Below are 288358 nucleotides of genomic sequence, written 5' to 3'. Positions count from 1 at the left end.
GTTTGTTTTTATAGAACACTGCACCCAACTTTTGGAAGCCTGACATTTTGATGAGCCTGCTTTATTCAGTCCTTTTGTAAGTGCATCTTACACACTAATATTTATTATTTTCATTTATAATACTACACCATTAGATTTGTCTTTTCTCCCCACATATGTATGCGCTCCATTATTCCTGGTTTGCTGTTATATACACTTTGAGGAAGAGTGTTTGTTGGTAGCTGCTCTCATTGTGGGAAGTATTTATATTTATATTTTTGCATTTTATTTGCACGTGGTATTTTGGTTTTTGTTTTGTATTTATTGGTTTAGCAACCTTTTGGTACACTTTTATTTATCTTTTATTTTATTTTACGTTGGTTCACAGCGATCCAGCCTGCTGCTGGAGAACTTTAATTTTATTTTTTTTTACATTTTTTATTATTTTTTATTATTATCCATGTGCCCACCTTAAAACATTTTATTTTTACTAAGCTTTCCTAACAAAATTAATATTACAAGCAGGTAATTATGCAATTTCTTAACACGTCAATTTTTGGAGGCCAATAGTGTTTAATTCATAAACATTTAATTCATACATTGCATCACAGAAATCAAGACGTTCCACAATCTTTCTTACGCCTTTTAACTGAACCCCATAATCTCTCAGTTGCTTGTGTATGAGTGTCTGGATCAACAAAATTATATTTATCCCCTTGGCTGCTAAGCCATTTCTCACCTGGGTGCTAAACTGCTTTTCAACATTTTGGTGCATCTCACTTTTAAACGCGTATCTCCATCTCTTGGGAATAAACTATACAAACCATATATTGTTTTTTTCAGCATATTCCAAATATACCATTTTTATATGTGTATGTCTCATTAGGTTTGCAAAATACAGCCAACAATGGGAAAAAAAGTGAATTTTTTCACTTCTGACTCAATAAAAACTAGTTTGTAATTTTATTTTTCTAAACTCTAATATCAAAACCTGTGTTGCTAAATATTTGTAGTAGGTAACCGGTCTAAAATAAGCAGAAATTGAGAACAGTAGACTGGGTTTTTCTAATATTTTATTGCAAAAAGTTCAATTTACTAGACTATCACAAAATACATCTTTAAATTTAATGCATGGCTGCCGTCAATTAAACAGCTCTAGCTGCCTGGGATGTTAAAATATGCCAACAAAACTATATATATATATATATTTAGAAACTACACCCCCAGTTGCAGCAAATGAGGTCTTATTTGATAAATCTGACGTGCACAACAAATAAGTGAATATCACACTTATAAAAAAAAAAAGCGACAAGTTAATTTATGTCTTGCGCACTCCAGCTACTAATACATGCAGCCTCTCATTTGATGCGCCAAGGGGTGTAGTTTCTGCTAATGTATACTTTATGTACCATAATTTAACTTCCCAGCTGTCTAATTGCAGGCATCACCCTTAAATGTTTTAAGACAATTTTTTAACAAGATTTTCAAATCTGCCATATCTGAAGTTAAAGTGGTCTAGACATCTGGGAAGTTAAATTAGGGTACATAAAGTACACATTTCAAGAAACTACACCCCTTGGAGCTCCAAATGAGGGGCTATATGTATTTCTAGGACAAAAGTTGAGTGCACCAATAATGATGGAATATGTCGCTTTGGCTAGAAAATATGTTTTTTCTAACCATAGCGACATGTTCATTTGTTTTGCGCACTCCAGGTTTGTATTAGAAACACATGCAGCCCCCTTATTTGATGCGCCAAGAGGTGTAGTTTTTGCAAGTGTGTACTTGTTGTGCCATAATTTAACATCCTACGTGAGCAGTAATGCCACGTCAAGGCTTCAATCTTAATTACCGACCATTCACATGCCTTTCATATCTCCATTCACTCGCAGAAGCACACACCATACTTTCCATACATTCACTCACAGAAGCACACACCATTCTTTCCCCTTACAATCCCAAAGAAATTATGGTAAAGGGAGAAATAAAAATCAATCACTTTTACAGCAAAAATAAGTTTTGCAGTAAAAATGCAAGGAGCTCCAGGCACGTACCACACAGGCTAAATGGCTGATTTTAATAATATTTGCAGTTCACTTACAGTTCATCAGGATTTCAAAAATTGCCTCCCTCTACCATTGGCTAAATTTAACCCCATGATCAAAGGGATCATGGGATTAAAATTTAGTACCGACCATTTTTAAAAAGGGAATGTGACTTTTCATAGCTATATGATCACTGTGGTAACATTGGCTACCACAGTGATCATTTAGCTAGAATACTTAAACTTTTTTTTTTAAAGTTAAACTAGTTTATGTTTAGATAATTACATTTTTTTAAACTATTTTTTTTTTTTAAACTTTTTTTTTTTTACTTAATATTTTTTATTCTTTTTTTTACAATCCTTATATATGTTGGGGGTCTGTAGCTGCTTAGGTGCCTGAGATACAGGTATCTAAGCAGCATGCCTCCATACCTCTTTAACTGACAATTGTCAGTTATTAATAAAGTTGTTTGCGCGTGACATCACCGGGCGGATCGAGTGGCCCTGGTGATGCCCTTCAGTGTGAGGGGCAGATCGCCGGGGTAGTTGGTGGTGGATGTCCACAGTCCGCCATCAAGGTAAAATATTTCAATATGTATAGAGATCTCTTTGGATCTCCCTTATATATTACGGATATATATAACAATTATTTATATATTTCACTTATTTTTATTCATTTATATTTCATTGTTATTTCTTATTTTTTTCTCCCTTGCATTTATCACACTATGATCAGCAAGTATGGCTCCTGGGCAGACCCTCCTGGATGTCTTCTCTCCAAGATACTGGCTTCTGCTAACAGGGAGGGTGTAAGTTGTCAGTAGACAGCCCGATATCATGGGAAGCAGCAGGGAGATGTCCCTGCTACTGCCAAAATAGACTTGTATGTCCAAAGGAACATCTTGGCTCACCTTTCGTGGATGTAGGGTTTTTCAATAGGGATGCAAATAAGTTAAAAAAAATTTACTTTAGGGACATAGAGGGTATAGTAGGTATGTGATTCAGACTTCATCCTAACTCTCTGTTTAGTGAATATACCTTTCCAATTACATTTTCACAGGCACCTCTGGTATACCTTACCTGTATGACTTGTGTCCTTCCTACTATTGATACGGTTATTTACTGCTTATGTGCATTTTAGCTGGTCATTCATTTGCTTTTAGTATAGGCCATTAAATTGCTACATCCATACTGTGTATAAAGCCTCAATGTTAATGACCTAGTCCCCACATGTGTTGGGACAATAATTAGTCACCACAGAGTACACAAGAACCAGCATTCCTACCAATTGGAACACTGGTTAAGCAGTAGGCACATAAAACTGCTTTTAGGTCTGTTTTAATCAAATGGGGAACTGAAACTTTGCTTCTTTAATATAAAACTCAGATCCACTTGTTACACTGTAACACAATGGCCAGGAAAAAATACTCCTAAAGAGCTAATTTTCTGGGATTTTTTTTTAAAATGGTATAACAGCCTTCATGGAACAATACTAAAACAAGGAACAAGCAGTATGCATAATCTACCTTCAAGATAAATATTATTTATTCTGACTATACATAATATTTTCCTGGTTATGATGTTATAAGAGCGTGACAAAAAAGATATCCAAAGAATTATGAAAGTGTATTCTTAATGAGAATTCTAACTCATGGATTGCTCAGCACTTATGATTTATTAAAAACAAAAAAGTTTACCTTTTTGCTTTGATGATGATTCTTTATGAGTGTGCGATAAGTAAATATTTTGGGTGGGAAGGTTATAATGAAAAGGGAGTGTACTGTCAATTACTCAGTTTGCCTGGATATCTTGTGATGCTGAGAGTGTGCAATCGCCATAAATGTAAAGCTAATGTTTGTCATGCTATGGTACTTTACTGTCACGCACAAATCTGTGGCTTTTGAGGCAGAATGGCATATTGGTCTTTCTCGCCCACTCCAGTTTCTATACCAGGGACACAATTTATTACTTAAAAATACAGAGCTGTTCTGTAAAGGGAAATGAGTCATATGACATTAAAGTGTGAGTTATTTCTATAGAAAGGCAATGAGCTAGAGAAAGAGTAGTGATGCAGCTAGTTTATTACTGTACTGTAAGTGATCAGAGATGGGCAGTTCAAAGTAATACTCATGTACAGTCATGGCCAAACAAAGTTTGCTGCTTCGGCGATCTTAGATATTTTCATCAGATGTTACTATGGTATACCCCTCTCTTTCAAGACCTCTGCAATCTGCCCTGGCATGCTGCCAATTAACTTCCAGGCAACATCCAGACTGGCGCCAGGCCATTCTTGCAAAATCAATGCTTGGAGTTTGTCAGAATTTGTGGGTTATTGTTTGTCCAACCGTCTCTTGAGGATTGACCACAAGTTCTCAATGGCATTGTACAGCGCTACAGAATTTGACGGAGCTATATAAACAATAAGTAATAATAATAATTAATGTCTGGGGAGTTTCCTGGCCATGGACCCAAATTTTTGATGTTTTGTTCCCTGAGCCACTTAGTTATCACTTTTGCCTTATTGTAAGGTGCTCCATCATGCTGGAAAGGGCATTGTATGTCACCAAACTGTTCTTGGATGGTTCAGAGAAGTTGCTCTTGAAGGATGTGTTGGTACCATTCGTTATTCATGGCTGTGTTCTTAGGCAAAATTGTGAGTGAGCCCACTCCCTTGGCTGAGAAGCAACCCCACACATGAATGGTCTCAGGATGCTTTACTGTTGACATGACACAGGACTGATGGTAGCGCTCAGCTTGTCTTCTCCTGATAAACTTTTTTTGAGATGCCCAAACAATTGATTCATCAGAGAAAATAACTTTACCCCACTCCTCAGAAGTCCACTCCCTGTACCTTTTGCAGAATATCAGTCTGTCCCTGATATTTTGTACTAGAGAGGTGGCTTCTTTGCTGCCCTTCTTGACACCAGACCATCCTCCAAAAGTCTTCGCCTCACTGTGCATGCAGATGCACTCACACCTGCCTGCTGCCACTCCTGAGCAAGCTCTGCACTGGTGGTGCCCCAATCCCGCAGGTGAATCAACTTTAGGAGATGATCCTGGCACTTGCTGGACTTTCTTGGGCACCCTGATGCATTCCTCACAACAATTGAACCTCTCTCCTTGAAGTTCTTGGAGATTCAAATAGTTGATTTAGGTGCAATCTTACAAGCAGCAATATCCTTGCCTGCGAAGCCCTTTCTGTGCAAAGTAATGATGGCAGCACATGTTTCCTTGCAGGTAACCATGGTTAACAGAGGAAGAACAATGATGTCAAGCACCACCCTCCATTTAAAGCTTCCAGTATGTTATTCTAACTCAATCAGCATAACAGAATGATCTCCAGCCCTGCCCACTTCAACACTCTCACCTGTGTTAACGAGAGAATCACTGACATGATGTCAGCTGGTCCTTTTGGGGCAGGGCTGAAATTAAGTGAAAATGTTTTTTGGGGATTAAGTTCATTTTCATGGCAAAGAGGGACTTTGCATTTGATTGCAATTCATCTAATCACTCTTCAGAAAATTCTGGAGTATATGCAAATTGCCATGATCTAAAATGAGGCAGCAGACTTTGGAAAAATTCATATTTGTGTCATTCTCAACTTTTGGCCAAGACTGTATAGTTTTTGCTGATGTCTAACAGTTTCAGTTGCAGTAATAAGAAAATATTCTCAGTTCTGGCTCATACTCCTCCACTTTGACAAGATGATGATGTTTTAGGCTTGAGCCCACACCCGCATACACAACTATAATCAGGGGCATAACTAGAAACACAGGGCCCTGGTGCATAAATTGTCCCAAGGCCCCCAGCTTCACCATGCAACGTGTCCCACAGTGCCACCTAATCCCCTGAACAGCTTGTGAGTGAAACCTTTGCACCCAAGCAGTCTTAAAGTGCCATCCTAACCACCAAACATTCTGCATATGTCATATTTGTCCCCAACAACTTATTTGCGCCATCATTACCCCCAACCAGCTTGTCTGTGCCTAGTGGTCAGAGGGGTAGCCTAGTAGAGCCCAGGTGGAGATGTTCACTGGTCAGATAGTAGTGGCCCTGGTAGTACATCTGTAACAGAGCAGAGCTTTGGCGCACACCCTCTCCCTGATTGGAGGAATAGGAGAAACAGGGCCGGCCCTACAATGGAGCCGACTGGGGCAATTGCCCCAGGCGGCACTTCAGAAGGGGCAGCACTTTGCCGCCCCAAGCGGGTTTTTTTTTGTTTTTTTTGAAGCGGAGGAGAGAGAGAGGGGCACCGAGTGGTTTTCGCTTACCCGCTCGGCGCCCCTCTCTCTCTCCTCTGCGGCGAGTTTCCCTATTCGGTCTCTGTGCCGGCTTGTAATGCAGAGCGCCGGAAGTGACGTGAATTTCCGGCGCTCAGCATTACAAGCCGGCACCGTGGCAGCACAGGGAGACTCGCCGCAGGACTGTTTAAGGGTAAGTACCGGTGGGGGGCGGGTAGATAATGCCGCCCCCCCCCCCCCGGCGTCGGCGGGGGGCGGCATTTTAAACTTCGCCCCAGGCGGCGTTAAGTCTTCGGCCGGCCCTGAGGAGAAAGGCTAAAATATTGCAGATGGTTTAGAGGAGAGAAAGAAGCGTTTCTGTACCTCTTTTTCTCTGCAAAAATCTGCATTATTCTAGCCTCTTAGAGTACTTCTTGGAGGAGGAGAGGATGTGCGTGGAGGCGATGTGCTTGGATGCTCCACCCTTTTGCAGAAGTGCACCTGGAGGCCTGGATAATGCAGCAGATAGCGAAGAGAAGCGGACTGAGAGAGAAGACAGAAACAGAGCTGCGGAAATGGAGACAGAGACATAGAGTGAATGAGTGACAACTGAAAGGGCAGGAAATTACATTTGTTGTCCAAAAACAAATGGACCAAAAACAGAATGAAAAATGTGTCTAGTCTTTAATGCAGTTCTTATTTTTGAACAAGGCTGGAGAACATTCATTCTTTGTGGGAAGGCTTTTAAATATGAGAGACTTTGTAACTTTCTAATGGTAATTTTGTTTTTTCTTTTTACACATAAATAAGTAACTTTATATTGTAAATGCTCTTTGAATCTTAGTTGGAAACAAAGAAAAGTGTGGAAGTTGAAGAATTTTGCTGATTCTGGATGTCAGCACAATGATCTTTACCTCATTGCTTATTCTGCTGATAGCAGATAAGATAACACTACAATCACCTGTCTACCTTTCTTAGTTTACTTATGTCTTGTTTGTGTCTTGGAAGAATGTGTACGTATGGTATGTTTTTGTGTTTTCTTTGCTCTAAGTGCCTTGTTGCAAAAGAATCAGAGTCCACCACGACAAAAGACAAGTTGTCCCTTTCTTGACCTTCTGTAAGTAAAGATTTCACATGTCTGGGGGGGGCTATTTTTTCTTGACCTTTTTAAACCGTGTGTGTCAGCAAATTAAAGTAAATATACCAACAGATGGCTAGACAATATGCTAATAACTGTTTGCGCTTCTTTGCCTATATATTGTTAGAAAATTAAGGAGGGGGAGAGAAGTCTGCGAACTGGACTCTCCCCTGTGCGCACTTGAATAAAGAAGCTCTTGCTTACTCAACTCATTGAACTGGTGCCGTCAGATTTCTTGCCGACATTCAGAAAAGTAAAATGCATTTTTCCAGGCAAAACTGATTCTAACTGAAATGCTAGAATTCGATTGTAACCTGATATTATGTCTAATGTTGCTATTTTCTAAACCACAAGCGATTCCTGTCACTGAGTGACAGCTTAAGCACCCAATCGGTGGCAGGAAAATGCTCCTTTTTAAATCAAAAGTAAGAGTTTACACATGCATACGGGTGTTTAAACAGACCCCTGCAGGGAGATGCATTTGGCTTGATTAGGATATGGCTTCTAAAAATAGGTGGGTTTTCAGAGATCTTTTGAAATTTGCATACAAGTGGGAAAGTCTGAATGTGGTAAAGAATTCCAGAGAAGTAGTACAGCACGTGTCAAATCCTGAATACAGGTCAGAAGTTTGAATTTGATTCTAGAGGTTATAGCAGGGGCGTCAAACCTGCGGCCCTCCAGCTGCTGCAGGACTACATCTCCCATAATGCTCTTTCAGCTAAGGGGCTGGCTGAGGAGGATGGGAGATGTAGTCCTGCAGCAGCTGGAGGGCCACAGGTTGGACGTCCCCTGGGTTATAGAGAGCCAATGGAGTGATTGGCACAGTGGACCAGCAGATGATGAACAGTGACAAAGGAAGATTATTCTAGCCACAGTGTTTAACCCCTTGATGACAATTGACGGTCCTGGAACATCACCGGAAAACGAACGGTTAACGACAATTGACGTGCCAGGACAGTCATGACTTTAAACGGGTGCAGAAAGCGATCTACGTTCGCTTTCTGCACCCAAACGGTGTTGCTGTAATGCCTCGATCGAGCAACGCCACGATCGGCACTAGGGACCATCTCTGGCCCCTCCCTGGCGACACCCGTTTTAAAAGCGTTTAGGAGGCGATCAACAATCACCTCCTAAACTTAAATGGTGTTGCTGGAATGCCTTGATCAGGAGGCATTCAGCAACACCAAACACTTACCCCAGGACGGGCTGTGACCGCCCCAGAGAGCGGTCACAGTCGCAGCTGCAAGTAATCTTCACCATCCGCAAGATGGCGGCGGCCCGGGAAAAAAAATAATAAAGATGAAAAAGTTCGCTAGAAGGTCTCCAGACCCTCTAGAGAACTCTGGCTCCACTTGCAGGTTGAATACAGGTACTGCATTCAACCATGCAAGTCAATGGAGCCCAGCTTTCTAATCACAGTGTGATTAGTAAAAATAAATTAAAAAATAAAATAAAATTAATAATAATTAGAAAAAAATAGTTAAAAAAACAGTAAAATGTTAAAATTATTTCCCACTGATGTCACTATCAGGGGAACCTTCAAGTTGAAAAAAATTTAAATTTTTTTTTTTAAAAAGGCAAAAAATAAATAAAATATATATATAAAAAATATATTTTTGTGAGCAAGTCCTAAAATTAGCACATTAGCTCGCATGGAAAGAGTTAAAATCAATTCTCACATGGAAAGAGTTAAAATACTGGCATATTAAATGCCCATGGGGTGTCTACTTTTAAAAAATGTATGATCTGATGGGGTAAATTGAATTGGCCGGGTTCAACAATGTCCCAATTAACACGGGGGGAAGGATGGCCACACATCTAATTTCCAATTAGAAAAATGCACACGTCCCAAATGTTTTAGTTCCCCCAAAAAATGACAAACCCATGCATGTGGGGTATCATTGTACTCAGGAGATGTTGCTGAACACATATTGGGGTGTCGTGTGACAGCGGCATATACCAGGAGCTGTAAATTCATACATAAAGTAGGTGTGTGGGGGAAAAATACACACACAAAAAATACTACTGCAACTTTGAAAAAATGCTGGTGGTAAAATGTGTGCATGCAAAGAGTTAAAATACCAGCATTTAAAATACCCTGGGGTGTCTAGTTTTCAAAAATATATGGTTTTTTGGGGCACACTGAAATGGCCCGGCTCAAAGATGTACCAAATGGGGCATGGGCAGTGGATCCCCAAATTGAAAAATGCGCATACCTTTTTCCCCCAAACAGCCAGGCAAAATCATTCATGTGAGGTATCGCTGTACTCAGGAGATGTTGCTGAACACATATTGGGGTGTTTTATGATAGTGACATATACCAGAACCTGTTTATTAATACCTGAAGTAAAATGCGTGTGAAAAAACAAATGCAAAAATATGACTACCACAAAGTTTGACAAAGACTGGTGGTAGATATGGTGCATGGAAAGAGTTAAAATACTAGCATTTGAAATACCCTGGGGTGTCTAGTTTTCAAAAATATATGATTTGATGGGGTAAATTGCATTGGCCGGCTTGAAAGATACCAGAAATGGCACATGGGGGGGAATTACCAGATTTGGAAAAAAATGGCTTTGAAATAGCAAAACGCTACCTGTACTTATTGCCTCATAACGTGTAGAAAAAAGCAAAAAAACATAAAAACATTGGGTATTTCTAAACTCAGGACATAGTAGAATCTATTTAGCAGGTTTTTTCATTACCTTTTATAAATGAGTAAAAGATTTTTCAACTAAAAGTTAGAAAAAGTAATTTTTTTCTAAATTTCTCACCATATTTTATACTTTTTTAATAGTAAATAATATGATACAATGAAAACAATGTCATCTAAAGAAAGCCCTGTTTGTCCTGAAAAAACAATATATAATATGTGTGGGAGCATGAAATGAGAAAGAAGAAAATCACAGCTAAACAGCAACACTGAAAAATGTTAAAAGAGCTATTGTCCCACAATATACTACGAGTAAAAACCCCTATTGTCCTTAAGGGGTTAAAAATATTACATAGATTTAGTTGATTGTACTGATTGGCTTGGAGTTTATTGGGAAATGAGGGGGATGTAATTTTATATCATGGTGATGCTTTATATTTGCCTTAAAAAGACCTATATATGTGTCAGATGGCCATTTTTTATAAAACAGCGTCAATGCGATTAATTTAACCCCTTAACGACCTTCGATGGTCCTGAACCGTCAAAAAATTAAATAAGCTTAGAAAGTGATCAACGATCACTTTCTTCGCTTAAATGGAGTTACTGTAATGCCCAGGGCCGGCCCTACAATGGGGCCGACTGGGGCAATTGCCCCAGGCGGCACTTCAGAAGGGGCGGCACTTTGCCGCCCCAAGCGTTTTTTTTTGTTTTTTTTTGAAGCGGAGGAGAGAGGGGCACCGAGTGATTTTCGCTTACCCGCTCGGCGCCCCTCTCTCTCCCCTCTGCGGCGAGTTTACCTGTTCGGTCTCGGTGCCGGCTTGTAATGCAGAGCGCTGGAAGTGACGTGAATTTCCGGCGCTCAGCATTACAAGCCGGCACCGTGGCAGCACAGGGAGACTCGCCGCAAGACTGTTTAAGGGTAAGTACCGGGGGGGGGTAGATAATGCGTCGGCGGGGGGCGGCATTTTAAACTTCGCCCCAGGCGGCGTTAAGTCTTCGGCCGGCCCTGGTAATGCCTCGATGTCGAGGCATTCAGCAAGGCCAAGATCGGCATCGGGGGCCATGTCTGGCCCCTCCCCGGGGCGTCAACAGCCGCCATACATTGTACTCTCAACAAAGAGTTAAAATAAAAGCACTTCAAATACCCAAGGGGTGTCTAATATAAAAAAAAATGGCTGATGGGGTAAATTGGAGTGGCCGAGCTCAAAGATAGGGCATAGGTACAGACTGACCAAAATGGAGAAAAAAAGCGCACTTCCCAAATGTGGCATTTTAAATCTCAAACAACACGACAAACCCATGCATGTGGGGTATCACTGCACTCAGGAGATGTTCCTGAACACACATTGTTGTTTTGTGGGTGTTGTTTGACAGTGACATATACCAGAACCTGTATATCTATAACTAAAGTACAATTTGTGTGGAAAAAAAATAAAACAAATTACTATTACAAAGTTTGACAAAGTGTATGTCACGTACCTGGCTGCCGGTTCCTCCGGGTCCTCGGACCTGCAGCCGCCACGGAGAAGGGGGAGACTCCCCGCCTTGCCGCAGCAGCCTCAACCACCGCGGAAGAGAGGGAGACCTCCCGCCTCGGGTGGGCAGGTGCAACCACCGCTGAAGAGAGGGAGACCTCCCGCCTCGGGTCAGCAGCTGCAGCCGCAGCGGAGAAGGGGGAGACCACCCGCCTCAGCACAGCAGCCTCAGCCGCCGCGGAGAAGAGGGAGACCTCCCGCCGCCGCGAGGACGGGGAGGACCCTGCAACTCCACATGGCAGCCGCCACCTACCGGAGCCAGCTGCCTAGTGGCACCAGCCGGTACTACCGCTCCTTTTAGAATTTTACGTTCTTGCCAATCCCAAGATGGCCGCGGACCGGAAGTGACGTGACGGCACTTTGGATTTTTGGCGGGAGAACGTAAATTGGTGCCTAGACTTCCTCTGCCTATTTAAGAGCCTCAGAAACCTTCCAGCCTTGCCTTCTGATGGTCGTACCTATCGTGTATAGTGTCTACTCCTCAGTAAGCGTTCCTGTGTGATTTCCCGTTACCGACTCGGCTTGTTCTTGTTCCTGTTTTCCTGGCGTTTGACTCTGGCTTCCCTCACGACGATTCAGACTTCTGGCTTCCTGACCTCAGCTTACCCTGCAACGATCCTGACTTCCGGTTTCCTGACCTTGGCTTGCTCATCGGCTATTCTGTACTGGACTCTTGTGATCTGTCTATTGGACTTGCACACGCTGTTCTACCTGATTACAGGTCCTATTATACGCTGTGCGTGACAGTGTAGTTGTATAATTGGTGCATGGAAAGGGTTAAAATAACAGCATTTGGAATACCCTGGGGTGTCTAGTTTTCAAAAATATATGGTTTGACGGGGTTAAATTGAGTTAACCGGCTTCAAAGATATTCCAAGGAGGAGATGGAGGCAGAATGACCAAATGACCACCTGCATTACGCATGCCCCAAAAGTAGCCTTTTACCAGCCAAACAATCTGACAAACCCATGCATGTGGGGTATCGCTGTACTCAGGAGATGTTCCTGAACACACATTGGGGTGTTGTTTGACAGTGACATATACCAGAACCTGTATATCTATAACTAAAGTAAAATTTGTGTGAAATAAAAAATAAAAAAATACTATTACAAAGTTTGACAAAGTGTGGTTGTATAACTGTTGCATGGAAAGGGTTAAAATAACAGCATCTGAAATACCCTGGGGTGTCTAGTTTTCAAAAATATATGGTTTGAATGGGTTAAATTGAGTTAACCGGCTTCAAAGATGTTCCAAAGAGGAGATGGAGGCAGACTGACCAGATTTGTTAAAAAAGGTTTCAAAATCATAAAACGCTGCTTGTACTTATTGCCCTATAACTACAAGTAGTAGAATCTATTTAGCTAGTTTTTTTACTTGCTTTTTTAGGTGCGTAAAAGATTTTTCAAATAAAAGTCATAAAAATTTTTTTTATAGTAAATAAGATGATACGATCAAAATAATGGTATCTGAAGAAAGCCCATCTTGTCCTGAAAAAAACAATATATAACTTATGTGGGTACACTAAATGGGTGAGGAGAAAATTACAGCTGAACACAAGCACCACAAATGTGTTAAAACAGCCTTGGTCCCACAGGGTACAAAAAGAAAAAACGAGCCCGGTCCTTAAGGGGTTAATCCCTACTACTGTCTATAGTATAGTAGATATAAAAACAACTTTAGATTAGATATGCATAGCTTTTGTCCAAAAACTGCCATTTTGCTCTATCCTAATATATATATTGAGAACTAACAGTCTCAAAGATGATGACAAATGGGCATATTGAACACCATTTAGATAATTTTACACAGAACAGGATGATACATACACTACTGTTTAAAACTTCGAGGCCAGTTGGAAATGTCCTTTCTGAAAGAAACACAAATTTCGTCCATTAAAAAAACATTAAATTGATCAGAAATACAAATTTAGATGTTAATGTTGTAAATGCCTGTTGTAGCTAATAATAATAATAATAGCTGGAAACAGATGATTTTTTACAAAATATCTTCATAGGCATACATAGGCTCTTTAACAGCAACCACCACTCCTGAGTTACATGTTGTGTTCAAAAATCCAAGTTTAAAAGGCCAATTGATCATTAGAAAACCATTTTGCAATTATGTTAAAACAGCAAGAAATTTCCTTGTTTTCCATGAAATAAGTGACCCCAAACTTTTGAATGGTAGTGTAGCTGCTCTGCATAATTTAGTATAGACCTGAAAAAAGAAAGTACAGAATAAGTAAATCCATTAAAACAGCTACTGACGTATGTATAATTGTATACCATAGCAAAAAAAGATTGCTCAGCTTCGTGACTGGCGTATGAAACAAACGTTACATGTGTGACACACACTCTCTGAGTTACCTCAAATTATTCTTAGAAAGGGTAAGGGACAGGCATAGTCAGGCATATTTCAGCCCACAGATGTACTCTATAAAAGTACACAGAAAGATTTTTTTTCATTTCACAAAAAAAGGCCTAGTCATGACTTCCTATTTAACCCTATGAGTGTTACATTTTCAAATCCAAGTCTGAATTGCATCATTGTGTGAAACACATGATTTAAAAATATATAAATATACCTTTTTTCACTTATCCAGCACATTTAAAGATGAAAGCAGCATCTTGGGTTACAAAAAAATGTTTCTCCTGAAAATATCTTAATGCTACAATTGAACCACAAATCTGCATCTAATGGGTTATATGTCAATCAAACCCCCCTCCCAAAGTTGAGTCCAACCCTGTCCAGCCACTGGTAGGACTTCCCAATGTCAGCCCCCTCAGCTATTTGTCGATGGTACATCCCATGCAGGGCCTTAGCTTGCTATTGTACTTCCTCTACTTCATCTTCCTTCCATGTCTGTTGCTGGTTCAAGCATTCTCTCAGCAGCTCGTCTTTGAGTGTCATCTTACCGATGTACTCCCAGATGCTCTGGCTTTCATCCAGACCCTGCCCACCTTCTTATCCAGCAAATTTAAAGATGAATACAGCATCTTGGGTTACAAAAACCTTTTTTCTCCTGAAAATATCTTAATGCTACAATTGAGCCACAAATCTGGATCTAATGGGTTATATGTCAGTCAAACCCCCCTCCCCAAGTTGATTATATATCTACATTAATGTCCCTTCCCAAAGGCCTGGGAGTTTGAGGGTTCTGCACAGTATCTTAGCTGTTCCTAGCATTGCCCTCTTCTGGACAGAGTCTTTGATGTTGTTCCTGGATTCTGTTGGAGCCACTCTCCTAGCTTAGGAGTCAAAGCCCTGAGTGCTTCTATGACTGTTGGACCACTTTGACCTTTACTCTACACATCTTCTCTAGTTCTTCTTTCAGGCCCTGGTACTTATCTAGCTTCCTAGAGAAGGCATTCAGCAACATAGATATGGGCATCAGGGGTTCTGTGTGGCCCCTCTCCCAGAGGTCAACATCTGCCATACACTAAACACCTGATTTAAAAGATCGCCTCCTAAGCTTAAACACTGCGCGAGCAGCCACAGGGAAAGTTGCAGGAGTGGGATAGATATATATATGGATGGATGTGTATGTGTGTGTCAGAGCATGCATGTGTGTGTGAGAGCATGCATGTGTGTGTGTGTGAGCATGCATGTGTGTGTGTGAGCATGCATGTGTACTTGTGTGTGTTTGAGTATGCATGTGTGTGTGAGAGAGCATGCATGTGTACTTGTGTGTGTGTGTGTGTGAGTGAGAGCATGCATGTGTACTTGTGTGTGAGCATACTTGTGAGCATGGATGCATACTTGTGTGTGTGAGCATGGGTGTGTAATTGTAAGTGGGGTGAGATGGAGTGTGTGTTAGTGAGTTTAATTAGTGTGTGTAATTAGCGTGTGTTTAAATATGTTGTATGTTGGAAGGGGCAAAGAAAGCACCTACCAGTTGTGTGGGGGGGAATGATGTCACAGACTAGCTGTTGAAATTGGGGGGCCCAGGGGAAACCAGTGGTTCGTAGTTACGCCCTTGGCTACAGGTATGGCCATGTTGGACAGTCTGATGACCGACTGCAACCTGCTTTGTTAGTACATTAGCTATGATCTTTTAGTTCACATTGGGATCCCAGTTGTCGCATTTTTTGTCTTTCTGTTTGTACAAGATCATGATCATACCCTCTCTCAGCTCAGAAGGCATCTTGCGACCTCCTTATACATAAGGTCCCACAGAGTTAATTATGGGGAGACCATCACTGCTCAAGGTCCTGCCCTTCCTGAAGAATTTAGCTGCATTGCTGCTCCTCCAGCATTATGAGGGCATTAAGGTTTGCTTAGCCTCCCAGCCAAACCTAAGCCCAAGAATCTCTCTGTAGCTGACAAGGCTGTTACCTTAGGGGAGTAGAACTCATTGCAGTAGTTGAAGACAACCTTTTGGACCCCTCCTTCCCTCTGCCCTACTACACTTCCGATATCTCACAGCTTGGTCTGTAGCATGCGAATTGGAATTTCCTGAAAACCTGCATTTCTCTCCCTTCTCAAGATCAGACAGATACCACCATTTTAAATACCCTGGGGTGTGCATGTGGTTTGATGGGGTAAATTGAATTTGCCTGGTTCAAATATGTCCCAAATAGAACATAGAGGGCAGGATGACCACATTTCTAAACTGAAAAATGCACTCCTCCCAAATGTGGCTATTAACCCCTCAAACAACCAGGAGCTAGAAATTCATATCTGGATTTTGAAGTAGGGAAACACTACTTGTACTGATTGCCCTATAACTAAACCATTGGGCACTTCTAAACTCAGGACGAATCTATTTAGCAAGTTTTTCATTAGCTTTTGTAGATGAGTAACGAACATTAAATACAATTGAAAAAAAGTGCTTTTTTTCAACTATATATATTGTGACAGGCCTCCTTTTTCCTTGGGATTTTTGTCAAGGATCTTGGTTGTTACCACAGTCTTCTAGGGTAAATGAAGCCCAGGACACATCCAGCTCAGTTTCAATGTTTATTTTACAGGAATAAACAGCAGCAGTTATAAGCAGCACAGGATAACAGTCTTTGCTTGAGCACTGGCTTAGTACAAAACAGGTCACAAGTTACCATCAATACGACTTTGCAGAGAGAAACCACCCCTCAGCTCTCCTAGCTGGCATAACAGTGGCTTCTCTCTCTGAATCAGGCTCAGTTCCTTTTACCCTTTGCCTGCTAATTAATCAACCACAGGTGAGCTATTACTTAGTCCACACCTGGGAGCTCCTGTCCAGAATGCAGACTCTGGACTGGATCAATACAGCAATTAGTGCTGTTGGAGCACTGGCCCACCCTGCTCTTCCAGATGCTCCGCCCCAGGGACCCTTACCATATTTTGCAAACTGCGAGTAGTGCAGTTTGTAGACAAACAATATCTTTCCCTGGGACATATTTTAACCCCTTAAGGACTGGGCTCATTTTTGTTTTGTACCCTGTGGGACAGAGGCTGTTTTGACACTTTTGTGGTGCTTGTGTTCAGCTGTACTTTTCTCCTCACCCATTTAATGTACCCACATAAGTTATATATTGTTTTTTTCAGGACAAGATGGGCTTTCTTCAGATACCATTATTTTGATCGTATCATCTTATTTACTATAAAAAAAATAAAAAAAACATGGTGAAAAATTGAAAAAAAACACATTTTATGACTTTTATTTGAAAAATCTTTTACTCACCTAAAAAAGCAAGTAAAAAAACTAGCTAAATAGATTCTACTACTTGTCCTGAGTTTAGAAATACCCAATGTTTTTTTGCTGTTTTTTGTAAGTTATAGGGCAATAAGTACAAGCAGCGTTTTATAATTTCCAAATCTTTTTTAACAAATCTGGTCAGTCTGCCTCCATCTCCTCTTTGGAACATCTTTGAAGCCGGTTAACTCAATTTAACCCATTCAAACCATATATTTTTGAAAACTAGACACCCCATGGTATTCCAAATGCTGTTATTTTAACCCTTCCCATGCACCAATTATACAACTACACTTTGTCAAACTTTGTAATAGTATTTTTTTTTCCACACAAATTGTACTTTAGTTATAGATATACAGGTTCTGGTATATGTCACTGTCAAACAACACCCCAATGTGTGTTTAGGAACATCTCCTGAGTGCAGTGATACCCGGCATGCATGGGTTTGTCGTGTTGTTTGAGATTTAAAATGCCACATTTGGGAAGCGCGCTTTTTTCTCCATTTTGGAAAGTCTGTACCTATGCCCTATCTTTGAGCTCGGCCACTCCAATTTACCCCATCAGCCATTTTTTTTTTATATTAGACACCCCTTGGGTATTTGAAGTGCTTTTATTTTAACTCTTTGTTGAGATTTTTGAGAAATTTTAGCACTTGCTCAAAATAATAAACTTTATTTTTTTATTTTTTTAATACTTTTTTTTATATTTTTTTTTACACATTTTGCTGGTACTGGATGGTTAGTGACATCTAGTGACATCACTGCATAATTATTTTTAAATGTTTGCACATTATTTTTTTATTTTATTATTTTTTGAATATTTTACTAATCACATTGTGATTAGAAAGCTGGGCTCCATTGACTTGCATGGTTGAATGCAGTACCTGTATTCAACCTGCAAGTGGAGCCAGAGTTCTCTAGAGGGTCTGGAGACCATCTAGCGAACTTTTAAACCTTGATTGGTTTTTTTACAGGGCGGCCGCCATCTTGCTGATGGCGAAGAACACCGGCAGCTGCGGCTGTGACCGCTCTCCGGAGCGGTCACAGCCCATCCAGAGTTAAGTGTTTGGTGTCGCTGGATGCCTCCTGATCGAGGCATTCCAGCGACACTATTTAAACGCATTATACAATGTATGGCGGCTGTTGACGCCCCGGGGAGGGGCCAGACATGGCCCCCGATGCCGATCTCGGCCTTGCTGAATGCCTTGACATCGAGGCACTACAGTAACGCCGTTTAAGCGAAGAAAGTGATCGTTGATCACTTTCTAAGCTTATTTAATTTTTTGACGGTTCAGGACCGTCAAAGGTCATTTAGTGACCGTTATGTCATGACGGTCCTGAACCGGCAAAGGTCATTAAGGGGTTAAAGCAGACTACTATTGACCAAGGCTGGTCTAATATACCTGCCATCTACCACTTTACCACACCTTTTGTCACAATATATATATATATATAACCATAGATAGATAGATTACATTACATTTATTTATAAAGCGCCGGCAGATTCCCCAGCGCTGTTACAGTCAGTAGAACAATTTAGAAACACATACAATAACAAACTGGTGCAAAGAAAAAGAGAACCCTGATCTTGCAAGCTTACAATCTAGTTGCTGGGACAATAGGAGAGGACTGCTTGGATGGGGATGAGTTGATCTGGTTCCGATGATGTGTTGAAGCTGTTGATTGTTCAGATGGCTTGATTATGATGATGGTTGAGAGTAATGGGAAGGAATGTTGTACGCTTCCCTAAACAGGTGGGTTTTCAGAGAGGTTTTGAAAGTTGGGTATGAGGCAGAAAGTCTGATGGAACGAGGAAAGGAATTCCACATGAGGGGTGCGGCACAGGTGAAATCCTGAATACGGGAGTGGGAAGAGGTAACAACAGAAAATAGCCGCAGGTCGTGAGACGAGCGAAGGGGGTGGGTAGGGGTGTATTTGGATAGGAAGATAGAGATGTAAGGGGGTGCAGAGTTGTTGAGTGCTCAATAGGCCAGGGTCAGAAGTTTAAATTTGATTCTGAATGGTATGAGGAGCCAATGAAGTGATTGGCATAGTGGACCAGCGGATGAGGAATGGTGTCAGAGAAAAAATAATCTAGCTGCAGTGTTGAGGATGGATTGAAGAGGTGAAAGGTGGGAGAGGGGGAGACCGGTTAGTATGGAGTTGCAATAATCCAGACAGGATATCACAAGGGAGTGGGTTAGTAATTTGGTGGTTTCTTGTGTGAGGAGAGGGCAGATTCGTGAGATGTTTTTTAGGTGGAGGCGGCAGGATTTGGTGAGAGACTGGATGTTTGGGATGAAGGAGAGAGCAGAGTCAAGGGTGACACCAAGGCAGCAAACCTGGTCTGTTGGTTGGATAGTGGAGTTCGGTCTTAGAGCTTTAGGTAATGGGATGCCATCCATGATGCAATTCCTGATAGACACTCAGTGAGGCGAGTTAGAAGAGAGGGGGAAAGGTCAGGAGCAGAAATATAGATTAGGGTGTCATCTGCATATAGATAGTACTGGAAACCAAAGGAAGAAATAAGTTTTCCGAGGGTAGAAGTGTAGATGCAGAATAGCAGAGGCCCAAGAACTGAGCCTTGAGGAACACCAATAGATAGCGGTAGGGGAGAGGAGCAAGTTCCAGTGAATGAGACACTAAAAGTACAGTTAGGTAGGATTTAAGCCATGAGAGAGCCGTGTCTCGGATGCTGTGGGCATGGAGAGTTTGTAAGAGAAGGGGGTGGTCGACTGTGTCAAAGGCTGCTGAGAGGTCCAAGAGAATAACCAGTGAGAATTGGCCTTTTGTTTTAGCTGCGAGGAGGGTCATTAGTAAATTTAGTGAGTGCAGTCTCTGTTGAATGCTGTGGACGGAAACCGGATTATAGAGGGTCAAGTAGAGAGTTTGAAGAGAGAAAGTTTGTTAGTTGAATGTAGGTAAATCGTTCCAGCAGTTTGGAAGCTAGCAGGAGAAGTGAAACTGGACGGTAGTTTGATGGGGATGTGGGATCAAGGGAAGGTTTCTTTAGGATGGAGGAGATGATGGCATGTTTGAATGAGGATGGGAATACACCAGAGAAAAAAGAGAGATTAAAGATATGGGTTAGGGTTGGGGTAAGGACACTAGAGGGGTAGGAGATGTGAAGGTGCGGGGTCGGGGGGACAGGTGGTGAGGTGGGAGGACAAAAGGGCCTTTGAAACCTTATTGGGTGTAACTGGGCTGAAGCAGGTAAGGATAGATTGAGGTGAGGAGGGAGGTTGAGGTACCATATTGAACCATCTAATGGGTTATATGTCAATCAAACCCCCCTCCCAAAGTTGAGTCCAACCCTGTCCAGCCACTGGTAGGACTTCCCAATGTCAGCCCCCTCAGCTATTTGTCGATGGTACATCCCATGCAGGGCCTTAGCTTGCTATTGTACTTCCTCTACTTCATCTTCCTTCCATGTCTGTTGCTGGTTCAAGCATTCTCTCAGCAGCTCGTCTTTGAGTGTCATCTTACCGATGTACTCCCAGATGCTCTGGCTTTCATCCAGACCCTGCCCACCTTCTTATCCAGCAAATTTAAAGATGAATACAGCATCTTGGGTTACAAAAACCTTTTTTCTCCTGAAAATATCTTAATGCTACAATTGAGCCACAAATCTGGATCTAATGGGTTATATGTCAGTCAAACCCCCCTCCCCAAGTTGATTATATATCTACATTAATGTCCCTTCCCAAAGGCCTGGGAGTTTGAGGGTTCTGCACAGTATCTTAGCTGTTCCTAGCATTGCCCTCTTCTGGACAGAGTCTTTGATGTTGTTCCTGGATTCTGTTGGAGCCACTCTCCTAGCTTAGGAGTCAAAGCCCTGAGTGCTTCTATGACTGTTGGACCACTTTGACCTTTACTCTACACATCTTCTCTAGTTCTTCTTTCAGGCCCTGGTACTTATCTAGCTTCCTAGAGAAGGCATTCAGCAACATAGATATGGGCATCAGGGGTTCTGTGTGGCCCCTCTCCCAGAGGTCAACATCTGCCATACACTAAACACCTGATTTAAAAGATCGCCTCCTAAGCTTAAACACTGCGCGAGCAGCCACAGGGAAAGTTGCAGGAGTGGGATAGATATATATATGGATGGATGTGTATGTGTGTGTCAGAGCATGCATGTGTGTGTGAGAGCATGCATGTGTGTGTGTGTGAGCATGCATGTGTGTGTGTGAGCATGCATGTGTACTTGTGTGTGTTTGAGTATGCATGTGTGTGTGAGAGAGCATGCATGTGTACTTGTGTGTGTGTGTGTGTGAGTGAGAGCATGCATGTGTACTTGTGTGTGAGCATACTTGTGAGCATGGATGCATACTTGTGTGTGTGAGCATGGGTGTGTAATTGTAAGTGGGGTGAGATGGAGTGTGTGTTAGTGAGTTTAATTAGTGTGTGTAATTAGCGTGTGTTTAAATATGTTGTATGTTGGAAGGGGCAAAGAAAGCACCTACCAGTTGTGTGGGGGGGAATGATGTCACAGACTAGCTGTTGAAATTGGGGGGCCCAGGGGAAACCAGTGGTTCGTAGTTACGCCCTTGGCTACAGGTATGGCCATGTTGGACAGTCTGATGACCGACTGCAACCTGCTTTGTTAGTACATTAGCTATGATCTTTTAGTTCACATTGGGATCCCAGTTGTCGCATTTTTTGTCTTTCTGTTTGTACAAGATCATGATCATACCCTCTCTCAGCTCAGAAGGCATCTTGCGACCTCCTTATACATAAGGTCCCACAGAGTTAATTATGGGGAGACCATCACTGCTCAAGGTCCTGCCCTTCCTGAAGAATTTAGCTGCATTGCTGCTCCTCCAGCATTATGAGGGCATTAAGGTTTGCTTAGCCTCCCAGCCAAACCTAAGCCCAAGAATCTCTCTGTAGCTGACAAGGCTGTTACCTTAGGGGAGTAGAACTCATTGCAGTAGTTGAAGACAACCTTTTGGACCCCTCCTTCCCTCTGCCCTACTACACTTCCGATATCTCACAGCTTGGTCTGTAGCATGCGAATTGGAATTTCCTGAAAACCTGCATTTCTCTCCCTTCTCAAGATCAGACAGATACCACCATTTTAAATACCCTGGGGTGTGCATGTGGTTTGATGGGGTAAATTGAATTTGCCTGGTTCAAATATGTCCCAAATAGAACATAGAGGGCAGGATGACCACATTTCTAAACTGAAAAATGCACTCCTCCCAAATGTGGCTATTAACCCCTCAAACAACCAGGAGCTAGAAATTCATATCTGGATTTTGAAGTAGGGAAACACTACTTGTACTGATTGCCCTATAACTAAACCATTGGGCACTTCTAAACTCAGGACGAATCTATTTAGCAAGTTTTTCATTAGCTTTTGTAGATGAGTAACGAACATTAAATACAATTGAAAAAAAGTGCTTTTTTTCAACTATATATATTGTGACAGGCCTCCTTTTTCCTTGGGATTTTTGTCAAGGATCTTGGTTGTTACCACAGTCTTCTAGGGTAAATGAAGCCCAGGACACATCCAGCTCAGTTTCAATGTTTATTTTACAGGAATAAACAGCAGCAGTTATAAGCAGCACAGGATAACAGTCTTTGCTTGAGCACTGGCTTAGTACAAAACAGGTCACAAGTTACCATCAATACGACTTTGCAGAGAGAAACCACCCCTCAGCTCTCCTAGCTGGCATAACAGTGGCTTCTCTCTCTGAATCAGGCTCAGTTCCTTTTACCCTTTGCCTGCTAATTAATCAACCACAGGTGAGCTATTACTTAGTCCACACCTGGGAGCTCCTGTCCAGAATGCAGACTCTGGACTGGATCAATACAGCAATTAGTGCTGTTGGAGCACTGGCCCACCCTGCTCTTCCAGATGCTCCGCCCCAGGGACCCTTACCATATTTTGCAAACTGCGAGTAGTGCAGTTTGTAGACAAACAATATCTTTCCCTGGGACATATTTTAACCCCTTAAGGACTGGGCTCATTTTTGTTTTGTACCCTGTGGGACAGAGGCTGTTTTGACACTTTTGTGGTGCTTGTGTTCAGCTGTACTTTTCTCCTCACCCATTTAATGTACCCACATAAGTTATATATTGTTTTTTTCAGGACAAGATGGGCTTTCTTCAGATACCATTATTTTGATCGTATCATCTTATTTACTATAAAAAAAATAAAAAAAACATGGTGAAAAATTGAAAAAAAACACATTTTATGACTTTTATTTGAAAAATCTTTTACTCACCTAAAAAAGCAAGTAAAAAAACTAGCTAAATAGATTCTACTACTTGTCCTGAGTTTAGAAATACCCAATGTTTTTTTGCTGTTTTTTGTAAGTTATAGGGCAATAAGTACAAGCAGCGTTTTATAATTTCCAAATCTTTTTTAACAAATCTGGTCAGTCTGCCTCCATCTCCTCTTTGGAACATCTTTGAAGCCGGTTAACTCAATTTAACCCATTCAAACCATATATTTTTGAAAACTAGACACCCCATGGTATTCCAAATGCTGTTATTTTAACCCTTCCCATGCACCAATTATACAACTACACTTTGTCAAACTTTGTAATAGTATTTTTTTTTCCACACAAATTGTACTTTAGTTATAGATATACAGGTTCTGGTATATGTCACTGTCAAACAACACCCCAATGTGTGTTTAGGAACATCTCCTGAGTGCAGTGATACCCGGCATGCATGGGTTTGTCGTGTTGTTTGAGATTTAAAATGCCACATTTGGGAAGCGCGCTTTTTTCTCCATTTTGGAAAGTCTGTACCTATGCCCTATCTTTGAGCTCGGCCACTCCAATTTACCCCATCAGCCATTTTTTTTTTATATTAGACACCCCTTGGGTATTTGAAGTGCTTTTATTTTAACTCTTTGTTGAGATTTTTGAGAAATTTTAGCACTTGCTCAAAATAATAAACTTTATTTTTTTATTTTTTTAATACTTTTTTTTATATTTTTTTTTACACATTTTGCTGGTACTGGATGGTTAGTGACATCTAGTGACATCACTGCATAATTATTTTTAAATGTTTGCACATTATTTTTTTATTTTATTATTTTTTGAATATTTTACTAATCACATTGTGATTAGAAAGCTGGGCTCCATTGACTTGCATGGTTGAATGCAGTACCTGTATTCAACCTGCAAGTGGAGCCAGAGTTCTCTAGAGGGTCTGGAGACCATCTAGCGAACTTTTAAACCTTGATTGTTTTTTTTACAGGGCGGCCGCCATCTTGCTGATGGCGAAGAACACCGGCAGCTGCGGCTGTGACCGCTCTCCGGAGCGGTCACAGCCCATCCAGAGTTAAGTGTTTGGTGTCGCTGGATGCCTCCTGATCGAGGCATTCCAGCGACACTATTTAAACGCATTATACAATGTATGGCGGCTGTTGACGCCCCGGGGAGGGGCCAGACATGGCCCCCGATGCCGATCTCGGCCTTGCTGAATGCCTTGACATCGAGGCACTACAGTAACGCCGTTTAAGCGAAGAAAGTGATCGTTGATCACTTTCTAAGCTTATTTAATTTTTTGACGGTTCAGGACCGTCAAAGGTCATTTAGTGACCGTTATGTCATGACGGTCCTGAACCGGCAAAGGTCATTAAGGGGTTAAAGCAGACTACTATTGACCAAGGCTGGTCTAATATACCTGCCATCTACCACTTTACCACACCTTTTGTCACAATATATATATATATATAACCATAGATAGATAGATTACATTACATTTATTTATAAAGCGCCGGCAGATTCCCCAGCGCTGTTACAGTCAGTAGAACAATTTAGAAACACATACAATAACAAACTGGTGCAAAGAAAAAGAGAACCCTGATCTTGCAAGCTTACAATCTAGTTGCTGGGACAATAGGAGAGGACTGCTTGGATGGGGATGAGTTGATCTGGTTCCGATGATGTGTTGAAGCTGTTGATTGTTCAGATGGCTTGATTATGATGATGGTTGAGAGTAATGGGAAGGAATGTTGTACGCTTCCCTAAACAGGTGGGTTTTCAGAGAGGTTTTGAAAGTTGGGTATGAGGCAGAAAGTCTGATGGAACGAGGAAAGGAATTCCACATGAGGGGTGCGGCACAGGTGAAATCCTGAATACGGGAGTGGGAAGAGGTAACAACAGAAAATAGCCGCAGGTCGTGAGACGAGCGAAGGGGGTGGGTAGGGGTGTATTTGGATAGGAAGATAGAGATGTAAGGGGGTGCAGAGTTGTTGAGTGCTCAATAGGCCAGGGTCAGAAGTTTAAATTTGATTCTGAATGGTATGAGGAGCCAATGAAGTGATTGGCATAGTGGACCAGCGGATGAGGAATGGTGTCAGAGAAAAAATAATCTAGCTGCAGTGTTGAGGATGGATTGAAGAGGTGAAAGGTGGGAGAGGGGGAGACCGGTTAGTATGGAGTTGCAATAATCCAGACAGGATATCACAAGGGAGTGGGTTAGTAATTTGGTGGTTTCTTGTGTGAGGAGAGGGCAGATTCGTGAGATGTTTTTTAGGTGGAGGCGGCAGGATTTGGTGAGAGACTGGATGTTTGGGATGAAGGAGAGAGCAGAGTCAAGGGTGACACCAAGGCAGCAAACCTGGTCTGTTGGTTGGATAGTGGAGTTCGGTCTTAGAGCTTTAGGTAATGGGATGCCATCCATGATGCAATTCCTGATAGACACTCAGTGAGGCGAGTTAGAAGAGAGGGGGAAAGGTCAGGAGCAGAAATATAGATTAGGGTGTCATCTGCATATAGATAGTACTGGAAACCAAAGGAAGAAATAAGTTTTCCGAGGGTAGAAGTGTAGATGCAGAATAGCAGAGGCCCAAGAACTGAGCCTTGAGGAACACCAATAGATAGCGGTAGGGGAGAGGAGCAAGTTCCAGTGAATGAGACACTAAAAGTACAGTTAGGTAGGATTTAAGCCATGAGAGAGCCGTGTCTCGGATGCTGTGGGCATGGAGAGTTTGTAAGAGAAGGGGGTGGTCGACTGTGTCAAAGGCTGCTGAGAGGTCCAAGAGAATAACCAGTGAGAATTGGCCTTTTGTTTTAGCTGCGAGGAGGGTCATTAGTAAATTTAGTGAGTGCAGTCTCTGTTGAATGCTGTGGACGGAAACCGGATTATAGAGGGTCAAGTAGAGAGTTTGAAGAGAGAAAGTTTGTTAGTTGAATGTAGGTAAATCGTTCCAGCAGTTTGGAAGCTAGCAGGAGAAGTGAAACTGGACGGTAGTTTGATGGGGATGTGGGATCAAGGGAAGGTTTCTTTAGGATGGAGGAGATGATGGCATGTTTGAATGAGGATGGGAATACACCAGAGAAAAAAGAGAGATTAAAGATATGGGTTAGGGTTGGGGTAAGGACACTAGAGGGGTAGGAGATGTGAAGGTGCGGGGTCGGGGGGACAGGTGGTGAGGTGGGAGGACAAAAGGGCCTTTGAAACCTTATTGGGTGTAACTGGGCTGAAGCAGGTAAGGATAGATTGAGGTGAGGAGGGAGGTTGAGGTACCATATGATTGACACTCTGGGGTAGGATGTTGTCCCTGATGGTGTCAATTTTGTTTTTGAAGTAGGTGGCAAGCTCTTGGGCAGAGAAGTTGGAGGGCAATGGAGGTGCTGTGGGCCTGAGAAGGGTGTTAAAAGTAAAGAATATATACGTTTAGGGTTATGGGAAAGAGAGGTGATTAATAAAATTAAATATGTTTAGAGAGATGGAGGGCCGATGTATAGGAACAGAGCTTGAATTTGTAGTAAATTAAGTCTTCAGGTGAACGAGACTTTCTCCACAGGCACTCAGCAGTACATGAACACCTTTGAAGGAGGCGCATCTGTGTGGAATGCCATGGCTGAGGTGGACGGCGTGGGGGATTGCGTATAGTTACAGGGGCAACCATATCTAGGGCTGAGGCTAGTATAAGGTTATACTGAGCTGTAGCTGTGTCAGGACAGGAGGAGGAGGATAAACTTGAGAGGAGTGGCCGTAGTGTATCTGTAAGCTGTGGAGTGTTGAGGTTGTGGAGGTTACGGTAGGTTTGTGGTGGTTTCTTGAGTAGAGAAGGTGTGTGTGATATGTCAAGATTAAATGTAAGCAGGCTGAGATCAGACAGACAGATGGGAGAGTTGGAGAAATTAGATGTGGAACAAAGGTGGGAGAACACGATTTGATGACCGCCACAGTGCGTCGGGGAGTTAGTCCGAGAGAGGAGGAGAGTGAAAGTAGTTTGGAAGCAGCAGGTGAGGATGGGTCATCAATAGGTATATTGAAGTCCCCTAGGATTAGTTTAGGGATGGTGGAAGAAAGAAAGTTGGAAAGCCAAGCAGCAAAGTGAAGGCCACCGTATGAGAGAGCAGCAGGAGAGGTAGTGTCAGCCATGTTTCGGTGAGTGCTAGAAGACTAAGGTGGATAGAAATGAAAAGGTCATGGACAGCAGTTAGTTTATTGCACACAGAGCGTGCATTCCAGAGGGCACAGGAGAAAGGGTAGCTAGGACCCTGGGATGGATGTCTGGATAGTCCAGTGTAACTCTTAACTATTCACTTATGAGGAGTCCACTTGGGAAGAGGCCACAGCAGCTACATTTCCAAGCAAGATACAGCTAAACACGAGCACCGCAAAAGTGTTAAAACAGCCTCAATCATGAAGGGTACAAAAAAAAAATAGCCTGGTCCTTAGGGGGTTTATTGTACCCCCTAGTGACAGAAGACGAGCTTCAGTCAGCAAATAAACCTACATTAAATTAGAAAAGGGCAAAAAAACAAGAGACTTTAAAAAGTTGAATATAAAAAACAGCTCACAAATCTAAGATTAAAAGTAAAATGCAAGGGCTATGACAAATGGAAGCACACAAAACCCAGTTAAAAAGTGCTATTAAAGGGTTTAGATGCTGTTCCTCTAAAATACCTCTGAACTTGAAGGGACTCTCAGCCACCATATGCACTGTAATGATGGTTGAGAGCCATCTTTAAATTAACAGGGCTTTTTGTGCAAATGCAAGTATTCATTCCCTCTATGCATTTGCTCTCTTTCTCCATCGCCTAGCTATTTGCCTTGGAGGATATACATTTAGATGAATGCATCTCCTGAATATTATTTTCCATGCACATGTGAGTTCCATGCAGTATCACAGGACCTTCCAGCTGTGTGATCAGAAAGCACTTCCATTATGTATGGGACACTAGACTGTCCCTTTAAATGTATATCCATATTGGCATTTGTGTATTTTATTCTGTTTGCTGTGACCTTTACTAAAAAAACAAATATTAACTATGGGCACAAGAGGGCAGTATAAAGTCACACAACAACCCTCTAATAAAAATTATTTATGACGTTAACTTCAGAATACGCCAGTATCATGAATATTCTAACAATTATTGCATCAATGATTTGCTATAATCATTTGTAAAAAATATTGTAATTAATTAATTTTGTAAAAAATAATGACTGATATCTGCCAATGATAATTATTTTCTTAAGTTTGTCATAAAAACTGAGGCCAACTACAATATCGCAACAAATTTACCTATCCATTTGTAGTGGTGTTCCCTCATAGCCAAGAAATCCTCGTTACCATTAGGTTATCCATTCAGAAATGTAATTTCTAATTTTTGTCATAAGTATATTTCAAATTATTGTTTAAAAAAATTCTTTAGTTTCTGAATATTTTTTATGATTGTTTGTTATTTAAATGATTCAGAATAATTTCATAATTTCTTTATTACATAGTTTGCTCAAAGCAGCTGCCTGGTGCACCTAAGTCGGGGGGTACCTGCGCACCAAAGAGATCCATCTCAGCAGAAGAAGATGCACAGCATCAAGGCCATGCATGAGTTAAGAGGTAGAGGGAGGAGAAATGTTATACAGAGTGTGGAAGATCAAGAGAAGAACTGCTGTAGCATATCAAGAGAGGAAAAGCTGTGAGAGGGGAGGTGTGAGAGGCAAAGTGAGCGTGTATATGTATGTGTATGTTGTGAGTGTATGTGTTACTGTATGGTGTTAGTAGTGTGTGTGTTACTGCACAGCATTAGCATGTGTCAGTATATAGTGTTAGCTTGTGTTTGCGTGTTGTCGGCACTAGTACCTGATGTTAGAGTGTGTAGGGACGTTAGTATGAGTGTGTGTCAGCATATGGTGTTAGATTGTCAGATTTGAGCTTAGAGTTAGTGGTGCCTGGCACAAGCATGTATGTGTTATTGTATGATGTTAGAGTGAATGAGGGGTTTGTTAGGTATGATGTTACAGTGTTAGATTAAATATGGCAATAGAGTGATTGTGTATGTGTTAGGGCTCGACAAATCAAGGCACCAGGTCACCTCGGAGAGGCAGCATGTAACATTCCCAGGTGCCAGGTTGCAGCCCTGTCAGTAGAAGCTGCCTGAGAAACTCATCATTTTTAATGATAGCTTACAATCTCCCCCCCAAAGGTGCTCAATGTGGTTGAGGTCAGATCTCTGCGGGGCAGTCACATTCTTCCACACTGAACTCATGCAATCATATGCTGGAATAGAAAAGGACCTACCCCAAACTGTTCCCACAAAGTTGGAAGTATAGCATTATTCAAAATGGTTGGTATGCTGAAGCATTAAGATTTCCCTTCACTGGAAGTAAGGAGCCCAACCACTAAAAAATAGCCCTATACCATTATCCCTCCTCCACCAAACTTTAGAATTGGCACAATGCAGTCAGGCAGGTAACGTTCTCCTGGCATTCGCCAAACCCAGACTTGCTAATCAGTCTGCCAAATAGAGAAACATGATTTGTGACTCCACAGAACACATTTCCAGTCCTCCAGAGTCTAGTGGCGGCGGGCTTTACACCATTTGAGACAACGCCTGGCATTGTACTTGTTGATGTGAGGCTTACATTCAGCTACTCGGCTATGGACACTGATTCCATTATGCTCCTGTCGCACGGTTTTGTGCTGATATGTCAGTGGAAGTTTGGAATTGTTTAGCTATGGAATCAGCAGAGCATTGGCAACTTCTATGCACCATGCGCCTCAGCACCCAGTGATCGCGCTCTCTGACTTTACGTGGACTTCTGTCTCATGGCTGAGTTGCTGATGCATCTAAACGCTTCCAGTTTCCAGTAACCCATAAAAATGACCGTGGAATATCTAGCAGGGATGACATTTCACAAACTGATTTATTGCAAAGGTGGCATCCTATCACAGTAACACGCCTGAATTCACTGAACTCTTCAGAACAACCCATTTTTTTCACAAATTTTTGTAAATACAGACTGCGTGGCTAGGTGCTTGATTTTATGAACCTGTGTCAAAGGGTCTGATTGAAACACCTAAATTCAATAATTAAGAGGTGTGTCCCAATACTTTTGTCCATGTAGTGTATGTATTGTAAGAAGCAGTGTGTTAATTGTTGGCTTTTTATAAATAAAAGATAACAACTATGCACCCCTGGCTAAGAGCCCAGCCAGTAGGAAGAAGGTCAAAGTTGTTACTATTAACCCCTTGATGACATTTGATGGTCCGGGGACGTCATGCACTAACATCCAGTTAGTGACAATTGACGTGCCAGGACCATCATGGCTTTAAATGGGTGCAGAAAGCAATCTACGTTTGCTTTCTGCACCCAAACGGTGTTGCTGTAATCCTTCGATGTCGAGGCATTCAGCAACACCGAGATCAGCATCAGGGGCCATGTCTGCCCCCTCCCCGTCCACCATACATTGTATGGTTTTTAAAACTTCAATGGTGTCTCTGAAATGCCTCGATAGCGAGGCATTCAGTAAGACCCAACCCAGGATGTGCTGTGACCGCTCGCTCCGCCACTGCGGATGATACTACTGCAAACTTTGACAAAGGCTGGTGGTAAAATGTGTTCATGCTAAGAGGACCTCTAACCATACTGCACTGATAATAAAAAGAAAAGACCCTTACATCCCATTGCCATAAAACAACATCTAAAAAGGTATAACCCTCCTGCCCCCATTCACAACCCCCAAACCCGTTAAGCCATAAGTATAAAAAAATACTACCCTATAGGGTACTATATGTAAGGGATGGATATGTCCCTCTAGAAAGAAAAAAAAAAAATGTGGGGTATCTCCGTAATCAGGAGACCCTGTGCAAAACAATCTAAGCAACACCGAAGTGTTAGTGAAAAAAGGCGCAGAAAATAATTTCTGCGGCCACTTTTGACAGTGATTGGTGGCCAAATAGCTGCATGAAGAGTGCCCAAATACCCCTGATAGTCTGGGATGTCTGCTTTAGAGAAATATATACTTTTGTGGGTATTTTTGGTTTATTTGTTTAACCCCTTCAATCCCAGGGGTTTTTGGTACCTCAAAGCCCAGAGCAATTTTGCCATTTTTGGGGTATGTCGGTTTAGCGATGATTCTCTTTTCCTGTGAATAGTGTACCCATTTAAACTATATATTGTTTTTTCAAGGAGAGATAGAGCTTTCATTTGATACCATAGTTGGATAATTAGCTGAAATTTTAGAATGAGAAATTTAGTAAAAACTAGCGAAGATTAGAAAAATAAACTAATTTTTTTTTACATTTTCCCTCTGAATCCTCACAAAATTAGGTAAAGTGATGGAAAATCCCCTCCAAGTTTATTAATTCAGGTGTCCTGATTTCAGAAATACCTAATTTATATAGATTTTCCAGACTTTCCCAGCACCAGGGAGCATACTATAAGGTGTACAATTTTGTATAATTTTTATGCCTATGGCTTAACGGGTTTGGGGGTTATGAACGGGGGCAGAAGGGTTATACTGGCTAGATGTTATGCTAGGGCAATGGGATGTAAGGTTTTTTAATTTTTTTATTATCTTTTTTTTTTATTTAAATTTTTTCTTTGAGGACGGGAGGGGGAGTGAGAGAGATGGTTTCTCACTCCCCTCCCCGCGATCCCCCTGCACCGATCACACTGTGATCTCTATGCAGGTCCTCACAGACGCAGCAGTGACGTAACCCGGAAGGGAATGCCCGATCGCGCGTTTGCAACTGCGCGATCGGGCACTTTCAACTGTAACAGCTTTCATGCCGGAAGCTGTTACGGGAGATCGGGCAGCAGAAAGCCGGCGATGCCGGCTTGTGCTGCCAGGGGGGTGTCCAGGCTGTCAAACGACAGCCTGGCCTCCCGTGCGGTGGCAGGGATGTGTCCCTGACGCTGCATGAAGGGCTGGATGTACCGGGACGTCCATAGGGGTTTCTTTGTGGGCGTTTTTTGGACGTCCCGGTACGTCTATAGGGGAATGAAGGGGTTAAAATTAGAGTTGCAATCCCATCATACCAAATGTAAAAATTATATGGCTTTGTAAAGAATAATGTACATGTTATAGTATGTTCCAATGAGTGCTGGGAAAGTATGGAAATTCTATACAAACTAGATATTTTTGAAATCAGGACACCTGAATTGATAAACTTGGAGGGGATTTTCTGTCTCTTTACCTAATTTTGTGAGGGGAAAAAATATAAAAAAAGTCTCTCATCCTAAGTTTTCATCTAATTATCTAACTATGGTATCAAAAGAAAGCTCTATCTCTCCTTGAAAAAAAAAAATATATACTTTACATGGGTACACTATATTCGCAGGAAAGGACAATAATCGCTGAACCGACATACTGCAAAATCGCTCCGGGACTTGAGGTACCAAGGAAGGGGCTAATAAATGCATTTCCTTTTACCTTTCTTCTTAAACACTTCATATTTACTATTACTTTTAAAAAAAAAACATTATTCAGTGAATAAACATAGACAGAGCTGGATGTAGTAGTCAAAGCGGTAGATGATTTATACAAATTTTCTGTTCTGTCACTTTGTAAGATTTCAGCGGTATAGGCTGTTATACTTATTGCCCTGAACCACGTACTTTGTCCTTAAATATGTTAATTGAATAAACAATTAAAAATTAACCCAAACCCTTCTCATGAATCTATTTCTAATCACCTCATTTTTTGCTGGGAACACCTAATAATTGTCACGTGACGCAAAAGCAGACACTGACAGATACACCCAGAAACCTAAAGTTTTTGTTTTGTTGGATGACTAAAAATAAAGCGGACTATTTGCTGAAATAGTTTGTTTGTTTTTTTAGCAAATCCCTATACACGGGCATGCGGTCAGACTACATAATGCATTTTAAATGAAACTTTTCCTGAGAATGTCTCAACAAACCGAGGCCGCTTACGAGTAACTATCACCACGTCCAAGAGGTCGTGGATTTCATTCTGGCACAATGCTGTGACGTCACGCAGAGGGTTGGCGGAAGTGAAGAAGGTGAGAGGACCAACATGGCGACTCCCTATGTGACCGATGAATCCGGTAAGTGCAGCACTGGGAGAGGGTATGTTTGCCTGCACCGGCTTTCGCGCTCATAGCATATGACACGGAACCATTCTGTTCCGTGCAGCGTATCGGACAGTCCCCCGCATGCTGCTTTCTGAGGGGTGGGATAGCCCGTTTCCTTATCATTGTGCTCTTTGTAGCGTGCATCCCGCATTATCGGTACCCTGTGTGCAAAATACGATACGCTCGCCGTGTATTTACGCTGTTGGTACACCGTAATCCTCATTTGTGTTGTGTGACAAACCTCCATCCTTTTCCACACCAACATCAACTCGCATTTCTTTACGGCCAGCGTCGTGTACTATGAGTGGAAAACGTTGGTCCCTCCAGGCTTCCGGTATTAGCTTTTTGCATGTGGTTTCTATTATGTTAGGACAGCCGGTTCTTTTCTGTAGTAAAATAGTTATTGAATAAATCCATGGTCAAAGCATTGGGATAGATCTGCAGTGTAACTGCATTTATAAAAACGTGTATTATATCCAAGTGTTTATTTTACAGAGTGGTTTAATGTGCAAATGTAGATTACAACCCACTGACTATAACCATTCATATGTGAATTTACATGGGAGCTGCTGTTGGACTAATACATGTATTTCCATAATCCTTTTTTTTTTTTTTTGTTAGGAAAGTATATAGCAGCTACTCAGCGTCCAGATGGCACCTGGAGGAAGCAAAGGAAAGTAAAGGAGGGATATGTGCCCCAAGAAGAAGTTCCTGTGTATGTATCTGCCATTGCACTATATATATATATATATATATATATATATATATATATATATCTCTATAAAATTATATATTGTAAAGCTGCATCTCGGGATCAGAATTCATTGTTGGTTTGACTCCTTTCTGTATAATTCCAACACCTATGATCATCTGCCAGCCTGCAGAGACTGACACCCCCCCCCCCCCCCCCAGTACAGCAATACACCTCATCCATTGGTATGGCATGTTTTTGGGTGCTGCGGGATCAGAATTGGAACAAGTGCATTATCGTTTTCAAACGCTTTCCAATTCTGATCCAAGGTCGCTTTATTACGTCCATTTATCATTTAATGCACAGCAGAAGTCCCATATTTCAGTTTAACCCCATAAAACTAATTAGTTCATGTTCAATGCAGCTGATTCTTCGTCAGCCCCTTTCAAAGTTGGTGTAACAAACGAGAGTTGTTTTTTTTTACATCCACTTTGCAGTTTCAGTGGGTTTTTTTCTGAGTGTATGTGTGAAAGAACTAAGAACACTCTTGACTTGTGTTGAGCTGCACCTGCTGAGTACAGCAATACCCTGACATGGAAGTCAAAGGTGCTTCCTGGTCAACTGCTGTTAGGATCTGCATCTGTTTGAACTCGGTTGAAATAATCAGATATAAGATTTTCTGATTTAGTCTGCCCCTAAGGTTACATGTCCAGTGTTGATACAGAAAACTATTCACAGATCGATACAGAAAACCCTGGTAACCAGTGTTCATGGATATGACCTTGTTACCTTTTGAAGGAACTGTGACACAAGGGAACAAAATGCTGAATACCTGTATTGTTTAAGGTTGGTGTTGTATCATTTTACAAAGTGCAGCTGATCGGTTTTGCTTTCTTGCAGTTATGAGAACAAGTATGTAAAGTTCTTCAAAAGTAAACCCTCCTTGCCACCTGGACTTTGCAATAGTGATATCCCTGCCCAGCAGAGTTCCAAACCAGAAGGTGATAGCACCCTGTCTAAAGTGGCTAAACGAAACCAGAAGCGCAAAGAGAAAAGAAAGCAGGAGAAACTCGAGCGAGACCCGGTTCAAGAGGCCCAGCAGGAACTGGAAAAGGTCAGCATTTCAGAAGCACCAGTTCAGAAGGACACAGCAGCAAATGGTGAGAACCAATCAGCAGAGAAAGCCAAGAAAATCAAGAATCTTCGAAAGAAGCTTCGTCAGGTGGAGGAACTACAACAGAAAATAGACTCTGGTGAAATCAAACAACCATCCAAAGAGCAGCTAGAAAAAATAGGGCGAAGGAAAGCGTTAGAGGAAGAGTTGGAGGACCTGGAGCTGGACTTGTAAGGTGATTCGAGTCACCATTAGTTGAGGATTGCCTTCTTGTGCTAGAAAACCAGGAACATATTTAGTCTTTTAATTCTTTTCAGTTTCCAGTTTATTAATGTGTCCGGTGCAGTTTTGCTATTAGATCATCGTTTGTGATTAATTTAGGAGATCTTTAATGACTCCATTAATGCACACATTGTGTTAAGACTCTTGAACTGGAGCTGATATCTATGATCAGGCAGATTTTAGCACTCTTTGGTCTTTCAGAAAACACATCATATATAGAGGAATCAATATGATGTAATATGTTGGATAATGGCCCATTGTTAAATTTTTTCAGTCAGCCCTGGTCTATTCCTTATAACCATACCAAAATGTGCAGCATCCCATATATCTTGGTTATATATGGATATTTTGAACAGGCCATTGGATGTGTGCATGGTACAAAGAAAAGAAATGATGCTGAGTATATTAAATTACTTTAAATAATTCCTTTGTAGGAAATGGAAAACCGACAGTTTGATACAAATGGATTTTACCAAAAACATAAATAATCTCATATGTATTGGTGGTTATGTTTGGTGGAGCAATGCATTCTTCTGCTCAAAGACATTATGTAGTCTGAAGCATCAGGGTAATGTGTTGGCCATAAAGTAGCTGCTTTGGATTGGTGATAGTTATTTAGGATGATATCGCCTTTTTAAGTTCTCACACCAAAAGTGCTTATAGGTTAACATTTTCAGTGTCTAATAAAAGTCTCTCTGCTAAAAGTGCTCATGGGTGACCAATTGGGACTATATTTTTCAAGAAAAAGCTCATCTATTCAAGGAAAGAACTACATTTGGAGGATTATTTTTTTTACTACTCCTTCCCATAATTGGTCTAATTTTACCTTAATAACCCCAATGTACCCAAATGAAGACTTTGTATTTTGAATAAGGGACTGTTTTATCATTGCAAGTTCTATTGTGCAAAAAAATCAAGTGTTCTCTGTAATGGCAGTATGGGAAAACATGCTTGCACTCAAAGATAAGGTTTTGTTTAGAAGATCACATACAGATATCTGATTATTTTGTGGTATTGTTTCATAATACCGAGTAGGAGAGAGCTTGAGAACAGAGAATGTTTGTTGATATACAGAGAACAGCAGTGTCTGGCACCTGTTCAGTGAGGGACCCATACTACATCTTAATCACTTTCCCTTTAATGTCTCACCCATATGTGTACATGTTTTTGTTAGGATATAATATACATAAATGTGTTTAGTAAAGCAAACATATTCACATCATTTCAGCAAACTCCGTGGTTTGAAGAATCAGTGTGACTGATTTTGCAAATATCTTATGGCCACCACAAACTGTCAGAAAACACTTAAATGCATACAAGTCTCTTTTATTACTTTTATGACTTAGTGGGGAAAAAAACTATACTAACGTGTGCGTACACTGCAGCAGATGAAACACGGTCAACAAAAAATGAAGGCTGTTAAAAAATAAAATAATCAGCATAGTGAGGATAAATAGTTATGTCTTCTCCATATTAATTCTAAGTCATTAATTGATCAGTTGATTTTTAAATGGATACATAAATATATCAATGTGCAAATAATTAAAGAGCCAATAAACTTTTAAAAACACTTTGACCTCTCCTATAAAGGACAACTAATTTTTATTTCCCGTTTTGATGAGGTGATGCAGACAAACATTGACATTACATAGGGCAGTGAGGGCCACTCATTTTTCTTTACAAGCGTTTAACAGTGTTAAGTTAAATTTGAAAAAAATGACTCGCTACAGGAGCAATGCATGACTGTCAGCAACTAGATCACTGTCTGCAAGCAGATAGTTTGGCTTATTTGATAAAGGAAGCATAAAAGTGTTTAGTCTTTTACAGCACATTATAAAGGTCCAGCGTCTTGCTGCAGATAGTGCTCAGCTGGCCCTGTACAATGCTTAGTTAGATCAATGAGAGTTCTCCTCATTCATTGAACTATGCATTATACAGGGCCAGCTCATCCCATCTTGCAGGTGAAACTTGCCAGTGTTGCCCCTTGGTAATGGTGATGTGAAAGAGTTGGAACCATAAATATCCTGCTAACTCTTCCTTTATTAAATAAACTGTGTAACAAAAGTTTTTTTAAAAAAAGTTTACTGGCACTTTAAGTTGATTATATTACATTGCAAACCTGGAAAATGTGCAAATCAAGAGTTGCATCATAATTAAGGACATCCATGTACACTATGTACTTAAATGCTTTATACCACCAGTGATTAGTCGCTGTGAAGAAGTACAAGCGTTCGGATTAACAATGGTCATGTTCAGAGTTATAAATGTTACCAGCCATGTAAGGAAGGATCAAAGCACTACATGCAAGTAGTTTGACTTTACTCCTACTTGAATTTCTTCATTCTTAACCTCAGTTGTGCCAGGTTTTGCATTTGACAAAAAATGGTTGAGCTGGGTTTACTTCAAAGATCAAGACGCTTTGTTTCACATTGTGCTAAAAAACGTGCTAGATATGTAAATATGTGTATTTTATGCAAGTACAGTGTAATGATTGTGGAAAAAAAGAAAATGTACTCCCAAGGTTGAATTTAGTCCAGGGTTGGGTAGTAAGCTGGCTAAATATCTTGATATGTGAACCAGTGAGTGTGCAACACACTTACAGGTGAAATATATTTTAACCTATGCATTTGCTGCAATGAATAGATTAAATTGTCTTCCCTGCATAAGTTAACAGCATCTTATGCATATAATGTCCCTATATACAAGGATTCCAACTCAATAAACATGTTAAAGAACATGCATGCTAATATTTATTAAAATACCATATCATGCATTTACACACACAAAACAATTGATTTTTAACCTTGAAAACAAGTGCTCTTTTACATAGGAAAGGGCATATTTAAGCTGCATGCAAAAACATATTGGTATATCGAATCATTGATGATGGAAATTAGTGTCTCTATACAGAAAAGCAAACTGAATGTTGGGGTTTGTACATGCGCTTTGGATGTTACAGCTCGCTAACAAGCATTAGCATTCTGTAGTTTAAATAGAAACAAAGCCCAGTGCCAGAGTATATGGCTGTTCAACATAGATTTATAAAAAGCAGTTGTACACCAAGGGGCTACCATCTGGAGCAATCAGCAGGAAAATTTTGTTGGTTTCTGTGGTGATTGCTCCACATTTAGAACTTCTCCACGGAATTGTTTTTTAGACTTAAATGAAGTTGAAATAAGAACCTTTAAAGTATCACAGCACATGGATCCTTAGTACAAGGAGCCTACAGATTTAATGTTGTCTTAAGTTGAACTGTGTCGCAACAATCAAACTCTGGCTTTAAAAAAGTTAAGGTATAGCATCTCCCATTAGTTCATAAATCATTAGAAAGTTACAGTTTACATACTATTGTAATATGTTTCTGCACTGAGCATTGTATTGAGAATTAGTTATAAGTAAGGAATGGTTATAGGTTGATAACAAAACAAGAAGGGTTGTGTACACGTGTATACCTATATGTACATGTATCTGTGGTTTGGTTGTAAAATATGTCTTGTGTCTTCACGTTACATGCAGATGTTACTTTACCAGCAGTTTCAGTTCTGTATCCTCTTTCATTGAGTGGGGTCAGATACACCATTATGTGACCTTTATTTAAACTGTCATATTAATATTCTTTTTTTATTAAATAAAATAGTATGTACAATAAAATTCATTTTTGTTTTATGAGTTTTTTGAACATTCTTTCTACTGTATTAGTTCAGGGAGTCTTTTAGTACCTAAGATTCATGTTGGCAACCTGTAGCACTTCTTTCAGTTTGTGAATGCTGAATAATTGTGGAAAATATAGTTAAATGGCAAGCCACGCATCTATTTGTAGGATTCAGTATGTGCCCTGACATCATGCCTGGGTTTCCTAGAGAAAGCATCTTGCATTTTTGTGTTCATACAATATCTTGAAGCACGCCACCCACAAGTGCAGCACTTACAAGTTTCTATGAACTGTCTCATTGAATATAGGTGTCTGTTCATTCCAGAGCAAACTAAATATTCATGGTGTCTTATTACTCCCGCCAAATGTTATATCTCTGTAGCACTGAGATAACTTAGTTCATCCAAGTTACAATGCATGCCTGCTGCCAGTTCTTGTTGCAGAAAATGGTAAACACGCCAAAGAAAAGAGGAAACCCTCCTTAATTCCATTGGCAATCCAAATTGTATCCAAATTACTATACAATCTTGGGTGTAATGTCATATCCAAAATCCCAGACTGTATGATAGGACAGAGGGAACACTGGAGGAGAGGGCTTGCTAGCAGCCATGCTTTTATGTATGGTATAATATGCACCCCCTTTTCATGACTTAAAAAGGGGGTGAACTGTTCGTATTATACCTGATTTTCTGGTGTACTTTAATTCATATGTATTACATTGTAGCATGACATATTACACCATGTCATGATGTATTTACAAAAATAAAGCCAAATAGAGAAGACGTGTGAAAAACTAAGTACACCTTATGATTCAATAGCTTCTGCAACCACCTTTAGCGGCAATAACTTGAAGTAATTGTTTTCTGTATGACTTTATCGGTCTTTTTCCCATTGTTGTGGAGGAATTTTGTCCCACTCTTCTTTACAACGTTACTTCAGTTCATTGATGTTTGTGGGCAGTTGTTGCTGCACAGCTCTCTTAAAGACTGATTTGCAATCGGGCTGAGGTCTGGACTTTGACTGGGCCATTGCATCACCTTGATTCTTTTCTGTTGTAGATTTGCTGGTGTGCTTGGGATCATTGTGCTGTTGCATGACCTAGTTTCACCCAAGCTTTATCTATTGGACAGATGGCCCCACAGTTAACTCTATAATACTTTGGTTGACTCATTGACTGTCAGGTTCTCAAGTACTGTGGCTGCAAAATAAGCCCAAATTATCACCCCTCTACCACCATGCTTGACAGTATGAGGTGTTTGTGCTGATATGCTCTGTTTGGTTTTCGCCAAACGCTGCGCTGTTCATTATGGCTAAAGATCTCCACTTTGGTCTCGCTTTGGACATTTTCCAGAAGTCTTGTGGTTTGCTCAGATGCAACTTTGCAAACCTAAGCCATGCTGCCATGTTCTGTTTAGAGAGAAGAGGCTTTCTCCTGGCAACACTTCCAAACAATACTTTTTCTAATTGTACTGTCATTTTTTAACATGCTAACTGAGGCCTGTCGAGTTTTGTGCAATTGCTCTGGCCATTGCACAGTCTGACCTTGGGGTAAATATGCTGTGCGGTCCACCCCTGGGAAGATTGTTTTTGAATGTTTTTCACTGTAGAATGATGGACATTAAATTGTTTGGAAATGGCCTTACAACTATCATGTTTTAACAGTCAGTCTGCATGATTTATTTGCCCTTGTGCATTCCTTTGTTCCTGAGTATGACCTGGCTCCTGATTCCTGGCATTCGTATCCTGACTTCGCTGATCTCTGTACTTCTGGCTCAACTGACTACTCCCTTTGGTTCCTGTCCTAGATTGTGTTTTGGTATACGCTTCTGAATCACGATTTGGCTTTGTTCGCTTGGTTTTCACAATAAAGGTGTTTTGCACTATACGTTTTGTGTCCATGTGGTTCCTGGTCCCTAACAATAACCTTTCACAGATTGATGGCCAGCAACAACTGCTTCTCTAAGATCATTACTGATGTCTTTCCTCCTTGGCATTGTGTTAACACACACACCTGAATGCTCCAGACCAGCAAACTGCTAAAACTATGGGTTTTATAGAGGCGGTCACACTTGCTGATGGTCATTTAATCAAGGACGTTTTATTAGCAGCACCTGTCTGCTCCTTAGCAGTAAATGTGTACATAGTTGTGACAGAATGACCTTTCATACAAGGCCCCAAGGTAGTCAGAGATGGCTCCAGCCTGGCTGCCGAACAGGCAGGAACTCCATTGTTTTATTAATCCCATCAATAGGATTGCTGACTGGGGATTAAAGGTTGGGTTTAATACATGTATCCGTTAATTTATGTTAATGAAGTTCTGTGGCTATATGAGTCTATATGAGTTTTACTACAATAAACTGTTCATTCCTGCTGTACTCAGTTCAAGGTAGTTGTGTCTACTTATTGAGTACACATAGCAGGGTTCCAAGGTGTGCATGCTGGCTGGTGCTGGAAGTGATTCCGGGGACAACAGGAGGATACATGTGGGTGATCTCTGGGAGTTACTACAGCTCTCTTGGTGAACCCGTTACATTGGTGGCAAGTGGCGGGATTGCTTCCTAGTCTGAGGGACACTTCCTTTGCACCGAGATCTATCTCCAGGAAAGAGAATGGAAGTCAGCTACGCAGAGCTGATCCAGAGGAATTGTACCCGCCTGAAGCTCTGGAGAGAGGTTCTCCACCTGGAAATTAAGTTCAAGGGGAAAAGCCTCCCAACCTTTGAGGTAGGGTTTTGGCTCCAGTGGAAGTTGCGGATGTCGTTCTTGGGGAAGCAGCCCAAAGAGGAATGGGTGGCTGAGCTGGAGGTGCTGGTCCAGACAGAGCTGAGGTTGGACGATGGATATCGGGCTCTGCGGTGGTACGCAGCACAGATGTGCCTGGGGCTGGAAGATAAAGGTCTCACAGAGGGCAATGGCTTCGGCGGCCCGGGATTATTATTGTAAATTATAGAAAAAGATCCCGACTTCGGTAGTGCATCGGAGTGTCAGGGGGAAGACGTCCAGGAGCGAAGGGCGGAGGATATCCCATATGTGCCTGAGCTGTGGGCTGACCTGGATTATTTGGTCACACAAGAATGGGAACTGGAACAGACATAATAAGAGTTGTTCGAACATGTGCAACAGTATGCCCCAGTGACCATGGATTTGACTGAGTGGTCACCTGAGGATGTTGACCCAGGAGGAGTGGATGGGACTGCGGTCTCTGCCCCTGAGTCACAGGATTACTGGACAGCTAACCCAGATCCGATAGTGGAACTATGTGACTGTATACCACAACCAGATCCAGAGACTGTGGATTTAATAGATTTTACATCTGAGGATGTTGGTCCGGGAGGGCTTGCAATTGGCTTTCCTTCCCAGCAAAAGGAAGAAAGTTTTCTGGGTGTAGTAGATGGCACTGCGGTCTCCACAAGCACCCACCCAGCAGAAGAGCTGCTATCGGGGCAGAGTCCCGCTGGCATCTGCCTGCTCCTTTCCCTGTTTCCAGAGCCTGACCACAGCAACCTTGTAGGGTCCATTCAGGCAGCCCCAGAGACTGTGGTAGTTGATGGGACTGCGGTCTCCACACCTGGGTCCCCGGAATGTTGGGCAGTTGGCCCAGATCCACACTCCCCAGCAGAAGCGCTGGCAACAGGGCAGAGTGCTGCTGTTCTCTGCCCACCCCTCCCCCTTGTTCCTGAGTCTGACCATGACGCTCCCCCAGTGCCCGCTCAGACCACCGCAGCCGAAATACTGGCAACAGGAGAGAGGCAGGACGGTCCCTCTCTACCAGCACTGGAGGTGACCGCAAACCCTACAGAAGAGCTTTCTCCTGGTCAGAGTGCAGCTGGCCTCTGCCCTCCTTCATCAGACGTCCCTCCACTAGAGGATGGTACAAAACCAGCATTGGGGGACATGAGTACTGCTCTTTTGTTACATTGTTTTGGGTAGTACCAATTTGTGGCTGGCAGTGGTGACTTCAGAGTCAAACAGTGTGGGGTCTTATCAGATGTCAGTCTACCCCAGAAAAAGGAGATATGTGATGGAGTGTGTGACGGAACTGTCCATCACTGGGGCCCCTGGAGAGGACTGAAAGCAAGCCTGCTACCTACAGATTATGGACCCTGTCTCCCTGCCCTGGCGAGTGGGACTGTTGTCTTCGTCTGGGACCCGAGCTCCCCAGTCTCTAAGTGCACCCCAGGACTGGTTAGTGGGGCAGGTGCCTTTTGCCAGCCCCCTGCATCCACAACTCTAGGAGCGACGGAGCTGTGCTCCCCGACTGAACTGGTTGCAGACCCGGTTGGGGTCTGGCCCCAGTTCAGTCTTCTTTTTAAAAGGGCAGATATTTGACAGAATGACCGGTCATACAAGGCCCCAAGGTAGTCAGAGATGGCTCCAGCCTGGCTGCAAACAGGCAGGAACTCCATTGTTTAATTAATCCCATCAATAGGATTGCTGACTGGGGATTAAAGGTTGGCTTGAATACATGTATCTGTTAATTTATGTTAATGAAGTTCTGTGGCGATTGTGCACAGTTCCTCAGACCCCATCTTTAGAAAGATATTGACACATTGAAGTTCAGAGGATGGCTGACAAAACGATAAGCAGTTTGCAGCATACGAATTATAAAGAAAGGTGGCTTAATAAGAGAGAGGGGAGATGTAATAGAAACGTTTAAATACTTAAAGTGATTTAACAAGGTGCAGTAATAAAGCTTATTCAAAAGGAGGAGAAATGTTAGAACGAGAGGTGATGGGCTGAGAAAAAATGTAAGGAAGTTTTAACTTTATAGAGAGGGTGGTAGATAAATGGATCAATGTCCCAGCAGAAGTAGTCGAGGCTAATACAGTAAGGAAATTTTAAAGAGAGTGTGCAGGAATCCATGCTTTGCAAACCTCATTTGTTCTAGGGAAAAGGATTGCCATCTAGCAACAGCTAGTGAGGAGAAAGAAGGAAAGACTGTGGAGGACTACTGTGGACAAAGTTTTGTCCATGGTGGGAGTGTACACATGCGGGAGGTGCTTCCTTGCCTCATGTAACTAGTGCACACACGCCCTCTCCCACTAGATTTTTCAGAAGCCTGGAACACAGGGTGGCAATCACAAATTTCACACAGGACAAAGAGGAGATATTGTAGACCGCTGAAAGCAGGTTGCCCTACTTCAAAGAAATGACAAAGGCTCATGCGTCAAATAAAATGAAATTAAGGACATGAATGGGGAAGGTTAAGAAAAAATCTGCAACCCTCTGAAAACGGTAACTAACTAGAAAACAAAAAGGCTGAAGATGGAGCCAGACTAGAATTTAACTTCAGGACTATAGTCCAAAGCTAGTTTTATAAAATAATCACATGCAAACAAAAATGTCAAGAGGAAGATACCGAGGTAGTAAATTTTGTGGTAGGATAGATGGAGGAAAAAAGGCAAAGGGTGCTGAAGATGTCTCAATGGGAAGGAAATAGCTTCCAAGCTCCCTTTGACCATGTTCTGGACATGTAAAGGGAAAGCTCAGTCAAAGTAGAGGAAGCAAAGAGGTCCACTGTTATCAGACCCAGGCAAGATGTAATTAAAATAAGCTTGTCCTGTCTCCTGAGGATGAAATTTTAACTGAGAGCCCAATGCCAAAGAAACCAGAGTACCCACTTGTCTCCGGTGATCCCATTGAGCAACACTGCTTGGTATATAGGTAAGTAATGGGCGTCTCCTGCATTTTCCCTTGTCTGATGTGGAACCTGGGGGATTTACCTATAATTTTATTCTTATTTTTAGGTTTATCCCTGACTGAAAAATCTCTCATCCTCCTCTTAAGAGCCGCCATACCTTCTTCTTCTTAAAAAGAGTAAGGAAACCTGTCTCTTTTCAAGTGTATTTTTGGACTCTCTGGTAACAGCTGTACTCCCATGTCCATGGGCGAGCTAAGGGGAAGCCTTGTCACATGTCTCTAGCGCTTGTCACAAGCATGCTTCCTTTGTGGACAAAACTTTGTTGTCTGTAGCCCTCAGAGGTTCCCATCTCCCACCCACTAGCTGTTGCTAGGTGGCAGTTAAATACTTTACTGCTTTATGCACTGCATATCATCTGTGTTGGTAATATGGTTGATTAAATATTGCATTCATGGCTATATTCAATGAAAATATTGGTTATTATACCCTAGATCAGGAGTTAACCCGGATTACACCATTTATATGTTAAACCCCCTTGGCATTCTTGCTCAAGCCATCGCTAGTGGAAAGCAAGCCATGCATGCTCAGTGGACACTCAGCTATCACATTCATGAAACTGCCCATGATGGTTAGAGTGTACCTTTAATACCTTTAATAAATTCTTTGTTTTTCAGGTAACTGAAAAGTGGCAGCCATAGAGGGTAATGCAGTTGTCATGTAATCTCTAGTAATCCTTTCTAATATGTTATTTCGAGCTATATAGATACAACAAAGAAACAACACTAAAATACTCATTGCTCCTGAATGTTGACGGATGAAGTTCTTCTCTATTTTACTATACTATATTTTACTATATTTTACTATAGTTTCATGGAACCCTGAGTTGCAGGTTTCCAGGTCCTTAATGGCCAGGAATGTTCCATCTTTGCGGTATTTCTGCAAAAGGCTTTTGAGAACAATCCAAGATTGAATGTCCTAGGAGTTATCATTGCAGGGTTAATCTCTGACCTATCTAGCTATTAATAAATAGTCCCCTTTAAGTATAAAATGGCATATAGGAACATAGGCAACTGTTTGCATCAGCATAATATATTGCACATTACTGGATGAGCACTGTCTTGCATCCCTTTCATGATCCTGAATCACTGTAGTAGATTGACTTAAACATACGTAGGTTCATTTATCAATGATGATTGCATTTCATTAATACAGGATGTGGGCATTTAAAATAGGAAGCAAGCCATTCTGTCATACATATTGATACCGTGCCAAAGAAACAGCACGGGTGCCAAATGCGGTTATTGGAACATAGGGTTACTAAGTTTGCATTTTAATGTCCAGCATTCATGAACTGATGATGAACGCTATGTTTTCAACAGAACATGCAAAATTACATTTAGAATTGTCTTAACCTGAATGGGATATGAATCATGCTTGTATTCACTTGTATGAAATTCAATAGGTGGTACTCGTGAAAAACTACAATACCTCTTAATTTATGATACAGTGGTCCTCTGTTTCCTTTAACCAATGTCCTCGAAGTTGATGCATTTATGTTATTCGTTAACAAGTATTCATTCTTTGAGTGGGATGTTGGGTCTAACTTACATAAGAAAAGTATAATGGTAGCGTAGAAATTTGGCCTTTTCACCTTCATTAAAATCTTTTCCATGTTTGCTTTGGCACCACTTCTCACCGTGCAATAGCTTTCCATATATAAGCTCATTGATTGATACCAAGACAGAGAGTTGGTGCCACTTTTTCAGCAAGGATGGGCCCAACCATATTGGTGAACTATAGACCTTTATGACCACAGATCCTCCAGGATTAAAGTGGAACTCATTTTTTATTACTATATCATATTCAAAAATAGATTTCAAATATATTGAGTTGTTTTTTATAAAACAGTTTTCGAGTTGCTTAATTTAATGTTTTCGTGCAACTGCATATTATCCATTTGAATGTGTTCAAGCTCTGCTATCTTAATATACTAGACAAACACCTTGATGTCATTTCATACTGCCTGTGGTCAACATAGAATGGATATTTGTTAAATACCCAGCCAAACATTCTATGTATAGAAAGTCTATTTAAGAATGGACATCATAGCATTGCCGTAGACAATGACATAGAGTGTAGTGACTGTGACTCTTTATAGAAATAAAAGGAGAAAAAATAGTGCTAACCTACGTTACTGTAAACAGCATTTTATGTTCAACTTGAAGAAGATTTTTATCTATGAGACTTCTCCTTTAATGTCCACCAGCTGCAAATCCTTACTACACCTATCAACAGCCAATATGTTCACTATCTGTGTGCACAGATTAATTCTAAGATTTTACTAGTCTCATGACGTGAAGTCATGATTTTATTAAGGACACGGAGGCTCCTATTATAGTGCATTCTCTTTCTTTATTACTACTCCCTCAGCAGCAAAAAATACAGGAAGTAGTTAACTGAAGATCAAGATATATAAACAGGTCAGCCAATCAGCAATAGATCCAAGTACATCCAAGGGTGTGGTATGCTGCTGCACTTCCTCTTTTCTTGCGGATCCAATCAAACCGGAACCAACAAAACGCGAACAGGAACAGGCCTCACAAACAACTGATAACTTGCCGGGAGCATCCAGAAGACATCAAACTAAAATAGAGAAAAAATAGGACACCAGTAGAAATCATGGAAAATTCAACATATCAGAAGCAAACGAGGTAAGACAATGCAATTGGAATGATAGGCATGACAAGACATCGATAAACAATAAAAAACAGCAGAAATGAAATGAGCCCAAGGCAATAAATGAATAATATCAAAATAAATGACAATCTAAAGTCGGAATCAATATACTCACCCAGCCAACGAAGGGAGGGAAAATCTTAGAATTTTATTAAGGACACGGAGGCTCCTATTATAGTGCAATTTCAAAGCTGATCAACCAAACGTTCAGAAAAATGATGAATAGGACGAAGATAGAATTCCCGAAATGTAGTGTCCGAAGACCAGTCCGCAGCTTTCAAAATATCTTCCATACGACAACCCAGGACCACAGCCTTGGATGCCGAAGCACTCCTAACAGAATGTGGAGAAAAAATGGAAGTATCAATACCTGCCCGATGTAAAATCCACTTCAACCACCTGGAAAGAGTGGAAGAAGAAACAAAAGCATGAGGACGACGAAAAGAAATAAACAAGGGAAGAGAAGAGGGATCCCTAAGATCCCTAGTGCGGCTCTCAAACTCCCAAAGGCAAAGAACAGGACAGAGGAAAGGACGGATAAAAAAACGAAGTGATATTGGGCTTAGTCCTCCTAGAAATATCGAACAAAACACCATCAGGACAATAGACCTTAGCAGAAAAATCCAAGGCCCTGACATCAGACACCCGTTTACAAGAAAGGACGCAAAGTAGAAGTAAAAGTTTTGCCGACAACTCTTTAAGAGAAAGCTCATGATTAGCAGACCAAGCTTCTAGGAAACGAAGAACAACATTAACGTCCCATGTAGAGGAGTAACGGGGCACAGGGGGTCTGGAAAACCAGATACCCTTGAGCAACCTGCATACCAAAGGATGGCGACCGATAGGAACCCCATCAAGAGGAGAGTGGCCAGCAGAAATGGCCGAGCGATACAAATTAACCGTACAGTACGCTTTGTTTTCATGAAGGAGATCCGTCAGGAAAGACAGGACCATATTCAAAGGGGCCAAAACGGGATCCAATGACCTGCCCAGGCACCAGCTAGACCAGGATCGCCATGCTGAAGCATAGGCACATCTAGTGCCCGGGGCCCATGCATCGGCCAGGAGGAGGAGAGTTCGATGTGAAACACCCTCGACTGACCAGGGTCCCCGGAAACACGCCAAGCTACCAACTGGAGCCTGTTCAGGAGAATCAGGTCGTGCGGACGAGAGTCCGGGTCGAGGAGCAGGTCCCGGAAGGCCGGAATAAACCTGGGAAAATCCGTCGACGTCTCCAACAACCTGGGGAACCAAGGTTGAGACTGCCACAGCAGAGTTATCAGAACTAGGGATACCTGGAATCGTATCATATGCAGAATCGTCCGTGCAATCATGCTGAAAGGTGGGACCTTCGGCCACTGTTGGCAATCGCCTCTGGATCTGGTCTCCAACTGAAGAACCTTGGAAGTTGGGAGTTCAGGCGAGACGCGAACAAGTCGATCTCCATCGGACCCCATAGACGTTGAAGTGTGGCAAAGACAGACGGATGAAGGCGCCAATCTCCGAAATCCCTGAGAAAACACGAATTCCAATCCGCCGTGGTGTTGGAAAGACCGGGAATGTGAACTGCGGTTACGGAGATTCCATGAAGAAGACAGTACCTCCAGAAATCTCTTGCGAGACATGCCAACAGTTTGGATTTGGTGCCCCCAAGATGGTTGATATACCTCACCGCTGCAAAGTTGTCCAGCTTGAGAAGGACGGAACAGGTGGCCCTGGACGGTGCCAGACTCCGGATGGCAAACGAGCCGGCCAACAGTTCCAGGCAATTGATGTGAAGCAGGGACTCTTCTGAGGACCATCTGCCGCCTGTAGATATAGTCCCGTAGCGCGCTCCCCAACCATGTAAGCTGGCGTCCGATTCTATAACCACGCCTGGAGTGGTGCCGAAGATGGCCCTGCCATTCCAAGCTTCCATGTGGGACAGCCACCACGTCAGCTAGTCCCTGGATTGGCATCGAGAGAAATACAATTTTCGTAGGAGGGAACCGAAGACAGAGAAGAAGTCCGTAACCTTTGAAGCGCCCGGTAGTGAAGGGGACCCGGGAAAATGGCTTGAATGGAAGAGGACAATAGCCCTATCATCCTCGCAATCTGCCGCACGGTCACCGTCTCCAAACACAGCAACCACCTGATCTTCTTCTTGATTGCCACGATCTTGGAGTGTGGAAGGAAAAGAGACTGTTGCACGGAGTCTATCCAAAACCCCAGAAATTCCATAGTCTGCGAGGGAACGAAGCATGATTTTTCTCCATTTATGAGAAAACCCAGGGACTGGAGAAGGTGAAGAGCCCAAACGAGGTGTGATCGGAGGAGCGTCAGGGACTGAGCCAGAATGAGGATGTCGTCCAGATAGATTATTAGACGCACTCCCCGAGAACGAAGGAAAGCCACCACCGGTTTCATGACCTTTGTAAAACACCACGGGGCTGATGAAAGACCAAACGGAAGACAGGTAAACCTCCACTTCTGACCTTCCCAAATAAACTGAAGGAAGTTCTGATGAGAGTCTGCAATCGGGATTGTGAAATACGCGTCTTGAAGATCCAGTTTCACCATCCAATCCTCTGGTAACAAGAGGTCCCGGAGACAATGGATCCCCTCGATTTTACACCACAAACGCATTGAGGGGCCAGAGGTTCATGACCGGACGGGAACCCCCTCCTTTCTTTGGAACCAGGAAAAGCGAACTGACAAACCCTGGAACGAGCATGGTGGTTGGAAGAATAGCCCCTTTTTGATAAAGTGACCTTACCTCTTCTGAAATCAGATGGCTCTGAAGTAGTGGAAACCTTGGGGAAGGAGGCAGACGAGCCTGTTGAGGAGAAACGGTTAGTTCCAACTGATAACCTTTGACCGTATTCAACACCCAAGCGTCTGAGGTAATTAAAGCCCAAACGTGGGCAAAAGCCGCTAGTCGACCACCCACCCTCGCCGGAGGGGGAGAGAGAAAGAAAGAAAGGGACTTACCGTAAGGACGTCTAGATGCAAAATACCCTCTGGAACCTCTGGTGGATCTCTGTTCAGGGAAAGCTGGACGTTGAGAGAAGGAGCCTCTGTAGTTCCCGTGGAATCTGGAACCGCGGCCAGACGAACGGCCCCTGCTTCGTCCGGCCCCTGCAAAAACCCTTGGGGCGAAAACTCGTTTCATAGAGGACTGAGCCTTATCGAGGGCCGTAAATGTCTTTACGAAAGAGCCAACATTTTTGACGAACGAGTCCCCAAATAACAGGCCTTTGGCCGATGGACCCAGCTCCTGAGTAGCCATATTGACCAATTTGGGCTCAATTTTGATCAGGATGGACTTGCGTCTCTCCGCACAGAGAGCGGCATTAGCGTTGCCTGTCAAACAAACCAAGCGTTGAAGCCAGCCCAGAGCCTCATCAAAATCAAAGGTGTCAGGAGAAGCTTTCCCCGCTTCAAGCATTTCGAACAGTTTGGTGATGGGGCCCAAGCTGTCTAGGAGTTTATCCTGACAGTGGCGAAGAGAGAACTCCAAGCCCTTTCTGGGCTTCCAGCCTGTCTTAGACAGAAACTGTATAGCGGGTCAACCTCAGGAGTCTTACAGACCTCATCAGGTACTATGGGCCTGGGGCATTCAGCCCTAAGTTTACGTCTACTCTCCTTCGTGAGGGGTTTGCGTACCCGGAGAGCGAGACATTGGGCGATATGCGCCGGGGGGTCCCATTCGCAACTCAGGGGATTCGTCCTCATCAGAAATATCAGAACCGGGATCCTTATATGAGATAAGGTCATCACCACTCTCATCATCTGATGAATCAATTTGAGCTTTAGCTCTTTTCCAATGTCTGGCCGTTTTTGTCCGGTCAGGGACTCTTTTGCGAGGTACACCAGCGCTCTCAGTGACAGGAATAGGAACCTTGTCCATCACGACAGTAGCATGGCTGTCAGTCAGTAGTGGAGAAAGGTGCTTAGATTTAAATAGGGCCTTTTTGCCTGCTGCAGGAGCGGCCACAGTAGTAGGAGCTGAGGCCACCGGAGCCTGGAGCAAAGCTTGCTGAATGGATTGTGTGATGGAGTGAGACATTGCACCCATAGCAGAGGAAAGGGCTTTAGAAATGGAGTGGGACATGGTAGCATCCAATAGAGATTGGAAATCCTCAGATGACAGGGGCTGAGCATCAGCATCATGAGCTCTAATGGAGGAACCTGCAGCCCCAGCAGGAGCCGCTTGGTCACTAAAATGATCCATGAAATAAACACTAAAACACTAAATACCGGCTGAGAAACGAAAACAGAGGGTTGATTAAGCCAAGAGGAAACACCTGGTGAAAAAACGAAGGAGCTGAGATGTCTGCCGACGAAGAACACGCAGCGGGAAACTAGTAAGAAGTGCGCGAACAAAGATGGCCGCCGTACGAGTCAGGGCGCATGCGCGCCCGAGACTCGCCGGCAGAAAACGAAGCCGATGAAGCAGAAGCTCCGAGAAGAGCACCGCGACACCGGCAAAGAAAACGGAGGAACCAGAAAGGTAGGAGACAACGAGGGAACCGCAAAACAGCCGAAACCGTACAAGTAGAGCGCCCAAATAAGAGGGAAGGGCGGGTATACGGCGGAAAGGCACAAAATATATATAAAAAACTAATGGAGACAATAATAATGACAGAAATAATCGGAACAATAATAAAGACAGTAAATCAAAATGCATGGTAAATTAGAACAGCAATCATGCATATAATAATACAGAGCAAAGGAATACTCAACTGTCCGCTGAGGGAGCAGCAAGAAAAGAGGAAGTGCAGCAGCATACCACACCCTTGGATGTACTTGGATCTATTGCTGATTGGCTGACCTGTTTATATATCTTGATATATGTTTTTCTCTTCAGTTAACTACTTCCTGTATTTTCTGCTGCTGAGGGAGTAGTAATAAAGAAAGAGAATGCACTATAATAGGAGCCTCCGTGTCCTTAATAAAATTCCTATTAGCTCTACACAACTGCTGCACATATTACTTGTAGTTCTCTAACCAGAGTGATACCTGAAGAGTTATTCCAAGTTCTGTTTCAATAGACTTATCTATAGACATTCTTGTTTTCGGGTAACAGTAGCCAGACTAACATTTCTTTTCTCGGTTCCTCTTCTTATTTTTAAGTATAAAGGTATTTATTATGTATCTACCAAAGCAAATTACATTATATATATATATATATATATATATATATATATATATATGTATTGCTTCGGACCTGATGAAGGGAGGATAACTCTCGAAAGCCCCTGCCCTGTTACTTTATAAATCCAGTATGCGGATATATGTAGCGTCATATACTGGTCTATGCCTAGGGCAGCAGGTCCAGCAGGTGTGCTGATGCTCATTGGACCAGGGTTCACCCATGAATCCCTTTTCCAAGTTGCCATACAAATAGTGTTGCCATACAAATAATATATTGTTTTTTCATGGAAAGATAGGGCTTTCTCTTTAAACCACTTTTTGTATATTCTGTATTTACCTAGTATTTCTTCCACAAATTAGCTACATGGCTTATGTTCATCCACTTCCCCCTGAGTAGAATAATATCCCACATGGATAAGTTTTGTATTTATTATTTTTTCATTTTATTTAATGTTATTTTTGAAACTATTTTTTATACTAATATTTAGTATTTCTGTTTCTCCCTCTTTTCCCTTTGATCCTTACTTCTGCTGATCACAGTGACAGAGTGATTAGTAAGCAGGGCTCTATTGCCAATGGATCCAATCTAGACATTGGCTATGGTTTTCAGGAAACATATCATTTTGTTTTATTGTGTTGTTGAACTCAGTAGCTAATTCTCTTTCAAGAAAAGCATGCATCCAGAGGGCTGTAAACTAATTCATCAAAAGATACAAACTGCACCAAACCCAACATTCCCCATCCTCTATTCGCACTGATCAGTCCAGGCGTAGTTTATGTAATTTTGTCAGGGCTTGTTTGGAGACGACGAGGCGGCCCTGGCACTTAAGGCCAGTGGCCGTCTGATGAACGTAAGCACAGCTGAAGTCTCATGATATGTTTTTTGCTCATGCAGCATGTGACAGTTCACATCCAGCTACTGTGTTCAGCACTGTTGGCTAGCGGCCCTTCAGCATTTGCTCAAGCAAGCTGGTCAGCAAATTCTTGAAGGACAGCAGCAAGGTGTGGACAGGGCCAGCCCAAGGCAAAATGCCGCCTGGGGCGAATTTTAAAATGCCCCCCCCCCTTATCTACACTTCCTCTCCCTCCGTCCCTGCCGCCCCCCCCTTGTACTTACCTTTCAGCAGTCCTGCGGCGAGTCTCCCTGTTCGGTCTCGGTGCCGGCTTGTAATGCTGAGCGCCGGAAATCTTCCGGCACTCAGCATTACAAGCCGGCACCGAGACCGAACAGGAAGACTCGCCGCAGAGGAGAGAGAGAGGGGCGCCGAGCGGGTACTGACAGCTTGGTAAGCGAAACCCACTCGGCACCCCTTTCTCTCTTTTTCACTTTAAAAAAAAAAAAAAAAAAAAAAAAAAAAAAAGGGCTTTGCCCCACTCGGCTCCATTGTCGGGCCGGCCCTGGGTGTGGAACAGCTGCCACTATTCATATTTTATCTGCAGTGGATGGAAGGAGGTGTCAGCAGAGCTTACCATAACTACACCTTCTGTTATTTTGGTAACCATATGGAGGGAGCTATACTGAGAACAATAATAATGCTCTGAAATTAATATTGGTATATGGAAAAGTGCAGCTTTATTCACGTAACTATAAAACACAATGCTATTTGTAAAGTAAAAACGCTTGTATGTATAATACTTTGAAATGTCCACAACAAACCTGAAACATAAATGTTCCCATAATTTAAAAGATCATTAGATCATTTATCATTTGAATATCAATTTTTGTGCACTTACCTCTGCCTGCTGCCACCACACAGTGGCATATTCTGGCCTAGGCTGACTATACCTAGGACTATGGTGGCAGGTACAGGAGGGAGGAAGCCCCTCTGGAGCTTAACAGTGATCCATTTGCCCTATTGCTACTGTTCAAAAAAGCGATTACCAATCTCCCCAACCCACCCATTACCCCATTACCTTGGTTCCTCACATCCTGGCTATAATGTCAAATTGGAGGAGTTGGCTGGTGGCTCTACAAAGAGTTAGGCCCAGGGCATTGCTAAAGACCCACTGCATGTGCACAACACCATAGCAGTTTACTATGTCTAAGTAGTCACAGGTCTACATAGTTTTTATTTAAGATACTTTGAGTCTTCAGAGTTCCCAGAACGCATGTAATAAACACAGAGCCTCAATTTAGGTAGTATATCTGGCCTGGCAGAAATAAATCTCACCACAAGGGTATGTACAACATTGTAAAGATTGTTCCGTGGGTTTTCTTTGCTCTTTTTTTGTAAACCATTCAGACTGAAATGTGATGGTACACAAAAAAATATGGACAGTCAAGAGAGCTAGCTCTGTATCCGGAAATATTGAGGATACATTACCATTGGTGTCCTTACTTTTGGATTTTTATTGTTGCAGTGTGTAATCTCAGTAAAGGTATACCTGTGACCAAACTTGCCACAAATTTCCAGAAGCATAATATAGGCCCCTGCTGACCCGTCTACAAGGCTTCTTAGTGATATCTGCTGCTAATAATAGCTGTAATTATTTATTAACTAGTATGAACACAGAGTTTGTACCAGAGTTTGATATCATATCACTAGTTTATTAATCTGCAAAACAGACAACTTGGATTCATGGATAACTAACGGTTTTAATTGCTTGATCCAAAGAGTATTGACCTGAAAATAACTGGTATCTCCAACATAATACCTTTGCTACAGAACAGTGTAAAATATGAGCTGTTTGTTGAACAGCTGGAATATGTTGGCCAAGATCCAGATGCTCTGTCAAGAGCTCCTCATTTCCTGGAATAATGTCGATGTGCTGCTTAGTAACTAACCGCAGAACTGCTAATGACAAACACAAACAGGATCATGAAGACACATGTCAGACTGTCCATATCAGTTCAGTCTAAAAAAATTGCAGATTCAGAATATTCTGTTCCTAATGTAACAAAATAATGCATAAACACAAAGGGTTGCCCATCATGTGACAGTGAAACTACTAATACCCTTTCAAATATCCTAGCATATGGTTGATATGTGACCTGGATCCTCTGGGGGCTGGTTTTGCATTTTCTTCCAGCCCAGCTGTAGGGTCTGGCAAGGGCTAATGGCCAGTTGCATTTCAAACCTGAGGGTTGTTGGTCCCTGGTTCCAAAGGTGTCTTTGTATAGTATTTGGCTCTGCTTGGAAGCCTTTGTTCTTTGTAGCTAAGCGTGATCGTTCTGTGCAAGCCCTTGAGCTGAAACCCTGCTCTCAGCTCTAGAAGAGTAAAAAAGTTACAGAATGTCTTTGATTAGTCCTTTGAAATTGCAAACATAAACCTTTCACTAATGTGCATCTGGCTATGTTGGCTTATTTTTTCCAAGCTTTGTAGAGCAAATGAGTTCATGACTCACAGAGGACGATGACTCTATATATCACACCCTGTAATGTGTATGTAACTTTACTACACCTTATTGCTCTTCCTTAAACCTTATGTATTTATTCTCCTACATTGCATTACACTATATTTTTAGAGCGCTGGCAGATTCCATAGAACTATTATCCCCATAATTGTCGCTATTCCTCTGGTCCATAGTACCAGGGGCATAGTGACAATTAACAAAAACAAATTAAAATTGACAATATAGAAGTTCAACAATGGCCAAACGGGTGGAATCAGGCATTAGGAAACATAATCACACTCTTGACCTAACATTACAATTGGTTTTGTTTATATTAAAAATACATTTAGGTGGGTACTATCCAGTTAAAAATTGGGAAAATACACATAAAATATGTTGCAAAATTCCTGAATTCTTGTGAAAATGCATTATCCTAAATGTTAAAAATTTACTCATTGTATAATATATTTACATTCTTACACCGTGCAAGGTAAAAACCCAGCACTGAGAAACCAATCAGTTAAATAATTGTTGTAGAGGCTACACTCTTGCCCGGGAACAATTGGCTCATTGTTGGGTAAGTTTCTACTTTTAACTTTTTCCATGTACACACTGGTAGAAGTACAGCTGTTGTGGACCAGACTTGCCCTTCTATTCACCTGATGTGTTAAATAACCTGAGATGACCCTTTTCAACATATTCCTGTAAGGGGCAAAATACTTGCTTATAGAGGAATGGAGAAATAGTGGTTCACCATACAATCATTGTAATCTTCTTCCCATGCTTTTTTTTCCATCTTGCTTTGTTACTAAAGCCACAAACTACGTAAAACTATTGCTGCCCAATAAGTTTGTAACATTTGTGTTTGAAACATTTTGCTGCTTGAACCTTGAGGGCAACATTCTTTGTCATCAAAATGTTGAAATGTAAGAACTTTCTGTGAAATAATATTACACTTGTCTATATTGAATTATTTTGAACTAATTAATACTAAAGCAACAGTCTGATGCCACAAACAGCCTCATCAAACATGAATGGATATTAAAGTATAAAGTATTTTACGTGTATTTTTGACATTTGCTGGAAAAAATACTTACCTGCTGGAAACACTCAAGAAGACACTGGAGCTGGAGGTGGACTTGCCAGATTATTGGAGAAGAGTCTGTGGAATCAATCCCTCAACACATTTACATAGGGAAAACAATAATAAAGGGGAAAACTCAGCCATCGTATCTATTAAAATGCATATGATGACTAAAGTGTACCTTTAAGTAAAAACTCCTTTACTGTAAGCAATGTCAGAGAAGAATTCCATCACATTGTGACTAAGAGCATCATTAAGTTGTCTGCCTAAATACAGACATTTTTTAAAAAAATGGCCTATTTATTAATTTCCAGATCCCATGTCTACCACACTAGAAGTGTCTGGTTTCCATGATGATAAAATGATGTTTTCATTTTTCCCCTGACATGTATTAGAGGTGTGTGGTGTGTGTGTGTGTGGGGGGGGTGCTATTAACAGTTAATAGTAAATACCAATAATATTTTCTAACCAGTGATCCTGTAGACATCAAATATTCAGTGTAATAACGGCAATGAAACGTGTACACATTCAGATTCGGTAAAGGGCAACAATAGCAAAGGAGGGATTTTGATTCACAGGGCCATAACTGACACTTAAGACACCTCAATGTAAAGCATCTTCACTAGTAATATTACATACATTTTTCATCTGAACACCATCAAACTGTAACTCACACCTTCCAAACCCTCAACTTGAAGAAAAGACTTCTGTGGTTTTACATATTTTTCCAATGGCAGTCCAATAAAGTATTTTATCTTCAACTAAAGACATAATTTTCTCGTGCACTAATATAACTTTATCCCTTTTCCTCCAAACTATACAAGAATGACAATATGGACGGTTAATATATAAAAAATCAGAATTGCTAAATTCAGTACCACACCCTACAATTTATTTTTGCCCCTTTTATTTTTAAATCAGGAGAGACAGGAAAAGAAGAATTTGACTCATAACAGATTTCTTATATACAGAAGTGATAGGAGACTGTGTCACCCATGATTTGATAATAAAAAATCAAACAACAAATATGCAAATAACTGAAAAGATCACCATTTAATTGGCTCTATGCAGACATTCTTTGGAAAAATGTCAGCCTTCTACTCTCTATTGATATATAACAAAATGTGTAGTTCTACTAAGTTTTGCTCCCATCAATACAAGATTTAACTTGTATTGTACGTCACATGTACAGTAAAGGGGCATATTATTGGATGGATAAGTGGAGTAACATTTAACAGCTCCATAAAAATTTAGTATACAGTGGGAAGAAAAAGTAAGTGAACCCTTTGGAATTACTAGCACGTATGCGTAAATTTGTCTTAAAATATGGTATGATCTTCCACTAAGTTACAATAATGAACAAACACAACCTGTTTTAACTATTAACACACAAATGATTGTATTGATCTTGTCCATATTGAATACATTGTTCTAATATTTACAGTGTGGGCCGGAAAAAGTGTGGAGCCCCAGGTTAAGCACTTCAACAAAAGCTAATTGGAGTCATGAGTTGGCAAACCTGGAGTCCAATCAATGAAATGGGATTGCAGGTGTGTTGTAGAGCTACTTTGACATAAGAAAACACTCACAACTTTCGAGTTTGCTATTCAGCATGTGTTGATGCAAGTCATGCCTCTCAAAAATGATCATTCTTTGTTATTATCTTAAGCACGTTAATGTCTGTCTATACTTGTGAGATTTTATGAACAATAAACGCAAAAAAAAACCAAGATAATCCTAATGTTGGGAACCAGTACTGGGTTTTAAGTCATTTGGTCTCAACAGTGGTCTTATTGAGCTCTCACTGTACTGAGCTCTCATATTATATGATGGTTGTGAAAACAAACTGAAGACATTTATACACAGTGCAGATTTACTCCTTGCTGGTTATATATGAATCTGCTATAACAGCAAAGGTAAGGGACTTTATATTTCTTACAATAATATTTAACAATGTAATATCTGTTACAAACAATTTCCGATGCAGTGGAATGCAAATAAGGATAAGCAGAAATTGATTACTGTCTTCCATGTGTGATTTAGCTGCCACTTTTCTGGATCACTTTACTGGACTTGACCCTTGGGCCTAAAGTTACCAATCCTCCAATGACAGCACATGAACAGGATCGCAAGTGTTATGACTGCACTGGGTCACAGGGATTATAATAACACTACTCTAAAGCTCCTACGGGTTTGCATGAACCCTATTCACTAAGATGTTTCCAATTTGAAAATTAGGCTTCATAGAATCATGAAAGAGGAATCCTCTGAATGAATACACTTCTTTTTAATGCAGTAATGTCAGTGTGTTATGATGATTTAATTGGATCCAGATTGAATTAGCCTCTTTGGGCACCATTACCTAAGGAAGTCTATTCACATTTGGTTGTGAAATATTGTTGTGAAATGTTAAGGTCCACATAGTGATTGCACACTTGCCGATTTATCTCTTGTCTTGATGAGCAGAATAAGTGCATCTTGAGTCCTTTCATGCACTGACTAAGTATCTGATTAATTTGGTTGTATATATAAAACAAACCGTCAGAAGAGTGAATGACAAAAAAATTACGGTAACATTTTGAAATGACTACAATCTGATATTTTTTGAAATTGCTTAAAATTATTCATGCTGAGTCGGCAGCACTGGGTTAACATTGCATTCCATAGTCCTTTCTCAAAAGGGTAGATGCAGGGGGGCAGCATAGGAGGAAGGACCAAGAGCACAGTTTGTGAGTCATTCTTCTGAGCTCTTAAAAACAGTGAGAGGGGAAGCCCACAGCAAAAACAGGCAGTAGCTCAACTCAGCTGCAAGGACAAACTTCAAATAAAAAAAAGAGCGATACAAAAGGATGCTGCTTCTCCCATTGCTCGTTGGACTGTCTCTGTCATCTTATGCAACACTAATAGATTTTAAATCTGAAGTAGAGGCCCTGGTAAGTCTCTTGGTCGACAGGTATTTTTGTGTGTGAACAAAGCATAACTGGAAGAAGTTAATTATATTATACTGTCGTATATATATATATATATATATATATATATATATATATATATATATATATATATATATATATATATATATGGATTAGGATGTAAGATTTGTGTGGGTTTATGTGTTTGTTCTTGCTTGGGACCCATAAAATCCGATAGATAGATAGATAGATAGATAGATAGATAGATAGATAGATAGATAGAAAAATATTACAAAATGGTCTCATGTGTTTGCATGATAAATGGCAAATCTTATATTCTTCTTATGTGTAATAGCGTCCATCTGTGCACTACCACATAGCCAACTATGGGAATTGTGGCCATAAAAAAGTTCGTATATATATATACCCATGTATAATGTATTCCTTTGTACAATCTGCCTAATGGACCAGTGGTACCTTTACTGCCATTCACATGGCAGATTTTTGTCCTTCAATGTGTGGCCACTGCCCAGATGATCGCACATATTTACTTTATTGGCTGCTGGCCTTCAAAGCACCAGGGCTAATATAAATCCTAAATCTGGCAACGGGAGAGATAGGGAGAAAAGTGAGACAAAGAGAAAGGGAAATAAAGAGAAACATAAAAAGGCAAACAATAGAGGAAAAAAAGGGTGATGTAAAGAGAAAGAGGAGGAGAGATAATGAAAGGGAGGATAGAAACAGAGAGGGGATAGGTAGGAAAAACAGGGAGAAAGATAATAAAGAGAGATTAAGAGAAAAGAGAGAGAGGGAGAGAGAGAAATGGGATAGGTAGGGAGAAAAGGGACATATAAAGGGAAAGATGGGGAGGAGAAAAAGAGAAATTGAAGAAATAATGAGAAAGGGGAGAGATACAGATACACATGGGTGCAATCTGGGTGCTGGGTAAATTCTGTGAATTAAATATAGGCATGGATGTCAGGGTTCCCAAAACATCACAAAGTTATATTTTGAAATAAATATACCAACTGCATAAATGTGAGAATACCAATAAAATTAAAGCATGGTAAACAGATGACTTCCAGGAAGGCACTATACAAAGGAAACCTTAACAAGAAACATTCCTGGGAATTTTAAATAAAGATGACCCGTCGTCTTAACATTTTAAACTGGTGGGATGCCACGTCCAGTGAATTGTACATGGTGACTCACCGCTTTTCAACCCAGGGATCTCAGTGCTCTCGTCAAGGAAATCCCTGTGAACAGGACTTTAGGATATACTCGATTGAGTCATCTGTTTTAAAATAGACATCTTCCAAGTTTACACAATGTTTGTTATTTCACATGTTATAATCGCCTGGTTTTCCACAGCCTGCTCAGTGAGACAATGACCAGGCCTTTAGTGCCAATTAGGTCTCTATTTCCTTTGTATTTTATTCTTATGCGATTGTGTTTTTATTAAGATTGAAATATTTGTAATTGTTTTTTATAACAAATTTAAAGCTTATTGTATTTGTAAAGTGTGGTATTGTATTTGGAAACCAGTAAAATTTGTTTGCACTATATTACAGCCCCTATAATGCAGGAAGTAAGGCATCCATAATCATGTCTGCGAAGGAATGAGAGTACCTGGGGTTCTATATCTGGTAATTCAGGCACATACTAACCTGAGCTGAAGATGCACATGAAGCCAGAATATTGTCACAAATATAGTGCCATTTAGCTATTTTCGCAATAAGGAATGGCTCACATAAGGAACAGACCTAAAACTGAGCATCTGGCACACCAGGCAAATGCCGATAGGGCCACTTTTTTACGTATAGGGCTACCCCCATCAGATTGGATTATGCAGTGCGCAGCCGCATACTACTGGAGTATTAAAACGTAATGTGCGTCCGCTGGCCTTAACGTGTCGGTGCTGCCTTATCATCCATTTTCAGCAGAAACATTTAAGTGATTACTGGCTTCTCAAATAGCAGAGGATCATGGTGATGAAATATAGAAATAAAATATAAAGTTATTATTTATGCAATTTATTTTATTTCAACCATAGGATAATAACAGAGGGCTATAAAAATATGATATGAGTTCCCCTTCAAAAACTGGTAAAAGGAAAAAGTAGATTGTAAATTGGTCTGGAACCTAACAGGGGTACATATGTCTCTATTCCTCCATTTACATAAAGGGTTGTAGGCAAAGTTGTTGGGTCCCATGGGACATTCTGCTTAGTCTCAGCTGCCTCCCAGCACTATTATTTGTGCATGATGGGATTTTTAGTCCACAGAACCTCCAGCTCCAACTTTCATTTTTTTTCCAACCTTCTACTGGCTTCTGGACTGATTGCCTTGTTTCTTCTTTAATCTAAACGGATTTTTTTTCCAAGCGCTAGTATTTTCTCCGACTTGATTGAAAGGCATTTCTGCTTGCAGTATGTACATCTCTCTATACTGCCCTACAATCAACAATCCCAGGGTTGATGATGACCTTGCTAGGTCATGTGTGTATTGCCTGGTGGTCACTTTAATAATTATGTTTAGGGTGCCGTGGATAAACTGGCCCCAGTCTTATCTTCTTTCTTAATTGCTTGACATGGAAAATATTCTGCAGATGTCCTTGGCTTTCCCACACATAGCATGATTTTTTAACCATTTTAATTCAACTGCTTGAAGTCATGGATCAGCAAAGACTCTCCTTTATTTATTTTTTCATTCTGCACAAAACTGAATTATGTGATTTTCACACTACAAATATAAAATGTTATAAATGAAACATTCCCAAATTCACTATTTAAATACTTGATCGTGCTATGTGGAGAATGAGTGCAACAGTCTAATAATATATCAATGGTCTCAAGAGATCTCTCTCTCCACAGCACAGATCTCTCTTTTTCATGTCTATGCTCAGTGTGGTGAACCTGTGTAGGTGCATGCATGATGCAGCTTTCTATTAACTGTTATTTTAATTGAGCAAGTGAATGAATTTTAAATATTACGAGTCAAGTATATCACAAGCCTGGTCTACGGTATCTAAACTCTAAAATGTCCAATGTGGCAAATAATTTTTTGTCATTGGTTTACCAGAACAATGACTTTAACGTCCCACGTTGCCACTTCTTTATAATAACTTGTCAGCAACCGTTTCTTTCACTGCACTAAAGAGAAACAGCCTAGCCTGTTCAGGGGTCAGTGTTATTAAAAGTCTTGCTTGGGGCTACACAGCCCAGGCATATCTCTTGCCAATGTATAAACATGAGATTTCTCATTATGGGGAATCTTGGCTCCTTGCAGCTCAGGCTCTGATCCAAGTGTAGTTACTAGAGAAACCTAAAAATCAACACTAAAAGAGAGGGATATAAGTGTAAGCTTCATTACAAGTATTTGAGTAAGTGTGGAGGTTGCATATACCTAACGGTTACTTGGAAAAATATTTGTTCTTTATAGAACTGTGAAGCTTCCTATAGAAGTCAATAGCCAATTCATAGGATCTATTTTTGAACCGTCACGCAAAAAAGTTACTAAAAATGCTACTAAATCTGTTGGGAGCTACAATTTATATCAAGTTTAATATTTACTCATTAATGCAATTCTGGGAGGGAGTTAAATCTCTAATATGTTGCAACAAATATCTAGAATTTGCGCATAATCTTCACACAAAGACCCGATAAAAGGATTGAATTGTGTTTGGATTGACACATATATGGGAACTCGCCAAACAGCATGAAATGACAATGGTTAGAGTAACAGTCTTTATTGAAACAATTATGCATTAAACATAGAAAACTCTTCCTTTGTTGTTTTTTTTTCTGCTGGGAACACATAATTGCCATGTGACACAAATGCAAGAACCGATAGGTTGTTGCCATAGAAATGGAAAAATCTTCGTAAACGTTTCTGTGTTTTTGTGTTTTTATGCGATTAAACTTTCAGATGCAAGAATAAAATAAAAGGCATTCTAATGTTTATTTGTTTAGCATACTAGAGAGTGAAAATAATGTTTTGTCTAAGTGGAACACCTTTAACTGGGACTAGAATACAAAGGGGAAGCTGCAGACTGTGTGATGTTCAGAAATGGATATAATGTCCCTGAAACCCAGATTGAAATTCAGGGATTTTACAGGTATGGATTTACAACCCAATTTTCTGTTAAACCATTAAAGATAATCAGATTTATAAATTTCTGTAAATACCACCGTGTGGGGTACATGGCCGTGAATGTTTTGTTGCCCACATCCTTTAATTTGTGTCCCCTACACATTTTTTCTGTCCTGCATTAGAAATATCTACGGCAGTATGGATACTTACAGAAGCCCTTGGAAAGTGACACTGAGGATTTCAGTCCGGAGGAAGTGCAGGAAGCAATAAGGTAAGGAGACCATTAATAGTTTATACATACATACAAAATGCTAATGTGTTTTGTAGCGTAGCACACAAAGTATACATGAATGAATGGCAATAACCAACTGGAGTTCCCAGAGCAAGAAAAATTACTAAATTGCAATTATTTTCTTGTAGAATTAACCCATTTGTTATTTATATGAACTAGTATTATAATGCCTTTATTTTACAATACATGTAAAATATGCAAACCGTATGCATGTCTTTTTATGAAAATGAATGGATTATTTTAGATGATTTTAAAAGTCTTTTGAAAAATTGATTTACAAAGACCTCAAAATCTAAACTTTCTTTTTCTCCAGAGTCTTCCAGCAATCTTTTCAACTGCCTACAACAGGAATATTAGATAAAAGCACCTTGGAGACGATGAGACAGCCTCGATGTGGGCTAGAAGATCCCTTTAACCAGAAGACTCTAAAATACTTGCTGTTAGGTAAATCATACATTCCAAGATTTTTTTTTACATACAAAGAATAAAGCCCTGCTTTCTGTATATGCTGCTAATCACACCTAAGAAAACAGTGCTTTTATGGTTATTTTTGATAGCCAACATCCCCCACCCCCACGCAAAATGCCCACATGCTCACTTTTTTTGTGTGTACATTTATGAGGAATATGGAGGAATCATGGACATGGGCAGGTATAACCCCCTTCTTCTAGAGAAACCTGCCATACATTGAATGCAGTCTGATAATATCCATCTTTACATTGACAGGTCGCTGGAGAAAAAGGAACTTGACTTATCGGATATACAATTACACTCCAGACATGACTCCTGCAGCAGTAAGCACTGCCATTCAATCAGCCTTCAAATACTGGAGCGATGTCACACCATTGACATTTAAAGAGATTACATACGGAAGGGCAGATATACGTATTTCATTTCATCAGCGTGGTATCAGTTGCTCACGACCATTTGATGGACCCGGTAAGTATTATGTTTGGATATCATGTGTTTCTATATCTTTGGCTGGAGTATACCTCTGCTCCATCAAAGTGCGGATCAACAGGCCATAGATTAAAAGTACACATTATATCCTAATGATCGCTCAAATCCATTCTTTAATTCTATTTTTAACTGTAAAAATAATTTTCAACTCCTCTGGGTAGTTGAGGGTTTTTGAAAGATGTAATAGAATAACAAGATGTCCAAGAAGAGTGAACGGTTTGTACAACATGTTTTGGGAAGTTTGTTCTCTCTGCTATTGGCCATTGGAACGAAACCAAACGCGATCTTTTAAAATAATACATTATATGGTCTAGTAACAACAATCCTGAAATACTGAAAGGATTGCAGAGAAGTCAGGTTCTTAGCTCAAATGAGTCAGTTACTGGCGTCGTAGTTGTTCATTAACATCAAATGTCCTCCATGTAAGCTGTGCATAAAACAAGCCCTGTAGTGGAACTTGTTGACAGAGTTTACTAAACATGGTGTACTAGTAGTCACAGTTCCATTGTTTCCATTGTACATTGATGTGCATTTTATTTTAATCATTTTTCTAGGTAACACATCTTACTAATATTATCAATAACAAACATCTACTTCACAGACACCCATAGGGACAACCACTACCGATGTCCCCGACACAAAAGAAATATTGTCAGGATTCAATCTGCAGGGCAAGTCTAGCCAAGTTGCCCAGCAATATAATGGTTACCCCTGTCTCACATACAAAAAATAAAAAAGGTTGTGTAGGCAAATCACTGATGGGTGGATATAGGATTAGAAAATGGATGTTATGTTCAAATACGCATGGGCTATGGTCAGAATGGGTGAGAAATAGACAGTAGTTGGTGGGATACTAGCTACTAAAAGACATGTGATAGGCCCGCATACCAGAAAATATGAACCAGTCTCTTTAGAGACCACAGTGACATTATCTGACTCATTGGTAGCTCTTCAGTTGCCATTGAGTAGCACACTCTACCTGGTGCCACCTCGCCAGAGAGACAGTCACGCTCCATATCTTGAAAACAAGCCCGTATATTTATCTTCTTTTAGTGCAACTAAACCTCATAACAAAATAACATTTAAAACATACGTGAAAAATATAAATCAATGCATTTATTGACTTGCTTGTCTTTCCACAGGGAAGGTGTTGGCACATGCTGACATCCCAGAGTTGGGCACAGTGCACTTCGATGAGGATGAGTACTGGACAGAGGGCACATACCTCGGAGTAAACCTACGCATCATTGCAGCCCATGAGTTGGGACATGCTTTGGGTCTTGGTCATTCTCGCTACAGTAATGCCCTGATGGCTCCTGTCTATATTGGATACAGAGCCAACTTCCGCCTCCACGATGACGATATTAGGGGCATCCAGGCGTTATATGGTAATAAATACCCTGGTAATTTTCAAAGACAGTTCTAATAGTGATAGGAATGTATTGTGTTGTTTTTGTGTATTGTTGCATGAAATCAAAGACTGAGCATATTGCAACTCATAGACTGTCCATCTCACTTATTAAATAAACATATACATTTGCCTCATGGCAGAATACAGGATAACTGCAGCAAGGAAAGATCCAGATAATATTTATATTTATATTGTTTTTCATACCTGTTGGAAACTACATGAAATCTCAGGACCCAGTACAATTTGGTAGCTACAAAGGTGTGGAAAACCTACACTACACTACAAGGTTAACTCATTGTATTGGCCATTGATACCTAAAATCCATATGAGTGCTGCTTTAAAGTTGTCTCACCTGTCATAAAACAACTATTAAAATGATGTTACAAGTTGGTATGATGGCCATATGTGTCAACCTCTCAAATTGGCTTTCCATATCTATGTATATAAATTAAATGAACGGCTTTGTTCTATTTGAGATATGTCATATTTTTCAGGTAAAAAGGCACAAAGAGAAGATGAGGAAGAAGAAACTATAACAACGGAAGTTCCAGTCACTCTCTCTGTCCCTATTCCAACTAGCCCAATGCCGGACCCATGCAATGACAGCCTTGATACCATAATTCTAGGTCAGTGTAAATATTTAAAGCATTCCCACAGCAGTGAGTATATTGATTTTCTTTCTGATTGAAAATTAATAAGAGGCGTAGAGACAAAGAGGCATTTGATCTGTAATAGAAAAATAGTATTTGAGGCAGGTGAGAACCTTTTGAACCATCTAGTCTGCCTAATTTACCACTATTAGCCGAAAGTTTTCTGTTCCTCCTGTAAAGTATGTAAGAAATAAACAATACACCAAGGAAGAACTGGTTGACCCTAAATATAACATTGGAGATAATACCTAAACTTTATGGAATCATAAAAAATAAATTTGAAACCTAAACCAGATATTATCCTATTCTGAGAGTAGAAATAATTAATGTTACCAGAAGGGCCTAATAACATTATAGCAACAAGTTAATACATATTTAAATATTTACATATTTTCTATGACGGACACTGTCACTGGTTTACTTGGATAAAATAATTATTAAAATTTGCTTTTAATATTTTATTTGTTGCTTTGGGGATATATAACTTTTTTTTCAATAAATTTTTAGGTGGTAAGGTAACTTTGTAGTGTAGATGAGGCTGCCATGTGCCCTGTGGTGAGAATGACAAGTAAACCAAAAGGTAGTTAGACTGAAATCTTCATGGACTGGCAAATAACCTGTGCACAGACAATAATTGTATTATTGCACATAATATACTTCTGAATGAAATACATGCTTTCCTCAGTAGAAACAAGGGAAATGTGATACTCACAGATACTCAACTTTTTTTTCTCTCGCAACATACAGGTCCTTATGGAAAAACCTATGCTTTTAAAGGGGATTATGTGTGGACTGTTACTGATTATGGAATTGGCTCTCTCATCAAGATCCAGTCCCTATGGAAAGGGCTTCCCGGAAACCTGGATGCAGCAGTACATTCGCCACGTACCAAAAGGACTTATTTCTTCAAAGGTTAGAAAACAAATTACAGAACCAATTATTAATGACTATTAAACCATCTACTTGGAAGCCACATCTATACGGATGTCTATAAAGTGAAACTATCTGCTTTAAAACATATGTTGGTGCTATTCTCAGTTTTCACTCCCTCACTATTTTAATAGCGCTACTTAATCCGTAGTATGTCCTTGCAATATGTTTCTTTACACACTATGTTGCTTGCACGACATGGAAAGTGCTGTCCTGGAGTATGTGGGATGTATAAACTCAGATAAGGGAATAAATCACTCTGTAATATATCTCACTCTCTGTAGGCCAGCACTATAAATGTTCTAGTCAGCATTGTGCAGAAATATGTGTCTTGACCTATCATTGTACTCATGCCCTGTTCACTTTCCTCTGTTTTAGGAGATAAACTCTGGAGGTACACAGATTTTAGGTTGAATTATGGGTACCCTAAACTGTTAACTAGAGTGCCCCCCAATCTGAATGCTGCTTTGTACTGGGATGGAAACCAGAAGATATTCCTGTTTAAGGTAAGATTACATTGTATGAAGACTAAGCAGGCTGACTAGTGGTCTGCCAAGGGGGTCTGGGTGGCAACTGCTGATTTGAAGACTTTAGGACACCTATCTGATTCCCATTTGCGTCTTTTATCCTTGGGTATTTTATATTCACACGTTATTGGCCCCAGTGATATTTATTAATTGCCTGATTGTGGCCAAATTCAAATACAGTTAATGGTGGCGGTGTTTGGCACTGCAATTAGCATGATTCATGTGCTGGGTCCCTTGCCATAAAAAACACTATTGGGATATGCAATCATTCTCGGTGAAGTATAAACAGCAATGTTATAATTACAACTTACATTGTTTATGTACTGGGACTAGTTAGAAACATTAATCAAGCAAAAACATGATATGAAAATGGTAAATCTAGAAGTTGTATGGATTTTCACAGCACATTTATGCAGCTAACTTCCAGCATTTAAATGGAGAGTATCATGAAAATGTGTTCACTTTTTAATAGAAAGCACAATCTAAATTGTAGTTTGTTATTTTAGATGAAGCTAGAGTTCAAATTTTTTTAGTGATGTTTTCAAAAAAAAAATAAAAAAATACTGCTAATTAGATGTCATTGTCTAACTTAACTTATGCCAGATTTTTCCGATCTTGCCATAAGCAATAATATGCCTGGGTCTTATCTAAAATATCTCTATGGAAATACATTGTGCTGCCTAAATTCTCCAACCAGCTAAAGAACCAACGCAATGAAATAATAGTTTAGTTGCACGTTAACAGGCAAAAAATTAGTATACGTTATATAAAAACAACAATAAACAGCACAATATATACACGTACAATATATATACAAAACCAACGTTGTTGATGTGTCCTTTCTCCTAAAACAGCTCAAGTGTAATTGCATGGTTCTTATAAGGGTGCGTCTAAAGCCAACTGTGTAACTTTATGTTCCCCTTTCCAACTGCTTTCATTATTTTTTATTTTTTTGTATTTGCCATAGTTGCCTGCTTTCCATGTCCTTGGAGCTGGCCCCCCCGCGAGCTGCCTAGTTATTCCGTGCTGGCCTTGATTCTAAATGAACATGAAAAATGTTCCAGCTGGCTTCTGTCCTGTACTTTGATTGTAACAAATATCTGTGAACACATGTACATGTTTTAAATACAGTAAGCCTAAAACATGCCCTTACTCGAGAACCACAAGCATGCTAAGACTCTTCTGCTGGCAGGAGTTCTTTGTATTTTGGTTTAAACATTAATGGTGGCATCATTTTTAGCCTCCATACAAGCTAGCGAGGAGCCAAACACACACATCACCACCATACCTAGGACGCAGTATCCTTAAATCAATCAGCATCAGTAATTTGGATGTTATCTGCAAAATTAGTCATATGTCAGAGCAGCCGCCATACGTGACAAGAAGTAAGCAAGTTAACACACTAAAGTTTTGGGAACTGTTGACTGAGGAGTGATTGCCAATTTTAGGAAGACATATTTCAACATCTTTGTTGTGACTAGCCATGTGCTGTTTGACTATTGGCTACTTTAAGCCTAACTTGTACTCTAAACTCTCTTTTTCCCATTAAGGGTGATAGCTATTGGCAGTGGGATGAGTTGGGTTGGAGCATCCTCTCCTCGAAAAAAATCTCCAGCCTATTTACGGGTGTCCCAGGCAACGTTGACGCAGCCTTGACATGGAAGAACAGCAAGATTTATTTTTTCAAGGAAGACAACTACTGGCGGGTGAACAAGCAGCTGAGAGTTGAACGGGGATATCCCTTGAGTAAGGCTGAGCGCTGGATGCAGTGCCATCATTTTGATTAACAGCAAGATGAATGACACTGTGCACAACTTCGTGGCTCTCACAGATATCTAATGTGATTTATGACATAGTTTGATCAAGGAACGCTGATGAATTTCAAGAAATCACAAAGAAACCAGCAGAGCTGCCACCAGAAATTCTTTATACACACTGGGCTTGATAACAGTCAAGTAGCGTGGGGTACTTATGATAAACATAATGCCATAATGCTACATGGGCCTAGTGCCACATGGAATCCCTATAGACCAATAACAGCAGAAGACATGTTAACCAAAAACATGGAGCGTGCACTTCCTCTGAGTCCTCCATAAAGAAATGGCTCATATTTTAATGAAGTCCTACATATGAAAGAACACTTTAGAATGCATAATATACACCATGGATGCTACAATATATTGATTGAGTGTCTCTCGTTACGCTAGTTCCACTCAGGGAGGTTATCAAACTCAGACCTAAGAAAAAAATTGAATTTTTCTGCTGTTTGGACCATTCCATTTGTTGCTATAATGATATGATCTTTTTTTAATCTTTGTACCAGAGAGGGACGTAATAAATAACCCTTAATATGTTTTATTCACTAACGTGTGTGGTTGCAGGTGAGTTCCCATTTCAACTGGTCAGACAACATCTATTATGATAGTCCAACCCCATTGAGCTTCTGCTGCAAGAAGGGCTATAAAGTGCAGAAGTAAATCAATCTGCTTTTCTTCACATTAACCTCACCTGTTGAAGTTCTACTACAACTCCTGCTGTAGTGAATAAAGACCATTGTGTTGTTAGGGGAAATAAAATGGATTTAGGCGAAGCATGCTAATAACGTGAGGACTAAACACAAATTAGGTTGTGCTTGATATGTTTGTCTATTACATGAACACTTATGGTAAATGTGTTCAAGAGACGCTAACAATCTGTCTTCTGGTACATTCCCATGTTTACTTAACTCTACCATAGTTCTGACGCAAACATTTTTTTTGTTTGTTTACAGAATTCAGTAATGCAAAATTACCTAATTGTGCCAAAATAAACCCGTAGTCATGATAACTGGTTCCACACACAAATGCCCACACCATTTATTTATGTTGGCTGTTTTCTCCTGGAAAATGTCTACAGCTCCCAGTAGTAATATTTGTTTCAGCCAAAAAATGCAAGCCAAGTGACACCTTCAGTTTTGCATTAAATGTACAGGACAGCTAGGATTCCCTTAATCCCACTCAGTGGTTCCAGGGATTAAGACGTGATTACAAAGATTACTGATAAATGTACCTCCAAGTACATTCAAATATTTTTTTCCACAGGTACATTCTAACAAACCTATGCAATCCAATAAACAAAGTATATGCTTTAACACGGTGGGATCTTTATCCAGTTGAGGGTTTCCAGGGCTATAACGTGCTTCAGATACTTTAAAAGGCAAATAGATACAGTGCTATAGATTGTTGTTTTGCTCTCGGAAGGTCAGACTCGAACAAAGCCTGACTCTAGGGTTGTTTTAGTGCTGGTTCGCCCACCCATTGGGTGAGAATAGCACTATATAGGTTTGGAATTTACTAAGCATATAATGCCACCTGCTGGCGGTTGGCATGTTTTTTTTAACACAGCCTAATCTTTACATGCATGTTGCTACTTAAATTTAAGGGGAGAAAAAAAACAACAACACACATTTAGGGCAGTTCAGAGGTATGTGCAACCATATTGGGACTTTGATAGTTATTTGTTGCACTATGTAGAAGACAGAGGGCTGTCAACTGTTTAATATCATTTGGCATTTGTTGGTCCATGACACAACTTCCCGTTATCTTTTAATTTGCTGAAACACACAAAGGACAATCAGAACTCAGCATTAATTTCATATGTAGCATATTTTTCTTATGTGCTTCTATGCCCGTTGTGTTATGTGAATGCTCAATAACTTTGAGACACAGATTCTTCCCAAAAGAGTTGAATAAGCAGATTTTATTGCTCGTGCACACGAGGGAGTGTCATCAGCCAGACTACTCTCTCTCAATGAAAACAACACATGTCTTATATACCTTTACAAACAAGACAGCTACGTGCTAAGATCTGTCTACGTAGCAAGTGTCCTGAAATATACATACAGAAAACCATTCATCCTATTATGGTCAGTTTATGTCAAAGACCATGTTTGCAGCTGAGATGATCAATCACTTCTGACCCCCCTCATTGTGGTCCTTGAATAGACTTGGTCAGTTTCTTTTAACTTACTTGGAGCAAGAAATAGCCAACCACCTGTCCACTCTTAACCTTTCATTGCACATAGAGTCACACAGAAAAGGACACTCAGGGTTAACATAAAAATGTCTGCTGAGAAGCTGAAGGCACATATTCAATATTCACAGTCCTCCCTTTTTATTCTTAACAGATCCTGTTAAGTAATCAATAATTTGTTTTTTTGACGAGATGGAGCTTGTTGCATAGCGAACCATGCGTCCATTAATTCCTTTTCATGTGGATCATCATACAATGTGTCATCCAGAGTTTCCGGGTCTTTAAAATCAGGGGAATTCTTCACCTTCCAACAAAGGCATTACGTGGCTAGTGCCAGTACACTTTACACTCAGCGACTTAATTAGTAGAAAGAAAACATACACACATACAATAACAAACAAAGCCACAATCATACCAGTCACCAGCTTTGCTCCAAGTGAACCGAACCATCTTTCAAGGCCAAATGGATCCCATTCCTCATCGCTTTATAAAACTAAACCCATTACCTAGTTCCCGTGAAACCCCCGACCCGGCACAAGGACACCCAACACAGGGAGCGTCCGCAGCATGTGGAACAAACCCACACACCCAACATGACTGATCCATACCCGAAGCTCCACAAAACATTCTGCCTATGTCAAAATACAAACCATCCCTCTCCCATGGTACTCTAATATCCTCCCTTTTGTATCTGACAATAGAGTTGACTACTTCTTATTAGACTGATAAAGGGAATTCTACCAACATGCACAATCCCATAAAAATCTAACAAGACATGCAAAAAAAACATTTAGATCTTTCTTTCAGCTTTTCCAATATTTTGCTGCATGGTTTCACGAGTGGCCTCTTGGCCTTTCTCGGCTTTCCCACGTAGGTTAGTCAGCTAGGATTATTGTGCCTGTTGGAGGACTAACTTGTTGATTTCCTTGGAGTTGGGAAAAGCTTTATATGGCTGCAATGAATACAAGAAGCAATCTCAGCTACCTTTGCAGCTCTGTACGTTACAAGCAGACATGATATGGGCATTTCCAGCAAAGTTGAAGAACTTTCTTTTAAAAACTCTTGACCAATACGTATTCTTCTGGTTGGATTTGGTGAATTGGTTTGTCGTCCTGTGTCCGTGCGCACTGCTTGCACCTGTGATTTGAGAGACTTAAAGGACTTCATTAGAGTCTTACAATACACGCTAATTGTGTCATCTATCAGCATGATCATGCACTAATACTTCTAGAGAATTAGCTGCTAGCATAGGACGTCCCATTATGAGCTCGTGAGGTGTAACTTTTATGGCTGCATGAACTGAGTTTCGCATAGACATTAATGCTAAGGGTAAAGCTTCTGGCCAGAGCATATGGGTTTCTGCGCATATCTTGCTAATCTTATTTTTTTTAAGACTGCATTAGCTCTTTCTACTTTTCTGCACTCTGAGGGTGATATGGACAATGGAGATGGTACACAATACCTAAAACTTTAGCAAGCTCCTGTACTATATTAGCAGTAAAGTTGATCTGAAAAGATGTGCAGAGGTATACCATATCTAGGAATAAATTCCTGTAGTAGTTTCTTTGCTATTGTTCTTGCCTCTGCATGGGTAGGCTTCTATCCAGCGGGAATATGTACACACAATAACAAGGACATATTTATAATGCAAAGATCTTGGCATTTCAATAAAGTCAATTTGCAAACTTCTAAAGGGTCCCATGGGACACGGAGTCTTCCCATGCTCTTGTATTTGTACTCGCTTACCCACATTGTGCTGTTGACAAATAACACATTGTTCACAATATTCTTTAACAAGGGGCCGTATACCTGGGGCCCACCAATCAGCTTGTATAGCTTTAATCATTGCTTCACTAGACACATGACTCAGGCCATGCACTAGTCTGATAATATAGTGAGCCAAATCAGGAGGTAAAACTGGTAAAAGATTAAAAAAATTGAAGGCCATGCCAAAAACCAAAGACCAAAAAACATTAAAACATTTTTTTCCACTCCTCCCTTTTGTTCCCAATATTGCTGAGTTTTCTCATCAATTTGGGAATAAAATTTCTTTAAATCAATGGAAATTGTTAGTGAGGTGGGGTCTGCATTAGCATTTCCTTGAAAAAGTTATGTGAAGGGCAAGCCTGCCGCTTCTTTAGCAGATTTATCAGCTAACTCATTGCCTTTCGATTCTGCATCAGTACCCTGGTATGAGGTGCAATTTTAATTACAGCTATTGCATTAGGCATCATGAGAGCATCTAACAATGCTTTTACATGTGTATAGTTAAGAATAGGGGAACCTGATGAAGTAAGGTAACCTTGCAATCGCCAGATGGCACCAAAATCATGCACAACTCCAAAGGCATATCTAGAATCGGTATATATGTTCACTCTTTCCTTTAGCTAATATACATCCTCTAGTGAGTGCCACCAACTCGGCCACCTGTGCTGAAAAATTAGCAGGTAAAGGTCCTGACTCAATCACCTGAAAACAGTCAACAACTGCATAGCCAGTCCTTCTTTTGTCCTTTTGGGTCAATGAAGGATGAGCCATATACAAACAAAATTTATACCAGCATCTGTAAAAGATATCCACTGTCTACAGTATCCTGCCATTCCCAGAAAAGCACGTAACTGTTTCTTTGTACGGGGCACTGGACAATTGATAATAGGGGTCAACCTATCAGGATAGATAGATCTATAACCATGGGAAATAAGCTGTCCTAAGTATTTAACTTCAGGGAGACACCACTGTAATTTCAGTTTGTTCACTTTAAGTCCTTTCCTAGCCAGCTCCTGCAACAGATGAAAGGAATCTGCAACACACACTTCTTCAGTAGGGGATGTGACAAGTAAATCATGCACATTATAAATGCAAATAGGTACTGACTATTACAGTGAAATATTTGGCCTCTGAAGGGATAGAGAACAGGATAGTAGTAGGGTTAGGGACAACAGGAAAAATAGGCTGAACAACTGCATTTCTTAAAACATAGCGGTGTTTAACATCAAAAGAAGGAGGAGGGGAAATTGGGTGCAGAGCAGAAGGGGAAGTAGTAGATTGGGATAAGGGTGATAGAGATGAAAAGGGTGTTGGGACAGAATGGGGAGGGGTGAGAACAGGTTCAGGAATGAGGACAGGAGCATCAGCTCCAGGGGCAACATGATTATAAGGGGGAGGATTAAATATCAAATCATCAATAGTCATATCATTGTTAGTAAGCAATGGAGGATATAACTTATCAACAAGTACAACATTCTGAGATTCTTTCTGCAGTTTTTTATCAGTTTCCTTCTTCCTAACAGGATAAAGGGAACTGGCGGCCGCCTGAGGGTGTTGGGAGTTTTCAAGTGGAGCAGACTCATTATGCTTTCTCCAGATTTTGAAACCTTCCCTAAACCACATACAAAACACTCTCCATTCATTTTTGGAGACATGTGACATGTCTTTCTTTAAAATCATACAGAGTCCTTTTAAGGATTCCATATTTAAAGATCCCTGTGAGGGTCAACAATAAAAATTATCCTCATCTGATTCTGAGGCTAATTTCCATTTATACATATATTTTCCCATCTCTTTGCCATGCTTCTTAATCATGGTTTCTAGAGGGGACCCCGGGGTAACTCTGGAGAAAAGATTTCCCATCTTATTCTCCTCTACACAAATCTACAATAGCGGGTTAGGCTATGTACTCTACAATAGCGGGTTAGGCTATGTACTTCTACAATAGCGGGTTAGGCTATGCACTCTACAATAGCGGGTTAGGCTATGCACTTCTACAATAGCGGGTTAGGCTATGTACTCTACAATAGCGGGTTAGGCTATGTACTTCTACAATAGCGGGTTAGGCTATGTACTTAACTTAGTTGCAACTTCTGACAATACCATACAATACAATAACTTACTTCTTATAAACATACAAAATAGAATAACATGCATGCATCTTACTTACTCAACTCTTATGGATCCCGTCATTCAGATAGGTACCCAGTGGCCGACCCCCGTATCCTCTACCCAATACTTTACACTAAAGGCTTTCTTTTAAAAGAGGTGCCTCTTACCTTTTTTTCAGATGAGCTCAATGTTGGGTAAAGGATCGTGAGTCTGCACCGTCTGGATCCTGAGTCCGAAATGTGGGATCCCGGACGAGCCCCCAACTGTGAATGCTCAATAACTTTGAGACACAGATTCTTCCCAAAAGAGTTGAATAAGCAGATTTTATTGCTCGTGCACACGAGGGAGTGTCATCAGCCAGACTACTCTCTCTCAATGAAAACAACACATGTCTTATATACCTTTACAAACAAGACAGCTACGTGCTAAGATCTGTCTACGTAGCAAGTGTCCTGAAATATACATACAGAAAACCATTCATCCTATTATGGTCAGTTTATGTCAAAGACCATGTTTGCAGCTGAGATGATCAATCACTTCTGACCCCCCTCATTGTGGTCCTTGAATAGACTTGGTCAGTTTCTTTTAACTTACTTGGAGCAAGAAATAGCCAACCACCTGTCCACTCTTAACCTTTCATTGCACATAGAGTCACACAGAAAAGGACACTCAGGGTTAACATAAAAATGTCTGCTGAGAAGCTGAAGGCACATATTCAATATTCACAGTTACCTGCTTTCTCTGCAAAGCAGGAGTTTTTGGTGTACATAACAGTCAAGTATGGTAGCTTTTCTATTCCTGCCTAAACAGCTGGATCGACGGATATAGACAGATAGATTCAATCTAAAGGGTTTTTGTTCAGGTAATTTTGAGCCCCCTCTCTGTATTATTTGTTAAATAATAAAGTGTTCTCCTTTTACTAGAAAGATCAGAATGTTTTTTTATGTTTATTTTAATGGTGATATAAGAAAACTTTGCAGTTAATAGAACCCCAAAGTATTTCCTCAATGAGCCTTTTCCCCTTAAAGCATATTTTGCGTAACAGAAACAAAGTTATAAACGTAAAGATAGATTAACCTTTCAATACTTCAATAAAAAATGCAATATTTGGTCTCATGATCAATCAAGTATAGTTCAGGGATCCCTAAACCTCATCTTACTTTTTCCGATGGGTGGAAGCTCTGTCTGTAATGTGTCCATTATCACTTATACATATATATAACATCCAAAAATAGTAACCTTCATTCCAGGAACTTCTTTAAATAATCACTCGAGAAACTGCAGTTTTCTAATCAACGTTTCAGACTTTCATCAGGACATATTTTAATTTAATTTTGGACTTTGTATATATATATATATATATAATATATATAAATTTGATCCCTTGAATCCCACAATAAGGCACTTACCTTTAGATGGTTTTATCCTTGAGTGTTAAATCAATGAAAAATCATATCTTTTACTTTGCAAATCAGTACACCTAACACGCTAATGTTCGCTTTATATTGCACACACTTTGAGTTGATATTCTGAACCCGATTTCATTTTACTCTAAAAGGTAGCAGGTATTACAAGGGAGGAAAAAACATTAAACTAAACATGAACTTTTGGAGTCACTGGTCCAGAAACAGAAATTTTTTTTTTTCCCTCCAATCCCATCAAACATATGTTTGGATTCTGTTTGAAGTGGTTTTCTTTTTTCATGGAACATTAAAGATCCTGAAATACAAAGTTATACATTTCTATCTGCTATAATTTAATCAATAGGCTATTTTTTTGTTTTGGTCCAGAGATCTTTGAAGCCAGTCATGAACATGGTATTTTTAACCCTGTAATTCAACGCTTTCCTCACTTTTACTTTGAGTATATATATTTAATCAAGGTCAATGATACAAATGATAGGAAGACATTATGCAAAATATGTCCCCAGAAAAATCAATATGGTTTTCACATTAAATTCAGCATTTGCCCAAAAACCTGGTGATCCTGCATTAAAGATCTGTAAACGATTCCATTGCGACCGACTATATTTGAATCGGGAATTATCGATTCTTGGAACACAACAAAAACATAAGCAAATTACACACATTCTATATGTTTATTCACTGCCATCTTGACACAACTTTAAAAACTATTCTGGCCACAGAGTAAAATGTACCAACCTTCCAGAAACTAAAATATGCCATATTTCACCTATTACACACACACAAAATAATAATTGTTGTCCAAATACCAATCAGACAGGCTAAGCTATGGCTCAGAGAGATGGTTTTAGAAAAGGGGTCTTCTAAAACCCCAACAGCCAAAATCCTGATTCTGTCTATGATTGGTTGAGGATCATAAAAAATTCAGTTAAATAGATGGAGTCCTAGCCGGTCCATCCCTACATTCAATAAAAGAAACAATCATGTTAGCATCATTATCCTGCTTCTATTTACAATGCAAGATGCTTGGTTATCACTGGTACAGTACCAAGATGGAAAGATGACAATATTTATCTTGCTAGCAAAAGGCTTTACAGCTAAAATATCTATAGGAAAAATGGTATTTGAATTAACTCTCTATAGATCTCTATAAGATCTGACCAAGCTCAACATCATCATAATGTTGGGTCTTGTTTATCAGATTTCATTCTTCTTAAGGCTCCATCACCTTCTTTATGCTTGTGAATTTACAGGTGGGCCCTAAATTACTTTGTTCCAGGGTATAAATACAAGTACATAAAAATGTGTTCTCTCATAACAGACCCTAAGGGGAAGGAAAGTCAGTTACAAGTAGTGCTTCAGCTACTCACCACTAATCATCCAAATACCGTATTGGCCCGAATACAGGCCGCACTCCCCCCCCCACTTTAAATCTTAAAAGTGGGGGGGCGGCCTATATTCGGGGTCTAGTGCAGGAATGCGCAATTCGTATTGCCCAACGCCCGGGACATGCAGTTCCGGGCGCCGGGCAGGGTTAGGATACAGATCCCCCGCAGCGGTGCAGGGGACCTGCATTCAGCACGGGAGGTTGTCTAAGCACATCGTGCAGACGTTCACCGGCTGCGGCGATGAGCATGAACGACCTCCGCTGCTGGCACATCTGCTCGATGTGCTTTAACAATCTCCCTTGCCGGGAATTCCCACGGGGGGGGAGGTCGTTTACGCGCATCGCCGCAGCCTGCACCGGAAGTTGTCTACGCGTATTGCGTAGGTGTCCCCTGTCGGCCCCGCAAGACACACGGGAGTCTTCTTTGGTAAGTTGTGTGGGGGGGGGCACATCTTGGGCGCAGAGTGGCAGCGTATCTCAGGGGGGAGGGCAGAGTGGCAGTATATATCGGGTGGAGGTTAGAGTGGCAGTATATATATCGGGTGGAAGGCAGAGTGGCAGCATATCTCGGGGGGGGGCAGAGCGGCAGCATATCTATTCTATGTTTTTTGTTTTTTTTTTTAACCAAGAAATTTTTTTCCTTAGAAATGCACCTAACTTTTAGGGTGCGGCCTATATTCGGGTGCGGCCTATAACCTAGCCAATACGGTAATATATGTTAACTAGTACATTAGCAATAAACCTCATTTCTAAGCAGACAATAATACAGCACCATTATGTCTTCAAGTCAATTACTTGGGGGGGGGTTTGGGGGGATTCAATTTCATTATTAGAAAACTTTTACATTGCGTAAAAAATGAAAATCACTACTTCCAAGTTAGCAGTGATTTTTAATACAAAGAACACTACAGATTTTAAATTTATATATACAGTTTTTATTAAAAAATATTGTGTCCACTGTTAGAAGGGAATATCTTAACATAAGGAGAATATCTACAAAGGACTCATGAAAATCTGATATTGAGAACTAACTACAGAAAATTCTGACCCAAATGAAAATGTATTGAGATCCTGCTTATTGCGTTTCTGATTTGATTTGACCGGGAAGTAGCTAAGTACTTTTATATCGTGGACGGAATAGAGTGTATCATGTTATTGTTAAAAGAAAATTGAATTGCCTGAGGACCCCTGTTGAATAATGACAGCAGTCTGTTTTAACCACCATTACAATTTATCCTATGTGCTTTAAAGCCACCAATGGCTACTAAATGTAAAAATCTAACAATGTGGCAACCCTATTCTATTTATTCATACTATATGCGCCTGTGTCAGTATACGCAGTAGCAGTAATGGATGATTGTATAAGTGAGACAGATGGTGCGATTGCATGTTTTATTTTGTAGAATGCTTTACTTATTTCTGTTTTACAAAGAATGATACATAGGGGAAAAGGTGGACTGTTAAGAGAACGATACAGAAGGTATTGATCGTTTGAAGGTGCTGTTCCACATACACTACCAAACGTAACTAAATGCACCAGCAGAAAACACAATTTCCAGTAACTGTTGTACCAATAAACCCTTACAAGAAATAATACATTATATAATGTAAAATTGTGCCTCATACATCATTTCTGCCAGGAACACTTGTTGCCATGTGGCACAAAATTACGAATGTTTGTGTTTTTATGTGATTGAACCTTTAGAGGAAAGAATAAAATGACAGATCTGCTTAAGTCTATTTTCTTTAACCATACAGCTTAATAATTGTTTTGTCTAAGTGAAACAGCACCAATGTAAATAGAAATATTAAAAGCTCATCCAAATATTGTTCTGCATTTATCACGATAGAAAAAAAATGCATCTGTCCGGTTAATACATTTGACGGTTTGCAATCATCAATATAAAACCAAGTTCCCCGTGTGTTTAGCATTGCACAACAGCATTTGTTCAAGGGATATCCTGGGAAAGAATTGTATACATAAAAGGAGAAAAGATGATCATCATATTAAATCGAAATGCTAAGTGGTTCAAGAAATCCTCAGTAGAAATAACAAAACAATTTGATCAGAGACAAATGCTGTTAGATTGTACAAATGTTTTCACTTTAAAAGTATTCAAGGAGGCACACAATATTTTATAGAAGAAAGTGTACGACCCATTTAACCAGGTTTACGCAATGCCAGTTTTCTAGTTGTTGCTTTGCTTATCCCGAGCAACAGGATGACAGGTAGGTCAGAATTTGGTAAATTAAAACAATAACATCTTGATATAACCATCTTCTACATAAGAAACATTTCAGTTTGGGAAGTTAAATTGCTATTTTTTCTGCAATGCCCATGTATATAAAAACGTATTAAAGAGGTTAATGCATAACAAGTGATATTCTGTCCGTACATTTCATATGATTTAATTTTGCTTCTGGAAAAGTACCGGTTTTTAACAAGAATTTGTGTTTGTGTAATCCCAGGACGCATAACAAAATAAAAATCCTCCTAACAATGTTTATGGACCCCGCAGTGGTCAATGAAGAAGCAATTAGTTTTACATCTTTAATATAGACTTCTGCCCCACAAAAATGTGTTCAGTAGCAAAACGTTCAGAGTAGTGGTTTCAGGTTTGTACCTGGATTTTGAATCTTCGTGATGGCAGGAGGGGTCAACTGAGTAACGGGAAAAAGAGCACAGGATGTATCAATTAAGGCACAGAAAAATAAGTGCTGTCTAGCAAAATCATGTGGCTATGGCAGTTACTCCTTAGGTGTGAAAATTCCCAGACTTCACTCCATTATACTCTGACCACGGGTGTAGTGGCAGTGAGCGGTACAGTGGATCCACATTCATAGTCCAAGTCCACAACCGTCTGCATGTTTGTGCTCAGACTGCTCATGGACGTACCCGTTCCTGTCTGACGGTCCCTCAAGCTCTGCAAGTAACTCTGGAGAAAGAAAAAGAAAATGGAGTATGACACACAAAAAAGTAAGCATCTGCGAGAAAACAGGACTGCTCAGGAGCAAATTTAATCAGACTCTCCTCTTGTCTCTAGGCCTTCAAACTAAACTTGCCAGTTGATAGGCCTTAACGACCTTCCTCCCACTTACTTTCCTCTACCTCACCTTTCCTAGCCTTACTCACTCTGTCAGTATATATACACACACATATATATATACATATACACACATACATACACACGTCCAGTAATAACATTTAGTTAATCAATGTTGACACTGGAATACACCGTTTGGCTTGTCCACATCACACATCTGCACTTTCATCTCTTGTGTTCATCATTGGGAGGATTCATACAATGACCATGGTTTAGAGAAGATATGAGTGTGTAAACTCCAAACCCGCAGGGTTCCCTTACGCGTTCCTTTATTCAATTTCACTCACCGGTGCAAGAATGTCCCCAGTGTATCTTTTCACTGGATTAGCCTTTCGCCGATAAGTGCCCTCTGGAGGAGCAACATTCTGACGCTTCTTAGCTTCTTTCTGCCGAATCCTCAAGAGCTGGAGACGTTTTTGACGTCTGCTTATTATCACTGCACCAGGACATACGACTCACAGTTAATATAGTAAAGACAACCATTTTATAGAACATTTTATCTAAAAGATATCTAAACAATCAATGTATAGCACACAACATTTTTCTAGCACTCACAGTGTGATGATCATGAGTTAACTTATTTGTAGTCAGAGATTATGCCACCATCGAACCGGCTATGAAGGTATAACAGAGGGTTTTTTTTATTGTTGTTTATTTACACAAAAACAAAAGTCTTCCAGATCCAGAACTTGTGAGGTCTGAAGCACAGGGTGACCTTAGAACAGGAAGCTGTCACATTTTTTTCAATCTTATTAGCATTTAACCTTTCTTAACCTTAGTGTACACTCCTCATCCTCACATGGATGACATCAGGGAAGCGTCCTTGCACACAGAATGCAACACAATAAACAGTTCACAACAAAACATATATCTTAAATCTTCTTGGGTATGATTTTATTATAAAGACTACATTTTCTAAACTCAACCCCCCCCCCCCAAAAAAACCATGTATATTTCGCAATTCTGCCCCAACTAGCTTCAAGTATCTATATCACAGGCAATATGTTTTATTTTTCACTCAGAAATACAAAACAGAAGCCTATTAAAACAAAAGTTTCGTTTCTGAAAACAACATTTAATATTAAAAAGTACTAAATACAATATGTGCCTTTTGAATAAGACTGGAGTTCTATGTACTATGTCATACTCAAAAGAATATTTTTAACAGACTCCAAAAGGCATCATTTATACAAAACTGGCCGTGAATACATTTTTATGTGGATGAGTTAAGCATTTTTTCCCCCATAGTCGCTGGATTCTTTTTTTTTTATTGTTATGATGTTAAATGGGAAAAAGTATTATCCACTGCTCTGCTGAGCTGCATCATAAGGCTATAAAGTCACAGCAGAGAATGAAGGGCATTAATGAAAATGGTAATGCGGAAAGAAAAGTTTTCAAAACAGATGAATAGACAAAATAGCTCTTAAGAGTTGCACCCCTGTTAGGCTGAGTGGTTTGGCTACAAAGCATCCCTTCTTCTCTAAACAGAGCTTTGTCTTATCCCAACTGGAGGAGGAGCAGAACCGTCATAAAGATTCTACAACAGTGTTCCTCTTATTAATCCATGCATGTAAACTAGGAGCATGGGATTCTTAATCAGCTCCAGCCTTTGTCTGCACTCTGCTGCACACGCTAGTTGTAGGGACAGCCTGTGCATCGAGAAATACCGATAAATAAGTAACAGTACTTTCTGTTGAATTGTGTTGTACTTGTTAATATAGCCCTTTTTAAATCACAACTCTTAAAATGGTCTCTTAAAGCTACCTAAAAGCATTAGATGTGGCAAGTTGTTGCTTATAAAACATATTTTCTATGGACTTGAATTCACGATGGGTGTGGGTCTCAAACCTGAGATGCAGCAGCCACCAGAGGAAACAAGAGGACTTCTCTGTATATTTGCATAAAAGGATTGAGGACTATTGTGCTGATAAACCTTCCTCTCAAATAATAGTCGTGTATGATTGTTTGGCACATTCACCATAAGGACTTGTTTTGAGTTAAACTTGCCAGACATCTCCATCAAATTGTACCCCAACAAATTAAAGGTAAACGGCCCTTAGGGTTCCTCTTGGCCGACTGTAATAACGGCAGTTCTTACTCCGGCGTTTGGGTTTAGCTCACAATTAAGTTAGTGAAGGCTAAACTTTTGGGCATTCTGGAAACATCACTGAAGCTCTGTGAAAAAGTAATTGGCACCACCCTCAGCTTTCCCCTCCCTTACTGCTGAGCACAGGGATATGACATTATATTAGCATTACATGCAATGTGTTCAGCTTCCCTACTGCCAGTCAGCACCAACACTGTTCAAACCCACATGCGCATGTGCGGCAAGAACGCCCATTGATTTCAGTTGGAGACCTTTCTTGCCACTGATTTGCTGCTTGAAGCATCCAATCAGTGGCAACAAATGCATCCTTCTTTAGAGAGGGTGTCAGGGATTTTAGGCAGTTCATTTAACGGGATTGTAAAAGAACCAGGAGGTCAAAAAAGAGTTTTTACCTAAAGCAGCAAAAAGTGTTTTTTATAGTAATTTTTACTTTTCCACATCAGCAGGAGATGCCTCCTAGCAAAAATGGTTAACACAGTAGGGGAATTTAACGGGATGAGCACAAACAGGCTAGATGGGCCAAATGGTTCTTAGCGTCAAATTATAGGTTTCTAGAACTATAAAGATGTGGAATTCACATCCTATAGAGGCAATTGATGCTACTACGCTAAGCTCTACTTTGGATTGTCAACACGTTAAGGTAAATAACCAAATGAACTGAGCTGCAACAATTTAATACAATTATCAACCTACTTACATAATCTAAGCATTCGCATTATGTTCTTATGTCTGTCCATGTTATGGTTAGCTTTGTATCCTCCCACGTTGAAATGATACCACAGAGTACTGCTGACACTCTATAAATAAAATGTAATCATAACAATAGATTTAATAAAATGCATTACTCACCATCAGTATGAGAGTAGCCCTCGGCTGTGACTTTCCATTGGACTACAATTCCCAGGATGCTTAGCACTGGCCACATTCCCAGGACAACCCAGCTGTACCAGCAGAGGGGAAGTGAGTATTCCAAGCGAAGCCGATCATAGACATACTGCACCAGCAGCATTAACTCAATGAAGTAATCTGTGCATACAGTCAAGATAGCAGCCCCAAACGTTGCGGTGGAAACCACTGTGAACAGTTTCTGCCACTGAAGAGTCAGTACTGCAAACAGCATAGAAGATCCCATCATCATGCCCACTGGGACCCAAGCCGTGGGAGGATGGTAAAACTGCTCAAGTCCTACTAAGCAGGCAATGGCAAGCAGCAGTCCAAGAAGAAGGCCTGTCATGAATAGACCCACACTGTGCACAAGCATGGTGACCAAGCCACAAAGCAGGCCTATTCCTAGGGCAATGCCTGCGCTCAACTCTAGACTCAGCTGGGTGTCCAGGATTCTCTCTTTGTAGCAAAGCAAAAATATGACTGCTGAACCAGCCAGCAGGCCAGACAGAAACATAATGGCTTTGAAGCACCTGTAGCCTGTTGGGGGGGGGGGGCACAAAAAAAACCAAAACAGGACATTAAGAACAACAACAAAAAAATACACTAAACAAGGAGACATTATAGGTGTTGGATCCCAACACATGACTGTAATTTGCTCTATGGCATTTTAAGTAGCGAAATGAATGGGGGTGAAAGAATGAGATCAATTATTGAGCAATGTTCCATTCATTCTGCAATATAAAAGTTTACAGTACAGTACAGGAATTTTCTTTTATAGTCTCAGTTTATGCAAGAGCTGGAGGAGGTGATAAGAAGTGAGATTGCCCACAGGTGTAACACATTCTGTTGCAAAAATACAGATATATATATATATGCTATAATGGGGTAATTTGTGTGTTTTATCCCCCCAGTGGATTACAGAGAATCCAGATACTGGTGGCAGCAGGAAAGCTATTGCATTCTTCTAGGGCTTTAATTTCCATTTCACATTGAGCTGCATTTACGCTACAAACACATGTTAATACTAAGGTGAAGAGTGTCTTAGGAACTGTCTAACTTTAACGTGAACTATCCCCTTAGACACAATACTACGTTACTCACCGAAAAATATGTACACCAGTCCAAATAGGCAGCACAAGGAGCATACCACAGTGGGAACCACATCATAATAACGTCCACTTTCCAGATTACAAAAAGACTCAAAAGGGTCCTCCTGACCAGTGTCCACACTCTGGATATTGAGGTGCTGCAAAAGGTCTGGCAGGACAAAAGACGAGGGGTCAAAGGCCATGCTTCAGAAAGAGAGCACAGCAACTTAAGTAAGGGTGTCCATCCAGAAGCTCCTGTAAAACAGTGTGACATTAGAATAAATAGAAGAGAACACTATAAAATTCAAATGAATATCAGCAGCCAAAAAGATCTCGGTTTCACACTTGGTATAACAAAGTGTTTCTACAGACATTTCACCGATTCTGTTGCTGCCAAAAACATCACATGAGATGAGTTGTTGTTTTTTTTCCATTAAAAGTGGAGGTCACATTTAAGAGAGTTATTTAAGAGGGTCTGTTCACATTTCAGGGATGCTTTCCATTGGAAGGAACCGAGGGTAACGTTTTTAGCCGGATTCACCCCCAATGCAAAGAATGGCACAGCAGGAATCTCCATTAACACACCCTGGCGGCACCCTATGGCCCCTGTCCGTATCCCAGACATGAAACAGGAGAACAAGGTGGCAGCTGGGAATCCCAACCATTCGTATGTGCGGAGCCCAGCCCAACATCTGGTACACACATAGGAGCAGAAGGGCTTTCACCAGCATGTAACCTGAGAGCAAGAAAGCGCTCTGTAACGCTACATGAGCCCCAGGGAGAGGGACATTGTTATACCCCAGGCTGTTCATGTGTGCACCTCAGCAATCAGCCCTTTACAACGTGGGGGGCCTTGGGCAGATGGGATTATAACCCTTTTGTTCCCAAACTTCAGATAAAGCAATCTTGACAACAAAGGCTGATAAGATTACAACTTTGTGCTGGCCTGTAACCTCTTTCCTACAACCTATAACATAAAAAGAGAGGTACAAGCAATTTAGAAGAGTAAACATGCCATCGAAAAGAAAACTTAATTAAAATACATTAAACATAAACAGCAGAGTACAAGACTTCACAGCCTTTTGGTTCTTGATTTACAAACTCAGTGGATTATAAACAATGCCGAGTTCTGCTGTTATTTCGAATGACACCAGCCATATTATTATTATTAACTGGACATCCACATCTCAAACACACAGGCAGACCAGAGAACTTTTAATAAAAAAGTGCAATAAAACCAAAAAAAAAAATACAGCAGAGCGATTTGAAAAAGTGCGTGTGTAAATATATTGACAATTAAGAATTTTAGGGGAGATCTCGAACACCATAAAGAGACGCAAAAATCACACCGCTGATTCTTCTGTATATTGTTTGTCAAGTTGTTATGCAAAATCACATGAAAGACATTATGCAAAGAAGTAGTAAAAGCTAAAAGGTACAGATTTGTTTGTTATTCTATAATGTTTAAACGAAAGATTCAAAAGTTAGCACATATTTTATAAAGTATAACAAAGGAATTAGATAAAAATATATAGAGTATGAATTCTCAGGATTAACACACTAACCATAGTTCCAATAGTGAATGCACAAAGACGGATTGCTCCATAAAAACAAGAATTAATTCACCAATACTGATGTTAGTGAGAGCAGTGCTATATACGGTAATAATGATAGTATTTAAATAAATCGAGGGATTAAAAGTTCAAGAAGAAAGCTATTTCTTAATTAAATCAACCCAAATGCTTCTCACCTGCCTCTTTAGAGTTTGAGGCCATCCTATTTCGCAGAAAGGGTAGTATATATATGGACTAGACATCCAGTAGTAGCAGTAGTATTGATAAGCAGAGTAAAGGAAAAAGGCACAATATATGAATTAAGCTATTTTACACAATCCATGAAGTTTTAAACCAAATGTAAGATATAAATCCTCTAAGATATCTTTATTCACACCTAAAAGGTGATTAAAGAAGGGCAGACCCAATGGTTCTTTTCTGCCATCACTATCCGCCAGGTTCAGCAGTGAAAAGGTTAGCAAGAGAGATTGAGAATATCTGATTATGCGGATGGTGGAAAAAGTGACAAGTCAAGCCAGGCTCTGTAGGAAACATCTCAACCTCTGAAACATCTGGCAGTGGATGTGCATACATTAGAGCCAAGGAGAGAAAACAGCCTCTTGTTTCACTCCAAAAGTGAGACAAATAAAGTTTATATATTCACTCAAATTATATGGACAAAAGTATTGGGACACCTGACCAACAGGGACTTATCACATAAGATATAGTCAGTCCCTCCTTTGCTGCTATAATGCAATGGAACATTGCTCACTCTTCTAGGAAGCCTTTCCATGAGATTTTGGAGTGTTTCTGTTTGCCCCCCCCCCCAACCATCATTTAGAGCATTTTTGAGGTCAGGCACTGATGTTGGATGAGAACAGAGTCCTGACCTCAATCCCATTAAACACCTTTGGGGTGAACTGGAATGGAGATTGCGAGCCAGACCTTTTCATCCAACATCAGTGCCTGACCTCACAAACGCTCTACTGGATGAATGGGCAAAAATCTTGTGGAAAACCTTCCCAGAAGAGTGGAAGCTGTTATTGCTGCAAAGGGGGGACCAACTACATATTAGTGTCTATGTATTTAGAATGTGATGTCCTAAAAGTCCCTGTCGGTGTAATGGTCAGGTGTCCCAATACTTTTGTTCATATAGTGTATTTATAGAGAGAAAACATCTGATGACCACAGACCTTGTGTGGTCTCCAGTGATCCTTTTTCATATGATTCTTGGGATGATACAAAGAAGAGAGAGAGATCATATGTGTTTTTAAAATTAAAAAAACAAAAAAAAAAAAAAGGCACAGGTTAGAAAAATCAGAGCAGCAAAGACTTGTGAAAAAAAATTTCAGACTTTGTTTAAATTTAAGAAATCGTTGATGATTGTAATGGTGTCCCACTGCAAGAACACTAAACGTTTTATAATTACAAACTAGAATGAAACACTCAGTGCCTGCTACATATTACAATATGCTGCTCAACAAGAAAAAAAAAACCATAACAAAATATGTCCTCTAATGGTTATGTGTCATTTAGCAAGTCTAGACAACCAGATATTCTACACCCAGTGTAGGTAGTACATGGATATCAAGACGAGCGGATAACATGACCCATTGAGCTTGCAAATGTGGATGAAGCTGTTGAACAAGGTGTAAAAAAGGAACAAGGCTATCTACAAGACCCATAATAGAAAGCATGGGTCTCCAATTAGCAACAATATTTTAGTTCAACAGCAGAAAAATAACAGATACATAGACAGACAGACCGATAAACATGGGCTAACTCAATTGGCTTGCTATATATGTTTAAAGGTTGCTGGAAAATCATTGTACAGATAGAAATTATACTTGCAAAACCATTCAGAGAATGTATAGTCTCTAATGGCATGCTACCGCAATTCATCATGTCTAACCCCAGCGGACCTAAGCCTTTTAACATTATTGATGTCACAGCGGCCAGAGAAATATCTTGTTACCGTGCTGTTACTGGGAGAAACTTTTCAAGCAGCAGAATTTAACAAGTGCCTGTTCGGTTTGATGTATGAACGTGGGTGAGGAGTTGGTCATGTTTATTCATAAGTTTGCCAGGGATGCCCCTTGCACTCTGAAAAACGGAATTAAAGAGAAAGACTAATTGTGCTGCTGATAGGGTCAGGCTTTCTCGCCCCCTCGCTGGCCGATCAGTACCCCAAACGTTGGCTTCACCCCACGCACATGCGCAAAGCTTTGTCCCGCTGGCTCTGGATGAATGTCAGATCTGTGCAGACAAAGGCAACCGGACCATTAGCGATTCATTCTGAAGAGCACTTAATGGGGACAACACTTAACAAGTTCATGGTCAGCGGTATACAGATTACCTTGCAGTGAGGGTGTGTAACAAAATTAAACAGAAAAAGTTAACAGTTAACAAAAAAAAAAAAAAAAAAAAAAAAAAAAAGAAGCAGCTAGTCAATGTCCTTCCCAACATTTCTCCATTCAAAATCGGTTGTCCCCTTTCATCCTAGCCTGTTTAGCGACACGTTCTGCTAACAGACACGCTTATCCTGGAATACACTAGAATGTAAAGCAACAAAACCAGAAGAGAGAAATGGCAGACAGGAAGGTTCCGTTTCATAAGCTGTTCAAAAAATTAAACACAACAATCAGGCAAGCACATTAAAACAGCAACAGATCTCTCCTTCCCATTGTACAGATAACTTTTTTTCTATAAATGACCTGTAAAATCCAGTTTTGGTATCAGGTACATTCTAAAAACCTCCATCATTTATGGCAGGGCTTGACAAATTTGTTGTGAATCTAGGCACCAGCTAAAAAAGTTAGGAGCCAGGATTTTTTCTTAAACTAACAGTTGGTTAGGAGTGATCTGATCATCATCAGCCCACTTACTAAACTCACAGCATTTGACCTGGAAGCACCCTGGACTTTCAGGTCAGTGCTGGTTTTTGTTGTTTTTGGTGTTTTTTTTAACTCTTTCAATGCTGATGTTCCATTGGAGCACAGCATTGACTGATATTTAGTCCCCACAAGCTTGTGGGGACAAATGTTAACCCCTCCAATGCCACAAATGTGTTATACACAATTGTGGCATTGAGGGGGTTAACACTGCACTGTCGCTCTCAGGGAGCGATCAGGCAGCAGTGGAGGGTTGGGGCTGCTCTCCACACTCATGTGGAGACCAAAGAACCCTCTCCCCTGTCCCTGAAGCTGCCTCTGGCAGCTGGGACGCAACTGCTGGTCTATAGAGCAGCCATTGCAGGGGGAGTCTGATGACTGCTGTAGGCTTCCATGCCTACAGAAGTCATCAAAGGGCTTGTGGGGGGCTCGTTTTTGCTGTTGCTGGTCTGCTTGGGCTTCCAGGCAGACCACCAGCAGCAGAGCCCCGTACAAAACAGACTCCTGGGCAGACAGCAACAGCAGCGCCCCCCGCGATCAGAGGCTGACAAACACCTAGGCGCCAGGACAAAATTCTGAGTCGCCATGGCGACCTGGCGCCCGGGATTTGTCGAGCCCTGATTTATGGTATTACATTAATGACAAAATGCTATTGGCGTTGGCGATGATGGTGAAACAGCTTTTATTTTGAGGATGGGATTTATCCAATGATCAATGTGAGATGTACAGTAAAGCGGTTAGTGAGATTTGAGGAGACATGGATACATGGTTCCTGGGATTTCTCAGCCCTACGCACATGTGTGTATACGACATATGCTGATGTCACATACTGTTCTTCTGAATCATTTTTCTTTACAGATACATGGAATAGTTAAGGAATTGCTATAGCTCCTGAGAGAGAATACACAAACCAGCAACGTCAGGGAAAGACCCAATATAAAAACTCTGCTGAGGCACCTCAACTGGCCTGAAACACACAATACTCAGGTGTCCATCACCAGCTAGATGTGGGGCTGAGAAGATCGATTAGGAAATGTCAGGACTGTATTGCTGTTTGGCATTCGGCAGTGAAGATGGATTAGGCAGTGGGTGCAGCAGGGCTGAAATTAACAGCAATGTTAGCGGGTGGAGAATGTATGGGAATTCGTGCAACTGTACGAGATCGAAAGATGGGGGCTTGACCAGGAGGACCTTTTCCAAAGCAGAAATAGAAGTACCGTATCTATCACAGGGAGACACAGTAACGCAACAGTTACTTGCAGAGGTTATACACACGGAACAAAATAACTAAAATGAAGAGGCAGGTAGCAAGGGGGCATGCAGAAGAAGGGGTGTAAAGGACCATGCTAACATGCCAAACCTCTTCACCAGCTGCTGCCATTCCCACGCTGACATGGCTTTAGAGAGAGCCAAAACCAAATCTGGCACCAGCTGATAATTCCATGGCCAACAAATTACTAGCCCGATATGGGAAAAGAATTTTGGTGCCAGGTAGTGCATATTTTCATGGTATTTTGCGAAGCTGTCCTCAGACTTAATGCCACTAACTGTCCACTCATTGCGTACGGCAACAGACAAACTTTCTTCTGAATAATACATTTACATACCCACATTTGAATATGTTCCTACTCTGCCTGGCACACAATGTATGAATAACGTATTACTTCATATTGTGGATATGCTACCATAAGACATTTATACAATACAGTAGGGCTGAAACAACGAATCGATAATAATCGATAACGGAAATCGTTGTCGACGATTTCCGTTATCGATTAATCGAGTGATCGATTCGTTGTTTACTTACCTCCGCGAGCGTTCCCCACTTCTGCAGTCTCCGCCTTCTTTTAGTTACGTGACGCGTTCTGGAGGTAAGTATTCTTCATGTCTGTGCGAATCGCTCTGTGCGAGTGGCTCCATTCGCACAGAGCGGTTCGCGGGGGTGGGGGTGGGGTTTCAGGGGATGCAGGGCAGGGTGTGAGTGCAGGGCAGAGTGGGGGTGGGGATGCAGGGCAGAGTGTGGGTGCAGGGCAGGAGACTGGGTGCAGGGCAGAGTGGGTGTGGGGATGCAGGGTGTGTGTGGGTGCAGGGCAGGGCAGGGTGTGAGTGTGGGTGCAGGGCAGGGTGTGAGTGTGGGTGCAGGGCAGGGTGTGAGTGTGGGGGCAGGGCAGAGTGGGTGCAGAGTGTGGGGGCAGGGTGTGAGTGTGGGGGCAGGGCTGGGTGCAGGGCAGAGTTGGAGACTGGGTGCAAAGTGCCAGGGCTGGGTGCAAAGTGCCAGGGCTGGGTGCAAAGTACTGAGGGCTGGGTGCAAAGTGCCAGGGGTGGGTGCAAAGTGCCAGGGGTGGGTGCAAAGTGCCAGGGGTGGGTGCAAAGTGCTGGGCGCAAAGTGCCAGGGCTGGGCGCAAAGTGCCAGGGCTGGGCGCAAAGTGCCAGGGCTGGGCGCAAAGTGCTGGGTGCAAAGTGCCAGGGCTGGGGCAAAGTGCTGAGTGCTGGGTGCAAAGTGCAAGGGCTGGGTGCAAAGTGCAAAATGCTGGGTGCAAAGTGCCAGGGCTGGGGCAAAGTGCTGGGTGCAAAGTGCCAGGGCTGGGGCAAAGTTTCTTGAACAGTAATAGTCCACCTCTTTTCAGAATGTTTGGGGTTATTTTGTTTCATAAATATTGTGTTTGGGTTCTTGTACTTTGAAAATATTGTTTTTTATTACATCATAACAAAATAAGAATGTTAATGTAAATTTTAAGTTGTTTTTTAACATCCAGTTCATGAAATTATTTTAAATAAACGAAAAATTTGCATATTGATTTTTTTTTTATCCGATTAATCGAAAAAATAATCGGCCAACTAATCGATTATTAAAATAATCGTTAGTTGCAGCCCTACAATACAGAAATACCAAACATTTAAAAAGAAAAATTCTAGAAAAATAGTTTAGAGAAAAAATTGTTCTGATTTAAAATTCCTAGAAGCGAATGAAACAAACCAAGGTTGCATAAGTCAAATATCTAACAAAAAACCTCCCATATTCTCTTAAAAATACAACTAATTAGGTTACCTTAATTCGATTAAAAACACCCAAACCTATGGATTACTGTTGCTAAACAAATAAGTTAAGGATACTCCAGGCACACCAGTAACCGACCCATTTGTCAGTTGGAAAAATTCCAAGGGAGAAATGAATGTCCCCGACAGCTACATAAAATAATGCATATTAAAGCAGATTGTGAGTACGTTAATATGCATTCTTTAAAAAGTTAAAAATACATAAATAAAAGCCGTCACCTAAAGGAGAAGCTGCAGCTCTGGAGCTTCTTGAAACAGCCAATCAGCAAAGTCCTCCCATTTAAATCAATAGGATCGCTTTTCCACATACACGAACAGTGTCTTGTTAGACTCTCCCCTACTGCGGCATTCACCAACACTAAGTAAACCACGTTAGGAGACCCCCGAATGCTTATCAAGCTAGCGCAATATCAAGTGGCAGGAGAAGTGTTCAGCCTGATATAATAACCTGAATGATGAATAGCGAGCGGCCAGGGAAAAGGACAAATTCATATTGCATTTGAAGGGGCCGCTCAGCTATGATATATGCATTAAAGTGACATTGAGGGTGATTAATAAAGACGTTGCATGCATATGATGCAGAAAGCTAGCACTTGCATAAGTTGGAATTACCAACCTTTATACACAAGTGCGCTGCGCATGCTGTACCGTTACTACTGATGGGACGAGCAATACCTCGCTTTTAACCACATGATGCTCCTCACGTTCAAAGGGTTAAAACCTGAAGGTTGTACACATAAATATACACTACCCCATATACACTACCCCATCATTGGAAACGCAGCCGAGTATATTTATATCCCAAGTTGATTTGTTCAGGTGACACAAGGGACTTTATGTCCATGATAAGACACACATTGCATGGGGCGAGATGGAGGGACCCTCCATGTCATATAGCACACGCGTTAAACTGGTTTGGTGCATCGCATATCTGGATAGCCAAGTCTGCCTATAACCAAAGGATAAAACTTTCATCACCAAGACAAACACACAAGCCATCAGAATAAGTAATACAAGCTGTTATACAATTAGACGCAAATTCCTCTATTCAAAGCGCCGCTCACACAGCGGATGCATCAAGCTTCACACTCCAATGTAGAAGGCTGCAGAGTTAATTAGACAAGTCCAGACAAGACACATCATCCCGGTACCTAATGTTACCTTATCAGCCATATGGATCCAGATAATACCCCGCAATGTGCATACATATATGGCTGTCCGTGCCAAGACCTCATCCCTACTTACAGGGCTGACCTTCCACAAATACAGACATCATGAGACAAAACCATAATAACGCCATCTCCAATGGATACAGTACGCAAGTATGCAATTTCTAGGTTAAAAACAAACAAACACCACTTTGAATATGTGATATAATGTGAGCTATCCGAATAGCTTTATTACCGGTTCAGTATAGCAGGGTTTTGTACAGCAATTATTTGTACAGAACATCTGGCAATTAATCATTGTTATGTATATTATGTGTATATTTTATTATATATATAATATATATAATGATTGTAAGCTCGTGTGAACAGGGCCCTCCTCACCTGTTGTCTCTGTAAGTCAAATTGTTATGTTATATATTACTTGTTATGTCCTGTCTACCCATTGTACAGCGCTACGGAATATGATGGCGCTATATAAAACAATTGTTAATAATAATAGTCACTCTTTTTTTGTAATAATTGCTATGGATTGTAAGGATAGAAGGCAGCCCATCCCACACATACTCACACATCCAGCCTGCTGCCTCCTCCTCCGGTTCACAGCCAACTGTTAGTTCTTAGAAGGATGCTATAGCCTTTACACCCTTCCATTAACCCTTTACGCGTCGGAGAGCATAGCAGCACAGTTCTGCCCACTAACAGTTAATACAGAAACATCGGCAGCCAAGCAAATGTAAGATTTGTAAACCAAAAACATGCAAATCCAAAGACCTGTTGGCCGGCATACAGAGTGCGCGAGGCGGATGAGCGATAAAGAGCTGCTTTACTGCTAAATATCCTCCAATGCGCTAAAATAACGGCAAGATGTCCAATACAAGTGATAGTATATGGGGGGATTCGTTATACGCCAGCTGGGAAGCCAGCTAGATGCCAGTCCCTGTACTAGAGATCGAAGCCGAGAACTCTAAAGATAACAGCACAGAAAATAATACGAAACGATGATTCCGCCCAAGAGATAAACAGAGCGTTACACAGATCTGACATTCAGTTTGGAGATTGGGAGTTAAAGAGCACCAACCCCCAAACGAGTCAGACCGTTATATGGCGAGCCCTTCCAACTGCCTCTGGCACCCAACGCGTTAAAATGCTCTAACAACATTGTCTACTCGCAAACCAATTGTTTTATTAACGCTACGCTCTGGCACTGAAAGGGTTATGCCAACGGACAGTAAATTAACACTTAGTATTAATCCTGGTCATTTACACCCATTCAGGACTCCATTACCAGGTCAGAGCAGGACGAGAGGGGGAATAGCCTCTGTGCGATAAGCTGTCACTTCCTCCGGCAGCCAGGGAACCGGGAGGGGGTTGGGTGCTGCTGGTGGCGGTTATTGTAACTTTTCAGTGTCGAAGGGTCTTCTCAGATGCATGCGGGGGTCTTCCCCTGATCAAACGGCACGAATACCGGGAGCCGCATGGTCCAAAGTACGCGACCAAACGCTGCAGACCTCTCTCCTAAATTCAGCCGAGCAATTCTCCGGTGCAGCTGGCAAACCGCACTCGCACAGCCCAGATCCCCCCTGCGCGCATCACATTCAAACTCACTCCGAAGACCACTCTCTTTCTCTCTCTGGAACAGCTGAAGGTGACGTCACCCACCCTGAGACAAACCATTCCTCTCACGGGGGAAACCTGCGTGGTGTTTTGGATTCTCTGACAACAACAGACTCTTTCCAGAGCTATAAATGGCAACGGATTTGGAGTTTTTCAAATCACTACAATATTAAAAGCATAATAATTATTTAATGAGTTTAAACGAATGTGATTAATACTTGGACGCCTCTCAGATAGCTAGCAATTTAAAAGAGGAATAGTTAATTGCAATAGAGTTTGAAGTAGAATAAGTTCCATTGTCAGATTATTGTTTGCACTGTACTTTATGTACTTTTAATACTCAATAATGCATTATTATACTTTTTCTGCCGGTGAATAAATATGCAAATAAACATTGTTTAAAAAATTATCCAGGGAAAGGAAGTGTATAAAAAAATTATTGAGAATGATAAAATCAGCAGAAATCAGTATAATTTGTATATGCAGTTTTTACTTGACATAAAAGTATAATTAGGGCTCAAACTCTGTTATAAAAAAAAGTCGCTTTCTATTGTCCAGAAGTAAGGTTTAGAGATTAACCATTTAGAACCAAGTATCTAAGAACATAAGGTAGCTCCCTGCAGACCGAACTATGAAGATTCTTGGTATACAGATGGGCCCTTGAGGGTGACACCGACGAGACTCTTCTGCTTATAGAAACATAGAATTTGATGGCAGATAAGAACCACCTAGTCTGCCCATTTTTCAAACCTCTATTTATCCCCTCACTGTATCAGCCTCCACTGCTTCTACTGAGAGACTGTTCTATTTATCTACTACCATCTCAGTAAAGTAGAACTTCCTTACCTTAACTCTAAGCCTCTGACCCACTAGTTTTAGGCTATGGCCTCTTGTTCTAACATTGCTCCTCTTTTCAAATAAGCTTGCCTCCTGTACTTTAAGTATGTAAATGTTTCTATTGCATCCCTTGTATATCTAAGAAACACTTGTAAATGAGCTCCAAACTACCCCGTATCTGTATTGGGTAGACTAGAGCGCAATGCTGAAGGGTCATAAAGAGTGCTTGGCCCTGCACGCTTTGTCCCGGGATCCAGGAAGGAAATGTTGGAGAGTATGCCATCTGTTTTGCCAGTACACTTCAAAGCTCTTTAAATACTTTGGGGTGTATCCCACCGGGTCCCATGGATTTGTCTGTTTTTACTTTGGAAAGTTCAAGTAGAACTTCTTCCTCTGTTAACACCCCTGTTTCACATGTCACCCTATTTTTCTTTGATAACTGGGGTCCCTCACCTTCATCTCCCTCTGTAAAAACAGAACAAAAGTATTTATTTAAGCAGTCGACTAGATCTTTATCCTCATTTATATAATTTCCTTCATGACTCAAGTAGTTATTAAGACGTGCCTGGTATGTTTGTTAACATATCACTGGTTTATTTTTGTGAATTGGTGAGAAGTGCTTTTGCACATGCACAATGACATTTTACAACAGAACCCCTCAGATCCAAAGGAGGGTACGTGCATGGAGAGAGGGAATAAGCACAGCGTGTTATGCCTCTGGAGGTACCATTCATGCTTTACAAGTTCTAAACAACAGCACATATAATTCGCACACAATAGTTTTGACTTTTGCCCCATTACTAGCTGTCCAAATTTAGTGCAGAAATACTTTTTTTATGTTCACAATGATCACTGCATAGCTGTCAGCAGTCCTCATTATATCCCAGCTAGAGCCAGATTATACACATGGCTACCTAGGCACCTGCCCGGGACACACACACACACACACATATATATATATATATATATGTATATGTATGTATATATATATATGCAATAATGCTTGCTCAAGTGTTGGTACTGCTATTGTATGTGTACGGAACCTGGTCGGATGACGCAAGCATGTTCTCTGTGTGAGTTATCTGCTGTCTATGGGGGCCACCTACATTGGGCTCTTGTGCGATGTAGAAAGCAATTGGGAGAGAGACCCAGACTGATGCCTTGCCTAGGGCCACTGTTAATATAGCTCTGGTCCCAGCTGCTTGTTGTCCCAACCATTGTCTTGATTTCTTGATCACAGTCAAAGAACCTGAGTATTTCAAAGCCACTCAAGGTATCAGGTGGAGGGGGTTGTCTAGATCCATGTCCAGCTTGCCAAGCTGAACTGGTCCTCCTGACGCACAAGTGCTTGAAACATGGCTCTGGCTTGTGTTGCACCTTTCTTGACGACCCGGAGTCAGGCGTTTGGCTCAATCATGCTCAGTAGAGCCAGAATTGCTGTCTGCCAAGAGACAATCTGGAGCCACCAGCAAAAAGTGAGCAAGCGTTGTTTCTAAGTCCAATGTTTGTTCTACTGAAAGAAGGACATCAATGAAGCAAACATTGTTTTTGCATTGTTCCCAGTTTTAAGGTTTATTTTATGGCGACAGAGCCTCTTTAATGCCCATTATTTATTGCTATAGGCCAGTTTATGAATGAAATACAACAATAATATTAAGCAAAGTTTAAACCTTTTTTTCATATTATTAGCTTCAGTACAAATTTTAGGGTTATGTATAGAGATGGAGAGTCATTTCCATTGTATTACTTTAGGCAGATGTACTCCTATTGAGCAATGAAAAGCTTCCCCGTCAGGATGGTGGATCCACACATTAGATGAGGTGGCTCCTAAAATATACCTTTGGAAAGATACCGTGACCAGAGGATTGTAGAGAGACTTTTCCCTGGGAAGAATTAAGTGAAACATTCGCACTTCTTTTACAGCACTATACTTCTTTAATATACAAATACACATATTACATGTACCCATTTGTTAAAAAAGTGCTTTATGGATAGGACCTTTTGGACAAACTTGTGAGTGAAAGATGTTTCAATATGCAGCAGTCAACAAACATTTTTTGCTAACGTTATTTAATAGTGCAAAGCAAAATAAATTGCTTGTTTGGAATTAAATTGCACACCACCGCCCGGCATATAAGGAAGACAAGCAGAATTATCAACATAACTTAACCAACATGTCAATTAAAACTGGGCTTGGTTATTACTTCTACACATATTTAAAAAAAACATTTTTTTTAAATAATTACACAGAGAACCAAATATTTTAATAAACAGCTAAGAACATATTGGCAACAAACCCATCAGTTTATATATATATTATATATATATATATATATATAGTATGTATGTTATACACATCTACATATGTACATACACATATTATATAGATTTGGGTACCATTGTGGTGTAGAATGCTTTGTATATCTGTCTTACTAACTTTAATCAGGGTCATTCGAGTGATGCGTAGGGGCAGCATTATGAACCTGTGTTCTGAAACCAGCACAGTGCTGATCTAAGTCTCATTTAGAGGAAACACTGAGTCATTGTGTTTGTTGGGCATCTATTACTCCTTATTTGTGGAATCTGTGCCTTTCTGATACATTGTATTACTAATGTCCAGCACATACACAAAGCAACAGTCTCAGAAACAAATAAACACTATTAATTATTTAAAAAGCGTAAAAGAGCATAAAACTTAGTGGGGTTTGACAGCGCTCATAACCCATTGTTGCAAGCCCCATTCTTTCATTATTATACTTAATTAACAAAACATGTGGGTCACAGTGAAATTGCAGGACCCTCTTTATCTTTAGTACCAATGGTTATCTCTGTTATTTTGAGGACTTAGCTCTATGTAAATAAATGATGATTATAATAAAAAATGTACAGTTTGTAGTGCAGCCTGGTGATCCTCTCTGCATAACTAGAAGCCCTACATTGACTGTGTTTGATCACATCATATAATAATTCTAATTTGTCCAACCAAAACTGAAATGTTATAAAACCACATAAGTACATGGAGATTTCAATTTGCGGACTCCGTGACATCCTCACAGGGGCATACCTAGAGTATTTGGCCCTATATGTCTCGCTCCCACCACACAAAAACAATTAATGTTGGCAAGAATATTTATTTCACAAATTTGTAAACTGTATGTCAACTGGAAAAAATAAAAGCATGAAAAAAAAAATTATTAATTTAAATAAATTAAATAAGTTTGAATAAATATATATGTTCACAACAGAAGTCCATGGTGTTATCTGTACTGTTAGTCAAAGGACAAAATTAAAATGTCACGCTATTGGGAATAGATTTTTTCCCACATTTTTAATCACATTTTTAATTTTAATAAAGCTCAATCCAACTTCTTAGCACGTAACATACATGCATAGGCAAAATGAGGCCACTTTTAATATAATCCCAATGTATATTCAGGTTTTTTTTTTTAGGTACTACTAAATGATAAATACATTTTCTGATGGCAGGTCTCCATTAAATACATATTTGGAGGCTGTCAAACTCCATAAATTATATTTCGAGTTTTGCTATTTTTTTTTTCTGGAGAAAAAGAATCATATTTCAGATAATTTCTCATTAGACACTAAAGAATATATTTATATAGCTTTTGGATAAACAAACAAATTACGATAAGGCTGATAACGCATGCCTTGGCAGGTGCGAGATGTTCTTTGTGCGGCCGTGCAAAAGAAATACACTGAGCGCCACAAGCAGTAAAATGCAGAAACGAGCATCACAATCACGATTTAAGTACCCCAGAGGGCATAGAGCGGATATATTAGAAACAAAACAAATCCTAACATAGGAGTCACATTTATTTATTATACCCTTTTATTAGCGTTAATTTATAAAGCAAACATTTATATTTAAACAGAGAGACAACATAGTATCGCATGTTTAAAAAAATATTGGGATCGTTTCCCCCTCGACCTCCTAGTAGACTGTAAGCTTACAAAAACAGGGCATTCTTCTCCTTCTCTACCTGCATATCTTAATATGTGTATCTTGTTGCCAATCTGTTAATTTTCCCTGTCCCACTATTTTATAGATCTATGGAATATACTAGCACTCTAAAGATAAAAATAATGTAATGTTTATATCTTATTGACATTCATTTTCATGAGTTGTTTACTAGTACTAATGTGCCATTAACTCTTTAAGGATCACAGGGCAGCAGGGTTTACATTGTTGGGCAATTCATTTTCACATGCCTTGTTCTACATGGCCTCTTGATTTAGTGGCTGAAGCACTGATTGTTTTTTCACCTATCTTGAAGGCTTTATTTGGCTGCTTATCTGAAAAGGATATTGTTGGTCATATGTAAAGGATTTTATGTCCTTAAGTGCATCCATCTGTTTACACGGAGCAGCCTCCAGAAATTTGTCTGTATCTCTTTATTTCTATCTAGAAGCTGCCAACACCCAAGAGTTCAAGTGAGGGAAATGCAGCAGCTCCATAATTGGAATTTGTGAGGCCCAATACACTTCGGAGAAGGGACAGGGATGGATAAGGTTCAGAAAGCCTTGCTAATTCAACTGAATATAAATTGGTCCATTTTCTTCTCATTCTTCGAAACGCTCTTCCGACCTAGAATTTGTTTCAACATATTATACATGAATGTATGGCATATTCCGTAAGTGTCCAACTTTGGAAACTCTTTTGGACACAAATACTTTATTCTGGATTTCCTGCCTGACGTGTCCCTTTAGAAGCATCTCAGCTTGCTTGCTGATTGTGAGTGTTCTACAGCCTCAGAAGTCACAAGAATATGTATAGCACTCACGGGTCTTGTATCAATAATAAAAAATATGTTATTCACATAAAAAAAACCCAATGTTTCTGTCCCTCCACGGGGACGTTTTTCAAATACTTTTTATTATTGATACAATACTCGCAAGTGCTTAAAATCATTTGTGGATATTTTGTTGCTGTTTTTATGTAAAACAAAGACATTTCTATCTGTAACATAATTGCAAAAGGATTTTCTAATGATCGATTAACTATTTAAACTTACATTTTGATAAAAGAAAACAACATGCCATTGGAACACAGGAGTGGTGGTTGCTGATAAAGGGCCTCTATACAATATTTCCAGCTACATATCAACATGCCTCTTTAATTTTTAGCCACGTAATATCACAAGTCTCTCACGGTGATGGGTGGAGGGAGTGGGCAGAGTGTGGATGTGCCCACTTATGACATCATTTGCCGATGTCCCTGGCTGCCCACTTGTGTTAAACACGAAATGCAACAACACAATCCTTTGCCTGATTGTCCCCACTGATCACCATAGGCTGGTGGGCACACAAAGCTTCCACTGTCTTTCTCAGCATGCTGCATCTCTAAATGATGCATGACCAACAGTTACTCATGTGTATGATTCAGTAAGGCTTCCCACAGACATCTATTCACTTTGACAAAGTGATCTTGTCATATAGAATAATTAAAACAACTGAATAAATGTAGCATCATATCATATGGTTAATGTATTCATGTCAGAATAAATAATTTTTCAGGATGAGTTTGGTAACAGTGATTCCTTATTTCAGTTTGGCTTTTGTTTTCTATTTTTTATGTGGATATGCTTGATTGAAGACCTATATTTGTATTAAAACAAACAAACTGGATACTGTGGAACCAAACAGGGCCAGATTGGGTATGAATAGGTGGCTCAAGCACTTAAACATCAGGCACCAAATGACCAAAGAGGCAATATTGTTCTTATATTCATGCAGCTCGCACACTGCGGGACCTCATCTACTACTGGAGCAGTATTGGTGAGTATGTGGCCCTACTGGCCACCAACTGAGCATGTGCCTGGTGTTCCAGACAGCCAGGCAATGACTTGCAGCAAGCATTTCTTTAACTTTACAAAGTCATCCTTCTACTATTACCTTCTTGGATATACATTGGACATAAAAAAGTCTTTTTTTTAAGTTAGATTTGAAAGACCTGCACGGTACGATTTTGCAAGACACATCTTTTCATCCAGGTAAAATGAAAGAGGAACTATCATGTTGTCATTTGTTACAGATAAAGCACATTGGTTTTTAAGGAAGTAAATTTAAACTTAGAGTACAGAAGTTGATGACCAACTTTTTAAATAGGTGTTAGCCAAAATCGGTACTAAAAATGACTAAAGGTAGAGTCAATAATTTTGATTCAGATAATTTGCTTAAAAGTAGTTGAAAGATAAACATAATTCTGACAAATTAGGCTACTAAATCTAAAAAATCTAATAAAAATGTCAATAAAAATTACAATGGGGCATAACAAGCTAATATTACTATATTACTAATAATTCCACCTAACAAGTTTGTGGTTTTTTGAGTTATATATTAATGTGTGTTTTCTTTCCTTTTTATTTTCTATGTTATGTTTGAATGCCTGTTTATTTTCAATACTGGATTAACATTGACTATCTTGATATCACTCCATGGGCGTAATTTGGGGTACATGTATGATGTCTTATGGATGGTGTCCGTCTCCACCAAGAAGCCTCTGGGCCCCCAATGCATTGCAGGGACTGTAGAGGCCTATGGTATTCACTGAACTCTTTTAAAGCAGGACATTGGAGGCTAGAAAAGTGTCCAAAATAAATAGTTAAAATAGTCAAAACTTTTTTAGTAAAAGTATATTGAAGACTACAAAATGCTATATTAACTAACGGATAAAGGATCACAAAGGAGGTCTGCAAAACTCCAGTCCATGAGGGCCACGAACAGGCCAGGAAACCAATTAGTTTAATTTTAGTTCAGATACCCAGGGCTGGTCTGGGGATTAAAATTGGCCCTGGCTCCTTCGGGCCAGCATCTGATAAATGACTGCATAATTCCAGGTGGCTGCCGCACACTGAATTACTGACACACAAGCAGCACTAAAGGGATTTGGGCATCAAATAGCCAAATATTGTAGCCTGTTTGCGTCCCTTGAGGACTAGGATTGTACAGACCAGATTTCCTGGTTACTAAGCCATAAAAGATTTGCATGACAAAAATGATTACATTAAACTTGAACAATAACCTAAACTAATATTATCACAGTAAATACGGTACATCTTATAACATAACCCACAATGACTCAATATTGTCTTCGTCTCTTTCTCCATTTATAATGCTAAGTGAGCTCACATATCAGAAATTGTAAATTAACTTCTCTCCATTTTCCATTGCTCGGTTTGTTTGTTTTTCCAGATTTTCTACAAATAAGTCTGTTTCTTGTACATTTATTGCCCAAATCACCACACTGGGAAATTACTGGGATAGGCTACTGGGATAGGCTACCCAGAACCCCTTCTAAGGGGTGGGTTAATGAAGGGCCAGAGCTAGTTGCATATAGAAGAGGAAAAGTGGATGGGGAGCGGGTATGGCAAAGCATCACTCTCCTGCCCTGATAAAGAAGAAACTTACCCGGAGACCTAGGAAAGCAGAGTTACCCAGAGACTCCAGATCAAACCTGGAGAGTTCCAACGTATTCAAATCTTTTTATACCTCCACAAAGGCAACTCAAGGGAAAGGGGTTTGAAATCAGGTTAACCATAGAAAGAGAGCTGCATTACTGATTTTACCATCACATCATTTATTTTCAATTTAAGTATAATAATGCAGGGGGGAAGAGAGATGCAGAAACGCTTGTCTTTCTCTGCAAAATTCTGTCTCCTTGGAGTACTTCCAAAAAAGAGTGCCCTTTTCCAAAACCGCTCCTGGAGGCCTGCATAACGGAGCTGAAACCGAGTAGAAGGGGACGAAGAAAGAAGAAGAGTCAAGAGAAGAAGGGATGCTGCGGAAAAGGAGACAGTGACATGGTGGAGAATCGGTGGAGAACGTAGGGAGACTTTGGCAGAAAGTATGATAAAGAGTGAATGAGAGAGTATGAGAGCAACAAAATGCAAAAGAAAATTCAGAGCTCTCTGCTCTCGTTGGGTCCCTCCTCTTTTTTCGACATTCGTAAATTGTAATCGTAAAAATCTAAATTCATATGACTCAGAATGTACAAGTCTAGTCTGTACTGTCATATTACATGCATTCCTTACCAAAAACATTGGTATTCAAACATTAAAAGCACATAGATGACTGAAAGAAAACATGCTTTTTAATAATTCTAGCGAGTGAATGATCTGGTCATTCGAAATAAAAGAAACATGTTATCTGTTACTGCAACACAGGAAAAGGCAGTCCAGGAAATAGGAGGTGATATGTATAAAAGGGGAAAAAACAACAGTCCTGGAAACTATACTGCCTTGCCCAACATGCCTTCCACTCAAATGTCCCAATTGTATTGCCAGTAAAGCTGATATCATCATTCCAAACAGGTTTTCAGTCAGGTAATGGAAGAACCTGGCATCTCTCTATTAATGGAAAACTTTCACCTTCACAGCTTTTAGTTGAAACCATAACTGAATTCAATTATTAAGAATAATACTGTACTGTGCAGCCTGTACTTTTTATTTAGTTTACCAGTAAAGGCTATTCTTGTCTTGGGGAAACTGAAACACAAGGTGGCAAATTTAACATTACATTTAATTTCTTAAGTTTTTTGCCTTTTTAAAAAAAATGAATGCTTCCACCAATGGGAAGCGCGAAGCGAAGTAAAACTTAATGGGAGGAATAACCTTGCACATCCTAAGAACATTGTACGCACTAATACATATAGTAAACACAATTACATGAGTTTATGAGCATTGAATTAACATGCGGTATAGGATTTGGGAAAGGTGGCACAACTGATTACCTTTAGGTTATTTTTTTCAGCTAGGTGTAATTGATGTTTAGGTTTAATTAGAAGAAATCACACAGTTAATCTTTTTACAGAAAGTCAGTGCTTGACATACAATGTGGGTCATTCAGGCTTTACGCTTTACACTAAATACATTGGGCAAGAAGGATTCCAGAGTCTTGTAGATCCTGCATCAGAAAACTGTTTTAAATTAAAGTGTAAAAGACAGACAAATACTTATTGGGACACACAATCCATCAAATCACCATTCAATGAAGTATACAACTAATAGGAGGCAAAGTTTTCTAGTTTGAGTCTACAAGAATAACTAGAATAGGTAACGCTTGAGTCAGATGATGCACCTGAGGAAGCGGAATGAACTGGAGCGTACGCAGTGCTGCCTGAGGAGAGTCCAGTGTTGTCGTCATTGTTTGGTTCAGTACTGAATCATTAATGTTTCTAAATGTGAGCGGGTTTCAACGTTCATCGTTAGTACTAGTCATTATGAGTCCATTTGTAGGTTCTGGCCTTGTATGGATATCTATTGCGTTTCTGACCATGCTGATTCTTGATCAAATAAGATACTTGGTTATTTCCCATAGAATGGCTTCACATTTAATAACTGACTACAAATAGTCTGGACTTTTTAGGCTCACCAGGCCACACTTTAAGTGAATCCCGCTCTCTGCAATTGCAAAGTAGTCCTAGCAGCCCATTAGCATGGCTTGGAACACTCCAGGATTTGTATCAGAGGTGATTCTATGCCTCACGAGACAGGACTAGGATGAGCAGAAGAGGGAGGGCTTCAGGAGCACATATGGCATAGGTTTATGATATATTTTTGATATTTATGAAATTCAGTTTGACACCTATGCATTGGGTCACAAATCTATTTGCGTATTACAAAATTTTAAAAACAAACCAATTTAAAAACATCTAAACAAGTTTTGCTGTATTGTTGAACAATGATGGTGGCTACTATGGTGGCAGAGGGGACTGTCATGGGAGAATTTACAATGATGATGTATTTGACTGTGGAAGGCGTCAGGGGGTTATTCAGGAACTTATGAGATTCCTTCCTTCCCCATTATAGAATGGAGCCTGGAGACACTGAGCTGGCAGACATGCTATGTTAAGCAGAGTTCCTAAGTCATCAGTAAAAGTGCTATTCAGAGACTGAACTTTGTGGCCGGGAGGGGCGTGGTTTGACAGCCGACCAAAATGGACGCTTGACTTGCTAGCTCCGCAGGCCCACTGTATTAATAAGCTCCAAACGGCTTTTTTTTTATGAAAATGGGGAAACACTCGAAGGCTATCGCTACCCCTAAGCCTTCTCAGCCGAAGGGTCGACCGCTACCTACCTCCGTGAAGTCCTTCTTTCACAATTTGCCGGACGCGGATTCCCGTGATTCACTGGGGAAGGCCTCACCACCTGGGAGCCCTTGTAGCTTGGCCTCGGATCTGCCATCTGAATCCGGCCAAGATCCGCTGCATCTGCGGACGAATCGAGATGGTGACGGTTGGCGTGACTCCCTGAAGGATCTACCTACCAAAGCGGATCTTATTTCTATTATTCGGGACGCTCATGCACCGCTGAAAGCAGACCTCGTGGAAATCAAACGGGACCTCCAAAGCATGGGCGACAGGGTCTCTATCCTTGAAAATGATGCGGTCTCTACCCGCTCGGCAGTGGACGCTGCTTCGGAACAACTCCATCTACAGGCTGCGACTATCGCCCGCCTGATGCAAAAGGTCGAAGACCTTGACAACCGGGGCCGCCGCTCTAATTTGCGAGTGCGCGGGATTCCGGAGTCTGTTGCTGGGCCTGAAATTTCTACGGTGACCAGTGCCCTTTTTAACCGCCTGCTACAACAACCTGATGATGCGGTGATTAGATTCGACCGGATTCACCGGGCCCTTCGCCCTAAACAGCCTGATGACCGCCCGCCGAGAGACATAGTGTGCTGTAGGGCTGCAACTAACGATTATTTTCATAATCGATTAATTGGCCGATTATTTTTTCGATTAATCGATTAATCGGATAAAAAAAATGAATGCAAATTTTTAATTTATTTAAAATAATGTAATAAACAAATTATATTAAATACAAACAGCATAATAAAAAAACTTTGATAAAATGCATTTCTTGCCTTTATTTCGCACCCCCCCCCCCAATTTATGCACGTTTGAGCCCAGGCTTGCCACGCTGCCTCCCAGACATGCCACGCTGCCTCCCACATATGCCACTCCATGCTGCCCCCCACATATACCACTCCACTCTGCCACTCCACGCTGCCTCCCACATATGCCACTCCACGCTGCCTCCCACATATGCCACTCCACTCTGCCTCCCACATATGCCACTCCACTCTGCCTCCCACATATGCCACTCCACGCTGCCTCCCACATATGTCACTCCACGCTGCCTCCCACATATGCCACTCCACTCTGCCTCCCACATATGCCACTGTGCCTGATACACCTTATACCCCGATACACCACTCCATCCTCCCCAGACATGCCACACTGCCTCCCAGACATGCCACACTGCCCTCCCCACATATGCCACTCCACTCTACCCCCAGATAAGCCACTCCACTCTACCCCCAGATATGCCACTGTGGCCCCAGATCTGCCTTATACACCCTGATACACCACTCTGTCCTCCCCAGACATGCCACACTGCCCTCCCCACATATGCCTTATATACCCTATATGCCTTATACCCCCAGATATGTCACTCTGTCCTCCCCAGATATGCCTTATACCCCCCAGATATCTCATAGTGCCCTCATAGAGTCACAGACCATACTTTTATAAATAAGTACTGGGTTAATCTTCACTGCCCCCAGGATTTAGATTCCCCTTAGTTTGCCCCCCTTTATCTCTAACTGCACCTTAAGTTAACTTTAATAAATTAATAAAATTAACCCTCAGTCCTCATCATTAAATTAACCCTAAACACCCCATTAACCATAACTGCCCCTAAATTAACCCTAAAGACCCCATCAACCACAGCATCCCCTAAATTAACCCTAAAGACCCCATGAACCACAACAGCCCCTAAATTAACCCTAAACATACCATTAACCAAAACTGCCTCAAATTAACCCCAAACACCCCATTAACCACAGCTGCTCCTAAATTAACCCTAAACACACCATTAACCATAGCTGCCCCTAAATTAACCCTAAACACCCTATTAACCATAGCTGCCCCTAAATTAACCCTAAACACCCTATTAACCATAGCTGCCCCTAAATTAACCCTAAACACCCTATTAACCATAACTGTCCCTAATTGAACCCTAAACACCCCATTAACCATAACTGCCCCTAAATGAACCCTAAACACCCCATTAACCATAACTGCCCCTAAATTAACTCCCACCTCCCCTAACTTTCAGTAGCCCAAATATTAATTTTATACTTACAGTTAGATGAGTGTCACAGCCATGTGGTTCTGGCTTTCTGGGAGAAGGAAGGGGGCGGGGCCAGTTGTCACAGTGATTACAGGGAGGGACTGGTAAGTAGGAGCTGCTGCTGTGAGTCACTGAAACGGATTATATAATGAGGGGTATTTTTCAGAGCGTTTGCTCTGAAAAAACCCTCATTTAATAATCGATAAAAATCGATTCAACTAATCGATAATGAAATTCGTTGGGAACGATTTTCATTATCGATTATTATCGATTTTATCGATTAGTTGTTGCAGCCCTAGTGTGCTCTCTCACGGACTATGCTGTCAAGGATGCCATACTTGCCGCGTGCCGCAAGACTGGCTCTTTGGAATGGGATGGTCACGCCATACAAATATTTCCCGACTTGTCCCCCATCACCCTTCAGTATCGTCGGATGCTCAGGCCACTTACATCTGCTCTCCGGGAGGCTGCCATCCCCTACCAGTGGGGGTTTCCGTTCTCCCTGATGGTTCGCAGGGGACCGGACCGCTTTATCGTCCGTCGATTGAGGATGTGCCGGACCTACTTGAGAAGCTGGGCCTCCCAGCTGTGCCTATTCCTGATTGGGAATTCTCTTTTCCTCTCCCACCTAAACTGAGTGATTCCTCACGCGACTGGACCGCCAGACCCCAGAGGCGCCGTAAATCCAGGCCGGAATGACACTATCCCTGTTCACACCGTAAGCCTACCTTGGTTTTTCCTGCTGGACTTTTTCCTAGGACGCTGCTGCTGTGGTGCCTTTTTCTCGTGCTCCTCTGGAATCCTTCTCGCGACCTCATCTCATCTCCCGGATTCGCTTCGAGGAGTGGTCTCTGGCCGCGCATCGCCGCTCCCTACAGTCTTGGAGGACGCTTTGTCCTTCTACAGTCGGCTGCTGCTCTTGGATCCCCCATGTGTTACCTCTCTCTCCTCTGGGACGTCGCCGGAACCGGCTTGTCCGGTACTTGAACTGTTTGCTGGGTTGATGTGAGGGACGACCTTTTCATTTTTATGTCTTTGATTTAGCCCCCTTATTTTGCTTTTAGTCTCTGCTGCCTTCTTTCTCCTCCTTCGGGAGTCGTTTTTCTGTCTAGCCATGACGGTCGGGACGCCCTTTCCTTTTTCATTTCTTTTTGCTACCGACCTTTGTCATGGTTCCCTCTTTACTCTGAGGCCCTTACCTGGGTGGCGGGTTATGAGTCTTACCTGTTACGCATTTCCTGGTCTCCGGTTCCCAGGTTGGCCCGCACACACTTGCTCACTTCTGCACTTCTGCTAGCCCTTCTTGGGCTTTCAATCTCTGTTGCACCCTTTCTCCTCCTTCGGGAGTCTTTTTTCTGCCTAGCCATGACGGTCGGGAAGCCTTTTCCTTTTCTCTTCTTTCTGCTACCGACTTCTGTCATGGTTTCCTCTTTCTTCTGCAGCCCTTACTAGGGTAGCGAGCTGTGAGTCATGTCAGTTAGGTGTGCCAGAACATGTTACGGTCCCCGGCTCATTGTTTGCCTCGCACACACTTACCCACTTTTGCGCTTTTGTGCGCTTGTACTCTGCCTTCCTTTTCTGTTGCAACCCTTCTCCTCCTTCGGGAGTCGTTTTTCTTTCTAGCCATGGCGGTCGGGAAGCCTTTTTCTTCTCCTTTTTTTTTGCTACCGGCTCCTGCCATGGTTTCTCTTTTCCCTGTGCAGCACTCACCTGGGTGGCGAGTTGGGTGTTTTACCTGTTGTGCGCGATTGCGCATTTCACGATCCCTGGTCCCCTGGTTGTTTCCCACACATCTACACGCTTATATGTTTTATCCCTATTCATATGCCTACTTATGCGCCGGTTTGTTTTTTTTTCCCTCCCATGTCACATTTATGGTATGCAGTGGGCCACGGTGCCTGCTATAATTTTCTTACTTTTTTGTTTGTTATTGGTTATTATTTTTTTGTTGTCTGTGTGGCCTCTGCTCCCTGAGCTGACCATCCTGGTTCCTTGTGTCCCAGGTTTTTGGTTTTGTCCACTGTTTGGACGCCATGGCTCTCCTGTTGCTAGGCACTCTCCTTGTTGGTGCCTGCCCTGTGGCTTGCCCACGATCTGTTATGATTTATGGTTCTTATGTTTATATCTGTATGGTTTTTGTTGTTTTGATGGCGTGTGTCCTTTGCCCACTTCTCTCCTGCCTCTCTCATGCAATCGAATAAAGTGATTTACTACCCTTAACCTTCGGGGCCTCAATAAGCCGGAACGGCGTTCTCAACTAATTCATTTTTTACAGTCTGCTAAATCTAAGGTCGCCTTCATCCAGGAGACCCACTTCAGGGCCGGGAGGGAACCCAAATTATATTCTAAACACTTTCCTCTCTTCTACACGTCTAGCTCCCCAGATTCCAAAACTAAAGGGGTCGCTATATTACTCCATAAATCCTTGCCGTTTCAGCATGTGGACACCTGGAGGGATCAGGAGGGTAGATGCCTCTTCATAAAAGGTTTTATTGCCACCCAAATGGTCACTCTGGCCTGTGTTTATGCTCCCAACCGTGACCAAACGCGGTTTCTGGTTTTGGCCCTCCACAAGTTGGCTGACTTTCAGGAAGGGATCTCCTTATTGGGTGGTGACTTTAACATGACGATGGACCCGCGACTGGACAGCTCCTCGGGACGGTCTTGCATCTCCTTTTCGCGCATCACTAGGGTTAAAAGGGCCCTCCATGCCATGCAGTTGTCAGACACGTGGCGGGTTCAACATCCCTCTACCAGGGATTATACATATTTTTTCCCTTTACATTCTCGCTATACCAGAATAGATTCTATTTTCGTGTCTCACCATCATTTACCTATGCTGTCCTCCTCCAGTGTGGGCCCCATCACTATCGGTGATCACGCCCCGGTCCATGTCACTCTCTCCTTTAAGTGTCTCCCTCCCTGCTCCTGGTGTTGGAGGCTTAATGAGTCCTTGCTTTCTACGCCTGCCCATATTCAAATTATTGATAAGGATCTTAAACAATATTTTTCAGAGAATGTTTCTGCCCACTTGCCCTTTTCCACTGTCTGGGAGGCCCATAAGTCGGTGATACGGGGGCGCCTGATCCAAATGGGGGCAGCCGTTAAGCGTGTCCGCTTGGGCTAAATCATGCGTCTTACTAATGAGATCGCTCGTTTGGAAAATACGCATAAGCTTACCTTAGACCCCGCCCTCCTGGTCCAGTTGGTTGCTCTGCGGGAGAGATTGGCGTCCCTGGTGGATAGTCAGTCCAGGAGACTTTATCTCTTGACCCGTAGTCACTTTTATGAGTCCGGGGACAAGGCGGGTAGATTGCTTGCTAGGGCTCTCCGTGCTAAGAGGGCTCAGTCCTTTATACCGAAGGTCCGGGATCGCTCCGGTGCCACCCGCCACTCCACTCCTGACATAGCGGCTTGCTTCCGCGATTATTATGCCTCCCTGTACAACCTTCCTCCTGCCCCGGGCTTGGCACCTTCCTTTCAGGACTCCCTGCGGCAGTATTTGGCTAAATATTTACCAAAACGTGTTTCCCCGTCACATGCTGCGCTTTTGGATGCCCCGATTGACCTTGCTGAGGTGGTGGCGGCCATTAAATCTCTCCCCAATGGCAAGAGTCCTGGTCCTGATGGACTTACGAAAGCCTATTACAAACAGTTTGTTGCCACTTTAGCTCCCCATTTGGTTACCTTGTTTAATGGCATGGCTAATGGGGATCACTTTGACCCACATACCAACACTGCCCATATTACTGTTATACTGAAGCCGGGCAAGGCGGCTGACCTTTGCGAAAGCTACCGTCCCATCTCACTGCTCAACACTGACATAAAATTATTAGCTAAGATTCTTGCTGCCCGTTTGGGGCCCCTTGTCCCGTCGGTCATCCATCAGGTTGGCTTTGTCCCGGGGCGGGAGGCGAGGGATAATACCACCAGAGTACTTGACGTTCTTGACCGGGCTGGGCGCCTTAACATCCCGCTGGCTCTGGTCTCCACGGACGCTGAGAAGGCGTTCGATAGGGTCTCGTGGCCCTATCTGTTCCATGTGTTGCGCGGCTTAGGCCTGGGTGTGACTTTTTGTGACTGGGTCTCGATGCTCTATTTTAATCCCTCTGCCAGAATCAAGATTAATGGCTTTCTCTCTGACCCGTTTCTCCTGGCCAACGGTACTTGTCAGGAGTGCCCACTCTCCCCCCTCCTTTTCACGCTTAGCATGGAGCCTTTGGCCAATGCCATTAGAGCCAATTCTGGTATCTCCGGGATGTTGGTTTCGGGGGTGGAGCATAAACTCGCCTTATTCGCGGACGATATGTTGGGGATCTTGTCTTCTCCCCTTATGTCCCTCCCCCATTTCCTCCAGGAGCTGGAGACATACCAAGCCTTTTCTAACTACAAGATTAATTTGGGTAAGTCGGAGATATTGGGGGTTCACCTGGCAGACTCTACTAGGCGGGAGTTGGGCTCTAGGTTTCCCATTAAATGGTGCGACTCGTCCCTTCGATTTTTGGGCCTCCAACTACCTGCAGATCTTTCCCCGCTATTCTCCCTGAATTTTGTCCCTATCCTCCAGCGTGTCTCTCAGGACCTGTGTAAGTGGGCTTTCCCGCACGTGTCGTGGTTCGGAAGGGTTGCCGTGGTTAAGATGAACATTTTGCCACGGTTCCTGTACCTCTTTCACGCCCTACTGATTTTTATTTCCAGAGATTATTTTAAGCAATGCCACCGAGTTTTTTTGAAGTACATTTGGTCGTCCGGACACCATCGCCTCGCTTTTTCCCATCTGGTTCGTCCTAAACTCATGGGAGGCCTGGGTGTCCCACACTTGGAGCTGTATTACCATGCGGCTCACCTGCGTAGAGTGGTTGAGTGGACTATTGGGGCTCATAAGCAGTGGGTGGCACTGGAGGAGGACGCACTCCCGCACCCCATACGCTCTTATCCGTGGTTGCCCACCCCCGACCGGCCCACCGCGCGCCTTAAACATTCCACCATTTCCCCGACAATGCGTGTTCTTCGGAAGTACATGTCTAAGGGTCTTCTGACGTCCTCCCCTTGCCCTCTCTTCCCCATCTCTGACAACCCTGCGTTTGCCCCTGGCTACAGAACAGGCAGGACAAGGCCGTTTTCTCCTCTGCTTTCCGGTATCTTGCGCCTTTATCATGTTTCTGACTTGGACTCTGTTAAACCTTTACAGACTTTGTTAGGGGCATCTAGGCCACGCCCACAAGACACCTTTTTTTATAACCAAATGCGCCACTTTTGTGCTTCTTTACCTAGCCTGGCGGGTTACCGCAGACCTCTGACGGAATTTGAACGCCTGTGCACCTCTAAGTTAGAACTGCCCCACCTGGTTTCCACGCTGTACGCCATCCTCCTTACTCTCGAGTGCTCCTCTAAGCCGTATTTCCTGGCCCTTTGGGAACGGGATTTCCCGGCTCTTTCCGGAGATGGGGTATGGAGTAAGATTATTCAGTTGGTCCATAAGGGCGCTATCTCAAGTAGAATCCAGGAAACCTCCTATAAATTATTGACTCGGTGGTATCGCACCCCACATACTTTACATCAATTCCTCCCAGATGTTGCTGGAGGTGCGAGTCTGGCCCTGGCACTATTTTACATATCTGGTGGACTTGTCCCTTGGTTGCCCCCTTTTGGAAGCTTGTGGAAGGGGTGATTCGGGAAGTTAATGACCCTAACTATGTGCTGACCCCTGAGGCGGCTCTCTTGTACCATACATCGCTCCCGGTCGCTGTTTATAGACACTCAGTGACGTACCATATATTGAGTGAGGCCAAAGCTGTCATTCCCCGCTTTTGGAGAGGCCGTGACACTCCGCCGATCCAGGCGTGGGTCGGTAGGATGAACTTTATTGCCCACATGGAGGAGTTGGTGTGGGCTTCCAGGGGCAAGGAATATTTGTACAATAAGCGTTGGTTCTGGTGGAAGGAGCTCACTTCCTCCTCGCGCTTCCCTGCTCTTTTAAAGTCCACCTGAGGTGCCCTTTGGTTGGCACGGGTTTGTCTCCTCCTGGTTCATTTATACGGCTTATCCTTCCCGTTCCTGGGTGTCGTTCTCCTTATGTGCCCTTCGATTGCGTCTCCAGTACCTCTGTGCTATGTGGTTGTAGCGACACGTGCCATCTGACTTTTGTGTTGTGTTCATGATTTTGATGTTTTTTAGTTTATGTTACCTCTCTCTCCGTGCACTGACATGTTCGTGTGTTCCCATATGTACCTTCTTGTCACATGCATTGCGTTTTGGAACCATGTCGAGGGGGTCTTTGTCGGACACCACTCTTCTATTATGTGCCCTGATTGTTGTGCACCTCTGCTACGCACTCTGTACTCTCATGTACTTCTACTCGGCGTTAAGTGTCGTGATGCTCTCTGTTATGCATGGTTCTCGCCCTGTGTAATACTGTATCGTATGCTTTATGACCTCTGTTTTATCGCAATTTCTTTTGTAGTGCATTGTGCCTCTGTACTCCTCATGTGCTTTTTGGTATGTTCTCGGATGTAACACATTGTTGTATACCTGATCTTTTATTAAACGGAGACTTGCAAAAAAAAACAAAACTTTGTGGCCGGGAGTACACCAAACTCAATTCTTGTACAAACAATGCAGAAACAAGAGGAAGAAAATAATTTAAAAAACGCATGTACATGATTTTTGGGGATCCCAAATGGGGTGATCAGATCGCTCCTTTAAACCAGAGACACTGCATACTTGTTGGTTCATTAAAATAATTTCTTGTTGAAATCATTGACAGAACACGAAACTAGGTTTCTAACATCTTTATTTAACCTGCAGGTAATTGTGTTTTTTTTAGGAATGTTACAACCAGTGGTGTCATTAAAGGTTTATTAATGAAGGGTACAGTACTTTACAAACCCACCAACTGTACAGCTAATGATACAGCATCTGCAACTACAATGGGCAGAAAAAAAAAAAACACAACCAGCAGCAAATACTCTGAAAGCTGATGTCAGTTTCAAATTTGTGCCTGTTTAATGTATTTTGGGGCCTGACTGGGGCGTGAGAACAAGCGGACAGACATGCAGAACATTTCGGTACTCTGCAGAGAGTGATCACATTACAAATAATGACATAATATATCTCCACTGTGAAGGAAACAGATCTTAACTATATCACTGCCAGGAGGCCATATGTGCATTGTAGGCATATCATAAGAATATAGCTGTTAATTTACTATTATCATATTCAATAGACTATCACTTTCATAAATGATAATATACCCCATAAACATGTTTAGACAGCAAAATACATTTAAAAACTTGGTCTGTGAAAGGTTTATGTTATTATGCAGATAATAGATTTTCATGATTAACTTAATATTTTAGATTTAATATACTCACACTTTCCTTTAGAATGTTATAAGCATACAACTATACTAAAGTTACCTGGTGTTATATAAGTAACATTGTGTTTTGTGGTGATTTTTGTCATACATACTAAAAGATACAGTGCAGGTGTTTTTGAATAAACAATGTTATTAGCCAAGTCGTGATGCCAAGTTTTTAGATGAGCTTATAGCCAAGAGAACGGGTATTTAAGATAAAGACAAAAGGATTGTGGGATAGATGAGCACTGCAATTACCGAGAGACTGTATTCCAAGGGTATGTTGTATTTTATTATATTTATTGGCAAGCACTATACTTATTTTATGTACCAGATTCAATTTAATTATTGTTTGTAATGTGGTATGGAACACATAATAGGTCCCCAGGACCCCCTATGAACCAAGGGGAGGGCTGATGATGACCAGTGTACCCCTTCTATTCCACAGGGCAGGGATGGAAGAAGGAGCAGGGGGGTCAAAGATATCCCCCCAAAGGGGAGCCTCATCCAACCAGAAACAGGATGGGGATGAGGGTGTGGAACAACTTGGGGTAAATCTTTAAATCCCCCTAAGTTTATTGAATTACCCCTTTGCCAACCATGCACAGGCTGCAGGAAGAGGTGTCCCCCCCACAGGATAATCATTCCTTTATTATATTGCAGGGAGCAAGTTGAATTATGTTGCCAGTGTCAGATGAATGTAGACATTCTCTTTGAACTTGCATGACTTCACACAAAACACATACAATTTAAAATTTTAATTAAAGTTGGATACACTCACAAACAACTCGTATATGAGTGAAGGTGCAAGATGTTTTGTGAGTGTTAGCGTGCAACCTCAGTTAAGTGTTAACTTGACTAACCTGTCAACATCTGTCAAAGACCTTTTTGTCCAGGTTCTGACCACTACAACTTACTCCTTACTACTGACTAAGCCTGGTTAGCCTGGCCATCACCTTAATGAACTCACACCCCCAAAGAAGAGAAGCACCTTATTAGCCAACCCTGGGACGTTCCAAATTGTAAGGTTCTATGGAGTGCAAAAAAAATATCAATTAAATCCTATTTTTTTCTAGCACTCTAGAACCTTATCATTGGCATGTGGAGAAACACACCTTAAATGCTGGAACTTATTAGTCATATAATATATATATAGTCTAGGTAAAATGTGTAGTAGTAGTCCCTCTAGACTGTAAGCTCGTTTGCGCAGGGCCCTCCTCACCTGTTGTCTCTGTAAGTCAATTTGTTATGTTACATACTACTTGTTATGTCCTGTCTACCCATTGTACAGCGCTACGGAATTTGATGGCGCTATATAAAACAATAAATAAATAATAATAATAGTCTAGTTTGGACATCACTGAAGCATCCTTTTTTTTTTTTTTTTTCCCCCAATATGCACCCTGATGCAATACAGAAACGTACTGTGTCTGGGATATTTTTCCTCACACTTCAGCTTGTGAATCAGTTAAATTATATAAGATAAACATATCTACCCACTAACAGGGGATGAGGTAAGAGAAAATAATAATAATAAAAAAGATAAAATGGGAAGGAAAAACAGAGCAGGAAGCGAGAGCACTTAATATAAACGTCACCAGGGGAATTGATATCCTGCACTGAAAAGTTCCATGTGGTTTTCAGTTTATAAAAATATAGATAGTATATCACCGCACACATGCACACATCAAACAAGAACTGCCCCCACCCCATTCGCACCCACATTTTCATCAATAGGGGAAGTAAGGAAACCACAACACCAGACAGATACCTTAAAGCAGCTCAAAGAAATCTCTTCCTTTCCAGAATGATTAGAAACATCCATGAATACTTTTAATAACGGACAACTATCATCAAAGGAATAGGGACACACGTTGAAGGCAATTATTACGTAACAATTTAATGTAGGCAATCCCGTGGTGTTCTGATGTTACACAATGACAGCGTGCGTGAGTCTGTCTTCCTTGCACACACAAGATCAAATAACAATAGCAGATTCAATTAGCCCTTGCAATCCTTGCTTGGTGTTTTTGCAGCCGTTGCTTATCAAGCAGCTATCCTTTTCGCACATTTGTTTTACATCAAGATGTAAAACAGAAATCTCAACATCTATGTGTATATAATGCTCTTTAAGAAGGGCTGTAATCCCCATGTTCTATATATTTATCATGTTTTGTTTTTTAAAGTATTAATAAAAATTACCATGTTTCATTTTATATTGTGCCGTTATAAAAGGGCTACCGTCTTGCTGCTAAATAATATTTTTGCCTGCTGCTTTGCCCTCAAATAATGAAGGTTTTTACAGGTTTGCTAAAACACTGCACATTGAGAACAAGAAGTGGTTTATAACTTCCTGCTCTGTACAATCTACAGAAAGGGATCATAGGAAAACATGGAAATGGCCTGCCCATGCTGTTGGTGAAGGCAGTTGCAATGTCAAAGCTAAAACTAAAAAGTTTTTCTTAAAAAAGCGAGCAATATTTTTCACCACACCAGATTTTGTTTGTATGAGGTGTGATTAATAAGTGACCCTAATTATTTACATAACTTTTCCTTAATCTTAAACGCAATATGTGTGTGTCTGCTAAGGTGTGGTTTGTGTGGCTAACAGTGGCTTTTTGTGGCCGACAGTTGTGTGTGTGTGGTACAGAGTGGTGTGTGTGTGGTAAAGTTTAAGTGTAACACATCTATACAACCTCTCCACATGCTACACACACAACCTACACTGTACAAACACACCCACACTCCCACCCCCTCATTTTTCTACACACAGGGAGTGCTGCACTCACTAAGCATTCACCCACTCAACTCTTCCTTCAGCTTGCTAGGTCTCTCAGGCACTATCACTGTATAAATGATCAGTTCACACGTAGCTGCAATCCTCTGTTTTGATCTGAATATGTTTGTCTAATTTTGTCTGAATACTCCTACTTATGCTCGGTAACAAAACGCTGTGTAAATTGTTGGCGCTAATTGTGATAATAATTATAATAAACCGGGACATCTGCACTGTCCCTCTCAAAGCAGTGCGGGACACAGGACAGCGTACCATAAATTAGGGACTCATGCATAGTATTCCATTGTCAACACTTCAAAAGACTATGTCAGCCCTATTAAAAAAAAAAAAAAAAAAAAAAAAAAAAAGAGATGTCCATTTTACATGAAAATTAGAATTCTGTCTCACATTAGCAGGGGTCATACAGTTTCTCCTGCATGCTGACCAGTTGATCTCATAATAGTTTAGCATGCTGGTGTTCTTTTGTATTATTTTTACTGGCACCATTTGCTATGGTAACATTAAGCCATATCCTACTATGCTGACCAATCCTGAAAGCCAGGTATATTTTTTTTTAATCCTCAACGACTAAGGATATATTTTTTTTTTACACTTCACTAAATGGTTTTTAGCATTCTTGCAATAAACAGCAAAATGAGTGGAAATAAGAGTAAATGAAAGGGGAAGAAAGAGAAACAAAAAGGGAGGAAAGCAGAAAAGGAAAAAAAAGAGGAAAGAGAGAGAAAAACACTTTAAAATTGGGTGATAACATTTGGACTCTTCAGCAGTTGCATTTGAAAAAAAAAAATATATCTATAACATCTAAGAAAACTCACTACTTTAGACTGGAGATCTTCCTTACAACTCTCTTTGGTCTGAGATATATGTTGTATGTTCCCTGCATTTGTTCTCCTGACAAACACGTGCATCCCAATGCTGCAGCTCAGCCTTCCTTGTGCACCGGTGGGAACATGCACAAAACGCCAGTTCTCTCTCCCAGCCACGCTATATGCCAACTCTCCACATGCACTCCATGTTTGTTCCAGGGCCAGCAGTTGGTTTCGGTGCTGTATATACTTCTCAGTGACCCTCAAACCCCCCATTGGGAGTGATATATAAAAAATAACTTAGTTACCTTATGTAGTTTTGTCTTATTACCATAGCAATTTATGGTATGTTCCTGTTGATCGAATAATTATGGTAGTTGTAGTGATATGGCCATATTTCAACATCTGCACAAGAATCATGTCACACCTAATCCCATTGAGTTTCTTATCCATACTATGCATTCTTTTTGGGAGCCCAGAGACATAGGTGTTGTAGAGATGACACAGACAGGTAGTCCATTTTATAAGATTTCCATTCTCTTAACAAAAACAGCATCGGGCACAAGCAAATTAATTGTGATTAACTTTGTGACGTTAATGAACTTTATTGTGAAGCACATTAACTTTTAATGGATCTACAAACTGTTTGTCAGGTGCACCAATCTACTGAGCTAGGTCAGGAAAATGTTCTTCTGTTTTAATACCGTATTTGCTCGATTATAAGACGAGGTTTTTTTCAGAGCAAATGCTCTGAAAAATACCCCTCGTCTTCTAATCGGGGTCGTCTTCTAATCAGACCTCAAATAGAGTCTGATTAGGAGACTAAGATCCAGATCCCCCGCACCGCTGCAGGGGACCTGGATCCTCCTGTCTCACCCCCCCCCCCCATCATACACACACTTACCGGTGCTTCCTGCTGTATTGCCGGGGCAGCGGGTTGACGTCTACGCGATCCGCGTAGACAACGTCCGCTGCAGCCGGAAGGAGGTGTGGCTAGCAGCGGGGGTTGTCTGCGTCCGTCGCGTAGACCTTCCCCGACTGTCAGAGATCTCTGATCTCTGACAGCCGGGGAAAGTATACGCGACGGACGCATACAAACCCCCGCTGCCAACTCCACCTCCTTCCGGCTGCAGCAGAAGGCGACGTCAACCCGCTGCCCCGGCTGGAAGCACCGGTAAGAGAGGGCTGAGAGGGGAGAGAGGGGAGAGGGGAGAGAGGAGAGAGGAGAGGAGAGGGGAGGGGAGGGGGGGGGAGAGAGTGTGTGTGTGTGTGTTAGTTAAATGGGGGCATAGGGCATTTCTGGAGTGGCGTTAAGGGGGCATTTAATAGAGCACTCTGCCTCCTGAAATGCCTTATACCTCCCTATATGCCACTCTGCCCCATAATATGCCTTTTAACCCCCTAAATGCCAGAGTGGCATATAGGGGTATAAGGCATTTCTGGAGGCAGAGTGCTCTATACAATGCCTTTTAACTCCCTTAATGCCACTCTGCCTCCTGAAATGCCTTATACCTCCCTATATGCCACTCTGCCCCATAATATGCATTTTAACCCCCTAAATGCCAGAATGGGATATAGGGGTATAAGGCATTTCTGGAGGCAGAGTGGCATATAGGGGGTCAAAAGGCATACCATGGGGCACAGTGGCATATAGAGGGTTAAAAGGCATATCATGGGCCACAGTGCCATATTGGTGTGGCAAGCCTGGGGGCAGATGTGCGTAACTGGGGGACAGGCTGGAAAATACAAGAAATAAAAACAAAAAAAATATTTTTCTCAATCATAGCTTTTATTAAAAAAAATAGTTTACATGAATTAACATTTACTGGTAAAACTTTTTTCCTTTAGGGTCGTCTTATATTCAGGCTTTTTCTTTTTTCCTAAGTTAATATTCAGATTTTGGGGGGTCGTCTTATAATCAGGGTCGTCTTATAATCGAGCAAATACGGTACTTTCTGTAGAATTATGATTTCTAAATGGTTATTAGTGACAGCTTGGTGTCTAGAGATTAATGCTCAAGAATAAATTGTAGAGTTCAGAGGAATAAAATTGGAAATTGTGAATGTACAAGTGGTGGTTTATTTCATCCACTGTCGACCATTGACTGTTCCTTTTCATGTGCCTAGTTGCATCAGCATCAGTAATACAAAGCACTCTCTGTTCTTCATTCCATCACCCAGTGGAAAAAGGAGAGGGGTAAAGATACAAATGTTTAAAGCTTATTATCCCCATCACGCCCCTTCTCTATTCTTTGGCTACACATTGCCTGCTGTTCCATGCATGGGATTTTGGGGGATTTTCCATTTGGCATATATAATGCATTATTAAGGGCTACAGTTGAAAACAGTTTTTAAAGGGGGCTATAAACCAGTTAATAAACACCTCCTGAAGGTGTCTACATACAATGTTATTATTTGTATACATTACACATAATAATGTATACAAACAATTGTAGGGCACCAAAACATTTAACATCCAATGTACCGTATTTAACGTTCCCGATCATTTCTGTTTGATGCCTAAATCCTCTTCTCTGCATCTATTTGCTTGATTCCTGGAGAGCTAGTGGGTTTGGTAGTTCTGGTGGGTGAGTTCAATTAACAACAAAAACTACCAAGACCAAGCCATAATTCTATAGGTCTTTTCAAGCGATATGCAAGCAATAGTTAAGTCAAAGCTGCCCTTATAAAGTAGCGTTAATAGTGGACAACCGCTCCATCGCATCAAATTAAACGTATACCTTACTATACTGCATTGGTATTACAAAATGAGTGCTGCAAAATATCCTGACCAAAATCTGTGATACATCTTAGAACACCGACATGAGCATAACGTAAATTCCATTAGTTCACCAACAAATCTTTTGTAAGTACACGGTCTGCCCTGAGTGGCTCACACATAAGGTTTTACCTTGTAAGTAATGTGAAGTCCCTGCAGAATCATCCATTACGTCCTAGGGATGTAATATATTTATTTAAAAAAAAACAGAACTAGACAGCAGTTGATTGACAGCCTGATCACAGTGCTTTCACAGACAGAGAGCTTTGATGTCTGCTAGCCAGAACTGGCCCTTACCTGGGTTCCTTTGGGTTTATTGGACCCAGGAGGCACTTTGACAAGGGTAGCAAATTACAGCCCCTAGACATGTTTTCAGATAGATTTGTGGAGTAGGAGAAGCATTTCTGCACCCCTCTTTCTCTGTGAATCTATCTGGTCTGACAGAACCATGGGGACAGCATTCCCCCTTTCCTCCAATTCGGGAAAAGGGTGTGCCTGGAAGCGCCACCCTTTTGTGGAAGTGCATCAGGAGCAGTGGCATCCTGCATGTGGGGGGGAATCAGGAACGTAGCAGGGTCATGTAACATGATGTTACGTGACATACTTGTTACACAGGGCAAGAATCCAATTTCAAGACACAAGTATCCCAAAATGTGAATGGATTCGGCTTCAAAAGGACATTTTAACCAAATACACTTGAAAAGGCTACAAATTAAAAAATGTTTTCCCCCCATACATTATCTAGCATGGCATGCCCAACTGAAATAGCAGAACATTAAACGATCCAAAAAACTAAAAGAGTCATCTAAGTTGCATCTAAATGAACCAAGATTCATATCACTTACCAAGCACTGATAAACCTATATTCTTCGTGCTGTTCTGAAATTAGATAAAGTACCTGGTGCTTTGATGCCTGAGACAATTGAGACAGCTGATTGCATAAGTACATCAACCTCATAGAGACACTTGCTTTTGGCAAAGCTATCAGAGACAATTTGTCTTGAAGCACTAATGGATGAGTATTCCACCTGGGCTCTAAAAGGATCTTTTGACTAAATGGAAGAATTTCAGGGTAGTTTATACTGGGTTTATGTAGATATGGAAACATGGGTGTGTGGGGGCCAAAATGGAGTAATCATGAATATGGTGGTCCGTTGTGATTTAACATGCAATAGCTTGATACTGTTGATAAAGGAGGAAAGGCATTATCTGTAATAAAAGGGAAGCGCACAACCTAAAAAACATAAAAGGCATACACATTCAGATTCCTGAGTTGTTGCTAGAATAATAATGACCAATAAATACACAAAACAAAGCAAGAATTCAGGACATACCCAGGAAATACTATTGAAAAAACACTTATGGCATAAATATTGGCGATTCCGTCAAACTATATGACCATATATTGCTTAGTCTGCCACTACGTCAAAGTATCCTATATTTGGTGGGTCCTATCTTACGTCACATGGCTATATTGCTTACAAAGGAGCTAAATCACTGTTACTATTCAATAATTTGCATTAAAGTGCAGTGCTGTCCTACTGATTTAGCTTCTTGGTAAGCAATATAGCCAGATGATATTAGATAGGACTCATCAAACGTGGGATTATTTGCTATTATTTACTAATCCTGCAGTAATTCAGGGCTAGTGGTTTTTGTTTAAATCTGGTTGACCTTGGTTGATTCAAACAAGATGCCAACAAGTTTATACTCAGAAGGCTAAAAGTCTGAGAATCTTCTAAAAAAATGATTTATGCAATTTCCAATTGCTGTATTTCTATTAAATACATTGAATTCCAATCCACTCTGGACATTGGAAAGTCCAGGAAGAACATCTTTCAGGCTATGTATCCAGCAAATCTTTGTTGCTGCCCTCGGCAGCACCTCCAGCCTCCCCCCCCCCATGGGCCCTGTCCTTACTAAGTAGCTTTAGGATGTTGAGATCATCCACAAGGACATATGACACACTGGGAACAGCACTCTATGGGGACCTAGGCCAGAATACGCCACTGAATGTACTTCTTCCATCTTGAATTGATACTACCTTTCAGTCCTGTATTTTTCTTTTTCGTTAAGAATATATCGCCACCTTCGGTATGTTCAGCATAAAATTCAATTCAATACCCTTGACTTGTTTGCTAACCCTATTGATCTGCAGTATCCTGATCCTTTTCTCAAAGAAAATGTATTTTATCTTGCTGCTATAGGAGTAGAAAAGAAAAATTAAGCATAATATGTGCATCCTGTCATAATGAAATTACAATTGCAGGAATATGTTTGCTGCTTCAAATAACATTATTACTACTTTGCATGAAAACTCATCAAGTACTTAGTGTGCACGCAGCGGCCATACCACACCTGTACATCTTTTTCAGTAATTACCCAAGCTAGAGCACAAGCACAGAATACCTATAGAAATCACTGCCACGGGGATGATCATCTAAAAAAATAAGTAATCACACAACATTGCGTAAGATTACATCTAGTTCTTGAATGGTGAGGTCTGATGTTTGCTGACAATCACTAGATAATCTCTGGATGGGTGGTATGTAAGGCTGCCCTTCAATTGCATCCCTCCTTACAAAAATAAGTCCCTAAAATCAGCACCAAAGTTTATGAATTTTGTGCCAAAAATGATTATTTGGCTCCTCCTGATGGTTAAATGCTATAATGTCTTTCAAGGTCTCGGGTGCTAAAACTTTAGTACAGAAATAGAATGATATATCTGCAAATATTAATATCTAGATTATATTTCATACATCTTGTAGTATATCATAGTCTATTGGTGAAAAAAACTATCATAGGTAGCCATCCTTAGAAATGAACAAACTACCTTGTGTGCGATGTTCTAATACCGCCACATGGTCTCTGATCCCTAAAGCTTTAAGTACAAAAAACCCTTTTATCCGTTGTGACAAAAGTGCAGTTTCTGTTGGCTTTTGTCTAGGGTAATCATCTAGCACACAGTTTTAAACTGATACCCTACAACAGAGTTCAGTGACTATTAAGTTGTTCAGCAGGCAGATTGAATTTAACTGTTTCCTGCATGTAAAACCAACTATAGGTTATCTGTATATTAAATATTCTCTGTGTCATACTAGGTGATATTATTATGGACAAAAGTATTGGGACACCTCACCGTTACACCAACAGGGACTTTCATGACATCACATTCTATATACAGATATTAATATATAGTTGCCCCCCCCCGTTGCAGATATATTAGCTTCCACTCTTCTGGGAAGGGTTTCCACTAGATATTGGAGTGTTTCGGTGGGATTTTTTGCCCATTTACCCAGTAGAGCGTTTGTGAGGTCAGGCACTGATGTTGGATCAGAAGGTCTGGCCCGCAATCTCCGTTTCACTTCACCCCGAAGGTGTTCGATGGGGATGCGGTTGGGGCTCTGTGCGGGCCAGTCATGTTCTTCCACGCCAAACTCATCCAACTATGTTTTTATGGACTTTGCTTTGTGCACTGGGGCACAGTCATGCTGGAATAGAAAAGAGCCTTCCCCAAACTGTTCTCACAAATTTGGAGGCATAGCATTGCTATGTTTCCAACTTTGTGGGGACAGTTTGGAGAAGACTCTTTTCTATCATCTACTTCAATTAACAAATTTTGAAGACACGAGAAAACCATGAATGGAAAGTTAAAAATAATAAAAGAACCATTAAATATGACAGTTCTGCAATTGTGCCCTTATCTATTTATGTAGTTCAACTGTCTGTTTTCAATTACAACGTTGTTATTTAGTGAATGGCTCACACAATGTTCTCACTTTCAACCAGTTGCGCAATGGTGGGATGTAGTTTCATAAAAAAAGCAAATTGTCAGCCAAGCATGTATTTGAGATACTAATGGTAGTCTTCTTATAGTATATTGTTCGGCCCCAATCTGAACCTTTTAGAAAAAATGTTTACATCAATTTTTTTACCCAGCATAATCTTTCAATGTAATTAGCAAGGTATTTTGGAGTAGACCAACTAGACCTAGAGTGGCACATAGCCAGATCGCCCTCTTGGGCAGACTTTGCGATGTGTGTCTGTTCCATGGGATGGTTACAAGTGAGATCTCTGATCTCCCCAACCAACTCATTTACATCACTGATGCTGTGTTGGTTCATCTTTAAAGGTGCACATCCCGACCCTTTGCAGTGAGGACGACGGCTGTGGAGGGGGTGGCTTTTTGCTCTGCCTACAGTGGCACCCACAGTAAATATGCCTCTTCCGGTTAAAAGTCAACCTTTTTTTTCTTCTCTCTGGAAGCTGTATGCCTTCTTTTACAAAGTATCTTTGAAACACACAGACCCCAACACAGGTATCCCAATCTGGAACAGTTTATGCAGTGCAGGTGGAACACACTTCCTAACCATCCCATTTTAAATGGGACATAATCAATTTTATGGTTTGTGGGGAGTGGGGATCATGGGTAGCTTAGAGAGATCAGAGGATCTCCCCTGACTGGCCCACCAGATATGTGTCTTGTGACATATTGAAGCTGAAGGCCTGGATATGATGTAATATTCCTGTGTTCTGCTTCAATACATCACAAGGTAGCAATGGACACAACCAAGGTATCCTAGTTTGGATGCCTGAAATGATGGAGTCTTGGCATAATGTCTAAGAATTTGATACGGGCAATGCGGTTGACAAGTGCCTACAGGATAGGAAGCTTATTTATTATAATGCAGAGGTTCATGTGGTGAGGGTGTAATCATTAACATGTAAGAGAAAAGAGGTAGAGTGTTTGAGGGATCCCTGTGGAGTCCTATCCCCTACTGCTATTGGATTGCACACGGTCAGAGGGTTCAATTAATATGCGACACAAAGCTTTGCTATTTAAATGCAGAGGTTTGTGTGATGAAGTCATCACCGCGTATGAAAAATGCATGAAGCAGTGAGTTTTAGGGGACCCTACGGTACCCTATATTCTATTTATAAGCCTAAAATGTATGTCTTTGGATTGGGCTTGGTCAGAGAAGGTATTCATCGGTAAGTGAGACAGAGGTATTATACTGTGTATGTTAATATGGGAAGGGTGTAATCGTATCAGAGGGTACTAACCACTAACTGACGTTGTTTTCATAGTTTTGTCGTAATTTTTCATATTTAAATAGTAAATAGCATAAGAAAGTATCCAGACCCGTCACATTTCTGCTCTTACTAAATTTGCTCTAATGTGCCTGAATTTATTATATATTTTCTTTTTAACTTTCAAGACTTTTATTGAAGATTTCCATCTATGTGTGATAAAGAACGTTGTACTAAAGAAAAAAAATCAAAAGAAAAGCTACAAAAAGAAAAATGAATACTTGCCAAGCAACAGTTCCATCTAATTAAAATATGTATCATTTCCTGTCTATGAAGTATGAAATAATAAAGAAAACCTTGTCTCCATCCAGTTATAAACTACAAACCGATACCTACTATAAACAATCGATTATCATCTTTAAGCGTATTATACTTTTAAGTCTGACAATATATATAGAACATCACATTGATGACATAGCACACTCCAACCTACACATTTCGATTACCTCACCCAACATGGCTCGTACTGACTGTACACAACGACTGATGATGACGTTGCGTCGCCGTGCTGACGTATTAACGTTCGATCTGCGTCTGTCCCGGAAGTGATGTTGGGCAGTATGCTTCAGCTTGGCAACTGAGAGAAGAGGCCTTGGGAGGACGATTAATTTCCCCCCGCTGGTTGTGGAGTTTAAGGGGCAGCGTCTGCTTTACTTCCGGCGCTTTTGGGCTGGGTAAGAAGTTATGCATGTGAGGGGGGTTCACCATTTTATTATCCCACCTCAGTATTAACATACCGAGGTTGTCATATACACAAACTATATGGCGTCTGGCAGTGGGTCTTCCATGTTGTCGTTGTGTGTGTTTGTGTGTCAGCGCACCAGCAGGGACTTCAGCCTAAACTTTACTGTCCATAACTACATAACATTTATTATCAGCTGGGAATGACCCAAACGATCCCAGGACACCCAGCGTGTTATATGTAACAGCAGATGGCACACCCGGTGTTAAAGGTCCATTTGTTACCATAAACTATTTTGACAGCTTCTAGACACTGTAGCGTCTCTGGAGATATGAAGGCGTTTCTCACTGTTTCAGGATACTGCAAATGAGTGGCTTTTAAGTGGTTAAGTGCAGCCCTGTATGGAGGTAACATTTTTCCAGTAGCTGCAGTAAATTGTGGTGCCCACTATGGTGTACACACACGTTATGTGTAGGTGAATGTATAGAAAGTACTATATATATATATATATATACTTTTAACATCCCTTTTTTTAATTTTCGTTAATTTATTCACGATCTTCCTGAAATTAGAGACCCGTCACCAAACGCAGCACTATATTGGGTATTTAACCAAGTGATCATGTAACGTGGGGATGGAATACGCTGTTTGAATGTTACGTAAACACATTATAAACTGACACACAATTACAAACAAACGCTTGCATTTGACAAGCGCTGCTAATGCCTTAGCAACGAAACTGTTTTTGTGGTTGTATAGTATACTTCTTTGAGTATTGTGCTCATTCACCTTTGTGCCCGCTATTTCCACATTTGGATACTACCCCCTGCATTAATTTTACTGAGGGATGGGCAATGTAGCGAGTCCTGTAATTTACTATTAAATTAAATGTATAATTTAATTTACTCCCATGTGAGTTTGAGACATCGCACCGATTTAGCATATTGCTTCAATAAATAATATTTTAGCCCGTTTTCTAAAGCAACTCTTTTGGGAAATAGATATATAACGTAGTATACCGGTTATTAGATGTGTTATTCTGCTATTAAATGTGTAATATAGTATTAGTTGCTTATCTTTACTAGGTGGATTCTGGATGTTATCACTATAATCTATATCGCTTTAAAAATGATATGAGTAATAGATTGTTATCCTTCCTCTTCTTACCATGTCTTCAACCAAAAAGGAACGTTTCAGTACATCATTTTCTGTCTTATTCGTCGTCCGAAGCAGCGCCTCAACACAGAAGTCAGAACTACTTCACCTGCAACTTTTCATTCCTTATCTAGCAGTTCAGGCAGTCTGTCCTTCATCCACCGGTGTACTCTACAATTCACCCAAAGTTAGATTTCAATGAATTGGTTATTTTTAGGGAACATCGGTAAATTCTATACCACATTTTATTAATCAAACCCAATAGTAAGACAAGAAGATTTTTGTAGTCTTCCTTTGTAAGTCCATGCTGCCTTAAGATGTGCAGCCTTCTGTGTTCATGTGGGCTTCCAGGGCTTTAGTTATGATGTCCTCTCCTATGAGTTTTTAGATATGCTAATAGCACATTTCCACTTTTAACATTTTTACCTAGTATGCCTATTTCAAAACTTTTGCCACCTAGGTCCACGTTTAATTTCTGTAGCTGTTGTTGAATATTTAACAAACATGGATCCTCTGCACCAGTGTACGTTTTTCTGTAGCCACTCGGCAACTGAGGTTTGGAACACTTCTAATATTAACAAATGTAGATAAACATGGATTTGCACCTCCAGTGTACTTCCCCCCCCCCGTAAACAATCTGTTCTGTGGGGGTTTTTTTTGTATGAGTTTATACATTTTGTTACACCTGCTTTGTTTACTTGTTATGATCCAACCTTCCTCTAGTTCTGCTTAAAGGAGAGGTTTAATCCCTTTATGGTATAGTGAGGTATATCCAAAAATAAGCTGGCTTTTCTATTTGGTAGCCCAGTGAGTAACAAAGTATGTGCTTTTTTCACTTTGTCTCTGTTCTTCAATTTGATTTCCTTTGTCAGAAATGAGAAATAATCCTTTCAAGACACTTCTGGCAATATGTATCAGATAAAGTTTTCTTTACAGAAGGTGCTTTTAAAGGGACAGTGTTAAGCAATGTATTATCCTGTAAACTTAAAGGGGAACTCCCACTACGCTTGGGTTTTCTGAACATCAGCTGAGGCATTGGTGGATTCAAAAGTGGAACTTAACCTGTTCTTCAATTCTTTTCTAACCTTTAATATATTATTCAAAATAAATGAACTATATTGTAACGGTTGCATCTATTACATCTATCTAGAAACATGGTATCATTGGAAAGCCCTATTTGTGATTGGAAAAAACAAATAATTTCTATCGGCACATTAAAATGAGGAAGGGGGAATCATAATTGAGCAAACATGAAAAAGTTCTGTTTTTTTTGTTTAGAAACAGTGAGATTCATAAAAGTGTCAGCTGGCATATATGTCAACATAAGTGTTATTTTGCCAAATATTTCTTTATGGCACGGGTTAACAAATTTGGGGTTGATCTAGGAGCCAGTTTTAAAGTTTGTCATATCTCCCCTATCTCTTCTAAGGTGATGCTGTACTGGCATATGCCCCCTTAATATAATATAATATACACCATATAGACGGAAGTATTTCAAATACATAGACATTAATATGTAGTTGGACCCTCCTTTACAGCTATAACATCTTCCATTCTTCTTTCCACAAGATTATGGAGTGTTCCTGTGGGAATTTTCCCCCATTCACCCAGTAGAGCATTTATGAGGTCAGACACTGATATTGAATGGGAAGGCCACAATCTCTGTTCCAGTCCACCCCAAATGTGTTCAATGGGGTTGAGGTCAGGGCTCCTTGTGGGCCATGTTCTTCCACACCAAACTCATCCAACCATGTCTTTATGGACCTTGCTTTGTGCACTGGGGCACAGTCATGCTGGAATAGAAAAGGCCCTTCCCCAAACATAGCATTGTCCAAAATGTCTTGGTATGCTGAAGCATTAAGATTTCCCTTCACTGGGAGTAAGGGGCCCAACCAGTGAAAAATAGCCCTATACCATTATCCCTCCTCCACCAAACTTTACAGTTGGCACAATGCAGGCAGGCAGGTAACGTTCTCCTGACATTCGCCAAACCCAGACTTGTCCATTGGGCTGCCAAACAGAGAAGCGTAATTTATCACTCCACAGAACATGTTTCCACTTCTCCAGAGTCCAGTGGCAGTGTGCTTTATACCCCTTGATCTGACGCTTGGCATTGTACTTGGTGATGTGAGGCTTACATGCAGCTGCTCAGTCATGGAAACCCATTCCATGAAACTCCCAACGCACAGTTTTTGTGCTGATATTAGCACTCAGTGACTCCGCTCTGTGACTTTACATGATCTTCTGCTTCATGGCTGAGTCGCTGCTGTTCCTAAATGCTTCCACTTTCTGATAATACCACTTATGGATGACCGTGGAATATCTAGCCGGGGTCAGATTTCACAAACTGACTTCAATAATTAAGAGGTACAAAAGACACTAATGGTAGAAAATCTCCACCAAAACTCTCTTGAAGCTACGGATAGAAATGCTTCCAGCTGTTGCATGCCGCTGCTGCCTATGCCAACTAATTGACCCATGGTAGAGCCAGCGCTGGAGACAGTTTCCAATTAGTGTCTTGCTGTGACTGGGGTTTGACAGCAGTCTACAGCCAGTGTTCCCCATGCCCTGCAAAACCTTAGGGGTTTGGTTTATGGGACCTATCCAATTTTTTTGACTGTATGGGCAGGTTGAGGGTCAACTAGTTCCTCTAAAGCTACCCCACTAGAACACTGGATTTGTAGAACACGACATAATTATATCAAGTTACTTATTTTCTTCCATCTATAATTGAGTATAAATAAATGCATGCATTTCATAGACCTTTTTAGAGATAAGATGTTTCAGCATGTACTGGCCACAAGCTTCCTTGAGGGGCTGTATATTTAAGTAAACCAATGCCAGTTTGTTTCCCAGAACTGTATTCCATATCGTGCATCATAACATTAAGGAGTCACTTATTTAATGCTTATCTTTCCTGTTGTGAAACAGCAGCTCCCCTGATTCTCAAAATACATCATCTGACCAGTTACCTTTCATTGCAGACAAGGTCCACTCATTTATCATTCCTTTTATAGTGTTTTTATTCTATTTTCATTCTTTTTACTAAGATTTTGTTATCCCTCTCATGTCTTAAGGTGGGAAATAGACATTCAAGTCCTGGCGGCACTCTTTCTTAAATAAAAAAAAAAAAGCGTATGAAAGGTTCAGCAATATGTTTAAATTTTTTATGTTTTGCAGACCAAAGAAGACACGATGAATGCAATAACTTAACATCTGCCTCCTGCCCCCCTGGGGGTAACAAATGATGGAAAAACAACTAGAGGGAGGTATAGGAAATGGGAAATGGTAGGAATGCCTCCCCAGTCCAGCCTTGCACAGAAGAGATACAAGAAAAAAGGGGGACACGTGTATCTATGCAAGGAAATTGCCTCTTCAAAAAAAAGAATGTAAGACTTTATTCAGAACAGAATGGCACAGGGATATTAGAACTGCCACCAGGGTGGGTTGAGAGTCAAGCTTCATTTGTGGATAAACACAGTTGCTTCCCTCATTTAAACAGAAGTGAAGGAGAACTAACACCTGAACAGTTTGGAGGATATATGGACTAAGGAGTTCCTTACTGAAGAGAAAGCTGGAAATATTCTAGCACCTGATTTGAATGAGATCTTTTGACCATCAGCCAATGCCAGACACTGCAAGCCATGGACCACCATCCCCCTTTGAGCTTGACTGTGGATGCACTACTAACACAGACCCGTCTGGTGGCACATACTCAGACATTGGTGATCATACTTGTAGACGAGGCTGCCACCATTTCTCTCCCTACCTGCAGCGTCCATTGGATGAGGAAAGAGAGGAAGATGGAGAAAATGGAAAGCAAATGGAAGCTGATGATGATTCTTGGAAGGGAGCAAGTGGAAGGAAGGGGGGTCGTAGAGGAAAAGCCCGTCCTAACCTAAGAGGGGAATTGAGAAGGGATGGCCGACAACCACAGCACTCTAGTGGCAAGCACAAATTGAGTAGAAAGAAAAACCGTGGTGAGGGCAGACACCAGCTGAAGACTCTGGTACCTCAGCCCTTGATCCTTCTCTCAACTTCTTGTGTCCAGTTAATTATTGATTTTGTGCGGTTGATTGGAAAGTATGTAGAGATGCTAGGCATGCTTCTTTACACCAAGGTGCTGCTGCCAGCTCGTGACCTTAATCTTTTGAAAATTCAGCTACAGACTTTTGGTTTGTGGACATATCGTCGGGCGAAGGACTCTGGCACCTCACTATGGATCTCTATACAGTTGCATAGAATTTGGGCCTTAACACAAAACAGGACCTTTAGTCGTTTGTTCAGCCAGCTTGGGAGATGGAAATCAAGATTGTGGAAGTTTAGGACACGCAAAGAACCCTCGTGGAGTTCAGCAGGATTTCCAAACTCAGGCCGTTCTCAGCCTGGAGAGGAAGTAGAACGACTCTTGACTCTGGCTGACATCCCGGAGGAGGAGTTAAATCCATTTCAGGTCTTGGGTGTAGATGTGAACGCATCGGACACAGAGCTCAAGAAAGCATATCGTCAGCTGGCTGTATTAGTAAGTGAGAGATTTTCTGTCTATTTGCAAATTTGTTCTCTAGCAGGTCCATTGGATCATGCAGACAAAGTAGAAGTGGTGTCACTAGTCCCACAAGTTATTGTGGAAAGTCTTTGGTTTGGCATATATGGGAAAATAGGGATTGATTTTATTTTTTGGAGGGGGGAGTTATACCATTATGGATGATCATGATCGGATGCACGGTTTCCCTTAACGTATCTATGAGCAGCTTAACCAGACCTGAAAAATACATAGATTTCTCTAGGTAAAGTGTAAACTGCATAAATACCTTAAACTAGCAAAACGTTAAAAATAGGCCTACCTCCCACGAGGAAAAAATCCTGACCCTCAAACCTGTAAGGTTGCGATTCACGACATTGGGTAAAATTGAACATAACGGTAAATTAAATGTAATCTGTAGAATATTAGCCGACATCAAATACGGGCCATGAACGGGGTACTCAAGTGAAACTGAAGTTAAAATGGGATGTTAATGGAAGCTTGTGGGGAATGAAGAGTTTTTATGTTGACTGTAACGAGGAAATGTGATGACAGAACTAATGTTGATGGGGAAAATTAAAGAGAGGGAGAAGAATGGCAAGAATATGCCTTTACTTCACTAACTGTCACAACACCTGAGCTATAGAAGTAATAGAAGTTCAGCTATGTGAATGAATGCCTTGATATGTTCTTTAAACTGCTAATTAAAATGTTTGCTAAGAACATTATACAAATTATAGTGAAAAACTATTAGTGCCGTTTCAAAATATCATGTGTTCTGTCACACCACAGAAAATTGTATAAAGAGCAAAAGAGAACAGTTTTTCTAAATCTTGATAGGTTCATCCCGACAAGAATAACCACCCTCGAGCTGAAGAAGCATTCAAGGTATTACGTGCAGCATGGGACACCGTGAGCAACCCTGAGAAACGCAAGGAATATGAAATGTGAGTAAAAGAGTTTTATGGAGTTTAAGTAAAGATTAGTCCCAAAAGCAGCAAATCTAGGATAAAGCTGTTAAAATGCCACCAGAAGTTTTTGAACTTTTTTCATATGAACCAATATTTTTTTTCCCAGGTGCATAGGCAACATTTATTCTTGTTGAACTTCTAGAAGAAGCTTCCACAGTGTTGTTTATTATCTTTTATTTATATAGCGCCAACACTTTACGTGGCGGTTCTTGCAATACATATATTCAAGGGGTGTGACAAGACGAGAATTGACAGACTAAGACAAACTGATACATTAGGTGGAGAGAGCCCGGCTCTCAAGCTTACAATCTTGAGGTTCATATTGTTATTGTCGTTATTTTTTTATCCTTGCAGGAAAAAGATGTCGGAAAGTGAGCTTGCCAAGTCAATGAATGAGTTCCTCACTAAACTGCAGGATGACCTGAAAGAGGCTATGAACAGCATGATGTGTAGCAAGTGTCAGGGAAAACACAGGTACGGCGTGGTCACCAGGAGACAGACCTCCTGGGTTCAGACCCCACTAACCAAAGTCCCAAGGATTTCTTTTTTCTGATAGTAACATGTCATTAATAGTTTTGGCCTGATTGATGAGCAGCTCTTGATATTTGATATTCTGTTATTTTAAAATGTAAATGCCATTAGTTATGGGAGGCTTGCAAGTCATATTTAAGGTTACAAGGCTAAAATTACAGGTAATTTTATTTGCGCTTTTGTCCCCCATCCCCCAACTTCTCCCACAAGACTCAAGGCTGAAGAGTATTTTGCAGCTAATTGTCAGCCCATGTACATGTGTTGACAGCAGAAGATTAAATGTAAGGTATGAACAGGTGTTCAAGTATAAAATGAGACAAGAGATTTGTATGTGTGACAGGGGTGTGCATTTCAAACAGGACTAAAAATAAACACAAGTGAAGCAAGCTGCCTCAATAAATTTGTCTTTATCCTTAAGGTTCTTTACAAAATTCCCTTTTTAAAGTCAACATTAAGTAAAGATTTTCATTTAAATGTTTAATTTATACTAGCATACTCTGCTGTGCTATACAATGGGTAAACTGTGTGTGTGTAGTATATATATATATATATATATATATATATATATATATATATATATATATATATATATATAAATATTAATGCCCCTTGTGTGCTCAGTTTTGATCTGGAAGTGACAGGCCTGCATTATAAAGGCCCTTTGAGTCTGGAACACTATATCTGGCTAAACAATCCCACTGTCATCGATAGGAGATTTGAAATGGACCGGGATCCTGCAAATGCACGTTACTGCGCAGACTGTGGAAAGATGCACCCAGCAGAGGAGGGAGACTTTTGGGCAGAATCCAGTATGCTTGGACTGAAAATAACATACTTTGCCATGATGCAAGGGAAAGTCTTTGACATAACGGGTAAGGAAGTGCAGTGAGACATTGAAATCAATAAATGAAATTAGGAGAGAGTGATGGGAACGCAGCTTCTTTTAGTGTGAGGACAGCTGTTACCAGTCATGTAGCCTGTGAGTCTAGCCCAAAGTCATTAACACCACAGAAAGCCTGCAAGCGGTGTGGGATGTTGTCTTAAATAGATTTTATGCTGTTTGTATCTGACATTAAGATGATATTGGAAATTTAAGAAATGCCTCAAGAGCTATGCTTTTTTCTCTTATTTTACACTTTTCTGTAGAATGGGCAGGATGCCAGCGAGTTGGAATTTCACCAGATACTCACCGTGTCCCTTATCACATCTCGTTTGGCTCAAGGAATCCCACCAACCCAGCACGACGAAGGTTTGGATAGACAATCTCATACTATATAATGTGAACAAAAGACAAATTTTTTTTTTTTTTTAAAAACAAAGCCACAAGGAATCTTTTAAATATTTCTATGTTAAGTTTATTTAGCCCCATAACCTCTGGCTTGTGACACGTAAACTCAATTCCCGTAGACCAATATGGAGTGAATAACCAAATAATCTTTGCTTATTCACTCCAAAATCAGTTGGACTGGTAGAAATATGAGAATGTGATGTCTCCCAAAACTGAGTTTTATGAAAGTTGACCTCTCCCCATCATAGCATTATGGCTGCTCACACTTAAGTAGAAGTATCATGTATCGTAATGCTCATCAGGACGTTGGCATGTGCAAGTTATTTATGCATATATGGTACAGCGCTGCTTTGAGAATGACATTTTCAGTATTTGAATTGTATTCCAGGATTTGCTTGACAGATTGTCAGATGTCAGTATTTTTGTTTTCAATACAATCAATATTAGCTACAAGAGCAATTATTGGTTTGTAATACTTTTCAATGGAATTATCGGCAGGGTTGTGCAGCGCTAGAAATTATCGGTAAATTAGTGTTGAATTCACTAAAGAGGGAATTTGCAGGTAAGTTGGACATTATAACTCTGAGTTGGACTAGGCATTAAAAAGGGTCTAAGTGAGCTTCATCTTCAACAAGTGCTGAATTGGCCCTGTAAAATGAATAGTTAATGTGGGGCAATTTCTCATTGTTATGCAGTTATGTCTGGCAGCACTTCTGGGAGGAGAAACTGTATTGCAAACTCAGTTTGAGAATAAGAATTTGATCTCTGCGAGGCTGTAAAAACTTTTTATTACTCTGCTCCAGGGCTCCCTCAGAAAGCAGTCCGACCTCTGTTGCTGATCTGCAAAACATCTTGAACAGAATATTCCAAGGGTCTCCAGGTCAGATGCCCAACAGAGATATTTTCAACACTTCACAGCAGCCCCCACAGGGAGCACAATCCCCCTCTGGACCACCTAAACCAGAGAGTGCTCCCAGAAGTGACACAAAATCCAAACGTAAGAAGAAAGTCAGACGTCCGCTGCAGAGATGAACCAGGACGTTGGCTTTAATCCAGTGAGTGGCAAGTGGATGAGCTACGGATGTCACTCCTGCAGCCTGCATTCTGATCGACCAGGGCTCATTAATCAAATCTCTGCAGTTTTTTTCTTCTACCCTCCCCTCCTTCACTTGTTTCAAATCAGATTGCAAAAGGTTGGACTAAGCTGCCAAGGGCTTAAAAAAAAAACAACTGGCTGAGCCAGTCTTCTTTTATTTGCGATACACCTTGCTTCTGTGAGGGACCAGCAAAGTTTCAATCTAAACCCCTATAACGTGAAAAGGAGAATATTTCCTTGCTTTCTATATAGTCCTTATAATCTCTTCATACCAAAGATGTACACCTTTTCTGGATCTGAAAAAAAACAAACAAGTTTATGCATGAGATCTGACCACCAACCATCCCAGCAGGGGATCAGATACAACCTTGAATGTAAAATGAACTTCTACATGGACACATCGATCATTTGTTGTGGGCTTGTGCTGCTTGTGGGTTTCCAGCTAGAGTGCGACTGTCTCTACACTACGTTTATATCCTGCTTTTTCTTTAATGGATATCATTGGTCACAGAATTAAGGTGAAAGAAGCTGGCCTTTTTGCCCAAGCACATAATGTGAGGCAATGTCTGTGTCAGAACAGGCATGTTTCCTTATCAGCCCATCAGCATTCCCTTTCTTTGCAGTTTTTCTTTTGATGCTCCTGGCTTTCTCCATATTTATGTGATATTTTTAAAAGAGAAATGTATTATAGTTTCGCTTTCAGTTTGTGTTCTCATAACATTATTTCCCAATTTTACAGGGTGCAACTCATGCTAATTTAATCAGATTATAAAATTGTGGTTGGCCACTGTTTTCTTGTCCATCGTCATTGGGAGCAGGGTCTACAGGTTAATAGGTCGCCTACAGTAAGGACTTTTTTTCTCTCTCTCTAAATGACCATGGACGTGGAATACAATATGCCTCAGGATTCATATGCAGGATCTTTGCTATACTGTTTTAACATCTCTGCTGACCTCTGCCAGTTCAATGCTGCAGTTCACTGGAACCTCTGATGTCTGTCCTGTTTTATCAAAGTGCTCTGGGTTATCGATTTTAAACTTTTTCAGTACTGCTAACTGTCCAGCCTGATGTATGTTCCAGTGCGTACTCAAGCAACGCACGTGTCAAAGCCGTCCCAAGCTTTTTTGTGACAGTATTTGAGGGAGTCTCCAGCCTCGTGGCCAGCTTGACAATATTGTTCAGAAGTTGACCAATCGGTTCTAAATCCAACAGTACATTTTGTCAGGAACAGTGTGTAGGACAATCAGTTTTACCAATATATATTTCCTTTCTGAATATTTTATATTTCTTGATTTATACAAGTCTACTTTTATGATACCTTTCAGCCCTGGGGCCCATGGTTTTGGATTGTTCAGAGCTGGTCAAACTGGGGCTTTCTGTGGGCCAGCGGAAAAATACATTCTTCATGCTGCTGGGTGCCAACTGAAAGTTAAATAATAATTTTTCCAATATCAAATGAGTTGCAAGATATTACTATTGCTTACACATCTGAGAACGATGGCTTTAAGTATGAGCCTCAGGACTGAGCAGTTAAAATAGCCTTGTATCACATTTTGTTTAATTAAACATTTTATGCTCTAAAATGTCATGACTTGGTGCATTTCTTTGTTTTTGGAATGGCATGTTTAAACAGCTTACTGTTTTCATACTCATTATCTGAGTATTTCTAGGCACAGTATGTGTGAAGAGTACATGAAAAGACAATGTTATTTATTGAAAATAAGGAGAGAGGATTGTAGCGTATCTCTGTGTTTGTGTGTAATGCGAGCAGATCATCCTGACAACAATTTAGTCATAACACACACAACCGCCCTGTGAAAGCTAGCGGTGTCCGGAAATAAACGAGATCGTTCTCAGACAAAGAGGAAACCGGTGCAGAAGGCATCTTCGTCATGTAATCGGCACAGTGTTTCCTCGGACCACACGAGAGTAACTATTCTTACTCTGTGAGATGCTTCCAAAAAGAGAAATACAGGTTTGATTGCGGAGAGCCTTTTCCATATTTTATAATGGAACGTCTAATGTTATGTCTGTTGATATCCTTACACGTGGAGGTGCATCAGTGAATGAAGGGTTGCCTGTGTGTTGGTGTAGCCTAAAACCTGCTTTTCTGGTGGTGCTGGTGAAGCAGTCTAGAAATGTACACGTCCAGAGATACCTGGGGAGTTGTAACAACATCCCACGGGCTGTGCAGTTTGTAACTGCGGGGAGTTTTAATTCCTAGTTACAAAATTGAACATCCAAGACACTGATGATGTCCTCATCTACATTGATATGCACCATTACCAATGATTTGAGTTTTGCCAACTCCTTCTGGGTATGTAGTGGTGCTCTATCTCCAAGAATTTTCTGTTTAAAGGGACAGTTTAACGTGCCCGACACCACCACTAAAGAATGATGCATATAAAAGGACTCTAATATGCATACTTCAAAATGAAAAGAACAAAAACTTTACCTGAGCTGGAAGCTGCAGCCCTCCTGTGTTCTGACAATTCTTGCCACTGATTGGCTGTTTGAAGCAGGAAAGTGATCCCGTTGAATCAGCCCGCTGTGGTTACCGTGCCAGAACTGTAGCCGAGTGGCAGTAAGTTTACCGTGAGCTGGGAGATTTGGGGCAAACGCACAAGGATTTTCATGCGGGAAAGGAACACCGTGAATACTTACAGCAAGCACGCAGCTAAAAACACGCTGGCTGTCCCTTTAGGCTTAAAGTCACTAAACATTACTAACCTGTCTTTTCTTTTTTTGGAGAATCTGTGTGGATGAGGATTTTTTGCATGGTTTGTACCTTCATAAAGAAATTCAGAGCTTTATACCAATTAGATTATTTAGTACTGACAACATATCTCTGTATGCTTCACAAACCGGACAGGGTGTTATGAGGGGATATACAGTCCATAATGAGTGATCATTAAATAATCAAAAGAGAAAAGTATGCACTGAGCTCGTTCCCTTTATTTGAATACCTAGTCATTCTCCACATATATACTGTCACGGATCACAGGAAACAATAGCTTTTAAATGACACACATACTTCACAATGCCTTATGAATATATTTAAATCATTTTGGAACACACAAAACATTCACACCACATGCAAAGACGTGTGATCCTTGCAGCACAAAATGCGTATACTGGCAAATATTACTCCTTCACAGGTCACGATGAACAGATGATCAGCTTTTTATTATTCCATAAGGCACTCCTTTGCCCAGCTCTTTGTCCCCGATGTCCTCTCTTACATCAACCTCGCTGAGCGATTCAGCCGCTAACATCCTTTTAATCGTGTTGATGAAGTCATAGAAAATATCTATAGGGCCTACAAAACGGACAGATGCTCCCCTTGGCTGGGAATTTTATTAGATTAATAAGAAAAACTAAGGAAGTTGGCCGCTTGGAGAATGATGTACTGCTCATGTATTATCACCTCCAGTTCAAGGGTTTAAAATCTTGGATCATTTAAGTTTTCTGCGAGTAAAGCTTGCTGTGAAATATAAAACAAATTCCATTTTTAAAACCTATATGCCTGCAAGTGACTTCATTAATACCCTTACCAAAAGTTGAATTTGTTAACTATATCACAACCGCCACCCAGTAAATCCATGTACTATTAGTCCTAAAATAATACCACAAACAGGAGGAAATGATGCTGCTGATATGCTTAATGATGGCATACATTGGTCGATTAGAAACATCGCATGTTTCGGTGTTATGCATTCATTTCATGTTTTCAGATGACCGCTTATGTGTGACAGTGTGTTGTGAATGCACCACGATCTCATACAGCAGCAAGCGTCAACACGTTGGTTAAGCCAACATAAACCTTATTAGTAACCTCAACGTATAGCTTAAAAAGATTAAGTTCGGAAATATTTTTTGTAAAATAGCTTAGAGAAAATGAAACTATGTAGTGCCAGTCCACGTGAGGGCTGAAATCACACTGTATAGTTTATTTCTTCAAAGCCATAATGTTGATTTAACTAAGCAAGGACAATGAAAGTTAGATTGGTTAATACATGTTGCAGAAGAGACACACAGCACGGCTGGCCTGATGATAATTACTGCTGTGAAATGGTTTACATCATCTTACGACAATACACTGTTTGTTTACCAAAGTACTTCATTTAGTACAGACACTGGTGTACAAAAATGAACTTGGTCATCCTGTTTGACTAGGGGGGGGGGTTTAAAGGCAAATGTCGTGGTCCACATGTGATGGGGAGCTGTAATGGCAGAATGCAATTTCCATGCCGGGATACAGTGCATAACTCATTACGTGATGTTTAGAAGACTCTGATCCACCATCCTCCTTTACTTCAGAGGGGTACATTAAGACGTTTCCCTACTAAATCTTTGGTGCCAAGGAGAACTGGATGCTTTTAGGTGGTTGAATGGTTGTGAGATATGGCCTGTTAATTTCTGCCAATCAGTCCTCTGCAGAGCATCAATTTTAAAAGGAGCCGTTGGCAGCAGACAGATGTTCTCATTGTCCCAAAACATACGATGTTGTAGAGGAGATATACAGCGTTCTTTAGTACTTGTTTATTCCAAATATCCTGACACCATGAAATTGCGGGAGCTTGGGAAGGAGAACACTGAGTAGCGACGTTGTATTTATGAAGAAATGGACAGCGTCATACTTTGTATAAAAACTGGCAAGAAGATATCTGATAAAAAGAAAAAAAAGATTAATGATTAATATATATATATATATATATGACACATTCAGGTAACAGACACAAACTGCATATACAGTATCATGCATTAATACATCTGCCGTATTTTTAAGCTATAGTTTATGAAAAGTAGGAGACCATTAAGTGAGCCCAATAAAACCTCTGCAGGCTTTGCATCACGTGGGATCTCTAGAACGGCTCTGTAACATTATTAGTTCAGACAGCGGTGTACCTTAAAGACGTATAATGACCTTTAAGAAATTGCACAGTATTGTTTAGTACAAAAGAGAAAAAGACTAGCTTTGAAGGTAGTACGTCTCGCACTCCTGAGATGTTGCAACATTTTTACAATCTAGTTTTACTTGCTATTAAAACAGCTGCGTACAAAATAAGACTTACAGAACTATAGGCGTTATAGTGAGGAACTTCCGCGATGAGGTAAACTGGAGGCCATAGTCCATCTGCTCCCAATGAGTCAGGAGTCTTGCCTTACCCTGGTCAGGAGTCTCGAAAGGTGTACCTTTCACCGTGTGCAGGAACAGATACATAATCTGAAGGAAAACAAGTGTGTGTGCATGAGCGGTGGCACGTGACTTCTGCCCCAGGTAAGCACATACGCCACAGAGAACGTTCCTTTCCCATATCCACAACAGAGGAAAAGCTGTATTTGGCTGTCCTGTACATGTTAAATGTCTAAATTTATCAATCTTCAGGGGAATAAAATATTTATGGTGACAAAAAAACTACATGGTCTTTATGATTTCATCTGTAATACTTGAATTAAAGTAGAGTGTCCCATACGGCCCCACCAATGAATGCGCTGGACTGAATACATCCCTCCATACATTTGCAAGGTGGAGAAAATTATAATTTAACCCCTTCGCGACAAAGCCCGTACATGTACGGCGTCACGATGCACTGCATTGGTGACAGAGCCTGTACATAGACAGGCTGCTGTTTAATACCTGCATACCAGCGGAGCTTTCGCCGCGACCGGCAGCTTTGCTGAATGAGGCTCGCCGTGGACCATGGGAGGAAAGCCCTCCCCTGAAGAAAAAAAAATGGCCACCGCCAAACCGATCATCAAAGATGGCGGCTGGCTAAAACAGTGCTTAGGAAGCGATCAGCCATCGCTTCCTAAGCATAATTCTCAGTGTTGCCAACATGCCTCAATATCATATTTTCTTTTATAGTAAATTAGATGATGTGATAAAAATAATGGTCTCTAAAGAAAGCCCTGCATGTCCTGGAAAAAAAAACAAGAAAATTACAGCTAAACAGCAACACTGAAAAATGTTAAAAGAGCCATTGTCCCAAAGTGTACTGTGACAAAGAAACAGCCTTGTCATTTAGGGGTTAAAGGTGGACCCTTAAAGGCTGGAGTATCCCATGAAGTATTCATTCTGGGTTTAATGTATAATTTATTTTGTTCTCAGCTCCGTGTGAATATTAACTTGGCGATAGTAGTACCCCATACACATCACTTACCAGATTATGGATTACATTCGTCAGGGTCCACACAACAGGAACACTAAAAAATGGAAAACTCAGGAGGATGATATGTAGGAAGGCCACCAGGATAATGTAGGCCAGCCATATTCCCCGACTGTTTAGTACACGGGTGTTGGGGTTCACCTCGCTATGAGCAACCCCTACATTCATTCTGAAAAAGAAATCACAATTATTTTTATATTTTATTTTACTTTGTGTCGCAATTAGAGGAGATACAAACTAGGATGTCTATTTGGACCTGGTGATAACTAACAATTTAGAGCTTTTGTCAAATATTCAAGTAAGGAAGCATCAGGGTAGAGGATTGCATCGGGATTCAGGTCCCGTCCAAAAACTTGCCGGTTTTTTCGGGTGTTGCGGGTGGGAGCAGGTGGTCAGACAATGTACCTGCGGGTCCCAGTAATCCTGTGCACTCCCGCAAGGCTGCCTTCGCGTTGCTCGCACACAGCGTCTCTTCTCTTGGTCCGCCCAGGAACCCCGCGGTCGGTTGAATTTACGTCACACGACTCTGCTCCGTTCCTGCTTCCCCTGGGCGAAGGCAGCCTTGCGGGAGTGCACCGGAAATCTGCAGTTCAGGTAAGAGGGTGGGGGAGTTAATATGATCGAGTGAATGAGGGAATGAATGTTTGTCAATGATGTTTGCGGGATGTTTGCATGGAAACATGTTGCGGGAGTGGAACATGCACGTTGCGGGAGCGGGCGGTAATGGTCAGAAATTCAGCGGGAGCAGGATTAAGAAAACAGTCCCGCGCAGGGCTCTACATCATTTCACAAAAGCAAACTAGTAGACTCTCCACCTTCGTATGTTGCATTTTTGGAAGGGCAACTTCAACAGGTTAATGGGAACTTCAATGAAGTTGAACATTTTCAAACTAATATTCACCTTTAATACCCAAACTAGCATGACCCTTTGGGTAACAAATAGAAACGGAGCAAATAAAAACCAACGTGGCGTAACAGAACAGTTAGGAAATAAGAAAAAAAAGAGAATGAATTGTAAATCTTGGAAATGAAAGGGATCGGCAGCATTTATAAAATACAAAGAAGCTAACAAAAATGTCCAAGGGGCAATTAGAATGCCTAAAGTAGACTATGAGAAACTGATAGCCAATGACAGTAGAATAAACCCTCAAAACTTTTTTAATACATTAAATATAGCTAAGAAATTGCCAGACGATTGATTTTGATCTTCAAGTATTCTCTCTAAAAACTCAAGTAAAACAGAAGTGGTGCCAATATTCAACAACGGATCAAACCCCTAGCCAGGTAATTACAGACCTGTGAGCCTGACATACGTGGTGGGAAAATCTGAAAGCTTGTAAAGAGATAACATTCAAGAATACAATTTGTCCAATAACATCATTAATTCGAGTCAACACAGTTTTATGAAGGCCAGATCGTGTCAGACTGACTTAATTACATTCTAGATTGTAAGCTCATTTGAGCAGGGCCCTCCCTTGTTTCTGTAAAAGAAATTCTTCCATTATATCCCACGTGTTATGTCCTGTTTACCCGTGGTACTGCGCTGCGGAATATGATGGTGCAACTAACTGTTACTGTACAAGTGGCTTCGGTTCAAAGAGTCCAACCGGACAAAAGCGGCAAGTGGCGTTCCTCAGGGATCTATCCTCGGCACACAGTTATATCTTTATGAATGATATTGGAATGGGTACTGACAGCAACGCATCATTAGGTAAAATAATACAGTCTGAATAAGATGTTGCTTTGAGATTTGGCCATATTGGAGGACTGGGTTGCCAAAAAGCCAATGAGGTTTAATGTAAACAACGCAAAGTATGCATTTTGAGAAAATGAATTAATGGTGTTATTGGAACAAATGATACCTTAAATAGTGATGTATTAGGAAATCACTAAATGCGAAGGACTTGGGAATAATTGTACACAACGGTGTTCAATGTCAGTCAGCTGCTGCGATCGCTAGTATGATGTCACATATAAAAAGGGTATTGTGTAAGGAAAATATAATTTTTGTCACTGGTAAGACCCCACCATAAATAAACAGTGCATTTTGGGGCACTTATTCTTAAAAAGGACATTATGGTCCTTAAAAACTGCAGGTGAGGGGCACAAAACTAATAAGGGGAATGGAGAAAATCTAGAAAACTTGTATTTGTTTACACTAAAAAAGGTGTGTTAGAAGGGAAATGATATCATTATAAAAATATGTACTGCGACAACACCAGCTACTCTCTTCATGTCCATTAATAGCACCCATTCTGACTGAAACAAAGGGATTTCCACCTAAAGCAGCAACAGCAAGAACAATAAAAGTGTGGAATTCACTACCCGGAGAGGTTGGGCCATCAAATACGAGCTGGAGAATCCTTCTAGCAAAGACGTATAAACGGGGATATAATTGTCTATAAAAGACACGATTAGTTACAGCTTGTTTATCCGGTGAAAAATCAGATGTTGGAGTCAAGCGTGACTCTTCTGAAGGACAACCAGAAATCTTCCGGATAAACAGCAAGGCTGAGCTTGAAGCACAAAAATAATAATATTATGTATGGGAAAATAGAAATAAAATTACATAGCTAACGAATGTAAAGTGTAAAATGTCATAGTATAATGAAAATGTACATGGAAACGTACTTTATGTATTAGGATCTAGCTCTAGTCAGTGCCACTGGAACACAGGAGTGATGGGAGTTATAAAGAGCCTCTGTACGCCTATGGATATATTCCATTAAAAATCAGGCATTTACACGTTAAAAACGTCTACGCTGTACTTCTGATCCATTTCATGTTATTTTAATGGACATAATTTGTGTTTCTTTCTAAAACAAGGACATTTTGAAGTGACCCGAAACAACGTAGTGACTTTAGCAGCTACAACATCGCTGCCAGGGTTTTCCTTAGCATAACGTATCTATCCAGAGCGACATCCAAAACTCTGTGAGGGGCAGGTTAGACAGGACAATCAAGTGGATTTCTGAGGTCTCAAATGGCCAAAGATGGATGGCTGCAGTTTGAGGCGAAGGGATGCCATTGTTTTTGTTGACCTACTGATACCTAATTACATAACCAAGGCAACTAGCATAGTGCAAGACTTTTTCCGCTGTTAACGTGTGACTGTTTAATATCATACACTCAGCCATTCTGAGCACCTAGTAGGAGGCGAATGGGGCATCTGGATAAGGCCCCAAAGACAGAATCTCTTTAAAGAGGGACACTTGGGAGGTATGGGTCACAGAACCTCAACCATCACACTAACTGCTCCGCGATCAAGAGTTTACAATTGAATGAGTAGTTAAGGCAACGAGCTTCCGCCCGAGATCAGCAAGTAAATGTGTTTCTGTATGTGTGAAAAACACCAAATCATCAGACCTACATTTACAGTCACGTCTGCTGACGCCTACAACACATATACCGTTTCTATAACAGGAATATAAGGGGTGGGGTCTACCGGTGGGCAGTTTCGTAGGCTAGTATATATACGATTAAAAATAGTGTTGTTGAATGGGGCATAATACAAAGTAATAAAGCAGTGAGTTCTAAGAATATGCCGCCTGCTGGAGAACACCGATAGGGAAGGCCTGTAAAAAAAAAAAAAACTTAAAACACGTAATGATCTTGCTTTGCATCTGGTCATCTGTGTAATAATCTTAAACGCGATTGTCTTTCCTTTCTCAGAAAAGAAGGGCTTGTGATTTCACGAGAAATTCCCGTCTCATTCACTTACCTGCAGCTAAGACCGTCGCCTGTCACCGGTCGCCAGGAAACACTTCCACTTCCGGTGCAAGCGGAAGCGCGCTTACTGCCTAGTAACCCAAGCAGGATGATGGCTTACACTTGCTATGCCTCCTACTGTGTACGCTTCCGCCCCTACAAACATGGCGGTTGCTAGGTTCTGGCGTGGCCCCAAAGAGCATTCTGATTGGTTTGGAACATTACGTCACCGCACTTATCCCTTTGATGATTGGTGTAGAAGCTTACCTTCTTCAGGAAGCATACTAGACAACTATAATCTGTTAGCACGGTGGAATGCATATGTAAGCCCCGCCTATTTCCTTGCTTGGGGGTACATTTAATGTTCTCTCCATTTTTATTAATTGGACAAGTTTAATTGGCAGTGATTTCGGTGCAACTAAGGTTCGAAAGGTAATACCTGGAGACGAATCTCCCGCCCTTTGTTTTGGAAGTGACGTCATTTGAGCGACAAGCCTACTGCTGGCCTTCTTACTGAGCACAGCAGTAACAGGCGAGTTGGGATAGCAAGATGGCGGACACAGCGGAGCTCCACAAGCTGAAGGTAGTAACAAGTTAAGGGAAACAATTTAATATGTTACGTTCGCTGTTATGTTTCATAGCGTTCGCCAGACCGTTGCTTTCCGGTACTCTTTTTGGTATGGTAGCCAGACACTTTAAATGCCTCGTGGTTTCGTTTACACGCCACTGACGAGCGTGCACCTTTACATTCCCAATGGCTTCCACTCTGTCTGTGTGAGTTATACAGTGGTGGGGTGGGGAGAATGCCGTGTTTTCTTTATGGAAACTAAACTTGTAGAGGAGTTATATAGACTGATATAGTGATGTCACACATTTCGGATCTTTTTAAATGACATTTATATCAGAATTAATATTAACTATTTGCTCAGCAGATAGTTTAGCTCTTAACTCAACCTAGACCCAGCCAGTATAACATGTATTAAAAAGTTCATACGATAACATCCCCACATGTTGTAACAAAGGTGTAATCATCTTTAGGAGATCGTGTGTTCAAATGATCAATGTTGTGTTTTGTAAATGGTAAATTAAGTTGATCTAAAATGTATCCCTATCTGGAAATTTTGGCTAAATGTCAGAAACCAGTATGGACCCCAAGTTTTGAACCATTGAGTGGGAACCCTTTTGGGTTTCATAAGTTCTTTCACTATGCGTTATGGGGGGGCCAAAGCAAATGATTGCTCGATTAAGGTGGGTGGCGATTGGCTTGGATATCCTCACTATGCGTTTGCAGGGCTGCTCAGACCGTGTTACAGGAGAAACTCAAGTAAAACACAGTAATCTATTTGCTAAACGGAGCGTTTGCAGGATATTTGTGGATTCAGCTCCTGCTTGGCTGGTCCTGTATAATTCATACATCTGTTAGTTCTACAGTGGTTAAGATCTATTCACTAAAGGGAGAGTGGTCTGTAGAGTTGGGCTTCCTTGACTTCACTATATTATGCAGGTCCACACCTCAGTAATAGATTGGCTGGCATAGTTAATTTAGTGAAATTTCTTTACACTTTTGCTTTGCGTTATGCAGGGTCAGCAAAGCTCAACAACTCTCCATTTAGTGAATAAACCCCTATGGGCAGCCCTACAGAATATTTCATAGAAGCGGTCTACAGGGCAGTTGGAGCTTCAGTTCTTGACAATGGCTTCACGATAGCATCTGTGTTGCCAAGAATAACTGAGAATCACGTGCAATTGATTTAACCACATTAATAATCCTCGTAATTCTTCTCTGACCTAGCTTGCTGAACTGAAGCAGGAGTGCTTAGCCCATGGTCTGGAAGTGAAAGGCAACAAGAGTGATCTGATCAACAGACTTCAGGCGTACCTGGAAGAGCACGGTTAGGAATATCTCAATTATGTTCTTGCTGATTTCTGTATATTTTTTCTTAAATCTCTGAAGAACATATTCATGTTGCAAGAACTACCTCACTTTTTTTCCACTATGTATTTTACAAAAGTGTTGATACATCTGACCATTACACCAACAGGGGCTTTTATGATGTCTCCCTTTGCAGCTATAACAGCCTCCACTCTTCTGGGAAGGCTTTCCACAAGGTTTAGGAGAGTTTCTGTGGGAATATCATCCAGTAGAGCATTTGTTGGCAGAGAATAGAGCCTTGACGTCAACCCCATCGAACATGTTTGGGATGAGCTGGAACCGGGCCTGACCTCACAAATGCTCTACTCGATAAATGGGCAAAAATTCCCACATAAACACTACAACATCATGTGGAAAGTCTTCCCAGAAGAGTAAAAGCTGTTATAGCTGCAAAGGAGGACCAACTACATATTAAAGTCCATGTATGAACAATGTGATGTCATAAGAGCCACTGTTGGTGTAACGGTCAGGGCAATGCTTTTGTCCATATAGTGTGTGTGTGTTAGTATGTTGCCCTTTACACACCGTGTTTTCTCAGTATAAGCCATGCTTTTTGTAGATTGTACTCTAACAGGATAGAAAGTACAATTAGCATGTATACAAAAAGACAATACTGTTTTTAGCAGAGATTTGCCTCATTTTAACATTATTTGTTTTGCTTTCTATTCTTTATCTACTGAGGCGTGCTGTCATCTCAAAATAATGATACTTCACATCAATGATTCAAACCTAAGGAGGTACAAAGAGCATCAAAATAGGGTTACTAGAGAGATGCTGAGATTTAGAGCATGGATACTTTAAGCCGAGTGAGCGTTGTTCCAATTGATGTCCCCAGACACATGAGAAATGGACATGCCTTGGCTATGGTAGGCTATCAAGTCTTGTGTCGCATCAAATCAATAATGGAAAAATAAAAATAACAGTTGGCATAGAATGAACAGGGTACCAGGGGTAGGCGCATGCAAATATGGTTAACAACGATCATCTTTCACCTCTATATCCACTTTATACAAGGTTTTCTTTCACCTTAAGCTTAACTTTTGTTACATAGAATGAACATGAAGCAATAAAACAAATGTGACGGAGACACAGCAGCTAATGTCATATTAAAGTGGCCTACAATCGGAGACGTGGCTTGAGTTGTATCAGGGCTAGCTAGCTTGAAACCCAAAGCTACTTACCTGTGGCTATCAAGAGGTCGCAGAACCCTTCTGTATTCCTAAAGGTTAATCTGCTGCTGTTGCCTCTGTGGCAATGATGAAATATTCAGCTCCTAAGTATGTAGATATCATTCCACCTTTGTTCCTTGTCTCCATGACTTTGTTCTTGCACTGTGTGAGGATAAAGGCCATCTGATGAAGCCACAGCTGTTATCAAAAAGTACGTAGCCATGTTTTTTTAATTCTTTCTGTGCCGGAAAGGGGAACAGCACGTTTTGCCTGCAATCCATCTCTATTGGCCAAAACTGCTAAACCTGTTAACATGGCTTTGATGCGTTCCTAAAATGAGTCAGTGAGTGTTCCTTTTGTGCAGCTATATTACACTGAAATGTTACTACTTTGTGTGCGGCATTTATTTGCTGTCTTGACCATGTTGAATTAATTTACTTTTACTTAATATTTGGTGTTTTTTCACTCCTTGCTTTGTAGCTGAAGAGGAGCCGAATGACGAGGATGTTTTAGGTGAAGAAACCGAGGTAAAATTTGAGTGTTTGCTTGAAATATAATGAGCCGTTATATTGTTTACCATGGATGTTATGATAAGGGGCCTAGTAGAGTGTGTAAGAAAACAGAGCTAAAACATACACATCACTAATATGCAGCTGCCAGAAAACGTTCTGCAAAAACTAGACAATATTTTTTGGAAAACTTTTTTAATTATAAAAAGCTGAGTGTGCTCTTAAAGTTGTATTGAAAATAAGCAGCCAACCATAAGCAGTCGCATGCTTTGCTATGCTAGATATCATAGCATGAATCTGTCACAAATTAATAAATATATTTGGGTGTGTATAATATGTTACCATCAGTTTTGAAATGGACATAACAGATGTAAGGCTTATTACCCTTTCATGTAAGGTTGTGTCCATTTAAGACCTTTCATCCCAAGTCCCAAAAAACAGGTTCCATCAATGGAAATAAACCAACCATGGAGCGCATATATAGATGGGGAGAAAAAAGACACTATTGTGGTTGTTTAATATGTATGTACAAATGAAATATAAATGTGTGTTAGATCCACTCACAAACAAGCAGAATTTAGAAGGCTCTTCAAAAGTATCATCAGAATTTAATGGCTTCAAAATCTAAAAAACAAGGACACTAAAATAGTGCAGTATCATCAAACAGCTGTGAATCAGGAAATCCAAATGCACTTACAGTTGTAGGCAGCACAACTATCAGAAAAATAGTGTGCAAAAGCGCAGTACAAAACAGAAAAAGGTCCCGAGTCAGCTGCTATGGTGATGGTGAAGCTCTCTCTCACTCTACGCGTTTCGCCAATGGTCCGTTGGCTTCTTTAGGAGGAAATTCGATTGAAAATAAACATGCGTGTATTCAAGGTAAGTAGTTCAGTTCGTGTCCGTGTCTGGAATAAATACGCTTCAACTTCCGGGTCTCGGCCGTCCCACTTCATTACGTACGTCGTCCTGCTGCCAAACCGTCCTGTCTGTACGTGTGCGCGATTACATAGTTGTGCACAACGTAAGGTGTCGTCCGGTGTCCCTCATACCCTGCGTGATTGTGTAATCGCAGGCAGCAGCAGGCGGCTGTCTCCACAACGTTATGTGTTTACCTCTGAGTATCTCTAAATCACGTCGAAGAATTATTACGCTCCGGATTAAAAACATATGTATAAAAAATAGAGAAGAGAAGGGGGATCGGTTGTTTACCGGTTACATTTCATGGAATACAGGTAGCGTTTTGCCTTTTCAAAACCTTTTTTTTCCAAATCTGGTAATTCTTCCCCCCATGTGCCATTTTGGGTATCTTTGAAGCCGGCCAATGCAATTTACCCCATCAAATCACATATTTTTGAAAACTAGACACCCCAAGGTATTTCAAATGCTGGTATTTTAACCCTTTCCATGCACTAATTTTACCACCAGCCTTTGTGAAACTTTATGGTAGATTTTTTTTTTTTTTTTTTTTTTTTTTCTCACACGTTGTACTTCAGGTATAAATTTATCGCTCCTGGTATATGTCCGTGTCAAACACCCCAATATGTGTTCAGTAACATCTCCTGAGTGCAGTGATACCCCCATGCAGGGGTTTGTAGAGTTATTTGGGAGGTAAAAGGCCCCCTTTGTGAGGTGTGTATTTTTATGCCATTTAGACATCTGATCCCCTGCCCATGTCCCATATTTGGGAAATCTTTGAACCCGGCCAATTAAATTTTCCCCATCAAATCATATATTTTTTAATACTAGACACCCTATGGGCATTTGTAATGCCAATATTTTAACTTTCAATGCTTGAATTTTTGTAAAGATAAAGAATTTTAGGACTTGCTTATTAAAAACTTTTTTTTTTTGGTGACGGTGGGGATTTTTTAACATTTGTGAACAATACATTTATTTTTATTTTTTATTTTTTTTACTAGTCACTCGTTAGTGAGCTGGGCTCCATTGACCTTGCATAGTTGGATGCAGTACCTGCATTCAACCTGCAGGAGGAGCTCGAGAGTTCTCAAGAGGGTATGGATAGACCCTCTGTGAACTCAGATCTATTTTTAATGCCATCCTGTGAATGACGGCAACGTCATTTACAGGATAGCACTTGTGGTTGCTCCTCGGAGCAATCACAAGGCTATCGGGGAAGGGGGGTAGTGTTACTGACATGCCTCGATATCGAATATTACTGACATGCCTCCGATCGCTTCCTAAGCTGTTTTAGCCGGGCGCCACCGTGATCATTGATGAGGGGGCTCTCCTCCCCGGATCCACGGTCAGCCTCACTTGTGAGGCTTCCGTGGATGCTGCAAAGCCGCCGATCGCGGCTAATGCAGCTATTTAATGGCAGCCCGTACATGTACGGGCATTGTCATTAACACGTTGCACGGCAACCCCGTACATGGATTGTCGTTAAGGTGTTTTGCTCCTCTGGCCTTAACCCGTGTAATGGAGCTCCCTTACTTCGATCTGGTATCTCGGTGTAACTGAAGTCAGGAACCAGCAGCTTATTATATGCGAGACTGGAACACTGTTTAACTCACGGATCCCTTTAGAAATGTGCGCAACTACTCATTCAAAAGAAACTTCAAATACAGTGTACCAGATAAACCAATATAATTTCGTTTTGGGTTTGAATACACCTTTTATACATGTATTAGAAGCCTGTTGTGGGAACAGCCATCTTCCTGGATGGTTCCTTTGCTTGTTATTTCTCCACATTGTTACTGTTCCACTCTTGTTGGCTATTTTTTTCTGCCTTTGTAACAGAGAATATCAGAACAAGAAATTAATATCCCAATTCTTCTGGACGTTAGGGGCTGATCCAGAGCTTGTGGGGGACACAAACACAACTAGAGGTTCAACCCACACTCACATTAACACGGCCTGGTAATTGGGCCTTCACATACTCGCACAAACCTACAGACCAAAATAACCACGCACACACATCCACTTAATGTAACGAGACACACACATCAGACACTCAGACTAACAAACAATAACACACACACACTCTCCTCACCTACCCCCTGAAGCCTTGGCCTGGCTTCACAATTTCCTTACTTAACCCCTTGAGGACCGGGCTAATTTTTTCTTTTTGTACCCTGTGGGACCGAGGCTGTTTTAACACTTTTGCGGTGCTTGTGTTCAGCTGTAATTGTCTCCTCACCCATTTAGTGTACCCACACATGTTATATATTGTTCTTTTCAGGGCAAGATGGGCTTTCTTCAGATACCATATGTTTTGATCATATCTTATTTACTATAAAAAAAAAAAAATGGTGAAAATTTGAATAAAACACCTTTTATGACCTTTGAAAAATTGAGTAGAATCCATCTACTGTTTGGAACATCTTTGAAGCCGGTTAACTCAATTAATCCCCATCAAACCATATCTTTTTGAAAAATAGACACCCCAGGGTATTTCAAATGCTGGTATTTTAACCCTTTCCATGCACTAATTATACAACCAAACTTTGTAATAGTAATTTTATTTATTTTTTTCACACGAATTGTAATTTAGTTATAAATATCAAGGTCCTGGTATATGTCACTGTCAAACACTCCAATATGTGTTCAGCAACATCTCCTGAGTATGGTGATACCCCACATCTATAGGTTTGTCAGATTGTTTGGCTGGTTCAGGTAGTCATTTGGTCATTCTGCCTCCATCTTCTCTTTGGAACATCTTTGAAGCCGACTACTTCAATTTACCCCATCAAACCATATATTTTTGAAAACTAGACACCACAAAGTATTTCAAATGCTGGTATTTTAACCCTTTTATGCATGAGATTCTACCACCTGCCTTTCCCAAAATTTAATTTTTGTATTTTTTTTTCCACACAAATTGTACTTCAGGAATGAATTCATAGCTCCTAGTATGCGTCGCTATCAAACAACCCCCCAATGTGTGTTCAGCAATATCTCTCGAGTACAGTGATACCCCACATGCATGGGTTTGTCGGGTTGTTTGAGATTTAAAATCCCACATTTGGGAAGTGCGCTTTTTTCTCTATTTTGGTCAGTCTGTACCTATGCCCTATCTTTGAGCCCGGCAACTCCAATTTATCCCATCAAGCCATTTTTTTATTAAATTAGACACCCCTTGGGTATTTGAAGTGCTTTTATTTTAACTTTTTACGTTGAGATTTTTTTTAGAAATTTTAGCACTTGCTCAAAAACTTATTTTTTTTTACACATTTTGCTGGTACTGGATGGTTCCTCTGTTGACATCACTGCATAATTATTTTTAAATGTTAGCGCTTTTTTTTTTCCATTTTTTTTTAAATATTTTACTAATCACATTGTGATTAGAAAGCTGGGCTCCATTGACTTGCATGGTTCAATGCAGTACCTGTATTCAACCTGCAAGTGGAGCCAGAGTTCTCTAGAGGGTCTGGAGACCGTCTAGCGAACTTTTCATCTTTATTATTTTTTTACAGGGCGGCCACCATCTTGCGGATGGCGAAGATCACTTGCAGTGGCGTCTGTGACTGCTCTCCGGAGAGCGGTCACAGCCCGTCCTGGGGTAAGTGTTTGGTGTCGCTGAATGCCTCCTGATCGAGGCATCCAGCGACACCATTGAAGTTTAGGAGGTGATCGTTGATCACCTCCTAAACTCTTTTAAAACGGGCGTCCGCCGCCATTCAATGTATGGCTGATGTTGACGCCCTGGGGAGGGGCCAGACATGGCGCCTGATGCCGATCTTGGCGTTACTGAATGCCTCGACATCGAGGCATTACAGCAACGCCGTTTAAGCGAAGAAAGTGATCGTTGATCACTTTCGGAGCTTATTTAATTTTTCGACGGTTTAGGACCGTCAAAGGTCGTTAAGTGACCGCTTTTCCATGCAAAGGTCATTAAGGGGTTAAAGGCATCTAATGTTTGTGTATTTGTGTCATAATGTCATGAGCTTCTGCATATAAACACACCTTGATAACCGCTCACATTAATGCAGTGATATGTGGCAGTTCAACATTAGTTGAGGTTTATTAATACGAAATCATTCTGATAACTCGTCTCTTACTTGCAGGAAGAAGAGCAAAAATCCTCTGAAGATTTAGTCAAAGAAGATGACCCTACCACCAAATCTAAAGACTTGTAAGAACACATCCCATTCCTTTTACTTCCTCTGGATTAGGTTTTAGACTACATCATAGTCGTATTATTTTTGGCTAGATCTGTACTTTCCCAATATAATTCTAGAAATGCTGTTAAAAAGTGCAAATTCATTTATTTACAACTATTGATTGTGCGGATATTTGTGCTAATTGTTGGTTCAGAGAAGACTTTTTGCTGAGTCCAGCTGAATCATTGTTGATCTTTCTTCAGTCCAAGTCTAGGTGATTTGATTCCCGTAGCCGTGCGCAGGGACTTCCGCCATGCTTACTCCAAACCTACTCTAGTGCGTAAGCTCTCTGGAGCTACTGCAGATTGCACAGGGTGTAAGCCCGTCTGTCATTTGCTAGATCTAGGGGAGAAACCCATTATAAGTCTGTGCTGTATCGCCTTTGTTTGCACGACTTACCTGTTGGTTCTTTATTTGGTCATCGGTTTGGAACTTGGATTACAAATGCTACACCTGCGTATAGAATAGTGCGTATGTATAATCTTGGCACCCGCATTCAAATGTGCTGGTTGCTAGTTTTATATATATATTCCTATGTAGTAACATGCCTTTAGTAATATTTGGCTGCGGACACTAAACCGTTCCTTGTAAAATCGAACATGGTACACCTTTTGAGGACTGGGTTGAATTTAAAAAATATCATCCTACGAGTCCAACATTAGCAATCCCCCTAAAAACCTATGGATAGGAAAATAATGTAAGAATTTACTTAATACTGATCTGTGAGACTAAATGGCTGGGGTCATGGTGTAGTTATGCCATAACCTTAACCCCTTTAGGACCAGACCTATTTTACATTACAGGAACAGAGCCTTTTTCGTGATTTTTGCTATGGCTTTCTTCAACCATTGCTTCCCTCGGTTGAAGAGACACAGCAATTTGTCCACCACCATATACTCATTTCATTTGAACTATTTTCATACTATTTCATATTATGTTTCTAGGTTTTTTAACCTCTGCCTAACCCCATCTATTTACACAGAAACAATCGGACAGAGAATCCCTGTTTCTTGCTGTCTTCTGGCTCTCTCCAACCCATTTGTCTGCCTTTTGTCATTTAACTGTACATGCGCTAATGTGATTTGCCGTGGAAGCGATCACGCGCACGTAAGCACATGCAGTCATTTTCCCCTGTTGTACCTGGTACGTCACTGGTCACAGCGGGGTTAATATACTTGGGAATGCATGGCACACCAAACAGTCTGTTACGTTTAATGTACTTTGTTAGAGGAAAAGTACTGTTGGATAGAAATTGCTGTTTCATTCGATGAGGTTATCGTTTTATTCAGCTTAACTGGGCCCAAACTGTTTCTTAACAGAACTTTTATGATCGGAGATAATTCTGTGTGGTGCGTTCTCACACCGGAAGAGTCCAACCTAAAGAAATGCAATGTAAAGGTGCAATAACGGGGAAAACATCTAAATCAATTGGAGACATAAGGATCCTTTAAAATTATTTGTTTTAGTAGAATGGAAGCCCTTGTGGAAAATGTCAGTTATTGTATAAATGGGGTAGGTATTTGATGATTTTGAGGTTCTCCTCGTGGCAGTTCTGTATTGTATGTGTTCTCCATCACAGCCGCTTCCCGTGCTTATTACAATCTTTTCACATTATCTCAATCTTCTGAAATTACTCCTAAATGGGCTGATTTCAAAGATTTGCACAAAATCCTGCTGCTCCTTTTTTTAATTTTTTTTATTTGAAAATTAGTTATAATCAGTGAGCAGGGAGGTGTTCTTCTGCTGTGGGCTGTTGTAATTTAATCTACTACTTCATTTAGAAGTTTCATTCCAATTCAGTGGAAGACGGCCTAAATTTATGGAGATATGGTCAACGCTGCAGCTAACACCGTATTGCAATCATCTACTAATTCTAGCCAAGTGCAAGTATATCTCTGCAGATGTGCACCTCAGTGCCTCTTCCCAGCTCGGGAATTCAATGTTTCGTCCAGATCGTGTTAGTCTGATGGCACCGGGCATTATTTGTAAACGGCTCTTCCTAATACGTATGCACACAACTCTAATTTAATACATGCATCGACTGGAGATTAGGTTTTATTGTTCACTATTTTTGTAACCTTTATATCGGGACAAAAGTACTCCTACAATAACCTGGTTTTCACCAGCCGGTGGCAGCATCTACACAGCAAAGGCCAAGAAAACTATTCACTTGATTGGGCTTCTTGTGTGAGGCTTTGACAACCAGAATATACTTGAAGAGAACTGTGCACCTTTTAACACAATCTGATCTGCACTTCCACTGAAAATAACATAGGATATATATATATATATATATATATCTATATATATATATATATATATATATATATATATATATATATATATATATATCACACACCCCAAAACAAAACGGTAATCCCTGTAAAGCATAACCCACAATATTTGCAAAGCTGGAACACTGCAATAATATAATTCATTGTTTCTCGCATTGCAGATAATCAGTGTTTTTTGTTTTTTTTTGACAGAACTACATTCTGTTTGGGTTGTATTACATTTGTGCCGATACTAGTATGTATTGTGGGCACAGCAGGTGGCACTTCGATGAAAGGCAGGTGTACTCGACTTCATCCGCAAGGCTGACACTGGAGTGTGTACACGGTGCTGGCCTTGCAGTAAAGCTGTTTGCTTGGACAGATTTTGTTGTGACGTTTATGTTGCGTTGGTTTACCTGGGTTGGGTACAAACAAACCAAAATGGTATGTTTTAAAAAGTCTTTTGATCCCTTAAACACACCTCAGATATTTACTCCTCTGGGGTGTGGAACGGCACATCCTGTCCCCTGACCCCGTTCTGCTTCCTGTGTAAGTTGTTAAAACTTTTACTGCTCCATGGGGGAAAAAAAACTCCTCCGTGATTTGGGAACAAAAGCATAGCGGCGTTCCCCCCTCGGCGAGCACCTCCGCTTTTATGGGGCTCTTACAATCCTCACTTGGAAGAAAGCCTTGTAGGGCCTGACACCATTTCACTTGTTTTGTTTTTTAAAGCCTGGGAACTTTTTTGTTTTCTTAACACCTTTTTTTTGTTTGGAATTATCCCTTAACATTTATTGGTGTTACTTTTTTACGTTACGCTGTAGAGTAACAAAAATGCCACTAGCTGTAGAAAGATTTTACAATTTTGACAATGGGATGAGACTCAATTTCTAGATAATGGTAATCTGAAACTATTTTGGGGGGCACTTTGTTAACCTTCGCTATTTCTTATTTTTCATAGAGAAGCTGAGAAGAAGCTCGTGAAAACGTCAATGGGGGTTTCTCAGACTGAAGTAAGAAACACCTTTCACTAAGTTTGTTACAGATGTCTATTCAGATAATGTGCTCCATGGAGAAATCTGCTGCTTTTATAGGCTGGTTTAGAACCTGCAACAGGTCAGAGCGGTTCTGCTCGATTCCCTATATGTAAAATGCGATGGCTGTGTATTTAACACAAATCTATATTTATCTGTGTTTGTATCGTTTTAACAGCGGCTTCAGAAAAGAGCAGAGAGGTTTAACGTCCCTGCCGATGCAGACACCAAAAAGACAGCTCGAGCCATCCGGTAAGTTGTATATATTGTGTGGTCTCTTTGCGCTAGTTTCATGAAAGATGTTCAGAATTCTACTGTTTATCAGAAAAGATTTAAGAATCCATTTGTATGGCCATCAAAAAGCTGCATTTTCTTTGGTCCTTACCCAGCAGATTACAAAGTCTCTTAATTACTTTAAAAGTTAAACTTTTCTATTTTCTCCTTAAGGTTTGGTGTTTCGTCCACTGACAAAGGTAATGAAAGCACCTTCACTTTTGAATGCTTGTGCAACTTGAAACAAAGAAGCAGGACTACTTTCTCCAGTGTCTTGTTGTAATCTATTGGTCCAAATACAGTCTATGTAGTAGCAAACTTGTTTGCTTTATGCTCTGCATCAGCTACTGTAATGTTTCATAGATGTTCTGTAAAATTCTGTTTAGCTGTTATCTTAACTGCTGCTATGTGTTATATATTTTACACTTATCCTAACCTCTGTAGAAAATCTAATATTTAGGGATAATTTTAGTCGTTTTACTTAGTCTAGTGAATCTGTCAAATTCTGATTAGTGTCCTCGCTAATAAAAATGCAATCTTTGGTCCCTGGTTGGTCTACTTAGACAGTCAGAAAAGTATGATCTATTACAACATATAATCTTCCCATGCAATATAAGCATTTCCCCCCCCCTTATTTAGATTATATAATTTAGCACTTAATTTTTTATTTTTTTTAAATGTATTAATGTTGCCTTTTATAATTTTCTTTTTTTTTCTTCAGGCCAGTCATCAAACGTTCAACCAGTAAGTACTGTCTAGATATTTATGCGCTATAGAAATCTTCTTTCTTATGTGAACAGTTAATATGGCAATCATAGTACATGTCGTGTGGCCTTGGGATTAAAAATTGTTGCATGTGCCATATTTCACAAAATTGGATTAACTTTATGGCAAAAAAGTCACTTCAGTCCTTTATGAATTTGAGTAAAATCCTATAAAATATATTCAAGTCACACAGTGCTTGGGTAATTCAGTATAAAAACTACCTCAAAGCATATCTTGAAAGTTTTGTTTGTGTGTTTTTTTTTTTTGGGGGGGGGGGGGTCCGCTGTCAAGATACGCATTAAAGTAGTTTTTCTACTGCATTACCCGAGTGCTGTGACTGCAAGGAGCAGTGGCGTGTTTTTGGATACAAAAGCTGCACCGGAATAACCCTTCACCTACTGTTTGGTGCCGTCATTACCTTACCCCATTTTTTTATTTTTTTTTTGTATGTTTAGGTCCTAAAATATAATATGATGTCCGTTCATCTACATATGTAACGCATTTTGTTTTTAACAGGTCAATATGGACAAACTGAAAGAGCGGGCTGAACGGTTTGGTGTGAGTGTGTCTCCGGTCACCCAGAAGGTAATGCATATTCATGTTTTGGAAATTTTAAGATAATCTTCTATCACCAAAACAGCAGCAATTGTATATTTTGAACTGTTCCATTGCCTTTTTAAGTTTAGGCTTCCTTGAGGGAAAAAAAGCTAAATAAACTTTAGGAATAGTGCCTTATGGTTTCAACCTACAGTTACTGTGAGAAAATAAGACTCTTCTTTTTATTATACTTCTACCATGTTGAAAAGTAGACTGGCCAAAGCAGGCTTGTGCTAATATCACATAATTGTGGTCAAGATGGAATTGAGACAGAGGAGAAACTGTTTTGGGTAAGGTTTAGAAGAGTAAGACCTTCCCATTAACATCTCTGACCCCTCCAGGTGTGCGAACATCCGTCCCCCGACCGATCCCAATCAGAAACCATGTTATCCACCGCAAACCTCGCACTCTGGTGTTAGACTGCAATAATCCGATTTTATGGGGCTTTACTGCCTTTGTCAGCATAATCGCACCTCCTTGAGAAAGTTATTGCTGTTTTTTGTAAATACATTTTTGGGTCCCTTCCCACCAGCTCTTTTATGACAGAGTAGCTCTTCCCAGTTCCCTGTCTCTATACTGAAGTTTGCATGATGAAGGCATATTTACACCTCTTACAAACACAACCGTCTGAACCTGTGTGTCAGAAAGCAATGGTAATTTACTTTATTTTCTTTGTCTAATTTCACTGCAGTTCAATTTGTCTTCTTGTCTTCTTCTTCGGATCATATTTGGACTTGTCTGTCTGATTTGCGTTGAATGTGGCCTTCAGCATCATTTGTTTAGTCAATAAGTTATTCCATGTTAACGATATTGGATCTTTCAGGCCAATAAATTCTCACAAGATACACCATTTATGGTTATCGCCTTTTAATACTTGGTTAGTGGAGATGTCATTTCATGGCAACCCACCCACAACTCTCCCTTAACAAGCATCCGTTACCATTTTATTAATTATATTATACTATATTGTGAACTGTGTGTTCAGGTTTTTGCGGTCAGTTCCTGTAGAACAAAACTCCCATGATAACATCTTGTTGAACGGGTTTTTTTTGCCACATATTTGCTTCTTTAAAACCACCAGTGTCTTGTAGGTTATAGTAAATACCCACTAGTGTATGGTTGGCAATCTTGTCCCTATTTATGACTTTAAGTCACACGGTTATTCTTTACCCTCACTAACAGGAAGGCTGCGCTACAGACTCCTCCAGTCTGATTTATTATCATTCGCCATTCCACCATTTTACTCTGATAATACCTTTATACCCAACTTCAGCGCTATGACTTGAATTAGTAAAAACTTTTTCTATTGTCTTTCTCCTTTGATGCATTATCTTGAAGCTCCAGCTTTAGCCCACCCACTCCTCCCTTAATTCTCCTAATGAGGGCATATTTTATCCATAGTCCCTGCAGAATTGTGATCACTCATTGTAGCAGATTAGCCATCCCAAACTGGCAGGCCAAATATTTGATGACGTTTTTTTGACAGGCAAGTGGTAGAGGTCAGCTTTCCCGCGGGGATAAATTATGTGTACAAAATATCATCTACGAAAGTAGATGTGGGGGGTGGGTGACTAGGTTGAGTATGATTGTTTCAAGTTCACGCACACTTGTCCTTTTTTATTATATATATATATATATATATATATATATATATATATATATATTTTATTATACCTACCGTATCTGCTCGATTATAAGATGACCCCCCAAATCTGAATATTAATTTAGGAAAATTTTTTTACCAGTAAATGTTAATTCATCTAACTTTTTTTTTTTATATAATAAAAGCTATGATTGAGAAAAATATTTTGGTTTTATTTCCTTCTATTTTCTAGCCTGCCCCCCAGTTATGCACATCTGCCCCAGAAGTGCCTTATACCCCCTATATGCCACTGTGCCCCATGATATGCCTTTTAACCCTATATGCCACTGTGCCCCATGATATGCCTTTTGACCCCCTATGTGCCACTCTGCCTCCAGAAATGCCTTATACCCCTATATGCCACTCTGGCATTTAGAGGGTTGAAAGGCATATTATGGGGAAGTGGCATATAGGGAGGTTTAAGGCATTCAGGAGGCAGAGTGGCGTATAGAGGGTTAAAAAGGCATTTCTGGAGGCAGAGTGGTATTAAGGGGGTTAAAAGGCACTTCACAGAGCACTCTGCCTCCAGAAATGCCTTATGCCCCCCATTTAACAACCCCCCCCCCAAAAAAAAAAAAAACTTACAGGGATCTCTGATCTTTGACAGCCGGCAAGGTCTGCGCGATGGACGCAGACAACCCCTGCTGCTAGCCAGACCTCCTTCCTGCTGCAGCGGAAGTTGTCTACGCGAATCGCGTAGACATCTGCACGCTGCCCCAGCTACACACCGGGGACTCAGAAGTACCGGTAAGTGGAGCGGGGGGGGGGGGGGACAGGAGGATCCAGGTCCCCTGCAGCTGCGGGGGATCTGGATCTTAGTAGTGTCATAGTCAGACCTATTTGAGGTCTGACTATAAGACGACCCCGATTATAAGACGAGGGGTATTTTTCAGAGCATTTCCTCGTCTTATAATCGAGCAAATACGGTATATATTAGTGTGTGTGGATATAGCTTTATAGCTGTCTCTTTTATACCGAATGTATTACTTGTCTGTTATCACAAGGAGAATTCATTCCACAAGGGACAAATATCTAAAACATTTTTGTATATTCCTGAATTAAAGAAAATAAAAAGCTGGTTATTTATATAATGTATTTCCGGTGTGCCCCCTTTCTAGTGGCTTTATCGTATACTGCAAATACCATAAAATGGTTAAAGTGCATAGAGACAGTCTTCTGTGCATCTCCCACCACCCAAATTCTCAAACCTTGTTGAGGACTGAATTGGAGGAGGTGACCCCCTTCCTCAGTCACCTGGTCTGTCTATCCCTGCTGTGAAACAAAACTTGTCCTTTTGTTGGTGACTCTCATACATCCTTATATCTGGTGCTTCTCATTCGCTCCCCCCTCTCCATCATGGTCCAGCGAGTGTTGTGAAGCATTCAGCCTTTCCTTGAGCCACCAACCCCGCTTGTCAACATATTAGTCAGGTAGTGAAAGCATAGACATGCTTGGCGCAGCTCGTAGTGAGACCTTAACTTTCCAATCTCCTGCACCCTGACAAAAAGCTTTGTGAAGGAAGCACAAGCCGAAGCCTACTCGCCATGAACCGGCTACAACAAAGATCATTAAACACGCTCATGTAAAGTGTATAATGTATTATGACATGCTTCCAGCGTATGCAAAGCTCTACCTAGAAACCGTGCCTCACGAGCAGTCACGCATACTGCATATAAAACCGAGAGAGCAACTGAGGTGAACCGTGCCACCCCTTTCTCCCCCGTGCTTAAAAAATATATCCATTTGCCAACTAAGCAGATGGACGGTGTATGCCGCGGACACCCTAAAAGCCAAGCTACAGTTGGTTAGGATCAGCATTTCAGTTCCTTTTGAAACGTTCAGACCGCACGCTGGCTTTTGTTAATCCTTCAATGCATTTTCCTTCAGCGAGAGAATCTCTTGTCTCCTTCTGTATATTTGTGAAGACGTAATACAGTCCGCGATGTATGTGCCGCGGATCGCTAATCCAGGAAGCTTGCACACGTTAAACGGTTTCAGGCTTTGATGTTTAACCATTTCAGGACTTCTCTACCATGGTGCTAGTCTTTGGTCCCAAACGTTTATGGAAAGCTTCCCTTTTTTTCTGTCTTTCTTTCTCTCGCTGGCAGTTTGGTGCTGGTAAGAATTCATGGTTGTCGATGACGCGAACCATGTTACGTCTTCAAAACCACCTTCAGAAACCGGCACAATGCTACCTTTCAGTTGCCACGCTGCTGTGTGTGTATATGTGTATATATTATATCTCATATGACATGTATATGTGTATATATTTTTAAAAAAATATATATATATTTTGTGTATGCTGCCAATTTTGTTAGGTTGAAAGTAATTTATATAAATGCAAATTTTCCACCCTACCTCTACAACAAAGCCAGATATCTTTCGGTCGAGTAGTCATCTCTGCTGCTGTAATCGCTGGGGCTAATGTGTCTTTCAAATGGCTTCGAGCCCACGCTCCATTGCCTCTTTTCTCTTGCGTGCAGAACCTTCTCCAGCAAACCTACCCCCAATCTTTATACCCCCCTTTAAAACCAACAGGTCCTTATCCTGGCTAAAACGCATTTCCATGTTGACTCCGTGAGGGGGACCCAATCCTCCGCCTGCAATGAATGTCGTTGCCTTTTGTAATTGTGCGACTTTGGAATTGTTACTTCAAATTTTCTGTAGGTTGTTTTGAGTGTCCCCTATAACCCAGAAAGCGTATGACATGCAACCGTTTTTATGATACGAAGGAAAGACCCAGTATGCATCGCATATTTTGTTTGAGAGAGACCTCAATAAAAAAAAGATTCCTTGCTAGTTACATACCTACCAAAAAATACACTTTCTTTTGTCTTGGCTATAAACCCTTAACCTGCTGTTTGCTCTGGAAATCAGCGGTTTAAAGCTTCCGTTGTATTTTCATAATGTTTAAGCAGACCTTGAAGTGCTCTTTATATGAGTGGAGTATTGATACAAAACTCCAAGGCAATTAAACACAAGAAGGGAAGACTGCATTTAAGAGGATGAATTGGAGTGACAGACTTGTTTAATAAGATTCGTTTTGCAATTCATGTTTTGGAACAGAACCTTTACAGTTTAAGCCTGTCCTTTTTGCATACAGGGCCTTATACATGAAAGTATTTCCATCGGTTTACCATTCAGCTCTGTTGTTGTTCCCACTCTGCGTAACCCTTCATTAAAGAGGAATTCTGACTAGAAATTATAAATACCTCTCCCATGGCTGTTTGTTTTTGGTTTCGCTGTTGATGATGTCAGACTTCCTCTAATTTATTTATAATTCCTGAGCACCTTCAGGAAAACATTTTCTTCTCCGAATAGTTTTTAGACAAGTCATTGTTTCTCAGCGATCCGGACCCCCTTCTGGTTGGTTGATCCCACTTCTGTAGGTTCCGTGGAAAGAAATCTGCTGTCTCGCATGCATTACTTGCTCTTATCCCTTTATGCCCTCAGTCGCTCTGTTAACCCATTAATGCAAAAAAATTTAGCGTTTCCAGATAAAGCTTAAAAAAATTGGTAACCCTTACACACATAGCTAGTTCTTTTTAAGGAGACGGAACCCCTGTTAAGTAAAACGAAGGGGAACAATTATATGGTAGATATCAACCTAATGTGCAATTGCAATATTTTACTGTACAAATGTTTAGTGGTGTGAAAGGTTTATTACCCAAGCGGGTGGACAGGTAATTCTCTAAGCTTGATATTTGCTTTTAAATGTGTGTTTTTGGGGGGGGGGTTTGTTTGTTTACTAAGGCCCTGCAAAGCTTAAGCTTTCAAATCTAATACTGATCTTCCATGAAGTTTCATATCCAGTGAAGCCGTTCTATGCTATTTTAAAACTTTGAATAGAAGAGGTTAGCGAGCCATGTTCTTAAAGGCAGCATACATGGCGCTCCCCTCCATTTGCCCCATGAACTACGAGACCTCAGAAGACACAAAGGAGATAATGGGGGGGGGGACGGGCTGCTAGTGTTGAGCAGCAAGGGGGATTTGGAAGCAAAGTACATTTATTATGGATATTTGATGCATCAGATTTATTTTTTTATTTTTTTTTAACTATAGTTTGATTCAATTGCACTTTAAAAATACAAAAAGTAAATTTGAGATTCCCTTGACTGGGGCTTGTGGCAATCTCCACAGTCCATTCCCCTCTAAAATATCCAGGATATTGAGCAAAATGAAGTGGGGACTTTTATGCTTCTCTGCCAAAATAAATATTCTAGTATTTCATTTTAAATATGCAGTCCGCTATATTTAAAAATAAATGATCCTATATGCTCTTAATTTGTATGTTGCTCACATTTCTTAATGGGGTTAATAACTGTAGCATAGGGGGAAGATGGGGGCACTGCATGTATGAGCATAAACAAAGCCATCCAAATGAGTTTAATCCGTCCACAGCGAGACTTCCTTAATTCGTCAGGGCTCGTGGTTGGTGGTGCTGAAGTATTGACTTGGTATACACCTCGGCTGGGGAAGGAAAGCAACAGGGGTTTGAAACTCTGCCATGTTGCATATTCCTAGGGCCAAGATGTCTCCACTCCCTGTTGTGCAGGTTAGAGAGATGGCTCAGCTGTCTGAGAAGTCCTCTGCGTCCAGTATGGAGACGTGCAAGCCTTATACAGTCTTGTGTCCGCACTATGAATCTAAAAAGTCATGTTCCTATAGGCTGGATAGATCTTGACATGTATATGTTGTGGCTCCTATACAATCCCAATTTTAGCAACACAAATCCTTTAGCAGCGTCTAGCTGACTGCTGCCTGGCCAATGCTCCCTAAAAAGCCTCTCCGTTCCTAGTGGTCTGCATGTCTTTCTCTTTTTTTTTTCTTGCCAGCTCATCTATCGTATTTATAATACCGTATATATGTGTGTGTCTATGTAAATATGTTAGCTATAGATGTTGAATGTGTTGGTTCTATGAAATTCTTGAGCTCTGTCCTAATGAAGAAATGGCCCCAGAACCTTCTGTAAATGCTGTGCTAGCAAGGACTGGAGGACATTTTATAACTAATTTCTAAATGGACATTGTATGTCCAAAGTTGATTAAGAAAATGTCACAAATCAAATACTGGTGACTGCTTTCCCATGCTGTGACATGGTAAAGGTTTGTATGGCGGTATGTCTGCAGACCCTACACCTGTGAAAGTTTCCCATTGATCACAGATGAGATCAGTCGCCCTTTACAAGAGTGATCATGGATCTGGTGCGTTTGTACCACTTACCCCATGCTGTGTGTTGAAATTCCAATGTAACTATTACAACACATATATACATTTTGGTCATGTAACGCATCATCGGATGCCACAATGAAATTCTAATGTAGGGTTCTGTGGTTCTTGCCGTGAAATAAGATCTGGTTTTCCTCTTTTACGTAGACTTGAATATATATTTGCTTCCATGTCTATTATTTTTGGGATTATATAAGCAATCCTAAAGATTGCAGAGCCTTTAATACTCGTTCATTGTACAGCACTATTGCCTCATATGACTCTAAATACACATGCAGTCTATAATGGCTGGCAGACCCCTTTTCCGTCACCATAGTCTTTGCCACATGAGCTTGCTGTTTTACCTGAGAATAAAATGTGTGACCAGAGCAAGAGGCCAGAATAGACTCTTAAATCTGACATTTGAGCGCGGAGGTCACTGTCCCCAGCAGCTGCATGGTGCCTGTGGGTGCACTTGAGCATGGCCTGGGGGCAGAAACAAGCACAAGGAGGGGTCGGGTCTAAGGGGAGAGGTTTGATAAATGCTTGGCCTGCTGGCTTTTGGATAGGGGTAATTTAGCTCAGATGGGCTCCAGCAGGCCATGAATCAAAAGCTGTCAGTACAAGGCTAAAGATGGAGTGAGGATCATTGTAAGTGTGCCTTTCTGTGACCCCTGCTGGCCCAAAGGTCAAGTGGGCTACAGATCTCTGAAGAGTTGATTTAGCGAAGCAGTTAAGAGCTTGCTAGAGGGCGGGGAGGAGGATTACGCGCTATGTACATGCACACGAAATACCCTTAACACGTGATAAGCATGTCCTCATCTGTTTAGGTTTTGGACATAGAGCTTAGAACATTCTGACACATAACACTAATACGAAACGGCAGCTCTCCTGAAGACTCTCAAAGCTTCTTTCTGTGTGTGTGTGTATAAATATATATATACACACACACACACACACACACACACACACACATACTTTAGATAATATAGTGCTGATCACAGTAATACCGTACATGTGATTTATCAGTGACTGTATCCAGGCGGAATGACTTGTTAACATGCCATTACCATCCCTATATTTGACTCATCTAGATTTGGCTCTTAGACTCTAGAATGTATTGGATACTCGTGCTAGGATATTTGTGGCAGGGAAACTCAATGTATTGCTGCTGTTTGTTCTTTGATATTTATAGTTTTTAATACCCCTACATGGCATCGGCCACTCTTGTGGATAACTTTATGGTTTGCCACACTCCTGCTTTATAGAATTTGCTTTGTTAGGTTAATTTGAGCAAATAGAATATCTACTCCAAATACTACAGCTGCTCCTTCACCGGAGTAAAACATGCAGTCTTGGTATAACCTTTTGTTTGCCTTTCGCAAGACCTAGCTGTGTTTTGCGTGTTAGTTTCAGGGTATCCTTATAATAAGGTGAGTCTTATACTATTTAATATAGTAGGTTGTGAGGGCTGAAATTTAGTACCATGAGAGGTTCACATTTATCTCCTTATGTCTTTCTCCCATAGACTGAAATTGAAGAGAAACTGAAGAAGAGGAAGGAGCGTTTCGGCATAGTGACCAGTTCAGCTGCCGTTACCGATGACGTTGAGGTAAGATTAAGACGAGTGGCGTTTGCTTCCTAATGTAAAAAACCAAAACATTTTAAGTACTGCTAGGAAAATAAAATATTTCTACCCCTATTGGGATGCAGAAGTACACACAGTGTCATTATTTGATTTATTGCCCACTCATTTGCATATGCCGTTTTAGACACGTCTTTGAACGTAGTATGGGGTTGGAAATGCGTTGGGCCGGGCTTTCCTCTTGCATACTGTTTTACGAGTTTGTATCGGTGACACCCCTGGCCTGTGCAAGCAAATCTGGAAATGGCAACTAGCCGCAGGCTGTATACATATGACGGGCAATAAAGTAACAAGAGCCCTCAAGCAAAGTCCTGTTGGCAAACCAGAAATTGCCCTTACTGTCTATGAACTGTTAAACCCGCATTGTAAAGAGCTGTGTATTCTATTAATGCACTTAAGTAAGAGATGATGAAACAATCCTACAGATAATAATCACTGGAACTGAGGGATGTGCAGCGGCTGTCTCTAAAACATGCTTTTTGGCTATAACACCTACTTTACTAGGTTTAGTTTTGGGGGCTTTTTGTTTTGTGCCCAAAAAGAAGACTGATGAAAATGGAAGATTTTGTCCCCTCCAGTTAACTCCAGTTAAGCCTTTTCTGTTCGTCCTCAAGGGGGTTGACTGTGTAATAAAGAGCAGATTGAATCCACACCATACACGTAATGGCTCCCTTTACCATATACACTGATTTTTCTAAGTTGCTTCTGTTCACTGTGTGGCTATAGCCCACTTATTCCAAAAGGCAAAGCGCCGCATCGTGCAGGCAGATGACGCATCCCTCAAATGGCACAGATTGGGGTAACAGGATGAGGTTACCAAATACATCATGTGCATTTTGAATATAGAACTGAATTTTTCCAAAGCGTTCTTCGTTTCTCCACGTGTGACTACCCCATGCTTTCCCAGATATCTATGTTCTCTTGTGAATATGCTGTTGTGCGGCGAAGCACAGCTGGACGCGTATTATGTGTTGGTAATGTAGCTCATGCGGTGGGTTGTAAAACACTGGAATGTGGGGTCAAATATGCACTCCTGACCCTTTGGATTGTGGTTACCTTGCACAAAAATGTGACGGTTTCTGTCAGAAGTGTGAACTCCTGCCACAGAGACCAGGAGCCTTCGAACAGCCTCAGGTGGGGGAAGGCTCGCCAATTAGACCCTATTGTAGGTCAAAGGGCACCGTAGTAAGCTTTGCAGAGAGTGGGGGAAGTGGGAGCAGGAAGCCGTATCATAAAGTGCTGTGTGCCAGCTGTGTGTCGGCTCCTCCAACCTCTCAGCAGCTGCTTTGTGATGGGATTTCACATGTATTAAAAGATTTAATGAAGACGACTGTACAAAGTGTAACATTCTCTCGTATATATCCTCCCCGAGACCTTCTAAAGCACGGGGCATTCAAATACCTTTACACAGCAACTCTCATTTTAATGAACAGTGCTTTGCGTGTTTTATTTGTTGTTTTGCTTATAAACGTTGTTTTTTATCAGAATATATATAATATACGCTGTAGGGAATTGATTGTACTGCACAGCAAAAAATACAACATGCTAATAAGATTTATTAAACCATACAAGAAGGTTCATGACATGATCCACACCTTTCATTTATTATGTGTATAGTGCATTATAGTAAACAGCTGTTCAATCCGTTACCTAAAATCTGCTTCAATATTTATATGTAAAGTGTTGCTTTGGCATGATAGATCTAAAATTCATGATTTTCTTCTGTCACATTTTGGAATTTTCTCTCCTTCTCCAGGCTAAGAAGAGGAAAAGATCCGAACGCTTTGGCATAGTCTAGCTTGATGCATCCACGTTTGTGCTGTCGCAATGCCGTCTTACTCATGTTCTGTTTTTTGTTTGCCTAGTTTAAAGTATTGTGTTGTGTGAAAACATCTTTTTGGTTTTTAATACTTTTAAGAAAAGGGGAAAAGAAAAAAATAAACAAAATGTCCTGATCATTTGACTTGCTTTGGTTTAAATAGCGCTGTACAATGGGTAACCAGGACATAACAATTAAGGCATAACAATTTGATTTTCAGAAAGAGGTATGACCTTTATGATCTAGAAGAAGCATGGGTATGTTACACAAGAGGAAAGAGTCTTCTCTTATAACCATTGCTTGCCATGTTGATAAGACAAATATGCGCTCAAGCTGCTCTTTACATGACAACTATACATGGCACAGTTGCTGATATTTTGTCTACTCGGATAACTCAGATAAGCATTTGCTCTGTTACAATGCCATTGTGTGTAAACACTTTATTTAACTCAGATGAACAATACGTATTCATGTCATCTGCACACAAGTATAGTACAGATTTTTAGAGTTCTGACTTTGGGATAAAATGAAATGTACCCCCAGTGTGTATTTTGGCCACAATTATTGCTGCATTGTAACTATAGGGCGTGTTACTTTTTCCCCCTACTGACTGGGCTAGAGCAACATGTAAGTGAAACTTTTTTTTTCTTGGAAGGCTAAAGACTATAAAATCCTCTTACTTAGATTAGACAACTGTTAATGATCAATATTTTGCAGATTTGAATTTGTCTTGCATAAAGTATTTAATGCCTACAACATTATTAGTGGTAGGTTTGCGATCGCTGGCAAAATACATCTAAAAAAAATACTAAACACCTACAGAACATAAGATTTTTCCCCTTAAATTTAAGGTTGACACAAACAGAACATTGCAAAAATTACGAGGGACGTTCAAAAAGTTTCCACACTTTCGAAACAAATTGCATCACTTTTCTACATAGTCACCTTCCTTTGCGATGCAATTTTTGCAACGTCGTACAATGTTTATTGCCATCAGCATAAAAAAGTGTTTTTTGGTTGAACGTGTAGCCACTGATGTACCACTGCTTTCACATCATGGATGCTTCCACTGCATACTCTGCCTCTTGCTTTCAGGCTGGTAATGGTGAAAATGAGGAACCCACGTTTCTTCTGCAGAAAGTCACCTCCACAGTAACGGGCAATGTGTTGGGAAGCAAGCATCTAAGCGCTTATGCTCCTCTGTCAGCTGCTAAGGCACCCACCTGGCACACACTTTACTGAACCTAAGGCTGTCATGAATCAGAGTGCTCCCTAAAATCCTCATTTACTTGGAAGAGTTTTGTTCAGTCTCAAGTGATTTCAAACTTTGAAGTCTTTGAAAATGCCAATACAGTCCAGTTCTTATGCCCAGATGCCCATTGTAGGCGCTTTTCAGCAGGGGTCAGCATGGGCATCCTGACTGGTCTGCGGCTACGCAGCTCCGTATACAACAAACTGCTATGCACTGTGCGTTCTGACACCTTTCTATCAGAACCAGCATTAACCTTTTTCAACAATTTAAGCTACAGTAGCTCATCTGTGCTTCACCCCCACCTGTGCATCAGTGAACTTGCCCATTTTTCCTGCTTCTGACGCATCAACATTCAGGACGAAATGTTCGGTTGCTGCCCAATATATCCCACCCTGTGACAAATGTCATAACAAGATTATCAGTGTTATTCACTTCACCTGTAATTTATTAGAACTGCAAAAAATATACACATATATAACGTCATGGAAAGTAGCACTTTCTGCCCAAGGTGAACTCTTGCATGGAAAAAATGGTTCCTCCTTAAGTGTGTTGAGACATCATGTTTATGCTCACTAACGCTCAGGAGTGAAAAAAAAATATATATATTTTAAAATATTTCACCCAGTTCTAACTATCACAAAAGGAATGCATAACTTGGGTGACGGCAGTACTTTTCTGTTTTCCCCACTGCTTGTTTTGCTGTTGGGTCATTGACAGGTGAGTCTAGGTTGCAATTAATTTGCTTGCTAGAGCCTTTGCATTGCGGTTAATGTACTCGTCAACAGTGTTGTGAAAATCCATGGTCAGAAGTGCCCTTCTGGGAAGGTGTGCTGGGTTAAAAAAAAAATAATTCACATTTAGCTTGAATTGTTGAGAAATTCATTTCGGGGACAGTCTTCAGAAGATGGGAAAGCCCAGCAGGAGGAGTTGGGGGTATAAAAATTACTTTAGGAGAAGCTTGTGGTACTGGGTATCCTTATGTAATTTGCTCTAAATATACAAATCATAACACCAGTTAAAAAAGCATTTTGAATGAAATCTTCAGCCAACAATGTACATCAAAATCATCTATTGCAATTTTAGAACCACCGTTTGCAGTAAGGGCTGCAAAATTCTGGAATGTGCTCTGCATGGAGGTTGCGATTGCAGGCTTCTAAATTGGACTAGATTCCACCTGCCATCAGTACACATTTAGATGTCCACAGTGGTTTATGCAAGGATTATCATAATTGCTTTTGAAAACGTATCCCATTTTTCTTGGCTGAATTACCACGAGAATATTTTCTTTTCATTTGGATTCCCATCCAATATGTCAAGGATCTTTTAAATTGTTGGTAATGCAGGAATAGCTCAGGAATAATAAGACGAATAGTGAATTGAAAAGTAAATTTTTCATGGAATGCTTAATTGTCATGTGGCACAAAAGCAAGTTCAGATCTCATATAAACAGAGAATGCTTCTAGTAGTGACCCTAATCCATGTATGCAGTGGGTCCGTGCAGCTTGGCCTTTGCCAGATGTTCCCCCTTTCACTGCCAACTCTGACATTCATCCTGATGTCTCTGATTTTAGCCCATGGCAGTTTATGGAACTGTTCATGGCTGAGGACTTTTGGGAGGAAATATCATCCCAAATGTATCTATATGCTAGACTTGTGCATTCACATTTGTATAACTTGCATAGACACTTTCATACATATTACTCTCTCACGCTCTCTGAATGTCTCCCTACCTTCTCCACCAACCGAGTCTTATGAAGGTGAGATTTGGGGCTTCTGCCCCAGTAACCCCCTCTAGCGGCTCCCCTGTGTCCCTCCATGCCAATTATTGTTTTAAAAATAGTTTGGAAAATGTGCTGCGCAACTTGTAATATTTGCATGAAATCCTAGGCTTATAGGGTGTTTTCAAACTAAGGACACGTTAATGAATATATTTTGGGTTTTATTTCCATTGGTTCTAGGTGTGCACAATTTATATACACAGCTTGTTTGTCCATTCTCCTTTTTAGTTTTAGTAAAGGTACCAAGACAAGAAAATTGGTATTTAAAATGTTATATGCTTTACGAGTCGAGAAAACGGTGATTCTACAAAGGGTGTTTCCAATTCACTTTCAGTATTCTAGGCAGGGACATGCAGATACATACACAAGGTATGTCACTTTCTCATTAGTAACCTACTGTCGCATGGGCTCCCTTGTTTGCATATGCCTGATATTTTATACATAGCCTTGAGCAAGCAAAAGGGTCGGAGTTGCTCAATAGAGTTCCACCTTCCACCTGTTCTGTCTTTTTAGTTCTCATCTGTATCAATGAATGAAAACGGAGTACAACAGATAGGTTTCTTCTGTAGAGTTTTCAGATTTCATCGTTTGTGCAATGAGGTGTCGTACATGATTGCGATTTATTGAAATACAGACAGATGTAGAGATTCTAACTTTCCAACATTACCTATACAGAGGCTGAAAATGTGACTCTTTGAAATCTAGTAGCATCCTGTACCTTTGTTCAAATTATGCTACCTTTGTTCTAATCCATCTCACTTCTACCTTCTAAACATGTGAGATGCTTAACTACATTTTGACCAATATAAAGTGGAAATATTCTCTCAAGGGAACCTTTTACACATTCATTGTCCAACATTGTTCATTGGTGGATGAACGTTTCCTTACTCAAAGGAGGATTTTTGCCTACTTTGATGAATGCAACTAAATACAACATTACAAACTTCATTACTAGTACTGGTGAATGCACAAACCCTTCCCAGAAATGAGTATTTCATTTTTGTTGGGAACACTAAAACAAAAAAGGTTGGGAATGTGGTTTTTATATGATAACATTTAGAGGAAAGAATAAAATTACAGATCTGTTCATTCCAATGGACACTTCCACAGCATCTTCCACAAACAACAATTATTAAAGTACATTTTAAGTTCTGTAATATGCTTTCTTATCATTAAAAATACAAATAATAAAAAATAAACAAATTACCTTTGGGAGAAGCTGCAGCGCATATGCTCTGGTGGTCTCAATAAACCCTTTTGGAACGCTCGCCCAGCTCCTCATGATTATATCACGTGGCAGAAAATGTAATCAAGTATTTACAGGAAATAGCTGATGGGTGGGCAAGAGAGGCATTCTGCAGAATCCCCCCAATTATGCATTTGCAAGGAAGACACCACAGGGACCTAAAATGCGAATAACAGCTGGACTGTTCCTTTAGAGAGTAAAATACATTTTTGCCTAAATGTAAAAGGTCAACGATAATAATCTGGTAAAATGTATATCCAAAAAGGTAATGATAAAAATATTTATTTACTAAAGTTAGAAGTTGTGTTGTTCTGTTTTCACTCAAGGCCAACCCCAATGAGCTTGATTAGTCCACTAGTACAGTGTTATTAAATTACTGAATTTCTTAAATTGAAACCTCAAGTCTCCAGCAAACATCTGCTTTAGTGAATATGTCCCGACTAGAAGAAAGGTGTCCATTTAGTGATTGAGCATGTCATGTATTGTGCTCAGGTACATCCGCCTTTCTCCCAATTAAAATAGGCGCATATGATATTCAATTTAACACATTTAATTCCATTAAATAGCTCTTGTTAATAGAAGGTGGTAGCTACTTGAACTAATTATAATTATTTTTAGTGGTAACGATATATACCATACAGCTAATTAAGACTTGTTATAATTTTTCATAATTACAGCAAAAAGGGAAAAAAATTGTAAAATAACCATGTAACAAAACATAGGTTTGAGGAAGAGGCAACAATGCCAAAGATCATATAAAGTCATGGGGATGTATTTAGCTGAAGTGAGATCTATGAGTGCTGTTTGTTTTCCTGGGCTTTTGTTCCAGAATAAGAATGGAGTATTGTTCGTATTTAAACAATGAAACAATGAAAAATCTGCCAGCAAGAATCCACGCTGATGCTAAACATGGAAATATACAATTGTTTAAAAAAATAATTGATACCAACCTCTTACAGGTACTGAACTGCCAGGGAAAAAAGAGTTAATATCTGTAATTTTCAGATCACAAAAAGAAGGCTTTGAATACAGGATTATTGGTTTGTGATTTTAAAGTTAATGTTTTGTTTTTCTTCCATGTATTAGTATGAAATATTATTTTATTGAATACCAACAGATGTGGGGGCAGTTATGATTCTATGTATGCACCTGTGATACATGGAGAAAGGGACTTCTTTCAAGGTCATCTGAGGTCATCTCCAGGACTTGCTATTTTCCATTACCATAAGTACAGTCTTGCATGATTCAGGGGTTAAGCACAGCCATCCTTCACCATGGGGGCAAAGGGGGAGGTGAAGCAAGGGTACGTAATGGTAACGAGTGTACACGGGATTTAGAGGGAAAAAAACTCCACCTAATTTATTTTTGTCTCCAGGCTGGGGCCATTCGTGACTAATTTGGGCTGAATAGGAGCAGAAAAAAAACTCTAAGGGCTGACAAAGAGCATAGGAAAGTGTGGGAAAGGGCCAGGGAGAAAAGGCAAGCTGTGCCCTGCGGTGTGTGAGAGTTGGTTCCACTGCCGAGAGCACAAATTTGGCATGACTTGACTTCTTGGGGACGCAATGCAAAGGGCCGGCATAGGGTCAGAGAGCCAGGAGAGAGAGAGAACAAGACAAGAAGCACAGAGAATAGGCAGCGACACAATGTGAGAGAAGGGGGCGTGTGTGCCTTGTGTCACAAAGAAATACCCACACATGCTCAGCAAATTTGCAGTCCTCCACACCCCCCTTCTCTCTCCAATGCGGTCTCGCTCACTCTCTTCATTTCACATTTCTACTCTTTTTCTCTCTCAACCTCTTGGCACTTTATCATTCACAGTAGAGGGAGGTAGCTTGGGCGCTTTATTTCCTTTCAATAAGAGCCTCACAATTTTAATTTCATACAATGCCTTTCAGAACCTATACATGTCCATCTTACTGTAAGCATGGATCCTGAAAAGACAAAGAGGATAGCTGCACTGTATAATTCAACCGCTGTGTGCAAGGTCTATAGAGGCAGAGTAACTCATTCAGTGCTCATTCTGTAACTCATTCAGTAACTCATTCAGCCTTATAGCTGAAGGCAGCATTTTTTAAAGCTAATTTCACTCAGGTGAGTTGAACACTTTTCACGCCAACATCCATCAAATCTGAATGGTTTACAACTAGATCTTTCTGCTTTAATTTCATATATTTACTGAGAAATAGAATGAAGAACAAAGACAAAAAAACAGGTCTTTAGATAAACATTAGTTCAAAAAATGCAGCTTCGCATTTTTTATTTTAAAAAGTATGAGCCACCTGGCACCTGGTATAAGTTGACCCATTAAATACAAGCCTGCTTTTTCAATGGAGGAATACAGTTGTGTAGTTCTATCCATTACATGGGAACACCACTGCCAGGCCAAGGAGTCTATTCACTAAAATTAGAATTGGTATGGAAGTCTGCAGGAGAGTTGGGTTTTAGCAGCTTCACTATACATTATAAGGGCCCAACCTTAATGAGCTTCTCATGTAGAAAGAACTTGGCAGGTCCGGTATAATGTATAGTTAAATTGCCCATTGAGTGATGCATTATACAAAATCAGCTCCGATCTTCTTTCTGTTAAAAATTGCTAGCTTTGACCCTTCAGAATAGTGAAATGAGAGAGTCCAAACCATAACTCTCCTTCCAACTCTCCTTTAAGTGGACAAACCCCAATGTTTGTGTATTTAATATGCCAGTCTCTTGCTTTTCTAATCTTTATATTTTAAAGCTAAATAATGGTTCAGTTGGCACTGATATTGGCATTATTCGGCCTTGACTTGGGAAGACTGGAGGAGTAGCAGCCAGGTCCAGGCAGTCTTAGTCTCCTCTTCGCCTCAGGATTTTGGTCTTGCAGGCTATTCCATCATGGCTCAGCTACCTTTAGTGCCTACTCAAAGAAAAAGCTTAACATAAGCATTAGAAACTCACTAAACATGTATACATGCATAAACTCCCATTTAGAGGATTTGTATTATTATTTCAGCTCATGGCTGTTTTCCCCGTTAAAGCAGCTTTACTGTGGTAAAATACTTGAGAAATGAAAAAGAGAGTTCAGCTCCCTTTACTACTTCTTGTACATCTTTTATGTGCTGTATATATATATATATATATATATATATATATATATATATATATTTATCATATTAACACAACAGTATGTTTTTTTTATCTTAAAAAGTCCTACTTCAAACTAGGAGAGAAAATTAAAGAAATGCCACAGACAAATGTATAGCCATTTCCATGTATACCTATATATACATTCTGCATAGTTAAATGAAAGGAGAATAGTTGTTATGGACTTAACATTCAAGGTGCCTTCTTCTCCTTTTCATGTATATATTATTATTATTATTAGAATGAGGAGAGTGCTTTTTCCTCATCTGTATACTGCAAAAAAACAAAAAACACAATCGGTTGTGAAAAGCTCTACACACATTTAATCTTTAAAGGGCTCCCTTTTTGGTCCATTTCAAGGTGATGCAAGAAATGACAAACCAATATATCTCAATCACACATGAATCAATCTCAAATTCTGCAACTTCCTTGGTAAATCAAATGGTCTCTGGCTGCTCTTATCTCAGTATTGTCATAAAAAACAATTAATGTCTTTGAAAGATCCTGTTACTTCATTATGAGAAGACGGAGAAGAATTTGTGATTTATGGCCTTCAATTTCTATAGAAATGCTCAGTTCTGACTACCTTATCCAGCATGGAGCCATCTTCCTCTATGGACATCAATGTGAAAAGAATCTCATCCAATTGTTTGAGTGATGGAGAGGCGGATTTTAATCACTTCATCAGAATAGCTTTACGAGCAGCTAGTAAAGTTGCATGGGTTGCCCAAAGACAGATGTGGGGCTCTCTCTTTCCAAACGATTTGGATACGAATAACGCACTTAGACACTTTGGTACCAAAAATGGCTCTCAGTGAGATCTTTCAAATGTGAATGGTTTTTGAGCTAAGCTATTACACTAACAATAGGATTCAACGTGATCAATACATTTTGTGTTGGCATTTGAAATCACATTATTTTGTCTTTTGTTGCAGAACATCAAGAAGTTGTTGAGAAGTTCTGAAGCCTCTTCTCATAAAAAAGTGTACTTTTGATGCAAGATAATTTATGTTCCGTCATTTACCATTTATGTTTTATTCCGAAAACATGGATTTCATCGTTCAGTATAGAGGAGTGTCCAGTGTGTGTGTGTAATGACAGGAGTTGCACTTCCTCAGTGGCAGGTGTTAGGTCATTCTTATTATGTGGTTAAATTAAAACTAAGGCAGAACATTGGGGGAAACTTCCTTTGTCTTGTCCTCATATGCCAAGATTAATTGAAGCAAATCTGTTACTCCCAACATTTGAAGCAAAAAAAAATGAATCATTGGGCATAGTAAATAAGTAAAGAAACAAGGGACAAAAGAACTGTGCAAATAAAACATTTTTCTGAAATATTTACGTGGAGAAAATAGAACATAGACAGAAATTAGCTTTTACATCTCTTCTCAGATATAGATACATTGGATTTGGGAACACTTCTATCCCTTTATGATGTGTATGTATGTACTACACACATAAAAGTGATGCATTGTAGTTTGTGGAACTCATGCTATGGTGTTAATTAATGGTATTCACATCCCTACTTTGTTGCAGATGCAGGATTTTATAACATCTTTAACCTCTTCCCTACAATTTCAGCCAAAAGCAAATTAAAGTTCCTATCAAAGCCCCAAGAGGTTTTGAGGTTAAGGGGCACATCTTGAACTGGGTTACAGGTGATATTCCTAATTTGGGTGCATGACTCTCTTCAATGCTGGAGGCACCTGCATGTTGAGAAGGATTAAAAGGTCTTCAGGTTCATTCGTTGGAAAGCAGCAGGGGAGCAAGCTGGTTTTCACCTAGGTGGTTATAGGGCTCACAAAGAATATTTGTTAGTTGAACAAAAATATAAGTAGAAACCAAAACCATAGATACAGAGAAGCTCAAGTAGTTGATGATTGAGTATCCTTTTGCTGAAAACCCTATTTTTAAAGCCCTTGAACTACTTATAATGCCATGTCCAATTACAGTTCCATTATTTCACCACCTGATATGTGAAGCTATTCTAGGCATTGACTATATCTTTAAAATAGTTGCACAGTAAACAAATCTCTTGTATGCCATTAAACAAAAATGATTCAAATTGCAGCGCCCAACCTACTACCATTTCAACAAAATAGTGAGGTCCAGCAATCTGGATATCACCAACAAAACCAAATATGTTCCTCCAGGGCCGGCCTTAGGGTTGTGTGGCCGCACAGGGCGCCATGGCAACAGGGGCGCCTGCCCGGGACTTAAATTAAAACATCGGGGGGTTTTTTGTTTGTTTTTTTTTACTTTATTTGACATCCTCCATGTTAAATAAAGTTTTTTTTAACTTTATTTAACACGGAGGATGTTAAATAAAGTTAAAACAAAAAAAACGGTGTTTTAATTTAAGTCCCAGTCAGGGGCCCTGAGTGGTCGCTTGTGAAGTTTTCAGCAACTGCTCGGCGCCCCTCACTGTCCGTGACTCTGTTGAGGTGCCGGTGTTTCATGCTGTGAAGTGCGCACCACGGCAGAGCGGGAAGACAGACGCCTCCCGCTCCCACTGCAGAACTCCGGCAACAAGGTAAGTAAGGATAGAGAGAGGGGGTAGATAGTGAGAAGGGGCAGGGGGGCAGTGAGAAGGGGTAGGGGGGTAGTGAGAAGAGGCAGGGAGTGTAGATAGTGAGAAGGGGCAGAGGGGGGAAGGCAGTGAGAAGGGGCAGAGGTGGTAGATAGTGAGAAGGGGCAGAGGGAGGAGATTTTTTTCCTTTCTTTTTTGGGGGATGGGGAGCGCCAGAGGAGTAGTCTGCACAGGGCGCCAGAATACTTAAGGCCGGCTCTGTGTTCCTCCAATGCACTAACAAACAGGGTGAGACTTTTCCATTTTTAGTTCACTGATATCAAACCTATTGATGAGCAGACAAGCAGTGCACTCTCCAAGCCAAAAGTACAAAATATGCCCACATGAGTCTATCAAGTGAAGTATCAGACTTTATGAATCTTCAGATATCCAAAAGGAACACAAGGGAATCTGCATCTTGCGCATTTCAGCCCAACAGGCTAAACAAGATTTACATTGATCATTGATGAGGATCTTTGCAAGAGAGTCTGTAACTGTACCTAAACTCAAACTTGTAGATTTTGTGATTGTCTATTTTTTTTGTTACCTTTTCTTTATTTTTTTGTCACAAGAGCACATTACAATTCACAATTAATCCAAGAGGTGTTGGAGTTAAGGTCAGGGTTCTCATCAAACCACCATGACTTTATGGACCTTGCAGGAACAGGGGGCAGTCATGCTGAAACAGGAAAGGGGTTTCCCCCATCTGGAAACATACAATTGTCTAAAATGTATTTGGATGTTGTTGCAATAACATTAACCTTCACTGGAAGTAAGGGGCCCAAATCTTAAAAAAACACCCCAGACCATCATCCCTCCTACACCAAACTTTGCAGTAGGCACTATGCATCCCAGTAGGCAGTGTTCTCATGGCATCTGCCAAAAAGAGATTGAACCACCAGACTTTAAGCTAGTGAAGTGTGGTTCATCTCCCCAGACAACACATTTCTGCTGCTCCAGAGTCCAGTGGAAGTGTGCTTTATACTCCAGCCGATGCTTGGCATTGGGAATAGTGGCCTTTGGCTTGTGTGCAGCTGCTTGGCCAGGGAAACCCATTTAATGAAGCTGCTGTTGCATAGAGCTTGTGCTGATTTTGTTCCCAGAGGCAGTTTGGAAATCTGTAGTGGTTATGCTACAGGGAACAGGCAATTTTCAGCACACAGCAGTCCCATTCTGTGAGTTTGTGTGGTCTAACTTTTTGTGGTTAAGCTGTTGTTACACCTATGCACTTCCACTTCACAAACATAGCACTTAATGTGGACACAGGCAAATCTGGCAGGGCAGAAATTTAATTAACTGACTTGTGAAAAATGTGGCATCCTATGACAGTGCCAAGTTTATTCACTGAGCTCTTCAGTATGACTGTTTCTACTGCCAATGGTTGTGTATGGAGATGGCATGCCTGTGTGCTTGATTTTATATGTCTGTTAGCAATGGGTGTGGCTGGAACACATAAACCCAATAATCAGTATATATATATATATATATATATATATATATATATACACGAGGACACAGTCTTCTCACTTAATCAGTCTTGTGTCCTGGATTTCCATTATGGCTCATCATTTCCGTAGCTGAGTGTAAATTTTTGATTCTCACTGGATATATTCAACTGACCAGCTGTCAGGAAGTGTCTAAGAGTGCAAGAAGAACAAAATTCTACAGTAAATGAATCTCTTGTTTTTGGTGCAATTTAAACCTATTACCGCATATTTAAGTGCAGGACTGCAAGGAGTTCAATATGCACATTTCAAATGACCCTCAATCACGTTTATCTCTTTTCACTTAAATATCAATAAAACTGGTGTTGCCCCACTGAACACATAGCATACTTGGGTTAACCTTTAGGATCCCAAAGCTCTGAGAATAGGTTAAGTATCTTCACATGGCATGCTCTGGCAACGGGGCATGAGGCATCTTGTAACAGCTGTAACAATTTTTGCTAGAGAGGGGTAATATGTATCACCCTTCTGGCATTTGAGATGTATCAATAATTAAAGACCATTTTTTCTCCTGTTTGTTTCTGCTTCTGTACAAACAGCTGTGGTGTGGTGGAACATTCAAGGCTCACCTTGTAGTTAGCACCAAGGACAGGGGTTTTATTCTGCAAACTCATTAATATTAGCAGGATCTCCTGTGGCCTTTATGTTATCCATAGCTGCAAGGTTGCTTTTATCATATGCTTTGCATTTTTTGATATGAAGGAAAAACAAGTATAGTTTTCTTCATTTAAGAATGGTGCAATCTGTTTTCTTCATTTTCTCTCAATGTCAATGGGATTTAAATAAACAGAGAGGCATTCTGAAAACAACCTTACTATTCAAGATAGACAGATAAATATGTGCCATGTCAGTCTACCATCTTGTTTTTCTGATGCCCCCAAGGACCAGGGAGAAGAAGCACCTATTACCACGACAATTACCGATGGTGTAATTGCTTGAGAGACACTTGAATATGTGTACTAAACTCTCTGTGCTCCACATGTTGAGTATGTTAGTGGATGGATATCCATGACTGCAGAAGATGGCTGACCATGTCATAAGAAACTGCCCTCCTTGGGCAACATTTCAAGGGGAAATAAACTTTCTCACACGATATGAATCTGAACAAGGCTTTTTTGTGAAGGCTAATAAACCATATTCTATTCTAGCTCTGAGACTAAGCAATCAACTTAAAAATCACCATCAAGGGACCATCTTGATATAGCAGAGAAGTTCTCCAACTTCTAAAAAAAAAAAAATCATATGACCGCAATAAAGCCCTGATTAACAAGACGCATTGAGGGTTTTTTTAAATCTACAATCTGAGGATGTAGATATGCTTATTTTTCCCATTACTGAGGAAGAACCACTGGAGAATACCATAAAAATTTATATGGCAACTAAAACTCACAGCTCTCCGGCTTTTTTTTTTTAACTCCTTCCTAAAAGACTCTTACCCTTAACCCGAGATGTTACAGGAAAGAATAATAGTTATTCATAGTTATTGATAAAGAGGGTAACTACCTTGCTTAATGTGGTAGCTACAATATTACTTATAAACAATGATATAAAACTCCTGGCAGTGAGACTGAGATCAGTAATAAATAAGCTAGTTCATGCAGATCAGGAAAGTCAACCTGGTCGTAGTCACCAAGGAAACAGATACTCCAGCTCGTTTAGATGCAGAAAAGGCCTTGGACCAGGTTGACTGGAACTACATGTGATGTGACATGGGCATATTTGGAGTAGTGGGGCAGTTTTTGCGAGGTATACAGACTCTAAACAGCAGTCCCACAGCAACTATTCCATTGATGGGATATAAGATGAGAGTTGGTACTGTGTTAGCCGTAGAATTACAGGAGACAAGTGGAGTTTGAATGATACCTTTATTGGCTAACTGAGTAAATATAGATTGCAAGCTTTCAAGACCTCTCAGGTCCCTTCATCAGGCATGATGAATCAGTGAGAATCCCTATTCTTAGCGGGACTAGGAAGGGCTGCCCTTTTTATTCCTTACTTTTTGTGCTGTGCTTAGAACCGCTAATTATCACAATGACTAATAACAAGGACATTAGAGGCGTTAAAGTCGAAAAAAAACAGAACACAATTTAGGACTATTTGGTGACAACTTCCTACTCACAATATGAAACCCTGAGCACTAACCTTGAATCCCAAGTGGTTCAGAACATGCGACAGCAATAATCATTTAACTGGAGACTTACATTTATCAAATATTTAGGGGTAAACCTGATGGCAAGCTATGCCGGATTATACAATACAAACTATCCAGCTCTGATTCATGCCCTCAAGGGGGTCCTAACTAAATGGAATAGTTTACATATTTCCTGGCTGAGCAGAATTTACGCAGTTAAAATTAATATAGTGGCTTGGATATTATATCTATTGAGGGCACTACAAATTCAGCTCCGGCCTTCTGAAGTGTAGGATTTACAGTGTCTAGATACATATGGAACAATAAAAAAGCCAAGAATTAAAAAAGAGACCCTGTTTCTTCGGAAGATGAAGGGTGGACTTGCTACTCCTAACTTATGGTCTTAATATCTCTAAGCTTAATTAACACAACCGTGCTTGTTCTTACCCAAAGGGTACATTACCTTTAGATTAAAATTGAGAGATATTATGAATGCTCTTGCCTACTACAGCTGCTCCTGGGGTCCCTTAGAGCCATAATCCACACTGCACCATCTATATATCCTACAAGATGTGGAATACATTTAAATATACCTTGGCCCTCACAGCACAAGGTTCCCAGCTCATCCTGATTCTTTTTAATAAATATTTTTCTGCAGGATTACTACCCTCACAGTTTACATGATGTCTTAGTGCAGGTTTAACTGCTAAAGGGAAGCTCTTCTGTCATAACAAAATATGCTCCTTCGAACAAATTAGAGAAACCCATCAAATCCCCCATTCTGAAACATTCTGATACCTACAGATAAGAAACTATGTAGACTCAATGGTGTCCGGGTTTGGTAGCCCCGAACTAAACCAAATTAGAACATATCTACTGAGGAGATGTAAAACTGAACTCAGCACACAATTGTATACTTGTGTTAACGACAAGCAGTCACCAGAGGTCACAAAATGTAAAACTAGCTGGGGAAAATGATCTCTTGATGAATTATGGTAAACTCTCTCAGAAATATTCACCCCCTTACAACATTTACCAACCTTAAAGAGTGGCCATATAAAAATGTGCTGGTATCCAGACCCATCAAGACGGAGCAAGCTTTTTTACATGGTTGTGGAAACCAAGCCGATTATTTACATGTATGGTGGGCATGCAGTGGACTCACCTTGATATGGAACCATACTTTTCAACTGGCATAGAGAGCCTTGGGAATGAAAGGGACTTCTTCACCTGAGAAGGCCTTACTGTACCTAGACTATCAAATTCTGACTAGATTCTACAACGCCTAATACACTGCATACAGCAAAGATAAAACACAAAGCAATAGCAAAACATTAGAGAGGCATCTTACCATCCCAGAGTGAAATCCTGACTAAACTCTGGAACATGTTCTTCATGGAAAAAAATCACTGCCATAATTCATGACAAACTGGAGAGATAACGAGAGATCTTGGAGCCTCGGTCCTCGACTATCAGTGCATTATGATCAAACCATCAAATCTACGTTCTGTGAGTTTGCTTTCTTGTTACTGCCCATATTGGCCCTAATTTCTTTCTGTTATTCTCTTTTTCAAAACTGATGTATAATGGTTGTGTAACTGAAACCGCTTGGTAGAAACTGACTGGGATCACTAGTTTTGTGAAGTATTTATGTATGAAATACTAATATGCCTGTTTTTCCACCTAGGGGATATCGTTGTTACAATAAATTGTTTGGCCCCTTGCTAGAGGGATAAAGATAGGAGAAGATGGGCAAACTCTCCTATATTTCTTCAAGTGGACAGATGTACCGTAAAACTTTTACCTTGCTGAAAGTTTGCAGGATTTGGTTAATGATGGGCATTGTTGAGCCATTAAAAATGTTTACCATTTGAGGCCAAGCCAAATGGGTTTCCCTGTACTACTTATGGATGTTTGTGACAAATGCAGCAGTGTTTGCTACTTTGAAATGTGAAAGAGCTTAAAATATTTAAACAAGAAAACCAGGAGTACAACCATTTTATGCAAATGGTTTCGTTCCAAGCCCATTAAACAAGCTTTGAACTCCTACAATGCCAAACGGGGAATGGGGAAAAGTGCAGAGGGTAGCACAAATCATGGTTCTTTAATGAAGATAGCTGTTCTGCATGAGTCAGCTACATTGCAGATTACTTCAGATATCTGAATCTACCAGTTACATAAATAAATGGATGCCCTCTCTTTCACATGCACAAAAGCAGCATTAAATGCTTGGCACAGACATTTGTCTATCCAAGATGTAGTCTGCCTTACAATTATTTGTTTCATGATTACCTGATGACTGGGTCTTACAAAAGTACACTCTGAGCCCGGATGGCAAATCTATGCACTTGTTGTCCATCTCTATTTCCCATGGACGTCACACGAGGACAATTTGCTTTCTTGATTCCGTTGGTGCAGTAACAACGGGTCATATGATGTCATAGTTGGCTTAGGGTCCCTCCCCGGACAGCTGTGGGTGGCCCAGCAGGAGATTATGGGGGAAGAAGGGAGCGACAGTTTGAATAAATGGTTCCTTCTATTCCCTAATTTACAACCCCCCTCCCTTTTTACCCTCACTCTGTTGTGATTATTATGAATTTATTATCTTTCCCATTACCATTTCTGTATTTGGGTCACAGTTGTGCCCCTGTATCAGGGGACTCACAAGCCAGACCCTCTACGTGACCAGAACAAAAGGAAGAGCTTGTTAAACCATTGGCGGATAGCATGGAGAAAAACAAATAAACAAATTGTTCTTGAAAACTGTATAGCTAAGAGGATGGTCCTTTTTTTTCTTGACACCATTCATGTATCTCTTTGTTTCTCATTTACGCTCTCAATGGGGTTTATTCACTAAAGAGAGAGTTGTCATTTAAACTTCCTCGCTTCACTATTCGTTAATGACAATGCAAAGACATTCAAATTTCTCCAGCACTAAGGTCTGAACTGACCCTGTATGACGTGTAATTTGATAGATAAAGAGCTCTCACTAATTTAACTATGTATTATACATTGCCAGCCAAGTTTTTCCTGCAGCAGAAACTCACTGGGTTTAGACGTTCATAATGTACAGTAAAGTCAAGGCATTATCTGTTTACTGAGTTGACCAATTGATGCGATTATCTTGCACTTTGTTCCTCAATTTCCTGGTTGTTTTTTGTCATTTCACATTCTACCCTTTTTTTCTAGTTTCTCTTCATTCTCCTGGTGTGTTTGCCTTTGTCATTCAATAGGTTTTTTTAACCCCTTAATGACAAAGCCCGTACATGTACGGGCTCAAGATACATTGTTTTCAATGGCTTTAGGGACCGCCCGTTGTCCTTAAGGGGTTAATAACCTATAGATTCTGGCATTTAGACCCAGGGTCTGAGATTTCTACAACAAACTTAGAATTTCGCTTCATAGGCCTTCCGATGTCATCACCTCTGCCTACATCTCCTGTTGTAGTCGTCATTACTCTTTAAAGCCCACACAAAACCAAGTTATAAATATACCGTTTTTTTCCTGTTAGTATATAAAGTTGAGTAAACTGATTATCTTCCTAATACAAATATTACTAACTAATGCATAAAATGTATTTACATAGCACCTATAGATTCTTCAGTACCTTGCAATAATTTATATATATATATATATATATATATATAAAGGGACATAATGTATCTAAAGATTACATATGGTGAGTATTTTCACTCCCTATATGTTATTTGCCGATATTTTTGCAATAATATTGTAATTGTAGATTACAATTATGTTTGTCCATTTATTTCAAGGGTTTGTTATTCTCTGCAGGCCTAGATAACACTGCAATTGATCAAATATTGTATAAAATGATGTATAATTTGCAACAAAAATCAATTTGGTTGGAGCTTCAAATCTAAATGAAATTGAAGAGAAATAGGTTGGTTCATTGTCATTTTGAAGGATGGTCCATCATAACAAAAGCTTGGCTTACGTAATGCTTAATGTGTATGTCACAATATGATGGATTTGTCTAAAGGGTCACAGTTGTCTTGATAAGGTTAAATCATTTTTTTCTGTGGATAATGCATATTTTCGCTATGAATGAGAAAAAATATGTAACATATAATCTATAGAATAGATGAATTTCCAAATTAAAGGCACTTAAGTAGTATGGTACTGCATATGATATACCGTATTTGCTCGATATGAATTATAAGACAACCCCTCAAAATTTGAATATTAATTTAGGAAAAAAGTAAAAGAATATAAGACTACCCAATAGAAAAAAGGTATACTAGTAAATATTAATTCACATTTAAACAATTTTTTCATATTTAATAAAAACTATGATTGAGATATGCCTTAAACCCTCTTATATGCCACTCTGCCCCCCAGATATGCCTTATACCCCATTATATGCCACTCTGCCTCCCTGATATGCCACTCTGCCTCCCAGATAAGCCTTATACTCACCTTTTCAGACTCCCTGGTGTCTAGTGGGGGCAGCGATTGTCCACGCGGATCATGCAGATGTTCACCGACTGCCAGAGAGAGGAGGATCCAGGTCCCCTGCAGCGCTGAGTGCAGACAACCTCCACTTCTGCCTGGGACTTCCGCTGGGGCTTCTATGATGGCGCGCCGGAAGGTCATGTCAAACCGGTGCTCCTTCATAGAAGTCCCGGCGGAAGTGCCGGGCAGCAGCATCTTCACTGGCAGCTTATACTGTATGAAACACAATGCTACTGCAAAGTTCAATGTAAGATAATAAAAATGGCATAATCCAACATGATCTAAAGCCTCCAAAGTAAAATACATGTTTAATACTGTTCCTTTAAGAATCTTTGACCTGACCTCACAGCATTATAAAAGCTTGCTTCATTTGTGCCTCAGGGCACGATTAACGTGTTGAAAGTCTGACAAACTCCTGAATTTTGCCCCTGAAAAACCTGATTTAAAATCATCTATGAACTGTCTGCAGATTTTTATTAATGAGATTCTGAATTTACCCTGCCTTTTTCGGACCAACTGGAGATGATCGAATCCATCTTTATTCTTCGAATCCAATTTTTTACAGCCTAAAGCTATTAAGGATTACATCTACCTTATACAAAGTTGTTATCAGAGACATCACCTGTTTTCCATGTTAATCTGGCCCTATGTTCTCTGATAAACTGAATCTATATTCCAATCCTGTTTTTTACACTTCTCTGCTAAAAATAAATAAGAAAAGATCCATTCATTTTATGAAAGTGAGTAAGTGAATTTATTCATATCTAATCCGGCTAAATAACCTGTCGGTTGGATCACATATAACAAAAATACTTAAATAGGTCCAAGGGAAGAAAACACCCAAAAGAGAAGAATTTCAGCTATATCATTATTTTTATTGTACAAAACAAAGTCTATAAAAATGGAGGAAGTGGTGCCTGGGTGTGTAACATTAACAATATCACATACACACTAAAACAAATTACAGATTAACACAATTTATACACAGCATCAAAAGCCTGGAAAGCATGTTATTTGTCCATTGCAACTGCTATAACCCATTATTTGACGCCTTTCAGAAACTGACGCAATACATCCATGATAAAGCTTTTTATTGGAATAGTTAAGGTGTAAACAATCTCCTTCGAAACAAGAATGAAAACAAAACAAAAAAAAAATCTGAAAGATTTTCTTAGGCAGGAACCCCAATTTAGCAATTGACATTATTACTATGAAGCAGTTATAGAACTTAAAGGCTAGTTGTTCCAAATTTTCCTGTTCCAATGATGTCACTTGATCCACACAAAGTATGGGAACTGTCAATGTGATGCTATAGTGACTGTACAGCCGCATGGGAACAGTGACGGATACTGCCCTCGTTCATAACTTTACAGAATAATGAAATCAGCTGACATACATAGAGGAGGCACTAACCTCACCAGGAGGTTCATTTTTTTATATTTGACAGCTGCTAATTCTCCCATATGATCCTCAACCTGAGATCTTTTGCGACATTCGGTTCCTAATATCACTTGTATTTATGAGGCACGACGTCAATGTTGTTAACTGCTCCATTTCCTATAAATGAAAGTTGTGCCTAGGGTGCTTATCTAAGCTACTGTTAGCTTGGCCAACACCACCTACATAGGAGTAAAAACAAAAATGATGCAGATGCAAGCATAACCCATTTTAACAATCAATATGTCGTAAGAAACTATAGCTACAGGTACATTTTCTCTATTATGAGAAAAACACTTGTAAATCAAATGTGCATGTAATAGTTTTGAAAAATTGACGGGCACATCAAATTTTTAAAAATGAAAATGAAATTTGCAAATGTAATTCTTCATGTGTTCTTGCTAGTGGCAAACATACAGGGGCAGCTACTTTGTACAGAGTTAATCCAGTAGTCTGACGAGAAGGGAGCATTTGGTGCCTCCTTTTTTACATACAGATGAGTAGGAAGCAGAAGTTTAGCGAAGAGGTTACCTCCTGCTCTGAATGTGGTCTTTGGAGCGCGTGTAAAGAAAAAAAAATACGCAATACAATGTAATATACTGTGTAAGATGATTATGTACATATGTATCAAATTTACTAATGCTATTTCATATGGAAAATGTATTTGTTTCACAATTCTTGTCTTATACACATCTCTTAATGAAAAACAAATCAAATGAAACACCTTTGAAACCAACTATAGTAATCTCACAAAACCAAGTGCCCTCCACTGCGTGAATCCCCCCAAAAGGAGTAAATACAGCTTAAAAACATCAATTCCCCTTATAGGAATACAAAGTTTAAAACAAAAGCAATGTCATGAAAACTCGTCCTTCAAACCTAATACAAAACTGGAAAACTCAAGACTTAAACTAAATCACTCATCGTTGAAGTACCCATTCATAAGGCAATGATCAACATCCTCATGATAGACATCTGTCTGTTCTCCACAAAGCTACTGCAAAATTACTGTCAGCTGACAGATGAAATGTTCTCAAAGTCATTGAGTATCATGAGTATCCATCAGTCCAGTCATCTTTTGTTGTCGCCAATCACATGTTCATACAGGAATAGATGGTACCAACAGCATAAATAAGCATTTATTGTGGCTTGAATTGTGAACCTGCAGGTAGTTGCTTAGTGATAACACCAACACACAACAAAGTCAAGGGTGTGAAAGAGATCCCACAAAAAAACAGTATAAACATTGCAAAAGAAATAGGGCGGGATAACTGGCACTTGGCATTAAGATATGGACACCCTAAACTGGGTATTATTATAACAACCTCCTAGAACTTAACACCACCTCCCAAGCCTTACATAATCTTTCCTAAAAAAACTTTCACTCACACATACACAAGTAAACATACAAATATAAAAGGTGGAACGTTCCAGCTTCGAAGGGACTACCTCTAGTAGTCCAAGCTGTAGAGCTCTCGTGAGCATGGGAGCTCACAGTGCAGTGCCTCCTAAATAGAATGGTTTGAGGCTAGACAAGCCTGTCCCTTCAAGTCTGGAGCCTGTTGGAGACTAAACAGGAACAGAAATGGCATCTCTTCTTTCACTGGTCCAAAGACCTTCTATAGTGCAAATGGTACCAAAAGCCCTTTTCCTCCCACCCACCTCCCCATCCCCAAAGAACACATTAATCATTGATATTGTTAGAGGGATGTGGAACACAACATTGGAATGTGTATACAAATCAGCTCTGGTGCAAAGTGTAAGGTTTGTGTAATTGCTTTAGCAACCCCCGGAATGTTCATATTCTAGTGTTACCACCAGAACTAATGTTGATACTCACACATTGTGTTCTTCAATCCTCTGGCTCTAAAAGGTAAAGCATCTGTAACTGATGAAAAACCCATAGAACACCTCTCTAAAAACAACAACTAAACAATGATATAATGCCCTACAGCCTCGATGTATTAAACAGAAAGAGTAATATCACTTTCCCTCAAACTCTCATACCCTAGTGACCCTATTCCACTAAAGCCATGCTTTCATCACTGAAGATGAGAAGAAATCATGAAACTAGAAAATAAGGTGTGCAGTCCCAGAAACATGTTCTGCTTAGAATCATGTGGTGAGTCAGCGTCACCCTGGTGGACGGCCAGCAATGTGTTACATGTGGTTATAACCATTTCCAAGTAAATCAAATAAACAATGTGAATAGTCCAACTGTGTCGTGATAATTTTGTTTATTGTGAATTTGAAAGTAAGTTGTGTGGTCCAAAGGATGGATTGTTTGCAATAGCCTATACATGATACCCCATCAGTCTTTCTGGAATATCGTGTAACTCACCTCATTATTTCTATCCTTTCCATCAGTGTGGAAGCTTTGTGTTCTGATTAGTTTTAAATGAAGTATTTTCTAAATGTAGAACTTTACTGTAAAAATATATGGCTCACCCCTCTCCTGTGATACAAAAGTGGTAAGAAGTGGGTACCTGATGACACTATAGGATTGATATTGATACTGAGAAGGTGATGGTAAGAATATGTAATGAGAAAGATCGGCTAAAGATCATAATTTAGCTTCTATTTAACAAAGGCAGATATGGGGGTGCAACCACGGATGCAGACATAATTGTGATACCCCCTCATTTCTCGTTTCTGTATGAAGCAAACCAGGTCCAAACAAGACCTCACATAAATCTGATTTAGCCCAATCCCTGAGAAGCTCATATACCATGCAGATCATTGTCTAGCATGCCTAATAATTCCATGCTTACTGTAATCATTTAGGAACATAACCACCATATGTTGTGCCTTAACAATTTTTGGTATTTTTAAATATGGTGCAAGTTCAAGTTTATTTTAAGAATTTGGGGACAATGTTCCTGTTTGACCCTTAGTATCCCAAATGGATTTCCTTGAATTGTTGAATCATTGTATTGCATGATATGTTGAAACTTAGACGGGCTTCCATTTTATTAATATTTTATTCATACTTTGTTTTTGCTTGTATTGCACAAAGCACAATGAAGATGAACCAGAAGATGTTCCCAGCATTCTTCTGGAATTCCCTCTCCTTTAGGGGTAGAGCTGCAAGAGTTAAGTAAACAAGGGCATTTTCAGTAATTATTGAGAGTAGGCCAGGTAACAGAAAAAAAGGTTCAGGGGAGAGGGATTGAGTGCACAAATGGAATGTGATGTATATTGAGAGAACATGTCTGCATTTTTAAGAATATTATATGGGCCATTTATAGAGTATTACGCATTATAAATTCTAAGCTGCTGACAACTGTAAAATAGATCGTTATTATTTTTGTCGGCTCAGTTTTCACCCCATGATTTCATAGCAATGATACTGGGAGATAAAATGTTCACAAAAAATAAAAGCAAGAATATGCTCTCTTTTATATATATATATATATATGTATTGAAGCTAACCCAAAGGTTGGTCTCTGATAACTAGCCCGATATGAGACATCAAGGTTGGAGCTGTAAGCATGTTTGCGGCATTCCCATGGTAAAGACCCAGCTCTTGTGATGCCATATTCAGTAACACTGGTTACTGCGACAAGTTTAGTAAAAAGCAGAAATCAGACACATAGTAAGGAATCGGTCCCTTTACCTGGGTAGGGCAATGTAGGTTGAGGACATAAGACTGCACTATCCCCAGTCCCAAAGGTTTGGTCTGCTGATACCCTTGATAGAAAGAGAGGAGATGAGGGTGAGTGAGTAGAGGACAGAGGACCAAAGTCTTAGGAGCAGCCACACCTGTCTACAACCATGCCAGGGATTTTCCCGTAAATAATTTGTTGTTTGTCATTAAAGTACAGCATGTTGATGGGGGACATTTTGGTTGGGGTACAGCAAGGACCTGCAGACCCTCGTGGGTTTGCTTGTTGCACCAGATGGGTATGGGGGTACTTCTGCATGAACATGTACTCGCACTGTCCAGAACAATAGTTGGCTTTGTAACGTTTTGGGGCTATGATCCAGTCCCACCCAAAGGCTTCAAAGTCGACGGTAAGTGGGTAGCGACAACAGCGAGACTCAGTGGAGTGTTCATCACAGTCAAGGCCTAGGTTACGCCTTGATCGCTTGTTGTTCTCCATCACGCGTAGCTCCATAAAAGGGTGCTATAGACAAAAGAGAACAGAGACTGAATGAGAGATCCAAACGAAGTATGTTTAAATGAATAACTTACACTACACAGGTCAGAGGCGTATATAGGGTATGGCAGCCATGGCACGTGCCACGGGCGCCATCTCTAGGGGGGCGCCGGTGAGCGGCTTTTAAATGCCGCTCACCGGCATTTTTTTATTTTATTTTATGCGGAGGAGAGGGGCGCCTAGCAACCGCTCGGCGCCCCTCATTCTCCTCCAAGAGCCCTCTACCCCCGTCCCGGTGCCAGCATTTCATGCAGAGCGCCGCAATATGCCGGCATATTGCGGCGCTCTGCATGAAATACCGGCACCAGCGAGCGGCTTTTAAACACTGATGCGGAGGAGAGAGAGGGGCGCCTAGCAACCGCTCGGCGCCCCTCGTTCTCCCCCGCATCAAAAAAAAAGAAGACAGCGTTTAAAAGCCGCTCGCTGGTGCCCGCTGCTTCACTGGTGGGCGCCGAAATATGACGTCATATTACGGCGCTCAGCAGTGAAGCAGCGGGCACCAGCGAGCGGTGCAGGAAGACAGCAGCATCGTGCTCCCGTCACTGGACTTCAAGGTGAGAGAAGGGGTTAGAAAGTGATGAGGGAGGGAGTTAAAAAGTGATGAGGGAGGGAGTTAAAAAGTGATGAGGGAGGGAGTTAAAAAGTGATGAGGGAGGGAGGGGGTTAAAAAGTGATGAGGGAGGGAGGGGGTTAAAAAGTGATGAGGGAGGGAGAGGGGGTAGATATAAGTAAAGAGTGTGCATTAATGTGTGGATGCATTAAGTGAATGAGAGAGAGCATGAGTTAATGTGTGGATGAATTGTCTGAATGAGGGAGAGCATGAGTTAATATGTGGATGAGTTGTCTGAATTAAAGTGTGAATTAGTGAGTGACTGTAAAAGTGTTTGTGTATCATAGATGTATAATTGTGGAAGGGCAAAGATGGCACTAGCAGGAGGTTTGAGCCTTGGGGACCAAGATGGCACAGGCAGGGTGTATATGGGACAAAAATGGCACTGGCCGGACTGTTTGGGGACAAAGTTGATTTGTGCTGGGCTATTTGGGGACAAAGATTGCAAATCTTATGTGTGTAATCTGGGTGCTGGCCAGGTTCTATGTGGGCAGTGTGGACACCAGGGCTGGCTTTGGGGTGTGCAACCTGTGATCTATGCCTGTAATTTAGGGGGTTTTAAATATACCTTTAATGCCGTGTTTTTATGTGAATTCCAATTGATCTGTACCTGCAAAGCTGGGTTTTTGTGTTATTCTGTAGATCCATATCTGCTATGCTATGTTTCCATACATTATTTATGTGTACCTGCAAATACAGGGTTAATATGTCTTATTCAGTTGATCTATACCTGCGATGCTACGTTTCATATATTTATTGTATACCTGCAAATACAGGATTTGTATGTCTGATTCTGTTCGCTTGATATATACCTTCGGTGCTGAGATCACAAGTGAATTTCAATTGATCTGGGTTTGTGTGTTGATCTATACCCGCTATCGGCAGCAGGGACTAATATATATATATATATATATATATATATATATATATATGGGCAGCAGGGGCTAGTAAATGGGTTTTAGATATTTGGACAGGGGCGCAATTTCAGTGCTTGCCATAGGCGCTATTTTCAGTAGATACGCCTCTGACACAGGTAGACAGATAAGTGCATTTAGGATAGAAAAAGACTGAAAGTATAAAATTCATTCGTTCCCACTTGCAAATGCATGGTGAAATTCGCCATTTCCGTTTTCCTTGCAGGGGAATACTTTCTTTGTATAGTTATTTGGTGTCTCTATCTCTTTTCCAACAGCTACTGGTGACTCTCCCTACAACGTTCCATTTTTCTTATTCAGAATTACAGTATATGTTCTAAGTCTGACATCACAGCAAAGGCTTAGCTGGGGTGTTTTATAAAAATAAACCTTAATTTCCCATTATACCTAAAATTAGAATTCTACTGTCAGCCCAAGCAGGAGTTGCAACACATTTCTGTACTCTAGTGCATAGACTGCTGAAACAAATGCAGGTACCATGTAGTTCCTCTTGAAAACTATCAGAAGTGTCCTAGAGCAAAGAAGCAAATTAAAACGTATTGCGGCAGCAAGATGATCAGAATGGCGACCACCATTGGAATTCCTAATGCCATTGTCCATAACATTATTTACAACATACGGCTTTTCTATGATATTATTTATGACAACAAAACAGCTTAGCAATTACTGGAAATTTTTATGCTGAGGAGGACTTTAGTGTAATATAGTCAGGTGTAATGGAACTGTAGCAAAAAAGACACCCCATTCATACCAAGGTGGCTACATTTAACCATTGTTCCATATACAATTCACATATTGCTGAACAGCACACGTAAAGTGCAGCCCTGCAGTATGTGAGATGTATAATAGTAAATGACTGTTCAATAAGTTTATACACACAACTGGACACAACACGTCAAAGAGTTGACCCAGTTATATACATAGATGGCCTAGAATATTTCATTAGGGTTTAGCAGGCAGCAATAAATGTGGCTCGTCTGTTCTGTGATATTTCTATTCTAGGGGGACTTGATTAGTTTTCTGTTTTGGGTACGTACCAACCCCTCTGCTCCTGGACCTAGCGAGGTTACTGCCAAGTCATTTCCGTTGGGGTCAAAGGCATTGATTTCGATGCCCCAGTTGTTGTGTGGTTGTTTAAACCAGTTCTGCAGTACATGTTTGAAGTCGATGCTTTGCCAGTGACCTGTACGGGAATGTAAGTCAATCTTCAAGGAGCGGATGCGGATGTGTTTACTCCCTTCCTCTGTCACAGGTTTGAGGCGAAGGATCTGTAGATAGACAGTGGATGTGTGCTGCACTGGCCTCAGGTACACCCAGAGCTGAGCCTTTACAACTTTGGTGAACATGATCTTTGGGCTAAAGTTAAAGTAACAGCAGTGAGGATTCCCATCCACTCTGACCACCGGGTCCGCTGCAAATGGAAAAAAGAGTTATCACCATTAAATTCTTACATTTACAATGTCCTGCGGAATATTGTCCTCATGCATTACAATACTAAACAACACATCCAAATAATGTATAAATCTGTTGATTACAGTATAATAAATTGCACGGTAGTGCTTTAAAATTAGGCTTGGAATTTCCAGCACTTTGTAAACATTTCCAGGTATCTACATTAATTCCTTCACAAACGATGACGTACAAGTTACATCATTGGTTAAAATCGCTCCAAAGTCACAGCAATCATTGGGATCACAGAGGCCGCCTGTTGCTGACCACTCCATGACCCGAGCAGTCAGTCTTCAGCTGATCCCTCACATTTCTGCACATGTAATCCCTTCTACAGTGAATGACATCCATGGGTAACGCCAGATGACAAAGTATTGCCGTTGTCTCTGTTCTCTGCCTCTTTCCTTCTCACTTTGATTGTTAGTTGGAAAGAGGCAGAACAGTAAGTAAACAGAGCTTCCGGGGTTCCATGTCGCAGATTTACTAAATGTATATATTTCTATTTTTTTAGTTAGAGTATGGTGGGTGATTAGTTAGTCTTGACAGGCCCATTTCCCCTTTAAATGGAGGTGTTTCCCGCAATGTCAGCAGAAATGCCCCCAACGTCAGCGGGACGCCCACCAACGTCATCGGCACCGCCTGCTCATGCCAGTGGGCAGTCCTGGCCGCATCCCCCAAGGGAAGGCTCCAGGTAGCCAGAGCTCATAAGCTCCCAGGTATGCTTACATATATGAATATAGTTTCAAAAGAAAGTCCTACTTGTCCCAAAAAAGTGTGTGTGGGTACACTAATTGAGAAAGAGTTTAATTACAGTTAAAAAAACCATAATGAAAACCTGAAGATTGCTCTGGTCCTGTAGAGTAAAATAGCCCTGGTGCTTAAGGGGTTAAACTGCTGCACTCCACAGTATTAGGGCCTCTCAAACAAACCTGAACACAAGCCACTGTTTTGCGTTCTCTTTCTGTGTTAAATACAATCTTTAAATTGCATTACTTTCTTAAATCATATACCTACCCCTTTTGTCTAGGCACCCCTTTATTTGCAATGTAGCCCCCACGATGGCTGCTGCTTTTAGGAGCATGGTAACTGCATTGCGCTTTTTTGCGCATACACAACCACTCGATGGCAGTGAACACAGAATCCCTCGGCAATCACAATGACAGGACCAATACTCCTTAACAAGGTGTGCAAAAAACGACCCTATTCAGTAATTGAAGTGAAATAAAATACAACGTAGTGCACAACTTACTGATCAAGTGAATGCGTTTTTGATATGTTTTCTAGGAATGCACGGTTAGGTCACATAACTGCCTAACTTTTTAGAGATGAAAAAAAGCGTGATCATCATCATGGGAATGCAATGAGCTCATCATAATGCCGATGCCCTGGACAGACTCTTGGTCAAGACTATAACAGCTGAGAAGGCAACATAAGCTTGGGAACAATTAGATGTGCCAAAATGCCCATTGTGCCCAATTCTTACCCGAAACAAGTATAGTCAGTTATGCTGACATTTTCATTTTTTTTATTTCACTGGAAAACAGGCATATGAAAAATAAAGCAGCCACTTTGTAATCTTCAGTCTTGTAGACACAACTACTTGCTGCATTACTATTATTAAAGCAGGCTTTCATGCCCATAACATATCTGCAATTTTGTAATTAAAACCACTTTAAAGGACAGTTATTCCCATTTAACCGGTGGAAATAATTTCCATTAAAATGCTATAAGAGCATGATATACTATATATAGGTTATCTATGCTTCACACTCAGAATCTGCTGTAGGGAGAGCTTGGCTGATTCTATACAAAGCATAGAAAAATCAGGGGGTACGGCACCTGGAGCTCTTTTGTTTCTGGGGGGAGGTGGCTTCATGAAGGGGTATGGCTAGCCACATTTAAGAGTGGACCAACCCACAGACAGTCTTCAGTGGTTGCAGAGTAGGAAATAAGTGGACAAGGTTTACCACCATTCCCCTGCCTGGGGAAGAAGATGCTGACCACCAGGAGACCCAGTGATACCTGAGATTTCCCAGGTATTCTCCTCACTCATTGAACTGTGCAGAGTCAGTTCAGCCATTCTTGTTGGAAAAAACTCCCAGTGAGGGGGTAGAAAACACAACTCGTCCTGTAAACTCTCCTTTTGGTGAATAGACCTCAATGATGACAGTGAATCCAAATGCAATTCAGGATTCATATTTTTACAGCATCTCATCATCATCACACAAAAAAGACAGTTCTATGTTCTATTAAAGTTCACTCTTTTTAATCAGTGCTTTTTCCTTGCTGTTCATTTTCCCATTCTTTCCTCTCCCTCCCATTCTGTTTCTCTTCTCTCCCTCCTCTTTTTTTTCCATGACTGGGGTCTTAGTGGCACCAGTTCCTCAAGAGAGACAGAGCCCCGAGGGACAGACGGAGGGACATCTGTTTCTAATAAAACTTCTAGTGTAGCAGGCCATTTTAGAGCTCCCCAGGGAGTAATGAACACTGGGGAACTCAGCCAGAATTCCTCCAGTATACAGCCAAGCGAAACAATCAGCTCAGCAAAGCCCACAGAACCAGAGACAAGAGGGAAAGAAACGGGAGGGGAGAAAGAGGTAGAAAAATGAGAACGAGAGCATGCAAGAGAATTAACAATAGCAAGAATGAAAGAAAGCATCAAGTGAAAAAGAGATAGACGAAGAAGGAAATAAGAAGTACAAAGGATGCATTAAACCCTTACTGTACATGATATGGTCATGGCACAAAACACAGAAGTACTGTTTCATTAACCTGCAAGAGGTTCCAACAAAAACTCAATATGCTCAGTATATGACAAAAATAGCCTATTAGAAGTATGCAAATAAGAGACTTGCAGGTGCTTTTTGTGAATGTAATATAAATAAACCTTCACTGTGGAGCACATTGAGAAGCATTGCAACACATTATTAATAATACTCAGCAGTCCAAGTGATAAAGCCTACAAGTGCACATAAGCCTAGTTATATGACATCATTGGTTTAAGTGCCCCCCCACGCACAATGTATCAGTCTAAAAGAACTATGATCTAGAATAAAAGAACTGTAACAAATAAACCTCCATTCAAGGTAATCAAAGTGGCTGCATTGTGAACTGCAAGTTGCTTAGTCACTCATTTCATTGGAGCAAGAATGATGCTTTCCAGAAATATCTAACTAAATAATAATAATGCAAGGGATAAAGAATGAGAACAAGAGCAAGGCTGAGGAGTCACAGTAATGGTATGTAGAGTGCGGAAGGAAATCAATTAGCCATACAACAAAGAAGAGTAAAAGGGGGTAGTGTATTAACTATGCAAGGTAAAGGGGGAATGTATATTCTCATGTCCAGTGCAAGGGCTAGGTCTCCATCAATGTGATAGGAGATAACATTAAAATATTACAATTTTTAAGGTTAAAAAATTAGGCACATGGGTTTACTGATCATTATTATTATTTAATTTACATAGTGCCAATGTTTTAAGTAGAGCAGCTACACAAGTGTAAGCACTATTACAGTATTATTTGACATATTTATAGGTTAACTTGAGCGTTAACTTGAGGAACGGTGGCGAATAGTGAGGTGGGAGGAAGGTGTTAACCTTAAGGGATTATTTTAAGTCAATTGTGACACAGATGCAGAGAGCATGATGGTTTCATCAATGACATTGAGGGAGAGCATTGAAGGAATAGAACGGAGAGAAGATAAGAACTTTGGTTTTAGAGAGACTGAATTTTAGATATTATGCAGACATCGAGTTAGAAACAAAGGTAAGGCAATTAGTGACACGATCAAAAAAATAAGATTTGCATGTCATCATAGAAGGGTACTGTAAGCCAAAATACAAAATTAGTTTGCTTACGGAGGGTAGTATAAATTGAGAACAGAAGGGGTCTGCACTTTAGCTGTTAGGACTAACTAGTCAGTTAAAGAGTAGCTATCAAGTACAGTTAATTCATATGGTATATGAAATTTGTTCAAGAAGCTTGGAGGTGAGAGAAAGTAGAGCTATAGGGAGATAGCTTGACAGTATCTTTTTCAAGACAGTTACAGTTGAGTTATGGTGGCGTGTTTAAGGTCACTACACAGAAAGGAAAAAAAGATGAAATAGGTCTGGTTGGAAAGTAATAGGGCCATGTAATAGGAACATAGCATGAATTCACAGTCCAGAGTATCATATGCAGATCAAGACTTCCTCTTGCTACATTCAGAGGAACAGGAGCAACAGCCAAGATGTCTGGTTAGTGTCATGTGTCAGGGTTGGAAATAGTAAGGGTTGGGTTGTAGAGATAAGTAACAAGGTTCAAGCATGATGAGTTGGACAGAGAGGGGAGAAGTAGAACAAGATTGAGAGCAAAGTTCTCTGGTTGGGTAAGGTTCTTGGGAGATTTGGGAAAGATTAGGAACAGAGTTTGAAGGTCTGATAAAAGGTGGTGGTCAGGTGGAAAGGAGTGTTGGACAAGAACAGGCTAAATAAGGTAGAGTAAGGTCCAGGATGTCTCAAGCTACATTATTGTGAGTAAAGATTTTAGTATACTGTGTAAGATTAAAGGACAACGTAGCTCAAATTGCTGAAGACACTAATGCTGGTTCTGATAGAAAGTTTTAAGAACACACAGTTTATCTCAATTTGTTGCGTATGGGGCTGCATAGCCACGGACCAGTCATGGTGCCTATGCTGACCCCTGTCCACTGCCGAAAGTGCCTACAGTGGGCATGTGAGCATAAGAACTGGACCACGGAGCAATTGAAGAAGGTGGCCAATTGAAGAAGGTGGCCTGGTCTGATGAATTATGGTTTCTCTTTCATCATGTGGATGGGTGGATGCATTGCTTACCTGGAGAAGACATGGCACCAGGATGCACTATGGGAAGAAGGCAAGCCAGTGGCATCAGTGTGACACTTTGGGCAATGTTCTGCTGGGAAACCTTGGGTCCTGCCATTCACGTGGATGTACACCCTTTCATGGCTATATACCCTGATGGCATTGGCCTCTTTCAGCAGGATAATGTGCCCAGCCACAAAGCTAAAATGGTCCAGGAATGGTTTGAGTTCAGGGTATTTAGTCCAAATCCCCAGATCTCAATCCAGTTGAGCATCTGTGGCATGTGCGGGATAAACAAGTCCGATCCATGAAGCTCCCACATCGCAACTTACAGGAATGAAAAGGATCTCCTGCTAATGTCTTGGTGCCAGATACCACAGCGCACCTTCAGAGGTCTAGTGGAGTCCATGCCTCAACAGGACAGGGCTGTGTTGGAGGCAAAAGGGGGACCTACACAATATTAGGTAGGTGGTCATGTTATGGCTGATTGGTGTATGTTGAAAATTTTGAAAAATATTGAGATAAGTAATAATCAGCTTTTTGAAGCTTGCTAACCAAGTACCCAATTCTGTTGGTACTGTCCAATTCTATTACTGTAAATAACAAAGAAAAAATAAGAACGTCGGAATTGTTGTAATAAATAAATTATGTGCCTAATGGAATATTCTAAATATTTAATAATTCAATTGATTCTTCATTATTGTTATTGTTATCTTTTATGTGTATAATATTTAATACGTGTAATTATGCAGTGCTTCTTACAATTACATATATTCAAAAGGTATGACAAAACTAGAATTGGCAGACTAAGACAAACTGATACATTAGGTAAAGAGGGCACTGCTCTCAAACTTACAAACTATAGGGATATGGGTTACATGGTGATAGATCGGCCACATAATCTTTTGGGTGGGCATAATAACAATACATTTTCAGATGTAGAAGGCAATGATTTAGGTTCTTTGTTCTGGTACAATATTAATATTACTATTCACTGCCTATATAAAGTGGCTTGCATTTAATCAGTTCCGTGCCATATCTCCTCTCTTCTACATATTTTCAGCTATATCTGTAATAAATAATTTTTGCATTAAAGATGTTCCATTCATTGAGCTAACATGTGAAGCAAATAAACGTATTTATTTTTTCTTTCCACTGAATCGTTGCTAACATAAAACCTTTTAGAAACCTTTACAGTTTCTATGGCAACAACATATCATTGCCTGCTTTTGTGTTACATGAAATGTATACATGACTAAACAATTTTTATTTTGGGACAGTTTTGGACATTAACAGAACTAAAAATAATAATTCTGCATTTAGTTATAAAAGTGTTAAATTCCGAATAATGGGTTGAACAGCATCCTTAACTACCAGAATTAGTGTTATATGATCAGCAAATAGCTTTCTTTAGAGGAGTCACAATCCTTTGGCACACAAAAGAATCTGAATATTTACTGTATGTTAGCAAAGCAATAGGGTCCCGCAGAGAAACATTGTCCGCATTTTTTTAACTTTTTACTGTGACAGGAGAGTTTTGTACTATGTGCAAACTTCTTTCATTGCGACACTTTAATTAATTACTCTTTCAGTATATGAAATTCAGCTTCTCTGTGTGCTCTCCTGTCTCCTTTTATGTATCAGCATTCTCGGCCTGCTCTAGTCTCTTTCTTCTTGATAATCTGCGTGAAATGTAAGAATCTAAAATGCAAGTCATTTACATGTAAACGGAAGGAAAAATAAATGCTGTACACCATCCTGCATTTTCCTAGATCGCTCTTCCAAGAGCATAGCATTCTTGAGCTTTATGCCAGCAGATCTTGCTGCATTCCTTTCATTGCTTGCTGTGTTTATTTATTGTTTGTTTTTGCATAACCAAGTAAAACATAAACCAAATGCTGGAGTCAGAATTCCAGAGATCTCAGGAAAAAATAAATCCCAAGTCCTGTCTTAGCTCCACTCTTTTTTTATGTAAGTTTGATAGATAAACTCTCTTAGCCTTTATGTAGATATCTATAGAAAATACGCACTAAAACTGACAAAGACAAACCCTTTAAATAAGTTTAAAAAGTCCTGCTTACAGTCTACAAGTAATGGGGGGGCATACTAAATACAAGATATAAAGGGAGTAGGAGAAACTGTAGGTGGTCAGTGAACAAGATCACCTAGGTTCAGATAGGTAGGCAGCTTGATGCACCACCAATACAAATGTCACGTACATCACATTCTATACTTTGGGGATCCCAATTATAATAAATATCCCTAGCTGAAATTATGTGGTGCCCAGTTGATGGAGACTTTATTTTGGATTTGCTCCTTTGTTTCAATGACTTCAATTGCTTCCTAGACTTTGCTAGTGTTGTCTGTGACCCTCGCCTTGGAAAACCCATTTTGTACCTTGGCTTCTCAGACTGTATACCAGGCAAATACCTGCATATGGAGATCTCACCATTGGAAATTGGGTCTGGCAATATCATTCTGGATAGTCTATAGCGGAAAGGATAGAGCGAGAGGAAAGCCAAACAAAAGCAGGTTGCATCATCCGAATAATGTAATAGGATTTGTTTGTGAACAAGGTTCTAAAAGTGCAAGGAGTACTGTAAGGGCATGAATATGAGTAACAAATTAAAGGGCAAACAATACACCAACGCATCAGTTTTTTTTAAAAGATGTTAGTTTGGTTGGCATCTTGGTAAACACATATTTGTTTTTTTTTCCAAAAACTATCCTTTAACAATTAACAAGTTCCTATTCATTCCTATTTATAACTGTAGGATGTAGAATTCCAAGAATGGGTGAGGTGGCCCCCGGTTGAATTTACTATATTAACCCTTTTGCTAGGCACATAAAACACATTTTATCGAGTTGTAAGCTGAATGTAAGATGTCAAGTCACACTAGGGTGGCGGTTACATTATGGGGATAATGAATATCAATGGAGTGTTAACTTAAACATTGATAACTTTAAGGTTATGCATTACATGTGGTTTATTCAGTCTTCTAAACAGGCAACAGAAAGAGTGCTGCAAACTGGATTTGTTTGCCTTCTTTTGGATCAACAGCAATTAACAGATATGGGAATGGCTGAACTTGATGGATGCATGTCCTTTTTTAGTCTATGTAACTATGTAATATTACAGCTGTCTACATCATGCTATTACTTTTGCTGTAACACAAATTAGATTTTTGGAATGCACTGTCAAATGAACTTAGAGTCATCACATAATTTAACAAAAGTAATTTTATTACCACATTGAAAGCAGATGTTGTATGACCACAAAGTGTTTTCAAGACTGGAACTTCATACAAACTATATAAACTCATGCAAAGCCAGGAACAATTAAACATACCGTCTTCAACATTAGGAGCAGTCATGTCACTATGCTAATGCAGAGCATTTTACGCACAGATTTTTCTTGGGCTTCTTAACTATGTACTAATTTCTATGTGTTTAAAATATATGGTTTTATCTTTTTTATAGTAATTGTATAGGTACAGGTTTTGTGCAAAAGTCTCAGAATATGACAATAATTAGATCAAAGTATTGGAAATAGACCATATGATCCCTGCATTGAATAAGTGTCCATTGATTATTCTTCTACCATGCCTATACAAAATAACAAAGAAATGGGTTGGGTTAATACATCTGGTAAATTGTAGGTCAGAAGTTGTTTTTCATTCATATACTAACTCACTGGAGGTCACAGGATCAATCCAAAAGACTAAGCATATATATCATCTATATATCTAAGCCATAAAGTTATATGATGTGTGAAATCTGTCAGTCTGTCTCCAATGATGTCCTTTTTTAGCAACAGTTTAAGAACAGATTCAAGTACCTACAAGTTCAACACAACAATACCCCGTAACAATAACAATGTAATTGTGCTTAGCTACAAAGCTCAATAAGAATTTCTACTTGACCAATGCCCTGTATCCGTTAGGGACACAACTATGGTGAACACCCCTGCCGCAATACTAACTTGGTCTGCGTTTTATGACCCCACTGCTCTGCAAGCAGGTTGGCCCAATTCAGATCAACCCTGTTTGAAGAACCTGGACTGGCCTGGGGGGAAAGTGTCCCCTGATGAGCCTGCCCCTTTTACCATTATATTTTAGGCTATTCACCTTTTATTTAATGTAACAGGATGCTTAAAACATAAGACAAATGTAAGGAAAAAATAAAGTATGAGATTTGGATTTAAGGTATGACTGGATTTGCTTGATGGTTCTTATCTCAGTTGCATTCTGGTTCTCAAAGATCAGAAGCTTAAAATTTCAAACATGGAATTGTTACAGAAAATGTCTACACGATAACATTTTCAATAATACACACTCATGTATAATATGCATTCTAAATTCAGCATTCAACCCTTTTGCTTGATTTTGCACACTTTGTCTCATACACACCAACCCTCTAAGTGCCCTGAAGTATTTTAGCTTAAACATTTACTAAAATCAGCAATAGTCTTTCTGTGAACTTATACAACTATGGATTGTTACAATGGAGCCATCAGTTGAAACAGAAATAATTGAACGTGGTAGCATTAGGATGTGATGGATCATACTTTATAATGAATATTTCTTATTTGTGAAATAATGCTAATTTTGTTATTCTCAAGAATAAAAATTTAACTATGTGCACATAGATGCATGGTTTCCTGTGATAAAACATAGTAGCCTTCTTTCCCATACCCAATGTGTTACTACATGATATAGCTCTCTGTTAAAGAAATATTTAAGGAAAATCTGAATACCCACAGTCTTCCTGAGGCAGTGATACTCCCAGATAAGTGCTGGTTATTCTACCAGTATGATATAGAATAGGTACAATAAGAATTGGCTGTGTCTTCTTGTTGTACCCAAAACCTACAAAGATTTAAAAAACAGAATCTCCTGTGAAAGCTGTGACAATAGCAGCAGAATTATTTATGGTTTTGGCAATAAAAACACAGGACTGAAAGGTATGTGTAATGGAGAGCCTTTCACCGGCTATAAAGGAAAACATTGCCACAAAGTGATGATCATTATACAGCCTTGTGGTGCCAAGAGGCTTATTAAAAGTCTCAGTTTGCAAAACATTTACTTAGAGGTGCTATCTGGCACCTTGCAGGGTTAAAAGGACAGTGCTTCTTTGAAGATGCTGTTCCCTTTTAGATCAGCCTTTAACAGCAAGTTATTTTGTACCTTGTAAGTTTGATGCATTCCTGCTTCCATTGACTGCATATATCTGGCTGCTTGCATTGCACAGAAATTGTTTACACAAAATAATATTTTATAATCCCATCTGGAAAATTTTCACAGGAAATTCTCACAGGATGTACCAATATAACTTGACACAATCAATGCAGTTCTGTAGATTTTGTTGGCTGGGTATCTAGACTGTCCTGTTAAACTCGGTTCAATAAGTATTCGGATTACTGTTGATAAGGACATTGGATTATCAAACTGGCCTTGGATTACGTATGTAATTTAGTTAAAGCCAGGTGCCAGTTACCAGTATCTGGACACAAATATTCTCGATGTTTAAATAATAGAGGCTTCTCTCCCACTGGCATCTTCATATCTCTACACATAGCTACTCATACTCCTGGTCCCCTACAAGCCAACAGAGATGAATCAAGGCCGTTCACGAGAAACAGGTATTGTCTGCTTAGTACTGCTCTGTGTCAATTCCTGGGATCGAATGTGGAAAAAGCTGTATGTAAAAGATGGACCAGAGGTTACACGTCTGCTTATTCATTTTAAGCTTGATGGAATAGTACCGAAGGGTCAGCCTTTTTCAGATCCTGATATTCTCCTACCTGGACAAACGTAAACTTAAACAAATGTGATATCAAAGTGGATAGAACTGGAACTACGTAACTAGCGTTCAGGTATTTTGTGGGGCCAGAAACAACAACAGGGGACATAATGTTTTATTTTAACGCTAGTTATTTCTTATATACAAGATAGAAATGAATTCTTCAGTGTTGGGTTTCCAAATCACAGAAACAGGATCACACTTAAAGAAGGCTTGTCTTTATTTGTTTTGATGTTCAGCAAAGATGCGCTTATTTATGAATGCACAAACTGTTTCTATTCAGTGACTATTCTATTCAGTGACCCACCGAAACCTTAACGGGTGATGGTTAAAAAAGCATGGGTTTCAAATCAATTTCCTGTCTAAACTGAAAAATACTTCTCTTTCTCCATAAATCTATTCGAAAATAACATTACCACCACTGTCAAAGTGCCACAAATGAACCATGGAGCAACCAGGACCCATGTGGTTTTGCGTCCATTAAATATAGTACTAAAATGCGGAGATGGCTGTTAGTCACTAGGACCAAGAAGGGTCAATGCTTCTCTTGAGGCCAATCCACTGGAAGTGCCAGTAACTGTGGTGACATTCAGGGTCTTGTGGAACAGCTCCTCCCAGCTGTTGAAGATGGTCTTTGTAGGGGGGTCCTCTACCTGTACCCCTCTTGTGCCTTGCCACTCAAGATAGTTTTATCGTTACTATTGTCTTGCAGTCAACCCACCTTCTTTAAGGCCTCTTACCTTTAGGTATACAGGAGACAAGTAGAGTCAAGTTGATACTTTTATTGACTGAGAAGTTTTAGTGTGCAAACTTTCGAGACCTCTCGTATATTATACAAAATAAATGTAAAAGGAACCCCTCTTAAATATAGATACACATCACATATCACATTCGAAAGCATATTATATCAGTAAAGGTATCAACTAGACTCTACTCGTCTCTATGGCTAAGACGGTACCAACTCTCACCTTACCACACGGACTGCAAACTCTATATGTTGCCAGACCTTTTGCTACACGCCAGCGATTACTTTGCCGTCTCAACCTGGAAAAGTAAGTCCTTGTGCTGCAGGATTTTTTTCCCATCTTGCATGTCCTCCTTATTCGTATCAGCACCATCATTCTGGACCTCCTCCTCGTAAACTAACTTTGGTAGAGCATACCGGGTAGACCTGAGGCCCTACTAATTCTAACATCTGCTTAATGTCCCACTTCTAGAACCACCCTCCCCAGGTACCTCTGGCATCTCCTCCTCAACCTCCCACATGTCTGTGTCTGAAGTAATACATAGATATTCCCCTCTGCTCCCCTAACATGCCACTCTGCCCCCACTGATATGCCACTCTGCACCCCTGATATGCTTTATGCCCCCTAGATATGCCACCCCGGCCCCCCCTGATATGCTTTATGCCCCCTAGAAATGCCACTCTGCCCATAGAAATGCCACTCCCCGACAGTAGTCCCGGCAGTGGATACTGCGCTGCAGGGAATCCTCCTCTCTGGCAGCCGGTGAACGTCTGTGCAATGTGCGTAGACAACCTCCGCTGCCGGCACTTCTGCCAGCGATTCTATGGTGGAGCATCGGAAGGCTATGTCACACCACCACACTATCTCTCACCTTTCTCTGTTCCTTATGTTTTTCCTCACCCCATTCCCTCAAGATTGTAAGCTTGCCAGCAGGGCTCTCTCCACCTAATGTATTGGTTTGTCTTAGTCCATCAATTCTAGTGTTGTCATACCCCTTGGATATATGTATTGTAAGAAGCACTGCGAAAATTGTTAGTGCTATATAAATAAAAGATAATAAAAATAATAACCATCGTGCAGGTCTAACCATTCTAACCATTAAATAAGTTATTTTGGAAAGATATATATACTGTCCTGGGATTGGCTTTAATCACCGGTTGTTGTGGCCACAACGTGCAGTAATGTAAATTTGAAATTTTGCGGTGATCTAATTATACAAAAGTTGGTTGCGATGTGGACACTGTAAGTAAGCAATATATATGCTAAATGTCTATGTGGATCTAAGGTGCCAGTGATGATTTTTTGGATCTGCCTCCATGTTGAATAGCTAACTAGTGATTATGAATTTAGTGTCTAATCTTAGGACAAGACAAGTTTTGGATTATGCCACTGCTTCATAAAGTAGAAAATAATGCGAAAAGAAACAACAACAAAAAACAGGGGAGCTGCTAAAAGGTAAAATGAATCCTGTATGAGACGTTTAGGAGTTTCTTGCTGTATCTGAGATATTAAATTTAAAAAATATGGAAATAACTCACTCGTCTTTTTAATTTTTAATGTGTTCGTCTAACATCTGCACTAGGAGATGACCGTTAAAAGCTCAATATCCTTTTATGGTGATGAGAATTGGGAGAATTTGCAGGGTAAATGCACTGGTCAACTTTTTGCTGATCTGTAACATGATAAAAGCATATACATATATATATACCGTATTTGCTCGATTATAAGACGAGATTTTTTTTCAGAGCAAATGCTCTGAAAAATACCCCTCGTCTTATAATCGAGGTCGTCTTCTTATCAGACCTCCGCTGGGGCCAGGGTGCTTACCGGTGCTTTGGTCGCGAGCAGCTTCACTTTTACTAGCGGCAGGAGAACAGGAAGCTAGAAGAGTGTCAGATAACTCTGCCTCCCCCCCTCCTTCCTCTGGGGGCGGGGCCAGAGAAGTTGCTCGCACAGCCGGGCCCCTGCAGAAGTCTTAGAGTGAGAGATCTGCAGTTCAGGTAAGGGGGTGGGGGAGGGTTTTTGAGCAAGTATGTGTGAAGTATGTGTGATAAATGGAATGAATGAGTATTTAAATGTTTGTGAATGAGTGTGTGATAGCATGGATGTGTAAGGGGGGGTGGTGGTGGTAGCATGGCATAGGGAGGCTGTACTCACACTCCTATCATCCCCAGTTTCCAGCATGTACTGGCTACCTTGGCTTGATAGGAGTGTGATTGCTGTTAGCAGTTATATATACATATACCTCCAGAAATGCCTTTTAACCCCTATATGCCACTCTGCCCCATGATATGCCTTTTAACCCCCTATATGCCACTCTGGCATATAGGGGGTTAAAAGGCATATCATGGGGTAGAGTGGCATATAGGAGGGTATAAGACATTTCTGGAGGCAGAGTGGCATATAGAGGGTTAAAAGGCACATCATGGGGGTAGAGTGGCAACCCTGGGGGCAGATGTGCATAACTGGGGGGGCAGGTTGGCAAATAAAAGGAAATAAAAAAATATATATTTTTCTCAATCATAGCTTTTATTAATTATGAAAAAATTGTTTACATGAATTAATATTTACTAGTAAAACTTTTTTTCCTGTAGGGTAGTCTTATATTCAGGATTTTTGTTTTTTTCCTAAATTAATATTTAGATTATGGGGGTCGTCTTATAATCAGGGTCGTCTTATAATCGAGCAAATACGGGGTATATATATATATATATATATATATATATATATATATATGTATTGTCTCTATATCACTAACATACTCTTCTGCCCCCTTCAGGACAATAGTTACCATCACAGTATAGATCCCTTAACGAACCCATACCACAATAAACTACCTTAACAGTCTATTACCAACAGAGGTATACTTGGTGCAGCTACCTTTTTCACACCATACATGCACTCAGGGGTTGTTATGTTAAAAACATAAGACCAGTTAGCAATAATACACAGTAAAATGTGACTTCATAATAAAGTAATATGTAACAGCAATCAAAAACAGGCATTTCTGAAATCAGGATGAGTGGGCAGGCCTGGCCATCTGGCACACCAGGTAAATGCCAGGTTGTCTGCTGGCCGACAGTGCCCCATTTTCACCTGATCTGCTGCTCCAGCTCACACTACATGGGCATACATTTGTAGCCTGTAGATGTGCATATACAGCCACTAGCCTTAAAGTACCTAAAATTGAAAATGATCAAAATGCTATAAATAAATAAGATCCAGATCAAATATACTATATGACCAAAGTTTCTGGACACCCTTCCTAATTATTGTTTTTAGGTGTTTCAGCTACACTCATTGCTAAAAGTTGTATAAAAGCAACCACATAGGCAGCCATCTCCATAGACAAACATTAGCAGTAGAATGGATGGTACTGAAGACCTCAGTGACTTTAAATGTGGCATTGTCACAGAATGCCACCTTTGGTACAAGTCAGTTTGTGACATTTCTGATCTGCTAGAACTCCCTGGTCCAATTTAAGGGCTATTATTGTGAGGTGGAAGCATCTAAGAGTAGCCAAAAAACAGTAGACCACATACTCAAATAGAAGGGCGGCTGAGAGCTGAAGAGCATAGAGTTAAAATGTCCTGTCCTCTGGAAGCAAAATCAGCACAAGCACTATGATTTGAGAGCCTCATGAAATGGTTTCTATGGCCGAGCAGCTGCACACAAATGAAGATCACGATGGACAATCCTATTGGAGCAGTGGAAACGTGATCTCTGGTGTGATGGATCACACTTCACATCCGTAAGTCCGATGGAAAAATCTCTGTTTGGCGGATGCCAGGAGAACGCTACCTACTGGAATGACCGGTGCCTACTGTAAAGTTTGGTGGAGGAGGGATAATGGTCTTGGACTGTTTTGCAGGGTTTGGACCCCTTAGTTCCAGTGAAGGGTAATGTTAATGTTTCAGCATATCCAAGCAGTCTACTCTTCCCTTGAGATGAATAGTTGATTGGACTAGTAGCAGGATAATTAGAGGAACCAAACTGCAAGCACTAGGTTCCATATTTAAAGAGCTGGCATTAGCAAAGAAAGAGAAATAAACTACCATCACATCTTTCTAAAAGCTTTTTTTTTCTTAGGGACATCAAAAATATTTAAAATTTGGACCCAGTCGTGGGTTGGTGAAACCATGCTAAATGTTCTTCATTTTAAGAAAACCACTAAAAAATTAAAGGAAAACACAACAAAAAATCTTTATATACGAGACAAATGTTGTTTCGAAATAGCTTTGACTTGTCCTATTAAGTCCAGTAAATGCTGAGATATGTGTTTTCTATTTCTGAACAAAAAAATGCCTGTCTCTTAAATAAACCTAATGGATGACACAAAGTCTAAACTCTGTTATGTCTGAAAGTTTTTCTCCTGGGGCTTCCGACTTTCAAGAATAATATTTTCATTACTGCAGGGCATGCCCTAGGCTTATAAAATGCGTCTGCAGACCTAATCTCTCGGTAGGCATTATGACTCTCTGACGGTGCTGGATCTCCACAAAGACATCATTATTGATATCATATTAATAATGCCTTGAGGTAAACAACAGAATGTCCCAGTCTTAAAAGTCCCCTGAAAAAAACAAGTTCAGCATAAAATACAGAGCTGTATATAGTATTGTATGTTAGCATTGAAAAAAAACATGGTTTTATCTCATTTTGTTTGTATACTTCCTTTATCTGCAGACCTGGAGGCGGCCATTGTTGTCAGTAACATGGGTGGCTTTCCCGAAGCTGATTCTTTATAGTAACTGAAGCCCATTCCTCCATGGATTTTCATTAGTAAAGGTGATTACTTTACATTCTATTTTTTACCACAGGCAGTTTGATTAGGACTTGGTTTGTGTTTCTACTAGATAACAGATAACAGAGAGGCTAATATGCAGCTACTTAAAACATTATCTTATGCAAAAGCTAGATCTGTTTTTAAAATGAAACCAGCACAATATGTTTGAAACTTTTTTTATCTGATACTAATAGTAATGAGTTTGGTGGAAATCCCCCTTAAATTACCCACATGGAATCTCTGACCAAAGAAAGTCTATGGAGGAAAGGATGTCATTTGCTAAGAATAACTTCAATATCATCGCCATGAACAGTCTAATCATTGTGGTGCCTGAGCAGGGAAGGTCACCCATGATATCACAGGTCTGCCTACATAAGCTTCAAGGTTTGCAGATAAAGGAAGTTAATTGGAACAAAATGAGATAAAAAGGTTTCTTCAATGCTACATTACATTCTTCTATGCAGCATAATAGGTTATTTTTAAGGGACTTCCCCTCTAGCACAGCTGAAGTTTTTGATGTATGTATAACATGTATGAATAAGAAAGTGAAATCTTACTTTTGAAGAAATATAAATCACATAATGCCAAGATATCTTAAAACTTGGCCTTTTCATTCTAACATTCAAACATGGCACTTTCAGTCTAACATAAAAAAAAAAAGTAATCGTAGTCAAAGGACAACATAAAGCAAGCGTATTCACTAAAAAGACAGTTTGCAGGTAATTGCAAAAGTTTCATCCCAGATACTTCACTGTATGCATTGTGAAGAGATATCCCTGGCATGTTTCTACTGCAACGCACAATGAGCTGACCCTGCAGAATTCAGGTGGTGAGGTGACTTTCCTCATGGTATGTATGAATTATACAAGTGCAGCAAACCTCTTCTTGAAGGAGAATCTGGAGAGTTCAATATCTGGCCTTTCACAATCCATACTGAAGCGACTTGGCATCTCTCTAGTAAGCTGGCTGTACGTAACCTCCACTCAACACACTCTGTGACCAACCGCTACCAAAGCCATTTTTATCTGTTCAAAGATCACTAGCTCAGCATCTGCTTAATGAAACTTACACCCGTTAACAGTCATATAAACTGGTTTATAAATACATAAGGGATCACAGTGATGCATCTGACATTGTGGCTGCCTATAACATCCATTTCACACGTTCATTATTGATATTAAATTGATATAAAATGTTGCAATGTTGTATGTTGAATACAATAGATTTGACTTCTGATAATGGTACCAGCGAGTCACCAAGATGCTTGGGAATAAGTTGAGGCTGTCTGCTTTTTAGTCTATTGTATATTGATATCAATGATTGGAAGCGGTATGCAATTGTTTTAACTTTTATATTGGCCATTAATACAATCCTGCTACATATATAATTATTTAGGAAACAGATACATAGACACACACTACTATTCAAATGTTTGGGGTCACTTACAAATTTCTTGGTTTTGAAAGAAAACCAAATTGTGTCCATTAAAATGACATCAAATGGATCAGAAGTAGACATTGTTAATGTAGTAAATGACTATTGTTGCTGGAAACGGCTGATTTTTATTGGAATATCTTTATAGGTGTACAGAGGTCCTTTATAACTCCTGTGTTCCAATGGCACGTTGTGTTCTCTAACCCAAGACTAATTGTTCATTAGAAAACCCTTTGTAGCAACAGCTAGAACTTTTCTTGTTTTCCCAAACGGCAGTGCACGTTAGTGTATATATCGTAGGCTTATTGTGGCAAATGATTTATATTAGTTAGTTGCTGAAAGCAATGCTCTCTTGCACTCTTCACAAACAGGAAGTTCCTGTTTAATGAGGAACCCTGTACAGCACCTGGTTAACTCTTTTACCTCAACACAACTTATGTTAACAGATAGAAGGTAACAATAACTGTCAAAAAAAGTTGTATTCCTTGTCCTATCTTCACCTTTCACATACAAAGTAATAAATGCTACTAGAGCCAAACAGTTTCTATTAAATTGGGGGAATAATCATATCATCTCTGCAACCTTAAAAATAGTGCCCATCCCATCACCAGGCCACAGATTTCTTTGAAGAAGGCCATAAGCCTGAACATTCATAATTCACTTAATTTACATAAATTCACTAAATGAAGATACAATGAAACAATAAAACATTTATTTACATTTAGCGATGCAATTTGTAAACCTAGAGACATCATATATGTTTACCACACAAAAGTATAATGTGTTCCAAAACATGAATTACCTAGTATGTTTAATCACATAAAAAAACACAAACTTTTATAATGTTTTGTCAGTTTTTCAGGCAACAATCAGTAAAATAAAAAACACTTTAAACATTTTAAGGTGAAACACATTAGTGTGCTGCTGTATTTTACTTTTTACTGTGTTATAATAAATTTAACTCATTTTCATCATACTTATACCTTCCTGATTCTATCCTGACATTTTATCTTCAAACTTCCTTGGTGGGGAAGATACTGCCTATACCATATGGATTGATCAAAACCTATTTTGATCTACATCAGTAGACTCAACAACTCTTTTATTCTTTTATATTGATTTTATACAGCGAGCACAATATTTTTTGTTTTATTGATGTAATATTATCTATCCAGTATTACCTGGACCCTCCCTCCTATTTTACTACCATCCATGACCAGAAAGAAGAGACTCCGATTTGGCTTATCCTAGCTTCCTGCTTATATCAACTATTTAGCGCTAAGAAACCGATCATCTTGTGTTACTTGAACAACCAATCAGCATACATGGGAACTCTTCAGGTTTTGTCATGAGACTCCAGGAGAAGTGGTGCTTCTCTGGGTCGACACTCGAATCCTCCAGGGTTGCAGGAGCGGGGTCCTGATATGTCCCACTCCCCACATATTTCCCCTTTAAAATGATATCAGAGGGCAGTCCTGGCCACGTCCCACAAGAGAACACAAGTTCTAAGGTATGTCAATCACTGTGACCAATGACAGCTTCTACATACCTTTATTGACGCTTGTGCACCAATCCTGTCCTTTATTGTGTGGCCACCTGCTGGATACTCATGGCGCCATGTTGCAAGAGTGCACAGCTGCATGTATCGATCAGGCAAGCACATGTGTGCTGGTCTTAAAGTGACAGGCCTGATTTTAATTAATAGTCCATTCTGGCACATGACAACTAAGGTTACTGGCGAAAATTCTAAGGCAAAGCTTTTAACATCAAACTTTACTACGAATTATGTAATATCGCATTTAGTTACAAAAGGATCAGTGACACAGCACCTAACTGGTTTCATTGCCGGAAAAAAACACACAAGGGAATACTAGAATTGTTTTTGTTTCTTTCAAGTGTTTTTGGGGAGACACCATTATGTTCCTTCACTTAATTGGTGTTGGCTACCAGCCTGTTTTCCACTGGTGGATCCATGGTCCTGAGTAGTGTTCTTACTGAATCACTGCTTGGATTGCACTGATTCTTGAAAAAAGTTAGCGCATTGTGTTTAACTAATTAACCCCTAGAACCAAGCAGCTACTAAAACAGGGGCACAGGTGACAGTAACATCCCATTAGTTAACACCAATGCAATTCGAACAGGGCTGGATGTGTGGGTTAGTAACATTCACATCTGTTTAGCGTTGAACTGATTTAGGTCAAACATTACCAGCTTGTTTCTGTTATAATAAGCCCCACCTGCAGAACCAGAACAGATGCAGTAATGTGACCTGGCAGCAAGGGTGTAAGAAATGATGATGTGGGGAAAATGAGATCAATCTCCCTTGGAATGTAGCGCATATATTATTGTGGCTGGTCCATATTACACAAAGTACTCAGACGAAAAAACAAACCCACCTCCCTGACCTTGCAATTAACTCTGCACAAGCCTTGCATTAAGTCAAACTCCCTCATGAGACCTCTGCCATTTACAGGTTACTACAACAGCAATTTTATGGAGGGCTTTTAACAATGTCTTTGTATTCACTCTTTGGCATAGTTCTCATACCATATTGGTCACCACACTGCAGCATTTAAAGAATAAAAAAATAAATTATCATTCCAGCGTCTTTAAATTACCTGTCTACTAGCAATTGTACAGCTGCTTTGTTTGAATATATGTTAAGGTATGTTATGAATAGAATTTCTAGAATCTATAGACTCATAAATGTTGTTGAGAGAAAAATGCTATATAATCTCTTCTGTCCACTTTAGGTTTTAGGTGACCCGTAGCCTTTTTGGATTCCTAGCCCTGGCTTAAATTTTACACTTTCTTTGAATCTCAACAGAGCAATTTCTAGCTTTGTGGAGCCTTTAATAGTGACTTCAGAAGTAAAAGTGTTGTAAGACAACAGAAGTAAGAAAGTATTTTTTCCCCTACAAAGTAGTTTTGCTCCTTTTGCAACAAAGGCAGTAGAAGGTACCACAGTGTGCAATGCAATGGAAAGTCAAAAGACTATTTTGAACATAAAACAAGACCAGGAACCAAATTTCGTTTTCACAGTAGCTAAAATGAGCAAATGTTCCCTGTAGTAGTGCTCCAAATGTATCAATTTTAAAGTAACTAAAACATTGTTTCGTTAACAAAAAAAAAATGTCAGATGTTCAATGTTCAGCTTATAGAACAAAAAAACTATTAGTAACCCTAACCCCTAACCTTTAGTTAGTAACAGTAAAGGAATAAACCGTAGCATCTTCCCACCAGCTTGCAATTAAGAATTTACATGCACAAAACAATCTTGCACAGAGGACTCTACATATAAAGCAAGGACTGGGTATTACGACTGCCTAGTAAAGGAGCAAATCCTATACTTGTGCAAAAGCGCCGTGTAACTCATAGGAGCAGCAATAAAAGCCACAATCCTCCAATGGCCATGCACACGTTATAATGCCATATCCAATTCAATTCCACGACCTCATCCACACATGACACCAGCAATTCATTGCCATGACCTTGTCCATGATTATGGGATGTGATCTGTATTGCAACGCAAAAAGCAGATGGGCCCCAATTATTGTTTGCAGGAGCGCATAATTATGATCCATTGGTTTCCACTAAACCTATTGCCAACACCTATTTTATAATCTGTTACATCTGAGAAATAGTATTTTTTAACATTAACGGTTTTCCTCAATTTACTTCTGCACTGTAGGCAGTGATTTATCTTTTTTTTTTAGAATTCATGCTGTGCACATTTGATGTTTTTTATAGATGAAAGAGAACTGAAATTTTCTCATAATAAAGCTATTTCTAGATTCATATAGCTTAAGTGTACTATTCCATGTTAAAAGCTTGTAATGGGTCCCTTGGGGTCAATAATTGATATATACAAAACAAAGTTGACATCACCACCCCTAATATAGTTGATTAGCAGGGGCGGGCTGGGCCGGGGGGCAATTGCCCCCCAGGCCGCCCGAAATATAATCTAAACTGCCGCAGGGTGCTGATGCCGCCGGCCGGCGCTACTTTAATACTTTATTTATTTTTAATATGGCAAGCCGATCCGGCATATTAAATAAATAAAAAAAAATTTTTTATTTATTTAATATGCCGGATCGGCTTGCCATATTAAAAATAAATAAAGGATTAAAGTAGCTCCGGCCGGTGGCATCAGCACCCAGCGGCCGTTTAGATACGTTTTCCAGCAGTCTGATGGCCGCATACTGATGTTGATTAGTAACTTCAGGTAAACAAAAAAATAGTTTCCATTTATTAATGTGTTTCAAGGACTAAAAACTTAGAGCTTTCCAATAAATTCAATTCCAATAAATTCAACATTTCCCTAACAATTAAAATATTCACCAATATACTGCAATTTTGAGGAAAAAATATAATTCTCAACAATTTTATGAAGCTGCTGGCCATCAAAGGACATACTATTTTAAACAACTTCACCAATTTAAAATAGTATTATTTAGAAATCCAAACTATAGTTTTTTGTTTGTTTGTTTCATGACTTAAAGAGACAGGCTATTGTACTATGCAGCATCACCAACAATGAATGCATATTAAAGTCATTTGCAAGTCCTTTAATATGCATTCCTTATCCTGTAATTTTTTCCGCCAGGAACTCCCGCCGCCCACCCGCCAAGCCGCATCGCGCATCTCTACCAAGTCTGACATGTGCACGAAACCTGTGCCTGTTTGCTGTTTATGAAACTGGAGCTGCCTGCCCTCACACTTGGACCATCTGACTATTTTATTGCCTTATGCCTGGTACCATGCGAGTTAGTGGTGCTTGCAAGAAGAGTTCATTCCTGCTCCAGTGAGCCAGATCACAAAGTGAGTAATGACAATATGGTACACACTGTACATTATAAACTGGTAGAGGGTGTTTGTTGCACAATACAATGATGGTGTCTCAAACAGGAGTGGCCTTAGGCAAGTGCCTGGAGCTTAAGCAGCACAATTAGGCAATTGGAGCAAGCGTGTAGGCTTGAATTTCAGAAAGACTAAGGCTTCTTTATGTTTTCTTACACTTACGGACCAAGGGTTTTTTTTTTTACTTTTGTCATGTCTTTGATCAACCTCAATTTTGTCCTTACAGCATAGATGCCACAGCTTAACAACTACCCAGCTCATGTTCAGCAACAAGTACAGCAATATCTCAAAGTCTCAAGGTGCTTTTCATGTTTTGGAGCGCCAACACACTCTCTAACACCAAACATTATTTGTTGTTTTTTTAAACAAACTTTTAAAGAGTGAGCAGTAAGCCTTAGAATGGCGGATGTTCTATGCTGTCCTCCGTCACAATTGACCATTGCTGTGAGGTTGGTGTAGAAAAGCAGCTAGTTTCACTAGATGAAGCCTTTACCTAGGGAAACCTGTTTTTTTCAGGGCAGGTTATGCTATTCATAAATATCTAGTTTAAGTCAAAATGTACATCAGATCACATGCAACGATGATACAAATGCACAAAAATCCCAATTATTTTCCATGTATGCCAAAAAATAAAAGTAATGAAAATGAAATATTTTAAGAATAGCTAAGCTACACTAAGATGCCAGTTTCTTGCTGCACAATGCACAATGATTGCTGGCAGTGATCAAAACGTTTTTGAGAGATAATGCAGATAGATTAATTGCAGTTTCTGCTCCATTGAATCCTTTGGACTTAAGTGTAAACATGAGTCTTTCTTGTACTGAAGTGTTATTATATCCTGAGGCCAGTTTGTCGACCACATATCTTATACAAAGTTGACACTCTTACTGACCATTTTAAATACTACAAATACTCAAGTTGCATCATTTTATTCGGCTTATTGGTGTGCCTTTTTATTGTGGGAATGTATTTCTCAAAGCAGTTTATACATCGCACAAACACAATCCTGTGCATTTTTCCACCAGTGTAAATGTATTTTGCCTCCTTTGGGAATTCCCCTTAAAATTGTCTCTAACTTGTCACATGGTACCCAATCCATTCATTCACTTGGTTTTAGAAAGAAGAGGAGGCACGCTGTGTCTTCACATCCTCCGACAAAAAGCCAGATAACACGGATTCCAGCAGTCAGCAGTTGTGTTCACTTCTTGTACTTGATGCAATTATCAGTGGCATGCTGTTTGGTATGTGTTCCAGAATTCAGCATGTTTCTGACCTTTTTGTTTCCCTCTCCTGCCCTAGACCTTAAAATTGTGCATTGGAATTTGCGACCTTGCTGCCTTTTTTGACCTTGCATCAGTGCCTGCCGGCAAAGACAAATATCTGTTGGTGCTTTGCTACAGGAACACACTTATATCATCTGGTAGCCGTAAAACTATTAGTGATGAACCCCTGTGTGTAGTGTGTCATAATTATTACAACGTTGTACCACTGAACCACATGAGCCATATGGCCTCACATCTTTACAGTGCACTGTCAATTTTATGGTTCTTGCGGTGTGTGAAGTCACTGTTCTCAACTTTGCTCACTGGCTTTCCAAGTCATTAACCTTTCAAGTCATTGGTAAAATGATCAAAGTATGCGTCTTCAGGAGAGGTTTTAATCCAATTGAAATTGGATGTCATGCTTTCAATCTCATCTTCTTTGTTAGCGTTATTAGCAGGGTTTCTGATTTTGGTGATAATTGTAAATCTCAGGATGACCACTAGATTATTTGTATTTGTATGTGTAAGTGTGTGTGGGGTGCTGCATAGCTTACTACACGTTACTTTCCTGGTCTTAACTAAGGCAGAGAGAGACATAGGAATATTGAATTTGAAGGCAGGTAAGAACCATTCATCCCTTTTAGTCTGCTCATTTTTACTCATGTAAACCATGTAAACCTATAACTGAATTCAGAGCAGAAAACATTCTGTCCGTTACTCATTAATATATTGTCCCATTTTTATTGAATTTTCTAGTATTCTGGCGCACCAAGTTCAACTGTTGCAATGAGATTAAAATGAAATTTTAAGCCTATGTCATAGTATTCTTTTAACATCATACAGACCCACCACAGAATAAAGGCAATCACACAACTAAAGAACATCATCATAAAGTGACACTTTACACGAGTATACAATCTATAAGGAAAGCATTATAATACTTTGAGACAACAAACATCATGGATGCTGGCATATCCAAGTATTTGATATAGGAGGTAACCTTATATAAACTTTCCTAGGGAAAAAACAACAACTGTTACCATGTTAGGGTGCCTGCTCCATGGACCAATCACTGCCTAAATGTAAACGTGCCTGCTGGGCATTTCCTTCAACACCAGCCTGCATGAAAGTTCTAGAGGGTAACTTAAAAGACCCCAGCACAAAAGACTGGAAGGCATTCTAGTTTGTTTTAATGGGGAGGGGGCACTTTTTTTACCACTGTTTCAAGCATCTGATCTTCACAAACCAAGAGCAGCTATGAAGCATTAATGTTTTAATCAGGTACACCTGTTACGTGCTGGTAGATGTTATCGTCGATAAAGGCGTACCAGCTGAAATGTTGGGTGCATCTCATTTTTGTCCTGCTTTGTCTGCCCTTCTGTACTTTGCATTTCTCAGTAAGCCTTATGCTTCTTTTCGATTTTGTATAATATTACGCATTTTTTACTTTTTCTTACGATCATTGTATGGCTGATCTCTTACACAGCTCTATAGTTATGGAAACATCCCCAAAAACTATAATTAAATTGTGCTAGAATATGTGTATTTGGTATATAAGGTTTAGCATTCAGCTGGTTATATAGACCTATACCATTAATAGATATACTAGTGTAGAGTTCTATCCAGTGCTTTGTAATACACAATTGTTTACATAGAATTTCTTTCTTCCAAAAATACCCCCAAGACATGGATTGGCTGGGGGCAGCTTGATGGATGGACCAATGTATGCAGCTTCTTTACTTTATATACTGTAAGAGAGTGAAGTTGCATGTTCTATGAGCACTCTGTACTGGCCTTGTGCTTTTTTGCAATCTCATTGTAATCTCGTCCTTCATACATCCCCCTCAAGCTGCCTGAAAGAATATGACTGTGTATCCTCTCTCATCGCTGTGCACCTGCTTTCTTAAAGGGATAAACCGGCAAAAAATATATAAAACCAATGGTATAAATGACCTTAACATATATAATCTGCATTACTTGGGTTCATGAGTATGAAGTAATTATAAAACACCCCGTCAAGAAATCGAAAAAAACAAAATAAATTTATGGATTGGAAGGTTATATCTGTTTTCTACAAAATACTACAGTGTATTTATACCTGGCAATGAAATAGGTGGACCAAAATCCTTACAAGCAAATATGCAAAAGAAATTATTCTAATAATTAATATTACATTTACAATACTATCCATTTAGAAACTGTATAATTATTTGCACTTGCATTTCTTCTAATTGAGCTTCACCTGATTAAACTAAGGTCTGAAAAGCTATGTTTTGTTATTACAGAAAACAATATACAATAACAATAACAATATAGAAAACATACATAGATAACAATTCCAGTTACAAGCAAAACAAAATTAAATAAGTCAAAATGTAATTCTGGAAATCATGGAAAACATGATCTCTTACATAAATAGTACTTAACCCTTTCAAATCCAATAATGATCCTCCATTTGTAATTACCGTATTTGCTTGATTATAAGACGACCCTGATTATAAGACGACCCCCGAAATCTGAATATTAATTTAGGGAAAAAAAAGAAAAAGCCTGAATATAAGACGACCCTATAGGAAAAAAGTTTTACCAATAAATGTTAATTCATGTAAACTATTTTTTTTAATAAAATCTATGATTGAGAAAAATATATATATTTTTTTTATTTCCTTCTATTTTCCAACCTGCCCCCCCTGTTATGCACATCTGCCCCAGAAATGCCTTATACCCCCTATATGCCACTGTGCCCCATGATATGCCTTTTAACCCTATATGCCACTGTGCCCCATGATATGCCTTTTGACCCCCTATGTGCCACTCTGCCTCCAGAAATGCCTTATACCCCTATATGTCACTCTGGCATTAAGGGGGTTAAAAGGCATATTATGGGGCAGAGTGGCATATAGGGAGGTTTAAGGCAATTCAGGAGGCAGAGTGGCATATAGAGAGTTAAAAAGGCATTTCTGGAGGCAGAGTGGCATTAACAAATAAACCAATCCCGTTTCTGGGATCAAAAAATACCCTTATTATAACCCCACCCTAAAACATAACTTTTATTAATATGTTTATTAAAAGGTATAACCAAAAAAAAGATTTTTAAAAACACCAGTGTCACCAGTCCTACCATGAAATGTATACGTCACTGTAACACAATGAGTGGCATTAAGGGGGTTAAAAGGCATTTCATAGAACACTCTGCCTCCAGAAATACCTTATGCCCCCCATTTAACACCCCCCCCAACTTACCGGTGCTTCTGACTCCCCTGTCATGCAGCTGGGGCAGCCGGAAGGAGGTGTGGCTAGCAGCGGGGGTTGTCTGCGTCCATCACGCATACACCCTCCGACTGTCGGTGCGGGGAACTCTGATCTCTGACAGCCGGGGAAGGTCTGCACGATGGACGCAGACAACCCCCGCTGCTAGCCAGACCTCCTTCCGGCTGCAGATTAAGTTGTCTACGCGAATCGCGTAGACATCTACACACTGCCCCGGCTACACACCGGGGACTCAGAAGCACCGGTAAGTGGGGCGGGGGGGAGACAGGAGGATCCAGGTCCCCTGCAGCTGCGGGGGATCTGGATCTTAGTCGTCTCATAGTCAGACCTATTTGAGCATTTGCTCTGAAAAAACCTCGTCTTATAATCGAGCAAATACGGCATTTGCAGATCACATGACATTACTCTTGACAGCAAAGGTAGGGACTGATTTGCCACTATTACCACAACAGCAAATTCTGTGGTCATGAGGCTGTTGTGATTAGTAAATCACAGTGATCACAATATTTACACAACAAAGCCAATATTCACAAACCTTGGCTTTGTTTCTAATCTCCTTCACTTCTTATCTCATTTTGATGGTGAGATAGAACCAGAATGTGTGTGGGGAAGAAACCCAATGACAAGCAAACCAATAAAATGGTGAAAATAATGGTAAAAATTGGCAGAAAAATTGGTGTGCCAAAAGTGTAAACAGGGAACTTTAAATAATTAAAAAACTATTTATTAAAGACATAGCAAAATGGTCAGTTTTGGTCATTGTTACTAGCTAACTGAAAATTGTATATTATTTAATTCCATTTGAATGAGATGGTATCATTTTGATTTGCTCAGTATATGAAGAAGCCACCAATTAAGATGAAAATGTTCACCTCCATAAAAACAGGACTGAACCTTGAAATCTGTTTCTATGCCTACAGCAAATGTTTCAGTCATTGTGACAGTAAATCGGTTTATTATACTGTGTCTACCAATTATCCACACATATATATCAGTTTATGTAAAATAGAGATTTTTTTCCATAAAGGAACAGCAGATTTTATAGCTGAGCTGATATACGCACGTGGTGTATGGACCATCACTAATTGTTAAGTCTTAAAATTTACCGTCGGAAGCTGAATATTTTTAACAAGGTGGTTCTAATATTAAATGAAATTGAAATAGGGAAAGATGCTCTCAAGATTTTGCCCTCAGGTTTAGTGGAGACGCATGGATTTTAAGAGCCTGACTCAGCTTAAGTGTCCAAAGTGAGACATCAATTCCTTCTCTAAGAAATGAGTTCTGAAGGGGAATTCAGTAATTGGCCTTGTTTCAACATCATCTACCACATGCCCTCAGTTAGGAAATAGAGCAAACAGTGCAGGAAGAGTGACTGATACTGTAATTGCAAGAAAAATGGAAAATATACCTTAAATTTCAGTTCCTTATTACAATATGCTCTCACCCGATTAACTTTACCTAATTATATCAAGAACAATTTAAGAGTTGTGGCGAAATGGTAGGAGCAGGTCTATCAAAATCTGTATAGGATTCAGGACCCCTTTTTGGGGGGGAACCAAGAGGAATTAATATAAAATAGTGAAAAAGGTTTGCCACTAGCAGCAAAAAAAGTAGGCAGCCATGACTACCTGGCTCCTAGGATTTGTTCAGCCCTGGATAGAAGGTTCTTTTACACAACTACGTATTGCTATCTCTTTGGCAGTTATAAACAGATGCGCGTCATGTATGCACCTCTGTGAGCAAACTTTTGTTGGAAACCTTTATGTAGAAGGTTTGACACATACTTTCAGCTATGTATCTAAGAGTACTCATTTATCAAGGGCTCCAAATTACAGTCAATTATTCTGTGCCTCGCACTAAATCAGCTCCCTGTTTGGCCAGGTCTCCAAAAACATGTAGCCGTCTGTACCTGTCCTGGACTATTCTGATCATTCTGTCTATTGCCCAGATGTTTGATTCAGAGTGTATCTGCTCCCTGTTTGAGTTTACAAAACTAGGCCTGGTCTCCAAAATCTGCTGCCACCTCTACCTGTTGTGGACTGTCCTCTAACTAAGCTTTGCTTCTGACTCAAGAGACTTTTCCTGATTTCCTGATTTTCTTAAGAAAAATAAGCATCGCCAAAGGTCATCTAAACAGATGCCTTCTTTGAATCCCTGAACTATCCTGACTTATTTGATCCACCCAATGCATGGAAATTGACAGCATTGTTCCATAATAACACATTAAAAAATACAAAAGAAAGCTAATAATCAAAATATTTGATAAAAGTACCTATATTATAAGTTGTACGCTTGCAAGCAGTGCCTTGTTTACCTTATGTACCTGTTTATCTTTCTAGTTTTGTTGTAGCCATGGAATGTATGTAAGAAGTGCTGTGTAAATTGCCTGGCTACACACACAACAGTTAAAAAACGCTGTGTAAGTTGTTGGCGCTTTATAAATAAAATATAATAATAAACTAATGTTTTATCAGATTCAAGAACACAATATCATACCAGCCAATTATATTTACTCTCTATTATGTACTGGACACATTTTCATTCTTTCGCCTCTCTTTTCTTTATTTAGTGCCCATAAAACTTTTTTTTTTAATACAAGTAAAAAAATTAGGTCAGAAAAATAGTAAGTAAATGTTAATCGTGGGGGTAATGCAGATCAAATTAGGAACAAAAGAGTTTAATTGTACAGTGAAGAAGAAATGAGAATATGGACATCATAATGTTTAGATTTTTAGCATGAGATGGAATAGGCATGGAGGATTAGAAATGCTCCCAGTCACATTCCTTTAACAATGCCAAATGGATCTGTCAATCTCCTCCCAAAACCAATGAAAAGGACAACACAAGGACCCCATGGGGGTAACCACAGCCACTCTTTGTTATAACTGCAAGGGCTAAAAAAGAAAAACCAACAGAAGTGACCTGAGGATAACAAAAGAGGAGAGGGAAGGAGCCAAAGAGAGCACAGAACCAGAGAGAGAATAAACAGCAAGGCATTAGAAAAAAGGATGGGGAAACAAAAGAGAAAGGGTAGCAAAAGAAATAAAAAGAGAAAAAGACAGAGAAGAGCTAAGTGAAAAACTATAAAAAGAAAAGTAGGAAGAAAGGAATTTATGAAAAAAGCTGACAATTTCACTAAAACTTAATTATGAGAAAGTTAAATATATAGTAGGAAAGGAACTAAAAAGTACAAAATGATTTTAACAAAATGACTTTATGTAGCCAGGCAAATATAGGTATATAATATAGATAAAGGAGCCATGATGAAAAGTTAGGGAAGTTGGTGAGGTTAGTGAGCGTATGAAAAAAAATAACATAAAAAGTGATGTAATGCGCAAAAGACAGGTTAGTAGGGTGGGTGCAGTTAAAGAGTGTTGTAAAGATGAGTGGTAAGCAAGCTTAAGGTAGGATGAAAAGGTTATAAAAGCAGAAAGGGTGAAAGAATGTGGCGAAGGTGATTAATTAGGATATGAAATAGGGAGTGTGACGAAAATTATGAATATGAATGAGTTTATAAAAGTTGGGTAAGAAGTGAGATAGTATAGAAACACAGAATTTGATCGTAGATAAGGGAAATTTGGCCCATCTAGTCTACCCATTGTTGCCTCCTAAAACTTTATTAGGACAAGAATCTTGTCTTACATTATTAATGACAGCCTTATTCCTATACTGTGTATGTATAAATTCCCTGATAGTATAGGAGATAACGTTAAATAAGAAAAACTGGTGTAAACAGGAGATGAGTAGGAGTATGAGAAAGGTGGGTTACTAACTTGTAGACAATTGAGGAGATTAGTAAGAAAAGTAACGAAGTAGACAGTCAACTAGTTGCTGAAGATTTTTTTTATGAATAGAAAACTGTTGCATTCTTACATTCTTTATCTTTCCTCTGCAACAAATCTGTACCATAGCAAACAAGATATTTTCATATAGATTGTGAACACCACGCAATCCCCGGGATGAAAGAGAAGGATATTTTGAAAGCAGTGTTGGCAAAAATGTTCTCTTTGTCTGATTTGTGACATTACAACAGTGCAATTGTTCTTTACTACTAGTTTACAGCTCACTAAACGAAAGTTTACAACAGAATCCTGTAAAACAAGGCAGAAAATGAAAGGGCAGTTGGGAGTGGCAGAGAAGCAATACATGGAAAAACCAACAGCACTGATCCTATCTATCAGTTAAGAAATGCTGAAAATACTAATAAAATTATAAAGCACACATCATCAAAGTGAATATATACCCTATGGCTGGACCTGCAAAACATATTTTAGCTGTTATGCTGTGTGTGAAAATCCAAATGCATAACATTTCATAAAAGCAGAAATCAGTTAACCATTTCAGTTCTACATTCTTAGAGTATCATTAACCACGGAATTAATCAAGATATGTGAAAGCATGTAAACAAAACAAATGACTACTGATCACCTGCAGCACCAGGTGACATAGGGTATCTCATTTCCAAAATCAAAGGGACTTAAGCTACCAAAAGCCTGCAGCCCATCTCTATAAATACAATGCACTGTCAAATTAAATACCGCTACATAAATCATTTCAGTTGATGTTAAAAGAATAATGAAAAGCGGTACTAAAACTTCTTGCTTTTTCTTTGGCATCTGCAAAGGCAAGATTTGTGCAGGGAATGCAGTGGATTTGTAATAGGAAGTGAAGCCAGGTAAGTGTTCTTTCACTGCAGTATTTTTTGTTTTAGAAGGACTCAAGGGGCATCATATTGGGTTCAAGTTTCATTTCTTCAGCTCTACCAAATGCCTTTGCCCATCTCTTCACAAAATAAAAAGGGCAATCTAAGCATCCCAAAGGGTTACCCAAAGCCACTCTTTGTTGTAACTGCAAAGGCTAAAAAATGTTTTAAAAAACTGCCCTGGAGATAACAAAAGAATGCAAATATGGACATTGGGAGAAAGAGAGAACGAGAACGGCACAGCTGGCCTTAAAATGGTTAATGAAGGGTTATACGCTAAATTGTGTGTGACAGCCCACTGCTGCATGATATTCACTGCTATTTTCTTCAAGGCTAAAGAGGGCGTCATGCCAGCCTAAGGGAAAGAATACAGCAACGATCCGTTGGGGCGAAGACTGACTAGGAAACCAGTTTGTGGAAAATCATGACAACAGTTAAAAATGTGTCCAATTAACACTTCTCCAAAAGAAATCTTCAAGGTGAACTACTGTTAAGACTTGACAATAAACTGACTGTCACGGGAACTTCTGCTAACAAGTAAGACCAATTAGATGTGGTTTCACCTCTGAGCAATGAACAAGTGACCCGTGACATAACAACAACAGTGACACCAAACAATTTTTTTCTGCTTTATAAATATTGTGTTCAGTAAGGATAAATAACCTTGCGCATCTACTTTCCTAAGACATATATTCTTACAGTATATAGTATTTTATACCTTATGTAGCTGCCAAGGATCTGACCCTAATCTTGCAGAGCACAATGATTGTGCAAGGTGTGAATTAGAGATATGTCCAACCTGCTGTGTTGTAAAGGAATAATTATCACCCTCAGTTCTGATTACTTTTACACTCAAGCAGAAAGGTAAGTGTTGCGAACACATCCTTATCCCTATAATGAAGTGACAGCTCATCATTTCAAGATTCTGAAACACACAACACTTTTAACAACTGTGAAACTAAAGATTCGTACACACTTTCGGGCTTTTCACACTTCACAACTCAATGTCATCAAGTCTTTAGAAAAAAAAAAAACAGGTTTTCTAGAAGTATGTTCTAGACATCACACACATCAATGCTACACAGAACAATGATCTAGCACACATTTCATATAAAATAGTCTTTCAAGGTAGTACAAAAGTGTACATCTTTTGATATTAGAACTCTACTGTATACATTTCCAGCAATCTCTTCCTGAAAGAACCCCAAAATATTACTTTACAAGACACCCCTGACCAACCAGTAAATCAAATACTTCACAATACAATACTGTGTATCAGAAAGTGTATATTAAGACCACCAGCCCCCATCACTTTTATTGCCTATTATCTTAGCACTGACTTAGCTGAGCTTTTGAGTTGCAACATTTGAAGTAAATTACACAGAAGGGATATGAACTATGAAAGGTCTGGAATGATTTTATTCCAGCTCGATCAGCCATGGCCCTTTAACTTTTTAGATCTGTCATAGAGACCGATTATTTTATCATAAGGCGCCTGGGTTACCCCCCATGAACACATAGGGAATGCTATGTTGAGCAGTAGTAGCTGTCACACGTGGGTATAAAGCACGTGTGGGTGATTATGACAATAGGTCACCTCTTATGGCAGCATATTAAGCTTCAAGAGGTGGAGGGGTCTTTGGAGCATTCCTCTTCTATTGTAGAGATCCCCTGTAACAAATGGTGGCAAAGACTCCCAACAAATGAGCACAATTTAAGAGGTGCACTTACTTTCCTGTGCCATGCTGATGACAGTCTCGGTGGTGGCATGATACTCATCCTCTTCCAAGAACGTATTATGCTGGAAGGAGTCTCCCTGAAACTCATGCTGGTCCAGTATCTGCTGCAGCGGAGGTGCCTTGGGCAGCAGCTGGTTGACCACCTCCCGAGTGATGTTAGGGGCTTCCTTTAGCCTAAGTTTGCTCAGGATCTGAGACTTGATGCTCTCCAGCCTCATCTCTTTGCTGTGCTTCCTCCACATGCACACGGGACAGTCCTGCTCCTCACTCTCTCCTATTGAAGTCTCCACCTGCAGGGGTCCCTTTTCATAGAGAGATTCGCCCTTGCTTTTGGAGAACTCCATGGACAGGACTAGCAAGCAAAGGAAGAGAGGGGATCGCTGAGACAGCATTGCTCAGTGTCCAGAGGAAGGCTGCTGCTGGTGCAAAGAGGACAGCTGCCTTTGCAGGTCTCTATAGGGGAGGGGTAGGCGACCACAGATCATGCACTAGGCAAAGGAACTCCTTTTTATATCCCAACTGTTCTCTGTCGTAAAATGCTTTCATTGGCTGGGGAGGTAACAAAAGGCCCCTAGCAGGGCTGTCAACAAAGTAAAAAAGAGGGAGAGAGAAGGAGAAGAGAGAGAGAGAGAGAGAGAGAGAGAAAAAAGGAGGTAGGAAAGTAACTATGGACAGCAGCCCGAGTGCCCGTGTGTCAGTGCGAAACGCGGTACTTGGTACAGGGAAGGGGGCAGTGACACATCTTAAAGGCACAAAGCCCCTTTTTACGGCTCCTGCCGACCTCTACACCCTTCCCTCCCCTCCCTCTCCCGCCCCAGCTCACCTCTATGACTTGGTTCCCTCCCCTTTAACCTTCCGTCATGGGATGTTATAGCATAGATTTCGCGTGTGCTACACACGTACATATATATATATATATTTATTTATATATATATATAGAGAGAGAGAAATATCACTCTCTCTCACACACACACACACACACATATATATATAGCCACATATGTATTTATATATAGATATATATATATAGCTCCTCATATATATATAAATATATAGCTCCTTAAATCTATATATATGTCTATATATAAAGTGAGCTCCTATATATATTTATATATATATATATCCAACTCATATATATAAATATAGAGGGTAGATATATATATATCTCCATAACCATTATATGTATATATATATATATATATAGCTCCCTCTCAATTAGATATATATCTCTCTCATATAGGTACATATATATATATATATATATCCCTCAAATATATCTATATATCCCTCTTTCATATATATATATGTTTGTGTGTATGTATAAAATATGTGTGGGTGTTTGAGATATATTTGTCCCACAAACTGTACAACTATATTTCACTAATACCTGTATGGAACGCATGGTTTTCTTTAAATTATTTACTCAGCTATTTTAATACGGGCTGCATTAACTGGAAATAAGTAAAAAATGTTTGTCATCATAAACGTTTACACATTCCACTGTAAGTGTTCTCCGCAGCTGTCTATATTTTATGTGACTCACACTATTATCAGATTTTACTAAGTGTTGTGGAGCCAGTTTGAGAATTTGGCATTTTCACACATTATTAAATATTTACTTATTTTCAGTTCATTCACACACACCCCTGATGTGGCACATATCATTACATAAAATAAATTTATGGAGTATACTAAAAAAAACTTGCAAGCCTGTGTAAATATATCTATATATAATTTTTACCAGCCATGAATTAAACTTGCTTAAAGGACAGTGATGTGTGTGAATTCTCTAGCATGCTCAAAGCATAAATGTGCAGAAAGGAAAATGTTCATTCATCCAATAATTCTTCCTAAATGGAAGCAGAAGTTTTCTGTCACTATGGTTGTTTTGAGATAGACCACATGTCATCTGGGGTTTACCAGCAACACACCTTTTCATATGCATTATGGTAACATTAGGAGCAAACACCATAGCAAGCAATGCATTGTTTCTGATTATTTTTTGCTTTAAGCACTTTGCATCAGAATTACTTTTTATATATAAACCCTACTGTGTACATTAATACCCTCATCAACTGTAATATAGTTGCCAACATTTGGAAAACAAAATCCAGACTTTGCAGAATTTATTTGCCTCACTCAATCCCACAAAGCTACGCACACTGTGCCCAATCCACATAATTACCATAATTTAGCTATTGCACACACAGGACTTGCCCCTGCACCAATAGGACCTGCCATTGCACAGTCACATAAATTGGCACACACACATGACTTGCCATTACACACACAAGAACTGCCATTTCCATTAACCCTATAGGCACCTGTCATTGCTCAACAGGCTAATATGCATAAGGTAGGCGCAGGCCAAGAATTGTTATTGTTTTTTACTATATATATATATATACATATTGGGACACCTGATTATTACACAAACGGGGACTTTTATGACATTGCATTCTAAATACATAGACATTAATATGTAGTTAGTTCACTCTCCTGTGACAAGATTTTGGAGTCTTTCTGTTGGCATTTTTGCCAATGCATCCAGTAGAGCATTTGTGAGGTCAGACACTGATGTTGGAGGAGAGGGTCTGGCTCGCCATCCCCGTTCCAGTTCATCCCAAAGGTGTTCGATGGGGTTGAGGTCAGGGCTCTGCGGGCCAGTCAAGTTCTTACAAACTCATCCAACCATTTCTTTATGGACCTTGCTTTGTGCACTGGGGAACAGTCATGCAGAAATAGAAATGGGCCTTCTTCAAGCAGTTCCCACAAAGTTGGAAGCATAGCATTGTCCAAAATGGGTTGGTATGCTAAAGGGGACAAAGCAGTAATAATAATGGATAGACTGTCACAATACACACATATACACTGCCCTTACACACGTCTGCCCGTACACACATATACATTGCCGTTATACACGTCTGCCCACACACATATATACTGTCTACACACACACAAATAGACTGCCCATGCATGCACATATACACTGTTATTACACCGCCCTGCCCATACACACATATACAATGTCCATATACATATGCCTGCCCATACACATATATATACACTGCCCATATACACACGCCTGCCCATGCACACATACATACACTGCCCATACACACATATACATTGCCCTTACAAACTCCGGTCCATACACACACATATACGCAGCCCATATACACACAAACATACTGGCTCATGTTTGCCCTTGCAGCGATACACTTACAGACTTGCATTAACATGCACTTACTTTCAAAATACAAATACACTCTCTCTCCCCATTCTCATCACCACTCCCTCTTTTTATGTCTCTTCTTCCTCTTTATCTATATCTATCTCTCTTATCCCCCCTTCTCATTATCTCCCCATTTATCCACATTTTTCTTGGTCCTTATTATATCATCCCTTTCTTATTGTCTCTCTCTTTTCTTTTTATCTCTCCTCCCCATTTTATCTCTCATTTTTCTTTAGCTCTCCCCTGTCTCACTAGCATCTACAACCCCTCTCCCCATATCTCTTACATTTCTTCCTCTGCCCCATTTCCCCCACTGTATTAGCCTCCACTTCTGATGGAAGACAGCTTCATTTATCTACTGCCCTCTGAGTGAAGTAGAACATTAAGTTACATCCAAGCCTCTGACCCTTGTTCTAACATTGCTCCTAATTCTTTCCTCCAAGCTATACATATTACGATCCTTTCATCTTTCCTGATAACTTCTGTCCAACAAACCACTTACCATTTTTGTAGCTCTCCTCTGAACTCTCTCCAATCTGTCAATATCCTTCTGGAGATGGGGTCTGTGGAACTGTATGGCCAGACCAGAAAGTGGCAAAACCACCTCCCTCTTCCTGCTACTAATGCCTCTGGCTATACAACCTAGCACACTGCTTGCTTTTTTCCAATGCTTTGTTGCATTGTCTTCTTACCTTGAAGTCATCAGAAATAATTACTCTTAAGTCCAGGACAGTGTCCCAAGTGCATTATTTTAATTTATCAAAACTGAACTGCAGCTGCCACTCTCTCAATCATTCTTCTAACGTACTTAAATAATTTGAATGTTGCAGACCTTTGTATCATCTGCAAAAAGACATACCTTACCATTAAGACCTTCTGCAATATTACTAATATATATTTTTTAAAATATTGGTTCCAATACTGATCCCTGAGGTACCCCACTAGTAGCAAGTCCTTCCCCTGAATATACACTATTAACTACAAGCATCTGCCTCCTGTCACTCAACCATTGCCTTATCCATTCAACTATTTTTACATCCAAACGCAAAAACTGCTATTTATTTATAAGCCCTCTATGATGGACAGTGTTGAATTCCTTCAACTGTGATATCAACAGCTCCTCCCTGGTCTATTATCTTAGTTATCGTTAGTTTGACAGGATCTTCCTGCAGTAAACCTGTGCTGTTTCTGATCATGCAAGCCATTTATTTAGCAATCCTTTACTTTAGCATGCTTTCCATTACTTTGCCAACTACTAAGTAAGGCTTACTGGTCTATAGTTGGCCGATTCTTCTCTACCACCTTTTTTGTGCAGTGGTACTACGGTTGCCAACTTCCAGTCTTCTGGAACTACTCCTGGCATTAGTGACTGGTTAAATAGGTCTTGTAGAGGTTTTGCCAGGACACATCAAAGCTCTTTAAATACTTTGGGGTGTATCCCATCAGGTCCCATAGATTTGTCTGTATTTACTTTGGATAGTTCAAGTAGAACTTCTTCCTCTGTAAACACAGCTGTTTCACATGTCACCCTATTTCTCTTGGCTAACAATGGTCCCTCACCTTCATCTTCCTCTGTAAAAATAGAACAGAAGTATTTATTTAGGCATTCTGCTAGATCTTTATCCTCCTTTATACAATTTCTTTCATTTGTCTATAGTTTAATTATTCAAAGTTTATGTTTTCTTCTCCCACTTATATACTTAATGAAGGCTTTATCACCCTTTTTTGTTAAGCCGGCAATTTTCTCCTCAGTGTGTGCTTTGGTGCATCTAATAATGCACTTTGCCTCCCTAAGCTTAGTTTTATATTTGCTCCCATCTTCCTCATTTTAGCTTCTTCTTCTCTCCTGGACCCATCTAAAGATGTCCAGATGTCTCTCCATTTTAGGAAAAATCCACGTTTCTGCAATCAAAAAACCTATCTCCTTATATTAAACCACACTGATTCCGAGATTTAATTTACTCAGAGACTAAAGTCTCCCATACTGATAACCTCACCTTTCGTCGACATTTTAGTCATTTCTTCAAGTAGCAGGTTGTCAAGCTCATCTGCATGTTCAGGGGTCTATATATCACACCAATGTGAACAACCACTTTGTTACAAAGTTCTAAAGTTACCCAAATGGTTTCTAGGTTCCCTTTATAACTTTGTATAAAAGTTACCTTTTAACTATTTTTCACATAAAGTAAAAGGCAACCCCCCCCTCCCTTTCTGCAAACTCTATCCTTTCTATGTAACATGCATCCTGGTATGGCAGCATCCCAGTTATTTTTCTCATTGTAACTGGTCTGTGTTACTAAATCCACAAGTGCAGGATCTTATTCCCTAAACTATGGGTGTTTGTACACACCACCACCAAGCTATTTTGTAATCTATTTGTCACAACATATTGTGGTTTGGATTTTCTACATCTATACCAATCCCACCATTCTGAACATGAGGGTAGTAAAAAGGGACATAAAAGCTTGGAACCAAAATAGGACACTTCGTGGCACTCCAGTTGTTGAGTACTTATTTTCCTATGATAGTTAACATAACAGACTGGCTGAGAGTCATGGGAAATGTAGTCTTAACTAAAATAAACTACCTTGTGTGTACACCATGCAAACTGTGTCTCTGCCCAGGTGGGGACTCTGTGCCTGTGAAGGAGCAGCTGTCAGGGTGAAGAAGAGGAGACTAGTTAGAGGGGGATGAAGAGAGTAGACGTAGAGAATATGCGCATCATCTAACTTCAATACTACATTTACCAATGCTTTCCCCCAGGATGCTGGTCAAAAGGTTTTTGTGCTCAGTATATAAAAAAATAACAAAATTCTTAAAAGAATTATACTAGCACACTGCAATGATAAGTGAAATGTCATCAACACTTAAGGCTCTCCTACCAGGCAACTAATACAAAAACAGCAGAAAATGGCATAATGACATAATGGCACCAGTCAATAGTCAATACTATCATATCAATGATTTATTTATTCTTGACATGGCTGACCTCAATTATAGCACAGCTGTTATCTGTCAATCATAAGGTTACCAAGTGTCATGAATATATATTCAATAGCACATTTTTAATGTTCATCTAAATAGTAACAAAAACACAATATATATATATATATATATATATATATGTCAGTATTTTAATTGACAAAATCTTTAAATTGTTTTGAATGTCTACAATTTAAGTGTAACATTTCATAATTTTATTTGTTGTATAGATAGATAGATATCTCAAACTTGAGGTTGAAATCATCTTCTATGTTTGTGTTTAAACAAAGGAAGAATCTTGGGACTATTAAAGTGCATGGGAAATTCTTTGGATAACCTAAATGTGGCATCTTCCCTTGTACTGTATCTTTTGTAATTCTTAATTTACTAATTTTAACACCAATGTACAGAGAATGAATTTACTTAAGATTGTTTTGCATACTTTAGTTCATAACATATTAGCCATACTCAAATTAGCCGTACCTCAGACAGCTAAGGTTCCAGCCCTCAAGAAGAATTTTTTTCTATATCCCCATTGTACAACACTGATGGTGCTATATGAAACAATAAATAATATATTCCAATTACATTTTGTAGCATATACATACTCAAGGTTATCCTCTAATAACACATATTGACTAATAAGCCACTAGATGTACAGCCTATGCTAGAACACCATATAGAGTGAGCAGCTCTACAAATGTTAATATTATAATAACATTTCTCAGCTTTGTTTCCAAATTATTGATTAAGTTCCACCTTTCAGAAGAGAGGTAGAAGAGTACAATTTCCGTTGAAAAGGAACGGATAAAACAGTAGATACTTTCATGGTGTAAATATAGATCATGATGAATCTTAGTTTATATAAATGTGAGAATATTAAAATTCTAGAAAGAAGAATATTATTGTATAAGTGGTAATTTATGTGTATGCATATCTTTAATAATATAGGAAGGCAATTTTAAAAAGTGTTTTCTGGTTACCATGGTGTATGGTATCATGGCTAGTGTGGCGATATAACTTCCAACCATGTGATCTCACTTCCTGTCACAGCATTTTTTTTAAGATGTTGTTTTTCATGTGTTTATTGGTTGCCATGATGCATGTTGCTATGTTTTGTGATAAACAAACAAAATATAGAGCCGCACTCCCAGGAATATTGGAATTGGAACTGATAAATTAATAGATAGCGCCTCACCGAATAAATCTAAAACTTAACTTTTAATAATACACCTAAATGCAAGAAAAAATTTATCGAAAGTGATATAAATTGTATGTCCGGCACTGGGCAGTCTATATAATGTCTGTAATGAGAGAAGTGGGCTGAATAGACCTGTGCATTCCCTAGGGGTTAAAAATCTAATGAGCCCCATACTATTAACCCCTACTCTACCTGCTTAGAAATAGTATTAATAGAATGATCATTAGTAATCAGTAATTTCATAGTCTACCGCAAAGGTCCATACTCCTGGTACTATCTTACGCAAGAGACATTGTATGCTACTTGTTATGTCCTGTCTACCCGTTGTACAGCGCTACAGAATTTGAAGCCGCTATATAAATCAATAAATAATAATAATAATAAAGCTCCATATCTCCAAAATAGTTTTAAGTACAAGTACACTAATGTTCAAACTTATAGTTATAATAGGTTTAATATTGATATATTTAATAAATAGATTTATACTACCTAATCATAAAAATGCATTATACCTCAATGTAAAACAATAATCAAATTGCGTGTAGTAGACTTGTGCATTCGGATTGACTGATTTTAATTTATTCAGTGAGGAGCTAATTACATTTTGTGGTATCATTCTTTCCATTTGATACATTATCACTTCATGATATTAGAGCATCATTTATTGACATACAAAAGTTTAACGAAGGTCATTAGACTGGAACATTGCTCTTTTTTTATCTTTTGTTTCTGGAAAACATTAAATTGTATATGACTTCATGATTTTTGGGACTTGGCGCTGTAATAATCTATTTTTCTATTTTTTTCTGTGAATTTTATTTGAATTGCATAAACCTTTTAGCTAAAAAAAAATAGCAAGTGGTTTGTTTTATGTATACTGTACAAGGTAATTTGATTTCTAACATTATACTTGTATTATGCTTTTCTCTTTTTACTAACCCTTACAGCTACAAACATACAAATGTTAATAGTGATATAGCACAGACTATTGATGGTATGGTATGTGTAATATGAACCAATCAACATAAAGTATAATGTATACAGTCAGGTCCATAAATATTTGGACAGTGATACAATTTTTATAATTTTGCCTCTGTCTCCACTTCCAAATTGGGTGAATGGTTTAGGAATTACAGCACTATATATATTCAACTCCTTTTCAAGGGACCAAAAGTATTTGGACAATTGACTGAAAAGCTGTTCCATGGCAGTTAAAAGGTCCGAAGTTGATTTCAAATGTGGAATTTGCATTTCAAAGCTGTTGCTATGAACTCTCAATATGAGGTCATAATTGCTCTCAATAGAACTAAAGCAGGCCATCATTGGGAAAACATTAGAAAATCAACAATTTCGTACATTCTGAAAAATAAGGTTTAACATAAGGTGAAAACCACTGGAAAGCCTCAAGAATAGTAAGGCCACATTAAACTTTGCCAAAAAACATAGAAATGTCTGCCCAGTTCTGGAACAAAATTCTTTGGACAGATGAAACTTGAATACCAGCATGATGTGAAGAAAACAGTATGTAGTATGGAAATGGGAAGGAAGCCTGTGTTAACAATTAGATGTTCGGGGAGAGGACGTCACCTCAAGCAATACAATATTGCCCTAAGTTCAATTTTGGGCAAAATGATGGTGCTTTTGGTAACATCCTCTCTCTCGTTTTTGAGGATCGGTTAAAAGACTTCACCGGAAGCACCATCATATTGCCCTATGTTCAATTTAGGGAAAAACGGTGCTTTTGTGACATCCCGTCTCTCTCTCTCCTGCTTTCACTGGAAGGCACATTTTTTCTGTGAATTTGGGAGCTGCTATTTTTTGCAAATACTTGCGACTTGCAATATAAAATAGGTAAAAGGTTACACTTGATCATCCTTAAAGGACAGTTAGCATGTATATGGAACATTTTCATAAATACAAAGTTATTTCTTCTGATAACAGCTCCTCAAACTTCCCCTGGGTGTAACTGATAACTGGAAAAAGTAACATAACTGCAGCAATGAGCATATGTGGTGTGCATCTTGGTGAAAAGAGGAATACAACCTAATACAATAATATTTCAGCTTCTATGATTTGCTAATAAAAAGTAAGTATGTAAACATTTTAACATTTTCCATAAACTTCAACAATTCCTCCAAACCATGGCACATAAAGATAACGCCTTAGGTAAATTGGAGTTGTTGAAGTTCCTTACGATAATCAATTCAGAACTTGATGCCATCTTCTTGCAGAATGATAATAGGAGTTGTTGAAGTTCCTTACGATAATCAATTCAGAACTTGATGCCATCTTCTTGCAGAATGATATAGCCAAAATATGACACTTGGCGGCAGATGTGTTTCAATGTGAAAAATAAATGTAAAATTATGCATTTTAGTGAGAGAAATAAACATAATTGCACATCAAATAGCTTGGGGAAATCATTTATTGTGAAGAATCTGTGCAAACTGTAACCTTGCATTAGGGGGGAAAATCAGTGCACTGGATAATAACATCAATTGGCTAATTATGTATTGTTTGTAAGACCACACTTTGAATATGCAGTACTGTAAAGATATCTAGATCTGGAAATGGTTCAGAGAAAGACAACAGAATTAATTAAAAGAATGGAAAATCTAATCGGGAGAAAAGATGCTGACATGGAATCTTCTTATTCATGCAACTTTATAGACAATAGAACAAGATTTCATGGTAATTAAAGGAGAGATTTTTTTATATAATCAGGGCAATTAATTTGTTGAAACCCATGATGGGCTGGCAACTGCTGGCCTTGGTGTCAATCACAAGACAGTGGCCCGCCAGGCATCATCCTGACCTGTTTTATGTTTATTACCTACTTTTGCAGGGGTTTTTTTATTTGCTTACTTTATTTTTTTATTTTTATTTTATTCTATATAAAATAGAAAAGACACAAAAGACATAATAACAAAAAAAGACAAAGAAATAAAGTATATATATATATATATATATATATATATACATACTTTATGTTACTCAAATGCATACACACAAACACACTCAGATGCACATGTGAACATAAAGATGTATACAACTTTATACCAGTACACATACATACTTTATTCACATATATATATATAATCACACTCATATATACATACTGACAAATTCACATATACATATACACACATATGAATATATACACACTTACTGTATATATATATATATATATATATATCCTAAAATTAGCATTTTTAAAAACTTGTTTTTATTTATTATTTTACACACTAACATACAGGGAAGGAAAAAATTATTTGATCCCCTGCTGATTTTGTACATTTGCCCACTGACAAAGACATGATCAGATTGCAAAACATGACTTAGTATTTGGTGGCAAAACCCTTGTTGGCAATCACAGAGGTCAGATGTTTCTTGTAGTTGGCCACCAGGTTTGCACACATCTCAGGAGGGATTTTGTCCAGCTCCTCTTTGCAGATCCTCTCCAAGTCATTAAGGTTGCGAGGCTGACGTTTGGCAACTTAAAACTTCAACTCCCTCCACAGATTTTCTATGGAATTAAGGACCTTAATGTGCTTCTTCTTGAGCCACTCCTATGTTGCCTTTGCCATGTGTCATTGTCATGCTGGGATACCCATCCATGACCCATTTTCAATGCCCTGGCTGAGGGAAGGAGTTTCTCACCCAAGATTTGATGGGGCATGGCCCCATCCATCGTCCCTTTGATGCGGTGAGGTTGTCCTGTCCTCTTAGAAGAAAAACACCCCCAAAGCATAATGTTTCCACCTCCATGCCTGTACAAGTGCTTTCTTGAGCAGGGGGACCTTGCGGGCGCTGCAGGATTTCAGTCCTTCACGACGTTGTGTGTTACCAATTGCTTTCTTTGTGACTATGGTCCCAGCAGCCTTGAGATCATTGACAAGATCCTCCTATGTAGTTCTGGGTTGATTCCTTGTGTAGGTCTGCAATCTTGTCCCTGACATCCTTGGACAGCTCTTTGGTCTTGGCCATGGTGGAGAGTTTGGAATCTGATTGATTGATTGCTTCTGTTGACAGGTGTCTTTTACACAGGAAAAGAAAAAATGTCGGTGCGCTAAGCTAGTCTCAGGCTCAAATAATACAAATGTATAATATGAGGCCTACCAAACAGTGTGAGCATGCTGCAAATACAGTGTGTTGGCTGTACAATGTATACAAAAAACAAAATACTGTCTGCGCTTCTCACCCTAATAAAGTTGGCAACAAATATATAAACATAATATAAATGAGAGGTTTTGGTTATATGAATTGGCCAAAGCATAATTAAGCTCACCCGCCACGTCAAGGCACACTCTCAATAGGGTGAGATCCTACTCTCACCTCCTACATAGTGGGCACACAAAGCAGTGTATACTGCTACCAAAACCTTATTAATGTGTTGGGGGAGGTGCAATTAAACCTCCTCCCATTTAACCCCTGGACAGCAAGCTGCAACCAGACTGATGAGGAGCCAACAACCTCAAACATGTGCAAACAAGGAAAAGAAAAAATGTCGGTGCGCTAAGCTAGTCTCAGGCTCAAATAATACAAATGTATAATATGAGGCCTACCAAACAGTGTGAGCATGCTGCAAATACAGTGTGTTGGCTGTACAATGTATACAAAAAACAAAATACTGTCTGCGCTTCTCACCCTAATAAAGTTGGCAACAAATATATAAACATGGTAATGGTATTACACAGGTAACAAACTGAGGTTATGAGCATTTACTCTAAGAGAGTGCTCCTAATCTCAGTATGTTACCTGTATAAAAGACACCTGGGAACCAGACATCTTGCTGATTGATAGGGGATTAAATACTTATTTCACTGAGTAAAATGCAAATCAGTTTATAATTTTCCCACTGCCGTCTGGCTCTGTGCGCCCCTGGACCCTACCAAGTGAATTGGTTTTCGGTAAAGTTGTTAATACTTCAAAAAGAAGGATTTTTTTTAGCGTCCGGCATTCAGGGTTATAACTAATTTTTAATAGTTTTAAAATAATTTTGATCCCGGGAAAATCTGTTTATTTACTTCTTGGTGACAATATTGGGCAAAGTTCTCATTGGGTTGTTTTCTTGCTTTCTTATGGATCATTTAATATGTGTTCTTAACAGAGTTGGACTTGAGGGATTATGTGGCAGTTTTAGTAACTGCAAATATGTAAGATAATTATGCTGCCGTTTTAATAGAAGTTAGCAAAAATTGCAAAAATGATTTGGAGTTATTTTTCTTTGACCCTTGGTCATTCATTGCTCTGACTTGGTTGCTTGTATTCACTTTAATGAACAAATTCACTTTAAGTAGCTATAAACTATATAGTGTGCCTTGCAGTTTTATTAGGCTGACTTCTTCTTTGCAAAGAGTAGTGCATTTTAGCAGAATACAGATACAACTACTTGTTGGGAAAGCAGAAGGGTCACTGAACGCGATGTTTTGTCACCCTGCAGTAAAGCTAGGCTGCACATGCCCTGTGCAAGCAGCCAGAAAGAAAGTTGTGATTACGGGAGGGAGTGAGGAAAGAAAGAAAGAAAGAAAGAGAGAAAGAAAAAGAATGTTAGCGTTAGAATGTATATATAAATGTGTGTTTTAGCATAAATGTGTATATGTACGAGTGTACATTAGATGTGTAAGTGTGTGTGTAAGAGAGAGAAGGAGTGTATGGGGTATCAGTATTGCAGTGACTTTTATTGGTAAACGGAAAAAACTATCAAAGTTCTTAATAATGCAGGCAGTTTAAATGAGAGAATCTTGAGTAAAATAAAACAAAGGAAGCAGTCCTTGTTAACTGAAATAGGTTGTTTCACCGTATAAGTTTATCTTTTCAATTAAGCAAAGGGAAAATAAAGTTCATGGCTAACAGTCCAAATGTTAGAAGCAAAGAAAAAGAAAAGATACATCCAGAATTAGTTACCGAAGTCTTGAGGTAAGTAAGTGAATCCTGTGGAAGGTGATTATTTTATGGTGAAAAGTAAAGCAGTTCAGAAACTGGCAGGCTGTAGTTGTGAAAGCAGAGTAAGACTGGATCCCATTAAGGTTTCGGCAGGTGAATATAAAGCAAATTAAGTCCACAGGTTAAATCCGGGAATAGAAGGTTAGTACGCAGTTCAAACTGTAGATATTCAGAGTGAGGGCAAGTAGAAACTCAGTTCAAAGGTGAGCTGGTCATTCTGAGACCTGAATATTAGAAAGTAAATATGAGAGAGACAGGAGCAAAAGATACATGTTGTAGTTAGCTCATTAAGAGTGCACAGGTTCACTGATATGGAAATCCTTAAATAGGCTGGTAATTGTTAGTGGACCTGTGAGCATAAGGGAAAAGTAGAACCAACATATTTAAAGAGACAATACGCCTAAAATACATGTTCCTGACACTCTATTTGTAAGTGTGTATTCGAGAGGGAGTCCCCACTTGGCATTACCTGCCCCATTGCCAGAAGATGCCAGTCCTCCCCTGTGTGAGACCTGCTGAGCTTTGCATTTGTTTCCGTAGAATTGTAAATACTTAACTCAGAATATAAAAGTTAATTGTTTCAGTGAGTAATAAGTCTTACCAAAACCAAAGAGGGAAGAAAAGATTTAAAGCAAAAACTCAGATATAAATGATATAATAACATATAACTTTTAATTCATAAAGCTAAAAATAAATTAATGAAATTAAACATTAATGAATAAGCCCACCATAATATGTATGAAATAAATCGTCAGACACTGACATGACAAATGCGCATGAGACTAAATGCATCGAGTGTATAATTAGGGCTACATTGCCATAAGACACTCAAACGGTTAAAAAACAAATACTTAAAGCATGCCATAAATCCCCGTAGCCAACCCTTTTAATAGAAGAAATATGTGTAACATTATATATATATATGGAACAAAACTAAGTATCAATATGAATAAGTAAATAAATAGATAAATGACCTTTAATGCAAAAAAAGGCTATCTAGTCTGCTACCGGACATCAGCACTTGCATTAGCGCAGAGCTGTGAACGGCCTTATCAAAACAACTTGCCAAAGGCACTGCCGTAAAAACTATTCTAAGGTAGAAGAAACAGACAGGTGAGGTAGGCAAGAGGGAGAACGCCCTACGTTCGATTCACCCAAACTGCTTCGTCGGGGCGTAGGGGGCTCTCACCTCTTGCCTATCTGACCCGTAGGTCTACTTTAGTGCCGCTTCTCCCGAATAACACCCGAATCCTCCGGGTCCTGGGAGCGGGGTCCTGACACCCCCCACTCCCCGCCTATTTCCCCTTTAAATGGGGGTGTTCCCGGCAATGTCAGAAGGAACACCCACTCATGTCGGCGGGAATGCCCACTGACGGCACCAGGAACGCCCCCCGAAGTCAGCTAGACTGCCCACTGACGTCAGCTGGACCGCCCACTGACATCAGCAGGAGGGCCCACTGACATCAGTGGGCAGTCCTGGCCGCGTCCCGCAAGGGTAGGCTCCACAAGTTCCCAGGTATGATGATGTCCCGAAACGTGTAAGGCAGGACAGAGGCTCAGACTTTCCAGACTTTCTAGACTATTTTGGGTCGGTTTTACCGGTAACGGCCTGAGTAACGATACCAACTGGAGTGTTAGGTAGCTGTGTTTCGTTCTGGACTTCTTCATTTTAAAGTTTTGGATGGCTTTTTTAAGTCACAAATAAAGTTGAAAACTTTTATTGCTTCAAAGATTTATTGTGGATAAATGGTCTCACAGGAACATCAGTGGGAAAGAATATAATCAAGCTGACAGAAGCTTAATGAGTTTCACGCCTGTACTGGCGCTTACTCATATATTCTCATATAATTGTTTTAATTAAGATCAATAGGTCTACAGTATAAGTTTTATTTTTTACATTTTGCATATAAACCTATATATTCGAGGTAAGTGGAAATTGTTGGAAGGAGATACCTCTAATTGGAACTACTGAAGGATTTGGTTATAACTCCTGGGGCTGCTTATTATGTGATTTATATCATTTGAAGCACAATATAAAGATCTTAAATTTGGGTGTTGTATTATCAACACTGAGTGGATACTTGGTATGAACTACTTTGTTTCTATGAAAACTGAGTTTATACAGGTGAGCAGGACCTGTTTTCAGTGTCTGTGAGACCTTTGTTTGAGTGTTTTGGTTTCTATTTTTTACCTTTCTGGTGTTTAGTTTGTTCACTAGTTACTGGACAAATATAGTTTTGACTTGTGCACGGCAAGGAAGATCGATTTGTTCTAAATTTTTTAATTCGTTTTTGCTGGGCAACGAATTTTGTTTCTCAGCTGTCCGACTCATTCATGGACCATCCAGCAGCATGCTTTGGGACTCTCCAAAAATGTAAGAAAATATTTATTTTATTAAGAAAACTGAGCTGCAGAAGCAGAACAGGGCACAGGGCAGGCATTGGCAGGCAGTCTGAATCCCTCCCTAATATTGGAAATAAGAACAAAAATGGATCCACCAGAGTAGGGAAGGGCATTGAGGTACAGGGCAAGCCACAGGGCAGGACAGGCCAAGCACTGGCAGTCACATCCAGCCCCATATTAGAAAATATAATAATTGATTCCCAGAGTAAAGAAGGGCATTGATGCTCAGAGACAGGAAAATGGCAGGCCAGGCACTGGCAGACCGACACATTCAGCCACAAGACCGACCCCTGTCCCATATTAGAAAATATAAGACTCCCCCAGAGTAAGGAAGGTAAGAGAGGAGCAGCTAAAGTGACCACATCAGCCATGTTTTCCACGACACATATAATTTATATAAATTGCTGACCAGCCCAGATAAAGCGCTGCCGTGAAGGATGGCGGATGTATGACTGAATAATTGGCTCCCTTCCATGAGCCCCTTGGAGCAGGACTAAAATGGGCAGCCATCTTAAACTATTCAGGAACAGGTTTTACATTTTTAAACAACTGAAAAACAGTGAAACTGTGCGTAAGCCCAATAGAATGCTTGGTTTTAACTACTAAGATTTATCAAAAAAGAATAATATATGATAATACAAAATATTTTGTGTTGCCCACAAATTAGAGCTTTGGCTAGTAATGTAAATGGGCAACTGTATGAATCAACTGTACTCTTTTCAGGAACAGAAAAAGTATTTATTAAAGTATTTATTAAATAACTGCAAGCACAGTCAAATGCCTAAATTTGGCACAAATTTTTTTTTCTGTTGACCAAAAACTAGAGGTTTTTAAAAATAATTTGGGAAAAAATGTCTAATGCAGTCCTTGTAAGTGGAATCTATAAAATGTATATACATACACTACAGCTTCTCCAATCCACCCCACACCAGTACATTATCTGCATAAAATAAACTATTATCACCTTATTAATTAACTTGCAGTATTGTATTTGAGCGATGAGCATCAATCTCAGCCTCTAGTAAGCTAACTGTCACACGCTCCAAATCTCATCAGTCTTATAACTGCTGCTTTTGACAAGTTAAAATGGCGTCAGCACACGTATATCTAATGCTTGTCCCTTCCCCTTGAAAAATCTGATTGGACAGAGTAAAAAAGTAAGGAAAAACTCACACAGGTTATTGGACTCATCAATCACAGCCATAACCATCAACGAGACCACCTCTCATTTGTTTGACAACTTCAGTCATTGATATACCCCCTATACACACAGTCTCTCCCAACTTTATCTCATCAAGGAGCGCCAATGCGGCTTGTAATGGCGGCTACGTGTGGTAACGAATGGACAAATCCTATCAAAATTTCAGCACTTTTGAGTTAAAAACTAGCTGCCATCAAATGTCGAGGAGTGCAAGCAGTTGCAGCTCAACCATCTCTAAGAACAGTGCAGTGTAAGTGTGTGTTTGTGTGTACAATGTATGTGTAAGTGAATGTGCAATTAAGTGTGGATGCAATTAACCCCTTCTCTATCCTTAACTCTTTGCCTTTATAACAACCATGTATCACACTCTAGAGTATTAAAAGCTTGTGAAGCTATTATGAGAAATTACTTCAGAGTTAACATCCCTTTAATATGCTGCTATTGTTCCAAAAAATAAATTCATATTTTTGCTACTTAAAGAATCAAAGATAACAGACATATGGTATTTGACGTAAAAGTGTTTACAAAAGTATAACTCTTCGGAACAGTTGTTGCTGATACAGTAACATAAATTTGTAAAATGTGCTCATTTCCAAGGCATAAGCATTTAAGGAATGCAGCTTCTTAAATCATTTTTAATCTTGGCTTTGAAAAACTCAAGTAGCAGAATTTAAAAGTGATATTAGTTATATTAAAACTGATCACATTTAAACAATGAAATAAATAATAAATTACACAACACTTCAATACCCAGAGCAAACATTTTGTGGCTATTTTTAGTATGGCAATCTGAACCATTTCTAAAAACAGGCTCCTCTCACTATTAATGTATCTCTTGTTTAAACTACCTCACTGGATTTCCCCACGATTATATATATATATATATATATATATATATATATATATATATATATATATATCTGTTAGAGACAAAGGGTTAAAATTAGGGACTTACTAGAAAATTATTAAAACTATATGATCACTATATGAAAATATCAAAAAGTTAAAAAAGTTAAAAAAGAAAACAGTTTAAAAGAGAAAAGGGAATTAGACAAGGTACTTTTATTTTATATATATATTTCTTTGGACTGTTTGTTTTTTAACTTTTAGTTTTTGTAACTTAATTGCATTCTATGAAGAAGTAAGTAGAAGTGTAGATCAGGGTGTTGCAGTGGATGTGATCTACTTGGATTTTGCCAAGGCGTTTGACACGGTTCCACACAATAGGTTAGTATTCAAACTGAAGGAAATTTTTGTTCTTGGGTAGAACATTGGCTTAGAGATAGAGTACAGAGAGTTGCCATAAGCGGTAATTTTTCAAGCTGGACAAAAGTGGTAAGTGGTGTCCCTCAGGGTTCTGTTCTGGGACCAATTTTATTCAACATATTTATAAATGATCTTGCAATAGGAGTTTCCGTGTTTGCATATGACACTAAACTCTGTAAAGTAATACAATGTGAGCCGAGGGATTTAGATAGACTGGGGATGAAAATATAATTGTGCCTCTTTATAAATCAATGGTAAGACCACACCTTGAATATGCTGTGCAATTTTGGGCACCTATAAGAAGGATATTATAGCACTGGAAAAGGTGCAGAGACGGACTACAAAATTAATAAAAGGAATGGAACTCATGGACTTCAGTTATGAAGAAAGGTTAACTTAATTTAAATCTGTTTAGTTTATAAAAACGATGCCTCAGGGGGGATATGATAGCATTATATAAATATATTCGGGCCCAATACAAACCTTTGTCTGGAAACCTATTCATAACCAGGACTATGCATAGGACACGTCGTCACGCATTTAGACTCGAAGGTTATCGGAGGAGGGAACACATTTATTAATGGGGCTATAGTACAAGAAAAATCAAAAGCATAATTCAACATAGTAACAGGGCCATGTCATGTTCCAGTTTCCATCGTAAAGGGACCATAACATCTATCCCAACCAACTTACACTCCAACAAAATTGAAATAGAGATGGAGAAGATGGTAAAGGAGCTGATGTGATCAAGACATCCTAAACAGCCACTAGAAATCCCAGAAGAAAGTGGAGGAGACCTTCACAGTTTAAGCTCCTGTCCACTTGGTGCTAATCTTTATACCATGGTGAATATCTCTGTATGTCCCATTAATGTGAGAGTAGATCTAGAAGGCAGAATACTCTTACCTTTCATACATGTCAGTCAGCTGATGTCTTCATACCACAGAGTGTTCTATACCTCTTACCTGATTGTAATGTGATCTTAGCAGGGAGTTCTCCGACGGCCCTTCCTTTTGGTCAAGGGAAAACAGCTTTAGATCTGCGAGTACTACTGTTTTTATCAGGGAAAACGAAATGACAATTGGAACTTTTGCCGACCCTGAGGACACATTTCACAACTACTGGATCGCTAGTGGTTGGAGGAGAGTTTAACTGCCTAATCGAGGTAAGGGGTGTAGATACTGTGAAACTGTAGACCAGTGTAAAATCTCAAGATTTTGAGACCTTTTAAGGTGTAACTGAGGGACGGTGAGGGTTAAATCGGGGCCTGCTTCATCGACTGGTCATGGAGTCACCCTGATGGCTCAGTGTGCTCCAGGATATATTTTGTGTTCAGTTCCTTGTTTTTGGTAAAACATAGGTGGTGCTCTTTAGTCCCCTGCTATTCCTCTGATCATAGGGTCATTTAACTCAAGGGCGACCTGGGTGTAGGATTCCCTCCTGGCCGGAGTTATAGCTAACTACTTTTGTGCCCGAGGCAAGAATGGAAAATTGTGCCTCCCAGCTACTTTTTTGAAGATGTTATTTTATTTACACTTCCCTTACACACTGTCTTTACACACGCCTGCTTCACACTGCCCTTGCACACACCTGCCCATACATGCATATACACTGCCCTAACACACATCTGCCCATACACACTGCCTTTACACAATGTGCCCATTAACACACATATACACAAACACTGCCCTTACACACGCCTACCCATAAACACGCACATACACATACACATACACTGCCCTTACAAACCCACCTGCCCATTTTCATGCATATACACTGCCCTTACAAACCCCTACCCATTAACACACATATACACCTTCATGTTCCCCACAATCAACTGAAGCCCAAGCAAACCTGCATACTTTGCTACAAGCCCTCACAACCTGCAATACCCACCTTCATGTTCCCCACAATCAACTGAAGCCCAAGCAAACCTGCATACTTTGCTACAAGCCCTCACAACCTGCAATACCCACCTTCATGTTCCCCACAATCAACTGAAGCCCAAGCAAACCTGCATACTTTGCTACAAGCCCTCACAACCTGCAATACCCACCTTCATGTTCCCCACAATCAACTGAAGCCCAAGCAAACCTGCATACTTTGCTACAAGCCCTCACAACCTGCAATACCCACCTTCATGTTCCCCACAATCAACTGAAGCCCAAGCAAACCTGCATACTTTGCTACAAGCCCTCACAACCTGCAATACCCACCTTCATGTTCCCCACAATCAACTGAAGCCCAAGCAAACCTGCATACTTTGCTACAAGATTTCACTCGAGCTGCCCCATATCTCTGGAATCTTCTCCCAAGGAACCTTCAGCATTCTCCCTCCCTCCCAACTTTCAAGAAACATCTAAAAACCCACTTCTTCAGAGAAGCCGCACCATCTTAGCTGCTAGAACTTCCTTGTCATCGATACGACCCCCACAATACCTCTCACCCTTTCTCTATGCCTTATGTTTGTCACCCCATTTCCCTCTAGATTGTAAGCTTGCGAGCAGGGCTCTCTCCACCAAATGTATTGGTTTGTCTTAGTCTGTCAATTCTTGTCTTGTCATATCCCTTGAATTTATGTATTGTATTAAGCGCTGCGTAAACTGTTGGCGCTATATAAATAAAGGATAATAATAATAATACACATACATGACCCTTACACACCACTGCCTATTGTATTTTTGTAGAGACGGGAGATTTTGGAGGAACTGCAATAGTGTTAGTCCTTGTCAGACCTTCAGCGGTATGGGTGGGAGGTGGAGAATGAACTGCAGGAGACCGAGGGAAGTCTGAAAATGCACATTTAGGCAACAAATCTCCTGCACCAAAGTGGAAAATCTTGAGCAGGGAGAGAAATGCAGCTCTTTATTCTTCACTATACTAAGGTTGTATGCTGAGCACCAAGTTCTGATAGCCAAGGTATAATAACTTGGGGGAAAGAAGGGGTCCAAAAACGTAGTCCTCTGCTACTGCAGGGACCTCTACTCCCCCAAGGTAACAGATCTGTCAGCTATAGAATGATTAATAGTGAGGTCACTAACACCATTGACCACATAGGCCAAGCAAACCTGAACTCCCCCATTATGCTGGAGAACCTGCCTTCTGCCACTGAATGCTTCACAGATGGTAAAACACCGAGTAGTGAACATTTTTTTCATAGAATTATGTTGGTCCGGTCCTGTTCAGGCTATGTGAGGAAGTGGCGACAAATGGAAAGATGTCTTCTACGCTGATGGAGGGTTTCATATTGTACAAACAGAAAGGCAAAATATGTGATTTAACTAGTGAACCCCCACCCCCATCTCCCTCTTTAATGTGGATGACAAGATGTTGTCCACACTGACCAGTCCTTGCCACAGAATAGCCATCTAGCGTTATTTGAGGCATGATCCATTACATCAGGGGCCACAAGGTCCAGGCTGCTCTGGTTAGCCTTGAAGAGGACAAAACTTCCAGTTTGGTTTTGGAAGGTTTGTTCATCTGTTGACCTAATTTACTGAGAAAGTTGACCTAATTTACTGAGATAAGAATGCTTGTAAGAAGGAAGGAGATCTTTGCGCAACGGTAAGTCAGGTGCAAATATCAAAAGTGAGGAGATCGTTCCTTTCAGACATTATGCCTGTCTTCTGACAGACCTAGAGGTCATCATCTGGGGCTCCAAAATGGACAGAGTGCCATGACCAGTCATGTACAAGGACCCTTTAAAGGAGTGCCTAATATACTTCTTTGTGTGCAACTTGGTGCATCGGACTCTGAGACACATTGCAAATTACTCTATGACTTGGTTAAAGTTGTCTTCCCTGTAGGATCATGACAAATGGGACAGCTCCTTCTCTTATAATTGGAATATCAAGTTTGTTTAATTTATTTACTCTGTGTTAGGGTAGCATGGGACATATTACTCTGTAATGGCATTTTCATGTACAGTAAATAATAGTCTCAAGAGTTATTGGATTGTCTATAGACTAAGAATAGACTGTGCAGAAGTGTACAATAATGATATACTTAAAAGGGACATATAGCTTTATAAGTGTAAACTGCATATAGGATACACGGCTAGTAAAACCAGAAAACTTCATTACTACATTTAAACTCAAAGACTTTGACAGAGGAGAGATTAGTAACCGATTGGTAGCATCTCATAGAACTGAAATAAATGAACTGATCCTTGAAGTATGGATCAGTGAGTGATATCAAAAGCTATGTAGCTGCTAGTTTCCATGGAAACAATAATTAAAAAAAATGTTATGTATTTAGCTTTTAGATTTCCATGGAAACACACATAGACCTGCTTCTATGATGGCTTTTTTTATTAATTGACCTAAATTAGTCTGTCACCTGTCAGGGGCAAAAGTGTGTCTAGACGGCCAGCACTAAAAGTAAAAGAAAAAAGTCATTGGTGGATCCAGGGGAGAACTATGACAGACTTGGGGAAAATAAGTCCAGGAGGGGGCCAGGTTCCGTGGGGTCATGTAGTTGAAGACAGGCCGATTACATGCAGAGCAAATGAGTTGCATTAGGGTGTGTCTTGGTATGCAAGTATGTGTCTGGTTGTGTTAGTGTGTGTGTATCTGGGTATGTGTTCTAGTGTGTGTGTCTGGGTATTGTAAGTGTGAGTTTCTGGTTATATGTGTTATTGCGTGAGTGTGTCAGGGTATGTATGTGTGAGTTTCTGGATATATGTGTTATCGCGTGAGTGTGTGTATGTTAGTGTGAGTGTTTAGGTGTTTTAGTGTAAGTATCTGGGTAGGTTAGTATGTGTCTCTGTATGTGTCAGTAAATATCTGTTAGTGTGTGTTAATGTGAGTGCATTTTAATGTGAGTGTCCCTCCCGAGAATAGGATCTGGATCTGCCACTGCTTAAAGTATCCCAAAATAATAGAGCCACAAGACCAGTTTAAGGATCTTCGGGCACTGGAACACTTATCCATCTTGTCTTGCACCCAAATATTTTCCCATGTAAACATAAATAAAACTAAGACTATACATGAAGAGTCAAGAGATTATAGGTGAGCGCCACAAAGGAGATTTAGAGCAACCCAGTAGACAGTGTAAGTAGTAACTGCCATGCCAAAGAGGGATACATGAAATACTGGAGTGTTGTACATATATCATGAAGCACCAGAGAGATTTATTGCTGTCACTGCGCTGCCATATGCTTACAAAACCATGGCTGAAGTGATCCTTTCTTAGCCTTGCTTTTCCAGCACCTTCAAGATTTTGTACGTAAACCATAAAAATGATAATAAATGCAATCTGACCAAAATGATTACCAGGCCTACTTCCCATATAACTGATTTATAAAGGTAATTAGTAAGCCAAAAAAATAATTAAAAAGGCATGCATATAATAAATATGTCATCACCTTCTCTGCCAATCAGTCATTTTCAACTGACTGCACTTTCTAAGCCTTGATTAATGACAGAAAGGAGAACTACTGAGAAAACATCACGGAAAGCAGAAATAACACAGAGAAAACTACCCTTTACACAAGAAGAAATAATAAAATGTGTATAATATTTATTAATGTCACATAATTAAAGAAAAATGTTTACTTAACTTTCTCTTTATTGGTTGCATAAATACAAAATAGCCTTTCTTTATACACTGAGAGCACAACAAGAAGCATTTTTATGTTTGTTTTTTTTTAACCCTTTCTTTAATGTGCACCAACACATTTTCCTGGACCGCTACAGCTTTCTTTTGTAACTTTTTAGGTGTTTGGCTCCCAAACCAGTTCAGTTGAGCAAAATACCCCAAAAATTATTAATTATTTTGTTTTGTCTTGTTTTTTTTAAGTTACAGGGCACAAAATGAAACATGTCCATTCCTTATTCAAAACTTTTAAGATTGTATTTTGTCAGTCCTATGTTTCATTTGGGACTTTTTAGCGGCCCATCAGCTCAAAATACCCCAACAAAAGTGTAGTTTTTGGAGAGAGAACAACACCACATCTCCCACCCCCCTTATAATTACCTTGACTGACGGTAATGGGATTTGTAATCAACAAAAGCAGGTGTACAAGAAAAGCAAAAAAATGGGATCAGCCCACTTCTAAAACTAATAATTTATAAAATATTATAGGGTATTTTTTATTACTTCTTTTGTGTTGTGTGTATTTTTTGTGTGTAATTTTTATTGATCTCATTTGCAGATGGGGGTAACTATAGATCAGCTGACAACCTGTTGGCACATTTTTTTTACCTTTATTTTATTTTTATTTTATTTTTGAGGCTCCTGATTGGTCTCTGACTGATCAGGAGCCCTGGCTGTAACATTGCGCTCATTCAGATCTATTCATAATGAAATCTTGCATGATCGTGCAATACTTCTGGCGTGGGGATCATGAATGGAGGTCCTTCATGACGTTCCATGCAGCCATTATTGGTTTTTGGGCCAGTTTTTCATAATGGCATGGAACATCATGAAGCTTTTAAGAACCTGTTTATGAATCTGTTCTGAAAACTCCCCTTCTTTGATGTGGAATAATGGTTGCCACATTCATTTGAAAAATCAAATATTAATTTCAAGTTATAGATTGTATGATGAATAATTGGCAATTTTTTAAAATATAAATAGCTTTTTTATTTTTGTATTGTACGCATATAGCGCTAAAAGTCATCAAGGCTGATTCATCAGCAAACCTGCAAAATTTCCAGTGTTGTCTACCAGGTGCTCTGCTTATGGGGGAGTGGATTCATTGATTGTGGGACTGGGTGTATGTAGAATCATGGCTAGCTGCATGTAGTGGCTGCTCTGGCCACAGTCTTTAGTCAGTGGAGAGCAAAAACATTGTCAAATACGTCTCTCTTGACCAGAGAAAGAAGACACTAACCCAAGATCTGGGGGAAGCAGGGCTTCATCCAGAAACTATGAGTCAAACCAAGAGAGTTCATGGATATGTTGAGTTCTTAGAAGACATCACAGAACTCCTGCCATAGCAAACAGCTTTTGAAATCTTAATCTGTAATAAACATTTGGAGGGAGTTCCCTTTTAAAGTTTCATGTTCTCGAGAAATGAAGTCTCTTAGGTCACTCACTCTTAGACCCCAACAACTTTAATTGAAAATAAGTTGACTAATCTGAACCTCCTTCACTTTTCTACAACTTAAACTCCTCAGTTGAGATCCTGTTGGGATCAAACAAGGAAATCTAATGTCAAATGTAACAGAGAGAGCAACAACCAGATACATTACAAGAAACATCTAATGCTGCCACTCACATTCTTCAGATGTAAGATGCTTTAGCTAATATGTTTTTAAGAGGTCTTACAATCTAGATATTACTGTGATTATAGTAACTTAATTGAAATTAAAATAATAATTCCAATGTTTGTAGTTGACAACAAAATAAACAAGATGTTTAGCTTACAGGAGGTGAAAAAGGAAATTCTCACTATAGTTCTTTTTTCTTATTTTGTAATTAGTATCTAAACTATAGAGAGTTATATATTCTGATGAACAGCAACTGAATAATTCATCCAGTTGGTAGGTACATCCTCTTGGTTGCTATGCTGCTAATACTATTTTTCAAACTATTTTTCTTTACTTGGGCCCTGAGAACCTCATATTTTGGGCCAAATCAAACCTTAAATCAAATAAAGACAATTCTCTTGCAAAAGGGCAACTGCACAGCACGTACACTAGCAACTAGTGTGTTGCTCTCTGCGATTCCTCTAAATAAAACTTTAAACTGATTTATGTGATATCACCCATTACGTTTAAAAAAAAAAAAAAAATCTGTAAAAAAAAATAAAAAATGTGAATGTCACGTTTTAATGAAATTAAGAATAATGGCATTTCTTAAAGGTGCAGTTCTACCTACCATTTTTTTTCCAATGGGGACTCTTAAATTTGGAAAAACATTAAATCTGAAATGACATTTCTGCTTATTTTCTTTCTTTCTACATGATGCAACACTTATCTATTGATATTTCATGTGGAATAGCATTTTTAATGTGGTCTTTTTTTTACCCCTTACATAGTTACTGTAACTGGCCTTTGTTATCATTTTGTATATAATAATATTTCTAAAACATTTTGCCTGAATCTGATACTTTCTTTAAAGGTTTGCAAGTCTACCGTGCTAATGGACGTTAACCCCTGTGCTTGTGATTCCCTTTTCTAATTTGCATTCTTTGTACCACATGTTTGGTTGAGAAAAGGAGACTGGTGTTAAAGGAAAGCAGGACCTCAGGTGACCCTTCACCCAGTAAATTCATGTATTTCACATGTCACTTCTGCTCCCAATGGTATAAATTAGCAGTATGAGATTAGCATGTTGCTCTCAATTAAACTTCCAGTCTCCAGTAAACACTCCTGTCAGATTCAGGTATGATTTTCACTGGTTACATTTATTATTTATTAATATACATTTTGTGACAGCCAACACCTACCTCATCCTTGTGCCCCAGAGTCATGTAATTAAGACTTACCCAGCTAGTCAGTGGCAATAACAGGACTTTGATCAAATATAGTAAGATGACATTGCCTTATTGTGCCCAGAGAAGGTAGTGTGATTAGTAGCATGTAATACTTTTGGTTGTCCATGATTTCATAGAACAACCCCTAACCTAGATGTTCCTGCTGGTGGAGATCTGTGGAGCCACAACCACATAACTCTCAACTTGTGATTCCTCATTTAGGTAGAAGCAAACACAGCGGTCCCAAAGCAACAATTAGTGCCCCTTCTGTTCTCTCAGAGCCCCTTACAGTTCCTATGAGCAGTATGAAAATGTCATAATCCTTGAGTGCTTTTTGGTCCCAAAAGCAAACATAAACTGTCCGAATATTGTCACCTGATTTTATGTAGTCACTGGTAGTAACTTTGGTCATTTGTTTGGGTGCCAAAGACTAAGAAACCATTTGGATTTTACTTTCTTTAAACCATAGCAGACAGCTACATAAAGCTACATATTTTATGTCAAAATGTTTGTACCACTAACACTTCATTATAGCAACCACAATTACGGGTATGGCACATTATCCTTGCCCAGCAGTTACCGTTACCCATGCTGCTTCTCATTGTGTCCATACCCAATCTATCTTATGCCCTAAGGTAATCTTTGGCCAGGGTGGCTGCCCCTTTTGCACCTCATAAAAGATGGTCCTAATGATTATCAATTATCAGATATCCGGATAATGCCTCCTCTTGTGCACCATGGCATTCTAAGTTATCTAATCTATGAACAGTAAAATTAAGTTAGTTGTAAACATCAGGAATGTATTTCTGATAGACATACTCTACAGAGGCAGGGCCGGTCCTACCATGGAGCAGAGTGGGGCAATTGCTCCAGGCGGCACTTTCCCGCCCCAAGCCCTTTTTTTTTTTAAAGCGGAGGAAAGAGAGGGCGCCGAGTGGTTTTTGCTTACCCTGCTCTCGGTGCCGGCTTGTAATGCTGAGCGCCGGAAGATGACATCATTTCCGGTGCTCATCATTACAAGCCGGCACCGAGACCGAGCAGGGAGACTCACCACAGGACTGCTGAAAGGTAAGTACAAAGGGGGGGGATAGGGTAGATAATGGGGGGCGGCAGAGGAAGGGTAAATAATGGGGGGGGGCGGCACTTTAAACTTCACCCCAGGCGGCATTATGCCTTGGGCTGGCCCTGTACAGCGGTACTTGTCTCCAAAATCCTAGGGATTTCTGCATTATTGTACTTGCATTTGCAGAAGATAGGAAGCACTGTTTCTAAGTGAGACACTGCTCTTTATTGAACAAACACAATCAATGAAGCACCGTATGCATTTCTGATTCATGGTCATAATTGCTCCTTTAAAATGCACCTGTCATCTTACAGATCATATGGTATCACTTCATACAGGGTTCAATTTCACCTCATTCAATTTGCAAGCCTTTTGCGGCATTCTGTCACACAATAGAGAGGAATCTTGAACGCATGCACAGCCCACCCAGTGGCTTACCTGGCAGGTGAATGGTCTACTACCTTGTAGTTTAAGTACTATCTATTACCGTTTGGGTCCATTTGCATTCAGACAATGAATTTTGTTTCCTGCCGTTTCAGTTTGGATGAAAATCAGAGGGCTTTTTCAATTCGGAAAGAAACTTGTTGTCACTCACCCGGATTCACTCACTCTCACTCAATGTCTCCCTACTTTCTCCTCCAAATGCGTCTGCTTCTCACTGCTATCCGGTGCATTATCCAGACCTCCCAGAGCGCTTCCACAAAACTGCAGGGCCTCCACGCACACCCCAGTGTGGGGGAGATGGTGTGCACGGTAGCTATGGCCAGGATAACGAAGCAGATAGCAGGGAGAAATGGAATAAGAAAGAATACAAAAGACAGACGAACAAGAAGAAGTAAGACAAGAGGTGAAGCTACAGAAAAGGAGACAGGAACACGGTTAGCGCAGAAGAGAGCGTCAGAGTGAGAAAAAAAAACAAATGCAAAGAAGATTCTGAGCTCTCTGCTTCATTTTCCTTTGGTTTTCTTGGGGTCCCTCCTTACTTTCGGACATTCGTAATTTAAAATTCATACAAATCCGAATGCACGTATATATATATATATATATATATATATATATATATATATACATACATAGACACAGGTGTGTGAAAAAATAAAAAATAGACATGTTAGCATCAATTCAAAGACTGCCTAAAGCTTTTACACAGTACTGTATATATATATATATATATATATATATATATATATATATATGTATAATATACACACGTACACACCCACACAGTGACTAGTAATTTAATTTGCACATAATATATATGGTAGGTATTTCGTAGGTATTAATAGCAAAAAATAACAATCAGAATAACTATCGGAATTGAATGCCTTCTCTTTCACTTCTAAAAATTCCTTGGAACTTTTTTAATTGCATGAGTAACAGACACCCTCTAGAGTACATTTAATAGTACTGCACATGCTTGTAAATATCTTGGTTTTTCAGGATGGAAAATGAATATAAATAAATACAAACACCCCCAATCTCTCCCATTAATCACTAATCATCAGAAGAGAAGAAAGCATAACTGTATATTGCTATTGGTTGTGTCTATCTATAATGTTATGATTCATTTATAAGAGAACAAGCCTGTAGCATTCATGTAAGCATAAGCGTGTTTGAAGAAATAGTGACCAAAAGAAAAGGGTCATAGCGTCCTTGAAAGGATATAAAATGAGGGCACCTCCATGCTTGCTCTGCTCTTAAATCACACTATAGACACAGCCTTCAGTATCTACATACCCCTAGTAGTGTTACAGGCCTCAGTAGACGTTAAGGTTAATGACTGTTACAGGTCTCAGTAGAAGTTAAGGTTAAGGATTTAACTACACAGAACTAGTAGCTTCTGTTATATAAGATTTTTTTGCTATTCTCTAAAAATGATCAACAATTTAGTTTTGGTGATTTTCCTTTTCTGATTCTCTCCGGATTTTTTTCTGACCGTTAGTACTCTTTTTGAGGTAGCTATACGCAGGACTTTATTTTTTATGTATGTAAGTTTTAATAGGCATTCTATGTTATACTCTGTTTAATTTTGGATTTCTGTAATTTTTATTATTTTTAATAAATAAGTAATTACTATTTTGAATTCTCAGTCCTTTTTTATAATTGCGCTCACGATTTTATTTATTGAATGTGAGATCTATCCACATGTATAAAATTGATATTTGGTAACTTATCACTTAGGGTGGAGAATAACCTCTTTTTAAGACATTACATGGGAGGAAAGGTGTGAACCCATCACAGTAGGTCCTTCTGTGGCCCCTAGAAAGCTTCTAGCCTATTTCGCCATTTGAATTATCCACCTATGAATGGAGTTTTAGCCTTGCTTAATATTGGGATATAATGATATTTATGTATAGCAGGCCAAAAACGGCATATATTAAAATTTGGAGAATGACACAGTCCCAGCTATGTCATTAAACCTCCTTTGGAAGACAAGAACCATAGATGAAGAATAAAAACATGTCTCCCCTCTGCCTGGGATACCTCATCAACTAAAATGAAAATGTCTCTGTCTCAGATGCATTCATATAATATTCTACTCGTACACTGTATAATAATGTTAACCTTCTTCCGCTATAATCAGCATACATTGATCACTTTTAGTGGTAGGAAGAAACAGGCTTTGTGGCAGATGGATCACAAGATGCCACAGATGTTCCAATGGTGTGAACAACACTGGTCTTCTTGCCAAGACATTTTGGGACATGATTACTATTCATAAGGATGAGAAATGCAGAAAAAAAATATTTCTGGTTGACAAAACCTGTATACTAAAGATATATTTTGGATATCACAGTATTACACACAAAGAGCGCGTATATGGTTGGTTGATATTGTATACATCCACACATACATAGTCTAACTATATATGAGGTAGATATAAAATAGTCATTTTTTATTGCCTTTTATATTAAAATCAATAAATACAATACGATCTAAAGGAACCTGTATTTGGAATGTGAATTAACATTAACTTCTGAGAAAACATCTTAAAAAAAATGTTAATATTTTATGGTGTAGAGAGTTCTTAAATCTAGAAAATTTGACAAGACAAATAGCGTTCAGCATGCATTACAGAGATTTCATGCTTAATTACTTGAGGAACATATACTGTTTCCACCGTTCTGCACAACATTATCTTTTTTTTTATTTCAGGGTCAGGGGTCATTTGGAAAGAGTAACAATGACAAATACATGGTAGGGAGCTACGTAGCGTGAGACAGATTGACAGATAAAAGGCTAGAAATAGACAGCTGGACAAAGAAATGGACACACTGGGTAACATTTAAATAAATAACATGGAAACTGTAAGACTGGATACCAAATAGGCTTTTAGGTTCAGAATAGAATGAAATGTACTTATCCATTTTACTAGCATTTATCATATGTTACCTTTGTTATAGAATGTCAGATATGTTACTTAGCCTTTCCAGAGTCAACCTGAAAGATAAGCTTTGAGCTGTCAGATCAAATAACATTTTTAAGAAAGCAATTACCCTGGATTCATTTAGCACTTTCAGGGTCAGATTGAAATTTCACAGCATCAAATAATAGTAACAAGAGTATGCCTATGTTAGGATTCTCTGCATCTTATTCACTGGGAATACGCCAAGTATAGTTAATGCAATTCAGTTGGCGGTACATGGTTTGAATACCTTTTTCTGTTGAGGTTTAAAAATAGTCTTCTCTAACAAAGCAGCATGTGATGAGAATAAACTGTCTAGATAAAGATGTAGGAAGCATGAAAGAGAAGCACCAAATATGTATAAAATAATCTAAGACCTAGAATTAGTCCATAAAATAATCAGCACCTCAATGAGGTGCCAGATGAGTGGGAAACAAGAGTCATCTTAGCTTTAGTTAAATAATTATTTTCTTGAATATATATTAAAGACTACTGAAAAAAAATTGCAGTCAAACTGTGAGTGGATGACTCAGGACTAGGTGCTGCAGCAACTAAAGAAAGTTAATGTCAACAAAGCTCCGGGGCCTGACGGTAATCACCCTCGACTACTTAAGGAGCTGAGTCAGGAGATAAGTGAACCTCTGTTTCTAATCTTTCGGGATTCTTTTCTGTCAGGAATTGTACCAGAGGATTGGAGGAGGGCAGATGTGGTTCCTATATTCAAAAAGGGTTCAAACTCTGTGCCCGGAAATTATAGACCTGTGAGCTTAACTTCTGTGGTTGGGAAAGTATTTGAAGGCTTATTAAGGGATAATATTCAGGAATTCATTGGGAAGAATAGTATTATTAGCAAAAATCAGCATGGTTTTATGAAACATAGGTCCTGTCAAACTAATTTAATTGCATTATACAAGGAAGTAAGTAGAAGTGTAGATCAAGGTGTGGCAGTGGATGTAATCTACTTGGATTTTGCCAAGGTGTTTGAGACGGTTCCACACAATAGGTTAGTATTCAAACTGAAGGAAATTGGTCTAGATGCAAATTCTTGTTCTTGGGTAGAACATTGGCTTAGAGATAGAGTACAGAGAGTTGCCATAAACGGTAATTTTTCAAGCTGGACAAAAGTGGTAAGTGGTGTCCCTCAGGGTTCTGTTCTGGGACCACTTTTATTCAACAGATTTATAAATGACCTGGCAGTAGGCGTTGAAAGTCATGTTTCTGCGTTTGCAGATGACACTAAACTAGGTAAAGTAATACAGTGTGAGCGGGATATTACTGTGCTGCAGAGGGATCTAGATAGACTGGGGGACTGGGCACACAAATGGCAGATGAAATTCAATGTAGATAAATGTAAAGTTATGCACTTCTGGGTAGGGAATGCACAAGCAACCTACACCCTAAACGGTAGTGAATTAGGGGTAACGACAAATGAGAAAGATTTGGTAATTGTTATAGACAACAAACTAGGCAACAATGTGCAATGCCAGTCAGCAGTTGCTAAGGCCAGTAAGGTATTGTCATGTATAAAAAGGGGCATCAATTCGCGGGATAAAAATCAATGGTAAGGCCACACCTTGAATATGCTGTGCAATTTTGGGCACCTATTCTAAAGAAGGATATCATAGCACTAGAAAGGGTGCAGAGGTGGGCTACAAAATGAATAAAAGGAATGGAGCACTATAGTTATGAAGAAAGGTTAACTAATTTAAATCTGTTTAGTTTAGAAAAACGGCGCCTCAGAGGGGATATGATAACACTATACAAATATATTCGGGGCCAATACAAACCATTGTGTGGAACTCTGTTCATAACCAGTACTATGTATAGGACACGTGGTCATGCGTTCAGACTGGAAGAAAGGAGATTTAGTCTAAAGCAGAGGAAAGGGTTTTTACAGTAAGGACAATAAGGATGTGGAATTCTCTGCCTGCAGAGGTAGTTTTATCGGAGTCTGTACAGACGTTTAAACTGCACCTGGATGGATACTTGGAAAAACATAATATTTGGGGATATTATTTAATTATGGGGAAACAGCTTATTAATCCAAGGAGAAATCTGACTGCCATTTTGGGGTCAAGAAGGAATTTTTTCCCTGGTTAGTGCAAAATTGGAAAGAGCCAAACTGGGGTTTTTTGCCTTCTTTTGGATCAACAGCAACAAATTAACAGATATAGGAAAGGCTGAACTTGATGGACGCATGTCTTTTTTCAGCCTATATAACTGTGTAAATGCAGACTATTGTTCAGATCACATTACTATGTTAGAACTATCAGGCATTCTGTCCCTGGTGGTGTGGACAAATCAACCCAATGTGAGAATGCAAGTCTTGAAAAAAAAAGAATCATTGTTCCTTTCCTCATTTTATTTTCATCCCATGCCTTGGCTCACAGGGTGCTCCTGATGATGTTGCCCTATTGCTCTTGTTCAATGGGAGCCCTTTCTGCACCAACCTGACCCTAATGTCCCCAAATGGTGTATAGAGTGTAAACGGGTCTATCCACACACTTTTCAGGGATTGCCATATATTGCTTTTTTAGATCTTCATTGAGTTTGTAATGGCACTGTTAGATTTTTGGGTTTTTTTGTTTTTCAATTTTTCTCTATACTGCTTAATAAACTATGATTTACCAAAAAAAACTAAAAGCGCGCACTGCAATGGTTTTATATATCACACAGGAGAAAAAGTGGGCAATGGAGCAACTGCACTACTTTTCAATATGTAGCCCTAGTGAGAGATAAAGGTCAACATATTGCTCACCTAAATTCACGTTATCTCAGAATTACTGTGTATTAGCAATTGTGCCTTTGCAATGGGGAAGAAAATCCATTGACACAAAATAATTGTTCTTCACACATTGTATTTACACATCTAAACCATAATCAATCACCACTAGAACTATTATAAATTTGTTACATTTACTATTAAAAGTAGAATTTGTTTTCCTTCCTATGTTAACTCCCAACAAATGATTTGATAAGTGAAACATTTGCAGATGGGCGACATACACATCAGGCTGGAGAGTGTTACAAGAGCCTCAGTTATGCCAATAAATACTTCTTGTTGAGTCAGCACTTGGAAAGACCAGACAGAAATTTTCAGGCTCAGTGTAACAGTGTACGCTGAGTGAACACTTGTATCTCCATCAGACAGGAGCAGGCTGCAGTGTACTTCTGTATTTAAGAGGCGTAACAAAACTAGAATTGACAGACTAAGACAAACCGATAAATTGAGTAAAGATGGACTTGCGTGCAAGCTTACATCTATATGTTAAAGCATTAAAAGAAGGCTGCTACCTTATAATACCCCTATGTGGGCACATCCAATTACCAGAATTACCACGCAGAATGCGGTTGTGATTGAATTGTGCTGCGTTTTTCTCCAGGTTTCACTGCACCTTCGTTCAACCATTATTTCCCCATTTCTAATTTAGTGTAGCTACACATAAGTAAGGTAAGTGAGTAAGTAAGGTAAGGTTTTAGTTTCATATATTTATACATAACACAATATTTACCATGAATAAAATGTTTAAAACCGGGGCAAACATTCACAGGATTGCTTTGCATCACAAATTCTACGCAGCAGCACATCATGACCAGAGATTTGCAGAATTCGAACTCAGTTGGACCCACTCCCAGCAGAAATGTTAGAGGCTAATACAAGTGATTACATATATACAGATATATCTACACATACACCGTATTGGCTCGAGTATAGGCCGCACCCTAAAAGTTAGGTACTTTTTTTAAAGAAAAAAAATGTAATTTAAAGTGTAATAGATATTCTGCCACTCTGTCCCCCCCCCCCCCCCAGAGACATGCTGCCACTCTGTGTCCCCCTCCCCTAGACTTACCAGTGCAGACTCCCGGAGTCTGCACTGGTAAGGAGGATTATTAAAGCTTACCGCGCAGGCGTTCACCGGCGAGCGCAAACAACCTCCACCGCAGGCACATCTGCACGATGTGCTTTAACAATCTCCCTTGCCGGGACTCCCCCCGTGGGAATTCCCGGCAAGGGAGATTGTTAAAGCACACCAAGAAGACGTGCCGGCAGTGGAGGTTGTTTACGCGCATCGCCGCTGCACGGCTGCACAATGCGCTTAGACAACCTCCCGTGCCGGCACTCCCCCCGTGGAAAGTGCCGGCAGGGGAGGCTGTCGGAGCGTATCAGAGAGTAGGATGCAGGTCCCCTGCAGTGCTGCGGGGGATCTGTATCCTAATCCTGCTGTCTGCCCGGCATCTGGAACTGCATGTCTAAGGTGTGACTAAGGTGTGAGTTGATACATCAGGAAAAATAGGCAGACTAGATGGGTTACATAGTTCTTATCTGCAGTAAAAATCTATGTTTCTATGTAACTTAGCAGCACCCTCATTGTCCCCCCATCTTTTTTATATTTTGCTACACCTCCATGGTGTACATGGATTTGGCTCTATCCATGATGACTTTAAAAAGATGACACACACAATAAAAGGTACCGCTGTATGATTCGGATTAAATATTAATCTCTAAATGCCATTACAATAGGTTTACTAAGTGTACTAAACCGACCTCTGCTTTGAGCGCAAAATAATTTTACAACATACTGCAAATGGCCATAAGCTAACGTGGTTGAACTTGGAACCGTACAAGCGTTACATCTAACGTGAAGACACGCAACCATGTGAAGTCTTTATTTAATTAAAATTTGGTCTGTCTGCGTTCACAGAACGGCTTCATTACAAAAAACAAACAAAAAAAAAACAGCAATAAAAATATTAATGGAGCGTAGCTTCCACTTTAAAAAATCCATTAAAAAGGGAAAAAAAAAACCAAACAAAAAAAAAAAAAAGACACTAAAGTCCCATCATAGCAGAATACACTGGCGCATCTGTAAACAAAACAAAAGTGGAAATCAGTTAGACATATTTCACATAGTAATTTACAAAACATTATGGCGACTCCTGCTACCGTCATTTATATGTGCAGAAATCTATAACTGGTACACATTTTGCATTATTGCTCTAAACACAAAGGTGTCCACACAAAAAAGTATATTGAGCAGATGTGCTTGTGCTAATCACCTTCACTTCGATTAGATCATGGAAAAGCAACTTTGCACAGGCTATACTTTGTGATTTACAGCATATGCGTTTAGGAGATTAGATTAGCAATGATCCAGTAAACTACTACTCAGTAGTCTACCAGTGTCTGACCCACATATCAACAGAATGAAAACCCAAGTGTTATAAATCACATTCGGATGCATAAAGCAGAGCGGACCGTAACATACACTTCAGATTGTTATTTTAAATGCCATGGCCTGCATGCACAGGTAATGTCTAGTCAACATTATTAGGTCAGTAAGGAAAGTATAAGTATTAACAGTTGTCTGTTCAATAGAAGTATCATGTGTTAGGTCGGTTAAAGCAAGTGAGCGCCAGTCACTGAGTAGAGGAAGGGTCATCATTGCGGTCGGCGTCAAGGAGAATCTCATTGATTTTACTTTTTGGGCTGTTCTGATTCTCTGGCTCCGGAACTTTCCAGTCCATCTTACGTCCCTTTTCATACAGCCCTTTTAGAACCTTGCGGAAATTTTCTGGCTCTGTTCCATTCCGGCTCAGCTCCAGGTACTTGCGATATAGCTGCAGAGCAGTCCGTGCATCCTCTATGCTGTCATGTGTCTCCCCTTGGATTTTAAGGTCTATAAAAAAAATAAAAATAAAATATCCAAATACACTGAACTAACAGTACAAACTGTTACAAAAAGCTCAAGTAAAACGGGGGGAATAGAAGTAGGCAAACGTAAGAGTAAGAAGATGTGAACAAGAGAAAACATTTCAGTAGACTGAGGAATACAAATAGACACTGAAGCCAGGACATAACAGAAATATGCATAACTTGTTTAAACCAAGATAAAGCAAACACGATCCAAGCACAAAACCTTACCAAGGAAGTACCAGGCCAAGTAACGAAGAGAAATCATCCTCTTGCGTGGAATGTGAAACAAATACACTGTGTCGATCACCTGGTCTTTTGGCACCTGACAGGACAGATTGAGAGCAGTTCATCATACAGAACATCAAGTATAGGATAGGATTATTTTTTTTTTTATTTTTTTTTTTAACGTAATGAACATGCAATTTGTCATACCATCAGGTTTATCACTCTAAAGTCTTTCTGCAGTCCATGTCCAACAAACTTGACCCCCACATCAATTAGGAATCTTAACTTTAGGTAGGTAGATTTGAGGGTTGTCAAATGCTTGGATGAGATCTTGGCATCTAAGTCACCTGGTTTAATGCCGGAGTACTGAGTGAGGTAATCCACTACCTGCAAAAAAATGCAATGCAACACAGCAGTGAGCAAGCCTAATAAGACAGCACCATGACTATGCTTTAATTTACCGTATTGGCTTGATTATAGGCCGCACCCTAAAGGTTTGGTGCTATTTTAAAGAAAAATGTAATAGCCATTTTAAGGTCCCCCCTTAATCCATAATACACCTTACTTATAGATATGCAACTCTGCCCCCCAGATATGCACCCTGCTCCCCAGAAATGCCACCCCCCCCCCAGACTCCCTGGTGTCTAGCGGGGCCGGCCGGTGGACGTCTGCGCAATGCACTTAGACAACCTCCGCTGCCGGCACTTCCGCCGGGGCTTCTATGGTGGAGGACCAGAAGGGTGCACTAAACCCTAAATATAGGCCACACCCCCACTTTAAGTGCGGCCTATACTCAGGCAAATACAGTATTTCATATGTTAATTTAATATTCAATGTCCAACTTTCGCTCGTACCTAGGAGTAGCAACTCACCTGTTCCTGTGTGGAGATGTAGTCATCAATAAATGGTACTCCCTCATTTGGTCCTTGGCCCCTAACGCAGGTGATCCGTGCCACAGACATTTGACTGGGTTTTATGGTGGACTTTGTACCATCGCTTCGAAGTTCAGCTTCCTCCTACGGTTAATGAAAGAGACAAAAGTTGGTCTAGGTGGATGGACCCCATGCAGTTCAGGAAACAAGATCTGAGCTTTACAGATTAAATGAAGCACCTCCAGATAGGCTTTCCAAATTAGCACATTATTAATTTGACTAAAGAAGGTGGTACATAAATGGAACAGCCTACAATTGGTAGAGGCCAATGCAATGAGGGAATGTACACTAGCATGGGATATGGCCCGAGTCCCTACATCAAGAAAAAATGGGCAGACTAAATGGTTCTCATCTGCTGTCAGATTCTATGTTTACTGTCACATGAAATAACATTTTCTACTGTTTTCACAATTAAATGAAACGTGTACCTGATTAAGTGTAACAAATTCCGCATCAAGCCCCACCAGCTCCCCTGCCTGCGGCATCTCATTTAGTAATAGTGGAATAAACGTGGCATGACATTTCCGTTGTTTCCTAGCAAGAGAAGCCTCTGCCAGCAACACACTTGCTTCTATTGGGTTTTTAACTGAAAACGAAACGCACAATTACAGATGGCACAAGATAAATAAAAGACCAAGAGGGACTGTACACTGGCCAGGCCTCATTCTGCTTGTATCACACACATGCCAAAATCCACATCTTACTTGTCAAGTTGTACTTTGAATTCAGATTTCGTTTGGCATAGAATAAAATTGTTGGGACTTTCCAAGACATGTCAAACTGTGCAGCTTCACACTGGAAAAGAGGACAAGCTTAGATTCAGTAATTTATAAATAACAAATACACTTTAAAACAAAACCTACTGTAAAAAAAAAAGCTTACCTTATCCACTGGTTCTATGAGAAAATCATTAAAAAGGTACCACTGCTGGTGTGTAACACCCTAGTAAAGAAAGTCAAGTCTGTTAGTACTGCAGGGTAAGAAACATGTGTAGGTAATTTAAGTAAAATGTAAGTATTGGGATAAAATAAGACACAGGCACACATTATGAAATAAACCACAGATGGAAACCATCTACAACAGAAGATTACCTGTTTATTGTATCAAAAATCATTATGATCTACGCTACAATATGGCAGGCATTAGAAAGAAATCTCATAAGTGACATCACTAAATGGTAGCAATATAAAAAGTCTGTATTATATTTATAATAATTCTAGTATTTATAAATGAAAGAATGAGAGAAATTCCTAGAGTAAAGAAAACAAATCTAGCAACGCTAATCTAACAGAACAGGATCACCACTCCCACCTCTTTCCTTTGGTGGTAGGTCTCTCCCACTTTGATGTGCGCCACAAGACTGCCACCGGTGCGTGGATCCAGGATATGAACAACGGTTGCCATAAGGTCATACACATTTGTTGCTTCATCCGTGTCTTCCTCTGACTGGCTTGGCTGCGTATTAAAATAAACACGGAATTTCTTTATTTTGGCTGTAAAATGTGAATTTGCTTCTAAAGAACAAAAAAGCATAGCCTACACCGAGGTCGTTTTGCATTACCCATACAGCAAGATATAAAATGTGAAACAAATAAGCCTGACTCGGCTGTAGACAAGAAACTTTTCTTTTCCAGCCTATATACACCTCATGAATGAAACTCACAGCCGGCATAGTACATGTTGGAACAATGTGTTTTGCGCCACTTGATTCACTACTCACCTCCTCAGCCTCTGTACAGTTCAGAACCTCAAGCTCTTTGTTTTTTGAAAGTTTCATCTTGAGAGAGTAAGGAATCCAAACATTACGAAGTTCTTCAACTGAAGGGATGAAAGGTGCTGATGCATCAGGACCAGGTTCACCCCTACCCAGTAGAGAAGACAGGCTATGACATCAGAACCAATGTTTCATTGCACACAAGAGCTACTACAAGCTCATATGTGTACTCGCTAAATAGGGAGTTTGCAGGCAAGTACAAACATTTATCATCATAAACTTTACTATGCACTATGAAGGTCCAAACCATGGCGTTCCCTGTACCTAAAGCGCAAAGCAAGCCCACCATAAGGCATAGCTAGCCTACTAGGAACTTTCAAGTTCTCACTGATTTAACTATTCATAATACAGGATCAGCTTGGCACTTTGGCAGCAAAAGCTGGGGTTGCTCTTCACAACGCGTAGTTCAACAGGTGAAGTTAAATGTCAATCTTTAGTCCACCTCACATTTTTGTATAAAATGTCTCTAGGAGACCAGAACTTGTCTTTTCTGAGGCTACATCTTGGAACCTTCTGCTTACTCTCAAAAGCAGAACATGTTACTTTTCACATGTGACTTACTGTAAGACTTGCCATCAACTTGAGAACATCATGAGCAATTTTACAGATAAAATGACATCATAAAATGGGTTATGCAATGGGTACCCACCATTGTCCTATGCTGGGCTCCTTGGGAGGGGGAGGAGGAAACATTAACTCCGCTTTTCTCAAGGCTTTTTTAAAAGCATACTGAAAAGAAAATATATATACAAATTATCAAAATCCTTGTAAGTTATAATAGGCTGTGGATTCAAAAAGGGACCCCAGTGGTGGGGTTGTTTTGCAGGTCCATAAATCTACTTTATTAAACACACTTTGAATTCTATATTTTATTTCAAAGTTTTAAACACTAAAGAACATCTTTTACCAATTTGGTCCACTATTGGTCTTCCATGTTATTTAAAAAGACCAAAATTTGAGTACAAGTGGTCAAGACAATTTTCAAAGTTCTGCTATAGTTATGTGTAGGTTTCTGGCCTATAGGAAGAGCTACATTTTTTCCAGGTATTCATAGATACCTAGTGCAAGGTAAATCATGCATAACATTTTTATCTCTCATAACAAATAATGAAAGTAACAAAATGTTCTCATAAGCCATGACCCTCAACTAATGGAATATAGGAATCCCATGCAGAAGGCTGCACACAAGCACCACAATAATACTACAGGAAATACACATTTACATTAACAACATCTTTTTTCACACCACTGTCGCCACCAAAGATTTCCCTTGTAATCAGCCCATGGAGTAGTGGTGCACCAGGCAGCTTGATCACCCAACAGGAGATTTGTCCCTTACTTTGCAGAAGAAGGGCAGCTGTCCCACTCAACCTACCACTCCATGCCAGAACACAGCACAGGGTACAGCTCTAGTAGACTGAAATCATTGTTTCTTCCACTTGATACAAGTTTTACCATAATATGAAGGCATTTAGTGTCTAACACCACCAAAGTGAACTTTATTTGTCAATGTTTCCATGTGATAAGAATCTTAATACACACTTAAATTCTTGCAACCACCACTTACCTCTGCTTGCACCCTCCAGAATTCTGCCTCCTTTGAGCTGTTTACCTCACAGTTTATAACAAGAACATCAGGAAGACAGCGAATGTTACGGGTCTGAACCTACGAGAACATAAGATAGCCACATGTCAGCGCAACAGATCCCTGACAAACTTCAGCTTATTTGCTTGTGCAATGTGAACTAGACAGAAAAAAGGAAATTCATTTTGCCTGTCAGAAAAAGCTTTTTTTGAATTAAAGTGGATTTAAGACTGGATTTTTATTCTCTTTTTATAAGAATCAGTGAAAATGCATGTGTATGTCACTGATCCCCCCCCATCTTCCAGTGAAATAAGTGCTTTACAAAAAAAATAAAAATGCATGCTTTAGTTTACTAATTTCAGTCCCTACCCATCTACCTCTAATGAAACCAGGAAGCATTAGTATATAAACATATTGGAGAGCACACGATCGCATGCATGCCAGCAAAACATCAGTGCTTAGACAGTATACACGTGACTGACTGCTGCTATTCCAATTCATTTCAGCTGGAGCTCAGATCTCAATAACTAGAATTAAAGTTCTATTAAGCCTGAGCGAGAAGCATACAGCCCATGCTCCCATCTTTCAGTAGAGGCAGCTTCGAAGAGACTTGAACGGTTGAAATATGTTCTCTGGAGTGATGATTCACTCTTTATCGTCTGATGGAGGATTCTGGATTTGGCAGATGCCTGGAGAATGCATACTACTTACTGTAAAGTTTCCAGGAGAAGCATCCACTCCACATTTTAAAAGAGCTCTATTAATAGTCTATGTGGAACAGCACTTCATAGGACGTCTCATTCAAAGCCATTCTGAATGAGCATGTGATAAGGGCATAGTGTTTCCTCATTAACATGCAAACTACTGAAGACTTTCCCAGGGTTTATATGCTTAACAAACCTTTCATCGTTTGCAGTTGCTATTAGTTCTTGTTGAGTATTTAAACTATAGTCTTACATATAATTAACTAAGAAACTACAATGCTGCATTTACATTCAACAATATAAGTCAGTCTTATTTTCACTCAAATCTTAAATCTTATTTTTCACTTAAATCTATTGATTTTAAAGGGAAATGTCTCACGCAGCCTCACCAACAGTACTTACCTTTAGAAGAAGCTGCAGACCCAATGCTGCAGCCGAGTATCAGGAAAGTGCACTCACTGAAATCAATGAGAGGGCACATGCACACAGGAGGTCTCTTCAGACCCCCCCTCTGAAACCATCAAACCAACGCTGGAGCTGACTAGTGGCAAGTAAATCACGTAGCAGGAGGTGTGTTCGGTTCAACACACTATATAACTGGGAAATGTGGGAAATCCATATGTATTTGCGACACTGAATGCAGGGAAATGTAAAGAGATCACTCAGCTATTTTAAGCAATAAAGTGCATTTGATTCCTGGAGTTTCCCTTTAAATTTATTATTTATCCCCCCCATGAGCTCTTTAAAAACCCTAGCTCATCTAATGACTCCTACGATAAGGAAAACAAGCGCTCCCTCCCAAAATATAATCTGTAAATTAAGAATATATGGGACCAATGGTTATTTCCCTAGGCACCATAATATTATATGGACCCCTGCTATCCTGTATTTACCGTGGGCTGATACTTTTCACAATTCTCACACCAGGCTTGTGTATTCTGCTCAAGACAAATGCTTCTTCTGAGCACCTCCACAAACTCAGTGTCCTGGGGGGCTTTATCTAAGGGTTAACACACACAAAAAAAAACTTTAGGGGATACAAAAAAAAAACAAACAAAAACAGATAAAAGATGACAAACTGACAATTATCTTGGGGTGGTTATTACTGTAATAGGTTTCAAAAGTCAATCTAGAATCTCATCCACTAAACAGAAAAGTATATTTAAATTCTACACACCGTTATTGTGGAGGTCTGGGTAGTACAAGGTGAAAAGAAGAGTTGTAGAAACACGCACTGTTTCTTTGCCACACCGGCACATGCTGCAGTTTTCTACTTCACATCCGAACAGTTGACCGATTACAGAGCCTCCTGGAGATGCAAACGAGCTGGAGGGACACAGACGCCAGAACATCAGCATCAGTTAAGGAAGTGGTGAGACAATCAACATTCAATGCTAACAAGCCCCTTTATAGGATCAGAAAAAGCAGGAATTTCTTTTACATTTTCTTACATGTATGTATGTATGTATGTATGTATGTATGTATGTATGTATATATATATCTCCATCCAACAGAAAGGGTGGTAGATAAATGGAAAAGCTTTCCTGCGTAAGTGGTAGAGGCAAATACAGTAAGGGTATTTAAACATGCATAGGATAGGAATAAAAATATCCCGTATCTAAGAAAAGACCAAGGACCGATTAAGGATTGAGTCCACATGAGTAAAAATGGGCAGATTAGATGGGAATTGTAAGTGGCATATCACAGGGAGGGAACGAAACGTTAAACTCCACTTACAGAAATAGACAGGGCACTGCATACCTAGTATTTCCAGCTCCTCTATAGGCTTGCGGTCCTTCAAGTTCCTGTGTCTCTTGATGAAGCTGGGTGAGAAGGAAACGGCACCAGCTCTGAATCAGGCGGCCTATATTCATTTTTCCAGTGGCTTCATCGGAATCAGCCAGAATAAGGCCAAGGGCTGCTGCCTCGGGAATGGTTCGGAATGCGCGCAAGAAATTACTGGCCTTGTGAAGAAAAGTAGAAAGCGGGTAAATAAATTTAGCATCCTCAACATACCGGTATTTTTTTTTTGATCTTGGGCAATTTTAAAGGGCAAAGGAGCTCATAGCTTTAATGTAGTAGGGTCAAGTGACATCTTACTGACAGATAAACAACAAGAACATAGTGCACACGATTTGTTTATGCTCTAAAGCGAGAGCATTTAAGGCTACTTCAGGGACGGAAGTACAAAGAGGACCTAATTAGCCGTGGAAGTATGCACATTAATACAGATCATGTTACTCGTAGGGTATAAAGTGACTAAATGTGTATCTCCTGTTTTTGCACAATAATAAGAAATTGGAATGCTGTATAGGGCTTATCAGTCCTTCTAGACTGCCGTCGCACGTGCTATGACCTTACCTGGCAGGGGTCACCCCGTGACAAATCCAACATGTGGAACAGGAAGCCCAATTCACAGCTTAGACAGAACTCTTTTTGGCAGAGGTGGTTTTGGACCAGGCGCCGGACCGGTTCCAGCAGATACATCACCTGGAAAGTGAAGCCCAACCAGGATTAAATGATGTAGGATCCGTGCTGCACTACAATATGGCCAGCCAGCAAACATGCACTTGCCAAACTACATACCTGTATCATGCAGTTGCAGTAGGCATTAGGAATGTGAGGCTCTAGCCCTGCAAACAAGGTTTTGTTGTAGTGTTTAAAGTCAAAGTCTTCAAGTCCAAGCTTTGAATACTTAATGGTTACCTGCAAAAATAAAACAATTTTAATCATTCAGCAGTTTGTGAAACATTCTTTTAAAACACAATAGGATGTTTTCAATTCACGCAACTCCCCCTCTTGCCCCCACTAAAAAAAAATGAAGGTTTAAAAAGCAGCCACCTGAAAAATTGCACTTACCTTTCGGTACTTTTTTGGGACCATATAAAGATGAGGTTCCTCCTCTCGCCCGATTGGAGATTCTGGAACTTGGCTAAAGTTGTCATATTCACTATCCAGTTGATATGGTACCTGAAGGTACGGTTAAATAATGCAGGATTCACCCAATCAATGCTTGCCTAGCACTTAATACAGAAATCAAAAAACTATCACCAACGTATTGCTGCTGTTTCATTTAACCAGGTCAGTTGTGAGGTTATGCTATGACCATATTGATTCAAAGATTGGACTGGAAGACTGCATTATGAGAAACAAGTCTAACATACAGTGTAACATTCAGAGTAACCAGGAAAAAATCCTTAAAATAAGTGCCTTAGATGCCTTGCATTTTATAGCGCACTATAGCCATTTAGTAGTTATGCAATAATATATTAATAGAAGAAAATTGCATCTTACAACATGACGTTAGTTCATCCTTCATTTAAAGTGGGTAGCATTAAAATATGAGAATGATATCAGTAAAGATTTTTTGCAGCAGAGCAACATTTTGTAGGATGTATCAATCACTACAACACCTAGCAGCATTCTATAGGGAAATAACACAATGACAGCATAGCCAGAGAGAGATTTTACCAATGCACCTGCTTTACGATACATTTAGGGCCATACTGAAAAGGCATGTCCAATGTATAAAATAATCTGCGGTCACATTTAATGCAACGACGACTGAAATATAGTACATTGACAAATTTGGAATATTGAACCTGGATGAAAATAAGTTTGGGTTTCTGTGCTTAGAAAAATAATCAGACTAGAACAAAATCAACGATGCCACTGCAATGCACTCACCTGGTTCCGAAGTTTTGTTCTAGGGTTGGGAGAGTAACCAATAAAGCCAACTTGCTTCATGTTGCGCAAGATCTCAGGGTCTACTTGAGGAGCACGTCTAAATGGGGTGGGGGCAAGGATAAGAAAGCAGGATTGATATTCAGTCCCAGCTGTTTGGAAGTCAGAATGTTATACCAACAAGAACCAGAAATAGTACATATTGTTATAGTTAGAATTAGAATTCTCATAAAAAATTTATAGCCCTTGCAGAGACAGAGTGTAATTTTCTGGAAGTATACCAGTCTAGGGTACAAGCAGTACAAGACTGGCCAAAATTTTACAGAAAAAAATAAATAAAAATAAAAATATTTACGGGTTTACAAGGTACAAAACAAAGAAATTCAAACTGTATGTATAATAATCAACAGTGTTTGGCAAGCTATATACGTAATAACTTCATTAGCCATCACCTACGCTTAAAATATGACAGCATTTACGAAGCCACCTCCTAACTGGCTTTATTTATCTATTTATGCCACATCTTTGCAAAAAGCAGACAGAAGGTAGTAAAAATAAAACCCCAGGTAGTAGAAATAATTTTGATTACAAATTTCTCTTGGAGAGAACTATGAGTAAAAAAAATAATCACAGAGTTGAACCAAGTTAGCCACAGAAAGAAGAAATGCAAAGGACGGCACCTTTACTTGCTAACTGAAGTATATGTTTCTTTAGGCATAATATCTGAATAACCTACCTAAGGGAGGATTCTTGGATTAACAGGAGAAAGTTTGCAAGTTTGGACTTTTGGAGTTTTTTTGTTTACCTAGGAGCTGGAGTACAGTTAGCAGCAGGCCAATCTGAGAGAAGGGTCTCGTTGATCAGAGGCATAGGAATAAGCGAGAGTGGTAGAAGATCCTGTGTCCAGTCCAGGTGTGGTAGGTTGTCCACCATGCAGGGTAATGCAAATTCTGAGTCACGAGAGTATGTGTTGAAAGTTGCATCAGGCGTGGCTGACCAAAGGTGAACACAACCATCAGAGTCTCCAAAAGCAAACACCTGCTTACTAGAGGAGACATCAAATGACATAATAGCTTGGCTTACAGTACTGACATGGAAGATGTCTGCAGGACTGGCAAGACCAGTGGGCTCACAGAACTGGCATTGACCTGTTGAAGGAGAATAGAGTAAATATGGCTATAAAAAGTATCTTAATAAAAAATACTTCATGTTCAATGTATTATACCATCATTAAAAGGTTGTACTTAATGTTTCATGTATTGCAGGAATTCTTATTTATAGTGTTAGCACTTGGCTTACCCCGTTGCGAGATGATTGCTAGTCGAGAAGTGTAAGTTGGAACAAAGCGCAGAAAAAGAGGGTCCACGTGGACTTGAAGAGGAGTGATAGCCCGCATCATGCGTAGATCATATACTTTCAGGAAACGGTCACAAGTCAGTACATTCATGCGACTTGAGAAACCACAGGTTACCACAAGGTTTCCATGAACATCAAAATCAGACAAGCTTCCAGAATAGGCATCAAACTCATGTTCCACGTTGAACGTGCGAAGATCCCGTAGGGATAACTAGACGGCAAGTGTAAATAACAGAATATTAGTGCACTAGAAACACACTCACCTTTAAATATTGAGAAAATGGAAGAACTAGTCAGGACAACATTATGACATGAGGTAGAGGGGGAAAAGGATAATATAACAAATTAAAATCAAACCATCAGGTTTCAAAATCCTCCCATGGCGATGTTATGGTTGATATAACGGAATCTAATAGAAACTAGTCCCTAAACTGGTAAAAGATGCTCATGCACACACAAACACATATTCCGGATTGCAGAAGTGCACAAGAACATACTAAGGATTTACTTAAATTGTGTGAAATCAAGCTGAAAAGTCACATCTTGCAAGATTACCGGGACACACAAAATGTAACAGTCGATACCTTTCCTGACGAGTGGCCACAGAAAAAGAAGCGATTGGACTGCCTCATGACTGTAATTCCAGGAACCTCTGTTGTATACTAGAATATACCAACAAGAATCATGAGCTCTAGACTTGAAAGTAGTAAAGTAAAACAACTAAAGCCTAAGTTATGATACATTACAGCGTCACAGCAAATTTGTGATTTTATGTCTACATTGTATGAGAGTTGATAATATACTCAGGGAGTGAACTTTTTATCTATCTAGGTGAGATGTAAAAAGGATAGTTTGTGGTTTTCAAACCGATGATTTAAGTTTTCGGGCAGAACACGAAACAAAATAATTTTAATACATGAAGGTGACGAAAAGCAGAGCCAAGTCTAGTGCTTCCCTCTACACACTTAAAATAAAATAAAAAAATAACCCACAGAAACAAATGTAAGTTGCAATGAAATTAACAGGTATACTATAGAGATTGTTATAAAGGGATCTAAAACAGGGAATGTCACTGTACCGCACTTCATTTATATCAAAACAGTAATTACCATCACACTCCGGGAAATCTTCATAAACCGCCCCCCCTCGCTTTTTAATTTTTTTTACCCTTTGAGTCTCCTGCACCGTATTCAGGTCCAGCTGTATCACATGGCTTTGCATGCCTCCCATAAGCAGGGTGCTGTTGTCTGTGAGCAGGAGGCTGTGGTTGTCCACACTTTCATCCATCCTAGAAAGGAGTGTTAAAAAAACCCACAGCAGTTATGCATCTAGAAGGGAAAGTTCTAGTCCATAAAAATACAGGCCAATAAGCACACATGCGCAATCACAGGTAAATTCAATTTGACTCACAGAAACTTGAATTGTTTCTGCAATTAAAACTGGAATAAAAAAAGTTACCAACTCACAGGTAGTCAAAAATAATAAGCCCCCCACGAGTCATATACTTCAGATTGTTTTTGGTGAGGAACATAATCCCAGACTCTAAACTTTGAATCTGGCGGATGTCGTTAGAGGCATGTACTTGGAAGGAGGAGTATCTTTCAAGAGCAGGACTGAAGAACGAGGTAGCATGGCCCTGTGGAGAAAGTAATCAAAAAGGCCATTCTAATAAGAGTAATTCTATTATGTGACTCTATACACAAGACATATATATTAGAAGGGGGATGAAAAAACAACCTGTATGTGGCAGCACTTGGCAGGTTTATAATATTTAAATCTGTATAAATCATTTCATTCTTAAAATGTTTAATTATTAGAGTAACTGAAATCAATGAGAGAGCTTTTTGCACACAAGAGGTCTCATTTCAACCCCCACACAGTTTGCTGAGCCAGTGTTGGAGCTGACTGGAGGGATGTACAGTACGGTGGAGGGATGTACAGTACGGTGGAGGGATGTACAGTACGGTGGAGGGATGTACAGTACGGTGGAGGGATGTACAGTACGGTGGAGGGATGTACAGTACGGTGGAGGGATGTACAGTACGGTGGAGGGATGTACAGTACGGTGGAGGGATGTACAGTACGGTGGAGGGATGTACAGTACGGTGGAGGGATGATGCTATAGATATTTATTGTTTTCTGTTTTTGCAAAACACTTTAAGGCAATAAAACTACATTAAGGAAGTTGGGGAACATGATACTACATACATGCAAACCCAACTATTAATGTATTTAGAATGTTAGTCCCACAAGGAAGAACCAAATCAAAAATCTAACATCAGCATCATGTTTATTAATTTTAAACTCCTGTTAAGGGATAAGGTGTTTTTAACGCATATAATCAACTTAAAATTAAATATTTAACTCACTCCATGGTTGCCGACCCATAGCATTTCTTCATGGACATCAAAATGCGCAGAAGAGATGGGAACTCCAACTTCAGACACAGCACTATGAAGTTCAGAGTATATTCCATCCATGAGACCCACACTGTCTTGCACAGAGAGTCCATCCAGTCCCACCCCATCATGATCAAGCTCCACAGGCTGCAAGAGGTTGGGGTTTAAATGTGGATCAAGGACTGGGTCTAAGGGTGCATGAAGTGCAGGTGCATACTCTGCCAGGGCAGGGTCCAAGCTATCGAAATTCATGATGACATGCATATGTAGCGATGGAGAGACTAAAAACAAAGTCAAACATATAGTTAAACATTTTAGAGCTGAGATGCCGGTCTGTAATAAAGGCAATAGGCATTTCAAGCAACACCTTTCAGGTTACTAAACGGAAACCTACTGATCCATCAGCCTCGCGTTATAAAAGAACTGCTTGTCCCTGCCCCTTCCAAACTGGTGCACGTTACCGCGTCTAACACGCCATTGTGACGCTCAGATGCCAGTAATCACTCAGTGGCGAGAAACGCATTGGGAATGTGCTAAAAATGACTGTGTTTGCACACGTGGAGCAGATGTGACAGTGTTGTCTGATTGGGTATAACGCAATTTCAAACATTGGATCGATATTGAAAGGAACAACATGTCAGTTTTCCATAGCCCCATCCCCTTTTTCTCTGCAATGCTTTTAATCTGGGCACTTCTTTTCCTATAAATATCAATATTATAAATTGCCAGTGTACCACGGCTCATCCCTTAAAAAATGATTTCATCTGCTTACCCCAACTCACCTAAATAATTTTAGACTACATACATGATTTTTTAAACAGCAATTGTCCCTTTTTCAGTGACAGATGCTGTTCATTTGGCTTCCACACACACATATATATATATATATATATATATATATATATATATATATATATATATATACACACACATATTCCAAAAGCAAATAGTATCATATGTCATGTCAAATATTCACTGTAAACTACTTCAATGACCATCTCAATCTATCTCAGGCTGTAATTAATGGGAGTTGCAGTCCACTAAAGTCATCTTAAGCGTTCCAGGCAACCTATCCTAGATCTTTTCATTGAAAACAGGAACTTACCTACGAAACAGGTATTTGTCTTAATTGGACACTATCTGATCCACATGCAATGAAATGAGCAGAAAGAAAATAGATAAAGCCTTCCCATATATATATATATATATATATATATATATATATATATATATATATATATATTTATTTATTTTTTAAAAACAAGAGCTGTACTGCTACAGCTCTCTATATACCGAATTCAAAGACACAAATTATTTGCGCACTACGTTTTACTTTTATAAAAACCATATGCGTTCCCCCAACACTTCTGTCATTTTAAATGCCTTCGAATTCTAATTTAAAATGAAATAAGCCCCGTGAATACCTGTTACGAAACCATCTTGAATATATAGATAACTGGGTTACAACCTAACCCAATAATCGCAAAACATAATGACAAACAGCAGTTTGTACCAATGAAAAGACCGTAATATCCGGCTTTACCAATCAGAAGTGTGATTGGACGGGACGAGCGTAGGGAAGCTTGTTGACGGAAACACCATGCGCTTGGGTAAGGTGAGAGTACAGTACGGGAAGGCCGCGGGGCCAAACTTTATGTGTTAATGCGGGAACGCGAGAGTATCGTTAATTGTCAGCGATTTGGAATAAATCGTTTGCACTGGACAGAGGTTCGAATTCCTACTCCCTAAAGGCGTCTCAGACGTACATTATTGAAATATTAGGGAACGCCTGGACTTAGGAGGCCTACAAATATGTGTTGTATTTATTTACCAAAATGCTTCGTTTATTGGGCAGCACATTTTTATGAGGCACAGTCCCTATTTGATATAGATAGAAAGATGTACATAGACATCACTTTTACATTGGTGATACTATGCTATTTTTCCAAAAACAACTATAGCGCTGCTAAAGGCCACTGCCACCATACCCACGGTTTCAGCATAAGTTAAAAGTTGTCTTATAGCAATCACCTGAACCGTCATGAGGTGAAATGAGCTTGGAAAGCGATCACTTTCTTTGCTCCGCCGGTGTCGCGAGCAATACTATCAGCAACCTCCAATAATGGTGACAGCTAGGCGTGTAATTGCTCAGGAGGGCGATCACCATTTGCATATTCAAAGACAGTGATTATACATGCATTAAAATATTGTGACAGTGTACAGCTCTGGGGAGATATTCTGTGTGTATTTTGTGCAAATCGTGTATGGGTCCTTGACGTGGAGCATTTGGAGAGCAGGCTCGGCGAATGCTCCACCTCCAGTACTTTAGCAGACTGGGTGCCTAAGCTGGGTTTGCAGTATTCAAGCCTGGACTTAGATGAAGCCTACATCGGCCACAGGTGCTGGCCATTAAAAACCCCATAGAGCCTGACAATTAGAGAGACTGCTACGTGGAGGGGAAGTTCCCTGAGCCAAGTCTGTCTCGCAATGCTTATGGGTCATTATTAAAATGTCCACTCCTACTGGAGCACAAGCCCCATCTAGCGTACCCCCATTTACACCCAGTCTATGGCTAGGCAATGATCCTTTATTTTAGGCATTTGAGCTACTAGGAAGGACCCTTATTTTTGACAGGCTATATAAAATCCAACCCCTGATTACCCAACAGGTTTGCAGAGCCGTATACACCTGTAATAAATACCTGTGTGGATGAATCCCTGATGAAGTATAGGAGAAGGTTGGGGGTTCAAGCGGTTTATTCCTCCCAATCGCTGCAGGTATGGAGTGAAGGTGTATAAGCTCCGCAAGAGCGAGACTAAGTATACTCAGGTCTTCCCGATATATAAAGAAAAGGATAGCCACCTTGACCCTTTAGGTTGCCCAGAACATCTGCGAACCTGTCCCAAAATCCTTTGGGACCTAATATTCCCTCTTATAGGAAAAGGTTACCACGTGTGTGTAGATAATGTCTACACAAGCGTCCCTTTGTATTGTTTTGATACAGTAGCTTGCGGTGCTATATGTCTGAAACACATAGGTTTCCCACAACATCTTGCACAACCTCCTGCTACGAAATGGGGAGACCTCGGCTTTGCGCTGAGAGGGGCTCTTGGCATTAAAGTTTAACCCCTTCACGACAAAACCTGTACATGTACAGGGTCACGATGCAATGCATTGGTGACGAAGCCCGTACACTGTTTTAGCCGGCCATTTTTTTTGCGGGGGAGGGTTTTCCTCACATGATCCATTTGTAAGGCTTCCATGGAAAGCCACAGTTTTTGCCATGATCGCTGCATTGCAGCTATTAAACGGCAGCCCGTACATGTGCATCGGTACATCGTTACCCCGTACATATACGGGCTTTGTCATGACAGGGTTAAGAGGAGCATTTTGGATCTTTGAACTTGGCACCCGTAAACCAGTAGGTATGAACTCTGAATGGGATGTAGGCAGTTATTTTTAATAAGCCTTATTGTTATATAATAAGCATTAACAATATTTTTCTTTCCCTTTTTCGTATGAAACTTATGTTTTTTTATTTTGCATTTGCTAGTAAATACTTACTGCTTTTCATACTATAAAGTTGTTGGTGACCCCTAATGGATATTTCATTATATTTTCTTACGTAATTTAACATAGCGTTATAATTAGTGTTAAGTGTAGCCAAGTATCTTTTCACCGTGTAACATACTAATTTTATACTCACCATTGGGTCCTTGCATCTAATTGATTGAATCAACCCATTTAAATGTGCACAAATCCCTTAGCAAACCATTGTATTAAACAGGTTTATTCCCTTTTCTCTTAATTATTGGGAGGTAGTGGTTTAGGTTACACGACCACCCTCATTTACATTCCATATATCTATATAACTTCTGTGGTTGATGGACGTGTACGTATGACTAAGTCTGGCATTTTGGATGAAACACGTCACTGCCCGGCTGAGGGACTTTAGCTTTGTGTCCTGTGCCATCTGGTGTTCTATATCTTCGAATTTTAATTTCATTATTCTTAAAAGTTGTTAATTATACCTACAAATGGTCCAGCTCACTGTCTCTTCTTGCACTTAAGGTAAAGTGATTTTCATGCCTGCTTGGGATTTTTTCTTTCTATTTGTTTTCAATCTGACGGCTTAATTCACCATACCCAGGGAGCAACACTTACTACTCTGGAGTTGCTGCACTTCAATTTTGAACATTACTAAACTCAAGACAAATATTAGAATATAGTTAGTAGTTTTATTTCATTAATTGTTTTGTGTATATATACCATTATTTCTATCATGTCATTTCATGTATCTAAAGAAAACACTCATTATTATTTGAGTGGCTACAGAAGCCTTGCAGAAATGTTAAAACAGCCACAGTCACAAAGGGTGCAACAACTTTAAAAAAAAAATGCCCAGTCACAAAAAGGTTAAATGTTTTGAATTAGATCATACAGAACTTTTACAGTTATTGTGGGAAGCACTAGTAATATTATCTATTTTTCTAATATCTACTTTTAAGTAATTATCTAGAGAGTAAGCTAAGAATATTCATTATTCAATATTCTCATTAGCAAGTTTGAGATCTCAAAGGTTTTGGCTTGCATACAGGAGATATGCTTGGTAATGCTCAAAATAATTAAATGCTTAGGGCAACAGTCCACAGCTGTTCAAGCCATCTTCTGCAGATATTTGCATATTTCATCTAACGTAGTTTGGGAACTTCCTTTGCTCAGCCATATTCACCTCAAAATAGCTGCAGCCCCTAAGGAGGGTTGAAACTAAAATGAGGTATCCAGATAAAATTAGAAAACATATTTTCTTATTTGTTACCATGGAAATTTGCAGGAGAGCTGCAGTTTCAACTCTTTACTGTATATTTTCAGGGGCCAGTTAAGTGAGCTTTTGCTGCACAGGGGAAGGTTTCTTCTGCTAAAGTAACATATCAACGTACATCACACTAACATACATACTCACTCTGACACACTTACATACACACCAACAAACTTCACATCCACAGTAAAACACCTCACACCCTTACCTTCCTGAGACTAATAGACTGTGTTATATGACCCAACTGTGTCGGACTAGGAGGCAATTGCACACCCTGACTATTCAGTTAAATCAGTGAGATCAGGAACTCGCATTATGTTTCTTGCAGAAGAACTTTGTCAGGGATGGTCCTAAATAATACAAACCAAAGAGAGTGAGTAAAACTCACAGCTCCCCAACAAACACATGACTGGACAACTGTGGCCACAAAGATATTGCAGGATTATTACTCCCATATTGCCTAGTTAGCCTAATTGATGCATATCCTCTACCAAGTCATGCCCTCCTGCATAATATTCGCAGGTCTCACAAATTTTATTAAATATCCAACTTCCCACTATCATTCAGAACTGTTTCAAGGATGAAGATCAAAATTCATACGTATATACATACATGTAACTCTCGAGCCTTTTCTTTTTTTTGAGGGGTCAGTACCTCTCGGAGCCCCAAACCCCTCTGCCCCTCTTTCCTCCCTTCAGTGTTCTAAAAGTTGCTATAATTCATATAGAAACAATATAACAGGTTAGATTTGACTTGACAGCGGTATGTGTTAGTAGGGTCAATATGTGCATAATAGGCCAGTACCAGTGAGGTTCTCCTGTTTAGCGAGACCTGGACAATAGATAGCTCAATTTGTAAGGTAACTTTCAAGAAACCTCACTAGTTTTAACT

The 288358-nt window shown here is 40.0% G+C and overlaps 8 protein-coding genes across 8 annotated transcripts; 4 read left to right on the top strand and 4 right to left on the bottom strand.

Moving 5' to 3' along the window:
* Positions 1–33481: 33481 nt before the first annotated feature.
* LOC149277378 (partner of Y14 and mago-like) lies at positions 33482–35578 on the top strand. Its single transcript, XM_089502994.1, has 3 exons — positions 33482–33512; positions 34161–34254; positions 35131–35578. The coding sequence occupies exons 1-3, from the start codon at positions 33482–33484 to the stop codon at positions 35576–35578; spliced, it is 573 nt and encodes a 190-aa protein (XP_089359120.1).
* A 16468-nt stretch (positions 35579–52046) lies between these two features.
* LOC149277377 (matrix metalloproteinase-19-like) lies at positions 52047–70765 on the top strand. Its single transcript, XM_089502971.1, has 9 exons — positions 52047–52220; positions 64391–64479; positions 64814–64944; positions 65227–65439; positions 66603–66848; positions 67366–67497; positions 68269–68433; positions 68830–68957; positions 70529–70765. The coding sequence occupies exons 1-9, from the start codon at positions 52047–52049 to the stop codon at positions 70763–70765; spliced, it is 1515 nt and encodes a 504-aa protein (XP_089359097.1).
* An 11700-nt stretch (positions 70766–82465) lies between these two features.
* LOC149277376 (transmembrane protein 198) lies at positions 82466–87069 on the bottom strand. Its single transcript, XM_089502990.1, has 4 exons — positions 86880–87069; positions 85740–86315; positions 83071–83219; positions 82466–82615 (listed from the first exon to the last, which is right to left on the bottom strand). The coding sequence occupies exons 1-4, from the start codon at positions 87067–87069 to the stop codon at positions 82466–82468; spliced, it is 1065 nt and encodes a 354-aa protein (XP_089359116.1).
* Positions 87070–134433: 47364 nt separating this feature from the next.
* On the top strand, positions 134434–139152 carry LOC149277375 (dnaJ homolog subfamily C member 14-like). The gene is made up of 6 exons (XM_089502970.1): positions 134434–135330; positions 136171–136277; positions 136656–136775; positions 137544–137704; positions 137979–138081; positions 138924–139152. Exons 1-6 carry the CDS (start codon positions 134434–134436, stop codon positions 139150–139152), a joined length of 1617 nt encoding a protein of 538 aa, XP_089359096.1.
* Positions 139153–143747: 4595 nt separating this feature from the next.
* Positions 143748–152076, bottom strand: LOC149277374 (ORM1-like protein 2). The gene is made up of 4 exons (XM_089502963.1): positions 152054–152076; positions 145381–145555; positions 144292–144443; positions 143748–143883 (listed from the first exon to the last, which is right to left on the bottom strand). The coding sequence occupies exons 2-4, from the start codon at positions 145552–145554 to the stop codon at positions 143748–143750; spliced, it is 462 nt and encodes a 153-aa protein (XP_089359089.1). The 5' UTR covers position 145555; positions 152054–152076.
* Positions 149645–173060, top strand: LOC149277373 (SAP domain-containing ribonucleoprotein-like). The gene is made up of 11 exons (XM_089502969.1): positions 149645–149677; positions 150887–150986; positions 152677–152723; positions 157730–157797; positions 161060–161111; positions 161311–161384; positions 161580–161605; positions 162127–162149; positions 162687–162755; positions 171146–171229; positions 173019–173060. Exons 1-11 carry the CDS (start codon positions 149645–149647, stop codon positions 173058–173060), a joined length of 618 nt encoding a protein of 205 aa, XP_089359095.1.
* A 23278-nt stretch (positions 173061–196338) lies between these two features.
* On the bottom strand, positions 196339–233561 carry LOC149277372 (growth/differentiation factor 11-like). Its single transcript, XM_089502961.1, has 3 exons — positions 233162–233561; positions 199335–199708; positions 196339–196719 (listed from the first exon to the last, which is right to left on the bottom strand). Exons 1-3 carry the CDS (start codon positions 233559–233561, stop codon positions 196339–196341), a joined length of 1155 nt encoding a protein of 384 aa, XP_089359087.1.
* Positions 233562–269124: 35563 nt separating this feature from the next.
* On the bottom strand, positions 269125–282900 carry LOC149277371 (PAN2-PAN3 deadenylation complex catalytic subunit PAN2-like). Its single transcript, XM_089502962.1, has 25 exons — positions 282619–282900; positions 281716–281885; positions 281417–281537; positions 280834–280911; positions 280193–280460; positions 279699–280041; positions 278897–278993; positions 278069–278179; positions 277796–277915; positions 277571–277699; positions 276971–277173; positions 276387–276535; positions 276103–276209; positions 274488–274586; positions 273570–273649; positions 272860–273008; positions 272458–272588; positions 272029–272088; positions 271851–271941; positions 271575–271732; positions 271087–271230; positions 270422–270601; positions 270218–270311; positions 269775–269972; positions 269125–269159 (listed from the first exon to the last, which is right to left on the bottom strand). The coding sequence occupies exons 1-25, from the start codon at positions 282898–282900 to the stop codon at positions 269125–269127; spliced, it is 3597 nt and encodes a 1198-aa protein (XP_089359088.1).
* Positions 282901–288358: the final 5458 nt, after the last annotated feature.

Source organism: Sceloporus occidentalis, unplaced genomic scaffold (assembly GCF_023333645.1).
Source record: "Sceloporus occidentalis isolate IW3139 unplaced genomic scaffold, rSceOcc1.0.p SCAF_215, whole genome shotgun sequence".
Classification (NCBI taxonomy): Eukaryota; Metazoa; Chordata; class Lepidosauria; order Squamata; family Phrynosomatidae; genus Sceloporus; species Sceloporus occidentalis.
The sequence above is the reverse complement of the archived record's forward strand: the minus strand, read 5'-3'. Positions and strand labels throughout refer to the sequence as shown.

What these genes read in the sequence shown, in the direction of transcription:
- LOC149277376 (XM_089502990.1), bottom strand. Translation starts at nt 87,069, where the DNA reads ATGGCCTTTGACCCCTCGTCTTTTGTCCTGCCAGACCTTTTGCAGCAC. An exon ending in ACTGGTGTACATATTTTTCG is followed by an intron (nt 86,316 to 86,879) that starts GTGAGTAACGTA and finishes CCCCCCCAACAG; the next exon opens with GCTACAGGTGCTTCAAAGCC. An exon ending in CTGGGGACATTCTTGCACCG is followed by an intron (nt 82,616 to 83,070) that starts GTGAGTGAAATT and finishes TTCTTTCTCCAG; the next exon opens with AGTTACTTGCAGAGCTTGAG.
- LOC149277374 (XM_089502963.1), bottom strand. Translation starts at nt 145,554, where the DNA reads ATGAATGTAGGGGTTGCTCATAGCGAGGTGAACCCCAACACCCGTGTA. An exon ending in CGAATGTAATCCATAATCTG is followed by an intron (nt 144,444 to 145,380) that starts GTAAGTGATGTG and finishes GTTTTCCTTCAG; the next exon opens with ATTATGTATCTGTTCCTGCA. An exon ending in ACTATAACGCCTATAGTTCT is followed by an intron (nt 143,884 to 144,291) that starts GTAAGTCTTATT and finishes TCTTTTTATCAG; the next exon opens with ATATCTTCTTGCCAGTTTTT.
- LOC149277372 (XM_089502961.1), bottom strand. Translation starts at nt 233,561, where the DNA reads ATGCTGTCTCAGCGATCCCCTCTCTTCCTTTGCTTGCTAGTCCTGTCC. An exon ending in CATCAGCATGGCACAGGAAA is followed by an intron (nt 199,709 to 233,161) that starts GTAAGTGCACCT and finishes TTCCATTTGCAG; the next exon opens with CGGACCCGGTGGTCAGAGTG. An exon ending in GTCCAGGAGCAGAGGGGTTG is followed by an intron (nt 196,720 to 199,334) that starts GTACGTACCCAA and finishes TTTTGTCTATAG; the next exon opens with CACCCTTTTATGGAGCTACG.
- LOC149277375 (XM_089502970.1), top strand. Translation starts at nt 134,434, where the DNA reads ATGCCAGACACTGCAAGCCATGGACCACCATCCCCCTTTGAGCTTGAC. An exon ending in AAACGCAAGGAATATGAAAT is followed by an intron (nt 136,278 to 136,655) that starts GTGAGTAAAAGA and finishes TTATCCTTGCAG; the next exon opens with GAAAAAGATGTCGGAAAGTG. An exon ending in ACCAACCCAGCACGACGAAG is followed by an intron (nt 138,082 to 138,923) that starts GTTTGGATAGAC and finishes ACTCTGCTCCAG; the next exon opens with GGCTCCCTCAGAAAGCAGTC.
- LOC149277377 (XM_089502971.1), top strand. Translation starts at nt 52,047, where the DNA reads ATGCGCGCCCGAGACTCGCCGGCAGAAAACGAAGCCGATGAAGCAGAA. An exon ending in CAAATAAGAGGGAAGGGCGG is followed by an intron (nt 52,221 to 64,390) that starts GTATACGGCGGA and finishes GTCCTGCATTAG; the next exon opens with AAATATCTACGGCAGTATGG. An exon ending in CCTTGATACCATAATTCTAG is followed by an intron (nt 67,498 to 68,268) that starts GTCAGTGTAAAT and finishes CGCAACATACAG; the next exon opens with GTCCTTATGGAAAAACCTAT.
- LOC149277373 (XM_089502969.1), top strand. Translation starts at nt 149,645, where the DNA reads ATGGCGGACACAGCGGAGCTCCACAAGCTGAAG. An exon ending in TTTTAGGTGAAGAAACCGAG is followed by an intron (nt 152,724 to 157,729) that starts GTAAAATTTGAG and finishes TCTTACTTGCAG; the next exon opens with GAAGAAGAGCAAAAATCCTC. An exon ending in TGTCTCCGGTCACCCAGAAG is followed by an intron (nt 162,756 to 171,145) that starts GTAATGCATATT and finishes TTTCTCCCATAG; the next exon opens with ACTGAAATTGAAGAGAAACT.
- LOC149277371 (XM_089502962.1), bottom strand. Translation starts at nt 282,900, where the DNA reads ATGAATTTCGATAGCTTGGACCCTGCCCTGGCAGAGTATGCACCTGCA. An exon ending in AGAGGCTGAGGAGGTGAGTA is followed by an intron (nt 272,589 to 272,859) that starts GTGAATCAAGTG and finishes CAAGCCAGTCAG; the next exon opens with AGGAAGACACGGATGAAGCA. An exon ending in CCTACCACCAAAGGAAAGAG is followed by an intron (nt 272,089 to 272,457) that starts GTGGGAGTGGTG and finishes TTTCTTTACTAG; the next exon opens with GGTGTTACACACCAGCAGTG.
- LOC149277378 (XM_089502994.1), top strand. Translation starts at nt 33,482, where the DNA reads ATGGCGACTCCCTATGTGACCGATGAATCCG. An exon ending in CTATGTGACCGATGAATCCG is followed by an intron (nt 33,513 to 34,160) that starts GTAAGTGCAGCA and finishes TTTTTTTGTTAG; the next exon opens with GAAAGTATATAGCAGCTACT. An exon ending in CCCCAAGAAGAAGTTCCTGT is followed by an intron (nt 34,255 to 35,130) that starts GTATGTATCTGC and finishes GCTTTCTTGCAG; the next exon opens with TTATGAGAACAAGTATGTAA.